Source organism: Canis lupus, chromosome 15, assembly GCF_011100685.1.
Source record: "Canis lupus familiaris isolate Mischka breed German Shepherd chromosome 15, alternate assembly UU_Cfam_GSD_1.0, whole genome shotgun sequence".
Taxonomy (NCBI): Eukaryota; Metazoa; Chordata; class Mammalia; order Carnivora; family Canidae; genus Canis; species Canis lupus.
In genome coordinates this window covers 4,600,799-4,818,824 of record NC_049236.1, presented here as the reverse complement: position 1 = coordinate 4,818,824, position 218,026 = coordinate 4,600,799, and the positions used below count along the sequence as shown (strand labels likewise).

At 49.7% G+C, this 218,026-nt stretch overlaps 9 protein-coding genes, 1 long non-coding RNA gene and 1 other non-coding gene across 15 annotated transcripts; 5 read left to right on the top strand and 6 right to left on the bottom strand.

Annotated features, from left to right (window-relative positions):
- Positions 1-12,782: 12,782 nt before the first annotated feature.
- Positions 12,783-18,130, top strand: MANEAL (mannosidase endo-alpha like). The gene is made up of 4 exons (XM_038557846.1): positions 12,783-13,311; positions 14,473-14,582; positions 15,437-15,513; positions 16,612-18,130. The coding sequence occupies exons 1-4, from the start codon at positions 12,792-12,794 to the stop codon at positions 17,246-17,248; spliced, it is 1,344 nt and encodes a 447-aa protein (XP_038413774.1). The 5' UTR covers positions 12,783-12,791; the 3' UTR covers positions 17,249-18,130.
- An 817-nt stretch (positions 18,131-18,947) lies between these two features.
- On the bottom strand, positions 18,948-23,112 carry YRDC (yrdC N6-threonylcarbamoyltransferase domain containing). Its single transcript, XM_038557847.1, has 5 exons — positions 22,730-23,112; positions 22,132-22,246; positions 21,857-21,976; positions 20,054-20,196; positions 18,948-19,731 (listed from the first exon to the last, which is right to left on the bottom strand). The coding sequence occupies exons 1-5, from the start codon at positions 23,095-23,097 to the stop codon at positions 19,653-19,655; spliced, it is 825 nt and encodes a 274-aa protein (XP_038413775.1). The 5' UTR covers positions 23,098-23,112; the 3' UTR covers positions 18,948-19,652.
- A 349-nt stretch (positions 23,113-23,461) lies between these two features.
- C15H1orf122 (chromosome 15 C1orf122 homolog) lies at positions 23,462-24,396 on the top strand. Its single transcript, XM_038557848.1, has 2 exons — positions 23,462-23,655; positions 23,919-24,396. Exons 1-2 carry the CDS (start codon positions 23,608-23,610, stop codon positions 24,012-24,014), a joined length of 144 nt encoding a protein of 47 aa, XP_038413776.1. The 5' UTR covers positions 23,462-23,607; the 3' UTR covers positions 24,015-24,396.
- Positions 24,397-24,528: 132 nt separating this feature from the next.
- Positions 24,529-67,641, bottom strand: MTF1 (metal regulatory transcription factor 1). Of its 4 annotated transcripts, none has more exons than XM_038557841.1 (11): positions 67,529-67,641; positions 64,422-64,880; positions 50,758-50,996; positions 49,301-49,432; positions 46,980-47,053; positions 46,189-46,325; positions 42,468-42,542; positions 35,821-35,917; positions 34,525-35,108; positions 31,791-31,854; positions 24,529-30,514 (listed from the first exon to the last, which is right to left on the bottom strand). In XM_038557841.1, exons 1-11 carry the CDS (start codon positions 67,571-67,573, stop codon positions 30,087-30,089), a joined length of 2,334 nt encoding a protein of 777 aa, XP_038413769.1. In that variant the 5' UTR covers positions 67,574-67,641; the 3' UTR covers positions 24,529-30,086. The 4 variants fall into 4 exon arrangements, with proteins under 4 accessions (XP_038413769.1, XP_038413770.1, XP_038413772.1 ...); XM_038557842.1 differs by having other exon boundaries at positions 31,791-31,851; XM_038557844.1 differs by having other exon boundaries at positions 67,533-67,641.
- Positions 67,642-69,406: 1,765 nt separating this feature from the next.
- Positions 69,407-119,964, bottom strand: INPP5B (inositol polyphosphate-5-phosphatase B). Its single transcript, XM_038557840.1, is given in 26 exon segments — positions 69,407-69,772; positions 70,029-70,140; positions 71,192-71,319; positions 71,687-71,771; positions 73,202-73,315; positions 74,454-74,689; positions 75,524-75,686; positions 76,823-76,933; positions 78,782-78,917; positions 79,938-80,047; positions 82,042-82,153; positions 83,861-84,048; positions 84,860-84,976; positions 85,325-85,439; positions 86,973-87,074; positions 88,368-88,535; positions 90,347-90,446; positions 109,735-109,834; positions 109,837-109,934; positions 109,937-110,125; positions 115,252-115,362; positions 116,612-116,641; positions 116,756-116,853; positions 118,673-118,767; positions 119,144-119,274; positions 119,844-119,964. Coding segments are annotated over 25 exon segments (2,991 nt in total). The 5' UTR covers positions 119,201-119,274; positions 119,844-119,964; the 3' UTR covers positions 69,407-69,656.
- On the top strand, positions 72,342-72,449 carry LOC119869474. The gene has a single exon (XR_005371032.1). It is a non-coding gene; the product is annotated as a U6 spliceosomal RNA (small nuclear RNA).
- LOC111098953 lies at positions 119,501-122,525 on the top strand. The gene is made up of 3 exons (XR_005370159.1): positions 119,501-120,496; positions 121,286-121,398; positions 122,051-122,525. It is a non-coding gene; the product is annotated as an uncharacterized LOC111098953 (long non-coding RNA).
- Positions 122,526-126,932: 4,407 nt separating this feature from the next.
- Positions 126,933-151,695, bottom strand: SF3A3 (splicing factor 3a subunit 3). Its single transcript, XM_038557839.1, has 17 exons — positions 151,506-151,695; positions 151,272-151,319; positions 148,969-149,021; positions 148,758-148,863; positions 146,143-146,215; positions 145,709-145,800; positions 143,768-143,850; positions 143,017-143,155; positions 142,448-142,516; positions 141,992-142,059; positions 141,727-141,834; positions 140,315-140,384; positions 137,555-137,719; positions 137,348-137,458; positions 136,094-136,184; positions 128,229-128,284; positions 126,933-127,240 (listed from the first exon to the last, which is right to left on the bottom strand). Exons 1-17 carry the CDS (start codon positions 151,599-151,601, stop codon positions 127,163-127,165), a joined length of 1,506 nt encoding a protein of 501 aa, XP_038413767.1. The 5' UTR covers positions 151,602-151,695; the 3' UTR covers positions 126,933-127,162.
- A 4,816-nt stretch (positions 151,696-156,511) lies between these two features.
- On the bottom strand, positions 156,512-164,032 carry FHL3 (four and a half LIM domains 3). 2 transcript variants are annotated; one of them, XM_038557837.1, is made up of 6 exons: positions 163,946-164,032; positions 159,148-159,321; positions 158,887-159,061; positions 157,718-157,887; positions 157,437-157,623; positions 156,512-157,310 (listed from the first exon to the last, which is right to left on the bottom strand). In XM_038557837.1, exons 2-6 carry the CDS (start codon positions 159,301-159,303, stop codon positions 157,156-157,158), a joined length of 843 nt encoding a protein of 280 aa, XP_038413765.1. In that variant the 5' UTR covers positions 159,304-159,321; positions 163,946-164,032; the 3' UTR covers positions 156,512-157,155. The 2 variants fall into 2 exon arrangements, with proteins under 2 accessions (XP_038413765.1, XP_038413766.1); XM_038557838.1 differs by having other exon boundaries at positions 159,148-159,388; positions 163,946-164,028.
- A 4,363-nt stretch (positions 164,033-168,395) lies between these two features.
- Positions 168,396-178,838, top strand: UTP11 (UTP11 small subunit processome component). Its single transcript, XM_038557836.1, has 8 exons — positions 168,396-168,555; positions 172,671-172,732; positions 173,969-174,071; positions 174,469-174,582; positions 175,061-175,154; positions 175,246-175,376; positions 177,378-177,488; positions 178,193-178,838. The coding sequence occupies exons 1-8, from the start codon at positions 168,493-168,495 to the stop codon at positions 178,274-178,276; spliced, it is 762 nt and encodes a 253-aa protein (XP_038413764.1). The 5' UTR covers positions 168,396-168,492; the 3' UTR covers positions 178,277-178,838.
- Positions 178,839-196,229: 17,391 nt separating this feature from the next.
- Positions 196,230-199,328, bottom strand: POU3F1 (POU class 3 homeobox 1). The gene has a single exon (XM_038557554.1). It carries the CDS (start codon positions 199,326-199,328, stop codon positions 197,952-197,954), a length of 1,377 nt encoding a protein of 458 aa, XP_038413482.1. The 3' UTR covers positions 196,230-197,951.
- Positions 199,329-218,026: the final 18,698 nt, after the last annotated feature.

The window sequence follows — 218,026 nt, the reverse complement described above, 5'->3', positions numbered from 1 at the left end:
AGCTTATTAACCATATAGCATGATGATTATTTGTTACTCATTAAGTGGAAGGGGATCAGCATAAAGGTCTTCATCCTCATTGTCTTTATGTCGAGTGGGCTCAGGAGGAGGAGGAAGAGGAGGGGTGGGCCTGGCCATCTCAGAGGTGGCAGGGATAGCAGAGGTGGAGGGGAGACAGGAGAGGCAGGTGCACCCGGTTTAACTTTGCAGGAATATGGAGTAATTTCTGTCTAACCCTTTTGCCTTTTCATTTCTCCAAAAGCGTTTCTGTATGGTGCCAATCCTCCTCCCACCATTTGCTTTAGTGTCAGTGCCTAGGCCATAGAAGGATCCACATCCCAGAAGATCGCTTCTGAGCGATCTCGAATAATCGAACTTTTCTGCCAGACTGTCTGATGTCCACCTGTTTTCCTGGCACGGCTTCCTCACTGCTTCCTCTGGGTCTTCCTCACTGTCCGGCACGAGCTCAGGAGCATTCGTGGCACCAAGTCATTGTCCGTCACCTCTTCTGGTGTGGCGTCTATTAGCTCTTGAATTTCTCCAAGGTCCATATCTTTAAACCTTTTACCCCTCACCTTTTTTTTTTTTTGCCATAGTCACAATCTTTTATTTGTATTTATTTTTTATTGGAGTTCAATTTGCCAACATATAGCATATCACCCAGTGCTCATCCCATCAAGTGCCCCCCTCAGTGGTCACAATCTTTTTCATGATTTCCTTGACCAGCTCGCTCATAAATCCTGTAAAGTTATTATGCATAACATCTGGACACAGTTTTCTCCAGCAGGAATTTATTGTTTATTGACAGCTTTTATGGCCTTTCAATAACAGTGATGAGACAGTTAGTGGTGCAATCCTTCCAGACTTTTGCGACCTTCTCTTCACTGGGATTCTCTTCCATACGGCATTGACAATCCCTTCTGTAGGGTACCATGGGCTATGAGCCTTAAAGGTCCTTATGACCCCCTGATCCAGAGGCTCAAGTAGAGACGTTGTGTTTGGGGGCAAGCGCACCCCTGGGACACCTTTGGCATGGAACTCACGAGGTTCTGGGTGGCCGGGGGCATTGTCCAATATCAAAAGAACTTTAAAAAAGGCAGTCCCTGCTGGCAAGACATTTCCTGACTTTAGAGACAATGCAGCAATGAAAGCGTTCCAGGAAAAGTGTCCTCATTGTCCAGACCTTCTTATTGTACAATGAAGACTAGCAACTCACATTTATCTTTTTCCTTCAAGGTTTCGGGGTTAGCAGCTTTACACAGGAGGGCAGTCCTGATCACAAACCTGACTGCATTTGCACAAAACAGTAGAGTTGGCCTCTCCCTTTCGGCCTTAAATCCTGGTGCTTGCTTCTCTTTCTTACTAATAAATGTCCTTCATGGAATTTTTATCCCCCCAGAATAGGGCACTTTCATCTACATTAAAAACCTGCTCAGACAGGTATCTTTTCTTCTCAATGGTTTTCCTAATGGCATCTGAGAACTTGCCTGCCTGCCTCTTGGTTGGCAGAAGCTGTTCCTCCTTTGATCTTAACATTTTTAAAGCCAAACCTCTTCCTAAAATTATCAAACCATCCTTTACTGGCATTAAATTCTCCAACTTAAGATCCTTCTTTTGCTTTAAGTTGTCATATAATGACTTCACTTTTTCTCAAATCATATTAGAGTCTGTAGGTATAACTTTGTTATAGCAATCCCGCACCCACACAAAAGCTGCATTTTCAATGTGAGATTTAAAAAAGGGGGGGGATAATAAAAATAAAAAAGGGGGGGTTGCAGCCCGGGTGGCTCAGTGGTTTAGCACCTGCCTTCAGCCCAGGACGTGATCCTGGAGACCGGGGATCAAATCCCACGTCGGGCTCCCTGCATGGAGCCTGCTTCTCCCTCTGCCTGTGTCTCTGCCTCTCTCTCTCTCTCTCTGTGTGTGTCTCTCATGAATAAATAAATAAAATCTTTTTTTTAAAGGTACTTTGCAAAAAAAAATCCAAGGCTTTTGTGCTTGCTGGCACAGCTGCAGCAGCTGCTTCACAAATTTCCTTTTCTTTCTCTCTCTCTCATTTTTTTCCCCAATAGTACTTACAGTGGATTCATTTATCCTGAAATGGAGGGCAACCGTAGCTGCAGACCTCAATCTATGGTACATATCAAGCAATTCGACTTTTTCTTGTAATGTCCTACCTTTGCTTCTGGGAAGCACTTCCAGCATCACTAGTGACATTTTATATGGGTCCCCTGGTGATATTCAAAGTTGACAGTATTGCACTGAACACAAAAAATACACAAGAACCCTGAGAGATCACTTTTTACTGTGATACCCAATCTACTGGGGAGACCAACTTCTCGCTCAGAGATGATTAGCATCAATCACATGTTGCTTTTTAAAAATCGAAGTATAGTTGGCACACAGCGTTACATTCGTTTCAGGTGTGCAACATAGCAATTCTTTTTTTTTTATTTAATTTATTTATTCATGAGAGACATAGAGAGAGAGAGAAGCAGAGGCACAGGCAGAGGGAGAAGCCGGCTCCACTCAGGGAGCCCGACACAGGATTCGATCCCGGGTCTCCAGGATCAGGCCCTGGGCTGAAGGCAGGCGCTAAACCGCTGAGCCCCCCGGGCTGCCCCAACATAGCAATTCGACGGCATATCCATCACCATACAAGGCGATTACAACACCGCTGACTCTGTTCCCTATGCTGTAACCTTTCACCCCCCTGACTTATTCATTCCTTGACTGGAAGCCTCTATCTCCCACTCCCCACACCTCCTGGCCCCCTGGCAACCACCAGTTTATTCTCTGATCACAAGCTGTTTTAACCAAATACAAGCAACAGTCGAACTCACTGCAATGGCAACAGGGGGTAGCTATAAAATCATTGTGGTAGTACAGTGTGCACTATGGTTAATTTTATGCAGTTATATTATTTTTACTGCATCTTTACCTTTGTTTACATTTTTCTGGTGTCACATATGGTCTGGAAGTGTTTGTGTGAGTGAGTTTTGGTAAGTTTGAACTTTTTAAAAAGATTTTATTTACTCATTTGAGAGAGAGAGAGACTGAGGGTACGAATGGAGGAAGGAGCCGGGGTGTGTGAGGGTTGCGGAAACAATCTCAAGCAGACGGGGCACCTGGGTGGCTTAGTCCAGTAAGGGGCCGACGCTGGATTTTGGCTCTGGTCCTGATCTCAGGGCCCTGGGATCAAGCCCCATGATGGGCTCCATGCTCAGTGGGGAGTCTGCTTGAGAGTCTCTCCCTTGGCCCCTTCCCCCACCTGCGCGCACACACACACTCTCTCTCTTTCTGTAAAATAAATAAATAAATATATTTTTTTTAAATCTCAAGCAGGAGATCCCTGAGTGGCTCAGTGGTTTGGCACCTGCCTTTGGCCCAGGGCGCAATCCTGGAGTCCTGGGATCGAGTCCTGGAGCCTGCTTCTCCCTCCTCCTGTACCTCTGCCTCTCTTTCTCTCTCTATCATAAATAAATAAATAAATCTTTAAAAAAAAATCTCAAGCAGACTCGACCCTGAGATCATGACCCGAGCTGAAACCAAGAGTCAGTCATCCAACTGAGCCATCCAGGCACCCCAAGTTTAAAGTTTTGTAATAGGTGTGTGGATATCTTATGGTATTAAATGATAAAATACACTAATATCTACATATATATTTTTTAAACTTTTTTTTTATTTATTCAGAGAGAGAGAGAGAGGCAGAGACACAGGCGGAGGGAGAAGCAGGGACCATGCGGAGAGCTCGACATGGGACTCGATCCCGGGTCTCCAGGATCACGCCCTGGGCTGCAGGCGGCGCTAAACTGCTGAGCCACCTGGGCTGCCCACATCTACATATATTTTATGCAACATGACATACCCAACTTTTAATTTTTCTTGATATATCTAAGCTATACAGTTTGTGAGTTTTTTCAAAGGGGCACAAATCTTCAAAAAGTTTTCCAGTATACTTATTGAAAAAAAAAATCTGTGTATAAATAGGCCCGTGCAGTTCAAACCATGTTGTACAAAAGTCAACTGTATGTCCTTTATTGATATGACATTACTTGAAAATCATGTAAAAAAAACTTTTTTTTTTTTTTTTTTTTTTACTTTTCCAGTAATCTCTCAGTTGTTTTATCTTCAAAATAGCATTTATCTGGGGCACCTGGCTCGCTTAGTCAGTAGACTGTGTGACCCTTGATCTTGCAGTTGTGAGTTCAAGCCCCATGTTGGGTGTAAAGATTATTTTTAAAAAATGAGGGCAGCCCAGGTGGCTCAGCGGTTTAGCACCGCCTTTGGCCCAGGGCCTGATCCTGGAGACCTGGGATCGAATCCCATGTCGGGCTCCCTGCATGGAGCCTGCTTCTCCCTCTGCCTCTGTCTCTGCTTCTCTCCGTGTGTGTGTCTCTCATGAATGAATAAATAAAATCTTTTTTAAAAATGAAATTGTGGGGCACCTGGGTGGCTCAGTGAGTTAAAGTGGCCATCTCTGGATTTTGGCTCAGGTGATGATCCCAAGGTCCTGGGATCGAGCTCCGCATCGGGCTTCCTGCTCCAGGGGGAGCCTGTTTCTCCCTCTGCCTCTGCCTCTGCCTACCAGTCTCCCTGATTATGCTGTCCATCTATCTGTCTGTCTCTCTCTGTGTCAAATAAGTAAATAAATGAATAAATAAATAAATAAAATAATTTTAAAACTTAAAAATTTTTTAAACCAACAACCAAAAAAACCAACAAAATAGCAACCTATCCATATTTCTCTTCCTGTGTCTGTTTCTGTCTCTCTCTCCTTTGCTCTCTTCTTTCCCTACTGTCCTGCAGAGAAGCTTCCTTAGCTTACTCTACACTCCTTAAAGAGGTCCTATGGCGATCCAGGGTTAAAAGAAACGGCTGTATCTTTTCAGATAGCGTGGTTTCAACTATAGACCATAGACAACGATTCGAATACAGGCCCTTCCTCACTCCTTACCCCCAAACGTTTATGCTAATAGGGCCAGTAGTGGGAGGCCGCGTGGTTCCACAAAAGGACTGTGGCAAAACTGGAAGACCAAACAATGAGTTAGGATTTACACCTTCAGATGAGGGCAGTCACTTTGTCTTGGAGCCTTATGAGAAGAGAAGTGGAGTCAACATACATTACTCCACAATAGGACAGCGGTCAGGGGCAACATCCAAAACATCGCAACTACAAGGACATCAGAACTCCGCCAGCCCACCTGCCCATAATACAGAGGAGGGATCTGGGGCCTAGAGAGAGAAAAACATTGGCTTGGGTCCAAGAAAACCACTGCAAGGCTTAGACTAGAACCTAGGCATCCTGTTAAAATTTTCAAGCCTATTTGTTTAGTCAACGTTGGCTGGAAGGACAGTGTGTTGCTTTTCACAGTCTACTAACAAATTACCACAAGCTTGGCAGCTTAAAAGAATGCACATAATGATAACCTCACATTTTCCATGGGTCAGTTCTGGGCACAACTGGGTCCTTTGCTCGGGGTCTCACAGCCTGCAATGCAGGTGTTGGCGAGGCGGCATTCTCATCAAAGCCTCAACTAGGGAAGAATTTGCTTCCAAGCTCATTCAGTTTGTGGGCAGAACTTATTTCCTTATGGCTGTAGGACTGACGAGGCTGGCTTTTTGCTGGCTGTTGGCTGAAGACTGCCCACAGTTCCTTGCCATACGAGTTTCCCGAAGCGGCTGCTCACTTCATCAAGCCTACAAGAACCTGTCACCTCAGGAGTACCCAGTCCTTCTCTGAAGAGTCTTTTTCATGATTAAGTCAGAATAACCTCCCTTTTAATTAACTCAGACTCAACTAATCTGGGACCTTAATTACATCTACAGGATTCCTTACTTTTGCTATATTCTACTGGTTAGAAGCAACTCACAGGTCCTACCCATACTCTGGGGTTGTGGGAGGAGGATTTCAGAATGAGACACACACCAGGGAACAGGAATCATAGGGACCATGCCAGGGCCTATCTGCCACAGACAGAAATATCTAAACCCCATCAAGTGAAGGAGAAAGGACTTAGCAGGTGGATGGAAATGTCTATCAAGGCAACTGATTTATCCTAAAGAGAGAGAGAAAGAGAAAGAGAGAGAAAGAGAGAAAGAAAGAGAAAGAAAGAAAGAAAGAAAGAAAGAAAGAAAGAAAGAAAGAAAGAAAGAAGAAGAAAGAAAGAAAGAAAGAGAAAGAAAGAAAGAAAGAAAGAAAGAAAGAAAGAAAGAAAGAAAGAAAGAAAGAAAGAAAGAAAGAAAAAGTCTTTTGCTTGCTTGCTCTCTCTTCCTCTTTCCTCCTGAAGTCAAATGACCTCTGGTTTCTTCTTCTTCTTCTTTTTTTTTTTTTTTTTAAGATTTATTTATTTATTCATGAGAGACACACAGAGAGAGGCAGAGACACAGGCAGAGGGCAAAGCAGGCTCTCCACAGGAGCCCAATGCAGGACTCGATCCCAGATCCTGGGATCACGACCTGAGCCTGAAGGCAGCTGCCCAACCACTGAGCCACCCGGGTGTCCCTGGTTTCTTCTTCTTAAAACATAGTTGCTGCATTTTCCGTTTTGTAGACAGACCGCTCATCTCAGCCCTACTCATGGCATCTGCTCTTAAACTCTGGTCTCCCCATGACTTTGGCTTTTCAGGGTCTACCTGGCTTGTCATGTCTAGTCTGGCTTCTGCTGTGTCCCTGAGCCCGCGTGACCTTTCAACTTACCTCCCCACAGCTAATTTTGGTGAATTCTTGGGAAGGAATCTAATTGTCCAGCTTGGGCCAGATGTCCGTTGCTGGTCCAAAAGCCATGATCAGGGGAACAAAATGGCCACTTAAGCAAGTAGGTGTGTGTGCATGTGTGTGTGTGTGTGTGTGTGTGTATGTGTGAGAAAGAGAGAGAAAGAGAGAGAGAGAGAGAGAGAGAGAGAGAGAGAGAGATAGAAGGCATTCCAATTCATATCTTGTATTTCATCCCATTGCACCAAACTGGCAGCAGCAAATGGAGGTGACTCTTCTTGCCCGAGGCCTCCACCTACCCCGGCAGTGGCTCTGGTCACCTTGGCGTTATATGTAAACTCCTCGAAGGCATGAAGCTGACCTGCATCGGTCCCTGTGACATCTTCAGTACCGAGAACTACACCAGGACTTTGAGTTTGCTGCTCTCTCTGCCTGGAACGCTCTTCCTCCAAATGTCTGCATGGTTTCCCTCCTCTCTCCTTTTGGGTCACTCTTGCACTGAGGTCTTCCCTGACCAACCTACAAAAATCACAAACCTTCCCCACCCTGGCCCTCCTCCGTCAATCCGGCCTTGCTTTTCTCTACTGCGCTTATCATCATCTGACCCCTCTGTTTTATTCACTGATTGATAGACATCCTCCTATAGGAACTGCATAGAAGATGGTATTTGGAGAACTTCTATTTCTATAGTTGTGTTGGAGAGTTTAGGAAGACGTAGAAAACAAATAATAGGGAAAAGGGGAATTATTAACTCCAGGAGAAACAAACATTTTACAAGAAAGGAAGTATAATCATGGTTCACATTTGGCTCACCAGTGGGAAATATTATAGAATATAATGCATCCTAGTGATTTATTTTTTTAAGATTTTATTTATTTATTCATGAGAGGCACAAAGAGAGAGAGAGGCAGAGACACAGGCAGAGGGAGAAGCAGGCTCCATGCAGGGAGCCCGACGTGGGACTCGATCCCAGGACTCCAGGATCATGCCCTGAGCCAAAGGCAGATATTTAACTGCTGAGCCACCCAGGGATCCCCCATCCTAGTGATTTAACCTAAAATAATATACAGCCACATAAGAGGAAAGTTGGGACCAGGATGTCTCTCAATTTCAGTTGTTCCCTGGACACCACCTGCTCCCGGGTATCTTTCTGCTTCTATTGGGGCAGACTGCTCTTTGGACTTGCCCAGCTGTTATCCTGGGGCTTCGCAAAGCTTTTCTTCTATTTTAGATTTCTTTTTTTTTTTTTTTTACCATATCCCAAATTTCTCCTTACCTTTTTAAATTTACCTTCTCATTATATCCTTTGGTGGCTTCCTAAGAAAGGGGGCATAGAAAAAAGATACTGAGACCTTGGATACCTAAAACTGTCTTTATTCTCCATTCACGCTTGTTAAACTGGTTATAGGCTCAAAGTTATTTTCCTTAGAATTTTGGAGGTAATCCTCCTGCCTTCTGGCTTCCAGTGCTATTCTAACTCCACATCCTTGGGGCATGTCACTTTTTTTTTTTTTTTTTTCCTAAAAGGAAAAATAAGAGGGATGCCTGGGTGGCTCAGTGGTTGAGTATCTGCCTTTGACTCAGGTCATGATCTCTGGTGTGGGGATCTAGTCCCCTGCAGGGAACCTGCTTCTCCCTCTGCTTATGTCTCTGCCTCTCTTTCTCTCTCTCTCTGGCTCTCACGAACAAATAAATAAAATATGATGTTAAAGTTGGAGAAGCATGGTTTTTAGCCATATTTAACTACCTCCCGGGCAGCCCTGGTGGCGCAGCGGTTTAGCGCCGCCTGCAGCCCAGGGCGTGATCCTGGAGACCCGGGACCCACGTTGGGCTCCCTGCATGGAGCCTGCTTCTCCCTCTGCCTGTGTCTCTGCCTCTCTCTCTCTCTCTGTCTCTATGAATAAAAAAATTAAAAAATTAAAAAAAAACTTTAAAAATAAATAAATAAGTAAATAAATAAATAAATAAATAATAAAATCTTTAAAAAAAAAATAACTACCTCCCTTCTTATTTACAGCCGAACATGTTGTAACTGATGGAGTGGGTGCAGCCGACAACTTGGAAGCCGCAAGTCACAACTCACTTTGATTCCAGCAATGGTCTCCAAAGTAAGAAATCTGAAGATGCTTCTGCCTCTGAAATTCTTGTCCTTGGGCTATTCCTCCGAATATTAATATAGTTCCTGCTTTGAAGGGACTTGGCATTTGGGATTAAGGTTACTAATCAGTTGGCCTTAAAACAGAGAAATTATCCTGGCACATCCAATGGGGGCCTAATGTAGCACATGAGCTTTTAAGAGTAGAAGAGGAAGGCAGAGAGATTCACTGTGTGAGGGCTGGGCCTGACGTCGCTGGCTTTGAAAATGGAGGAAGGGAGCCACAAACTAAGAAATGCAGGCAGCCTCTGGAAGGTGAGAAAGACCCCGACCTGACAGCCAGCAAGGAAGTGGGAGCTTCAGTTCTACAATGACATAGAACTGAGGTTCTACGCCAACCATCTGGGATGTGGGTCCGTTCCTAAAGCCTCCACAAAGGAGCAGAGTCCTGCCAACACTTTGATTTTGGTCTTGTGGGACTAGGCAAAAAAAAAAAAAAAAAAAAAAAACAGCTGAGTCACACCGTGCCTGGACTTCTGACTTACAGAAATTGTGAGATAGTACACTTCCCTGCCGCCTTAAGCTGCTAAGTCTGTAGTAAGTTTTCAGACTTACCTCTCATTGGCAGCATCGCGCTTCAAACATCCGATGTGTCCTTCTGTCTGTAGGTCGGCCTCGGGATCTTCTCTGATACCAGGGGAGCTTACTTGGCACAAAGGAGACCAGAAGGGTGAGGAAGTGAACAGCCCTAGGAAAACACTCAACCAGTGGATGATGGGGGCCAGGAGAGAATTGCCTTGGCTTTTAGCCTTTTAATTCTGGGAGGCATTTGTACACTTCTTAGAAGGTGGACTCGAAGCCCCATTAGCTATAGCAGCAACCTCCGCAATGTTACCTTTCATTAGTTTGGCTCTTCTTCCGTTTTTTTTTTTTTTTTTTTTTTTTTGTCCTATACTCCTCGATTCCTTGCTCTAGCTTCCTAGGTTACCTTCCAAATGGCCTCCCTGTTCCCAAGTCCCTTTATGAGTCTCTGCTTGACATTGATAGGCAACCAGTAAAGTCTACTCCATGAACTCATCTTGCTTGGAATGAACGGTTCATTTACTGGAAGAGTATTTCAGTGTTTCACACCAAAACCAGGCCTCAAGGAAAACTGAAACCAGGGATCCAATACCACTAAGCTCCCTCCTGTTCCTTGTAACTTCTCTAATTACTTTTAGAGAGAAAGATTGCATCTACTACCCTCAGCACCAGCGAGAAAAATCCCAGGGAAGGATTGTAATCGATGACCTTGGGTTGGTGTCCATGATGGGTACGATGGGAAACAGGGCACTCTCATGGGTTCCTCGTGGGTCCGGGTTCTAGGCCTGGATCAAACCATTATGGGTGTGTGGTAGTGTCAGGGACTCCAGGCGTGGCTAGGGAAAGCCACCGTTAGATTGCAGGGCATTCCTAGGAATAGGGGAATGACGGAGGGGCGGCAGGAAGCATCCACTAGTTTTCTAAAACCATTACCGTCCACTCTCACTTCTCCCACTGATGTGGGAAACAAAGGCAGAAGAAAATGTGGATAAAATTAAATCTCCTTCTAACCTGCAGCCCATTGACAAATACTTGAGATAGACAGATTATAGAATTCTTCCAGGATCCTGAGTCCTTAGCATATGAAAGTCCTTCTGGACTTTCCCTTATCTTCACTTCCCCCCAACCCCAAGGTATGTAATCAGCTGCTCCTCACAATCCTGGGGAGGCAGGCAGGAGCTCAGCAGCTCTTTCTGCCCACGGGTCCTGTCCCCATCCTTTAATAAAACCACCATTTGGCATCAAAGACATCTCAAGCAGTCTTTCTTGGCCACTGGCTCTGGACCCCACCAACACACACACAACATTCCAAAACAAAACAAAACAAACTACATCATTACTTCCTCTTTCATGATTCTTTCTCAGCTTCCCTCACACGTTCTCCTTCCCCAGCCCAATGCATAAATGCTGGTGTTCCTGAAAGGTACATCCTTTTTTTTCCCCCCCTCTTCCCATTCTTACTCATTTCCAGAGTTATCTAATTCCATGGTAGACGTCATGGTCTTCCCCTCAACATTTAATCCTCTCTAAACATTTAATCTAATCTAGTTGTGGTAGTTCCATCCCCCTTGGCAGCAATTTGTTTGGGATGAACAGGCCTTAATCAGATTAGACTTATGAGATTTAAGGAGAAGCTTGCTTAGGACTTCTAGGAAAGAGAAATCAGTCTTACTGTTGCCTGTTGAATGGGAAAAGGGAGTGGGCTGGCTCCATTACCCCTGGTAGTCATTCTGTGATAGGAGGGGAGCCAGCTTTGGGGTGAAGTCAATGGTGGGCCCAGCAGAGCGGTGAGACGGAAACAACTCAGGTTCCTAAGGACGTCGTTGAACCAGGGAATCTACTCACTCAGCCCTACCATTGGATTTCCTGCATTGTGGGATGATACATTTCCATATTGCATAAGCCAGTCTGAATCAGGTGTCTGCTACTTCGAGCCGAAGGCATCCTACTTAATTCACACTTACTACTATGAATTCTCTCAAACTCACTTTCCTGGGCTCCAGACCTACCCACATTTGTCAACTTTGCTCCTCCTCTTCCTGGGTTTCCTACAATTCTTTCACTTAAGAAAGAAGAGTCAAGTGCCGACAATGATGCCAAGCTCTGTCTTAGACACCGCAGTTCAAGCAGTTAATGACACGAGACTGCTGTTCTCGGGGACCATTGAAGGAGGCAGACGATAAAACTATTTTCTGAATAAATGAAATAATACATATGCAGAGTAGGAACTTGGTCAGTGTTGAGTAAAAAAATCTAGCATTGCCTATAGAATATCAGACCAGAGACCAGAGGCTGGCATTCATGTGGCAGACAGCCCTGGAACGGGGTGTCGGAGGGGCTGTCGCAGCCCACCTGGGAATCTAGAAGGGTGACCAGGACCCAGGGCCTGCCCTCTGGAGCGGAGTCCAGAAAGAATGTGCACGTGGACTGAGTGCTAACTTTGTTAGGCCCTGTATCAAGTGCCTTTTGTTAACTATCTCATCCAGTCCGCAGTGATTCTGGGAGTTTGTCCGAGGACAAACAGCTCTGGACAACAGGCCCAAGACCCAGCGGTCTGGCCAGTGACAGGGGCCTCTGTGGAGCAGGTCCTGACCCTGTGGTTTGGGCCAGGTCCGTGTGACTTTGTGCAAGTCACGGTCTCCCTCCTCCTTCGCTCTAGGCCGCGTCCGTAGTGGCGGATTCCCAGGGTTTTCCCAGGCTGCCTGGCATGTGGAGTGGGAGGGGGCCCAGGGACCCGGGTGGGGGGCCCCCTGAGATCAGTACAGAGGGTGCAAAGAAGTGCAAAGAAGGGGGACCCCAGGAGCAGTACGGAGGGTGCCAAGGGGGGCCCCGAGATCAGTAGGAGGGTGCAAAGAAGGGGGTCCCCGAGATCAGTAGGAGGGTGCAAAGAAGTGCAAAGAAGGGGGGCCCTGGGATCAGTAGGAGGGTGACACTGAAGTCAGCGGAGGGGGGGAGGTAAGGGGATCCTTGGACACCTTGGCGCTCGTCCCCACCCTGCCCCCTGCGGCCCCCCCACTCCCCCTGGGCTCCGGAAGGGGGGCATTCCCTCCCCTCCCCCCCGCCCCCCCGGAGCCTCTACGCCCCGGCCCCGGGCCCGGAGGCGGCCAGTGCGCGGCGAGCCCTGCGGCCGCCCCAGGCCCCCGCGCCGCGGGCCCGGGAACGCGCGCCCCGCTCCCCCCCCCCCCCCCCCGCGCCGCGCGGCCTGCGCCGCCCGCACCCCGTGTGCCGAGCCCGCCCGCACTGCGGGGGAGAGGCCGGGAGCCGCCCACGCCGCGCTCTGCGCGCTCGGCGCCGCCGTCTCCCTGGGACGCGGGCGGGCGGGGCGGCGCGCGGGGCCGGGCGGGCGGCCATGGCGCGGCGCGCGGGGCGCTAGGGCCGGCGGGGGAGCGCAGGGGCCGCCATGGCCCGGCGGCGGCGCCGCGCCTGCATCGCGCTGTTCCTGGTGCTGCTGTTCGCCTTCGGCACCCTCATGGGCCTGCGCACGCTCAAGGCCCCGGACGGGCTCCCGGCGCTGGGCCCCGGCCTGGAGCTGGCGCCCTTCGAGCGGCGCCCGGAGGGGGCCCCCGCCGCGCCCCCGCCGCCGCCGCCGCCGCCCCGCACGGCCGGCCCCGCCAGCGCCCCCGGCCCGGCCCCCGCGGAGGCCGCGCCCGCCCCCGGGCCGGGCCCGCGCGTCTACTCGGACCTGCACGCCTTCTACTACTCGTGGTACGGGAGCCCGCGGCGCGAGGGCCGCTACGTGCACTGGGACCACGTCATGGTGCCGCACTGGGACCCCAAGATCTCGGCCAGCTACCCCCGCGGCCGCCACAGCCCCCCCGACGACTTGGGCTCCAGCTTCTACCCGGAGCTGGGGCCCTACAGCTCCCGGGACCCCGACGTGCTGCGGGAGCACATGACCCAGCTCCGGGAAGCCGCCATCGGTGAGTCCCTCCCGCCCCGGCCGGCCCGGCCCGGGGTCCTGGCCCCAGCCCCCCGCCCCCCGCCCAGCCCTGCGCCTGGCGCCCTGCTCGCTCCCCTCCTCGGCTTCCAGCTTCCCACGCGGCGCCGCCCCGCCCCGCCCCCGCCCCCGCCCCGGGGGCCCGGCCTCCGCGAGGCCCGGGGGAGAAGGCGTTTGTCCCGAGCTGTCCCGAGTGGGGACAGCAGGGGGAGGAGCAAGAGCAAGTCTTCATGGTCTCTCGGCCTTCGGGCCCGGCCGGTGAGGACTGGGCGCCCTGGTCCTGCAGCCGCGGGGCCAGAGCAGCCCCGCTCCAGGCCCGGGGCAGGGCCCAGCCCTTGCTGCCTTTGCTGGCTGCAGAAAGGAAAGTTGGCCCCCGCTGCCCGGCGGACCTGCACGGGGCCGGGCTGCTGGCATGGGGGGCGGGGGGGGGGGGCAGGAGCTTTTCTTCAAGTTCTCTGCTGGAAAAGAAGTCCCTGGGAGCCTCTGTGTGCAGGCAGGCTCCGCGGAGGGGAGGGGGGAGGCTCACTCCTTTCCGACTGTGCCCCTGGATTCCGCTGGGTGTTAGAACACATTTCCAGGTATCTAGAGTTGGCTACTGAAGGGGGGGGGGGGCGGCGAATGGCAGGGACAATGGTGGGAGGTGTTCACAGATGAATAGCACAGAGGCTATCTGTCCCTCCCGCCTTTACAGTCCAAAGAGGCAGATGGTTGAGACGAAGGTTATTTCCGAATGGAAGCAAAACATGACCTGTGCTTGGCGCTCTTCTCCCTGCGGGACCTCAGCGGGGCCCCTCTTCTCTAGAGCTAGGACTGTGGCGACCAGATGGGTGTGGCATCATCCACTCCTTTCCTTTTGTTCTACTTCTTGCGGAGGCAAGCGGAAGGCCCATCCTGCCGGCCCCCCTCGGGCTCCCTGCCGGCCCGGGGCGCTTCAGCACCGCAGGCGTGGACAGCTCCGGGACGCGGGGCTCCGATCCGACCTGCGGGGGGGAGGGCGGGCGGGGGACCCGGCAGGAGCCTCGCCCAAGGTTTCACTCAGAAACCATTTTGCAGGTGCAGATGGTTTGTGAGGAAACACAGCTCTGTTGCAGGGTACGCACAGGGTACTGTGCGTCTCTGAAGTAGCCTCTTTGTTGTGTCTCAGGCGTCCTGGTCCTGTCCTGGTACCCGCCTGGCATGGCTGATGATAACGGGGAGCCCTCAGACGACCTGGTACCCGCCATCCTCGACACCGCCCATCAGTACAACATCCAGGTGAGTCCCCAACAGCATACGTGCTCTTTGGCCCGTTCTGGAGATTTCTCCTCCTCTGCCCACAAGGTTGGCTCTCCACCTTAGCCCAGGTATGCAAATACGCAGCAGGTGTGGTGTTGGGGGTGGGGTTCTAACCAGTCGCACCTGTCACTCTTCTTTTCTTGAATTCTGGGGAGGGGGGGGAGAATTGGGGAAACTAAATAGAGGAGAAATGGGAGACTGAATAAATACCACTGTGATAGAGGTTAGGTTGGAGACCCTGAGTCCAGATTAGAGGGCAGGCAAGGGCCAAATGGGCCCAGAAACTGAACTCCAGCCTCGGATCCCCAGTGGGAGGCCGCGCTGGGCCTCCAGGAGTAGAGTACAGGCCACATTCAAGAGGAATGATGGAGCTGAGCTAAGCAAGTCCAGTTAATTTCCCCAAATGAACCAAATAATTCATTCCCCTCTCCTGTGGAGATGAGAAACAGCAGAGGGGAGCCCCACTGGTGTTCCTGAGCCCATCACCGACACGTTTAACAGATCAGGGCACCTTTGCCCATCAACACAGCTTCAGCACACCTCTTCCCATCATTTCAGACAGCTAATGCCAATCATGTGGGACCGGCACCTAAGCTTAAACATATTCACCACCCAGGGACATCCCAGAAGGACTCCCAGATGCCCTCCTGTGGGAAGTGGCCAGGCTTCTTGCCCATTTTTTTTTTGGCCCTGAGGGCAGTGGCTGCTTTTATCTCTGTTATGCCCACCATTGCCAGGCCTTCTCCCCAAAACCCTAGTGGAGCATGAGCCTTAATAGGTTGTGGCCCCTGGGCAGAGACTCACCTGACCGGTCCCTCCTCTGTTTGTGGCAGGTGGCCTTCCATATCCAACCCTACAAGGGCCGGGATGACATCACGCTGCATGACAACATCAAGTACATCATTGACACGTAAGGCTGCTGTGGGACCTGGATTTTGATAGGGATCAAAAAGGGGGCGGGGATAGATTTCGAGGCGTAGGTCAAGAGACACCCGGGCAGAATGCCTGTGTCCCCAGCAGCTGCTTCATAGTAACAGAGCGTGAGGCTTGGAGGCGGCAACCTGGGTGTGAATGCCAGGTCTGCTGTCTCCAACCTGTCACGTGATGCCAGCCTGTTAACCTGAGTCTTGTGAGAGTTCCACGGGTTAATATATGTGAAAGGGGCTGGGACAGTGCTCTCAGCTCTCATCCGTTCATTCAAAAAATATCTGAAAAAAAAAAAATATCTGAGAGCTCTCAGGTGCCCGGGCACCGTCCTAAGCCCCAGTCGTTCAGGATTGGGGAGGGCTAGCAAGTTTGCGTTCTAGGGTGTGGATGCAGTGAAGCAGTCGTTCCACGTGAAAAATCAAATAGTTGGCCCACACTGTGAGAAAGTAATAATAAAGAGTAGAGCAGGGTATTGTTAGAGCACGCCTGAGAATGGGGGCTAGACATCTCTGAGATGACCTGTGAGCTAACACCTGAAGGAAGGCTCAGCTCTGCCTGATCTGGGGCAGGCAGAAAATTCCAGACCGAGGGCTGTCGATCCAAAGGCCCATGATGGGGCAGGTTTGGCAGCAGAACAAAAGGCGAGTGTAGCTGGTGTGGGGAGACGGGGAGCTAGGAGGGATGGGGGTGGGCTGGGCCAGACCAAGTAGGAGGGGCCTTGCAGGCCTCGGTAGGGAGCCTTCGGACCCGGTTCAGGACCCGGTTCACGCCTTAGAAAGAGTGGATTATAGGGAGCCAGAAACGGGAGCCTGGAGACCGATTCGGTGGCTGCTGCGTCCCAGTGGAAGGGGGAGGTGGCGTGCTGCGGCTCGCTCGAGTGAAGGCAGCTGGGAGGAGGGTGGGCGCTAGCTTCTAGCTCAGAGGCAGGAGTCGTCCAACGCGGGGACTGGCTGGATCCAGGATCACCTTGGGCATCGGGAAGGATCTGATTGGGGGCTCGTCCGGCAGCTGTGCCCACTGCCCCCGCTGCCCCCACCCCCACCAGGCCTCGGCTCATGTTCTCCTCCCTCCCGCTCCTCAGGTATGGCTCCCACGGTGCGTTTTACCGCTATAAGAACAGCATGGGTAAGAGCCTCCCACTCTTTTATATCTACGACTCATACCTGACATCCCCGGAGGCCTGGGCCCACCTCCTGACACCCAACGGGCCCCACTCCATCCGCAACACCCCCTATGACGGGGTCTTCATCGCGCTGCTGGTGGAGGAGGGCCACACTCACGACATCCTGGCTGCCGGGTTTGACGGCATGTACACCTACTTCGCCTCCAACGGTTTCTCCTTCGGCTCCTCCCACCAGAACTGGAAAGCCGTGAAGAACTTCTGTGATGCCAACAACCTCCTGTTCATTCCCAGCGTGGGGCCTGGCTACATTGACACCAGCATCCGGCCTTGGAACAACCACAATACTCGGAACAGGGTCAACGGCAAGTACTATGAGACGGCCCTGCAGGCGGCCCTGATGGTGAGGCCCGAGATCGTCTCCATCACCTCGTTCAACGAATGGCACGAGGGCACCCAGATCGAGAAGGCCGTTCCCAAGAAGACGCCGACACGTCTGTATCTGGACTACCTGCCTCACCAGCCCAGCCTGTACCTGGAGCTGACCCGCCGCTGGGCAGAGCACTTCATCAAGGAGAAAGAGCAATGGCTGATGTGAGGAGCCAACGTCCTGGCCTCGCCGGAAGGGGTCACCGCGTGGGGCTCGGCCGAGGCTGTAGGCACTCGACCGTCTCCAGGTCAGCGACAGGGCACCTCTGGGTGGGCCATCAGGCCCGGGCCCGTGTGGAACGGAGCTGGTTTCTCGGCAAGCGGGCGCTGGGATGCTCTGCAGTGACGGGAAATGAGGTGGGGTCCCAGAGGCTGGCAGGTGACTGGCCTCAGCCCAGGGCCGCTCCACATCCTGTCCTTAACACTTTAAGATAATCCCTTGGAGCTTGGACCTCAGCAGGTGGGCGCTGGGTAGCCGTCACCAGGTCACTGCTCTCGGGAGGTCAGGGCTCTGGGCTCGCGCGCGCCCTGCTCCGTCAGCCTTCTTCCCCTGGCGTCCGTCTTCTCCAAGTGACGGAACCGTTATCTGAGACTTCCAAGAGGGAAACTGAGCCCTTCCCAGTAGCCTCCTGAACACAATGATCAGGAAATAATCCTGAGCGTTCGTACATTCATTAAACACATACTAACGGAGCACCTTACTATGTGCTAGGCACTAGGGAGAAACTTGACCTGGGAAGGTTCCTTTCTTCCAGAAGCTTACAGGATCCAGCTTTCCTTATTTGGCGTGGCCTTGTAGCTAGTACCTGAGCACAGTCTTTCCTCTTCGCAGTTTTGCCCAGTGCTGGGAGTTCAGTTCTTGTTCCTCTGAGAAAATACCTCTGTGCCCCAGAGCCCACATTTCCCCAGATGACCATTTAGCTCCAGGGAGAGGACTAGGACATCCTCCCTCCCTTTAGCTGCCTAAACTGAATGAGGCCCACTCAGTAGAGCCATTTTCAGTGCTACTGTGATTTGTATTAATTAAATATGACGTGGTATTCTCAAGTAAGCATTCCTTTTGTTCTCTTCAAGCCTTCCTCTCCCTCAAATGCTGTGACAAACTGACACGTGAGATGAGCTGGCCAGGGGCAGCACACAAAGAGTGAGTTTGCTTAAGAAATGAGAAGCGTAAGCAAGACTTTTAGAGGGGAGGCTTAACAAACCAGTGCTTATTTACAAATACACTAATATACTCGCAGGGGCCCTCGAAACAGGCCCTGGGATACCTTCTTGGCAAGATTTAGGAGCTACTTGGAAAAAAAAAAAAAAAAAAGGAGCTACTTGAAATATGTGCATTACTTTAAGGGCTCCAGCCTGAATCCTAGTTGTGGGACCAGGGTGCCAGGCAGGAGGGGAGGAAGCGGGGCCTACGGATTACCACGGGACCCCCAGCTCTAGTTAGGTAATAGGCACTGAATGCCACCGATGACAGGGCAGATCGGGGCAGGAGCACAGCACTGGACCGTGGCCTGCAGAACCTTCCAGGACGGAGAAACACTGGGGCTTCATTTCACACATACATGGTTTGGAAAAATACTAAACTTATGGCAAGTTCAGAGCCAGGAACAGCAATTCTCATTCACTGCAGCTTGATCAGTTCTTTCCAAGGCTAATCTGTAGCAAGAGCCATAGAGACATTCTTACACTTTGACCCTGTAATCCTGCTCTAGGGAAATAATTCAAAAGAAGAAAAATAAACTATTTACAGAACATTTTCTATCAAGGAGAAATAAGGCTCAAATAGCCAAGAATCATTCTGTTTAACACTTGGTACACATGTGAATGGAGATACAGGCTTCTGAGTACATACCGGATTCAAATAAAGGTGTTGCAGGCATAACTCATTAATTTATTTTATGAATAAATAAGAAAAAAAGCCACTGGCTGGAAAGAATAGTAGAGATTTGTTTTCCAGCATTCTTTGATTTGGACTTCCCCACCCCCACACCGTTATAACTGAGCTCACTTCCCACCCGTAGTCTGAAGCGATGACTCTTTCCGCCAGGCCTTACCGCCGCCTCTCCAGTTCAGAGGAAATCGTGTCGGGCCTGCGGCTCAACAGTCTTTATCCTACTCTGGTTCCAGCTTCAGGTACCCAAACATATGCCTTTGGTCACTGGAGGCTCTTACCAGCACCAGCTGGTGCTCTGGCGGATTTGGACCTTAAAAGCCACCACCACCCCCCAGGGGGTGCTCTGACTGGACTTTGAATCTGTGCCTCAAATTATCTTTCAAAAAGTTTCCAAAAAAAAGAAACTTATTACAACAAGGCCATCCTAGGAATGTTCTCAAATATAGTCTCTAGTTAGCTTTTGGCTGATACAGGAAATTACAGATAAAGATAATAAATATGACCTCCCCCACCAGGCGTGAGAGCCTGGTCTACAGTGTTCAGAAAGAGAAGTTGCTTTTAAGAGTCAGACTAGTAACATTATAGCCCCAGTGGCCTCTGTCAATGAGACCCTGCCAGTCCCCAGTGGACAGACACATAGTGTCCAGCACCAGTCCTCCGGCCCTCCCTCTTCCTGAGGTCACGAGCAGGATCCGGATCCGTGTGAGGGGAGCAGCCCGTACTTCTGTCGGAGGATGGCTGTAGTACTTTCTAAGGCACTGAGGAAGAAACCAAGGGCAGTTAAAATCTGACTTTTCAAAGCCCTGAGCCCACCAGAGTCTGGCGATCAGCGACCTCTAAATTCTCTGGTCTTGACTATGCTCTCTTCCCCAAACCCTTGATGAATCCTTTGAATCCTCAAAAAGCCAGCAAACACCAGCAAACTTAGTCCCCTCCATCCACCACTTCTCCAAACCTGCCCACCCCGCTCCAGACAAGGCAGGAGTGCCAACCTTTATTTTGTTAAGTTTTCCTCCCCACTCCACCCCCCACGCCCCAACCTTCCTGAAATTCTATCCCCATGCCACAGCAGAGACTTACCAGCCTGGACGAATGATGCCAAACTTTCCAGGTACAGACAAGTCAACCACAGTTGAGCCCAGACGATACTCAGGGCTCTGACCATCGCCAATGGGTCCCCCGTCAATGACCAGGGATAACTGAGGCCAGAGGTCCTGGAACTCCTGAGAAGAGGAAGAGGAAGAGCATGGACACTACCCCTGGTGTCCGTAGTGATGTCATACGACACACGGTGTTCGTAGGAAGACGGAGGCCGCACACTTCTAAATCAGGAGGCATCTCCCTCTAAGCAGGGGAAGGAACCTCATTCAGTTAAGGTCAGCTGTGCCAAGGACACAGCCTGAGCACCGAGGACATGGCATCCTATGAGGTTTGGAGCCCTCCCAGGTTACTACCTCAAGTAACACCTATCTAGAGTTTAACAAAAATTCTCTTCTGCCAAGAGGAAACCACATGGGGCTCCTGTTGGAGATGTAGAAGTACAGTGACCGGAGTCCTGGGCGGGTGTCCAAAGATGTAGGCTCTACCCTGAACTTTCACCCAAATTTCTGTGTCACTGCATGCAAGTTACTTCATCCAGGACACTGTGATCCTAGATCTCACGAGAACCCTGGATAAGGATAGGGAGAGGAAGACACGGAGGACGGACTCTACCACGTGCATGGCACCAGCACTCAATCTTTGGGCTACAGGAAGGATACCCTCCCCAAAAACCGTGGACTGAATTGTTAATTGTGTGAGAGCATCGCCCACTCTCCCCAGCACCACCACTCATGGAAACCCTGAAGCGGTGGCTGGGCCTGGGCATTTGGGATGAAAGATCATAACCACCAGTTCCTGCGTTGGACAGGTCAACTGTTTGCTGACAAGCCAAGAACAGCCCCACCCCCACCCCAACCCCACTGCCTCGGGCATAACCATGGGGCCCAGGTAAAGCCTGCGGGCCCAGGACAGGATAGGATGCTGGGCTCTCACTTTCTAAGGCCCCTGAAGCTGCTCTCTAGGTCCGGACATGGAAAACCCCATCACTGTGCTATATTTTACATTCAAGTTCAGGAAGAAGAAAAATGTGTGGTGGGTGACATTTCTTTGTGTTCTCGTTTTTTTTTTTTTTTCCCCCCCAAGCTATGCGTTCAAGACTGAATTAGGATGATCCTTTCTCTGACTAGACTGGTAGCCAGGGAAGACAATGGGGTTGGGAGTCCCTGGGTCAAGGATTTAACGTTTCAGAGCCGGAACTTTCTTTACAGCACTGTTGTCAAGACTTCTTGCCTAACTATTTTTTCAAACAGCTACCACCACAAAAGGGGGGGTGGGTGGAAAAAATTACACTTAACATGATAGTTTTTTTTTTTTTTTTTAATTATTAAAAAGACAGTAGGGGGCAGCCTGGGTGGTTCAGCGATTTAGTGCTGCCTTCCGCCCAGGGCGTGATCCTGGAGTCCCGGGATCGAGTCCCGCATGGGGCTCCCTGCATGGAGCCTGCTTCTCCCTCTGCCTGTGTCTCTGTCTCTCTCTCTGTGTCTCTCATGAATAAATAAATAAAATCTTTTTAAAAAAAAAAGGCAGTAGGAAAAAAAAAATTCTCCCTGTCACCTCTCAAACACTTTAACGAAACCTTTCCAAGTTCAATTTGGATTCCCCCACCCTGTGCCAACCGTACAGACTTCCCACCGTCGGACCAAATGGGTAGAGCCTCCTGCGAGGCACCCCAGTGAACCATCAACCCGGCTGGTTCAGAGAAAACTGTGTGTGTGTGTGTGTGTGTGTGTGTGTGTGGCCTGGTGATGCTTTGGCGGAGGCGGGGAGGACCGGGTGACTCACCTCGACGGTCAGAGAACTGGCCTGGGAGCTGAGGTTGGCGCTGGTGAGAGCGAGTGGTTCCCCGAACACCTGGGCCAGATCCTGGATGAAGGCGTGGTCCGGGATGCGGACGCCGACAAGCTGGGACACAAGAGCGGCGCAGAGGGTCAGGAGGGTCAGGAGAGGCGGGAAGGGGTGGGGAAACGGCTCTGGCAGGCGCGTGTGGATGCATGTGGTCGCGTGTGGACGATGGCAGCCGTGGGGGGCGGGATGCAAGAGCTCAAGATGCGACTCACAGGAGTGCAGGGGTTCAGGTCCCGATTGAGCTCCTGCGAGCGCTCCAACACCAGGGTCACGGGGCCCGGCAGCAGGTCTCTCAGGAGTCCCTCGGGGACGCTCACGCGGCAGTACCTGGAAAACACAGATCGGGGGATGAAGGGTCAGTGCCGGTCCTTGTCCAGGGCCGTGCGGGACCCGTCTCCGCTCTCCAGCTCCCCGGGGGGTTTGACACGGCGGGGCTCCAGGGGTCAGCGGGCTCCCACGGCGGCCGGGTCGCACGCTGCGGGGGTCCTGCGCGGCGCCGCCGAGTCCCGGGGCGTGCTCTGCATCCTCCGCCGTGCGTGCGCGTGTGCGTGCGCGTGCGCGTGTCTCAGGCCGTGGGAGCCCGCCCCGCCCCGCCCCGCCCCGCCGCGCGCGCGGTCGCAGAAGCGCCCCGGGAGGGGCTGGAGGAGCTGGAGGGCGCGCATCTCCGGTACCGGGTCCCGCCCCCCCGCCCCCCCCGGGGGGAGCCCGGCCGAGCCCCTCCCGCTCCCCGCGCCTCGGTCTCCCGGGCCTGTCACCGGAAGCCCCTCCCGCGGGGCCGCCCCCAGCGGGGCCGGGTCGCGGCGGCCTCACCTGTAGACGTCGGCCACGCGGCCCAGGCAGACGGCCAGCGGCTTGGCGTGGCTGCGGCCCTTGAGGCGGTACACGGCGTCCAGCGCCGCCGAGCAGCTCGCCGCGCAGGCCAGGCCGTACAGCGTGTCGGTGGGCACGGCCACCACGGCGCCGGCGCGCAGCTCGGCCACGGCGGCCCGCAGCGCCTCGGTCCAGCCGGCGCGCTCCGGGCTTGCGGCCCGCACGGCCCCGCCCCCAGGGAGCCGCAGCAGCCGGCTCGGCGCGCGCAGGAGGCGGCCCCTCCGCGCGGAGCCCGCCGGCCCCTCGCTCAGCCCCGCGCCGGCAGCCACCGCGGCCCTCAGCGCCCCGCACCGGCGCGCCGGAGACATCCGCCCGGGCCCGCTTCCGGGAGGAAGTGACGCGCCCAGCCAGCTTCCGGCCGCGGCGGCCCGGCCCCACCCCCGCGCCGGGCCGCTTAAAGGGACCGCGACCCCCAGGAGGCTTGAAGGAGACCGGTGGGGACGGGGCGGGGCGCGGCTGTGCGGAGCCCGAGCGCGGCGCTGGGGAGGGGGGCGGCCGAGAGGGGGGCGGTGGTCGGGCCGCGCAGGCGGAGATGGAATGGGGCGCGGGCTCAGACTGGTCGCGGGGGTGAGAGCGGGCCCGTCGGGGCGGGGGGACGGGGCCCGGGCCGAGCGCGAGCGCGAGCGCGGCGCTGACCGTGCGTGTGTCGCTCTCTCCCGGGCAGGGAGGCTGCCGGCGTGGACCGCGCGAAGGCGGGGCTGGGGCTCGGCGGGAGGCCGCCCCCGCCGCCGCCCCGGGATGAGCGCGCGCAGCAGCTGCTGGACGCCGTGGAGCAGCGGCAGCGGCAGCTCCTGGACACCATCGCCGCCTGCGAGGAGATGCTGCGGCAGCTGGGCCGGCGGCGCCCGGAGCCGGCTGGCGGCGGGGTCGGCGCCCACCCGGGCCGGGCCTGGGAGGCGGGGGCCCCGCGGGGCTGGGCTGCCCGGGGGCGGGTGGTGGAAGGGCGCCCCCCGCTGCCCCCCCCGCTGCCCCCGCCGCTGCTCTCCCCCCCCCCCCCCCACCTCCCTTCATCTGCGCGACGGCCTGCGAAAAAGTTCAGTGCCGTCCCGGGCCCCGTGGCCTGCGTCCTGGCGGGGCCTAAGCCGAGGCCTTGCCTCCCAGCCTCACTTTTCCTTTCTGTTCCCACCAGAGCGTGTCAGCCAAGCCCGGAGCGCCTCCGCAGCCGGCCGTCTCCGCCCGCGGTGGCTTTCCAAAGGATGCAGGCGACGGAGCTGCGGAGCCCTGACCATCCCTGACGGGCGTCCTGACCTCTCTCTCTCCCTCCCGGGGCTGGCCGCTGGACTCCGGACAACCCCCTCCAATAAAGGGGCCAGTCTTCACTGGCAGCGGCTGGTACTTGGCTCTCGGCCTGGGGTGGCAGCTCTGCTGGCGGCTGGGTTCACTCCCACTTCATCCTGGCTGAAGGCAGTGCTGAGCTTTGGAATGTCGCCAGCGAACACCCAGGCTGGTTACCCGGGTTTGGGCAGACCAGCAGCGCTCTCCAGAGCGGCCTGGCCTGCTTTGGGGGATCCAAGTGGTGTTACATGTCCATTTCATGCTTTGGGGGCTCCCGGCCCCACAAAACACTTTTAGCAGAGCCTTGATTAAAAGGAAACCTGCAGACTCTCCTGGTCATGGACCTTTCCTTTCTGTCTCCTAAGACTCACCTGGGGGGAGGGGGGGAGGGTGCGGGGGTGGGTGTGGGTTGAAATTGTCAACCATGGGAGGGTTTGGGAAGAAATGCCACAGATACTACCAGATTTAAATAAGCATTTAATTAGGATTTCATTAGTATTTAATATTGCTTTTTCAATTCCAAAAAGTTAAATTTTTCACTTCTTAGCAGATATTTTAAAGTACAATATTAAGTTTATACAAAATGAGCAATTAAGCAAACACCATTATTTCACATTCTTCAAAAATACAAATTCATATTTACTCTTTTTTTGGGTTTGGAGGTTTCTTCCTTTGGAAGTACTGAACCTGTAACGTTTTCATATCGCTCAGTGGAAGTCCGTTGTTCCCATGTTTCACACTTAAATAAACTTGATAGGCTTTTACATAATCCAAATAAAACAATTTGAGATTTTAAAACACTGTCACCAAGACCTCCGGCCAATGACTACTAGTTTGTGTCAAAAAAAAAAAAAAAAAAAAAAAAAAAAGAAGGCTGTCTGTGGGTCTTGCCTTTCCTGGCCAGATGTGAGCCAGAAATTCAGCAAAAACCTGTTTCCAGCCACCTTCCCCCAAAAGGGTCTAGGAGGAGTTGACAGGGAAAGGTAACAGCCACCTTGAACTCTGACCCCCCCCTCCACCCTCACATTCTCCAAAACACAACAGTAGACTGTTGAATCAAAGGCGCCCTGGGGAGGCCTAAGGACGTGGGAGAAGGGCAAGAGAGGCCTCTGACTTGGCACCACTACGAGGATAACAAGGATATTGCAAAAAACACCCCTGGGTTTTGGTGAAAAAAAGTTTTATGAAAAATTTTCCCATAAGAAAAAGAGTAGAAACTGCATTGAGCTGAGAAAGTGACACTACATTATCACCCAATTTTTGGCCCAGCAGGAACACCACCAAAAGGGCAGTGTGTGGTTTTAAACTTTGCTTCCAGTAAAAAAAGCTTGTACTATGTACACATTGACATGAGATCCAGTTTAATTTGCATTTTTCAGTGCAGACTGAGAAGCCCTCCGGAACAGGGTAACAGTGAGAAATGCCCCAACAGTGATCATCAGCTTACCCCAAGGGCGTGAAAGGAGACACGGGACCCTCTCCCTGTCCCCCAAAAACATGCAAGAGGAAACAGGCTAAACTGACTACCAACCAGAGCTAGGCAAAATTCAGTTTTGTCGCCTCCCCCCACCCCCACCCCCAATATTAGGGAATGGACAATTTCCCATCGATGTCACAGCAGGAGGACCGTTTGCATATTGATCTGTGGAAATCTTTTCTGCTTTGGCTGAAGTGTTATTTCAAAACTTCTCTATTCTATAGTAGCCTGAGAATTGAAGATAGAATGGGGAGAGGGGGCCCCCCACCCCAGACAAAAGAGGAGTATGGGGGAAGGAAGAAAGTTGATAAAGCAGATTACTAACAGCTTTGTTTACTGGATTTAATGAAGGCTGGAGACTTTTTTGCTTAAAGAGCCAACACGGGTGGTGAAGGGAGCAGTAGGGAAATGGCTCATGCTGCCCGCTCCCCTCCTACCACCACCGTCTCCCAAACATTTCTGACTGGTGGTGGAGGAAAATGTAAACTCTGGCAATACTGTTGCAGTTCCACAAATCAATGGTTTGGGTGACTCTGGGGAAGTCTCTAATGTTAAGGACAAAGAACGTGATTACAAATACAAAAGTCTAGAAGGTGCCAGGTTTCTACCTAGGAACAACCTGTCCCTTCCTTCCAGGCATCACTTTGTAATGGTGAGGGCGGGGCAAGATGGCAAGGGACCATGAAGTGATGGGAAAGGGCCTCAACAGTCCGCAGAAGAAAACAGGACCCGCAGCAGTTCTTCAGAGAGCCTGAGGGGCGCCCTCGGGCACACAGGGAAGGCTTGCATAGATTGAGCAGTTGCTGAGAATGCATAATAGTGTTTCCCTATAGACAGCCTCACAGCACGGGGCTCTGATTGAGCAGAAAAAAACGCGGCCAGGCCAGGGCCACATGGGACAACGACCATCAAGCTACACATATTGCACCAAGGTAAGTGCTTTTCTTTTCACACCTCAATTTAACTTTTTATTCTGAGCAAAAATAAAACTTTGTGGAAAGTATATATATGTATATATATGTATATATATATACATATATATATATATACACACACACAAAAGAAATTGCAGCAATTGGGTTAAAGATAAAATAACCTAAAGTGCTTTTTTATTTTATTATTTCTTTAATATACCAATATGAGGTTCTGCAAACTCATCCCTCTGGACACATTCAGCGTTATACAAAGTCTCTCAGGAAAACCCACCCACCCTCCATGATCCCCCATCAGTCCACTCACTGCCTTGACCCTGAAGGTAAAACTCCAATCAACTGACTTTCCCAGAGGTGGTGGAGAGAAGTCCCTGGCTTCTACCCAGAAAGGTCTTCACACCTTAAGGCCCCTCCTGGGCTTTGTACCATGATCTCCTTCTAAGGGGAAAGGGGTGGAATTTAATAAAGGACACCAACACCTGTCACCAAACTGGTGATGCCCCCACGAGGCTGGCCAGACCCCCCCACCCCCAGGAGAGGCAGGGCCATCCTACCTCCATGTCTCACCTGCCTGCTGGGAAGGGCCCAAATCGCTAAGGCAGTTGGAGGGTGCCAGCCCGTGCCCTACCCCTCCTGAGTCTGTGAACTCCAGTCCCTGGTGCTGACTACACCATGTAGAGGGGCGGTGTGGAACTGGAGATGCCAGTGGGAGCTGGAAGTAGACATCTACCGGGTGGAAATGGCTAAGGTTACCATGGGAAGAAAAAAGGCTTGGTTTCACCTTGCCCGAAGTCTGCAGCCCTTCCCTAACCTCACCACAGGTTCGTTCCTGGGCTTGGGAAAGCGCTCTCTGGGACGGCTCATTCCACTTTAGCCAGTGGCCCGCTCTTCCCTAACGTCCCTGGCACCAGTGGCCAGGCTTTGCAGGAGCTGATGGGAGGGAAAGAGCACCGGAAGAGGAAGGAAAGACTGCCTGCCCTGTGGAAAAAAACCTGCTCTTCACAACCACTCGCTAGCATTTTAAGCACATTCCTGATTTTTCAAAAGCTAATTGGCCCTGATAGTCCCCCTTATAATTTTGAGTCACCCTCAAGAGGCAGATACTTCAACTAGAAAAACCTGTCAGCCTAAATACTGTTTTAAGAGGCTTCTTCATCACCGCCAATCTTTGGAGAGCACAAAAGCCACTGACCTAGCAAGGCCCAGCAGGAGCACAGCCCTGGCTAACCGGAAAGAAGCGATAATGAAACCACCGCCACGTCCAATGGCCCTGGGCTTCTGTTCCCACCTTGGCTCCCAGGAAACTGAGTCCCAGGTACCCCTAGGATGGGTATGTGGGGAGGTCATTCACACCCTCCGCTACGAGCTACCTCTGGGACTCCAGCGTGTTGCTCTGCCCTTTCAAATTAATTTAGAAATTAAGCGAGGTTCCTGCCTCAGAGCTTCCCATGGGTGCAAGACCCAGAGACAGCCAAGGACAGCCCACGCTCAGCAACTGGTTGTGCAGGAAGACTAAGCCACCGGGGTAACAGAAGTTTCCTCCCGCCTTATCGACTTCTGCTGTGGTCAGGTGGGCACCAAAAGCCACCAGCCTTTCGGGGAGGGGAGTGCAGGAGGTCTAAAAAGAAAGGGACTCTCCTGACTAGACTCCCAGAAGGAGAAGCTCCCACCAGCTGCCTGCGGGGAAAACCCTTTTCTCCTCGTGGCAGGCACAACGTTTACTACCTCTGCCCTCTGGTCCAACTCTGTCCCTGAAATTCTGTCCAAGGCAGGGCCTCTGGCTCCCAGATAAATGATCAGCTCTGGATATGGTCTTGGCTGACCCTGAGTGATAGCTCAGAGAACAGAAGAGTGACACATGCAGATCTCTCTACATTAGGGAATGGAAAAAGAAGGCAAAATTATGGCTGCTTTCTGCCTGACCCTGCTGACTCAGAAGAGCAGTCCTGTCTGTGGACCCCTGTTCCTCGCTCAAGGCAGGGAAGGAAGGGGTTCTTGGAGGCAGAGGCCTAGTCTACACCCTGGGCCAGGCCTCAGGCCTCATTTCTGGGCTCCGTGAGCCTGCTGAGCACTCATGACTATGTTAATATAGCCGGTTGAGAGAAACTTTTCATTTTAGTGTGAACTGTATTTTAGGTTTTATTTTAAAGAGGCAATGACTTGGAGCCAAAGGCAGACAGATGGATATCATTCTACACACAAATTAAAAAAAAAAAAAATTTCCTATAACACAACTTAATGAAACATTCCAAATGAGATAACTTATTGCAACATTTCAGGCTTTTTGGTGGAAGGGGGATTTTTTTTGTTTTGTTTTGTTTTACCCTGAGTAGAAGATCATCGTTTTTATGGTTTTTGTTTTTTGTGTTTTTTTTTTTGTTTTTGTTTTTGTTTTTGTTTAGAAATCACATGACTAAGCTGAGCTGAGCAAGTCACATCCTTCTTTGCACTGTACTAGACTGTATGCAAAATCCAGAGGGGTGGGAGGCAGGGATGGGAGGGGCAACCAAAAGCCTGGCTGGAACCTGGAACCTGGACACCTGGCCTGCCAATTACATGCCGCCTTAGAAAGAAAACAACAACAAAAAAACCCGAAAAACAAACAAACAAAAAACTCCCTTAAAGCTGCACCTTCTCCTGATAAGCAAAATGCAGCTCTTCTGCTCTGAAGAAGAAAATACCATTAAAGGCAGGCAGACCACCACCCAGCAACTGGCCATAAGCCACATGTCCACTCTAGGACAACACAGGGACATTCCCCCCAAAAATTCACTGCAATCTGCCGGCCCTGGCCACCAACCGAAAGAGACAGGAAGAACTTAGGAAGGCAAAGACTGTGATAATGTTGCTAGAGCCTGCTCTGCACACGCGTGGATCAACAGCAGTCAACAGCTCGCCTAGGGCCCCCCACGCCCCCCCCAGAACCTGATCGTCCACACAGCCTCAGGCCAGGCTTTCAGCTACCCACTGTGCTGCAGCTGGCTGCAGGATGACACCTGCCAGAGTCCCAGAGTCCCCCTGAGCTCCACCGACAGCAAGAGCAAACAACAAAACCACCTCACCCAATCCCTGTCCAGCTCACAGCTGTCTGGCCTGCCTTTGCCACAGCCCCCTCTGGTGGAGTGAGGGTCTGGCCTCCCGTGCCCGCTTCCGCCTCAGCCTTAGACTCAAAAGTCGCACAGGGCAGAGGGACAGCCGACCCACTGAGCTCTGCTGCCCAAACCACGAAGACCCCAGTGCAAGTGATGGGCAGCATCAGACTGATGGAATCCACACCCTTTCTTTTCGAATGTTTATGCATACGAGTAACCTTAATTTCCAAGTTCACATGACAATAAGCAAAAGTGACATACAGTGCAGCCAAACAGTTCATTTATAACTTAGCTTTTTTTGTTTTTTTTTTTTGTTGGTTTTTTTTTTTTTTCTCCAAAGATCAGTTCCTTAAAATGGATGCTCCTGGGATATGACTAAAGAAAATACGTCTGAAAGGTGAGGATTTCAAACAGTAGATTTCTTCATCCTTCGAATTGCTGACCCCCCTTGATGGCAGGCACCACACTTTCTGCTTCCCGCTCGGCCTCCTCTGCTGGAGGTGAGCGCAGGCGGCCCCCTTTCACTTAGAGAAGCTGGTCAGGCCCATCTCCTCCTCCCCCTGCAGTAGTGCTTCAATGGGAATCAGATTGGACGGGGTGTCCAGGCTCTGGAGGGACAAAAACTCTGACACATCCATGGCACTTAACGTTTCTGTCTGAGGGTCTGAAGGAGTCTCTGCTCGTCTGCTTTGCTCACAGGAAGAGGGTACAGCAGAGGAGGACGACAGGGGGCCAGGGGGCGAGGAAAAAGTCTGCGGTGGTAGCTTCAGGCTGGACCCATCAGGAGGCTGGGGGCCCGGCTCTGCAGGGGGTGGGGAAGAACAGCCCTTCCTCCTGCCTGCTGCCCGCTCCTTGGCAGAGTCCCGGCACGCGCACTGACACTGACACGCCTCCTCTTGTTTGATGATGATCACAGGAACACTGAGGCCAATCTGCTGTACAGAGCTCCCTGCGAGAGAGGCAAGAGACACTGCTCCTCAAGTAGCCGCAGGCAGGGGCGTGAGGGATGGGGGTACAGACTAGGGGAGTGCCGAGTGCCTCGGAGGCAGGAATGGTGACAAGGAAGGATGCCATGCTCCAGGCTTTGTGTTGCCTGACACTCCCCATCCCCTCCACGCCAAAGTCCCTTGTCCTTAGAGAGCCAGGCACACCATCTAGATGACCCTGTATTTCCAGCTTCGTTTCCAGCCTTTCTGCCCTGTCCCCTCCATGCCAGCCACAGCATATGTGTCCCTTTCCCTGACATGTGTTCTTCATACCTCTGGGCCTATGAGCTCTTGCTTCTGCCTAAACTCCCCAGACAGGGCTGTTTCTCCGGAGAACTTCCTCTTCTTTTCTCTGAAGACCCAGCTCATCCCCTCCTCTCCTGATGCTGCTTCCAGCAGGCTAACACCTAGAGCTGCCCATGGGCCCATGAGCTTCCCAACCATATGCATGGAGCTACTGCCTCCCTTCGCACCTCTCTCCACACAGGGTAGGACTTGGGGCTTGTGTCTCGCCTGCCTGAGACCAAGCTCCTCCAGAGCCTCATGCTCCCATCCCCAGGCTCAGACACATGGTTGGTGGGGGGAATCCCCCTGTACACGGTCAGCCTTGCGCTCATGCACATTCTCCTGCTCTTCTGTGCGTGTGTGTGTGCTCTGCATAGTCCCACTGTGAAATCAGACAGGCTTTGTGTGTCTCAAAAAAAAGTTAGAGACCAGAGAACAGGAGAACAGAAGAACAGAGTGGGAATCAGGAGACCTGAGAACTAGTGCTTTGTCTCTGCCACAAACTCACTGACAATTTTGGACGAGTCATTTAAGTCTTCAGGGCCCCATTTCTTAATCTATAAAATAGTTTGAAAAAAAAAAAAAAAGGCACATTTCACTCTATGAGTCTCTGACCCACATGCTATTTCTTCATTACTGTAGTTAGAAAAGAGTCCAAAGAATTAACAGCTGCTCTCTTTGGCATTAACTGCGAGTCAAACTTTCTTCTGGTTACATTTAAAAGCTATATCTGAGAAGAAAAGAACCATTGCTCCTTAAGGAATGTTAAATATAGCATTTATGCCGTAGATACGCTAACTTCCAATAGTTGTGAAGATGTGAAATACTCTAATAAATAAACATTACAATCTGACAAATTAGAGTTTTTTAAATCTGGGGCAAAGCAACCATTAACTGTGCCCTAAGGGGCCCAGAGAGTTCACTTTCTTTGAAGGCTAACACACAATTACATACCTGTGCTACTGGCTACTGGTACTGCAGTGGTAAAGAACACCTTCTCAACTTTAGATGCTTGCTGCTGGGGGAAAAAAAGAGGAATCACAATTTATAGCCACTCAAGTATGGCAGATCTCCAAAGACCTGAAGCCTGCCCGATTGTACTAGTCAAGAGGACAGAAAACCCTCAGTGTTCAAGGATTTTTGCACTGAGTGATGTTTTGTTTGTGCTCTGACATGAGGTCACTGCACTGTTTGACATTCAGTGCTGACGATGCAGCCAGTTTTGTCTCCTACTACTTGGCTGTCTCCCAGCTGCCCATTCCGGTAGGTTCTGACTGCTCAAAGGCTCCACCAAGGTTGCCTTGCTCAAGCTGTGGTCTTCTCCCAGGGATCCCCAGGGCTAGCTTCCCTAAAAGCCCTCCAGTGCTGCCACACCCCAATACTTCCACAAGGCTGGAAAGTTTTTCGGTCTCTTCAAGGATCCAGTGGCACACTAAGGACTGGCTAAGACTTCCTCTCACTGGCACAAGAGTCCCGTGAAGGCCCCAAGCGGTGTGCTTTAAGCCACACAGGGTAGTAGCTCCAGGGTGGGCCCTGGACTCAAGTCCACACCCTGCCACCTCTTAGTTGTAAAGGCCAGGCAAATGATTTGACTTCTTCAGAGTTTTAGTGTCCTCATTGGTAAAACGGGGATGATAACCAAAGGACCTCCTAGAGGGCCCCTGTGAGGGTGGATGAGAGGATGCCTGTAGAACCTGCGGCATGCGGTGAGCCTCTTGCCCTATTTATGTTATTATGAGGTGGACCGTAGCGTCAGGCCCAGAGATCATCCTTTTTCACTGTGGTAACACCTCCTGTTACACTGGCTACAGAATTTCTGCTTTCTTCAAGTATTTTCTTAAAAAGGCTTTGTCTTTTATCCCTTTAAGAGGGAGAAAAGTCATCTCTAGGCTGAGTGTAGAAAGAATATGAAAGCTTCTGGCTAAGTTACAGGAGCTGACATGACAAAATAATGGTGGAGAAATGAGACCCCTATTTAAATACACAAAATGAATTATATGGAAAAGGAAAGACACCTGCTCCATGCAGCTCCCCAGGGCAGGTCCAAGAAACAATTATTAAAATGACACAGAGCAGATTGGATTAGAACACCAAAAAGGCCTTTCCAGTGACTCTATCTAAACATGAAACCAGGTGGCCTCCAGAGGTGGCTGGCACCTGATCTATGGAACCTAAATGCTTTATTTAGCCCTAAACTACTTTCCAGTTTGACAGCGTCATACACTCACCCAGACATTCTCCTACTTAATATGTTCTTTTCTCCACCTATATCATCCTCATACCTCAAGGCTCACCTGACCTGTATGGCCACCCAACAAGCCTCGACTCTGCACCTCTCATCTGGCAATACGAGGTAGCAGTCAGCAGCCTAGGCTCTGGGACCAATCAATCTGTCTATGCTCAAATCCCAGCTCTGCCACCTATGAGCTGTGTGACCTTGATCTAGTCACTTAACTTCTCTGGGCCTCACCTCTCCACTGGTAAAATCACACCCACCTCCTAGGATTCTTGTGATTAAATAAACAATGCACTTAAAAGTGCTTAGTTAGCACAGTGGGTGATATTCACACATAAATGTAAAAGTAAAAATATCACTGGTTGCTAAGGGCAAGGGGGAGGGAGGAAAGGATGAATAAGTGAAGAATAGGGATTTTTAGGTTGGTGAATCTACTCTGAATACTGTAATGGGAGACACATGACATCATTCATTTGTCAAAACCCACAGAATGGTGCACACAAAGAGTAAGCCCTAATGTAAACTATGGGATTTAGTTAGTAATAATATATCAATACTGATTCATCAGTTGTAACAAATTTGCCAGACTAATGCAAGATGTTACTAATAGGGCAAACTGGCTGGGGGTGGGGTGGGCGGGGCAGTGGCCAGGAAGTGTATGGAATTCTCTGCACTACCCCTTCAAAAAAAAAAAAAAAATCTAAAAAAAAAAAAAAAAGGTAATCTAAAAATAATGTATGAAAGGTAATGATGTTCAAAAAGTGCTTAATCAGCACAGTGAGCCCTTACACATACTAAGGGTTCAATAAATCACTGCTGTTATTTTTTTTTTTATTACCATTTTTGTTATTTGGCACTTTCCCTACTGGTAATGTTAACTTTCTTTGAGGCATTTTAGTGTCTTTAACTAGAATGTAAGTTTTTATGAAAAAGATATCATTGTTTCCACTTTTTTGTATCCCCAAGAGTATATCATGCATGGCATCTGGTGAACACCAGACCCTCAAAATATATTTAATTAAATGACCAAGTCACTTCCTTCATCATCGAGACCAAACACTTGCATAGAAACTTACTCTAGAGGTGGCCCTGGGGGCAATGATTCTCTCTCTCTGTCGTGGCCACTGCTGTGTCGGGTTCCACCATGCCCTCACAATGGTCTAGCCTTGGAGAAGAACCCTCTCTCTTAAACTGTTCTTAAACCTCCGCAGTCTAGTGGACTGCTCTGCTGTCCTAGCTGGTGCTGGGCTGCTTTACTGCTTCCTTATATAGGTATGCAGCACACCATTCCCTGGATTTCTAGCACTCAATCACAGGGACAATGACAAGAGGCCAAATCACAGGTTTCAGGGCAGATACGGTAAACATTTTCCTTTACGAAACAAAGCTCGGGACGTGTCACCTACGTAATTATACTTCACCCTGGTGGATCCATTTAGACAGAATACTTACAATTTGTTCTTGGTTTTGTGGTGAACTGGTGGCACCATTTAATATCCACTGTAGGTTCTGTTCTCCCATGACTAGGCTGGATTGCAGGATGGCCGTGCTGGGCGTCGGGGTGATGGTGATGGTGGGATTATGAGTCAGGACAGAGTTGGCGCCCAGGGGCAGAGTCTGGACCATGGCTGGCAGGGGCTCAGTAGTACTTTGTGATTGGGGCGCTGCTGCTGCGGCTGGGGCCGCCGCCGAAGCCCCAGTGACGACAGAAAGTCCTGGTACGATGGGCTGCGGGGCCTGGGGGTGCGGAAGAAACTCTTGATGATTAGCAGCAAACTGTGTGCTGTGGGGAACAGGCACTTCTGGAGGTTGTAAGAGAGCAGAGGGGTTGCCAAATGCAGCTTGCTGGGAACCAGGTCCTAGGGAGGGAGCAGGCGGAGGAGCAGACGGTGCTGAGGCTGGTAGTAGAGGCTGGGGTGGCTCGGAGATGCCAGGCTGCAGTACAAGTGGAAGAGATAAAGATGCTGAATTTCCTGTGGATGGCGGAACATCACTGACTGACTCTGCATCACCATTAAAACTTTCAATCAAGGCAGCTGGCAAGAAAAAGAAATAGAAATATATATACATATCCCAAGCCTTACATGAGCCACAAAACACAGTCATCATGGCTATAGCAAAGACAGCTGAAGACCGTTAGAGCCAATACCTTCATCCCAGAAGGCTGGCTCTCTGCTTTCCATCTAACGACCACTCTGGTTGAAGCACCAGGCTTCATAAGTGACCCCACCTTACAAACGTGAAGAGCTACCATAGGTTTCACCATTTAAAAAAAGGTATTCTAAGGCCTTTCTGGAAAAGAGACTAGACATCCTTTTTTGGCATGACCAGTGAACATACTTTCTGACTGCTGTGAAGCTTCAGGGACAGATTTTCATTCAAACACAGAAGGATCTATGCATCCAACGCCGTTCGCAGATCCTGCCCACTCACAAGCACGGTATCGCATTAGAAGAAGAGAGAGCTCACAGCTCCTCTCATTTTTGAAAGCCAACAAATGCTTTTCAAGGAGACCCTCTTCTTTTGAAGGGCTAGGAAAAACAGGCCCTCAAACAGACTCTCGCTGAGGGAAGGAGAGGAAAAAATAGAATCGAACAAGAGGCCCGCACTTGCCGGACCCCTCACCACGCATACTTCTTTCAAAGGAACTGAAATGCTACTTCACCGTGTCTGCATCAGTGTGTCAACAAAGGGAGCGCCCTTGCCCAGTGCGGAGATGTGAGCAGGAAGAGAGTCTGTGGCACAAACCTGTCTGTTGAGGATCTTCCGGAATTGCCGTATCATCGGCATTCTGGAACATTGATTCAAAGATGATTGCTGGTGAAATTGTGCTGAGGTCCTGGCCCTGTGATTGACAGAGACAAAGACGTGAGACTTGTCATCCTGAAGCAATGCTTCACTGGGAGAGAACACAAAGCAGCAGAACTAAAATGATCTTCTTTGATCATTTTGAAATGATAGCACAGTGGGTGACATTCACACATAAATGTAAAAATGCTTGTTTCTAATCTCTCCCTTTCCAAGGGGACATCTATTTCCTAAACCTTGGACACTTTAGATTTGGGTCCTCAGATACTCTAAAACAGGAGCCTGCAAACTATGACTTGTAGACAACCTGCCTGCTTTTGGAAGTAAAGTTCTACTGGAACAGATGCATGCTCATTCATTTACTGTCTATGCTGCTTTTATGCTCTGACGGCAGAGCTGAGTTGTGTCAGAGACTCTACGGTCCGCGAAGCCAAAAATATTTACTATCTGGCCCTTTCCAAAAAACAAACAAACAAACAAACAAACAAACAAAAACCAGCTTCCTGACCCCTGACCTAAAAGAAGACCAAATCCTTCCTAAAAATGGGATTATATTATATTCATTACCTGAAACCTGCTTTTCTCCTGTAATAATAATATATTGTGAATACCCTTCACAATAATATATTGTGAATAATATATTGTGAAACCTGCTTTTCTCCTGTAATAATAATATATTGTGAATATATATGTCATTACATAGCATCTACAATAGTCTAACATAGATGCATGGTAGTAAATCAAACAATATAAAGAAACTTTTCATGAGAGGCAACAGTTATTGCCTTATACTCACTATTGTTTGTCACTGCAAGTTTCTTTGTTATTAAGAATTAAAAAAAACGTCAGAGGCATTTTAAATAAGATAAAATGGGGGGGACCCTCAAAAATACAATGCCTGAGGGTCTGACTCCTGACAGGCACCAAATAAAATGGCCATCTCCAGGCTTGTCTTTGTTTTTTGTTTGTTTGTTTTTTGTTTTAAGATTTTACTTATTTATTCGTGAGAGACACACAGAGAGAGGCAGAGACACAGGCAGAGGGAGAAGCACGCTCCCTGTGGGAAGCCTGATGCAGGATCCGATCGCAGGACCCCAGGATAACGACCCGAGCCAAAGACACATGCTCACCACTGAGCCACCCAGGCACCATGGGCTTGTCTTTGGTTAAGGGGAGGGGACAGCAATTTTTTTTACCTCCAGTCTGCCTTCCCCCCACATTTCATAGGGCAGGAGTGACAGAGGCGAGCATGCCTCGAGGAATACAGGCAGCTAACAGAAGTAAAGCAAGGGTGCAGGGACCCAGGCTGTGGCAAGCTGGAGGGCCTGAGCTCTAGTCACCTACAGTGCTTCTGAGGAGTATAGCCCTGTCATATGCACAGTGGGGACTTCAGAGCTCAAGAATGGTCTGAAATTTGGATTTTTATGTGAAATCTACTGATTTGTAATTAAAAGCAAGTAACTGAAAACAAAGCACTGTATAGACCAACCAAAACCCATCTTCAGGCCGTATTCTGCATCAGTGCCAACTTGTGTTTACAGGTCATTTTCCAACAACTCTGCTGCTGGGAGGGGAAAGAATCACTCTGGGCCTGGGCAAGTGTGGTGAGTGCAACTGTCCAGCAACCTAGAGGTCTGAAATGAAACTGCCCCTTTGAATCAAAAGAGGCTAATTATTCTAAGCATGATTCCACTGACTGGAAGATGAGTGAATCTGATTGCCAGCATGACACATGCTGAAGACACAAATCTACACCAGACTTCTGCTTCCAGTGCAGAGGGAGTTAAGAATCACAGGGCAAGGAGAGCCTGGGTGGCTCAGTGGTTGAGAGTCTGCCTTTGGCTCAGGTTGTGATCCCAGGGTCCTGGGATCGAGTCCTGCATCGGGCTCCCTGCAGGGAGTCTGCTTCTCCATCTGCCTATGTCACTGCCTCTCTTTCTGTCTCTCATGAATAAATAAAATATTATAAAAAAAAATCACAGGCCAAGATAGCAGACTTCAAACTTTTCATCACGATGCAAAGTAAGAATTACATTTTTCATATATCCACAAACAATTTATATGTGCACACATACATCCCTCACATTACATAACTATCCGTACTATATAACAAAAGTCTATGAAACGAGGCTTCTCCTTACTACACGCCAGGTCTTCTGATACTCTCTATTGTGCTGATGTCCTTAAAATGTAAACCTTACCCCCTACTTTATAATTCAGTTTGAAAAGTAGTGAGCTAACGACCCCACTACACTGTCAGCTCAACAACTTCCTCATGGTGGTTATTTTTGTTTTACCGGTTTACAAATTATCAGCAATAACACTGTTAAAAAGGAATAAGCCTGTGTGACTCCAAGAGATCACCATGAGAATGTTCCCAGCAGCATTATCCTAAGAGCTCCACACTAGAAACTATCCACATACCCAAGGGAAGTAGAGAGAACAAATTGTGGAACATTCACTTAATGTACTACTACTCACCAAGGAGAACCAATGATCTACAGCTATGCAACAATATGGATTCATTTTTTTAAGACTTTATTTATTTATTCATGAGAGGTAGAGAGAGAGAGAGAGAGAGAGAGAGAGAGAGAGGCAGAGACACAGGCAGAGGGAGAAGCAGGCTCCATGCAGGGAGCCCGATGTGGGACTCGATCCCAGGACTCCAGGATCACACCCTGGGCTGAAGGTGGCGCTAAACCCCTGAGCCACCCGGGCTGCCAAATGGATTAATTTCTTAAACATGACGTTGCAAGAAAGAAGCCAGCACAAACCAGTACAACTGGCACGATTCCAATTGCACAAAGCACAAGAACAGGCAAATCCATCTTACGTTGCTAGAAGTTGGGATAGTGGTTATCCCTAAGGAGAGGTAATAGTTGTTAGTGGGCATGAAGGGTGGAGGGCTTCTGGGATACTGGGAATGTTCTATTTCTTGATTTGGGTGCTGGTTACATGGATGTGATGAATTGTGATCATTCATTAAGCTGTATATTTGTGATAGGTGTACTTTTCTGTATGTATATTATACTTCAATAAAAAGTATTTTACACACTAAAAAAAATAGGGATCCCTGGGTGGCGCAGCGGTTTGGCGCCTGCCTTTGGCCCAGGGCGCGATCCCGGAGACCCGGGATCGAATCCCACATCGGGCTCCCAGTGCATGGAGCCTGCTTCTCCCTCTGCCTGTGTCTCTGCCTCTCTCTCTCTCTCTGTGACTATCATAAATAAAATAAAAATGAAAAAAATAAAATAATTAAAAAAAAAGAGGTACAGGACTGCAAAACTTTAAAAAAAATATATATATATATACTGAGGAGACTAGGACTCAGTCACTGCCAGGCTTCAGGGCACAAACCTAGAGGCAGAACAAGTTCGAGCGGCTCCCCACACACAGTAAAGAAGACGAGAACAGGCTGAGCCTCTAGGGCCTGGAGCAGAGAGACCAAGAACCCTGGGAGTTGTCTAGGACCAGGATGGATCCTGAAGCTCAGGAGCCATGAGGCCCAGAGGCCCGTTCCTAGCTGCTCCAACCCTCTGTTAACGAAAGATCTGAACAAACTGAGGCTCACTTCCAGGACACACATACATATGCAGCTGCCCAGAAACCTAGAAAAAGATGATGTCCTCAAAATGTATTTGATATTAACAATTCATCTTTTTTTTTTAAGTAGAACAAAGCAAAATTAATTCTATTACTTCAAGGAATTGTGGCCTTAAGAATGAAAGACTAAAAACGAGAGTATTGCCAATTCTGGAGTAACTGTTGGGTGGTGAGGGTACACTATGTAATTTGACCCCAAGGGACAGAGCCTCTCTCTTGCTGATGTAAATTGTGGTTTTGTTTTTTTAAAAAAAGGCTTTCCTTCTTCTTCTTCTTTTTTTTTTTTAAGTACTTAATGTCCCTCCAAACCAGGATTCCTCATCTGATGACCTGAGTGCTCCAGAAAGCTCTTTAGTCCTAGGTCATGGCCCTGGCCAGGAGTGGACTCTTGAACCATTTAATACACCTCTGAGATTAAAGAGATATTACACTCAGAAATCTTAGGTTCCATAACTCAGAGGGCATTGAGGCCATCCAGTATAGAAATTTCACTTTAAACTATGAGCTCTAAAACGTGAATAGGCATAAAAAATCATATGAGGTGCTTATTTAATGTTTGTTCATTTGGTACATTTCTAGTTCTCCATCTTCAATTTTTTTTTTTAAAGAGTTTATTTATTTATTAATGAGAGACACAGAGAGAGAGAGAGGCAGAGACACAGGCAGAGGGAGAAGCAGGCTCCATGCAGGGAGCCAGATGCGGGACTCGATCCCCAGTCTCCAGGATCACACCCTGGGCCGAAGGTGGTGCTAAACCGCTGAGCCACCCGGGCTACCCTCCATCTTCAATTTAACTGGTTCTCTTGTCTGTCCTTTCCAATCTGCTGTTAAACCCATCCGGTACATTTTTTACTTCAGATACAGTTTTAGTTCCAGAATTTCCATGTGGTACACTTTTTATAGTTTCTATTTCTCTGATGAGATTTCATATTTATTCAATTACAAGCATATTCCTTTAGGTCCTTGAGCATAAAAGAGCTACTCCTTGTTTACTGCAGTGCCTGGCTGGCTCAGTCAGTGGTTCTTAATCTCAGGATCATGAGCTTAAGCCCCATGTTGGGGGCTTTTTTTTTTAATTTTATGTATTTATCCATGAGAGACACAGAGAGAGGCAGAGACATAGGCAGAGCGAGAAGCAGGCTCCCTGCGGGGAGCCCAATGCAGAACTTGATCTCAGGACCCTGGGATCATGACCTGAGCTGAAGGCAGATGCTCAACCACTGAGCCACCCAAGTGCCCCAGGTATAAAGATTCCTTAAAAAAAAAAAAAACTTAAAAAAAAAAAAAAAAAACTTAAAAACAAAAATCCTTGTCTGCTAATTCTAACATCTCACTCATATTGGGATTCATCTCCACAGATTACCATTGCTCTTGAGTAGGATTAATGTTTTCCTCTTTCTTCTTATGTTTACTAACTTTGGATCATCCTGGACATTGTAAATGATATGCTGTTGAGACTCTGGATTCTGTTATACTTCCTGGAAGAGACAGTGTCCGTTTGTCTGCTTGAATAGTCTGTTGGTCTGGCTGTACCCCAAGCAAATTCGGTCTTCCCTGTGGGGGACAACAGCTGCCTCTTTGTCCAGTTCTTCAGCCTCAGCTGGGCTGCTAAGGGCCTGTCTCACACACATACAGTTCTAGGGCCAACTAGAGATGAGAACAGTTATACACAGAGCTTGGGGCTCCCACTATGTGGCTCTTCACTTTCCAGGTGTTGCTGTGGTAGCTCTGAACTCTGTCCTCTGGTTATTCAAGCCGGTGTGCCTGAAAGTTTACTGAGTTTTAGCCATCTTATTTGGTGTCAACTGGGGCTTGCCCCGAGGCTGACAAGCTGTAATACTTGAAAGCCTATCTAGTGCCTTTGACATTGTCCACATGGCTCATTCTTCTGAGCTTTACTTCTGCCTGTTTGGGGGTTGCTCTTTGGTGCCTTCAAGTAGTTGTTCTTGATCATTTGCCTAGCATAGGTAGTTGTTTTCTATGGGAGGGTTGGTCTGATACCAGTAACTCTGCCATTACTGAAGAACCTAAGCCTTGGGGTGTTTATGTAAAAAGACAGTGTCAGAAGCCATTCCCAGGGGATACTGATGAAGCAGGCTTGTGATGAGGCCCAAGCAGCTACGTCGCCAGAAGTGCTGCAGATGACTCCACTGATCACACTTTGAGAAACAGCACACATTTCATGGCATTTCTGAGTCTTTCCATCTCTGCTCAAATACTTCCTACCACGTTGATTCCTTTCTACTTGTGCACATACTCATAGAAAATCTAACTCAAGCTACATTTATTTACTACAGAAAAACTACAAACAATTTACAACAACCAGCGTTGGTGACACAGTAAAGCACGGATCCTCAGGAAGGAGTATAACCTCAGGCTTCATGCAGTGGCCTGCAAGGCACATCATAGAGCCACAGGAGTGGCAGGGAAATTCCAAAGACAGTGAACTGAAGCCATCCAATCAAGAGACAGTAGGATTGTCCTTTAGAAGAAGGCTTATAGAGAAGGTTCCCTTTGGGATGCCAGTGCAGTGAGCTCCAAGACAGACTCTAGTCAGATTGGCAGGGCTTGAGAAAGTCTGCAAACTGGAATTCTGGGTGAATTCTGGCTCCCCCTTATAGTAGACTAATTTTAAGCTCAAGGACAGACCACACCTACTTTTTTAACACTACAAGCTCAGTACCAACACACTGCCCAATGGACTAGGCACTCAATAAATATTTGCTAGGTGAACAAAAGAATGAAACTTTTGGGGCCAGAGGTTATCAGGTGAGTAAAGGCATCAGGCGTTAGAGAGAACAAGCTCTCCCATGGAGGCTCTATGAGGAAGTAAAACCAAAACCAAAATAGCCCTAACGGGTCAGTAACTGGACACAACCAAGTCTGGAAGACTGCAAAGGTTGGCCTCCCTCAATTTTCCCACCAAAGGGAGTGCTCAATTCTTGAACTTATTTTTCTCACACCCGTATCAGAGGTACACTTACTGTAGAATTTTCTCGAAGTTCAGAATCTGTCGACAGAAGGCTCAAGTCACTCAGACAAAGTGAATGATTTGTATCCTGTGAAGGAGAAAAAATTCTAATTGAGTAACAAAAAAAAATCAGGATTTATAATAGCATAGCATGTAATAAAACAGTTGATCACAATGTCCCTACAGTTCCAAATGTCTAGATTTATTACTTGGAGAGGTAAAAACCATCCAAAGCAAGGGCTCTGTGAATTATTTTAATTTTTAAAATCCTGATATTCTTAAAAGAATGTCTTATTTTTTTTAAAGAATGTCATATTTCTTAAAGATGATTAATAAAGAGTTTAAGAATTATCTCATGACTCAGGCTCCAGAGTAACAAAAGCTGTAATAATAGCAAATTAATAATATTTGTATAATCAGTCTTACCATTTACAAAGCAATTTCACATGATCTCATCTGCTATTCATATAAACCTGAAGTATTATTTTATATTCCCATTTTAAATATGAAAAAGTTAATGCTAAGACTGGTAGCAAACTGTCCAAAATCACACAGCTAATTAGCAGAACACAAACCCAGTGCTTCTGATGAGAAGTCCATCTTCCATTGCATCACTGTGTCCCCAGCACCTCAGGGATCCTTACTCAGAGTAGAACTGAGGCTTTATACTTTCCCACTAACTAACTAACTCTAGTCAGACTAACTCTGACTTTGGATTCCTAGGATGCCAGCTGCAATTTACCACACACTTTAAGTGGTAACTCTGCTTACCTCATGGATCAGATGTTCCCATTCATACATGCGTTCAACAAATATTCGCTGAACGTCTACTATGTATTAGGCACTGTTCTAGGCCCAAGGATACAATAATGAACAAAACAAGGTCCCTGCCACCACAGAGCTTACATGGGAGGGGTGAGGGGGGGATGGAGAGAGGGTGACAAAATCCCTGAAGAACACAAGATGATGCTAAGTGCTATGAAGGGTAAAGGAAATAGAGACGGCTGGGGCAGGAGATGCCCTTTTATTAGACCAGGGAAGGCTTCTTAGATAAGCTGGCATTTGGGCAGATACTGAAGAGAAGAGGGCATGGGTCATGCACATATCTGGGAAAAATGTTCCAAGCAGAGGGCACAGCAAATACAAAGGCCCGGGGGCAGGGATTGGCTTCCCTTGTTCCAGGCACCACAAAGAAGACAGTACAGCTAAAGTGAGAGGAAGTAAATGAGGCCAGAGACTAGAGTCTATAGGGCCTTTTGGGCCACTGTACAGATTCTGACTTTTGCTGTAAGTGACGGAAGAAGCTACTGGAGAGTTATGAACAGAGGACAGAAGTTATTTGCCTTATGGTTTAGAAAGATTGCTCTGGGTGAAATATGTAGACCAGTCTGTGTCAGGGCAGGGTGGGAGTGAGGAGAAGGGGGAGGTTCGAGGAAGACCACCTAGTGGTTACTGCAGTAATCCAGACAAAAGCTGATACCAGCCTGAACAAAGTATCAGAAGTGATCAGATTCCACATCTATTCTCATGGTAGAGCTGAGACTTTGTTGACAGACGTAGGGTATGAGGGGGGAAAAAGACGTATCAAAAATGACTCCAAGATTTTTGGCCTGTGCCACTGAAGACACAGAGGTGCCATTTACTAAGATAGGGACCCAGAGGCCAAGGAGGTTTGGACATATCACATTTGAAAAGACTGAGGATTTCTGGGTTGAAAAAGGAGGTTGAATATATATTATCTTCCTCAACTTACAGTGCAGCTATGTCCTGATAAACCCATCCTAAGTCAAAAAATACATCGAACACGTACTTAGCCAAACTTCACAGCTCAGCCCAACCTACCTGAAATGCGCTTAGAACACTTACATTAGCCTATAGTTGGGCAAAATGATTTAACACAAAGATGATTTTATAACAAAATGCTGACTAGCTCGTGCAATTGATTGAACGCTGTACTGAAAGGGGAAAAAACAGACCGGTTGAATGGGTCTGTTGTGTATCAGTTGTTTACCCTTGTTATTGCAGGGCTGACGGGGGGGTTGTGACTCGTTCCCACTGCCCAGCATCACAAGAGAGAATCATACATATCACATCTCAGCCTTTTGGCTAAGATCAAATGAAGAGAGGATCATACCACCTGCTGTTAGACCGGGAAAAGATTCAAATCAAAATTCAAAGTATGGTTTCTAGTGAATGCATATCATTTTCGCACCCATAAAATCAAATCATTCTAAGTGGGGATTGTCTGTACAGTGTAGAGTTCAGGAAGAGATCCAGGCTGGAGATCTTTATTTAGGACTCAGAGGCAATCTAGATGGCACTGAAAGCCTGAGACAGGAGAAGCTTCCCACCACCGGGGACTGAGTTGTGAGCCAGAGAAGACAAGACCTGAGCACCATGCACTGGGCATCCCAGTGCTTAAGGGGCTGTCACCAATTAAAGTGTCCTTGGCTTGTCACATGAATAAGAAGACTGATCACGACTTAATACATGCAGCTTAGTAAGCAAAGACTCTCAGATCTTAGTATTTTTATCTGGCTTTCCAGAAGAAGAAACCAAGGCGCAAAAAAGCCATTTGCCTAAAGGCATCCATCTGATCGGCAGCGGAGCTCCAGAGGCCACAGCCTTCACAGCTCATGTTATTTTGCCTCTCACAACATAGGGGTCAAGAACCAGGCTCTGGAATCAGACTGCCTGCCTAAATTAGACTAATTACAAACTCTGGATACTCAGGCAGGTAATTTAATTTCTCCCTATCTCAAAAGTTTCTTTATTGGTAATATGAGGCTAATAATAGCACTGACCTTACATAGCTCTTCTGAGTGAGACAGTCCATATAAAAGCACTTAACATCGAATTTGGCACAAGGTAAACACTCAGTAAGTGTTAGTTATTATTACTAATAAGATATGGGCAGAAATCTGTTGGAAGGGATCTTCTGCTGTTTAAAAATTGGAAACCACAGAATTTAAATATGCTGTCTCTCCCAAAATCGAAATCAGTATTACCTAATGATTCAAAAGGGGGACAGTGAGCTTCAGTTTCTTTATCTTTGAAATAGGAAGATAATAATACTCACTTCCTACGTTTAAGAGACATACATAAGTGCCCACCACCACAACAGAAGTAAAACCAGTAAATTTCTCCCAGGATCTCTCCAGAACAGAGCTGCAGAGGAGAGGGAGATATGGTGGAGGGACTTGGCAAAGAACAAACTGTCCAAAACTCTGCAGAGGCATGTTCTGTGGTTCAGCACTTCCCACCAGTGCCTCTCAAACCTTCTGGCCTATGGACAATTCAAAAGGGCAAGAAACCTTCCAGACTCTACCTGGTTCTCCAATGACAGATTAAACAGACATGTGAGACAAAACATTAATCTGTGTTCCAAATGCAACCACAGATGTACATTTCATAAACACAAATGAGAAAATGAGACCCATTTAGAGCATCTGGTTGACCCTCTGGAAACATGTGAGACCTCTGAAACCACTTACTGGTTTCAAGGCATACCTGATGGGAAAGAGGCAGAGCTGAATCAAAAGCTGAAGCACAGGGCACGGGCTGAAATTTCTGCTTGCACCACCCCATCACAAAGATACAGATCTTGACCCTGATTTCTTCCCTCTCACTGACAGACACATAGAGAAGACATTTTGCCCTTTCATTTTGATATACAAACAACTGTTGCTGTTCTGTGCTGCCTAAATCAAAACAAGAGACAAAACACTGCGCACCTCTGATCCATTGTGATTTGGAAGTGCATTGTATGAGTGTCCTTTGTTGTCATGACCTTTCATGTGACTTTTGAGACTGTATTGAGTGCTAAATGTTTTCTCACAGCCATTACTGGGGCAGAAGAAGGGTCTTTCACCTGCAAGAATGACAAGTAGTATTAGTATTTCCATAACATTATTTCACTGGATTCAGACTTCTCCTCTTCCCTAACAGGGGAAGTAAATATTCCTACGAGGGTTCAGGTAATAGTCGTTGGAAAAATTACATGTTAACCATCTCCGTCCTAAAACTTAATGTAGAGCAAAATGGCCTGCTCCTGGCAAGTTTAAAGACAAGAGTAGTTTTTTTTTTTTTTCCGTCACAGGTTCTTTGAGAATCTCTGTACTGGTTTCATTTCTTTTTTCTTTCTTTCTTTCTTTCTTTTTTTTTTTTTTTAAGATTTTATTTATTTATTCATGAGAGACACACAGAGAGAGGCAGAGACATAGGCAGAGGGAGAAGCAGGCTCCCTGAGGAGAGTCTGATGTAGGACTCGATCCCGGGACTCCAGGATCACAACCTAAGCCAAAAGCAGACTCTCAACCACTGAGCCACCCAGGTGCCCCACTGGCTTCATTTCTTAAGGCTGGATTCCTGAGTCCAACTTTTACATCCTTTTACCTCTGAAAGAAACTCAAATATTACAGGTGAAGGCTACGCTGATTTAGGCTTGCTCCCTCCATGAAGCTCTACAGTTCTCCAAAGAAACATAGCTTGATGAAGGTTAAAAAAAAAATCAGCTTAAACTCACCAGTATGTGTACGGACATGAGTTTTAAGGTGGTGGCTTGCTGCAAATGCTTTCCCACAGCCATCATGATCACACCTAAGTAAGTTGTTTAAGCAAAGAGAAACAGCAGTCATTAGGTAAACAGGCCTTTATCTTCAACATCTCTTATAAATACAAGCTCAAACTAAAACAAATGTTCAGAACACTGAGATCTGATTGAGGAAATTGGTTTTAGAGATGGAAAATGAAGACAGGTCATTGAAAAAAGTGGGAACAGAGGGAACTGATGGTCCAGGATAAATATTTCTTCTCCTACAAGTAAGTCACATGTTGAGAGCTCTGACAATAAGAGCTTTTTGATGAATTACTTAACAGAATTCTATTGACAATCAGAACTGATACGGAAAATCTACTGCCAGTGGAAAACTAGGAATGTCAATAGTGGGTAGAGAGGCTCTCACAAAGGCAGGAAGCCTAAATATAACACCAAAACAAAATCACTCCCAACTACATTGGCCATATGATATATAATATATAATGGTTGTAATGACTTATTTATAACCTTCAGTGTCAAGACCCACTTCTTTCTCTTTTACTTTCTTGATAACCAGAGCTGAAAGAAATCTTTCCCTCCTGAGAACTCCTGAGCCATTTATCTATGTTCTTCTTTTATGGCACCTGTAATTTCCAATATTATTTTATCTCTATGTGTATACATTTGTTATCTGTTCTCCTAGATTATAAACTCTGAAGGGCAGGGTCCAAGTAGTCCTTTATATCTGCCGTAGTTCTTGCACATAGCAGGCTTGTTGTTCTTGCATATAGCAGGCTTTCAATAACTATTTATATGAATGAATGCATTTTCTTGTAAGCCAAAGTATTTTATTTCTTTAAGTAGAAAGCTTCTCTGGAGCATTTGACTCCTTAATAATACATAATCATTGTGTCTAAAGTCCCATCTAATATTCAAGAAAAATTAGCAGTTTTAATCATCACAAAAATGCATGTGACTGAATAGAAATTAGAGTCCCCTCGACAGCCTTATGGGGTAAAAAGTAACCCAAGCTTCACAGAATCTGGAGAGTAACTAACTAGAATCTAAACACTCTTGCTTTTAGGGTGCCTGGCTGGCTCAGTCCGTGGAGCATGCAACTCTTAATCCGGGGTTGTGAATTCAAGCCTCATGTTGGGCATACAGCTCACTCACTCACTTACTAATTAATTAAGTAAGTAAATACTCTTGCTGTTAGAGGGATTACAATTCAGGAATGAAACTTTAATTTTAGAACACCGTTCCATTTAATTAGTATTTAAGAGTGGACTGTCCCTGAAGACAGGGACACCATCAAAGGATCCTGATAAGGAGATGAGAGACTTGAGAGGGGAAAGGTAGCCCATGTGATGCCATGTATGTAACAGCAGTCTCTTCTGCCACAATTTGGAGACAAGGTTTATGGGCAATTTTTAATAATACATCTGTATTATATTTAGGGGGAATCCTTACAACTCATAATCTTATTAAGAAAATGTCATAATAAATAAATAAATAAATAAATAAATAAATAAATAAATAAATAAATAAATAAATAAATAAATAAATGTCATATTAAAAAAGAAAAGAAAATGTCATATAATCATCCCAAACTTGTTTTTGAACCCCTACTGAATGCCCAGAACCATGCCACATGCTATAAGCAGAGAAGAAGGTAGATCATACAAGTCCTTCCTTCAAAGTTACACATTTATGTGTGGGTACATTAAATATACATATGTGCACACATATATAGAGACTGAAATATACAGACAAAAATGGATGCTCCTATATGTGTGTGTATACACACGCATTACAAGACAACAACAAGCAACAAAATACCTGCATTCTTATCCCCTCATTTCCCCTCTCATCTCCTCCACTCCCCACCTAGATTTTTAGGTTGCTCTCCCTTTTGCTGTGCTCAAAGCTGTGTGGGCACCTCAGTCTCATATACTGTCTGGTTACTTGTGGTTCTTTCTCACTAGACGATATTCCCGAGAGAAGAGCGTGTCTTAGTATTTCTCTAGCACTGATAAGTGCCTCCCACGTTGAGTTTCAACAAATGCTCATTGAAAAGGGGAAACCCTGCGGCAGAAAGGCCATCACAGTCCAAAAGAAGGATGCTCTTAGAATCTGTCATCACTCCTCCTGTGTGGAGTAGTTGGTTGTAGCTATGTTGGGGAGAGCCAACGCTGCCAAAGAACTGACAGGGGCAGTTTTCTTTCTGCTCTGAAAAATGTCAGGGCACATGAAGAGACCCAGCCACAACCTGGTCAGCGACAAAGGGAAGGGAAAATTGTGAGACTTACCGAAATGGCTTTTCTCCTGTATGGGTTCGAATGTGCTTCCTCAGATCACTGAGTGTGGTGAAGTACTTGCTGCAGCCTTCAGATTCACAGTTAAACGTTTTCCCTGTGTGAAGCCTCTGATGTGCTTTCAGCCTGCAAGATGTTCCACAGAGAAAGTCCCTTTGTCATTTGCATAATGTACTACAGAGCCTCCCCACTCATGTCAGCTTAACGTGCTTCGGGATCCAGGGCATAAGAATTCCATATCCATTATACAGCAGCATCCAAAATTGTTTACTTGAAGAGAAATTCAGAAAAGTATGTAGCTTACAGTAGGAGTGTGACTCTGCAGCCAGACTGCCTGGGACTCAAATCCCAGACCCATTTCCTACTGGATGGGGGGGCCCTGAGCCAGTTACAAAACCTTTCTGTGCTTCCACTTACTTGTCAGCTGCTGTGAGGATGAACAGTGCTTCACACACAGTGAGAGCTTCTTAAGTGTTAGCTATTGCTGTGTTTGTTACTTTGGACCCAAAGCTGAAGAAGACATGGTTTCCTGATACAAATGGTGTAAAAGGAAACTGGCTAACAAGTGGTAGAAAAAAGTTATCTTCAAAGTGAGAAAGGACCAAAAGTTGACAGAAGCCTCAGTACAGGCCCTGAGCCAAGGGGAGGCAACAGGCCAAGTATTAAAATCTGCAGGCCCATAAAAGCGGTGGTCACCGTCAAAAAAATAATAAAAATTAAAATTAAAATTAAAATTAAATAAAATAATAAATAAAAATAAAATAAATAAAAAATAAAATAAATAAAATAAAATAAATAAAATAAAATAAAATAAAAAATAAAATAAAATAAATAATTAAAAAATAAAATAAAATATAATAAAATAATAAATAAAAATAAAATAAAACAAAATAAATAAAATAAAAAATAAAATAAATAAAATAAAATAAAATAAAAAAATAAAATAAAATAAAATAAAATAAAAAATAAAATAAAAAATAAAATAAAATAATAAAATAAAATAAATAAAATAAAATAAATAAAATAAAATAAAATAAAATAAAATAAAATAAAATAAAATAAAATAAAATCCCCAGGCCGTTATGTCCCTCTGGGAGATACAAATTTGAACACAAATATATTATCGTTTTTAATTAACCCCTTTTATGTCAATATTTAAGTAATAAGTTTCTCCAGCGAATGTTAAACAGTTGAGCACTGCTGTGCTCTTCATTTATTTTATTATTTTTTATTATATTTTTAGATAGGCTCCATGCCCAGTGTGGAACCCAGCAGGGGGCTTGAACTCATGGCTCTGAGACCAAGAGTCAGTGGCTCAAGCAACTGAGCCCCCCAGGCGCCCCCTTGCTGTCCCGTTTAAAACCCTGGCAGTACACATCTGCACAGGGCAAGGGGAGGGCTCTGCAATCACAAGGCCAGGGTCAGAGGCTGGAGAAGAGGCCTGTACATACCTGTACAGCGTGTTGAACGCCTTCTCACAGCCCTGCACGTCGCACTCAAATGGCTTCTCCTTCGTGTGCACTCGCACATGGATCCTGAGGCTGTAGGAGGTGAGGAAGGCCTTGCCGCAGCCCTCCTGATTACAGACAAAGGTGTACTCTCCTCGGTGAGTCTTCTGGTGGGTGCGCAGGTTGCCTGCTGTGCTGTAGGTGCGGGGACAGCCCTCAAAGGTGCACTGGTACCGCTTTACCTGGCAGACAAAGAACACCTCATCAATAGGACAAAAGAGCTGCCGAGGGCCTAACTCCCTGCAGAGCCTGGCTCCCAGGAAATGTGCACAACACACAGAGGTTTGTATCATAAACACAAAAAACCACCTCGAACACCAAAGCGGGGAAATCTTCCCATGGATCAAATCATGCCACAACAACAAATAATAAGTCATGGGGATGAGATAAGCTTGTACGCAGATGAATATTCTAAATTAATATAAAAAGGGGTTTTTCAGACTCTGGTATACATCTAGCCTCTAAAGGTGGGCCTCTCATACTGAAATAACATTTTGGCTTGCTTTGGGTTTCTTTCTTTTTTTAAAGATTTACTTATTTATTTAAGAAAGAGACAGACAGACAGACAGTGTATGCGGGGTTGGGAGCGCAGAGTCTTAAGCAGACTCTGTGATGAGTAGAGCCTGATGCAAGGCTCGATCTCATGACCCTGAGATCACCACCTGAACTGAAACCCAGAGTCGGACGCTTAACTAACTACATCACCCAGACATCCGTTGGCTTTAAAACTTGATTAAACACCCTGCCTTGTGGCACCCCACCTTGACTGGAACTGGCCAATGTTGAACTGAGTCTAAAGCATCCTGACATTGATATGCTCGGTCATCAAGCAGTATATCCCTAGCATAGTTTCAAGTCTATGAAATAAAAATACTGTATCATGAATTTCTTGGAGTATTTACTAGTATAACAGTTCCCAAAATGCCAGCCTCTCGGTTTCACTTTCACCGGCCGAAATTCTTGAGAGGGTAGCATATATGTGTGCCTCCATCTCCTTTGATGCCCACATACTCCTTAACAACTTGGCAAGTGGGTTTCACTGCAGGAAATGATTCTCTTGCATTTCCTGGCGGTCAACCCTTCCATCCTTCTCCATTTGACTTCACTTGCAAAACTCTCTCATCAGTGATGTACCCCCCCACCCCCACCAAAAAAAAAAAAAAAAAAAACTTGGCCTTTACAACACAGCAATTCCACAGGGCTCTCTTTATCTTCTTCTCCAAGCTACTCCTTTCCCTTCAATTGATATGTAGGTGTATTCTGGAACTTATCTCTCATCTCTCAACCCCTCCCCTACCTGCCCCAGTGCAGGGGAAGCAGCCTTAGACATAGCAGGAGGAGAATGAATTTCTGGCATTTATGTTCAAGACCTTCCATAAGTCATTTTGCTTTCTTGAACCTCAGTTCTTTACTTCTCAAAGGAGTATTAATAAAGCCTGCCCTGCCTGTCTCAGTGCTGCAGAGTGGAACAAAATGAGATCAAACATTCATGAAAATACACTGTAAATGATCTGATACTGTACACACCAGGGCGCTAGTACTGTCTACTTCAGCTTTCATGGAACATCTTCATCCTTTGACCCCGACCTTGCTCCAAAGCCTCAGTCCACAACTCCAACTACACTATTAGTGTTCATTCCACAGTCACTGAACTATCAGGTCCCAGGCAACAAGCTAGATACCGTATCAGATAAACAAGTGAACAAGACAAAAATCTCTGCTTTGGGGGCACCCAGGTGGCTCAGTGGTTGAGCATCTGCCTTCGGCTCAGATCGTGATCCCGGGATTGAGTCCCACGTCGGGCTTCCTGCATGGAGCCTGCTTCTCCCTCTGCCTGTGTCTCTGCCTCTCTCTCTCTGTGTGTCTCTCATGAATAAATTTTAAAAACCTTAAAAAAAAATCTCTGCTTTTAAAAAATGCCAATTTTAAGGAGGTGGATGTGCACAAATTATTATAAACTTTGCTGAGCCTGACAATACATACATGCCCCAGGAGCCTGGGGATATAAAAAAGGGAAATCTAACCCTCCTAGTGAAGGCTCAGAAGCTGAGGTTCTCTCTGTCTCTTTCTCTGTCTCTCTCTCTCTCGTTTTTTCACTTGCCTGTTGTTTTAGGGATAAACTGAAAATGTGTTCCTCAGATAAACCAGTGAACCACAAACATACCTGCAGCATGTAAGAGACTGGATGCAGAAGGATCTAGAAAAATAAGGTGAAGCCTCCTTACTCAAGCTATGGAGTAGAGGAATAAGACAATGGAGACTCACCAATGGGTTTTAACCAAGAGAGCAACATATCAGATCAGCAGTTGAGGAGAGATCCTTCAGGTAGCCTACTAGAGGATGGACTGGAAAGGTAAGAGAACAGAAGAAGGGGTAGAGAGACTAAGAGAAGAGGAACAACAGTCCAGCAGGGACACGAGAAGAACCTGAACAGGGAAGTGAGAGTGAACTATGAGAGATGAATTCCAGAGAGTGTGGGAATGGGCTAAGGAAACAGGAAGAGAAGCCAAAGAGAATGATGGTATAGAAGCCAACAGAAAGAGGATCTTAAGGAAAATGAATGATCAGAATATGAAATGTCCAAGAAAATAAGGAACACAGGACTGAGGAGACTCCTGGATTCCCAGCAGCTGGCAACTACTTAGCAAAGCTGGTTTGAATGAACTGCTGGGGCCTGAAGTCTGGATGAAGGTGAATAAACCAAAGGTGAAGTGGAGGCAGAAATGAGAGATGGACAGCAGGCGCAAGAGTGGGCTTCTGAGTTGATGCTTTTTTGAGTAGGGTAGGGCCTGAGCATATTTGTAAGGAGAAAGGACCCAGAAAAAAAGATTCCTTCCAAGAGGAATATAAAGAAAAGGGTGGGCAGCCTGGATGGCTCAGCGGTTTAGCGCCGCCTGCAGTCCAGGGCCTGATCCTGGGGACCAGGGATCGAGTCCCGCGTCGGGTTCCCTGCATGAAGCTTGCTTCTCCCTCTGCCTGTGTCTCTGCCTCTCTCTCTTTCTCTGTGTCTCTCATAAATAAGTGAATAAAATCTTTTAAAAAAATAAAATAAAGGATATTTAAAAAGCTGGTGGAGGGAAAAGCCTCAGGTGGGAAGGGGGACAGACAGCATGAGAGCAGAGAGGGACTGAGGTAAGAATGGGTCTACAAGGTTTCTATAACGGGCCAAATAGTGCATATTTAAGGCTTTGTGGGCCATGTAGACTGTTACAACCCCTTGACCCTGAAAGTAGCCATCAACAAATATATAAACGGATAAGCCAGGCTGTGCTCCAGAAAAACTATTTATGGACAGGAGGATTTGAATGTCATATCATTTTCATGTATCACGAAATACTATTCTTCTGATTTAAAACAAATCATTTAAAAATGGAAAAACCATTCTACAAATACAGGTATTTGCATGGATTTGACCTGTGGGCCCCAATTTGCCAAACCCTAAAACCTGTGGGTGTGGGGAAGGGAGGAGCCCTAACTCCTCCCATCTCCCCTCCCACTCCTTGTCTCATCTGTCCAACCCCCAGCACAATCTTGCACAAGTGCTCTCTCACTGTTCATTCCGCAGCCTTCCCACTGCTACACAGGAGGTGCTCTGTAAACATCTGCTGCACTGAATTACTACCCATCAGTCCAGGCGTTCTCATGTCTCAGGGCCTAGGTCTGAAGCCAATCATTGCCAGATTTGTTCTAAAACAGTGTTCTAGGGGAACCTGGGTGGCTCAGTGGCTGAGTGTCTGCCTTTGGCTCAGGGTGTGATCCCAGGGTCCTGGGACTGAGTCTCGCCTCTGCCTATGTCTCTGCCTTTCTCATGAATAAACAAATAAAATCTTTAAAAACAAACAAGCAAATAAATAAAACAGTGTTCTCCACATGCTACCTCTATGCTCAGATGCGAACATCCCTTCGCCTAATACTCAAGATCCCCCCGTAGGTCCTCTTCCACCTTCTACCCCGTTACTCCATCACCAGCCCAAGAGCAGGCTCTGCTAAGCCTACAGGCAACAGGACTCCTTCCCTAATCGCCACACTGAATCCCTACTTGCCTGCCTCTGCTCTTTCCATTCTTTCTGCTGGAAATGCCTGATTCCTTCTCTGCTTTTCTGAGTCTCTCTCTCTTCCTTCCACTCAAGCCTCATTACCTCCCCAAGGCACTCCACAATCAACACACATCTAAGTGACAGTGCCCTTCTCTGAATTCCAATATTTAACTCTACCACTCATTTGGCACTTAGCCTATGTTGTTAATTATCCTCTCGTGCATATATCCTGGTTTCCCATCAAGACTGAAAACCTCTTTGGTTCGGGCAGGCAGAGATTTCAACACAGTCACTGACCAGGAAGGAGAAGCGGGACTGTGGCTGCTGCAATAGAGCAGCAGCATGTCTCAATCAGAGGGCTTCAACAATGGCAGCTGATAAGAGCAGACTCTCATTCTTAAGATGAGACAGCAGTTGATACCTTTATAAGGAACAGTACAATCAATCATTAACTACCCCTTCCTGTCTCCTTGCCTGACCAACCCCTACCCCACCCCACCTCCCACCCACCCCACCCCCACCCCATCCAGGTTTTTCACTTAGCCAACTCAAGCTTCCATTTAAAAGCTCCTTCCTTGAGGAACTGTTTTATATCATTACCTCTTTAGTTGGTAGGCACAGTGGTAGCCGGAAAACACAAAGCACTAAATGAATACTCCTTGAGCTAAATGAATGAATGGTTGCTCTCCTGGTGGACTGTAGGCTCCATGAGAACAGGGCCCATGTCTGTCTTGGTCACAGCTCAGGGGCTAGCCTCATGGAAGAGTGGCACCACATCCATATTTGCTGAAGGAATGATTGTACAAACAAAACCAAGCCAGCAGGACTTAATGCTGAGGAACACAGTGACAAGGGTGACAAGTGACAAAGGAAGGATGGTCAATTAGGTCAAATGTAGCAGAGATGACTACTGAAGCATTTCTTGGGTTTGCCTGATTCATCAAATCATAAGCCTCCCAGCAAGATTAGCTTCATTGGAAGGGTAAGAACAGAAGCCAGAATGTAACAGGCTGAGAAGTTGGAGAAAAGCAAGGAACTGAAGACCATGAATATAACTACTCTTTCAAGGAACTTGGCTGAGAAGAGGAGAGAGGAGAGAAAGTTAGGAGAGGATACAAACTGGGGAAGGTATTTGTGTTTAAAATGGGGGGAGAAAAATAATAACAAAATAAAGGTGGGGGAGACAGTGGGGGTGCCTAGATGGCTCAGTTGGTTGATTGTCTGCCTTCAGCTTAGGTCATAATTCCAGGGTCCTAGGGTCCAGCAGATTCAGGCTCCCTGCTCAGCAGGGAGCTGGCTTCTCCCTCTCCCTCTGCCCATCCTCTCCACTTGTGAGGTCTCTCTCAAATAAATAAATAGATTTTTTTTTAATGTTTTAAAAAGGTGGAGGAGACAGGTTGACTGTCAGAGTCAATGCCTGCCCCCCAGTAATGTACTGAATAGACGAGTAATCTCTCACCCCATCAAGAGGGAAGCAGTAAATGGAAGTCATCATTCTGAGTCTTTCAGAATCGTTTTTAAATAGCACCAAATTTCACAAAAGGGAAAACTAAACCTCCTCAAACTGGATCCGAACAGGAAGTTGCAAAAAACACATTAAGTTTTCATTGTTACAGAGAAGAGGTATTGCAACACGTGGTACATTTAAATACAAGTAAGGTTTATTATGCTTTCAAAAAATTATGTCGCAGGGATTATATTGTCCAAGGTGATAGGCAGAGGGAAAAAATAGTCCCTGCTCTCAAGAAGCTCAATGTGAAGAGGAGAATCAAAGAGACAGAAAAGACCCAAAATGAGAAATTGTGCTGATAATGGAGGTGAGAATAGAAGTACAGGGAAAAAGCATCTAATTTAGATGTGGGGACCACTGAGAAAGACTTCTCAAAGGAGGTTATGCTCAAGCTGAATCTAAAGAACCTGCGAAAGAGGTGACACATAATTCGCCTCTCAAAATTAACTAACTAACGTTATGTATAATATGAACACAATTCACTGCCAATTCCACTGGATAATAAAATATGCATTTCTCTAAAAGAGCTGAAGAATCGCATTCCTTTAACTTTCCTGTGCAGCAGATAGGTGGCCTCTAACACTAGTCGATTCCCAGGGTAAGGAGCACGGAGGGGGTGCAGGGTAGGCTCACTGAGGATGGAGTGTAATGTTATAATGGTCAAGAAGCATGAGCTTTCAGAGGACTGCTATTGGTTTGCAAGGTGTTCTGTGTAATTCTAGAGTAGAGAAATCGTTAACAAAAATGACTGCCTGGTTAAGCCAACAGAGTCAGAGAAGGAAAGGTAAACGAGACAAGCAAAATGGGAAAACTAAACACTGGGCTGCAGGAGATAAAAGCTCAAAAAAAATTTCAGGGAAGAGAAAAGGCTGGGTTTCTGCTGGAGGAAAAAGACAATGAGAGACCAAGAGAACTAGATTTGACCCTCCTCACTGGCCCTATACTCAGTGAGGAAAGAGAGTCTCTGGTCCTGAGCATCCGGCACACGAACGATCATTCTCACAAGTCATGCACTGGCCAGGCCAAGAGAGCTGTGGGAGCTGCCCATTCCTGCCCAACACACTGGGGACCTCCTCCCCGATCCCATCTCTGTTCCTGGGCTTGCACGGATCTCACTTCTAGTCTACAATGTGCAACCACAGGACTCAAAGTGGACGTTTAAGAGCTCTGCGTGACTTCATTCCTTCATCGGGCCTCCCACTGCCCACCACCAGAGCTGGAGGCACACAGTGCTACCCACACCTCAGCCTTTTACCCTCGCAGAACTGACGCCGTCCCGCTGCCCCTCTCCACAGCTCACAGGCCGTGCCGGCCGAGTCTCCCCTCTGTCTTTACAAAGGTGGCATGTTACGTTAGAACAGCATAGGCTTTGGCATCCAGAACATCCTCGGTTCAAACCTCATTTCTACTACGTGCTGATTGTATGTATGTTTCTAAGCCTGTTTTCTTCATCTGTAAAATGAGGGCTAAGAGTACCTATTTCATGGATTGTTACGAAGATTAAACACACAGCTACATTGAAGCCCTTGACACAGTGACCAGTAAGTACACAGCAGGCACTCAGCAGATGCTAGTGGCCTTGCCCTCTCACCACTCAGCATATCTGGAGTCCTCATTCTTTAGCTCTAAGGGCCCTCAGCTCTTAAAATAAGTCATGGGGATGCAGCCTCAGCATGGTGACTACAGTTAACTGTGTCATACTACATATCTGAAAACTGCTAAGAGAGTAGGTCTTAAAACATCTCATCATAAGAAAAAAAAACTGCAACTATGTGTCTTGACGATGTTAACTAGACTTACTGTGGTGATCATTTCACAATGTACACAAATACTGAATCATTATGTTGTAAGTCTGAAACTAATATAACGCTACATGTTGATTATTTCTCAGTAAGAGAGGTGGTTTTTTTTAAACGCACCCTCAGCTTTGCTGGCTGCTCCAGCTGCCCACCCATGGAAGTAACTTTCAGTGGCCAGGTGCTAAGGAAGTCAAAGGGAGCAGATAACCCATGGCAAGGGCTGGTGTTCACAGAACTCCACAGGACTACAAACATGTTGTCCTGATTACAATGGGTGGTTCACATTCCATAGTGATATGAATACAACAGCTCAGCTACCTAGGGGTTACTGGGGTTTCTGCAGGCTGTCGTGGAATCCAACCACAATTTAGAACCGTGTTCTAAGGAGAAAATGCTTCCCAAAGAGTTCCTAACAAAGGCCATTTTAACCTCTTCTTAAACAGATTACCCCAAACCTCCTTCAAGAACCATGTGGGCCGAGGAGGGACAGAAAGGAAATGAGCAATTCACTGAACCACCATGATGAACCAGACACTGCTAAATGTTTTATGCACATACTGTTGTATATTTATGTCTGAATAAATCTCATTTAATCTTCGCAAAATGCAATGGGATATTTTTTTTTTATTTCAATTTCACAAAAGAGGAAACAGAGCAGCTTGCCCAAGGCCACACGGAACAAAGATGGAACCTAGGTTTAAATGATCCCTTTGCACATCACAGAAGAAACATTTTCAAGAATAGGCTTGATTTAAATAAGAGAAAAACATTAAAATTTGGGCTTTTTCTCCAATATCCCACACTACCAAAATGTTAACAATATCCAACAGGTACAGCTTATACAGAATGTAAATTTGAGACCTGTTATTCCTGCAGTACCATGCTGTAAAACCAATATGTTCACAAAACCACTCTGTCCTTTTTCCAGGTCAGGGGGCCTTCATGATGGAAGTGCTGACGGCTACGGAGAGGTACTAACACACATGCAGGCAGGCAGGGAAGTGCATAAATGGCTTCTCCCAGTGATAAATGGAAAATGCTTCCTGCCCTGGGTTCCTACAGACCCTGCACATACAGCTTCTTGCAGTCTCCCTGCTGGAGTCCCAGCTCATCAGGGAAGAGACCATTTCTTTGTCCTTTCTGAAAGCTACAAAAGTAGATACTCGGTAAGTAAAAGCTTGTGGAAAAAGAGTGAATGGATCCTCAACACTAGAATTTCAAACAGCAACAGTCCTAGTTCTGAATGGCAATTCCGTGGGAGTTCAGAAGGAAGCCTGGGAAGAAATGTAATCACAGTATGCAAAGGCTAAAAGCAAGTAGTTCCCCTCTGGGAGACTCAGCAATATCCAGGTTTGTCGAGAGTGGATCATTCCACTGCCTGAGGGGCTGATAACGAGGAACGAAATTGGAACGAGGTCTCCCAAAGTAAAGGATGTACTGCAAAACACTAGAGTCAAATTTTTCCCTTTATTCTTATACTTCAAATTTGTTACACAAGGGGGAAAAAAACCCCACAAAACTCCCCTTGGAGTGTCACTAATATAGCAAGCTGCCTAATTCACAAAGCATCTCTATAACTGTGCTTCTTGGGTGGAAAAAAAAAAAAAGATATTCTTTTCCAATCCACGCACCAGAATACTATGGCACATCATGAAGAACACATCTGGCATGGGGTTCCTGGCTTTCTTCATACTCCCTGGCCAACTACTGAGCAGAGAAGTGGCAGGGTCAGTTAGTCACAGGGGGTACATTACGTTCACCAGTGTGGTTCGTACAAAGGTGGATAGACAGGTAACTAGACAGACCCAGCAGGTTCTCAGGAAGGTATGGATGCAGGAAAGCTTGGGAAACCATGGACTACGTGAACCGACTAAAGGAAACACAGCTGCTCAGAAACCCAGAGTAGGACATTAAAGGAGCAACCCTCTTCAGAGTGCTGATCTTGCGAAGAATGGCACCTATTTTGACTGGCGATTTCTCAAAGCTACCAGCAGCTGGATGGTGGTAAGACAGCAAGTGTGAGAATCAGATACATGAAATTAGAGTCAGAATCACCAGTCGCTCTGTGGAAGGAGAAGACAGTATCTGTAGCAAGGTTCTGGTTGGTTTATTTTTACGCAAGACAAGCACAAAGGAAAAAAGTGAAGTAATAAGTAAGCCAACTACACGCTACAGGAAACAATAGAACAATCTAGGGTAAACAGGAAAATCAGGCTAAAATCTGACTCAGAAAATAAGCTGCTTGGGAAGCCAAGAAGACTAACTAGTTATCAAATGATTTAATTTCTCAAGAGTAACACCTGGACATGGAGATGGAGGAAAAAGACTTTTTTTTTTTTTTAAAGGGGAAAAAAGGGGGACACAGAAATCATGAAAGGTATTATCAAACAGTCATAAACATTGGCCTCTTCAGGCCAATTAAAGTGCTTCCCTCCACCCCAATCACTGTCAAAGCAAAAGCTAAGGTAAGATGGTGCCTCAGGAAGGCAAGTCTCCTGAATGCTTGGTCACTAAGCAACATGTTCAAAGACCTGAAGACATGAATAGTAAACCAGGCTTGCAAGTACAGTCCCCAACTTACGATGGTTCAACTGTATGGTGGTGAAGAAAAGAAGTGATACACATCCAGGAGAGACTAGACTTCAAATTTTGAATTTGGATCTCTCCCTGGGCTGGCAACATGAGGTAGGGTACTTTCTCATGATGCTGGGCAGTAGCAGCAAGCCACAGCTCCCAGGCATCCCCGTGTCACCACGAAGGTAAACAAGTGATACACTTCCAGCCATTCGGTACCAATACAGCCATTCTGTTTGTCACTTTCAGCACAATATTCAATCAATTACATAAGCTGGTCAACACTTTATTATAAAACTGGCTTTGTGTCAGATGATTTTGCCCAACTACTGGCTAATGTAAGAGTTCTGAGTACGTTTAAGGCAGGCTAGGCTAAGCTACGAGATCGGGAGGTTAGGGATCTTTGACGTACTTCCCATGTTTTCAACTTCTAATGGGTTTATCAGGACATAACCGCATCATGAGTCAAGGAAGATCCGGAGCACAGAGTGGCAAAGTGACACCTCATATAAGTGATTGCATAATCATTCCCTCCCTACCATCTCCTCCTTTCCTGCCTAGATCAGCATTTCCCAAAATGTGTTCCACAAAATACCAACCCTGGAAATGAGACCTGAAAATGGTTTCCCAAGTTTAAAATATTTGGCGAAGTCTGCATCTCCTTACTTCGAAGGTATCAGCACATCAAAAGCTCTGAGAAATTCTGTAATAAGCCTCTATCTCCATTCAACTTAATGTTTCCCCAACATTTGCTTTCAAAACACTTTCACATAGTAATCATTAACTGAAGATGGCCTGAAGTTTAGGCTCTAAGCCATATTCACATTTTCTGTGCTAAAGAAATGATTCAACCCCCTTGAGTTGCTACTACATCATTACTCTTCTTCCTCCAAACACCATAGTAGAAACACACACACAAACCAACTTGACACTTCCTGCCTCTGGTTTCCTCACCACCCACTCACTTCTCCACCACTGGAAATCTGGCTTTGGCCCTCAGTGCTCTACAGAAAGTCTTCTCACAGTGTGATCAATGGCACAGATAGTAGAACCAATGGCTTCCTTCAGGGTCCTCAATCCGTCTACAGGGTCACAGAGGAACAGTCACGCTTTTTGACACACTTCCCTTGCCTTCCACAACATCACATTCCACCCATCTCTTTGAATGTGATCTTTGGTTCTTCTTTCTCTTTTTAGCGTTTATATTCTCAGACCAACTCTGACTCCTCCCTTGAGTAAACTGCCCATGGTTTGAACCTTTCAGGAATCCTGAACCATTTCCTTGACTGAATTTAGATCCACATTTCCAAATGGGCTTCTCAACCTGTTTACTTTACTTTCCCTCAAGGGCTACACATTCACTATTTTCCAAACAAGCTCACCAGTTGCCCCACCAAACTTTCTCCTCATCCTGATTCCTCTTATGGACTCACCGTTCCTAAATGGTGGGGTGTACAGCAGGCCGCCACTTTCTCCTCAGCCTGACAGGGCACCCTGAACAGGCCTCTGTTAAAGTACCCATCACAGTGTACTCTAACTACTCAAAATGCTTCCTGGTCTTGAAGCTTCATCAATCATCTGTGTGGCCCCTGAGCGAAGATAGAGAAGAAACCCGACATACTTGGAAAAATGGGTGAATTATTTGAAACATACCAAATCCATGGCTCATTCTTAGGACACCAGCAATATACAAAGTTCTCTTATACCTTCACAAAAGCTCTGGATTCTATTTACAAGGCCATTATCCTTCTTTTGGACTCAAATGAAACCCCAAATCTAAACTACAAGGGCAATCAAGCTACCACTGCTACCAGAGCAGTATTTCTAAAATGCTACTCGAACCACATCACTCCTTGGCTTAGACACTTTCAACGGTTTCCCACTACTTCCAGAAAATAGTCCAAACCCCTTAGCACATTATCACTGCCTTTCACGTCTGGATCTCTGCTGCCTTTCCATCCTTATTTTCAACTACTCCTTAAGCTCCCTCTGTTCTAGTCTAGGGCTAGGCACACTCCAGCCAGTGGGTCAAATCTAGCCCATTGCCTGTTTTGTAAATAAAGTTTTACTGGAAAACGGCCAGTCAACATTTTGGGCCAGATAATTCTTTGTTGCAGGGGGCTGTCCTGTGCCTTGCTGAATGTTTAATAGGTTCACTGGCCTCTACCCCCTGGATTCCAGTAGCACTTCCCCAGTGACAACTAAAAATGTCTCTATACATTACCGTCTTATGGGGAACAAAACTGCCCCCAGTTAAGAATCACTATTCTAGAGGTTTCCAAGTACAAGCTCAGAGTAAGTATGATGTCACTGCTAATAAAATACAAACTATACGGCAATTGTAGTATAGTGTCTAGATTAAGAGAGAAGAGTTGCACAGTGTTCAGTGCTGGCTGCCTCACACTTGGGAGACTGTGCTCAACTGTGAATTTTAAGAAGACTTTGGATAACTGGAATTCATATAATCCAAGGTGGCCAGACTGATGAGAAACTGGTGAAGAATGTCACAGAGAAACACTTATGTAAATCAAGATGTTTAGCCTATACAAGAGAAGATAAAGAGAAAGCCGTGATCTTTAAATATCTGTTGGGCTATCCTGTGAGAAGGTTTAACTTGCTCAGGGAAGCAGAACTAGAGCCGATGGGCAGCAGCTGCAGGAAGGCAGGTTTTTGGCTCTATACAAGTAAAAAGCTTTCTAACAATCGGAGCGGGCCAACAAATGCACGAGGCTGAGCGGTGAAACCCTGTGCTCTCATCATTTTGCAAGTGTTCAAGCAGAGACCACATGAACTGATGTCAGAGATGCTGTAGAGAAATTCCTGCCTGAGGTGAGAGGTAGGACGAGATGGTTTCTCTCAGGTTGCTTCCAGCTCTGAGAGTCTATGGCTAGCAGTGGAAAAGCCATATGGAATGAATAATAAAAGTCTCCAATTCCAAGCCCTTAATTACAGCATAAGAGAAAAATATTTTGCTAAACGATTTACCCTATGTCTGTTTGGTAACGTTTTTACGTTTAGTTCCTGACACAGCAACTACCAGTGATCTGTCTTTTCTAATTGACCTATAATTGGTTCCTAGATAATGTCTATCACTACCTTTAAACCATATCTTTCATTCTGCTAACGATCATCACAAGTACAATTTGTACAATGCTTTACAGTGTTCCAACCATCGTGACATACATTACCTTCCTCACAGTAGCTAATATGAGCATGAAAACTTATTTTAGATAACCTGCTCTCATTTACTGTCTCTTGCCTGAGTTTCTTACAAAAGCGAAGCCTTATTATTCATCAAATATTCACCACAAAAATAAAGCATATTCTAGCAGATACTCATCTCCAAAACAAATCATTTATACACACCCCGGAGATAAGCCAAATCTAGTTCTTTCAGCATCTGAAACATGGACTTACCTCAGTGACATTTCTATTTTATTTCTGATTTGGGGAGGAAAATTTGAAACCTTATCATTTATCTTTCCCAAATTTCAATGTGGCCATACAAACTAAAAGCTCCAGGAAGCAGTCACAACAAAACGTGAAGCATACATGTTGTTGACACACAAAGCCACTGCAGGTCCTCATTCCAGGGATCCTTCATCCCCCAGCTACAACTGCCAACACGAGTTGTGCAAGGATTTTTCTCCAAAGCGAAACTGGGCCCTCACCCATTGCTTTACTTACTTCTTTACGTTTTGTTTCTGGACATTCCGACTGCAGAGTGAGAGTTGCACCTTCGATATTTCTTGGCATGGGTGTGGAACCAGGGTTTATTGTTAAGTGAATCTGATCTGGTGAGATAATGTGTTGCACATAACCCTGGGACATTGCTTCATGATCTATTAGGTGAAAGGCCTCTTCACCCCCTACTAGAAAAGGCAAGTGTTCTCCACACTGTCCATCATCATCTTCATCCTCCAAAGTGCCGGGGTCCTGCTCAATGAGAACAGTGGTCCTATCATAAACAGTTCCAGATGAGGAAGGCACCAGTCCGTTTTTATCCACAAACCTGAGCATCTTGTCATCGGGGCTCAGCTCATCTTCCTCTGCCTCAAAGTAGATGATGTTGTTGTCTGGACTGTGTTCCCCCATGGTTCGATCGTGCTCAGCCCAATTGTGAGAAATGGAAAGGTAATGACCTGTCTGCAACAGGACAAAGCTAGAGTTAGAGCCAAACTCAGGGACGTCCTCGGCGACCACAGGGCTCATTTTCCCCCTCGCCTGAAGGATAGGACAAAATTAATGAAAATCCTCTTCCCTGGGAATAATTTCTTTTTTTTAAGTTTAATTTTGAAACCATCAAGTCATTTTAAAAGCAATACCTTTTAAAAACAAAAAACAAAACTGACACCGAAGAAATAAGTAGCCGTTCTTAAGACCTTCCAAATATGCCTTATTACCAAACAACACATAAAGGGGATAAAAGGGCAAACTCCTTCAAGGTCATTTTAAAGTCTTAAAACTTAAACATCAAAGTTGTTTTAAGTCATAAAAGTAAGAAAACCCCACTCAAATATCCCCCAAATTAGACCATGGGACAGAGTAATCTACTGTGCAAGCAGAATTTTGGAGGCAGGGTCACCTACACACAGATCCCAGCTTTGCCACTAAATAGTTGGGTAACTTTTCTGTGCTCCGTTTTTGTTTTTGTTCTTGTTTTTTATGGGTAAGGGGAGACTGGTAGTTCCTTCTCTCAAAAGTTGTTACAGAGTAAAAGAGATAATGTACATTAAAGCACAATGTCTCATTATAATTGGGAAAACAAGAGTGAATTCATTCCCTCCTTCCTAAAACAAATATTTCAGCTTGAAGTGGGGAGGTAGGGCACTAATCCCCACTCAGACGTGTCCAATGAAGAGAATTTCATCTATTTCTCTTATAAAGCAACGTGGTGCCCCCTAAGAACCTGTGCTTGGGGCAGCTCTGGCGGCTCAGAGGTTGAGCGTTTGGCCCAGGGCATAATCCTGGAGACCTGGGATCGAATCCCACGTCGGGCCCCCTGCATGGAGCCTGTTACTCCCTCTGCCTGAGTCTCTACCTCTCTCTCTCTCTGATGAATAAATAAAATCAGAAAGAAAGAAAAGAAAGAAAGAAAGAAAAGAAAAGAAAAGAAAAGAAAAGAAAAGAAAAGAAAAGAAAAGAAAAGAAAAGAAAAGAAAGAAAGAAAGAATCTGTGCTTGTATGGTGGGCTCTCTGCCGCGAGGGAACGGTGACTCTTAGGTTTGTTTCTCCTGCCCCCCTAGCACTGTACAATGACACCAAGAGTTCAGGAGATGTCAGCTAAATGAATGAAAAGACTGGCAAATACACCCTCTTGGGAAGATCCACTCTCTGCCAAAGAAACTTTCTCTTGGGGAAGAAGAAAAAAATAAAAACAAAATAAAAATAAAAAGCACCAAATTTGAAGCTTTCCTGTTCTGGATTAGTTCTTCTTCCCCTAGCTGCAAAACACACAGGTTCCAAAAAATCTGGGTCTGGCGGGCAGAACAGCACTTAAAAAAATAATAATAATCAACACATCACTTTTTAGCGTTCGGTCTGGCTTTTGCACTTTTCTTTCTCTTCTGCCCCTGGGTTAGGACGTAGTGGGGCGGCCACCCAGAGAGGCAGCCGCGGTGAGAGACAGGCCGAGGGATGGGATCCGGGAGGAACCGGCCCGACCCCTGGCTCTGGCTTACGCAACCCGGCAGATGCACATTTCGCTGCATCTGAGGAGCGGTAAGAGCGCCGGGGGCCCCGCAGGGCTTCCCCGGCACCACCGGCGGCTAAGCAGAGACCAACTGTCCGGAACAAACAAGACCAGGAGGCTTGAGGGTGGCACAGGAGGAGCACAAGCGGAGCACCCTTGAGAGAAGGCTGGGAGAAGGAACCCGCTGGGAGAGCGCCCAGCCCGGGGGGACACGGAAACCTCTGCGGACAGGCTGGGGGGGGCTCCAAGCCGGGCGAAGAGGGGCAGGGTCCGGGTCTCCATGGAAACAGGGAAGGGGGGCTGGATACCCATCCCCATGGAAACGGAGGAGGGGTGGGGTCCCTATGGTGACCAGACTGGGGTCTCTCCTGGGAAATGCTTCAGGAGGGAGCCTAAGTCCCGCGCCCCGCCCCCCGCGAAAAGCCCCCAGCCCAAGCCGCGTCCAGTTTCGCCTTTTACCTCCGCGGCTCCCGGCAACGGCGGCAGCGGCAGCTTCTCCCCTCCCCAGCGGCACCATGATTGCCCCCACCTTCCTCGAACGTCACTTCCGCTTCCGCTTTCCGGAGGAAGGAGGAGATACAGGCCCCGCCTTTCCCTGGCGCTCCTGGTTGGTCCAGGCGGCGAGGGGGCGGAGCTCGAGCCTCCAATCGGTGAGCAGGAGGGGCGGGGCGGGGCGGGGCCGCGGGGCCGTCCCGCGCGGAGGAGCGGCGGCCGCGGGTGCAGCCCGCGGGGACTCGGGGCGTCGGTTTGGGGCGCCCGACGCGGGCCGCGGGGCCGAGCCCCCCTCCCCATCACCCCCCGTCAACGACTGGCGGGGGGGGCGGCCGGAGCCGCAGCCGCAGCCGCAGCCGCAGCCGCAGCAGCCCGCTAGCCGTGCGCGGGCCCCGCGCTGCAGGGAGAGCCTGCAGGGCTGTGACCTTCCCGGCTCTGCGGCCGCGGCGGGCGGGGCGGAGGCGGAGGCGGAGGGCGGGCCGCTCCCCGCGCCCGGGGCCGCCGCTTCCCGCGCTTGCTCGCTCGCCCGCACTTCTGCCCGGGCCGTCGGCCCCAACGGCCCCCTGCAGGGCTCCCGCGGGGCTCCCGCCGGCCGGTCGGCGCCACCTACTTGCCTTCCCCTGACCGTTCGCGCCGTCACCCTGCGGCCCCGCATCCGAGTCCCGGTCCAGGCTGCCGGGGGCGCGGGGGGCGCGGGGGGGCTCGGTGCCCCAGCGCCCGAGAAGCGACTTCGCGCGCGCTTTCCTTTCTCTTTTTTTTTTTTATGATTTGAGAGAATGCGGCGGGGGGAGGGGCAGAGGGAAAGAATCTGGAGCCGACTCCGCGCCGACCCGACCCGACGGGAGCCCCTATAGGTCATGACCTGAGCCGAGACTCGAGACCAAGAGTCGGGGCCCAACCAACCGAGCCACCCGGGCGCCCCCTCCTATCTTTTTAAAATACGTTATATCTGTTAGAACCTTCCAGCAGCTACTGCCTGATTTTCCCATAAGCTACGTTAAAAAAAAAAAAAAAAAAAAAAAGATTGGGCAGCCCAGGTGGCTCAGGGGTTTATAGCATCTGCCTTCAGCCCAGGGCGTGACCCTGGAGACCCGGGATCGAGTCCCCCGTCGGGCTCCCTGCATGGAGCCTGCTTCTCCCTCTGCCTGTGTCTCTGCCTCTCTCTCTTTCATAAATGGATGAATAAAATCTTAAAAATAAATAAATTTTTTAAAGATTGCATTTATTTGAGAGGCACGAACAGGGGGAGGGGCAGGCTCCCCACTGACCAGGGAGCCGGGTGTAGGGCTTGATCCCAGGACCCTAGGATCATGACCTGAGTTGCAGGCACAGGCCTAACCGACTGAGCCACCCCTCCCCCCCACCAAGAGCCCCACCATGAGCCCCACCATGAGCCCCACCATAAGCTACCTAAGAGTATCTATCCAGTGGGACAACTCCCAGAGACTACATCAGGGTCAGGCCTTTCAGGCCATGCCTATACATCTCTTGCTTGAAAACTCTGAATAGGGACGCCTGGGTGGCTCAGCGATTAAGCATCTGCCTTCCTGGCCCAGGAGGTGATGCTGGAGACCGGGGATGGAGTCCCACGTCGGGCTCCCTGCATGGAGCCTACTTCTCCCTCTGCCTGTGTCTCTGTCTCTCATGAATAAATAAATAAAATCTTTTAAAAGAAAAAGAAGGGCAGCCCAGGTGGCTCAGCGGTTTAGCGCCTGCCTTCAGCCTGGGGCGTAATCCTGGAGATCCAGGATCGAGTTCCACGTCGGGCTCCCAGCATGGAGGCTGCTTCTCCCTCTGCCTTGTGTCTCTGACTCTCTCTCTCTCTCAAGAATAAATAAATAAAACCTTAAAAAAAATAGAAAAGAAAAAGAAAACTGAATAGTGATTGTTACCCACCAAACTGCCAAGCAACTACCTCTGCGGTCCCTGACCAGCTGCCCCAACACCACAAAAGGTCCAGCTGCCACCTCTTAAGACATAAAGACATGCAAACAACCAGTGTTAAAAATACATTTATCATTAAAATATATTACACATATGAGAGAGGGGATGCATCATATACAGTTCGGAGGATTTGCTGATCCAGAAAAACCCACTTGTTTCACCAGAACACCACTTTCCTCAGTACCTTCATTTTCAAGCCACAGTATTACCCTCTGAGGCTGAGTGGCCAGCTCCAGAGTTGTTGAGCCACCTCTGAGTAGGACAGGGGGGTAGGGTTTGTATATACATATATATATGTCCTTAGAGCACTGGAAGCATCTAGGGTGGCTGTGACCTGTTTATCCAGCAGATTCTTCTTGCATCTTCTTGCTGTCCAGTTCATTCTCCCTTCAAGGCCCCAAAGTTTGTTCAAATATCTGGTCATGGGGAGCTCAGCCCAGGCTACAGGGAAGGCACTGACTATGCCCTGGAGGCAGGCTGAGTAATAAGCACAGGAAGTATTTATTTAAGCATCTTTAAAATTAAAAAAAAAAATAGATCTGTGTTAAATAACTAAAGTTGAACATTGACTGTCAGTTTTATTATGGTAGATTTCCCCCACGGCTTCCCAACTCAGAGTAGCAGGGATGTGACAGCCACAGTCAGGGGGCGGGGGATGTCTGGGCTCAGGAAACAGGCAGCTGCCACTTTTGCTTCCAAGGGGCCTCACGTCGTCTTATGGTAGTTCTTGATCTTAAACAGGTGGGGCTGGCAATTGGCTGCCTTGAGTAAAACAAGACAGGAGATAGAATGGCTCAGGGTGAGTTGCAGAGGAATAGGTGAATAAATTCTTGAGCCTTCTTCTTCTCTGCCATGTCAAGCTTTTGGTGACCAGCTGGGTTTCGAAGCAGTAAGCTGCCAAATATGCTGGCTGCAAGAAAAACACAGAAGACAAATGATTCAGCAAAAGCAGCACTACTTATTTTTGTGTTGAGTTGGGAGGAGTGCCCCAAAGCATTATTTTCTGCTTGAAAAAAAAAAAAAAAAAAAACATGTGAGGGTAAATTTGGCCCAGGACCGCAGATTTTAGTTCCACTTCAGTGGTCTTGGGACCTTCTTCAAGCACATTTCTCATAATGAGTCTCTCAGTTTGCAGAGATGCTTTCCACGGACGCTTGACTGCTTACCTAGAATATTCTCATCCAAATGATTTTTTGCTGATTTTTTCAGCAGTTCTCGCAAAAACGCCATCAAGTAATTGAAGACATTTTGGTGGAAAGTGGGGAGGGTAGAAATGACCTGGAAGAAGGAGAATCGGGATTTGTCTTTTCATTCATTCAGTCATTTGTCAGACATTTGCTATATTCCAGGAACTGAGTACATGATCCAAGGGCATGAGTAAGACTGTGCACAGGGAACCCTGAACACTCACCCCTTGGCACGAGTGTCAAAAGAGAAGCACAGATCAAGCACTATGTGAATTTAGACGGCAATATTCTAACCATATGCTCTCAAAAGGTTTATGGGAATAGAAGACACTTTAAGCCAGGTCTTGAATATAAGACAAGACTGGACTTGCCAAAGTAAGGACTAGGGTATTCAGAGCAAAAAGAAAGTATAAAAAAGGCAAGAGAAGGAAAACTGAGATAAGGGGAGAGATTGAGAAGTCAATTTTAGCAGAAGCACCACTGTTTGAACAGGCACTAAGCCTGGAGGGGTCGATCAGGCTAGAATTCAAGTACTCCAGCTCTCTGCATATCATCATTGCCACTTGGGAAGCTTGTACGAGATCTATTCCAAAAGAGATTCCGACTCAGTGGATGGGCGGGGAGGCTCTGGAACCTGTATTATTTGCAAGTTTTCTAGATTATTCTGCTATATATGTGTGAACGACTAGACCAGACGGTTAAAAGTCTTGAATATTTGTTTAAGAAAATCATTAATTGGCAATAGAGAGCCGAGTGTGGCTTTTGACCAACAGTGACCAGACGAGAGCTTTAGGGCACGTGGTATGATGGCAGTATACAAAACAAATGAGCAGAGGGAGAGCCTGAGTGTGGGGCTTGGAACCAGGGTCAGTGGACGAGAGTGAAAGATCAAGGGAACTGGGCATGTGGGAGGCAAGCAGAGGCCGACTCAGAAATGATTCAGGTTTCTGGGTTCAGTCACTGGAATTAAAGATGAAGCCATTAAATAAAAGAGGACATGAGAGGAAGAACAGGTTCGGGAAGGAAGGCTATGGAGTTGCTAGGACACTGTGTTTGAGGGACTGCGCCCACTTTGTTCCCTCAGGCCCCACGAGGCCCGAGGCTGCAACATGTGTAAATTAATGCTCAACGCTTCCCCTCACCTGTTTACTCGCTGTGTAGTTGCCAGAACACTCCAAGCAGTTATGGTAGGTGCTATAGCAGATGACAGGCTCTGGCAGGCTCTCCAGGAAAAGCAGCAAGGCTTCAGCTACGGAATGATTGCTGGCGGCTTTTGGCCCATCGTTAAGGAACTGGCGATGCCGAGCCGTGGTTAGGAAAAGGCCCAGGAGCGAGCACATGCCAGAAGTGCCCTCTGCTCAGAGCCAGGATGCCAGCCTGACATGGTGAAGGGGCCAACCTGTTTGTCAGCTTAGCTGGGCCCTCCTGAGTTCCTGCTACAGTGGCTGCTTAAAGTTGTAAAGTCTTCTCTATGCAAACTTTAAGTAAGAAAAATATGGTAGCTGAGGACACAAGATCTGATTTTGAGCCTTAAAATATTCTTTCTTTTCTCTCACCTCTTAATCATATTCATATGCATGCACGTGCACACATACACACACACACACGTGCACATGCGCACAAACGTCTAAGGATACAGAGGGTTTCAATCATTCCCGTATCCAAACAGTCCCTGATATGCTCAAATTCCGACCTCAGGCCTGGCTGCTGAAACAGATCTTCCTGCAAAAAGAAAGAAAGTTACCAAATAGTTACATTCTCAGAAAATTAGCCATGATTTCCTGACCTAGAAATATGATCACCACCCAGGTGCAAATAGGGAGCAGCGTAGTGAGGCCTTGGAATCAACCTGGTAAACGATGTGATAGATGTAGGGCTGATGCAGCTAACTCACCTGGCAGGCCTTCCCAAGCATGCTCCCACGACAGGTCTTTCAAGTGATAAAACTGATTATAAAGCTACAGGTAGGGCCTACTGCTCATAACAATAAGGTAACCTTATAGCTATGTTTCCTGCAGTGTTATGGAGAGATTAACCAGGAAAAAAGCATGAGGAAAATACATCATTTATAAGATGGAGAAAGTTAAAAAGGCACCACCTTGCTTTGTGAAAACAAGGTTACGGCACTAAAGGTATTTCCTTTGGTCCTACCCTGCTTTATATTCATTTGTTTTGTTAAATGACTTAACGCCACATAACTGAATAATAATATTCTGTGTATTGCTCATTACACTCGGGAGGAGCTCCACAGAGAAGGCTGATCATGGCATGGTACCTAAGAACGTGACCTCTGTGCTCACTTTGGTAGCACATGCACTAAAGTGAGAACGATACAGAGAAGATTAGCATGGCCCCTGAACAAGAATGTGACTTCTACAGCCAGACTCCCTGAGTTCTAATCCCCATCCTGCCCATTTATCAGCTTTGGGATCGTGACCAAGTTACTTGGCCTTCTGGACCTCGGGTTCTTCTTCATCTGAGGGCTATTGTGAGAACTAACTGAGGCAATGCTGCTAAACACTTAGAATAGTGTTTGATCCACTGTAGTAATATATGTAAAGGGGCGGGGGGGTTAGTAAAAAGAGACTGTCCTAAGAATGTACGTTGCTCCCAAGTGGTAGAGCTGTGGTGGACTATAGTTTGTATTAGTCTCCCTACATGAATGAGTCAGTGAAGCTGACCAATCTGATCTCATGGAGCTTGCCCAAATCACTCTAGAAATCAGGCCGCCTGACTCATGCCCTGGGGGCTCCATCTGGTCTCCGGCCTCAGTCTGGCTTATCAACAAGTTAGCCCCTCCCATTCCCAGAAACTGGCAAGAACTCCTCAAAAGGATAGCAGGCTGACATCCTGAGAGGAATCCGGATGTCTTTCTACTTGGGAGGACCCCAGGGGACAGGGGAGGGAACACGCTGTGCCACGAAGGCCATCCTCTGCAAGGCTGCTTCCCTATCAAGCGCTGTATGTACCAGCAAGGTCTCATGGGGCTATGAAACTATGAACCTACCCCCAACTCACTCCTTAGGGAAGAGATAGACTTCCATAGATTCCTTGGGGTTAAAGCTTCTTACACCAAAAGTTCTTGAGGCTGATGCTCTTTCCCAAGGCAGCCTGGCCTCAATCAGGTCTGACTGCTTTTAATCACCACCTACCTGCTGGACAGCATTCTGGTACAGGTAATCAACCATCATCCAGAGCTCTTTGGGGATTCCCAAGGGGTTCTCCAACTGGATCCCATCATCTTCCGTCTGTAGTGGCATCAGAGTCTGAAAAGCAATAAAAAGGATAGGAGCGCCTGGGTGGTTCAGCCGGTTAAGTGTCTGCCTTCCGCTCAGGTCATGGTCTCAGGGTCCTGGGATCGAGCTCTGAGCCTGCTGCTCCCTCTGCTCATGTTCATTCTCCCTCTATGTCAAATAAATAAAATCTTAATTTAAAAAATAAAATTAAAAAATAAAAAGCATAACACGAAGGTCCACCGATGGAACTTCCAACAGCCTAGTTCCAGGAGAATACATGATAATGGGGGCAGCAAACCCATGGAGGAAGAGAAGCACTTCAAACCCCTAAGCAAACATTCCATAGGCAAAAAAATGAAATCAGGTGCCACAATCAAGGCACAAAAGGTGATTTTTGAGAATGAGGAATGGGTTATGGCAAGCAGTTTCAATAAATCAGATGAAATATGCATCATCTTCTTTGAAAAAATATCCTGCCAAGAGCAGAACCAGGGAGGGATGCCAGACTGGCTCAGCGGTTGAGCATCTACCTTCAGCTCAGGGTATGATCCCAGGGCCCTGGGATCGAGTCCCACATCGGGCTCCCCACAGGGAGCCTGCTTCTCCCTATGGGAGAAGACATATGCCTATGTCTCTGATGAATAAATAAATAAAATATTAAAAAAAGAAAAGAGCAGAAACAGGGAGACAGTGTGGCCTGGTGGGGTAAGGACAGAGACTTGGGAGTCTTAGGAGTTCAAAAGTCTGAATGCAGGCACCAGGTCCACTGTTAACCTACCATGTGACCTGTGACTAATCACACTCCTTACTGGGCCTCTGTTTTCATCTTATGTAATGGAGAGGATTGAAATTGAGTCCCCAAATTAAAAAATGCATTGGAACAGGGAGAAATGCATGTTACAATAAATCTGCTCTAAAGTAGTCCTCTTGTATTCAAATTGTCTCTATAGAAGTCTTTTACATCTCAGAAAGTTTAGTTCAGGATGACAGATGCCCACGTGATGATTAAAACAAAAAAAAGGAATAAAATCACGGGCCAGGGCAACTTCATATCTTAGTATCCATGGCTGAGTTTCTCTAATATACTATGTATGAAAGACTGAGAATATCTTGTTTCACTGGCTCGGCTGCTACCATTCTAGAAGCTTCCTTGTGGCATGTAACTCACCAGCTCTCTAATTGTTTCCAGGGGCAGGTCCAAGATCGGCTCCCTCATGTAGCACAACGTATGTATGGGAGATCCGAAACAGCTGGGCAGGTAATTCCCAGACACAGACAGAAAGTAATCCTTTCCCCTGTCCAGGTGCAAAACCAGAATGTCTTCAATTTTGTCTTCACCTGAGTTGAGCTTTGTAGCTGTGGTCTTATTTACAAATAGCTCCAATTCTATCTCAATGGCAGAGTCTGAAGAAAAACATTAAAAGTTAACATTGGCTGGTTGTAAGGCCAAGAGGAAAGAGGGAAAGAGGACAGCAGGGACGCGGAGCAGCCACGAAGGACTGGGGAAGGGCATCAGAGGTGTCAGCCAACCAACACATATGTATGTGCTCAGCACTCAGAGGACACACGAACAAGTTTCTAGTCCACGTGGAGATATGAAAACAACAAACAAAAACATGTGATGAGGCAACTGCTATGAAAATCAGGTACAAAGGAGCACAGTTCAAGTTACAATTATTAATACAATCAGAAGGCAGGGATCAAAGAGCTTGCCCTGGGCCAGGTCAGATAAAGACACCTGATACAGGAGAAAATATAATGCAAGTGTCAGCCTATAAATTGTCCACAAAACAGGCTTCATCCCTCTGCCACACAGCACAACGCAGAGTGCAAAGGAGAAGTTAGGGGAAAGACACCAATGGTACATTCCAGGGCCAGATATAATCTCTGGATTACCACCCCGTTATCTTTCCCTATAAGAGCAGATGCGGGGACCTGATTATAGTGAGGCAGACAGTGAAAATGGGTCCTTCAAGAGCAGCACCTGCTTCCCAGTGGTCTTCCGTCTTCTCTTTCTGTGAAATTATGGAACATATACATGGCTGAGAAAGCTTTTCAAGCTGAACTCGTACCCTTTCCTGTTATATCTTAGTTGCGGACGGTTGGTCCAGAGGACTTTTAGAAGTTTCAATCAGACAACAAACAGTCAAACAAAAAAGCTTACTTTTAGGAAAACAAGCAGTCAGGGTAGAGCGTTCCCCAAACCAGCAACCAGGGACCTGGAAACAGAGGCCTCACCTGGCAGGAGGAAACCTCTGCTGGGGTTGGCATTCAGCCACTTCTTACAGTAAGACGCTTCATCAGGCTTGTTGATGAATTCAAACTGACAGGGTACTTGTCCATTATGGATAGTAAAGGACTGTACTTGCAACTGCATGTATTTCACATTCTGAAAACAGAACTGGGAACAAGCCCGGGACCAGTCAGACCAGTGCCCTCTTACTCGGCAACCCGCTCAGCCACCCCAACTGGGCAATCTTTGCCCTTTCCAGAAAGAAAATCAAGGACCATCTCTTTCAAATCATGATTCTGCTTTACGTATTTACCTGGGAGGCCACAGCTCCACTAAAGACCAGTGGTCTGTGTTTAACCCAGAAATCCAAAAGCTTACATTGTTATATAAATAAATTTCCTGAAGGATTCAAAGTTCGAACTTTCTGTCTTCTATACACAAAGACCACTTCCAAAATACCCTTTACAAATTCCAGCCCCAAATATGAAGATGGAGCACATTAGGGCATTAAACAATACCCTCACCAGAAATCTCCATTCTGACTTCTTGGAACTGTCCGTTCTAAGTGCTCCACGCTGTAGCTCTTCCATAAAAAATCTAGTCAGCCTTAACTAGACTTCCCCGACCTGTGACCCATCCCTTTTCTTTTTTTTTTTTTTTATTTTTTTTTTTTTTTAAATTTTTATTTATTTATGATAGTCACAGAGAGAGAGAGAGAGAGAGGCAGAGACATAGGCAGAGGGAGAAGCAGGCTCCATGCACCGGGAGCCCGATGTGGGATTCGATCCCGGGTCTCCAGGATCGCGCCCTGGGCCAAAGGCAGGCGCCAAACCGCTGCGCCACCCAGGGATCCCCCCATCCCTTTTCTACACCACCTTCCCTCCCACCAACACCTGTGTACCCACAAAATTCTAACTCAACTTAATCTTGGTCAAAGCAAAACATCCGTAGGAAGACAAACCCCTGCGACAAATACATACCAGCTACACTAAAATCAAACAAAGCACTTTTTGGCTCATCTGTGCCATCATTTAAATCATGAATGGCCCACGTGTGGGTAAAACCTATGAGTCATACAGGTTAAAGGCTTCTGATTCAGACGATCAGAAGAACAGAATCCAAACCAGCCCCCTCCTGTCAGCTAACACAGCAGCCTCATTGTAACTAGAGGCGGCTGCCTGTCAAGAAGCCTGGAGTCCAGGGGTCAGACAGGTGGCTCCTGGGTTTCTGAGGCCTCGCAGATGAGATCTGAGTTCTACAAATAGAAGAGCCTGTTGCTGATATCCTTAACATGTCCTTCCTACCTCTCGCTTAGAAAGGGACACAGAAGGAATGTTGGCATTTTCCATCTTGTCCAGGGAGCGAACAATCTCTTCCAGAGTCTTCCGGTAACGTTCTTCGTTGACCACCTTCACCTGGCAGGGAAATAGCAGAGCCTGAGTGCCTTCTGCCCATTTCCTCCTTTTCAGGAAAGAGGACATGCACAGCACGGGGCAAGAGCAGCTGATGGCAACACGGAAAATGAAGACTAGATGGATTTAATTGGTCAACAAAGAACCCAGTTCACAACAGACCCAGAAGGGTCTCCAGAAGCAGAGTTTGTGATGAGGTTAACTGCAGAGAGAAGACGCAGGAGTGGAAGCCTGGCTGGCAGGTGTGGCAGATCGCAGACCTAGGGCAGAATGATGCTCAGTGACGAGATCTACTTTGTTTGCTGCTGTCAACGGGCCTGCAGCGAGAAACTTCTCTAGGGTTTGATTGAAAGTGGCATTTCTCGAGGTTTTGTAACCTGTGCTCCACTGGCCAAGATTTTTGTCAGGCTTTCCCTTATGTGTTGTGAATTATAAACACAATTTTTGTCACTTTCAAGTAATAAAACTCTGTAACATACATCAGGCTTTTGTCAAGCTACCCACAGCTTCACGGATTCTGATATGCCTCTCTACCTGAACCCTTGAGAATAGATAATATAAAGAAGCAGAAGTCACAGGGGAAGAGATAATAAAAAGATGTTTAACTTCGCTAGCAAGCAGAGAAATGTTATCCAAAATAATGCAAGATCTCTTTCTTTTGGCTCATTGGGTTGGCAGAAATTTAAGACTAATAAAATCCAACATCAGCCAGGGTGTGGGAAATAAGCTCATATGGATTTGGTAGAAGGAGGAAGAGGAGGGAGCTCTATCTTTACTGACATGGAAAGATCTCCTAAGACATAGTCAGTAGGGGGAAACAAAAGATGTTCTCTCAGAACACTATGCATAACATGATCTTTTACAAAAAGGGAAAACATCTTCTACGTTGTATACAGAATACGGACATGTTTGTAAATGCAAAGAAAAAGTTGTGGAAAAGTTTTGGAAAGTTACAGTCCAAAAAGCAAAGGGGAACTTCCAAGGACACAGAAATATATCATAGAAGTACACCAAAATAATTATGAATTAAATTTAAGTTAAAACGACTTTTTTGTTTTGTTATCAAGAAACCTCCATGCCCAATGTGGGGCTCGAACTCACAACCTTAAGATCGGGTCACATGCTCTACGGACTGAGCCAGCTGAGTGCCCCTAAAAACAATTTTTTTTAAAGACTGATTTGACAGAAAGAGAGAGAGAGCACAGGCAGCCGGAGCAGCAGACAGGAGTGGAAGAGGCAGGCTCCCCACTAAGCGGACAGCAAATGCAGGGCCCAATCCAGGACCCTGGGACCATGACCTGAGCCAAAGCAGACATTTAACCAACTGAGCCACTCAGGCGCCCCACCTAAAAACAATTTTTTTTAAGATTTTATTTATTTATTCATGACAGACATAGAGGCAGAGACAGAGGCAGAGGGAGAAGCAGGCTCCCTGCGGGGAGCCTGATGTGGGACTTGACCCTAGGACCCCGAGATCACACCCTGAGTGGAAGGCAGACACTCAACCGCTGAGCCACCCAGGTGTCCCTAAAAACAATTTTTAGGGCAGCCCGGATGGCTCAGCGGTTTAGCGCTGCCTTGGGCCCAGGGCCTGATCCTGGAGACCCAGGATTGAGTCCCACGTCGGGCTCCCTGCATGGAGCCTGCTTCTCCCTCTGCCTGTGTCTCTGCCTCTCTTTCTCTCTCTCTGTGTTTCATGAATAAATAATAAAATCTTTAAAAAAAAAACAATTTTTAAAAGCTTTCTCATATTCAGGTCAGAAGGAGGAGCTAAGAATGACAAGAGTGGTCTTGGTTATGAGAACCCTTTCTCCATAGAGTGCTCCTGATGGGTATCAGCTGCACACCTACCCCGATGTCAAACACTGAGCTGACAGGCTTGTGGTCACTGGTCTTCAGGGCCATGTGGCTCTGGTAACTCAGCTGAGTGATGTTCTTCCCTTTCCAGAGGACCCGGTCACACCAGGCAGGAGCACGACACTTCTCGCTGAAATGCAAAGTCCACACTGGGGGCCTGCACAGGCATAGCAGAGCCCCCTGCCTGGCCAGCACCCTGGCTCAGCTGGAGAATGACAGGGCAGGGCCTTCAAGTCTATGCAGCCCCAGGGATCTGAGAAAGCACAGCAATTTGGGCCCACCAGGGGATAGCATGTGCTCTGTGGGTATCACCCAAAACAGCTGCATGGGCCCCAAGCCAAACACCATTCAGAATGACTCTCTGCTCTTTACCCTCCTATGGGGATGAGACGAAAAAGGCAATCTGGGAGTAAGTACTCTGCAGTCCTTAAAAGATGGTGCTTGAAACAGGCTCTGAATTCCTACTGCTTCAGTTATAAGCTTGGTTTTATACTAGCCTGTTTGGGAGGCTCTTTATCTTATTTTTTTAATTTGATTTTTTTTTTTAAGATTTTTTATTTTTAAATAATCTATACCCTCAATGTGGTGCTTGGAACTCACGACCCCCAAGGTCAAGAGTTGCATGGTCCACCTACTGAGCCAGCCAGGTACCCCTTGGAAGGCTCTTTAATTTTTGTGTGCCTTAGTTCCCCGATCTAAAAACTGAGGATAATAAATCATACCTCCAAAAATAAATTTTAAAAAAATAAATAAATCATACCTCCTTCAGCTGGCTGCTGAGAAGATTTAGTGAGGTAACAGAAGTAAAGTGTATGAAATAACGTGAGGCCTACCACAAGCATTAATGAAAGTGATAAACTCCTACGCGATGACCGAGTACAAGCTAAGTGGGTTGGAATCATCCTATCACCCTAAGCATAGCTGAAAAGTAAATTATTATAGAACAAAGGCTAAGGCAATAAAAAAAAGAGACCACGTAGGAAGGCAGAGCTGATCAATGAGCAGATACTGACGGGAAATGTTTGACCAGAGTGCAAAACACGGGAAGTCACAGGAATCGTATCTCCTTCTTTAGGCCCATGGGGACGAGTGCTTCCCTAAATGTCAGGGTTTCCATTTGCTCAGCTCCCTGAAGCAATCGCCTACCTACCTGGTATCCCAGTCATCGGAGCCAGTATCATACTTATAGGTTGGCTGGAACGTGAGCTCGCCTTCGGTGAAGCCTTCGAACACCGCCTTGGCAGCCACCTGAGTTTTCAGCTATACAAAAGGATGGAAGAGGGGGAAAAACTCACTTTAGAATAAAAAAGTCAATCCTGGAATTAGCAGAGGAAAGGAAATCAATCTGGAATCTGAACCCTAACCCAAAAAGAAAGGCCCATGAGAAAGCTATCCTGCAAGATCTTGAGAACTAAATCCTAGGAAGGGGAGCAAGTTGACCATCCCTTGGCCTGTTGTACAGTTTTCGGGGCTTTTATGAGGGCCTACCTACATCCAGGGGGCCTGAGTACCAACCTACTGAGATGTCCCTCAGAGGGTCACGAACCGAAAGGCATAGACTTTTCCCTTCCAAGTATCAGATATTTCATCTGTGTAACACAGTTGTTCTCAATGTACAGAGAGAGAACTACACAGAAGAAGGTCTGGAAAGATACAGTCCAAAAAGCCAAGGGGAATTTCCGTGTATATAAAAGTAAATACTAGAAGTATACCCAAATGAGTATGAATTAAACAATTTTTTTTACAAGATTTTATTTATTCATTCATGAGAGGCAGAGACACAGGCAGAAGGAGAAGCAGGCTGCCTGCGAGGAGCTGGATGCGAGACTCGATCCCAGGACCCCGGGATCACGACCTGAGCCGAAGGCAGATAGATGCTTGCCCACTGAGCCACCCGGTCATCCCTCAACAACTTTTCTAAAGGAGTTTGTCAAAAATAAATAGATGATAGATAGATAGATAGATAGATAGATAGATAGATAGATAGATAGATAAGGAGTTTGTCAAATAAGTTATTTGAACCATGGGAAGTTCTGTGCCTTGATTTCCCCCACTGGCAAATACTGTATTTGTAACAGAATCTGTCTCTCAAGACTGCTGGGAAGAACTGTCAACTTAGAACGGTGCCTGGCACATTCTGAGAATAGCCAGGATTCTTCCCACTGCATTCATTTGAGGAGTTCCTTTAAGATCACACTTGCGGCGAGATGAACAACCACAGGTGTTCCTGCCTCCTCCCTGGGGACCAAGCTTTGCCCTGCGTGGACTGATGAAGAACTGTCAGCTAACCCTGGAGACAGGGAGCAGCCACTCAGGGCACAATAGTTGCCAAATTCCCCAAAATATGAATTCCTAAAGAAAAAAAAGACTATTAAGGAAAAAGCCACAGAAATAATAAAAATGTAGATGTTACTGTAGGATGATTCTTAAATTGGTATACGTAGACCTTAAAAGCATCTGAGAAGTAGAGAACACACGAAACCTCTACTGTTACTTGAAGACAGAGCAGAAAAGAAGGCAAGAGGAGGTGGGTATGACAGGGAAGGGGAGTTAGGTCGCCTTACTCTGGAATACAGATGCAATAAACAGATGGATAGAGAGCAGCCTGGCTTAATCCTGAAATGGGGATCAAAGAGAAAAAAAAAAAGGTAATTTACCAAGGGAAGGAACTAGGGAGAAAAATGAGCCACAAAAAGAGATTATTCCATAAGGAAAGACATAAGAAAGTGGAGATTTTTTTTCCCCCTTTGATTGATGTGCACTGCGGGATAAAAAGGTTAGCAGGATCATTCAGACTGATGACAATAAGAAGGGGGCTACAGGGTAAAAAGAAAAGGGACTTTAAGGTGAGAGCAGGAGGGGGCGAGGCAGGCTCACTCAGAAAACAAGGAGCAAGGCATCTTAAACACACCAAGTGCCTTTATGAGAAGCTTCATACCCTTTCAGCTCCAACTTGGATGAAATGAATGAATGAATGAGCACTGGGGATAAGGAGTGAGAGAGAGAGAGAGAGACTGAGACAGAGAACACGCACGCTCTTGTCCCCCAGGGGTATGAGGCACCTCGAGGGAAGAGCCAGTGGTGGCGGGGGGACAGCCGTGGACGAGGGAAGGCAGCTGAGAGGAGGAACGGCGGCCATCCGCTCCTCGGGGAAACCCACCCAGCCGAGGAGGAAGAGGCTGGGACCCCAGGCCTTCCTGTGCCCTCACAGTGCGGGGACAGCTGCCTTCAAACGCACAGGCGGCCATCTGTACCTGGTCGTATGCATACAGGGTCTGAAAGGCCTTCTCCTCGATGAGCTTTTTCACTGTCTCCACATCCAGTTCTTCTATCCTGTAGTTGAGGTCCCCCAGCCACAAGATCACACTGTGAGGAGAGAGCACAGAGGTCACAGGTTCAGGAGGCACTCCACCCACCCTCGCCAGCGCTCATCTGACAGAAGCCCCCCAAGGCTCAGCTTCTCGGGAGCTGAGAGGGAAGTGACTCTGCTGTTCGGGACATCTTTTCTCAGGCCGCCCCATTGCACGTCATGGCCAACATGCTGCTTACTCAGTGACCTTCTGCTCCAGGTTCATCAGAAACAGCTTTGAGTTGTCCTGGACTGTTTTACTCTTGTGTGGTTGGAAAGATAGTCTAATAAGATCTAAAAGCAAGACAACCATTTACCTCGTTCATGGGAAGAGGCACAAAAGATTAAGTATCGGGAATAATGTCAATCGCTTGGGGGCCCCAAACCAGATGATGCCATGATGTCGCCTCCATGCACATGACAGTCCACAGAACACACTCTCAGCCTTTGTTTCCGAGCTGAGTTCCTCCGAAACAAAGCTCAACCTGTACAGTGGACTGGGCCTCACCCCCACTGTATCATCGGTTGGCTCTTTTTTGCAGAGAGTGACGGGTGTTTTATCACACCTGCTGCTTTCAGAGAAGGGCTACTGAGCATTCCCAGATGACAGCGCACAGCCCACAGACTCCAGTACTGTTCTGTCTGAAGCCAGCAGCCAGGTCTTTAGAGAACCCGCACAGCAGTACACACGCACCAACATAAATGCATCCACAAGCTAAAAGCGGACAAGCTGACGTGCAAGCGGCAACCTCCCCAACTAGGATGCTGGAGGTTCAGCAGAACGGAGGACACACTCCCTGCTAAGTTCCCTGGAGAAGGAAAGCCATCCTGTCAGCTTCCAGAGCACCAGCGAGCTCAAGACAGTTCCACCACCGCAGCAGGCGGGATGAGGGCTTGCATCTGTGTACTCCCTGGCAGACACCATGGCCTCAGGGGCTTCTTCCTTTTTCTAAAAGAGGTGGCACAAGCTTCAAGTGTTACCGTGAAGTTTGAAATTCTAATATGCCTTGAATTGAGACATACTGAACGTTTTAGAGATAAACGAAACAAAGAAAACAGAGATTAGCACAAGATGCTCCAAGAAGCTGTAATTCCGGCTTTGTGATGCTGAATCAAGAGGTACAAAAGACTGGGATCCCTGGGTGGCGCAGCGGTTTGGCGCCTGCCTTTGGCCCAGGGCGTGATCCTGGAGACCCGGGATCGAATCCCACGTCAGGCTCCCAGTGCATGGAGCCTGCTTCTCCCTCTGCCTGTGTCTCTGCCTCTCTCTCTCTGTATGACTATCATAAATAAATTTTAAAAAAAGGGGTACAAAAGACTAAGTGAGGGGAGACTACTCTGTCCGGACCTCAGTGATATATGTTTCTGGAAAGAACAGACATGTAATATCCTAAAACATAGTTCTAAAGCATGGACTTGAGAAGCTCGCTCTTTGGTTGCTTTCCTTGTGATGTTTTATCAAGGTGGGCCCACATTAAAAATAAATCTTATACGTTTTCTGAAGGCAAATGATGTGTGAGAGAGACTCTAGAGGGCTGCCCGATGGTTAAGTTAGGAAATGGAACGTTTCCACAGGACGTCCTATCGGCATGTAAGCGAGGGTGGGCTAGAGTTCCCACTCCGGCAGCGGGAGGCCTCCTCCAGTCGCCTCCCTGACAAAGCAGAGAGGCCCCAATCTGCATGGCAAGAACAGCCAACTGCTCGGGCTCCAGGCCCAGACTCACTCGTGCTTGCTGATGGTGAGAGGGGGAAGGCTTGGGTCAACCTGACAAAACTGCATTCGAGAACAAATGTCTTTATAGTCCTGGTTCCTCCTCTCATACTCCTCCGTGTGGGCTGCCAAGTGAGAGTTCACAACGCAGATGCTGGTGTTGTGGAACTGGAACCTGATGGCCACTCCTCCTTTGTTACCCTACAGAAAAGAGCCCAAGAGCATCCAATTCACCGCTTCAATGCATCAGTCATTTAAATCCGCACACTTTCAACATGTTTTCTCTTCAAAATAATCCTGACTGCTAAGTGAGGCAGTGTTATTGTCTGTATTTTATTTTATTTTTTAATTTTTTTTTTTTTTTTAGAGGGAGAGGGAGAGAGACAAGTTCTAGCAGATTCCCCACTGAGCGTGGAGCCCGACGCAGGGCTGGATCTCACCTCCCTGAGATCGTGACCTGAGCCGAAATCAAGAGTGGGACACTCAACTGCTTACCGGACTGAGCCAGCCAGGCGCCCCTACTGTCTGTATTTTAACAGGTAAGAAAACAAATCCAAAGCAGAGTGACTAGCCAGTCAGTGGCGAAGCCGAGTCCACTTTTCCCTAAATCACAGGCAAACCACATGCTTGCCCTTTTGCACAGGAAGCTAAGCTCTTGCAGTCAGACCCAAAAGCAGGACTTTAGGAGCCTCAAGAAGAGGAAATTACAAACCTATTATTGTCAGCGTTCTTTCTTTATCTTGGTTTCCCAACAGTTTCTGCAACTGATTTCACGGGTGAAATGGGCAGATCAACTAGAGGCTCTGGTGTGGAGTGGACACAGGGATATGTGCTATGTCAGCCAACAGCTCACTAAAACACGACTTCTAAGTGGTCCGCTCAATCTGGCCTTGCTTGAGGGCACCATTCACCATGTCACACCAGCACCCTCACTCTGGGACCCACGCAATAACGGTATCCTGAGAGGCAGGGTCAAAACTGTAGGGATCAAGCATACCGACCAGAAACTCACCATCCTCCCCATGATTCCTGTCCCCACGGTCTCAGCTTCCACCTCGGAGATGTGCGCTGCATGCTCCTGTTTGACATACAACAGCAGCATAATCCCCACCAGTCGGATAAGCTTCACCTAGACAACAGAGCCATAACGTTCCGGTCACGGCATTAAATAGAAATCCAAAACAGGAATAAACACCCCAGAGGAAAAGTGGTCTTGAAGCTGGCTGAGGATGCCAGTGTGTTTCCTTCTCCACAGTAGGACACAGGGTAGTCACCTGTGCAGCTCACCACGCACACGTGCAACGTGATAATCCCAACAGCCCACCAGGGCCCAGACCTGCATCTTTCTGATCCAGAGGCACCTCTTCTGGAGGACTTGAAATTGAAATAATTAGAACTGGCTTCTGATAAAGGTCATGGGTCTTAGAATTTCCCTGTGTGGCAGCATAAAATTAAGGGTCACTGAACGCGCTCTTACCTTTGCATACTTGGCGTCTGGATGAAGACCTTCTGATACAGCTTTAAACCACTCTTCCTCCTTGGGGGTATCATGGAAGAAAAAGGCTTCTTTGCTCAGATCGAGCTCCTGGAACCTGTAATAAGCAGCAAGCAGTCAGAAAGTAGAGAAGAGTAATGTGCAGACCATGTCCTCGGGTTGGGTTGGGTGCGTGTACAAGTCTAGCTTCCCAGCGAAACTGCAGGGCACTCAGAAAAATAAAAACGTGGAACCGAGCGACTAAATGCTAAGGAACTACCAGCGCTCTCCTGAGCCGCCCCCACTTCCTCTCCATAACCAGCCTGCGAACCAGTTACAAGTGTCTCCATTTTACACCCAGGACCGCTACTTCACACAAGGACCAAATGGCAAACCGGGCACCAAGCCTAGGTCTATATAAATTCCAGATTCTAGGCCCTTCCCACTTTGCCACACAGGCTTCTTGGCTGCCTCCTCCCCATAGTGCCCAGCACAGTGGTAGGAAGATAACATGCATGGAAGAAAAAAAACAGGAACGCCTGGGTGTCTCAGTGGTTGAGGAATAAATAACATCTTTTTAAAAAATAAATAAAATAAAAAATAAGAAAAGCCCCACTGGTCAGTTTTGTTTTTTTTAAAGATGTTATTTATTTATTCCTGAGAGACAGAGAGAGAGAGAAAGGCAGAGACACAGGTAGAGGGAGAAGCCGGCTCCATGCAGGGAGCCTGATGCAGGACTTGATCCTGGGACTCCAGGATCACCCCCTGAGCCAAAGGCAGACGCTCAACCACTGAGCCACCCAGGCGCCACTTATTTTTTATTTTTTTCTTTATTTTTAATTTTTTTAAAAAGATTTTATTTACTTATTCATGAGAGGCACAGAGAGACAGAGAGAGAGGCAGAGACACAGGCAGAGGGAGAAGCAGGCTCCAAGCAGGGAGTCCGACCTCAACCCCGGGTCTCCAGGATCAGGCCCCAGGCTGAAGGTGGCGCTAAACCGCTGAGCCACCCAGGCTGCCCCTACCACTTATTTTTTAAATCTAGCCTTCCTGGGGCACCTAGGTGGCTCAGTCGATTAAGTGTACGACTCTTTGTTTTCGGCTCAGGTCGCGATCCTGAGATCAAGCCCATGTTGGGCACGGAGCCTGCTTGTGTCCTCTCTGTCCCTCTCCCTCTGCCCCTCCTTGCTCATGCATGTGCATGTTCTCTCCCTCTCTCTCTAAAAAAAATAAAATAAATAGTTTTAAATTAAATAAATAAATAACTTTTAAGATCAATTACATAAATTTAAAAAAATAAAATAAAGCTAGCCTTCCTTCCCTGGCAAAAATATTTTTGCTTTGTGACACAACAAAGTGTTGAATGTCTAAGTGATAAAAGTCAGTTCAAGGTGTAGTGATTTTAACAGAAGGTTGCACTAAAAATGAAATAATAGCATTTAAATGCCAGGCACATCACTTTAATCATGCCAGAAATTTGTTTACTATGAGGAAGAGCATCAAACAGAGAAGCAGCTGTTATTAAGCACATGCTCAGTTTTCGCTTCCTTCACCTGCTGTGAAGACTCAGTGATACATTCATGTCCCTATCCTTCCCACGCCAGCTATACTTTCCTGAGATGCAGAGGCAACCGAAGAGAGAAGCACTCACCCCACGCAGTACACATCTGGGGCCTGGATGCCATGGCTTAGCCAGGGCTGGAGGCCTTCTTTGGGGGACTGGCCGTTCACATTGTATGTTCCCACAAAAAACCTGTCAACAAAGAGAATTGATCAGTCACTTGGGAGGACTACAGGGATGACAGGGGAAAGAAAGCATCCTGTGCCGACTTTGCCCAGTTTCGGTCTCCCTGCAGCAGAATTTTAAGACGTAAGAAATGTCACACCTGGCCTCAACTGAGGACTGTGGCACCAAAGGGTGACTTGCAGTCTGCCATGATATCTGTTGCTTTTGTGATAACTTCAGACACCATATGCCTACTGTGAACATTCCCACTTAGCTTTGACAGCCATTACAGAGCCATCACCCAAAAATGATTCCTTACCCTGTGTGTGCTAGGGAAATGAAAGAAAAATATAGGAAGTACCTTAGTAATTATCTTTGGAAGCAAAGCAAAAGCAGTGTTCACCATAACTGACTATTTATATACCTGAAAGCAATGTCATTTTTTGTCACTGATTTAAAAAGACCTAGCTGGGGGTCCCAGGGTGGCTCAGTCAGTTAAGCGTCTGTCTTTGGCTCAGGTCAGGATCCCAGGGAGCGGGGATCCTGCTTCTCTCTCTCTCTCTCTCTCTCCCTCTGCCTGCAGCTCTCCCTGCTTGTTCTCACTCTCTCTGTGTCAAATAAACTCTTAAAAAAATATTTTTTAGGGATCCCTGGGTGGCGCAGCGGTTTGGCGCCTGCCTTTGGCCCAGGGCGCGATCCTGGAGACCCGGGATCAAATCCCACATCAGGCTCCCGGTGCATGGAGCCTGCTTCTCCCTCTGCCTATGTCTCTGCCTCTCTATCTCTCTCTCTCTCTGTGACTATCATAAATAAATAAAAATTTTTAAAAAATATTTTTTAATTAAAAAATTAATTAAATAATTTAAAAATAATTTAAAAATTAAAGGATTCTAGAAGAATCCTGTAACATCTATTCATTTAACTTCCAGTAATCTTGTCTGGAAAGATTACCAAACACTAACTTCATTGCACTAGCTTCAGTTTAAATGACTTTCTTCAGAGGCCCAGAATGACTAAGAGATACACAAATTCCAGGATATCATTCCTTCTCCTGTCCCATATATCTCTTCAGATGTTGCTGTAACTATTTGCAAGTTGTATGACTCCCACTATATCATGCCTACCCCTGTGCCTGGCCTGCAAACGCACAGAATAAATGGCTGCTCATGAAGAAATGAAATGAAAGGATCATTTAGAGAATGACAGGAGAGATTCTATAGAAGGATTTGCTTCCAAATCCAGGGTATGCAGGGGGAGTGCTTATATTTCAGAGAGCTGAACAATCATTTTGCTTTGAAAACAGTCTGCCCAGTTAGCTACCTGAAGTTCTGGATATACGTATAATCCTCTTCTTCCTGCACTAGACGTGATTTCACGATTGTATCTCGTAGCCCGAACTTCTGCATGGATAAAATATGTGCCTTGTCTGTTACTGTGATAGTGGAGGAGCGAACCATGTCGGTGATTTCAGACTTGGATTTATTCTGTCTAGAAAAACAAACAGATACAAATTTATCATATTCTGATGAGTCCCCCATGACAAAATACATGAGCATGAAGCTGGAAGTTTCCAAACAGAAGTGTCTGAGTCACGGAAGACTAACGGAGGCCAAAGTCAAATGTGTTTACTAAAAAAACACTATTTCTTTGTGCAATTAAGTAAACTTCTGTGTTGTTGATTGTATAGCACATTGGTCCAGAGATTTTTCTGATAGAGATCTCAGATCAGAGGGGACCCTCACATTCTGACCTAATCCCTTCCTTTTCCAAATAAGAAAAATGAGACCAAACATCATCAATGATCCACCCAGTTGGATGGTGGCAGAGTATGGATTAGAATAGATTTGACAATACTCTTTTCAGACTCTACTGCCTCATGTATTGAGACTATAAACTACCCAGATCCTTTGAATTGACAACTCTACTATATCTCTATTCCACAGGAGTAACCTGAAATAAAAGAAGAGCAATGAAAATTTGTATTTCATTATTATTTGTGTAGTTTTAATAGTCAAATTAAAAATTATTTAAATGCCAACATTTAAATTTAAACAAAATTTAAAATTTCAACAGTTATCTAACAGAATCTTAATAATAGTGCAAGAAACTTTTGTTGAAGGTTACTTAATGAATTAAGATATATAAAGCACTTGCAACAACTTCTGGCACTGAATAAAGACCACATAAGTATCTGATAGTATATCATCAAGCACATACTAATTACAACTATGTAAACATGTATCTAAGTCTACCAAGAAGGCTGAAGTGAACTGAGAGCCATAGATCTAGTTACATTTAAAGTTCAGGGCTGGGATCCCTGGGTGGCGCAGCGGTTTAGCGCCTGCCTTTGGCCCAGGGCATGGTCCTGGAGACCCGGGCTCGAATCCCACGTCGGGCTCCCGGTGCATGGAGCCTGCTTCTCCCTCTGCCTATGTCTCTGCCTCTCTCTCTCTCTCTCTGTGATGACTATCATAAATAAAAAAAAATAAAAATAAAAAAATTCTATAAAGTTCAGGGCTTGTTCCTTGCTGCTTAAGTGCATAATTAAAATATTGACACAAACAAGCAAGTTTTTGTCTTGACCAGATGATTCTAGCTATGAGCAGTAGGGGGCACTGGTGTACAGACTAAATATAATAGCACGTGGGGGGGTGGGAGTAAATAAAAACAGAAAAAAGAAGTATCTTCAGAATTAGGACGCTCCTAAAAGAATGGAAGGGAGAAATAAAAATGTTTCTAATCTTCTACATTTCTAAGGTAGAGTTAGACTGCCAGTTTCAAATCCTAAATGGGCTACCTGTTAGTTCTGGATCTTGGGTAAATCATATAAAGTCTCTTCTTTATCTGTTTCTGTAGCTATAAACCAGAGAAGATAATGGTACCCATCTCTTAGGTTAAAATAAGATAATTCTGGGGGATCCCTGGATGGCTCAGTGGTTTAGTGCCTGCCTTCAGCCCAGGGTGTGGTCCTGGGGTCCCGGGATCAAGTCCCGCATCGAGCTCGAGTCCCACATCAGGCTCACTGCGTGGAGCCTGTTTCTCTCTGCCTGTGTCTCTGCCTCTCTCTGTGTGTGTCTATCATGAATAAAAAAATAAAATCTTAAAAAAAAAAAAAAAAAAAAGGATAATCCAGGTAAGAGCATGGTACCTGGAACACACAGCAAATGCTCAGTAAGTGTCCAACATTTCTTGGACCACCTACCCTGGGGCAACTTACATCATGCACAGTAATGGTCTCAGCTCTATACTGAAGAAAACTTCAGCCCTAAGAAGTACAAATGAAGGGAGGGCTGCATTACCTTGGGAGCAAACTGTCTGGTGTATCCTGACCCCAAGAGCTGGCAGGGTCCCCAAGCAGGCCTTTCTTATCCGATCTGGAATCATCAAAGTCAGAAACACCTAAGGGGAGGGGAAAGGAATGAAAACATGCTTACAAAGACTTTAACATACAGACCACAGCTTCTCCAGTTATCTGGGAATCACTGGTTGTGCACATCGTGCTTGAAAGCATAGGAAAGGCTGATGGTGGTGTGTGGGTGAAGCTCCCAGAGCACTGAGAGAGGGCAGAAAAAAACAAGCATTTCATCCAGAGGTCTACACTTGATCTTAGCCAAAAGGCCGAGAAGCGATCATCCAGAGGTCTTTACTTCTGAAAACCCAACCATCCCAGCTGATCTGACTCCCTTTCCTTAGAGACAGAGTGCACTGCAAAAAAGAATGAAACTATGCATTCTGCAGACCTAAGTTCCATCACCAGCTCTACTATTTATTGACCTTCTGACGCCAGACGAGTCATCCAACCTTTCTCCATCTTGGTGACTTGACCTGTCTTGCCCTTCTCACAGGTTTATTGCAGGGATCAAATAGTTGATATGTGAGTAAAGCACTTTGGAAGCCACACAGCATATTATGAAATATAAGATAGGGATCTCATTCCCATTTACTCCAAGTGGCACTTCATGTTCAAGGAGGAAAGAAAGAGGCAGGGGTCAGAGATCTGACGCTGGAAAGGGTCTAAGTGCTCTAGAGAATGGGAAGCGCTTGTCATGGTCAACAAATCGCCTCAAAAACCAAACAGCAGACCAAGGACTTTCAAATAAATACATACTTCGGGACAGTTGTAAAACCAAGATAAACCTGAAAAGGAAAATTAATCTGCCAATAGTGTCTCTGCTGCTTAAAAGCCAAATCTCTTGTCCACGGAAAACAGCATGGAGAGGCCACAGAAAGGGGCTGCTTCAACGCACGCGTTACGGGGAGCACTGGAGGCATGAGCCATCACGAAAGAATTCTGCCCTGAAGATTATTACTAAACATGGATTTTTCAACCATGCATTCACAGAAACCAGAAAACACACACACGCTAATCTGATACATGAAAATAATTTCATTTCGATACCTCCAACCAATCACCCAAGGCCTTTCAATTTTGTTCCCTGAATGCCTCTTAAGTCAGTATATCCCATCCAGTGTGACCCTACTAGCCTACGTTACCAACGTCTCCTTGGAATGACTTGGAAAACCTGAACTAATCACCTGGCCTCCTTTCAGAATTAATCTTCTGACCCCACCATCTCTGACCCAATTTCTACACTATGGCTGGAGGATTTTTTGAAAAAGGAAGGCTAATCCCATCACTTAAAACCTTTCGAAAGCTTCCCATTGAATAAACCCAAACCTCCTGGTATAGCTGTCAAGTCTCCCTCCAGTCCACCCCACGTGTCCACCTGCAACTCTCACCACAGGCCTCTGTCTCCCCACTCCCTTAAATGCCATAGTAAGTATATTAAAGTTACTGAAGCTATACTGTGATCCCATCAGAAACTCACTTCCTCCTTTTTCATTTTGCTTTACAGGGCTAACTCCTCCCCATCCCAAGGCCAGGGGTCAGCAAACTTTTCTGCAAAGGGCCAAAGCAATAATGTCGGAGGCTGTGCAGGCCATACAGTCTCCGTCACAGCGATTTGACTCCACTGTCATAGTGTCAAAGGAGCCATGAGTGTGGCTGTGTTCCAGTAAAACTTTATTTATGGACATTGAAATCTGAAGATTACAACATTTTTACATGTCACAAAATATGAATCTCTTTTAATTCTTTTCAAACATTTAAAACCATAAAAACTATTCTTAGCTCACAGGCTATAAAAAAGCAGGCAGTGAGCTGGATTTGGCCCATGAACTGACTGTACTTAGCCAAGCCCTGCTGTAGACCATCTCAGAGGTCACTTCTTCCAAAATGCCTTCTCTAACTCCCCCCAGAGCAGGTTAGACGCCCTACCACTGGTGTTCCCACAGCTCCCTGTATGTCTCTCATTATAGTCTCAATTGCTGTGTATTGTAATGCTTGTCCCCCAGTTAGACTCTAAGCTTTCTGAGGGCAAGGCTATGTCTGATTTATTCATCATTGCACCCCCAACATCCAGCACACCAGCCAGCACATGATAAGCAGTTCAATCACTCAACAATTCAACAGAAAATACTGAATGAACACTGATTCCTTATGTGTCATATATAAATATGTAACATCTAAGCTCAAGCCTGTTAACATTCTTTTGGAATGTTGCAGGTCATCTTTCCATTATCTTCAGCATACAACAGAAATAAGACAGGCAGAACTAAGAATGCCTGGGTGGCTCAATGGTTGAGCGTCTGCCTTCAGTCCAGAGCGTGATCCTGAGGTCTTGGGATTGAGTCCCACATCGGGCTCCCTGCATGGAGCCTGCTTCTCTCTCTGCCTGTGTCTCTGCCTCTCTCTGTGTGTCTCTCATGAATAAATAAAATCTTGAAAAAGAAAGAGAAAGAGAAAGAGAAAAGGAAGGAAAGAAAAGAAAGAAAGAAAGAAAGAAAGAAAGAAAGAAAGAAAGAAAGAAAGAAAGAAAGAAAAGAAGAAAGAAAGAAAGAAAGAAAGAAAGAAAAGAGAAAGAAAGAAAGAAAGAAAGAAAGAAAGAAAGAAAGAAAGAAAGAAAGAAAGAAAGAAAAGAGAAAGAAAGAAAGAAAAAGAGAAAGAGGGATCCCTGGGTGGCTCAGTGATTTAGAGCCTGCCTTTGGCCCAGGGCATGATCCTGGAGTCCCAGGATCAAGTCCTGTGTCTGGCTCCCTGCGTGGAGCCTGTTTCTCCTTCTGCCTGTGTTTCTGCCTCTCTCTGTGTCTCTTGTGAATAAATAAATAAAATCTTTAAAAAAGAAAGAGAAGGAAGGAAGGAAGGAAGGAAGGAAGGAAGGAAGGAAGGAAGGGAGGGATCGATCGATCCCTGGGTGGCTCAGTGGTTTAGAGCCTGCCTTTGGCCCAGGGCATGATCCTGGAGTCCCAGGATCGAGTCCTGCGTCGGGCTCCCTGCGTGGAGCCTGTTTCTCCTTCTGCCTGTGTCTCTGCCTCTCTCTGTGTCTCTTGTGAATAAATAAATAAAATCTTTAAAAAAGAAAAAAGAAAAAGAAAGAAAGGCAGAACTAGAATAGGTTGTTTCTAGAATTCTACAACCCCGTGGTTAGCTAAATTCTTTCTAAGAACCAAATCCCCAATTGCTTGTTTTACTCTCACTGAACTCTAAAGCTTTAGAGAACCAACATACCTGAGTTAGTGAATGGCATACTGGGACACCTGTTAGAATGCTAAAATCCAAAAAGCCGACAATACCAACTGCTGGCAAGGATGTGGAGCAAAAGTTAACTCTCATTCATTGATTATAAGAATGGAAAATGGTACAGATCCTTTGCAAACAGTTTGGCAGTTTCCTACGAAGCTAAACATAGTAGCTTCCATATATGATCCAGCATATATGATCCAGCAATCACATTCCTAGATATTTATTGATTTGAAATTTTATATCCATATAAAAACCTGCACATAACTCTTTATAAAAAGATTTATTCATTTGCAAGAAAAAGAAAAAGACAGAAAGACAGAGAGAGCACAAGCAGGAGGAGAGGTAGAGGGACAAGCAGGTTCCCAACTGAGCACGGAGCCTGATGTGGGGCTTGATCCCAGGACTTGAGATCATGACCTGAGCTAAAGTCAGATGCTTAACAGACTCAGCTAACCCAGGCGCCCCTACAGCAGCTTTATTAATACTCATTAAAAACTGAAAGCAACAATACATATTGCTAAGTAAAAGAAGTCATTATGAAAAGGCTCCATGCTGTAGGATTCTGAATATATAACATTATGGTTGAAGCAAAACTCTAGAGGTGGTAAACAGACCAGTGGTTGCCAGGTGTCCAGTGGGTGGGTAAGGATTAAGTAAGTGAAGCACAGGGGACTTACTAGGGCAGTGAAACTATTCTGTGAGAAGCTGTAGTGGTGGATACATGACACTATCTATAGTCTTCAAAACCCATAGAACTTTATAGCCCAGAGCAAGGCATGCAAATAAATTTAAAAAAAAAATCAGGGATCCCTGGGTGGCGCAGCGGTTTGGCGCCTGCCTTTGGCCCAGGGCGCGATCCTGGAGACCCGGGATCGAATCCCACGTCGGGCTCCCGGTGCATGGAGCCTGCTTCTCCCTCTGCTTGTGTCTCTGCCTCCCTCTCTCTCTGTAACTATCATAAATAAATAAAAATTTTAAAAAATAAATAAATAAATAAAAATTAAAAAAAAATCATTTTGGAGGTCAGGGGATCCTGCAGTGAAATCCAGAAAATGACAAAAGAATCTAACTATATTACAAATGTATGAAACAGCCTCACTGAGGGGGAATAGAAGAAAAAGGTGCTAACCTAAGGAAATTTGAAAATGCATGGAATCTGCAAGATTAAAGGCAAAATGAACTGTACGCAAGCACTATACTCTAGCTGATAATACTGCTTACCACAGGGATGTGGATTAACAATTCTGAAGCTGCTATATAGGGATCCTGGAATTTAACACTTAAAGAAAATGGATAGTGGATTGTGGGCACCAGGTTTCTCATTGTTGGAATGGGAGATTCCAGATAAACAAGGGGAAGAGGCTAGGATGATCCATGTGGTAATGGATTAGAGTTGGAGATATCAGCATGAGTTCATGTTTACTTAATATGGATACATACGGTTACATAGAGAAATATAGAGATACACACATTTAAGTAGACACACTTACATCTCCTTGCTCCATAGGCTAACAGGGCCTAGAAGCAAGGACACACCAGTAGCAAGGACCACTCATTAATGCCCAATCTTGGTTTCCAATACCATTCTCCAATAAAAAGAACCAGGGCTCCTTGAGATATGGTTATTTTAGGACTGGGGTGGGAAATATAGAAGATGGAGTATTTTCTAGCGCCAGAAAACAAGTACTAAAAAAAAAAAAAAAATCTCCCAAAATAAAAATACAATGATGGGGTACATCATATGGACACAGGAGCCAACCAAAAAGGCTCCAATGGTCACAGCGGTAACAATTTCAGTAAAGAAATAAAGCAATAGTGGATTAGAATTCAAAATATAAAAGAAATATCCTTGGGGATCCCTGGGTGGCTCAGTGGTTTAGCGCCTGCCTTGGGCTCAGGTCCTGGGATCGAGTCCCGCATCGGGCTCCCTGCATGGAGCCTGCTTCTCCCTCTGCCTGTGTCTCTGCCTCTTGCTCTCTCTGTGTCTCTCATGAATAAATAAATAAAATCTTTAAAATAAATAGATAGATAGATAGATAGATAGATAGATAGATAGATAGATAGATAAAATATCCATCCATACTGCTATAAATAACTGAATAAAAAAATGGAATAGACAAATTTCCAATTTCCAAATTTCAAATTTCCAAAGATGAGGAGCCTAACTCCCCATTATTCTACTGCAACTGCTGTGTGTTAAGGATACCGACCACCTTCATGTTGCCAAATGCAGCAGTTAGTTCCCGGTTTTCAGCTAAGTCCACTCCAACCTCTTCGGCAACACTTGATCTATAGACACCACGCTCTTCCCCTGTAAACGCTTCCCTTAGTTCTTGAAGGCTCCTTTTTATCTCCATGCACCCCATGCCCCACCCCCAGGAATGAGTCTGGGCCAAGGCCTGGCACTAGGCCGCTTCTCCACTACACTCTTTCCCAGCTAGGTGATCTCACTTGCTCTCACAGTTTTAAAAACCACCTACCCCATGCTGACTAATCCCAATCCCCATGCTCCAATCTTTCACCTGAGCTCCAGATTCCTATATGCTGCTTCCCCCCCCCCCCCCCCCCCCCGGCTTAGGCTTCTTCAACTCAGTAAATAGCACCGCCACTGGATCAGCCACTCAGGATAGAAACCTGAGACTCACTTGTGACTTCTCTTTCTCCCGCTTACACCCACACCTAATTCATCAGCAATTCAGCCAAGGCCTACCTTCAGAAATACACCTGGAATTTCTCACCGGATCACAACACCAGCTTTCCAGCTGTTCTGGACTTCCACACTTACACGCTCCTGTCAATCCTCTACCTCGGTCTGCTCTGGCCACACTTCCTTTTCTGCTCTTCCTGGAGCATGTCAAGCTCATTCCCAACTCAAGGACTTCACTCTTGCTGGCTCCTCTGCCTGGAACGCTCTTCCTTCAGGTCTCCATATTACTCAACTCCACGTCATTCAGGCCTCGGCTCAGACATCAGAGGCTCTGACACCCTATCTAAACAGCCCCCCATCACCCCACATCAGTCTATCCCCTCACTCCATCAAGAGCTTTCTAGGGCAGCCCCGGTGGCGCAGCGGTTTGGCACCGCCTGCAGCCTGGGGTGTGATCCTGGAGACCCGGGATCGAGTCCCATATTGGGCTCCCTGCATGGAGCCTGCTTCTCCCTCTGCCTGTGTCTCTGCCTCTCTCTCTCTGTGTCTATGAATAAATAAATTAAAAAAAAAAAAAAAGAGCTTTCTAAATTCCTCTGTTCACAGCATCCTTCCTGTCTCAGTGACAGTTGTCAAAGAGCCTCTAGGCCCATGGAAATACCCACCAGTGCTGTCCACCTAGTTAGGACCAAAATAAATCATGAAGTAAATAAGTCCTACCGACTTAAGTAGCAGTTTGAAAAGGAATACACATACACAGAAGGGGAAAATACTATTTCTATTTCATTTTAAATAACTATCATTACCGACTAAATGAGATGTGTGTGCCTGTTGGGTACTGCACACCCCCTCAAACCTTGGAATCCTACAGGACACCACATAAAATGTGCCACACTCAGATACCTGGGTGGCTCAGTCGGTTAAACATCTGCCTCGGGTTTGGGTCATCATCTGAGGGTCCTGGGATTGAGCCCAGCATCGGGTTCCCTCATCAGCAGGGAGCCTGCTTCTCCCTCTCCCTCTGCCTGCAGCTCTGCCTATTTATGGGCTCTCTCTCTGTCAAATAAATACATAAAACCTTAAAAAAAAAAAAGGTGCCACATTAATTTTTGCATGGTACTTGTTTTTTTATCACAACCACCACCCAAAACCCAGAACTTATCTTCGCAAAGATACCATGTCCTCAAAAGGAATGCAGCACCATCTAATGTGGAAACAGTGAACTACCTCGACCGAGAAGTTGGGTTCGGCAGGTGGCAAAGTGTTTCCATATTTCAAGCTTTGAAATGTCCCAGAGTGAATTCCTTGCACGGCCCCGGGGAGCCACAGCACACAATCTGCGAACCATAATCTTGTTATATTTTTCATCTTAGTACTAATATCATTTGATATCATAGCTTACAAGCATTCTTCAGCTCCCGGGGGCTATGTCCACTGAAACGTAAGCCCTGGACGGCAGGGCCTCTGTCTTCATGCTCTTTCCCAGGGACCCGGAGCAGTACCTGGCTTACAGCAAGTACTCGACGTGCTAAATGCGTGCAAGTATCAGGACACTTATACTGAAGCCTAGTGGCACCATTATCCTCCTATATGACATGCTCCTTCTTCCCTTTGGGTCTTAGTTTCTTCATCTTCAAAGTAGAGACTTCAGTATAAATATCTCATGGGCTTTACGACGAGCAAAGGCAAATTAAGGACTAAGGACCAGAGCTCCATCCCTGCATCAGTGCTAAGGATTTTGTTTGGTGGGGAGCGGGGTGGTGGGGGCAGTTCCTACTAACAGCCAGATCAAAAGGATGTCTCCTGGGGACAGGTGTCTGTCCCTGTCTGTCCTCGAGTGGATGGGAAAACCACCCTGCAGACCCACATCACCACGTCTCTGCCTCAGGACCCAGTCCAGCTGGGACTAGAACATCTTCATTCCTTGCTCTGGGCATGGAAACTTTTAAGGTATGACATAGGGGATTTCCAGCCACAGGGCAGTCTTCTCGGAATCTCTTCTCCCCTGAATGTAGCACGGAAGCTGGCTGCCAACAGCTCTTTACCAAATTTACCATCACCCCATGGTTTCGTCCTGACCACAGCTTCCTGTCCTTCCTCCTCTCCTGCTTCCCTGATCCCGCTCTCCCCTTTGCCAGCCTCAGACCCACTTTCCTTCATCACCCAAGCTAACAGGTAACATTGGGTTTTCCCTTTCTTCCCATGTTCGTCCACCAAGTCCTATAAATCCTCTCTCCCACATGCTTTCACCCTAACCCTCTTCCCTGTCCCCACTGCCATGCCTGAGGTTAGGCTCTATTTCTGGAAAGCACATTTCGTGATCTCCCTGCCTCCCTGATCTTCCCCTCCAGGCCCTTCTGCCACCATCTAGAAGGAAACACAAATCTGAGCACGTCATTCCTGAGCTTCAAATCCCACGATAGCTTCTATCAACCCATGAAAGAACCTGCTCCAAACCTGAGTATCACACACAAGGACCTGGATAATTAGCCCAGACTCCCTTCCCAGCCCCATCTCTCGCCTCCCCTCTGACCCAGTCACAGCAAAAACGATTTCTCTCTTTAGACGCGGCCTCCTCACTGCCCCACACACCCTGACCCTAAGCACCCCTCAATCCCACCTTCATGTGGTGAACTGCCGTCATCCCAGCAGACTCCGCTCAGGATTCACCTCCTTTAAAAGGTCTCCTGGGGCCCTCTTTTCACACACCCAGAGCTTGCTTCTGTCAAGGCATTTATCATATGGGAACCGTAACTGTGTTTAACTCTCTTTTTGTCTTTCTTCTTTAGCTAGACTGCAAGCTTCTTGGGAGCAGGGGCTGATGCTTTTTTTTCTCTGTGGCCCTCCACTTACCGCAATTTACACAACACATCAGACAGCCAGTAGACACACACTGAACAAACAACCACAGGGCAGAGATCAGGCTCAGTGTCATTGCTGGGCGCTTTCTAGATGGCCTTTCACACCTGCAAGTGAAACTACGTCCCTGTAAGAGCCTACCTCGTAAGCTGGTCAACCATACAACAGCTTGGTCTGGATGTCTAGAACTGCACAAGTGTTTTGTGCTTCTTGCAAATTCTGTGCACTGCACTGTACAGCTTAGAGAAGCAAAACCCCTGTCTCATGCCTGGCTAAATAGACAACACTGCCCCGGGAGACTCCTTCCTTAACCTAAGCAGCAGGAGAGCCTAAGACAGATCCAGCAATTCCTGATCTGAAACCTTGAGGCCAAGTGTACTTTGGAATTCAGAATTGGGGGGTGGGAGGGATTTCAGAAAGCTTACCTATGCTGTCTGTAATACAACACCCCCAGCAGAGTCTGAGGCGACACCAAGGAATCAAATACTTTAATATTTCCACAGGAGTAGTAATATGTGGTGGGATAAATAAAGCCTATAAATAGCCTCATGTCAGTTCAAGCGAGTCTTACTGCCAAACTGAGCTTGGGCCAAACTTACAAAAAAAAATTTTTTTCAGTCTTGAGAGCTTTTAGGACTTCAGAATTGCTGATGAGGAATTGAAGATGACAGTTGGGCAGCCCGGGAGGCTCAGCGGTTTAGCACCGCCTTCAGCCCAGAGCGTGACCCCAGAGACCCAGGATCGAGTCCCACAGGATCGAGTCCCACATCGGGTTCCCTGTGAGGAGCCTACTTCTCCCTCTGCCTATGTCTCTGCCTCTCTTTCTCTCTGTGTCTCTCATGAATAATAAATAAAATATTTAAAAAAAAAAAAAAAGATGATGACAGTTAAGGGCATGGCCTGACACGGCAACATATCAGAAAGGACTACAGCACGTGTCTGGGTACATATATAGCATATTTATAAATACACCTACGTACGTTTTTTAAAAATATTTTTATTTATTGATTTATTCATGAGAGACACAGAGAAAGAGGCAGAGACACACAGGCAGAGGGAGAAGCAGTTTCTCCATGGGGAGCTCGACAGGGGGCTCGATCCCAGGACCTCGGGATCACGCCCTGAGCCGAAGGCAGATGCTCAACCACTTAGCCACCCAGGCGCCCCACTTACGTCAATTTTATAGACACACTCGTAGACTCATTGCAAAGTCTGGAAGGGGAGAAACCAAAAGGTCAACAGTGGTCACTGCTCCGTGGGAGGGCTTCTTTTGCTTTTTGCTTATAGGCACTTTCAAAGTTAGCTACGATGTGTATTTTATTTGGATACATCTATCACAGGCTTCGAAATCAAAGACCCAGGTTCCATTTTTGACTCTGCTACTCACTAGTTCTATGACTTTGGGCAAGTTTCCTAACTTCTCTAAGCTTGGGCTCCTCCAGAGATAACAGTGTATCTGCCTTATATGGTTGCTATCTTCTTTTCCTATGGTGAACTGGAGCCTCTCCCTCACTGCAAGGCCAAAAGGTGAGACTTGCTGAAGGCCCAGATCTACAAAACAAAGACAGGAGGCTGGCTCTCATCTTGTAACCAGGCCTATCACTGACTTGGGGTTGGGGCTTTTTTCTCAAACATGACCTCACACAAGGAAAAAAAAAAAAAAAGTAAATTCAAACCCAAATCCAAGTCCCCTACTTCTTTGAAGAATTGTCCGAGAGGCAGCAACATTCTTTCTTTCCCTTTTTCCAGCAACATTATTTCTTAATTCAGTTGCTCCCTCTGTCCTCTCTTGCTCCATTTTCCCTGCAGGTCCCCTAGTTGTCTGTAGGTACTCCCCAAGATCTAGACCAGTGCTGTCCAACAACTTTCTGTAGTCACTGGCCACACTGAAATGCTTGAAGTGTTTCTTGAGCGAACCAGAACCTGGATTTTTAGAATTTTATTTACCTGAATTCAATGTAAACAGCCACGTGCAGTTACCACAGTGAGCAGTGCAGATCTAGGCCGTGCCCCCTCTCTCCTACGAGAATCATCGGTCATCACAGTCCGCTCCAAACGGAGCTGGCCATCCCTGCCTGGGCTCAGTCCTGCCACTGCCTACTACCTACATTTCCACCAGATATTCTGTGTTTATCCGTTCCAGGTAAAGCTGTGGTTTGACTTCTGGGCCCTCTCCCTGAGCTCTCCCTTTGTCACCTGCACCCACCGGCAGATAAGACTAGATGGCAAAACATGCCATCTGCTCACCCCTCTTGCTGGGCCCCCAGAGCCACAGGCCATCATCTCCTCACTTGTCACCACAAGAATCTCGGGCTATGGGATCCTCCCACTTCTCTGTCCCCAACTCTGTCTCTGGACATGGTCAGACCGAGCTCTGATTTCCTCCTTCCCCTAAACCTCTCAGCATTGCACTGCTGCCTGCAGGTTAAGATGCAAACTGGTCAAACTGGCAGATGAGGCCCTTTGCAAACTGGCCCTCCTCACCCAGTTCACGCCTTCACCACCTAAAAACAGCCCAATCAAAACAGACAGCTTCACAGTGACACATGTGTGTGTGCCACCCTCACTAGTGCCTCCAGGGGAAGCCCCTCCTACTCGCCGGCCTCCTCCTCTGCAAAGCCCAGGCTCTTCTCCTATGCCCTGGTTCATGAAGCCCCGCTACCACTGCCCCACTAGTCCTCGGTCATCATTTCTCTGACTTCTGAAGGCCTTCTTGTCCTTATCACTTGTGCGGCACTTTAAGAGAAATCAGAATGTTTTGGGAAAGAAGCCTTGGGCTTTGGAATAAAATAGGCCTGGCTCTTTTACTGGCTCCATTCTTTACCTAGTATGAAACCTCAAGCAAATTACTTCATTTGTTTCCTCATTTGTAAAATGCGGATACCACCACCAAACTTACAGAGAAGCCAAAAGAATAACCAAATGAAATCTAAATGGGTCAAGAGCCCAACACAATGCCTGGTACACAGGACATGTGGAAGGACCTGTTAGTTCTTCGGCCTCCACTGCGTCTTCCCTCAGCTCTCACACTCCGAACCCCCACTGCTTGGATTATAAAGATCTGCCATTTATCAAGTACCCTCCAGTCACTAGGGATTCTCCTAGGTGCTGCCTGTGTTATTTCTGAATATTGGCTTCATTTTCTAAATAAGGACACTGAGGCCCGCAGCAGAGAGCAGACCTGCATGGAGCCACAGCCAGTACACGGCCCAAGTGACATTAAAACCCAAATCTGCTTGACTCCACTCCACAGTCTCTCTCCTCTGAAGCTGGAGCACAACATCTTCAATGAAGCTATCAACTCATCGTGGGTAAGTTCTCTATAAGTCTGGGTTTGGGTAACAAAGCAAAAGTACTGCCATGGTGTCCGCAGGGTGTGTGGCTGTGTGGCTGTCATTGCTGGGTGGAAAGCACGTCCTGCCCTGGCTGAGCATCTACTAGACAGGTCTAGGAGGACTTTCTCTACCTTCTTAGCCACTGGCCTTTGCATTCCATTTCCAGCACACTGGAAGAACCAGCAAAACGAAGCGAGCGAAATACCTGATGGTTCAAACTGGCAGCAGCGAGTGAGTTGGTTCAATGCTTCTCAGTGACACTGTGCTGTGCACACAGAGGGGGCCACGCCAGAGGCTCTTGCAGCCCAAGACTGGGCAACACACATACCAGCAAGGTATATACTCAATTCACGGGGAGATAAACAGACTCAGATCCAACTACCCAGAATCCAAGTCCTAGGCTGTGTAAATGACGGCAGTGATACTACTACCACCATGAATCATATGAATAGCAAATACTGAAGGCTTACTACATGCCAGGCATGGTTTTATAACACTCCACATTTACTTAATCTCCACAACTACTCCATCAGGTAAGTGCTATTATCTGCACTTTACAGACCAGAAGATAAATACAAAGAGGTTAAGTAACTTGCCCAAGAACACGCAGATAATAAATGGCACAGCCAAGACTCAAACCCAAGGAATCTATGTCCAGAGTTTGTGCTCTTAACCAGCAAACTATATTAACTATCAGGAAAATGTGAAGTTCAGAAAGCATTTCTGGCAGAAGAAACAATTTCAGTGCAAAGACATGGCACTACGGTATCCTCAGAAAAAAGGAATAGTAAGTAGCATAAACAAGTAGAAAGGAAAAGTTTTGTTTGCGAAGCATTAGGGGATGCGAAAGGATCAGGGCTCAAGCATTAGATTCAGACAACTTGGGTTCTATTCTCAACTGTCACTGACCAGTGAGTGATCACAGGCATGTGACCTATTCTGAGCCTCAATCTCTCCGTCTGAGAAATGGACATCCTCTTACAGAACTTTTATGGCACAGTGTGAGCCCCACAACCCATAGTTAATAAATGGTAACTGCTAATAATAGTAATAGTTTACAGTAACACTTTTTATTTAAAAAAATTTATTTTAGGGGCAGCCCCGGTGGCTCAGTGGTTTAGTGCCTCCTTCAGTCCAGGGCATGATCCTGGAGACCCGGGATCGAGTCCCATGTCAGGCTCCCTGCATGGAGCCCACTCCTTCCTCTGCCTGTGTCTCTGCCTCTCTCTCTCTCTCATGAATGAATAAATAAAATCTTTAAAAAAAATTTATTTTAAAGGATTTGTTATGGGCCAGCCCGGGTGGCTCAGCAGTTTAGCGCTGCCTTCAGTCCAGGGCCTGATCCTGGAGACCTGGGATCGAATCCCATGTCAGGCTCCCTGCATGGAGCCTGCTTCTCCCTCTGCCTGTGTTTCTGCCTCTCTCTCTCCCTCTCTCTTTCTGTGTTTCTCATGAATAAATGAATAAAATCTTTAAAAAATAAAAAATAAAAAAAATAAAGGATTTGTTATAGAACACCTGGGTGGCTCAGTGGTTGAGCATCTACCTTCTGCTCAGGTCGTGATCCAGGGGTCCTGGGATCAAGTCCTGCATCAGGCTCCCCACAGGGAGCCTGCTTCTCCTTCTGGCTCTCTCTGTGTCTCTCATGAATAAACAAAATTGTTTTAAAAAAGGATTTGTTAGTAATACATAAAGAGTGATAATAATATGGCCAAAATGTAAGACTTTGAATGCCATAAAGAGTTTGGATTTTACACTATGATAAAGGGGGGCTAGGGGCACCTGGCTGGGTCACTTGGAAAAGCAGGCAACTCTTGATCTTAGGGTCATGAGTTTGAACCCCATGATGGGCATGGAGTCTATTAAAAAAAAAAAAAAAAAAAAGGCGGGGGGAGCTAAGTAAATAGAGCACAATGCAGGCAACTCTGGAGAGAAGCCCAAAACACAGGGCACCTAGCATTATGAACAATGGAAAGAATCAATTTTTCCTATTTCAGCTTGGCCACCACCCAAACAGCTCTGTTCCTTTCTTAAAACCACTTCACAGCAACAGGTTGTAGTGGTGACAGGCTCTTGATTGAGGACTTGGTTTCTTCCCTCCGCGCTCTCCCTTCACTAGACCTTCTGTGAACTGTCTGTGGTCTGGTGATAACGCTGAAAGAGAAGTGTGCAAGAGCAAACCAGGAAGGGAGGGGAGAGGAATTCACAGCATACTCAAAGAGGAAGGGGGCAGGAGCTGTTCACATGGCTGAGGTCTTCAGGGGATGAACTGCATGAGCCTCTACAGCTCAAAGCCACAGACATGTTTTCAGTACCTACTGATGTGCAAGGCATTCAGGCTGGCATTTGGGGGTTGGGGGGAGAGAGGATGCAAAAATGCTAACAGCAGCAAGTTCAAGCTTGTAAAAATGTAGCTGAATGAGCAGTCGACAAAGATGAAAAAGCAAAGGGCTTTATCCAAAAATTACAAGCAGTCAAGTGTGAAGTAAGAGGAAATGAAGGTGAGTTGGGGCAGATAAGACTAGAAAAGATAAAAGAGGGCTGAAGCCAGGCTGTGCAGCACTTGAACTGCCATGCAAAAGAATCGGGAACTTAATTCTGTGGACACCGGGGAGTGGTAGACATTCAAGTTCACATACAAAACAGCAGGGTGTGATAAAAGTCAGAGTCTAAGGAGATGCCTAGAGAGAGGGAGCTTTAAGGTTAGGAAGGCTTATAAGGAAGCCACTGGGTTCACTCTTAGCTAAGAGGCTACTTATATGAACTTTGGGACTTTAAAAAATTTTTTTTCATTGTCCAAAATTTTTTAAATTGCAGAAAATGTACAGAATGTGGTTATTAGGAGAGGAGAGGGAAGAGTCCAGGATAAGCGAGGTTTTCAGTGACTGTATTAACAGAAACTGGAGGGAGGGTGGAAGGAAGATGATGAACAGTTACCTGGAAGAAACTGGTCAGGGATAGGCCCCGAAGAGGAGGACCAGTTTCTAAGCCCTGGGGAGGGGGCATACACAATTCCGGAATGCATTTCCCACAAGAAAGCACCTCTAGGGATCCCTAAGTGGCTCAGGGGTTTAGCGCCTGCCCTTCGGCCCAGGGCGTGATCCTAGAGACCCAGGATCGAATCCCACGTTGGGCTCCCTGAATGGCATGAAGCCTGCTTCTCCCTCTGCCTGTGTCTCTGCCTCTCTTTGTGTGTCTCTCATGAGTAAATAAATAAAATCTTCAAAAAAGAAAAAAAAAAAAGAAAGCACCTCTAAATAATTCAGAGGTTCTTTCTCCCCCTCCTCCCCTGCCCCTCCCCTCAAATGAAATGAATCTTTGAAAGCAAATAAATAAAGGGGCGCCTGAGCGGCTCAGTTGGTTAAGCATCTGACTTTGGCTCAGTCACGATCTCGGGGTCCTGGAGATGGAGCTCAGTGGGAAGTCTGCTTCTTCCTCTCCCTCAAAAATCTTTAAATAGGGCAGCCCGGGTGGCTCAGTGGTTCAGCGCAGCCTTCAGCCCAAGGCTTCACCCCGGGGCTTCAGCCTGGATCGAGTCCCACGTCGGGCTCCCTGCATGGAGCCTGCTTCTCCCTCTGCCTGTGTCTCTGCCTCTCTCTGCGTGTGTCTCTCGTGAATAAATAAATAAATAATCTTTAAAAAAAAAAAAAACTTTAAATAAACACACAAATAAATAATTCAGAGGTGACCTGTTAGGAGGCAAACATTCACTCCTGTTGTATACATGGAGAAGAGGAAAAAGGCACATCTCATATTGTACCAAGCTGCAATAAGGAAAATAAAAATAAAAACATTGAGGTCACTTAGCTACACACTATGCAAACCCTCATCACTCATCAGTGTCAACTTGCCCAGGCATCATCAGTGGTAAAGTCTACAAATCTGTTACAGTATATTTTTTAAAATTTTTTTACAGTATATTTTAAGCAGCAAAGCAAACATGCAAGTCCGTGAGCTTCTATGTTCCAACACTGTCTTCCCTCTAATAAATATTGATGCCTCTCTTCCTGAACCTTCCGTCCCTAAGGATTTTTCTGTGCAGAGCTCTACTTCTAAATGAATGTTTGTAGGTCACCTCTCCTGCTCTGGACTCCTACTGTAGAATTCCAACACAAACTAGTCTTGGGGGGGGGGGTGCTCTCCTGTTCTAGAAACAAACACAAGTTAAATGGGACAAAGAGGGAAAATGGAGAAGGGAACAACAAAAGGAGGAAGAAAAGGGAGCACAGTTCTCTTTTGTTTAAAGAAACAAAGTGATTCAAACTCATTTGCTTAAGAGCCTCCAGAGCTTCCCATAAAGGTAGAGAGAGGGAGAGGATGGGCCATATTCCTACCTGCAGGATAACCATCTAGAATTCCTTTTTCTCCATGCTACAAGACTATGTTGGTCACACATATCTTACTTCTTGAAAGAGAGAGAGAAGGACTGACCATCCCAGGGGCTATTTTTCCTACATTCTCTCTGGCTTCTACCCTGGTGATCTAGGTTACCCTTTAGGCTGCCCTGAGATATAAATAGCATTCATTTCCTTTCTCAGGCCTGACAGACTTTAATGCTTTGTTTCCTGGGTCCAGGGGGAAAAAAAATACTCACAGCACATCTCATTTGAAATTTGAGTTACTACAAAGCTGCCTCACTTTGAATCAACCGTGGAAATAAGAAAGCCACTTCAAAAGACCAAAAATTTGTTTGTTATCACCACTTTGTTAAATCAGCCCCGAAGAGCCCCAATGGGACTTCTGAGTAGTTCTTTCCCTTTCTAGTGCATACCTCAGAATCTTCCAGAACACAGCTCTGGGCCTTTGCCTGCGCCCAGGATGAAATGCAGGTGAGTTATACACAAGGACAGGGGTGAGTAAGGAGGCCTATGCAGGATCCCCCGAGGGGCTTTCTGGATAAGATCACCTTCACTTGCTGGACAGGAATAAGGAGGCATTTGTCCTTATTTCTTTTCAAAGAAAGAAAAAGCTTCATAGAGAAGTACAAATAAGAAGCAGAAAAGCCGCCCACCTGCAATAGCTACTTGTCTGAGACCAGTGCAATGTCTGAGCGGGAGAACCCAAGAGAATCAGACAAACAGGCTGCCACTCCGCCAGCAGCCTGTCTCTTTTCAACATCACAACGTAACTCCAAGACACCAAGCTGGACCCAAACATGTGGACTCCAATCTACAGTCCCTACCAAACTTGGCCTGACAGCCCTGAATTCAGCAGAGGCAAATCAAAGCATTTGGGCATGCTTTGTTGGACATCTCAACAAAGTGAGATCTTTCCTTTCTCTACCAAGACAAAGGCAAGGAGTGAAGGCCAGATTCGCCTTGCCCCCAAAATACTAGGCCTTTGAGGTGCTCTTACCCCCGAGACCACCGTCCTGCTGGGCTAACCCTACACTCTCTGGCCTCTACTTGCAGACTGTCAGACCCCCCCTCTGTTAGATTGTCAGCTCCTTAAGGGAGGAGCCTTGTTTCTCCTGAGTGGCATTTTAAAGCAGCCTTCTGCCTCTGGGTTGGTTCCTCAGGCTATCAGGAAGTGGGTATTGTGATCATAAGCATATAGGAAGAACTAAATCCACTACCTGTTTCCCTTGGGGCCTGGACTATCCAACACACCCAAAGGAGGCCCAAAGAGTGATTCTCCTCGAAGGCCACAGTAACTTTGGAAACAGAGGTGAGAGGCAGCACTGGGGGCTCGGTGCCATCTCTTGGCAATTTTAACAAGAGCATCTTAGCAATTAATGCCGTAACCCCACTTACTGTAGGTAATATGATGGGGCCAAATGGGTTTAAACTAAAAATAAAACCAAAACCTTGACAACAATTCCTCACTAACATGTGACTAGGTTTTGGTTTTGGAAAGAAAAGGAAAGATTCGGAGATGCCTGCGCATGTATCACCCTGGGGCAGATAACTAACTGGCTTCAGAGCTGTCCTGACTTCTCTGGAAGCCCTCGCTCCACTTAAGGAATGAAGCACTCCAGCACGCCGGCTCTGGCCTGCTGGCCCAGGAAACACAACCCACCTCTTTCATTGCCACTGGGCCTGTTCTCAGTCATGGGCTCTCACCTGTCCCAGCACCACAGCCCAGGACGTCATGGGGACTGAAGCAACAGCTGTCTCAAGATCAGTACTTCAAGTTAGCTGAGATAAGCCCAAGAAAGATGCAAACTATCAGCACCGCCAGGCGCTTCAATTGCATCTTGTGGCAGCTGCAACGAAGGAAAAGCATAAGCCCCGAGGAAGTCCTTCGCTCACCCAATTTCCTCTCATTTTACAAACTTCGTGCAACACGCTATCCCCCTCCCTTGCCCCAGCCCCTCATAGTTTCCAAGCCTTATAAGAGCAAGTGGAGGGCTGGCCCACACACTTACGCAGCTACTTGAGACTCTTCATCTCTCGCAGATGGCTGAGAAAAGGGGGCGCGCGTGGGTACCAGCGGTCATGCCAAAGCTCGCACGTAACTGGAGCCGCATGGGCACACCCAGGGGAAAGCATACCAGAGAGTCCTTGCAGAAAATCCAGGAGCTGGACAGAAAATACAGGTCTGCAGGTCCTCTCAGAGCACCAGACTGACGCAAACTTCAGCCCTGGGCCTCTCGCTTTCCAAAAGACAAACCTCCTGGCTCAACAATTGGCCTTTTGTGCTGCACATTACCCATTAAGGGCTCGGCGGTGTGTGGGGGGGGGGGGGGGGGGCGGGGGGGGCGGGGAGTAGTCCTTTTCACCTGTAACAAAGTGGACAGGGATGTCCTTTTCACCTGTGACCTCACCCCGGCCTCCGGCCCCAAAGCGGACAGGGATCTTGCAGGCTCCAGCTCTGTGCGCAGCCTCTCTAGCACGCGGGCCGAGGACCCACAGGAGGGCGAGGCAGCGCCAACACACGCAGCACTCCCCGCCCAAGGAAGGCTCTGTCGTGGCGAGCACCGCCCCCAACACAAGCCAAGCACGGAGGGGCGGGATGGGGAAACTGAGGCTCAGAGAGGCGCACTGACCGGCCCCGGGGCACACAGCGGTCGGGCAGGGACGCACGAGGCCCGGGCGCCGGATCCGCCGGGCCCTCCGCGCGGCCCCTCCGACCGAGAGCATCCCCACGGAACTTCAGCCCCAGGTGCCCGCCTCCGGAGGGCCAGGTCCTCGGTCTTTGCCCCGGGCATCGCCGGCCACACCGCAGCCCGCGCCCCCCGCCCGCTCCCCCGCTCCGCGGCCTGGGTCCGCCGCTGCCCCCGCCCTAGAGCCCCGGCCCAGCCGCCCACAGCCCGCCGCAGACCTGCACAGTCGCGCTCCCGAGAGCCGGCGGCGGCGGACATTTCCCTGCCTGCTCCTCGGAGCTCTTCATCCCGCCGCCCGCGCCGCCCCGCATCGCCCCGCCCCGCCCCCAGGGCGCCCCGCCCCCGCGCGCCACCTCCGCCAATCGGAGGCCGAGCCTCTCCGTGGCCCCGCCCCTAAACAGACATGAGCCCGCCCCCGCGGCCGCGCCTCCTCCAATCGCCACCGCCCTTTTCGAGACGGATACCTGCCTCCGCCAATGCCGGAGCGCCGCGGCCCGGTCTCCGGGGCCGCGTCCCAACCGAGTGGCTGCGGCTGCTCGGGCTCCGGCCCGGTGCACCTGTACCGAGAGAGCCACAGGAACTCGGGATCCGGGGTCGCGGGGTCGAAACCTGCGGTGCGAGCAGAGAGGGAATGCTGAGCCGCGCCGTAAGGAGCCGGTTCCACCCCTGCCTGTCTGCAGGCGGGTGAGCACATCGCTCAGCCTCCCGGGAGAGCCTCAAAGCCTGTGGCCCTGCGCCCTGGGCGCGCTTGACATTCAAATGCAAAAATAAATGTGCAAATAATAAAATATTTAAAAATAATAAAATAAAATAAAATAAAATAAAATAAAATAAAATAAAATAAAAATAAATAAAATATAAAATAAAATAATAAAATAAAATGCAAACAAGAGCCAGACCCGCGCCACTCCTCCGTGGTAACTATGTGCCAAGGTCTGTACTTCATATTTGCCTGACTCCTGAATGCTCACAACGAACTTTTTTTTTTTAAATCCTTTTTTTTTTTTTTTTTTATTTATGATAGAGAGAGACAGACAGACAGAGAGAGAAGCAGGCTCCATGCCAGGAGCCCGATGTGGGACTCGATCCCGGGTCTCCAGGATCGCACCCTGGGCCAAAGGCAGGCACCAAACCGCTGAGCCACCCAGGGATCCCCCACAACGAATTTTAAGAGCTAGGGAACTATCATCCTATGGCAGCAGGGTGAGAAGCAGGGTGCAAGCTCAGATAGCTGTCCGTACTAGGGAGTGCGCTGGGTGCTTTCATTGCCCATAATCTCCATCAGCAACTTGTAAACCACTCCGAATAAACACACACTCTAAAAGCACTGTGCTTGCTATGAGATATGCCTTCAACACAAGTCCTCTGGTTACTTCTTAACCAGATTGCCACTCCTTCCTAGAAATTCTTTCTTCTTTTTTTAAGATTTATTGACTTATTCAGGAGAGAGACAGAAACACAGGCAGAGGGAGAAGCAGGGTCCCTGCAAGGGGCCTGATGTGGGGACTCAATCCTGGAACTCCAGGATCACTCCCTGAGCTGAACGCAGACGCTCAACCACTAAGCCACCCAAGCATCCCTCCTTCCTAGAAATTCTTGATTGGTTGTGCCTCTCCCTCAAATCCAGGTCTGTCTGAGCCCCAAATGATTTTGGTCTCCTATGCCATCTTGACCGAACTGAACTGGATTCACAAGGGCATCCTAAATGAAGAAATTTGGGTTCCAGGCCCTGGTGTGGCTTCACTGAACACAGCTTTTAAGTTCTTTCCAGCATTAACATACTGTTAACCCATTCTGGGCCTCATCTGATCCTCATAAAACTCTTGAAGGAGTAGGAAGGCAGGTTCATATCCCCATGGTACAAATGATAAAGCCAAGGCCTAAAGAAATAAAATATATTGTTCACATTTACAACTAGGAAGTGGCGGAGCTGGGATCTGAACTGAAGCCTCTGGGCCCCATGGGCAGGAGTTAGAACCTGGGGTTCAGGGGGATCCCTGGGTGGCTCAGCGGTTTGGAGCCTGCCTTCAGCCCAGGGCCTGATCCTGGAGACCCGGGATCGAGTCCCACATTGGGCTCCCGGCATGGGGACTGCTTCTCTCTCTGCCTCTCTCTGTCTCTCTCTCTCTCTCTATGTCTATCATGAATGAATAAATAAATCCTAAAAAAAAAAAAAAAAAAAAAAAAAGAACCTGGGGTTCCAAACCTCCATATTACGTCAATTGATGAATGACCTTGGGTAAGTTACTCACCTTATGTCAGTTTGCTCATCTATAAAACAGGGTATCTACTCTTTAGTATTGCTCAAAAGACAGAACAGGAGAACATGGTTGGTGTGCACTGTCTAGATGTCTAGAAAAATGTCTGGGATATAGTATGTGCTCATTTCAGGTTAGCTACTTCTTTTCTCTAACTGGGATCTCTTGACCAAGGTACTTCTACTATTACTTTTGTGCTGCACATTATCCACCAAGGACTGGGTGGAGAAAACCTATTTCCTTTCACCTTTCACCTCATCCTGGACTCCAGACCCTTTATCTGTAAAGTGCAAGGGTTGGGCTGGTAGACAGACACCAAGAGCCTTCAGCAGTGAGAGTCCCCTCTTACCCGGGCCCCTCCCTGAGAAAGTCCATATCATGACAACTGCTCACTGCAGGTCCCTGCAGGTCATCCCAAGTGTGGGCCCCAGAAGGCAGAGCAGGGAAGACGACCAATAGACACATACTTAAGCCTAAAAGAGGGAATTCACCTTGACTCCCCTGTCTCCATCCTCATAGCCAGGCACCAAGCTCTGTTCTTCCGTTCAACACATATCCATAAAGTACCTACTAAGTGCCAGGCACTGTTCTAACCACTGGGGTTAAGTTGCGACACAACCCAGGCTCGCTGCCCCTGTGGCACCTTCATTCTCTTCAGTTGGATCTCTCCAGTATACTCTCTCCTCCCCATCCCCACCACCAGGCCCTAGCCTGAGCCTCAGGTTTTTATTTTATTTTATTTTATTTTATTTTATTTTATTTTAGGGATGTCTGGGTGGCTCAGTGGTTGAGAATCTGCCTTCAGTTCAAGGTGTGACCCTGGAGTCCCGGGGTCGAGTCCCACATCGGGCTCCCTGCATGGAGCCTGCTTCTCCCTCTGCCTGTGTCTCTGCCTCTCTCTCTTTCTCTGTGTGTGTCTTTCATGAATAAATAAATAATAGTAAAAAAAAATCTTTAAAAAAAGATTCATTTATTTTACTCTGCCTCTCTCTGTGTCTTTCATGAATAAATAAATAATAGTAAAAAAATCTTTAAAAAAAGATTCATTTATTTTAGAGAGGAGAGGAGGGACAGAGAAAGAGGGGGAATCTTTTCTTTTTAAGATTTTATTTATTTATCAGAGAGAGAGAGAGCAAGAACAGGGGGAGGGGCAGAGGAGGGAGAAGCAAACCCTCCACCAAGCAGGGGGCCTGACACAAGGCTCGATCAAGGAGCCCAAGATCATGATCTGAGCTGAAGGCTGACAATTAACCTCCTGAGCCACCCAGACTCTGAACTGAGCATGGAGCCTGACCTGGGGCTCGATCCTATGACCCTGAGACCATGACCTGAGCCAAAACCTAGGGTCAGACGCTTAACTGACTGAGCCAACAGGCGCCCATCCAAGCCTGTTTTTAGGCCTGAACCCTTGCAATACACTTCCGTTGACTTCCTCCCTCTAGCCTCTCCCCTTTGGCACCAGTTGCCAGAGGAACTTTTCCTACATGCAAATCCTACCTTGTCATTCCTCTGTTTAAAACTCCTACAGCTCCCCACAAGCTGTAGGGCAAAGTCCAAGGTCTTGGTTGGTTGTTTAAAACCCTTCCTGAGCTGTCTGCTGGCCTCTCTGGCTCAGCTCTCTCCATACCCTCCTACCCCATGTTCAATCCCACCCGACAACCTGCTCTTCCCTCCAACAGCCTTTTCCCCCTTGTTGCCTGCCCGGAAAAAACCTCATTCATCTTTCAGCTCTCCGCTTACATATCACCTCCTCCATGAAGTCTTAATTTGCTGAGCCCTCTCTATGGGATAGGGTGGCATGAGCTTGGGAAGCCCTTGTAGAATATTCTAAAACACAAGAGCTCCAGGGGCCTGGGCGGCTCAGCGGGTTAAGCCTCTGACTTGGGCTCAGGTCCCAACCTCAGGGTCGTGGGCTCGAGCCCCGTCATCAGGCTCCGTGCTCATCAGGGAGTCGGCTCATCCCTCTCCCTCTGGCCCTCCCCTCCCTGTACCCCTGGCTTGTATTCTCTCTGCATCTCTCTCTCTCTCAAATAAATAAATAATGTAAAACAGAGAAGCAAACAAAACCCACAAGAGCTCAAGCTCTGGAGGAAACTCTCCAGCCCTGTCTAATCCTGGCTCCGTGGTTTACCAGCTGGGACCTCAGGCAAGACCCTTACCCTCTCTGAGCCTCAGGTTCCTCATGTTCTGGGAAATGGAGATGTTACAAATGCCTTAGCTTGTAAGGCTGTGGTAAGGAAAATGAGACAAGGTGTGAAAAGTTCCTAGAACGGGGTCGAACACTCGGATGAATGTTAGCTGAGTTATGGACCCTCTTGTACAGAAGGAGGAAACCGTTCCTGAGCTCCTACTGTGTGCTGGGCGTTCTCACACATGTTATCCCATTTAATTCTCACAACTCCACTAGGAACATATTCTTTACATACACAAGCCTACAAACCAAGAATCAGCGAGGTAAGGGGTTTGGCCCAAGTCACACAGAGCTAGGGATGGGCCAAGATAGGGTTCAAAGGCAAGGAGCTATGTAGCTTCAAGGTCCATGCTCTTTGCTGGTTACTCTTACTACCCTTCCTACATCTACTACTAATAATCATAAAATGAGTTATCCTTATTCATTGAAGCTTTGGAGACAAATATCCCCCTGCATGTAGAGTAAACTTTGTGCACCTTAACCAGGCATTCAAGTCTCTGTAATCTTGTTTCTACTTCCTTCCCCAGGTTGCACCCAAAGCCAGTCTCCTTCCTGGCACACTGGGTAAACTAAGTTAGAGCCCCTGGACGTTCAGTCTCTATGGTGAGACCATGATGGAAGGGGAGCGCCCTCACATCCCACCCCATTCCCATGGAGACAAGAGATTGGTTGGAAAAGATTTAACTAATAGTGTTGGGTAAACACCTAAAAGCCCCGCACCTGGTGGCTCGGATTTGCATGTCCTGTGGCTAATCCTCTGTTCTATGCAAACTCTCGTTTACCTGCCTGGCTGAAATCCTGATCTAAACAAATTCTGCCCTGGAAGCCCTGAACCTCTCATGGCTAAGCCAAAGCTAGACTCTTTCCTCGGCTGCAGTGGGAGACAGAGCAGGGTTCAAGGGCAGGAGAGCCCATGTGCCAGGCTTCTCCTGGTTCCAGCTGTGGTTGCCAGAGAGAGGGAAGGTGGGCCTCTAGAAGCTGCTGACCCTGCTCACTTGTAAAACATTCTGCAGCAGAAACACAGCGTCCTGCCCTGTGCAGCCCGGCCCAGTAACCAGGAGGACAAAGAGGGCTCTGCGGGGACTTAAAACTCCAGTCTGGAAAAGGGAAACCACAAATGCAAATACATGATTGGCTCGTGGCCTGAGGGCACTGTGGCCTCAAGCCAGCTGCTGAGAGAGGGCACAGAAACCGGGAGCGTGAGGCCAAAGGGTGGAAAGTCAGCAGTAGGTCAGTGCCCAGCCAACGCCCCCACCCCACCCCACAGAGCCTGGGGTCTCACCCACCTGGACAGGCCCTGGCAACTTCATGGAGGAACATCCTGGTGTGTGAACCGAAGGGAAGCTGCAATACGAGGCTGAGCTCCGCTGTGTCCAGTTGGACGGTCACATCCGAGCCTGCACAGAGGAGGTGGGAATTGAGCCCCTGGCCTCCAGAACCCCAGAATGGACAGTCAGCAGCCCAAGATCCCAAAGCTCCCTGGGCCTTTTCGCAGTTTCACCAAAGGCAGCTCCTGGGCTGTAAGGAAATCTCTGCACCGGGAGCTCCAAATTCCCATCGTCCTGGCTCCACGGAGGAGGCGGCCCAGGGCTCTACTAGTCAGGAAGGCTCGCCACGGGAGTGCTAGACAGATGGGCTGGAAGAGGGGTTCTCTGACCTGCAGTGTCTCTCCCCGAGTGGAAGGAAATCACATGGAGGCAGACAAGAGGAGATGTCTGTCCATCCATCTCCCCGATGGGGCCGGGCACGAGCTGGGGCCCCGGAATACCATGGGGCAAAGACAAGGGGCACAGCCTGTCCCCGGGGAGCCACACGGTGGATGGTGCTGCTCACGTAGCACAACCTCAGCATCCTGCAGGCTCACAGTGAACACCCACAGATGTGCTGAGCTGGTGGGTGAAGTAGGGGCAATCTGGCACAGGGATCAAGAGCCTGAGTTCCAGAGACCGGATTCTGGGTTCGAAGCCTGGTTCTGCTGCTTCCTAAGTTAACTTAATTTCTCTGGGCCTCAGTTGCCTCGACCATAAAATAGGGATGAGAACAGTGATCACCTCACCGAGCTGGGCCCAAAGCAGCCAATGATGTATGTAAAGCTCTTCGTACAGTGATTAAATATTCATTTCTGTTGTTACTACTACTACTACTACTACTACTACTACTACAGTCTAGCAGAGAAGACAAGCATTAAATAGATCACCACAAATCATTAAATCGACGTGAGTGACAGAGACCTGGCGAGGATGAGAAAAAGGAACGTGGATCAGTGAGAGGCTCAGACAATTGCAGGGAGTTGAACAAAAGCTTCCTGGAAGAAGTAAAGTGTGAACCGAAGCTCTGAAGGATGGGTTGGCTCAGGGAAAAGAGGTGTGGGGGCTTTCAGGAAGAGGGAACAGCACGTGCAGGGGTTTGGTGGTGGGAACATGTCATGTTTGAGGTGAGGGAAGCAATCCAGAGGATTCTAAGCACAGCAAGGAGAATGATGGAACCGGGGCCAGAGAGGTTGGCGGGCCTGGTCCCGTAGTATCATCGTTCCTGCCACACCAAATGGTGTGAAGTAGGAGAGCGCTCCTACTTCACACCATTCTTCTGTCTGCGGGTCCCTAACCCCCTGCCCCAACTGGGACTGGCGCTGAAAGGACCACTCACCAAGAATGTACAGTTCACCGTCTGGGGACACTGTGGGGAGGGAAATGAAAAGGCCATTAGCCATTGAGCACCCTAGCCCCTGCAAAGGCAACATGCCCTGGGGACCCAGAGGAGAGGGACTCATACCACCCAGCCCCGTGGCACCTTCTTCCAGCGTAAAATCCCGCGAGACAGGCACTATCTGGTCCAAAGAGACATCGTCCCCCGTAATGGCCATCCTCCGGTGCGTGTACAGGAAGAGACTAAGGGCAGGAAGCAGCAGTGAAGACGGGGCCCCCTGGCCCGTCGTGGAGGCCTTGGGTGCTCATGTTCCATCCTTGGCCCCTAGGGTCCTGCTGGTGGTACCTGGCTATGCACAATCGTCATGCCCTCTCTGTCCATGGTGCCCATCAGAGACTGCAAGTCTACAGATGGGTCATGGAAGCTGAACTTGTCCCATTTTGGGGTGCGCCTGCTTTGCTACTGAAACATGTGCATGATCAATCCCTTGTGTGTGACAGCAGCAGCACAACCTCAGCCACTCCCTTCCCTCTCTGACCACAGTTTTGCTATCTGTGAAGTGAGGGTGGTAGATTAGAAAATGTCTAATGACCCTCCCTCCCAGCTCCGAGATCATGAGGCCCAATTTCTGTCTCTGAGAACTTGGACAAGTGGTTTTCATCCTCACTCTGCTTCGGTGTAATACGTAGGCATTACTAACAACATTTATCGGGTACTTTTTTTTTTAAGATTTTATTCATTTATTTGATATATATATAGAGAGAGAGCACAAGCAGGGGGAGAGGCCGGCAGAGGGAGAGGGGGAAGCAGACTCCCCACTGATGAGGGAGCCCGATGTGGGGCTCAGTCCCAGGCCCCCGGGATCATGACCTGAGCCGAAGGGAGACACTTAACCAACTGGGCCACGCAGGCACCCCTACTGGGTACTTTCTATGTCCTTCACAGCGTTTACAAGTAATAACACCCTCTAACCTTGAATCTGGACAAATTGAAGTACAGAGGAGTAAAACAGCTCGTTCAAGATCATGTGGTTAAGGGGGTGCCTGGGTGGCTCAGTCAGTGAAGCATTGGACTCTTGATTTTGTCTTAGGTCATGATCTCCATGCCGTGGAGCCTGCTTCAGATTCTCTCTCTCCCTCTGCCCCTTCCCCTTGCTCGCTCTCATGCTCTCTCCCTAAAAAAAAAACAAAACAAAAAAAAAAACATGTGGCTCAGAAGTAATAAAACCTGGATTTGAACCCAGGCAGACAGGCCACCTGATTCAAGATCTAGACAAAGACATTGGGCAGCCCGAGTGGCTCAGCAGTGTACCACCACCTTCAGCCCAGGGCCTGATCCTGGAGTCCCGGGATCGAGTCCTGCATTGGGCTCCCTGCGTGGAGCCTGCTTCTCCCTCTGCCTGTGTCTCTGCCTCTCTCTCTCTCTCTCTCTCTGTGTGTCTCTCATGAATAAATAAAATCTTAAAAAAATAAATAAACAAAGACATTAAACCATTGGTGTGTAAGGAGCTTCTTCGTCAGATTTTGAGGATTATATGAGCTAATACACATGAAGGGCTTAGAATATAATGTTCAAAAGATATTAAGTATCTGGGATCCCTGGGTGGCTCAGTGGTTGAGTGTCTGCCTTGGACCCAGGGCGAGATCCCGGGGTCCTGGGATCGAGTCCCACGTCGGGCTCCCTGCATGGAGCCTGCTTCTCCCTCTGCTTGGGTCTCTGCCTCTCTCTGTGTGCATCTCTCATGAATAAATAAAATCTTTTTCTAAATTTATTTATTCATGAGAGACACAGGCAGAGGGAGAAGCAGGCTCCATGCAGGGAGCCTGATATGGGACTAGATCCCGGGTCTCCAGGATCACACCTTGGGCCAAAGGCGGTGCTAAACCACTGAGCCACCGGGGCTGCTCAGTACAATCTTTTACAAAAAATATTAAGTATCATTATTATGCTGAATCTAGAAGACTTAGACTCTGCCCTAGAGGGGCGGCTGATGCCCAGCTGGAGGGTGCAGTGAAGAATAACCCCATGGCCCAACAGGCAAGGACCAATGCCCTCACTCACGCGTGTTCCTGGCCACCGTGTCGGGGGCGGTGGCGCACGAGTCCCAGGAGGCGGCTCTGCCTGCTGTCTCCCTCACACAGCACACCTTGTACCGCCTGCTGCGTATGGTCAAGGAAAACCAAAACAAAACCTGGGGCCAGCCCAGCCCAGCCCACCTCCCTGCCCGTCGGCTGCTCGCCCGCATTCGCCGTGTGACCTTGGGCGGGTCACTTCTCCCCTCTGACTCCCTCTCGTCTGCGAAGTGGGGATGGTAGTGTCCAGCTTCACAGGGGATCCGGAGGACGGTGGAGTGTTTAGAGCAGTGGGCAGAAGCCAATACTGAGCCCGTAAACACGGATTTCCTTCTCTGCCAGTAAACACGGATTTCCTTCTCTGCCATGGGCCCCGAGAGAGGGAGGGGAGCAGAGAGACGCATAGACGCATCCATTCCCCTTCCCAGGGCCCGGGCAGCCACCAGGGCTGGAAGGATATGAGGACGCAGTACTCCCCCTCAGCGAGGGTCTCCTGGATCGCCACCGACTGGTCCATGTGGGTGAAGCTGACGCGCCCTGGGGAGACGGCAGGGAGGAGCCGTGTCGGTGAATGAGTTAGCCAGGAGCTGCCTGAGAGGGTGGAGGGCAGGGGGCAGGGCCCTAGTACCCCGAGAGGCTGCGGAGGCCTCCCGGCCCTCTTCCTCCTCCCTAGATGGGAGGGAGGGGGCCGTCCCTTTGCCCCTTGAGGGATGTACGATGTACCGTACCACCCTTTGGAAGAGCATCGGGCGCTTTCTGAGTGGGGTCCCGTCCATGTAGGGGCCCCCCTCCTGGAGAAGCAGACACGGTCCCGCTTTCCCTGGGATAGGGCTCTGCCTCCCTTGGTGGGGAGCAGTAGCAGTGCTGCTGGCTCCTCTCTGGGAGGTGTCAGTGCTCTGTCTGCACAGGTCTGGGGGGAGACATCCTGTTCTCAGGGAGGGAAGTGTCTCATCCCACACAAGGACCCCAGTTCTGTTCCTCTTTCCTAGGAGACAGGAGACAACACCCCATTGCTCCTTGGCCCCCGCCGCCCAGCAGGCCTCGTTGCATCAGCCACGGGCCGGGGGTGCCCGCTCTTGACAGCAGCAGGACAAGGCTCCCAGCCCTCCGCCCGCCCTCTCCCCTCCCCCCAGCCCCACCCTGGCTTCCCGGCTGCGCACCTGCTGCAGCCCCTGCCGCCGCCGCCGACCTCCTGAGCTGTCACCGCTGGGTAGGGTACGGGACACCCTCGCCCTGGCCGGCTGGGGACTACATTTCCCAGCAGCCCCTGCACCACAGGCTGGCCAGCTAGCCTGCAAGTCCCAGCATGCCCGCACCGATCACACCAATCAGGGGGCGCTGGTGGAGGGTGGGGGGGCCCTTCCCCACCCCCATTAACTCCTTAGGTCCTGGGCGACCCTGGGCTCTCAGTTCCGGGAAGGGTTTCAGGACTGCTCCATCCTCCACCCCGGCTCCCCAGTCCTGGGGCCAGGACGCCCCGCCCGGCGCCCCAAGGTGGACGGCCACGTCTGCCTTAAGGGGAAAAAGAATGCATTTTCGTTTTCTCCTCCATCCCATCCTCAACTCCTCCGGTCCCCGCTGGCCCACTCTGGCCTCCCCTGGAGCCCTTCCTCCCCCACAGGACTACCTTAAGGGAGAACAGCACCTTGAAGAACCACCGCCTGGGTTTCCCAGGTGGAGAAACTGAGGATCGGAGAGGTTAAAACCAGGCCGAGGCCCTGCAGCTAGCGGGTGGCAAAACGGGACTCAGCTGCTCCAGCTTCCGAGCACTGACCCCTTGCCACACACCCGCCGCCCTTCCTGCCTTCCCCGGGTGTGTGTGACGTGTGTGTGCACAGGACATGCACCTGATGGGGGCACCTGTCCTGCTCGCTCCTCTGGGAGGGCGGGGGGGTGGGGCCCTTGGCTTTCAAGCCCCCTCCTCTGATTTACCCAGGCATGTGCACTTTCTCCTTTGGGGCCTCCATTTCTGCATCTAAAATAAGGAGTTGGGTCCAGATGGACAAGAGGGGCCCACTGGGATCTGGGAGTCCAGGACCCATCTCTTGCCCTACGGGCTACGTCGCTGTGAGCTGTAAGCTCCCTGAGGACAGCGCTGTGTCTCTTCCACATGGCCCAGCACAGCGTCTGGCACAGGCGACCCTCAGGATGTGTTTACTGAATTAGCGAAGTAATGAATTGACTTCATGAATACACCTTCTCTCAAGCTTTGACCCAAACTAAAGTGTCAGGGCTGGGGAAGGAGTGGCCACTGTGACCTCAAACCCGTGCCACCTTCTGTTACACTAAGCTGGGAGTTGCTGCCCCAAGGGCCAGTCCAGCTCTACATGAGTGAACACCTTCCAGAAACAGGTGGCACCTTCTTCCCCATCTTCCAGAAATCTGCAGCTCAAAGGGAGCTCAAGTTTATTTGAGTTTGGTTTCAGAGTTATGTGGGAAGAGATAAAGGATGGTAGGGTCCCTAGGAAAGCAGGGGAACCCCAATTCCAGCCCCACTTTTAATGACAAAGCCTGGGGAGGAAGGTGTGGGAGAAGTAGACGGGGACAGACTTTGGAGTCCTCCCATTTGATGGGGGTCAGGAGGGAGGTTCTGTTTTTCCAGGCGAACCCCAGCCTCTCCTTGGGATTGGGGCTGAGGCCCTGCCCCCTTGGAGCACACCAAGCTCAGGCCCAGGAGGGAGAAGTGAGGATCCTGGAAGCTGGGCTGTGGACTTGGTAAATGCCTTTCACTAAAGATGCAGCTGCAGGAATCAGAGCTGGGGTGGGGACTGGGGGCTTGCAGGGCCTACAGGGTCTTCTTAGCTGCTGTTCCCCAGCTCTGGGTTCTACTGGGCCCAGCTAGGAGAGTGGGAAGGGAGCTGGGCAGAGTGGCTCCGGCCATAGCCCAGCGCAGGGGGCTCCTAATGAAAATTCCCATCCAGCTGGAGGCAGTTGCCTGAGGCTGAGGCTTGGCAGCGCCCCTGATGGTGACACCTGGGGGTCCCTCCCATGCAGGCCTGGCTGCAGCCCGCAGGATAGCCTGAGCTGGGCCAGTTCAGCTGCAGGAAGAGATGGGAACATTCATACTCTGCTTGTCTCTACCCCTCACTCACCGAGGCAGAAAGTGTTAAGTGGGCCATGGGCTGAGCTAAACCTCCCTGGACCCCCAGCTCCCTCCCCATGAGGTCAGCTGGCCAGTCCCCAGAGAACACACAGGGGGACCAGAAACAAGGAAGCATGTCATGGAGACTTGGAAAATCCCAGCTGTTGCCCTGGGTTTGGTCTAGTGCAGAGCTGAGAGGGTCAAGCATGCTGGCCCCAGGCAGCCTGGCTCCCAGCAGGCCTAGCTCCAGCCAGATTTGGCCGCTGACCTGCTTTGTACGGGCAGGCAGGCAGGAAGAGAACGGCGGGCACTTCGAGGAAGGACAGCATCTCAGTCTTCAGAGCACTCCAAGGGCTCACCTCGCCCAAGCCCAAGCCCTCAGGGCGCATGGTCACAGCTTTCTGCCCTTCGAAGCAGTCACCACGTCGGCAGGAGAAGATGACACAGATTTTCCCCTGCAAGAGAAAGTGGGGGGAAGGCTGAGGGTGGGGGGGACTGTGTTCAGACTGAACGACTGAACAGGGAGTGAATGCTGGCCAGGAGTGAGCCTGGGGCCTCCTGTGTGGGTCCCGGTGGCCCTACCCTAGCCCCTGCGTGCACTCGGTTCGTGTCTGCCTCCCAGAGCCCGCGCATATGAAGGAGACGTGTTTCTCCTGAGGGCTGGCAGGGTGGCGGTCACCAGGAGGGTAGTGGGAAGCAGCTTGTCCTCTGGGATGGTCGGGGCCTAGGCCTGGGAACACAACAGGGCTGCCCAGGGGAGTGCTGCAGGGGGAGTGGGGTGGGATGGGGGTGGTGAGGAACCAAAAAACCAAGAGTAGGGTTCAGAGTTGGTGGTCAGTGGGTGAGCAAGGCTCAGGGCCTGGAGCGGTGGGGTGGGAGTCGGAGCTCCCCGGAGGAGGGGCCCATGCGTGGGCAGGAGGGGGCCGGGCTGGCTGTCGGGCCCAGGCAAGGGCTGGGGGGGCTTGCCTTTCTGCTGTCCTAACGGTGGGCCAAGCCCAGGCTCCCAGTCCCCCCAACTGGCTCGGCTCCCCCTGGCTCAGCCTCTCTCCCACCTGCACCTCACCTGGCGGAGGGGCTCCCGGTGCTCTGCCTCCCGGGAGCACATCTCCCCTTAGCAGGAGAAGCTGGGGCGTATCTGGGGGGCAGGTTTGGATGGGGTGGCTCCATTCCCTTAGGGCGGGAGCGTCAAGAGGCCCCCCTCCCCCGTTCCTGTGCTCTTTGCCTGGACAGGAGCAGGGGCAGTGGACTCCTCACCAAGTTCTGGGCTACCCCAGCAGGAGAGGAGGAGAGGAGGAGACCCCTGCTGGGAGCAACCAGGGTCAAGGAAAGGTCAGGTGAAAGAGGTCATGAGGTCAGGGAAAAGACGGGGTGGTCCCAGGGTCCAGCAAGTGTCAGGAGTTAGGGGTGGTGGCAGGGTCCAGGAGGGGCTGGCGTCCCTGGGCTGAGCGGACAGGGACCTCGGAGCAGAGCAGCCCAGTGGCTACCACTGGCCAGGCCACGGAGGTCTTCTGTCGAGGTGCTGCAGGGGCTAGGGAGGGAAGGACCCAGCGGAGGGCAGTAGGGGCCACTTCTGTCTCTACCTTCACCCCTTCTAATTTCATTTTCCTTTTGTAAATAATCTCTACTCCCGACTTGGGGCTTGAACTCAGGACCTTGAGATCGAGAGCCACATGCTCTAGGTACTGAGCCAGCCAGGCGCCCCTACCTCCACCTCTCCTTACCACCAGGTGTTTCAGCCCTTCTGTGGCTCCCTCCCCTCCAACACCCATCAGCACCTCTCCAAGGGGACCTGTTTCCAAGGGTAAGTAGGTCAAGAGAAGGGCCTAGAGGCTCTGCAGACATCTGTGGCCGAGAGAAAAGAAGGGCCTCCCCACCTAAGCCTCTTTTCCTCCTCCCTGGTTTGGGTAGATGAGGCCGGAGGGGCAGCTCAGGAGTGTGGGGGGGCCAGACGGTCAGCAGAATCAGAAAACTTGGCTGGTTACCTCCTAATCTGCATTACTTCCGGCTCCTTGCCCATCTCCTTTAGTGTGTGAGCCTCTCCATGGCTGGAGAGAATAATCCCAATAGTCCCGTGCCCCCCCTCTCCCAGCTGTAGACCACCTGCACACCTGAAGCCATGGAGAGTGTGCATGTGAGCATGTGTCGGGAGGCAGCCCCCGGAATCAGTAGGTCAGCTTGGGGAATTCCTGCTGACATTGCTCCTGCAGGGCCAAAGGACGTTGGGACTGTAGCCAGAGGGAGAGATTAAAGCCAGTGGCAGCGTGGGCAGATTGAAGGACCTCCATCCTAAGGTCCCCCTGGGATGTGCCTGTTTGTGTAGGTCACACACCTGGCAGGTAGAGGGGCCTCTCAGGAGTGACAGGAGGGAGGGGGCCTGGGTCCTTCTAGAACCCACCTGGATTGGGAGAACTCTGGCTGGCTGGCAGGACAAAGGGTGGTGCACGGGGAGAGGCTACAGGTGCATTCCCACCTTGAGAACTCGGAGGTGAGTCTGCTGGCAGGACCTGAACAATGAGGGGTAGCCACTGTCCCAAGGAGAAGATAAATGATGCGGAGGGAGGAGAAAAATCCCCCATCTGCTCCTCACTCCCCCAACACACTGGTTCCATCGAGGGTACCTTCTACGCGAAGCCTTCTAGCTCAAGTTGACCCCAGGGAGGGGAACAGAAGGAAAGAGTTAGAAAGGGTTGGCCAGTTGGGGCTGGACACAAATCAATGGGCTCTCTTCTTACAGGTGGGACTGAGGAGACTCCCCATTTCTGGGAGCTTCCTCCCCGGATCAGCGTCTGGGTTCCCCAAGACCAGTCTGGAGGCCAAGCCCAGGAGTGACTCCCTGGCAGCTTCCTGCCGGGCCTGCCTTCTCTGATGAGTAGCCTTCCTCCTCGGAGAGGCAGCCGAGTCACCTGTTCTCAGCAGGAAGTGCCCGGGGCTCCACCAAGAGGTGGAGGTTCAGACTCCACGTCTAAGGGAGAGATTCTTAGAAGACTCATGAGCCAAGAATGGGCTTCTGGGCATTCACGAACCCTTAAAATGGGGTGCAGATACATCTATGCACAGGTATTTTCCTGAGGACAAAGTCCACAATTTTTATCTTTTTATTTCCAAAGGAATTTAGGATCCTGGGAAGACTGAGGACTACTGCTGTAAGCCAAGATCTCAAGGAGTCCCCTCTGGGGGAACCGGTCACCAGTCTGCCCCTACCGCCGCCGATGGCCCCTCACCGGTGGGGTTGGCCATAGGGGTTTCTCCCCATCTGGGTTGTTACTGAGCCTCCGTACCTCTGGTTCTGCTCCCACTCACCATCTCCTCTACACCCAATCCTCAAGGTTTATGAACTTAGCTGGGACATGGAGGGCACCAAAAAATACCTATTTGGATGAATATAACAGAAGAAAAGAATCCTTCGCTATGACAGGGAAGCCCCAGGGTTCCTCCAAGGCTGCTGTGGTGCACGACTCCTCAAAACCTGAGAACCCGGTCCCACCTCCCCTCCACGCAGTAAAATACACATTGTTGGGCTGAGCCTGGAATCCAGGTACCCGCTCCTACTAAAGAGGGGACGCTGGGGGATGGGACAGTTGGAACGCAGCAGGTACATCCCTTCGGAGCCCCAATGCTGCTACTGCTCCAACAGGAAGGCTGGAGGGACACGCCCTCCCCACGTTTCCCACTTCCAAGGCTTTGTTCAACTCTCCTCCCAAGTGGCAGGGTCTCCTTGCACTCTGGGCCAGTTTTTGGTACTCAATGTTTCTAGTTGCTCAGTTAGATTGAATTATCCGCTCACTGGAGTACATCTCATGTTAAATGTTCATAAATAAATTCGTAAACAAATGAGGTAATTAAATAAATGTACAATGTCCATCGATACACATACATATGTGAAAATATAAGTATCAACAGTAATGTGCGTATATCTCTAGAAGGAAATTATATAAACTAAATATATAAACATATATATTTAGTGGTTTTTAGTGTTTTTTTTTGTGTGTGTGGAGTAGGAATAAAAACAATTATTTTTTATTAAAAAAAAAATTATTCGCTCACTGTTCTTCACAAGCTCAGTCCCTGGAGAGGGGACTTTAAGCAGCAGGAGTCGTCAAAGCACATGTGAAGAGCTGGCCCAAGGGATGGTTAAACCAGGAAGGGAAACACCAACCCAGAGTGATGTGCCACAAAGGCAGGGGTGGCGAGACCTGACTGCCATGGACACGACTGGGGCAAGAGAGGAGTGTGAGGGACAGTGCCAGTTCTGGAGTTGAGATTTTGACAAGAGGATGTATTATAGACAAACTGAGGGTCTGAGTGCTGCGGGCCAGAGGAGGCCTCTGGGAAAATCCTATTCTGGAGCAGGCTCTGGCCTTCAGATGTCCTTGTGGGCAGATCACTGTCTCCTTGGCTCCCCTAGGTCTACTAGGCTCCCCTAGGCTACTCAACACCACCCAAATCTTGGCCACCTGAGTTTGAAGTGCGTAAGAATATTGATTAATCACTTCTTAGTCAAGTAGGGATCCTGCAGAAGAAGCAGACAGGTAGGATTACCAAGGACTTGTTCCGAAGGGGCAGGCAGGTGAGGTCACAGCTGGTCGCAGAGCCACTGTGTGTCAGGCTGCTGAGGTGTGGGGCAGGAGCAGTTGGGCTGCAGAACAGCCCAACTCCTTCCTTTATGCAAATGAAGGCGAATCTTGGTGCCATAGTCGTGTCCGCAGCAGAGGCCCCGGCTCGCCCTCCCCATCTTTGTCTCCTACGTGTATACCTGGCCGACTTGAGTAAGGGCAGGGCTTATCCTGGGGTGCTGCACACTTGGGGTCACTGCTGCAAACAGGTCTGGGGAAAGGTGTCAGGTCAGATCTAACATAATAAATGTAACATAACCAGTGCTCATCAAACCTTAACTGCTATTTAAGTTGATGAGAAAGAGATGGGGGGGCACCTGGGTGGCTGAGTGGTTGAGCACCTGCCTTCGGCTCAGGATGTGACCCTGGGGTCCCGGGATCGATGGGGGAGCCTGCTTCTCCCTCTGCCTGTGTCTCTGCCTCTCTCTCTGTGTCTCTCATGAATAAATAAATCTTAAAAAAAAAAAAGAAAGAAAGAAAGAAAAGAAGGAGGTGGGTAAGTGTTAAGAACTAAAGGACTGAGTCCATAATCCTGGGCTTTCGAACAAGACACATTCAGAAGAAGGACTGGGTTTATTTTCTGACAGAATCTTTTAATATAAAACAAAGATAAAACACATCTCAGCCCTGCAACCTGCCAGCATGCCTTGGTTTTCACAAGACGCACGCTAGACCTTAAGACTAAGTAGGAAAGTCTTTAAGGAGCATTTGGTTGGGAGAAATAGAAAAAGGAGACTTCAGGTAAGCCTGGGCAAGCCCAGAAGCTGAGCTACATCCCTGAACACTAGAGCAGTCCTTGTCTCTTCAGGTCCTCATAGGTCTTCTTATTCACCACGTTCCCGCTGGAGTCTTCATATTCTTCCTGAAAGGAGAGGGTTACATTATTAGCTATACCTCCTGGGAAAAATGTTTGGAACCAGCCTCTGGGTACCTGAGCGCACCCTGGCTTGATTTCATGGTATTCATCTCAGACAAGACAGCCTTTCTTTCTTTTTTTCTTTCTTTTTTTTTAAAGACAGCCTTTCTTAACTGGTGTTCTGCAAGAGAATCAAACCCGACTGCTCTAAGGCACCCCTGTGTGTCACGAACGAACACATCCCAGGCATCTAGGATGATACTATTTATGACCTCTCCTTGGGATACCTGAGAAAAGAATCTATTCAAATCACTCTCTGTGTCTAAGATGATGAACGCTGGTTGAGAAAGTGTGACCGAAGACAATAGCTCTCAAATGATTCCCAAGAACCCTAGGTTCCTGCCCAAGAGGCCTCTCAGGGGTTGAAAGGGAGGTCAAGAAGGCTGAGCTTCCTCATTTCCAGTGTAGTAATTCCCCTTTATTTTATTTAATATACTGAAATTTTATATTACAGTTTGTAAACAGCTTTGCTGCTTAAAAAAAAAAAAACAAAAAGGAACAGCTACCACCCCTCATATACATGTCATTCCTCATCTCTGAGTCTGCCCTTTGAGATATCTATCTCAAGATCAACAAGGATGCCTCCCTGCCTTGAGAGAGACAAGATCACCTCATTAGATGCTTTCCTCAACGGAGACCTAACCTATAACATGGATTCACAACTTCTTAGCCTATGAATCCTCACGGCAGGGTAAGACATTGGATAGTCCTGCTTGCCACTTCAAAATTTCAATACAACCTGTGTTAAGACACATTTAAAGTCTGACACATTTAATATCACAAATAATTCTGGCTTACACATCAAGAGCCAATTTATAGATGTTGGCACATAATACTCGCTACTACAGTGAACCGGGGACCACCTCTCACCTCCCTTCTACAGCGTGAGGGAGCAGTCACTTGACACTCTCCCCAACAGTACGTTAGCACCCACCTCGGTGTCAGGCTGCCATCGCTCTGATGCCTTCTGCAGTTTCAGCTTGGCCCACACTGCAGGACGAGAAATGAGCAGCAATCAAGATTGGCTTGCGTATCCATCAGGCAAACAAGTGTTACAACATCCCTGTCCCCATTAAGATCCCCCGGACGACCCTGCCCTTGAGACTTTTGCCTGCCCCAGACTAGGATTTCAGTTCTACAGACTAAACGCTTTCCACGGCAAAACTTACCATAATCTTTGCTTTGCTGTAAAAGAAAAGTTGGACTAAATATAACCAAAGACTTCTTACAGAACTGATATACCCTCAAAGAAAGAAGTTAATTTGGTTCGACCTACGGGAATTATGGAAAAAAGTGACCTTAGGATTTTAAAGTTCAATACAGAAGAGAAGGGGAACATTAGGCATGGTCAAGTATGTTTATTTAAAGCCTGGTGTGCAGATTTCAAAAGCTTCAGAGGAAAAAAAAAAAGGTGAAATATCATGGCCAAAGAATCTGAAAGATAAGATGTTGAGCAAACACTGGAGATATTAAAACAAGAATTCTGAGAGTTCAGTAAAAGTATCCTGGGAAAGATGAAAAGGAGCAGATGCCTCCAGAAATGACCACAGCTTCAGAGGGGGCAAGCATACAAACACAAGGCAGGACAGGCACTAATCCAGAAAAGAGACCCAACTCTGTAACACTGGCGTTGGAAGGTACACTCTTAGCACAGAGATCCACACAGAACAGCTAGGATAGGTCCACTGAGGGACAGAGGATAAAATACATTGGGAATACTAATTCCTATATGCATCTATATTTCCCACTAAATAGAGCAACTCTAAACTTGAGAAGATTATATTATGATGAGCACTAGGTGTTGTACATAAGAGATGAACCACTAAATTCTACTCCTGAAACTACTTTTACACTGTGTTAGTGAGCTAAAATTTAAATAAAAACTTGATATAAAAAAAAAAAACAAACAAAAAAAAAACAAAACCTTGACAGGAACAGAAGAAATTCCATAGAGAGCAAGTTGAATCCTAACAGGGACGAAACAGGGGAGACAACAATATGAGAAAATGCTTAGCTCTGTGCCTGGTGTACAGATGCTGGTCTCATCGGCTTTTCCTTCCTTGCTGATTGCTTCAAATTAGCTGATGCCTTCAGGCCCAGACAATATGCACATCACCAACGAATAGAAAATTTATCATGTGCTACAAGGAGTCAGAGCAGGGTCTTGCCACGTTCTATGTCCAGTCACTCAGGAATCCAATCCAGAGTAGTATTGGAGATTAGAAACACTGTAGTGATTGTTTTTTTTCTTTTTCTTTTGGCTGTCTTGACTTTTTTTTTTAAGGGAAAAAAATGGTTATAGGCAACTATGGAGCAGTAAGGGGGATATTATTCTTCAGAAGGATCTGAAAACAATTAGAAAAGAATGGGATCACCTCTGGGCACCAATGTGGATTCCTTAAGAGTAAGTGAAGAATTGAATTTCCTGTTTTTGATGAGCTTAGCTGATCCAATAAAAAGCCAGAGACACAGGATATCATATTTTAGCAAAGCCACTGCTCTCACAGGCAATGTCCACAGAGTCCGTTACAATGTTTAAATTTCTTGGGGATCCCTGGGTGGCTCAGAGGTTTAGCTCCTGCCTTCGCACAGGGAGTGATCCTGGAGTCCCTGCATCAAGTCCCACATCGGGCTTCCTGCATGGAGCCTGCTTCTCCCTTGGCCTGTGTCTCTGCCTCTCTCTCTTTCTGTGTCTCTCATGAATAAATAATTTTTTAAAAAAGTTTTATTTATTTATGATAGTCACACAGAGAGAGAGAGAGAGAGAGACAGAGAGGCAGAGACACAGCAGAGGGATAAGCAGGCTCCATGCACCGGGTCTCCAGGATCGTGCCCTGGGCCAAAGGCAGGCGCCAAACCGCTGCACCACCCAGGGATCCCAAATAAATAAAATCTTAAAAAAAAAAAAAAAAAGTTTAAATTTCTTATGCTATTATTCTAGACAACATGGTGGTAACTGAACTTGATGCTATTAGCTTATCAGTTAGCTAAATTTATACCTGGTGAACACTGGCTAATGGTGACCACCCACTTAAATCATGGAGTTCTCAGGTGGCAACTTCACAGGGCTTTCTTAGCTGTTTTTTCTTCAACTTAAGAAAAACAAAAATAGGGGTGTCCGGCTCTTGATTTCAGCTCAGGTCATGATCTCAGGATTTTGAGCAAGCCCTGCATCAGGCTCCACATATGGAGCCTCCTTCAGATTCTTTCTCCCTCTTCCTCTGCCCCCACTGCACCCACTTGCACGCACTCTCTCTCTAAAATAAATAAATTAATTAAATTTAAAAGTTAGGTTAAAAAAATAACTATAGTTTAAATGACAGCACTGAATCCCTCCCTCCTGGCTAAAAACCCCAAAAGAAAAACTTCAACAGAACGATCTAAAACAGGGATGCCTGGGTGGCTCAGTGGTTGAGCATCTGCCTTCGGCCCAGGGCATGATCCCGGGGGTCCAGGGATCCAGTCCCACATCAGGCTCCCTGCACGAAGCCTGCTTTTCGCTCTGCCTATGTCTCTGCCTCTCTCTCTCTCTCAAGAATAAATAAAATCTTAAAAAAAAAAAAAAAAAAAAAAAAGATCTAAAACAAAGACCACTAAGTAAATCCAGCATAAAAGCTATGCCAATGGTTACTTCCCTATCCACCCCCTTATTAGGGAACACATCTTCTCCAGGTGTTCTGGAAGGAACAGTTGTATCTAACAAGCAACTCTTTATCCTGACACTACTGGAGACCCAGGTGACTACAGATGGCAGTGGACCCAGCTGCACCTACCTACCACCTCTCCTTAGTACTACATGCAGGGACACTAAGACACTGATGGAGCTGGATGACAGTCGGCTCTGAAAACTGAGGAGGGGCATCACAGCAGAGCTAGGGCTGCCCTCATGAGAATGCAGGTGAAAAGATACAAGAAAATAGAGAAGGTGTATGTATGGAGAAAAGCACAACTGAATAAGTATATTCTTGGAATGAGGGTGGATAGCATGCACAGTTAATTTTAATAGGCTTTCTTCCTGGTAACCAAAAATTCCTAAGATGTCTACTCCTGAATCTTTTTTTTTTTTTTTCCAGATTTATTTATTCATGAGAGACACACAGAGAGAGGCAGAGACATAGGCAGAGGGAGAAGCAAGCTCCCTGCAGGGACTCGATCCTAGGACCCCAGGATCACAACCTGAGCCAAAGGCAGACACTCAACTACTGAGCCATCCAGGTGCCCCTACCTCAGAATCTTAAAAAAAAAAAAAAAAAAAAAAGAGAGAGAGAAGAATCCAGGTTTATTTTATTTTATTCAAGATTTTATGTATTTGTTCATGAGAGGCACACAGAGAGAGGCAGAGACACAGGTAGAGGGAGAAGCAGGCTCCGTGCAGGGAGCACGATGTGGGACTCAATCCCCGGGCCTCCAGGATTATGCCCTGGGCCAAAGGCAAGCACTAAACCGCTGAGCCACCTGGGCTGCCCTGAGAATCCAGGTTTAATAAAAAAAATTATACCACCAACAGGAAATGAAAAATTACAAAAACTTGACACCATAATAGAATTAACCTCTATTCAGTAATTAATTGCTTACTACTAGTGAGACACCTGGGATAAAGTCTGTCAAAATCTAGTGGGAGCCAGTTTGTATACAACCACTGATCTGCTATGAAAGTTTGAAAGGAAACCAGAGAGTTTCTTGGCTGAGGTCATGATCTCAGGGTTGGGAGATCAAACCCTGCATCAGGCTGGCCATAGTCTGATTAGGATTCTCTCTCCTTCTGCCCCTCTCCCAGCCCCCAGCTTGTACTCAGAGAAAAAGAAAAGAAAAAAAAGAGGGATCCCTGGGTGGCGCAGCGGTTTAGCGCCTGCCTTTGGCCCAGGGCGGGATCCTGGAGATCGGGGATCGAATCCCACGTGGGGCTCCCGGTGCATGGAGCCTGCTTCTCCCTCTGCCTATGTCTCTGCCCCCCTCCCCCTCTCTGTGACTATCATAAGTAAGTAAGTAAGTAAATAAATAAAAAGAAAGAAAAGAAAAAGAAAAAAGAGAGAGATTCTGAAAATAATTTGGTAATGAAAGAATGATGAACCTGCCAACAATGTTCTGGAAAAAAGCAATTTTTTTTTTAAAGTCTCAGTAATCTCTACACCCAACATGGGGCTCAAACTCACAACCTCGAGATTAAGAGTCCACATACTCTTTCAACTGAGCCAGCCAGGTGCCCCGATGAGAACTCTAAAAAAATCTATGTGGTGTGGGTGTTTGAAAGGCAGTAGAGAAAAGATGCTGATCACTTCCTATACATAATTCGACCAAATAATATATATTAATAACTAATAAAAATTAGTAACAGAAATAAACTATTAGTTAAACCCTCAAAGTTAGAAATTTTAGAAAAAACATCAACCAAAAAGGAACAGATACAAGTTTACTCTTTAATCCATGTAAATGAGAGACCTAACAAAAAACAAGGTAACTTTTCCAGCAAAGGAGTTAGATACAAATAAATCAAATACAATGAAGTATAAAAGGTTTAAGAGGCCTATACAATGGTGAATATTGATGACTAGGGCAAAAAGTGGCCCACAGTTGCTGTCAAAATTTTGATAATGGGGAAATGGTCTTAGTCCATCACAACAGAAAAGCTATCAGATAAAGGGAATTTTAAAAAGAAAATGGGAGTAGCCAATAAGACAATATTGAGTTTATATGACTGAAACACCACAAAATAAATACAAACCTGGTAGAAATGCAATAGGTGAATTTAATTATAACCAAGAATGTCAACATATCCCTATCACAATGTGAAACAATATACGTATCAAGTTAAGGACCTGAGCACTGTAAAAAGATTATATATATATATATATATATATATATACTTTTTTTTTTTTTTCCTTAGGTGTTAGAAAATCTTTAATCAATTAGGCTATATACTTGGACACAAAAATACAATATACTGTAAAGGTAGAAAGTCTGTATTTAATGGGCCAAAAAACCAACCAGGAATAAACAAAATAGAGTTAAAAGGTGCTCAATCAGGGGCACCTGGGTGGCTCAGTGGTCAAGCGTCTGCCTTCAGCTCAGGGTTCTGGGATCAAGTCCCACCATCAGGCTCCTTGCAGGGAGCCCACCTCTCCCTTTGCCTATGTCTCTGCCTCACTCCGTCTTTCATGAATAAATAAAATCTTAAAAAAAATATGCTCAACCAACTATAATTAAAAGTACTCTTCAATCTCTTCAAAACCAGAAATAACATCTTTAATTAAGCTTTAGATATAACGTATCAATAATGGATATTCCTTTTTCCAAAAAAACATTTATCTGAGAGACAGAGGGGGAGAGAGCATAAGCAGGTGGGAGGAGCAGATGGAGAAGGAGACTCTCTGCTGAGCAGGGAGCCTGACATGGGGCTTGATCCCAGGATCATGATCTAAGCCGAAGGTAGCCACTTAACCGACTGAGCCACCCAGGCACCCTGATAATGGATATTCTTTTTTTTTTTTTTTTTTTTAAGATTTTATTTATTTATTCATGAGACACACAGAGAGGCAGAGACACAGGCAGAGGGAGGAGAAGCAGGTTCCATGCAAGGAGCCCGATGTGGGACTCGATCCTGGGAATCCGGGATCAGGCCCTGAGCCAAAGGCAGATGCTCAACCACTGAGCCACCCAGGCATCCCAATAATGGATATTCTTAATATATTTCTAAAAGAATGATACCTAGTTCTAAATGCCTGTATTAAAAATAATAAAGAAACAAAAAGAAGAATGTTTTCATCTAAACACTTAAGAAAGGACTAAAAAAGATTATAGAAAGTATTAGCAGGAAAAGTTTAATAAAACAGAAGAGAAATGAAGCACTTGGCTTCCACTTTGTCATAATAAATCAAGGAACTGTATGGGTTATTAACTGGAGAATCTTTTCAGCCTGGTCCCTTTGTATAAAGAAGTAATCTCTATTTAAATATAAACAGATTCAAATGACAGAAAAGAATGTAGCATGTAATCCCATCTGTTTTATGTCATAAATACGGTTTTGATCCTTAAACCTGACAAGTGATTCAAAGGTAAACAAGAAGTGCAGCTTTTATTTATGAACATAAACCTAAGACTTCTGAATAGAATTCTAATAGGATAAATAACTGCATTAAAAGCATTATCTACCATCCGTATGAAAGAATCCAGAAATGCTGCTTAATCCAATGCTCAATTAAAAAAAAAAAAAAGTGGTAAAAACGCAATCTTTCTCTGGTGGGATGTGAGAGTAAAACCATGAGCCAATCTTAAAATCAATGTAGATACACAAGCATCATTTCCTTTGAAAACAGCAACCAGGTAAGGATGACCTATCGCCTATTTCTATTTACTTTAACATAAGACTTGGGGACAATACTTAGGAATCTAACCATGAAACAAACATCGAACAAAAAAGTATCACTTTTCTTTTAGCAGTTGCCATGACTGTAAGCTTAAAATGATGTCAACATCAATCTAAGGTATCAGAAGTAATAAATTAACTCAGGCAAATTGCGGGATGTAAAATAATACACACAAAAAATGGACTATGACCTACTTACTGGTGGGACACAGCTGGAAAAAATATTTTAAAATAAGACTACATTCAAAATACACTGTTATGGTTATAGACATTTCATTACCATCTTCTTTTCCCAACAAAGTGAAGGGCAAAAATGAAAAGTAAATTAGAAACTAACTGGATGAATCGATAAGGAAACACACTGTAAAAAAAAAAAAAAAAAAGAAACACACTGTAATTCTGACTGGAGATACTAGACGATCCTGACTTGTAAATGAGTAAGGAAAGAAGAAAGTGGGAAGTTCCCAAAGCTGACTACACACAAAAAACTCAATAAAAAAGTCCCCAGAATCCAAAGGCTAAATCAGGATCAGGGAGGCTTTTTTGGTACTACTGCAGTGTAACTGTATAATGACATACAGCATTCTATTAGTTTCAGGCATAAAATATACAGACTTGACGATTCTGTCACTCAATGCTCACCATGAGTAAACGCAGTCACCACCGTTTAGAAGCTCATTTCTAATTTTCTAATTTGGCTCTGCAATGGACGTGAACAGCCCAGGAGAAGGGGCCTAAGGAATGGAGTCAGCTGGCCAAGCAGCTGAGTAGTGTGGTATGAACCCAAGGGGGGCTGCCTGAAATTTCACAAAGCAGAGGGGTAGGACTCCTTTCTTTTCAGTCTAGCCAGCTGGAATTGAAAACACGACAGAGAAAAGAAACTAGAGAGAACAGAAAGCCTTCGAAGGTGATGCAAATGGCCGGAAGAACTACCAGAGAGCCAGGCTGACAGGAGCGTGACTGAGGTCCCCAAGTGCTTTAACAATAAACACATTTCCTGACATATGCTCCACACTCCGCTCTTCCAGCAAAAGGTATCCTGCTACCTCCATTTCTGTGTATCTGCCCTGTCACCTCAGAAGTAAGCTTATTGGGATCATTTCTATTTTTCCCTTTAATAGCCGCTGTTCTAAACCGTTAACGGCAATTCAGAAAAACATATCTATCCATTCACTCAAAATCCTGCACACTGAGGAGTTCAAAGGCCCAGCTCAAAGGCCTGTTTTATACAGCACAGGGCTCTCCTCAATAGGGAAACAATCAGTAGGGTGACCAATCCATGCCCTGAAAAATGTAGTTCTTGTGTGACTAGACCCTTTTATATATCCACAAGCTGCTGCCCCTAGACCTGGGTACAGCAGGGCATTGGGAGCAGTGAGTTGTAGGAGTGGCCACTTGATCTGGTGCCTAGGGCACGGTAAATAAAACATACTTACAGGAGACAGCATCTTCGATCTGTGTCACATTAGCGAAGTGGGCAGTGTTTGGGATGCCCAAACACCTCATGCCGTGGGCATGACGCCACTCCTGCGAGGAGAGAGAAGCAAAAAAACCAGGTGAAATGGGAGCAACTGAATACAGGGCACAAACTCCATTCCATTCATAAACCTTAACCTGACCCTTCACAAAAGACTCCACCTAATGGCAGCAGCATTCTTTCTGTGGCTCACGTTCGTAAACAGCTGGCCACGGCTGATAGATAAGAGGCAGTTATTTCAAAGCAGCACTGCACAGTTTTCCTCACTGGGCTAGTTTCTCAAACCAAGATTCTAGGTCCAGATCCAGTAATAGTCCAGACAAAACCTGTGTCCAGACCACAGAAAAACACCACAACTTTAATTAACCGGTGACTTCCCACGCAGCCCCCACCACCAGTCTAAGTGTTACTGATGGCAGGTTAGCATCACCTCTGGAAGTAAAGGAGACAAATGCATACCAGATATGAGCAAGGAGACTGACAGTTTGGGCTCGGGGATGGCAAAGGGCATGGGCTTTAGCGTGGATGCCAATCCCAATGCACTGGAAGGAATACTGAGAAAAATTCAGAGACTACTCAGGGGCTCAACAGAAGAGGCCCAGGATCAGTTAGTGCTACGGATGTCTGAGAAAGGACTTCATATACGATTTCTATCCTCGGTCCAGCGAATCTTTTCCATTTGTAAAATTCCCAATCTGTAAAAGTACTAAGAACTAAAGGCAGAAACAAAACAAGGGTGAATGCACTTACTGGAGTAGCGCCCAGATAATGCCTGGTCTCAAGAACTGCTTGTGAAATGTTACCCTTTGAGTTCCTATTTTTCAAACAGGAAGAGGCAAAGGCCCCTTCAAGACACAAAGGAGGAGGCAGTCAGGGCTTTGTTAGGTCCTGCGTACTAGCAGCGGGCAGAGAGCGACCAAGGAGGCAGAGGATGGTCTAAGGAGCTGGCGGAAAGGTAAAATGGGAGAAGAACAAGCAAGAGCAAACAGAAATATGGTTCAGCTAGCAGAGGGCAGAGTGCCTCCAGAAACCATCTCAGGCATCGTTCGCTGCTAGCATGGTGCCAAAGGCCACATGCTTGACTTTAGATCCGCTCCTTCCTGCTTCTCTTAAGCTCTGGATGCCAGTGCTCCTCCTGGGTTGTCCCTATCCTCTCTGAAAGTTGCACGTTTCATACTTCAATTTCCAGGAGAAATGGGTCTGAATTCCTTACAGCAAAGTGCCGCTGGAAGGCCTTGGGACCTCGGTACGTGTAATTTCCACAAATCTCACAGTTATAGTTGATGTTTAGACCATGAAGCTTGTACAGCCAGTAGGGAATAGGCTAAAAGAAATCAGACAGGAAACAGCATTAGATTAGTGTCTGCATCTGCCCTCCGATATGGGCGGTGGGAAGGAAGGCGGTAGTGCTGGAACGTACTTTGCCATCCCAGCCGAGGGGCAGGTTTTTGGGGTTGTAAATGATCTCATTCTCCTCATCTTCACTTTCACTCTCACTGATCTGCTCTTCCTCTTCTTCTTCTCGTTCCTCCCCTGTCCTCGCCTGCTTGCGTTGTACATTTTCATGTGTGAGATGCCGCTGTTCCTAGGTCAGGTCCAGAAATGAAAAGGGAAGTCAGAGAAAAGTAGTGCAGAACAAGAAGGGCAGTTTCCTACAAGCCCTTCCAAGAACACGGTTCTCTTACTTGTACAATAAGGGAAAATCCTGTCTTCATGTCAAAATTCCCTGATCAATAGGCTCTCCTTAATCATGAAGGAAAAACTCAAAGGTTTTATATCACTTGCCTAAGATACTCATCTGAGGCCGTGGACTATCGCAGAACAGTGAACAAAATGCTTTTCTAAGTATGTCCTTACCTAGTCCTTTCTTCTCCTTCCTCACCAACATGACAACCTTCTAACTTGTCTTGAGTCCCTCCTCATTCCAGTCCAACTTTTTGTTCCCAGATTTAAGTGCTTAAGAAAAAACCCCAAACCCCAATCAAATGGTACACTACGCTTAAAAAACTTTGTCTTTCTACTGTTTAAAGAACAAAGTGCAGAAACGCCTGGGTGGCTCAGAGGTTGAGCGTCTGCCTCTGGCTCAAGGCATGATCCTGGAGTCCTGGGATCGAGTCTCACATCGGGTTCCTTGGTGGAAGCCTGCTTCTCCCTCTGCCTGTGTCTCTGCCTCTCTGTGTCTATCATGAATAAATAAATAAAATGTTAAAAAAAAAAAGAACAAAGTGAAAATTTCCAACGTAATTCTCCAAATTATTCTCTAACCACTCCCTCCATTATAAGGCACACTCCACACACACTGACTTTCTTCTCATTATTGCCTAATATCTAATTTCTCTCCATGATGTTTTACCTCCACACTTCTTGTTTTCTCTCTTCCTAGGACATTCCTTCTCCTTCTTTCTACTTAGAAAACTCAGTCTCAATGTGTTGCAGCACGTATCACATTGTGCTGCGGTCATTTATCTCCCCCAACCACAAAGTGGCCTTTTCAAGGTCAAGAGGCAGGTCATATTCACTACTGTATCCAAGGACTTAGCACAATGTCTGGAAACCAACAGATACTGATAAATGATGAGGTAATAGTAAAAATCCTATCAGTACAAATAAGAGCAACTTCTGAAAACCATTCTGGCCAGAATTCTAGAGTGGTGCCACCTCCTGGCAGGGATAGCAAAGTGCTCTCGAAGGAGGGAGAAAGTAGCAGGCCCATCTTATGTCACGGGTACAAATTAACCTCCCAATCATCCTCAGAGGACTAGCAAATCAGATTGCTGCCATACTAGTAGAGCTGAGGTTCACTGTGGAGAGTATCAGTGCTCCCAAGGTCCAACATCTAGCAAGCCCTTTACTGAAAACAGTTGGGAACCAACAGGTGACTAGTTTAATAGCAGTTTATAGCTATTATATGCATGGTTCTTAAACAAGGGCAGAATGCAAACATCCATGGCAACTGACAAAGACACTTAAACAAGCTATCTGAGCCAGAGCCATCTGCTCAAAATGCCATCTGAGCATCTGTAAAGGAAAAGGCTCTCAGCAGTTGAAAACGGTACAAAGCAGATACTCTCTGAAGGCTGGTCTTCTGTAGACCGTCTTCTCTGGGTGGTGCCCTCTCTTCTACCTTCTCTTCCCTGAAAGAGTGATTTCCCTTGTCCTCCTCCTCCTTTCTCTCTGAGATAAGCATCCTGTTCTGGTGAGGTCTTTTTTTTTTTAATTTTTTAATTAATTAATTAATTAATTTATGAGAGAGAGAGAGAGAGAGAGAGAGGGGCAGAAACACAGGCAGAGGGAGAAGCAGGCTCCATGCACCAGGAGCCTGATGTGGGATTCGATCCCGGGTCTCCAGGATCGCGCTCTGGGCCAAAGGCAGGCGCTAAACCGCTGCGCCACCCAGGGATCCCCTGGTGAGGTCTTTTTCCACTCCCAACCCACCCTTCAGCTCTTTCTTGAAAGAATACTCACGCAGCAGCTCATAGCCAGCTCTGTACCACTAACACTCTAGTCCTAGCAAATTCCTCATTATCTTCTAAATATGTAGGTAATGGCTTTTCTTTCTTTTTTTAAAAAAACATTTTTATTTTATTATTTATTCATGAGAGAGAGAGAGAGAGGCAGAGACACAGGCAGAGGGAGAAGCAGGCTCCATGCGGGGAGCCCGATGCGGGACTCGATCCCGGGACTCCAGGATCATGCCCTGGGCCAAAGGCAGACGCTCAACCACAGAGCCACCCAGGGATCCCCAAGTAGTAATGCCTTTTCATAAGTTATACCTGAAAAGCCTGCTGTGAGTAGACTCTTTCCTACTTGCCTTGAATATCTGCTTCCTAGGTCATCTCCTAGGTATATTTGGGAACTTCTAGGTATATTCTGGAATGCAGGCACAGAACCTGCACCATTCTGGATACTACATTGAAAGGGGAGTTTATTCTCTATGCTGGGCTTCATGGAAATTGGGCAACCTTGGGACAACAGGCATCTTTGAATAGAACGCAGCCTCACTGAACAGTCAAGTACCCTGAGACAATCTTATTTTCTTCTCACCTAGTTTAACACCTACCCTTCCACTTTTAATTCCTGGAAAAAAAAAACAAAACAAAAAAACAAACCCACAAGTTCACATTCGTCTGATTCCCGTACCTTGCAGCATTGACAGCTCTCAGCAAAGTCCATTACTTACCCCAAGAATCTCTACATATTCATAGATTTGGGCTTCTAGGAAGGCAATGTCTTTGTTCCTCTCAGTGTCTCTGGAAACAAGAAACAAGCTGTATCATTCAAGGATTCTTTTATCCAATACCTTATCTGTGTCTGGGAATGCTTATTCCAAGAGTCCATTAAAAACTATAAGCATGTGACAAATGTCTTGCTGTGAAAGCAAATGCTCTATTCAGCTCAGGACTCACTGACGGAATTATTAAGGCTATTTCTTGGAATGCATGGAAAATTCCTCTTTGACCTCATTCTAGAAGATATAAAATATATCAAGATGTTTACATTTCTAGCATTATAACCTACAAAAGAATTGTGGTACAGGAGACAAGCTCTGGGACAGGCAGACTTGGGCCCAAATCCTGACCCTGCTACTTAGTTAATTATGAGATAGTGGGCACATTTCATAACTTCTCTGAGTCTTGAACAACTACTTTTCAGAGTTGTTGCAAGAATTACAAAAGCACTCAGGGGTCCCTGGGTGGCTCAGTGGTTTGGTGCCTGCTTTCGGCCCGGGGCATGATCCTGGAGTCCCGGGATCAAGTCCCACATTGGGCTCCTGTGTGGAGCCTGCTTCTCCCTTTGCCTGTGTCTCTGCCTCTCTCTCTATGAATGAATAAATAAATTCTTAAAAAAAAAAAAAAAAGAATTACAAAAGCACATAAAAAAATATCTTGTACAAGCATGTGGCTCAACAACAGATTCAACTGCAGGGATGAAAGGTACAGCACAGGCAATATAGTCAATGGTACTGTAATAGGTTTATATGGTGATCTATAGTAGGTCTGCTTGTGGTGAGCACAGTATAATGTACAGAGTTGTCAAATCACTACATTGTACACTTCAAACTAATGTAGCATTGTGTGGCAACTATACTTCAATTAAAAAAAAAAAAAGATTCAGGATCCCTGGGTGGCGCAGCGGTTTGGCGCCTGCCTTTGGCCCAGGGCGCGATCCTGGAGACCCGGGATCGAATCCCACGTCGGGCTCCCGGTGCATGGAGCCTGCTTCTCCCTCTGCCTGTGTCTCTGCCTCTCTCTCTCTGTGTGTGTGTGTGACTATCATAAAAAAGATTCAATTGTCATTAGTAAAAATAAACTTAGAAAAATATTTTTTTAATCTATTTAGCCTCCATGACCTACTGAATAAGAACAAGTACCCAGAGCAGTTTAAACATTAGACTTCATCTGCTCTCAATCACTGGAGCACAGACTGTCCTTGGTTTCTAACAATGATGGCACACTCTAAATTTGCAGAGAAAAAGGACAAAGTGAATTGCTCTGAATCAGTAACAGCGATAAAACAGGCTGCTGTGGTAAGAATTCTGCATGGGAATAAAATCTTAAAACTGTCCACAAAGGTGGCACCCCAGTTACTCACCGCTTGGTGCCTTTTGACTTGGGATTTTTGGCAAACAGGGAGGTGTCAAGTGACTCCAGGGACTTTCCTTTGGTGCTGAAGAGCCTCTGGGCTCGCTCTTCTAGGGTCCTAAGGAGACAGGAGTGGCAAAGGATTTCAGTTACTCTACCATATAGGCCTGCGTATTTCTGCACTGCGAAGCAATGGAAAGAATGGAATCAGGGTCGGTTATTGTGCGAACGCATCACAAAATGGGACAATTCTGATAGAAAAAGCAGTCTCTTACCCACCACACTTCAAGCCTAGAGCTAAGAGTGCAGATTTCAATCTGTCCAGACCCAGGGAGGCCAACTCCTATATAAAAAATAGCCAAGTTACAATTTCATCCATTTAAGATTTTGAGAAACAACAAATGCCTTAAGCTTAGGTCTTTGCAGGCTGGTGTGTGGGTGTTCTTGAAGCTGTGGCAAAACCATACATTCCAAAGCCAAAACCTAGCAATAAGCTTAAACTCTCCAAGAACTGACGCTGTGGTCAAGCTCATATGTAATCATACTGGTAGTCATTATCTCCACTATATTTTAAAATAGTTTGAATTACTTTACAGTTTTCAAAGTAGTGGGGTTTTTTGTTTTGTTTTTTTTTTTTGTTTGTTTTTTAATCTTTCCACATTCTTTGTAGATGCCTAGTTCCTCTGAGGAATGAACAGGTGAGACCAGTACAGGTGCTAAAGAAAACATACCTCCCAAGAAGAGAATGCAGACAGGTCAAGATGGGCTCCAGCATGGGTCAGGGCACTGCTTGTCTCTTTCTGGCAAGAACAGTAAGACCCAGGTTTAGAATGAAGGCAAGAGAGCCATCTATCTACATTACCAGGTGGTGGCTAGCCTTTTTCTTATACACATATGTGACTATGAATCAAATTCCTGTTATGAGCAGAGCCAAAGACAAGATGGTTCATTCTCTCCCCGAGAGTTCAGGAAAACTCAAATTTTATCACCAGGAGTGAAAACACATGGTAGAGATTTCTAGCATATAATCTTTTCAGTTTCGATCAACAGAAACCACACAGCAGTAATGACACAGTTGGTGAAAATCCGGGGTCAGCGAATGGCAAGGAGGCCCTGAAAAATCTCATTCCAAAGTATGCATGGGAAGAAAACCTGACATACTTGGCAGGGGACACCTCGTTGTCACAATTGATCCCAAGGGATCAGCATCTAATAACCTTAAGGTGGAGGCTCAATATCAAGGTAAGATACTTAATTCAATTCCCCTGCGTGTCCTCTCCCCAACTCCACGGATGCTCACCGGCCATCCAGGAAAGGTACCATTCTCCCACTTCTTCTCAAATTCATTCTGAATCTTCCCAAAAAGTTCGTTCTGATCTTGGAGGGGCTTGACTCGATCTGTGTAATCTTGAAGGTACTCAAGCAGCATCTCCAGGTATCTACAGAGGAACAAGCAATATAGAGAAAACAGAGTTTGTGTTTTTTATATATTGTTATGCCCTGTAAAACATAATCCCAGTGATATGTTTTTAAAATAATACTAATTTTTAGAATAAGCTTGCGATTGACTTTTTGCCTAATATGTCATTTTGCTTCTGAACTTTCTGATCTCATTTTATTCTCATGATACAATTTCAAATACTAAAATCTTAATTATCTCACATACAAGATTTCAGGTAAAAAGAAAATGAGAAAAAGAGAGGAAGTCAGGAGTACATACACATAACTCACTTCAAGCAAAATGAGAAATTCTAATCTTTTTCTTGTTAAACTCCAAAGACACAGATCCCTGAATGAGACTTCCTTATACGATGAGACAAGTTTAAGGACAGCATGGGCATAAGATCACAGATGCACCAACAGACGCACATTCTTCCAGAGCCAGAGTATTACAAATGTTTAGAACTATGGCATTCAAAATCCATATCCTCCAAAAAACGTGGAAGTCATTTGTGTCCTTTTAGGCAATAAAATTCAGAACTCTGACATCAAATCTTTACATTAACCTTCTAAGCAAATCCAGTAGAGGCCCAGAAGCTAGGAATGCCTACCTCTTATATTCAGCATTTTTCCTCTCTTTAGGAATGTCAAATAACTGGTCGAAGATAGACAGATAGGTAATATAATCCAGTTTCTGAAAAGAGAAATGAAAAGAGATTCAGTTAGGGGTGTGCACCAAGTTAAACTACAGTATCCAATAAATGAGATAAAAATCGAGTATTGTTTTTAACAAAGTAACAAGACCTGGATCATCTTAGTCTTTTTCTTGCCTGTCATTTAATTCCTACACTACCTGGAGTGTTAATTCCACTGCACTGAGTAAGTAGACTATTAGACTAATAATAAACTGTGCAAAATAAAGATCAATAAACAGTAAACTACAGAAACACCTGTCAAACACTAACTACATGTGAGGTACTTAGTTGAAGACTCTGACACCCACTATATCCTACACTAAGGTCCTGAAAGTGCCATTTGTTCACTCATGTCCTCACTTACTGAGCATCTTTGGACTAAGTACATGGATACAGATGAGAACAGATACAGGACCTGCCCTCATAGAGCTTAAAGTACAATCACCGAACTTCTGGGAGATTTCCTCACAACTCCGTGAGGGACTTAATCATACACCTCCTGTGACCTTTCTGGGATTGTCACATTCAATTGCAACTCCTTTGATAAAAGACACTAAGTAGGGATCCCTGGGTGGCGCAGCGGTTTAGCGCCTGCCTTTGGCCCAGGGCGTGATCCTGGAGACCCGGGATCAAATCCCACGTCAGGCTCCCGGTGCACGGAGCCTGCTTCTTCCTCTGCCTGTGTCTCTGCCTGTCTCTCTCACTGTGTGCCTATCATAAATAAAATAAAAAAAAAAAAAAAAAAAAAAAAAAAGACACTAAGTAGCCCATTGCTGGCAGATACTGTTTTCTTTTCATATTTTTCACATATCTAGTACTATGTGTGCCTAACAAAGGGGTTCAATATGTATTTGTGAGTTTTTAAAAAAAATATCCTGTTTAAAAAGCAAAATATGCTTGTACTAATAATCAATAAAATTCGCTAAAAACATATGCTTGGGGCACCTGGTTGGCTGAGTTGGTAGATCTCAGGGTTGTGTTTTCTGTTTTCTTTTTTTAAGACTCTATTTATTTATTCATGAGAGACACAGAGAAAGGCAGAGACACAGGCAGAGGGAGAAGCAGGCTGCCTGCAGAGAGCCCGACATGGGACTCAATCCCAGGAACCCGGGATCACACCCAGAGCCCAAGGCAGACGCTCAACCACTGAGCCACCCAGGCATCCCTCAGAGTTGTGAGTCTAAGGCCCATGTTGGGTATAGAGTTTACTTAAAAAAATAAAAATAAATAGGGGCGCCTGGGTAGGTCAGTAGGTTGAGCGTTCAACTCTTGGTTTTGGCTTAGGTCTTGATCTCAGGGCCGTAAGACTGAGCCCTGTAACAGGCTCTGCACTTAGCCGGGAGTCTGCTTGAGATTGTCTCCCTCTCCCTCTACCCCATGCATGCACACATGAGCTCACTGCTCTCTTTCTGAATAAATAAATCTTTAGAAATACTCAAAAATTAAAAATAGGACTGTTGTATTCACTATAAAAAACTTATTATTTTTTTTTTTTAAAGATTTTATTTATTCATGAGAATGAGAGACAGAGAGAGACAAAGACACGACTCCATGCAGGGAGCCCAATGTGGGAGTCGATCCCAGGTCTCCAGGATCACGCCCTGGGCTGAAGGCAGCACTAAACCGTCGAGCCACCCGGGCTGTCCTTTTTTTTTTTTTTTTTTAAACTTTCATTTTGTATACTGTTTCATTCCAAGAAAGCCCATTACGTCTTTTATATTTACATAACAGTTACAAAACACAAGGAAGATAGTCTAATTGCTTTCTGTGCAGAAACCCCAGCCTGATGTCCTGACCTACCCTTAGAATCAGAACCACTCTCCCCACTCCCCTGCCACCTCCCCCAACCAGCCCTACCTCTGAGGCCTTGAGATTAATATATTTGAGGTAACAGTCATGGAGGTCGAGGTAACGACCATATCCCTCTTCATCTGTGAACTCCACCAAGTCTGAAAGAATCAAAGATATCAGTGATTCAGACATTAAAGACCACTCTCTTGGATGCGCTAATTCTTTGTTTCATGACACAGTCCTTCCTCCAAATGTCCTCCCTATGATGTGAAATGAACAGCCCTCAGTTTTCCAGGCCAGTGAATTTGAGCGAGGGTAGTACAAAACGAGTATTTTGTCCAAGGCCAATTTAGGATGCTAATCCGCCCCAGAAATCAGCAATGAGAAAACCAGCAAGAGAACCTGGCTATGAATTTCTCTGGGGCTCTGTGGGAAAATCTGAGCTCTGTCATTAACCTGCACTTTGTTAGTACTAGAGAGAAATACTGAATGCTACTTACTTTGTGCCTCTTCACTTGGATTCTCTCGAGCTTTCAGAAGCTCCTCAAATTCCACTGACATTGGCACACAGATCTGAGAAAAAAGGAAAAATTCAGGTGGATTTTTAACAAGAGTTGCAATGTTGCAAAAATGGACCGTATACTTAGATTTCTGACATTTTAGACTTGATTTTTCATTAGGAGCCTACTACTATTATCCAATTATTACCTTGCTTTTTTTTCCCTTTTCCTTTCTTTGTACTGTTTGATTAAAAACTCCTAAAGTAACACATGCTCACAAAAACTCAAAAACACAAAATGAAAAACCAAAGTCCCCATTTATTAATTCTGCTGCAAATAGGTAAGTGCTGTTAAGAGACCTGTTTATACCAGCTTCTAAATTTTGTTCAACATTAGGATCCTGGGAGCGTTTTAAAAAATCTCAACGATACTAATTAAATAAGAAGGGGGGGGAAGATAGCAAATACTTTTTAAACATCCCCAGAGGAGGGGCGCTGGGTGGCAGGATTGGTTGAACGGCCAGCTCTTGGTTTAGGCTCAGGTGGTGATCTCATGGGTTGTGGGATAGAGCCCATCTGCCTCAGAGTCTGCTGAGTTTCTCTTTCCCTCTGTTCCTACCACCTGCACACAGCACTGTCTCTATGAAATAAATCTTTAAGAATTAAAAAAAGGAAAAAAATAAAAAGATCCCCAGAGGATTCAAACATAATCAGCAAAATTTGCAAACCACTGTTCTATGTAAATACACGCACGTACAAGCACATACAGGCACATGCAAGGTGTTTATTTTGTTTTTCACATAACTAGACATCTTTTTTTCCCTTAGTTTATCTTGGGCATCCTTCCAATCATTTTTTAAAACCATCTATTCCTCCATCACCTTCCTATCAAGGCCAGAATAAGGTTAACACATCAGAATGGTACTCATGTCTTCTCTCTCGGTTGGTAAAAGACTTCACACTCGATGCTTCAAAGCAGTGGGAAGACTCCTGCTTGTGTGAGAAAGCACTCTTATCTCCTTTCCCCTAACTTCAAGGTCTTCTTCCTGGTATTCCTAGTCTCCTTTCTCTACCTGTGTCCTTAAACATGTACATATTCCTTAGCTCCCTTATGATCCTCTTGTTTCTCCTTTTTTCCTGCCAGTGTTTTAAATGCCTATTCCCTCTTCTAGGTTTCTGCTTCCTCATGGCCCACTTTTGTCCCTGTGACCACATTTCCATTCCCACTAGTGCGGTGAGGCAGGAATCCTGGCACTAATCAGTCAACCACAGCTGATGCCAGTGTTTTGCTTAGCTTCAGTAAGACATTACCTAGAGCTGTCGTTTGACCTCTGTGATAGAAGTATTCCCAGGCTCCTTGGCACTTAAGTACCTTATCGTCATCAATACACCCGCGTGGCATGTGGAGAAGCTCCGAGTCTACCTCTGCATTCGCTTTTCCAGAACTCCACTATTCATAACTTCAACATCAAATCTATAATTCTTAAATCTAAATCTCAAGCTTTTTTATCTCTTGCCTGACCTGAGTCACCTAACTTCTACTACTCACAGGATACTACCACCTATATATAACAGCACCTGAAAAGCTACATGTATAAAAACTCATTCCCAGGCTCAGTAGGTTATGCATCTGCCTTCAGCTTGGGTCATGGTCTCAGGGTCCTGGGATCATGCCCCATGTTGGGCTCTCCGTTAGCAAGGTATCTGCTTCTCCCTCTCACTTTCTCTCCTCTCTCTCTCTCTTTCAAATAAATAAAAAAAAAAAATCTTAAAAAGAATAAAAATAAAAATTCATTCCCACTCCAAATGGATGACGTCTTTATTTCTCCCAAGGGAACAAGTAACCTTCCAGTTACATAGTCATGAAAGTTCAGAATAATCTATGGCCCATCCCTCTCCACATCTGCTACAGCCATAGCCTTGCTCCCTTTTCCCCCTAGAACTCCTCTGGTCAGCTATTCAAGATGTTCAAAGGCTTCTAGATAATTGAGATATAATCTCTGCTTCTTATACCATTACAATATAGTGAGGCACATATTCATTGTCATAAAAATATAATCAAATCATAAAGATTAATTGGAAGGGTAGACTAGGAAAGATATTTCATGAAAGAGTTGGCCTATTAGCTAAACCCTGACAGTATAATGATCATTGCAAGTGAGTAAAGTGTCTTTGTGTTAGTTGGATCTCCTAGGTAGATTTCAAGGCAGAGTTAGGAGTGCAAGGGGTTCATAGGGGTAATGCTTGTGAAAGATAAAAACAGGAGAGCATGATTGGGCAGGGAGAGCCTACACTGTGATTTAGACAAAGTCTTTATCCTCCCAACAGGGAGCTGTGGAGCAAAGACTACTCATTACAAGAGTCTTGCACCGGATGGAAAAAGTCAGTCTACAGTACCCTCACTTGTGCTCAGTCACTGGCTGGGGCTACTCAGGAAGAGTATGGCCTTGGCCTAAAGACGAGGCAGAAACTGAAAGCACTTGAGTTGTAGGATGTCAGCTAAATGGCAGGTTCTTTTGAAGGGACATCTGAATGGTGCGTCTCCATTCTCCTTACACCTTTCCTTTAGTATGCTCTCCAGGCAGGTTTGGAAAAAATACTTTCTGAGTACCATACCTCATTTGGGTGTTTCCGATGGAATTCTTTTATTTGCTTGAGTCTATTATAAAATTCAGCAAATTCATTGGGTCCTGAAATGGCATTGAGTTCCTCCTTTCGTAACCTGCAGTGTCAGGAAAAATCCAAAGAACACAGTGCACAAAATCAGTCCTCTAATCGTGGCTCCTCAGGGGCACTAAGTCCTGGACTCGAAGTGACTATCACTTACCCATCCTTATCATCATACAAATCCCGCAGGTTCCCACTCACTTCCATATATCTCTGAAAGGCAAACACAAAACCCATCAGAACAAAGCAATCTCTACAACTATAGGCTAAGCAACCAACAGCTTTCACTAGTCAAAGCCCAGGGAAACCTTGAGAGAGATGTGGTGTTAAAAGTCCTGTGCTTTTGGGCAGCCTGGGTGGCTCAGGAGTTTAGCACTGCCTTCAGCTCGGCCTGATCCTGGAGACCCGGGATTGAGTCCCACATCAGGCTCCCTGCATGGAGCCTGCTTCTCCCTCTGCCTGTGTTTCTGCCTCTCTCTCTGTGTCTCTCGTGAGTGAATAAATAAAATCTTTTTAAAATTTTATTTATTTATTCATGAGAGAGAGAGAGAGAGGCAGAGACACAGGCAGAGGGAGAAGCAGGCTCCAAGCAGGGAGCCTGACGTGGGACTCCGATTCAATCCTGGGACTCCAGGATCACACCCTGAGCCAAAGACAGAGGCTCAACCGCTGAGCCACCCAGGTGCCCAATAAATAAAAATCTTAAAGAAAAAAAAAGTCCTGTGCTTTCTAGAGCACCTGGGTGGCTCAGTCAGTTAAGTGTCTGACCTCTTGATTCCAGCACAGGTCATGATTTCAGGGTCGTGAGACTGAACCCCATGTTGAACTTCCTACTCAGCGAGGAGCCTGCTCCCCATCCCCCCCCCCCCCGGCTCCTTTTCTCTCTCTCTCTCAAATAAATAAATAAAAATATTTAAAAAAAATTTTTTTATTATTTATTTATGATAGTCATACAGAGAAAGAAAGAGGCAGAGACATAGGCAGAGGGAGAAGCAGGCTCCATGCACCGGGAGCCAGATGTGGGATTCGATCCCGGGTCTCCAGGATCGCGCCCTGGGCCAAAGGCAGGCACCAAACCGCTGCGCCACCCAGGGATCCCCAATAAAAATATATTTTTTTAAAAAGGTCAAGATGAAGACTACCTAAGTGACGTGCTTTGATAGGTAGAGTGTTCCTATATTTACTACTGATCCTTACTTTCCCTAGAAGATTCAGAGAGCCACCCTGCCAAATAGCAGTTCCCACCCAGGACTCTCAAAGAGGAGAGTAGCCCAAGATGACTTTCACTATTTGAAAAAGCTTGACTGAGTGCACAAGCGAAATAAAACCTCACAGCTTACCATGGATTCAAACTCAAGGTAGTACAGGTACTAGTCCCTTTTTGCAAGCTTTCGGGACCCGATTTGCTTCAGAATTCGGGATTTTTAGATTGGGGAAGGTATTGAACATTATGTATTGAACTCTGGAACGCAGATTAATAATTCTGCAATAAAAACTATGCCTTATTTATTAAGTGGGATGAAAACCATAAACAGCTCATCTGTTAAGATCAGGTTTTGCTGCCAAATGAGATCAAGTGAGATTTTTTTTTTTCAAGTCAGATTTTGCCACCAAGTAATTACACCACCACCCCACCACCAGCCCCCTCAACCCACAAAGAAACTCTTTGTTTTCACAGCATTTTGGATTTGGGAATTTAAATAAGGAACTAGGGCCTAATAATAGTAATTATCTCCTGCCAATCAGGAACTTTGGTCTTTCAATCCTTTCTAAACAGATTTCAAACACATGCAGGAAGAGGGATGCTCAGCGGCGGCTCAGCAGTTGAGCATCTGCCTTAGGCTCAGGGTATGACGCCGGCGTCCTGGGATCCAGTCCTGCATCTGAGCGGCTGCCTTGGGCTCAGGGCGTGACCCGGGGGTCCTGGGATCTAGTCCCGCATCAGGCTCTCCCTGCATGAAGCCTGCTTTTCCCTCTGCCTGTGTCTCTGCCTCCCTCTCTCTCTCTGTGTCCCTCATGAAAAAAAAAAAAAAATTAAAATCTTAAAAACAAAATATATAAGCAGGAACGGAGATCATCAGTCAGCAGCAAGAACCAACCTGTTGCCGGATTCATTTCCTAAAAGTAAGAGGTGGAACTATTACGAAGCAAATGTAGTTTGGTGGGTTAAACATACTTCAAAAAAGGGCCTTCTGGGGGAGGAAGAAAACACTCCGGTGGTGCGTCAGAGGTGGAGGGGGGCGAAGGGATGGGGGCCTGGGTCCCGGTAACTGCGGTCTGCACGTCGCGGGGCGCAGGATGGGAGGAATGCGAGGTCCCCCGTTTGCAGAGGTGATGTAGGGGGGCTCCGCAGCCGCCAGGCCGTGTCCAGTGCGGTGTCCACGGCGGCGGGTCAGCCCCGCCGCCCCGCCCCGCGGCACCCCGCCCCCCCCGCAGCTCCTCCCCACCCAACCGGACACTCACATCCTGCATGGCCCGTGTGCGGTGGTCGGAATTGATCTGGTCCCGGAGCTGGAGGAAAGCAAACGGGGACACGGGCGCCGTGAGTCGCAGTTCTGAAGGTTGCACGGGCCGCCCGAGGCCGGAGCCGTGGGCCGGGGTCTCAGCCGCTGCAGCCCAGGTCTCGGGCGGGAGGGGGGGAGGGGGAAGGGGAAGGGGGCCCGGCCCCGGCGCAGCCTTCGCCCAGGCCCCGCTCACCGTGGACTTCTTAGTGAGCATCTCTTTGGCCATGACGTCCATGAGCCGCTCCTTCTCCTCATGGTACCGCCGCTGCTGCTCCAGGATCGTCTCCATGTTTCCTCCGCCGCGGGTTCGGACCCCCGACGCGGCCGGAAGCGACTCCTGCCGCGTTGCGCGCCCTCGCCCCCCACGCTGAGCGTCCGGCGGCACCAAGGTTCCGCGGGCGCCGGAAGCGCCTCGGGGACCCGAAGCGCGGGGAGCCTCGCTGGGAGCGCGCGGACCGAGCTAGCGAGGTGGCAGCAGCGCGCCCCCTGCCGGCCGGAGGACGGCGGAGCGACGCCACGCGATTTGCAGGTGCCCCTAGGGGGCGCGCAGAAATGCAGGAATCTGAGCTTGGGGGGCGGGGCAGGCACATCCTAGACCGAGGAGTAGATGAAGAACATGAGTTGGGGGAGTCCTTAGCTTTCAGCGTGACTTTTTTTTTTTTTTTTTAATTTATTTATGAGACAGAGAAAGAGAGGGAGAAGCAGGCTCCATGCAGGGAGCCCGATGCGGGACTCGATCCTAGGTCTCCAGGGTCACAAGCTGCGCTAACCCGCTGAGCCACCAGGGCTGCCCAACTTTCAGTGTGACTTCGACAACGTTATTTTCCCCCTTCCCTAGACCTCGGTGTCCTTGTCAGCCATCCTTTCTGTTTGTTTAAGAAATTCGCATGCAGAGAAAGCCTAGTTGTCCGTAAGCAGGGGGGACTGGTTGAATTAAAAAATGGCATATCCAAGCGGCAAAATGCTACACAGTCAATAAAAAAAAAAAAAAAAAAGAATGCAAGTTTCTAGGTGCAGAAATGAAAACATGTGCATGTATTCATTTTTAAAAAATTTTATTTATTTGTTCATGAGAGACACAGAGAGAGAGGCAGAGATGTAGGCAGGAGCAGAAACAGGCTCCATGCAGGGGGCCCGATGTGGGACTTGATCCCAGCACCCCAGGATCACGACCTGGGCTGAAGGCAGACGCTCAACCACTGAGCCACCCAGGAGCCCCTATGTGCATGTATTTAAACAGTCATAGTGTTATTTGCAATCAACAAAAACAGGTCCCAGGCCCAACATCCATTAACTGATGAACAGTTAAATAAACTGTGGTGTATCCATACAGTGGGATATTGTTCAGCAATAAAGAATGCTACAATATGGATGAACCATGAAAACATCCTGCTAAGCAAAAGAAGCCGTATGCAAAAAAAACGACATCCGGCATATTGAGATGAAATGTCCAGAAAGGCAAATCTATGGAGGCAGAAAGTAGACGAGTGGTTTTCCGTGGCTGCATGTGAGATTGGAAGTGACAGCAAATTTGGTGGTGATAGAAACGTTCTAAAATTGGATTGTGCCGATACTTGTTCCACGAACTCTATTAAATTTGCTCAAAGTAATTGAGTTGTACACTCAAAGTGGGTGCATTTTGGGGTATGTAACTTATTCCTCAATAAAGCTGTTGAAAAAAATCTATGTGAATTCAGTGAAAAGATGGTCACACAAAGTGAAAAGGATCTCGATGCATAATAATGTGTGTAAAAATAGATGCACAAGGAGATTATTTCTCTTAGGATATCCAAGTAACAGTAAACAGCAGTTGTTTAAAAGGAGAGAACTCCAAAGATCTGGTACAGGAGGGAAATTTTTCTTTGTGTACACCCGGCATGAAAGATTTTTTTCTTAACATACACATAAATTAGCTTTTCATTTAAAAAAATAAACATAAAGGGCAGCCCGGGTGGCTTAGCGGTTTAGCGCTGCCTTCAGCCCAGGGCGTGATCCTGGAGACCCGGGATCAAGTCCCGTGTTGGGCTCCCTGCGTGGAGCTTGCTTCTCCCTCTGCCTGTGTTTCTGTCTCTGTGTCTGTCATGAATAAGTAAATAACATCTTTAAAAAATAAATAAATAAACCTAAAACTCAAAAATATGTATATGCACATACATGCTTAACAAAAAAGAACCAGGAGGCTATGTCAAGAAATTATTAGTGATTTACCTATTCTTTTTACTTTTTGGTGAGTCTCCATTTTTTTCTACAGTAAGAATGCATTGCCTTTTTTTTTTTTTAAGTTTGAAAAATAACACAGGGATAATGACTCTTGTTGTGCCTGCTCATGGGGGTGTTGTGAGGGTTATTTTTATGTCTACAAATTTAAATTTTTTTTTTTTACGTTTTTATTTATTTATGATAGTCACAGAGAGAGAGAGAGAGAGAGAGAGAGGCAGAGACACAGGCAGAGGGAGAAGCAGGCTCCATGTACCGGGAGCCTGACGTGGGATTCGATCCCGGATCTCCAGGATCGCGCCCTGGGCCAAAGGCAGGCGCCAAACCGCTGCGCCACCCAGGGATCCCTATGTCTACAAATTTAAGCAAGATCTCAACCTTTGGAAGAGTACCCCTGGCAAAACTCCTCACTAGAGGCTTTTCCTGCACCACTAGAAACAAGAAGGGAAATCTCCATTCAAGATTGGAGAGACTTGGGGATCCCTGGGTGGCTCAGCGGTTTAGCACCTGCCTTCACCCTGGAGTCCCAGGATCGAGTCCCATATCAGGCTCCCTGCATGGAACCTGCTTCTCCCTCTGCCTTTGTATCTGCCTCTCTCTCTCTCTTTCTCTCTCTGTGCCTCTCATGAATAAATAAAATCTTAAAAAAATATATTTTATTTATTCATGAGAGACACAGAGAGAAAGATGGTGATACACAGGCAGAGGGAGAAGCAGGGCTCCATGCAGGAAGCTTGATGTGGGACTCGATCCCGGGACCAGGATCACACCCTGAGCCAAAGGCAGACACTCAACTGCTGAGCCACCCAGGCGTCCCGAATAAATAAAATCTTAAAAAAAAGTTATAGTTAAAAAAAAAAATTTAAAAAGATCAGAGAGACTCTGTGTGTGTGTGTGTGTGTGTGTGTGTTTAGTAGAGTTTGGAATCTACCATATTTCATCAAATATGAGATGCCATCAAATGTTAATCCCGCCATTATATTATATTCCACTAAGAAGGAAACAAAAAATTATCAAACTATGTCACATCTTTGATTTTACAGTCGCATCTGAGTTTGTGAGATGTTAAATTTGAAAAATGTTTGCCTTGAAATCAAGGACATGGTACCTGTATGCCTCTTCCTCCTAGGTGGGTAGGCCACTTAAGCAGAACCATTTCCCTTCCTCCCTCTAAAACCTTCTCCTCCTCCTCCAGTCTCCCAAACCAGTCACCAAATCCTGTCTTTTCCACCCCCGACGCCCCTGGCCTCTTTTCTCTCTCTCCTCCACCAGTGCACCAGCTTCCATCAGAGCCTGCTCCTCTTACCCCTGCAATCCATTATTCATGCTGTACCCAGAGTGATCATCTTATGCCCCTGCTTACACATTTCCACTGGCTGCTTTACCCGCAGGGTGAGGTCTGTTTAACTTGGCATTTATTTTTTTCGTGACCTGGCCTCTGCCTGCCATTTCGGTCTCTTGGCATTTTCTCCAAATGAAATTACTCGCTGCTTCCCCAAAGCACCACATATATATATATATATATATATATATTTTTTTTTTTTTCAGGCCTCCAGTTCTTTGCACCAGCTGTTCGCTGTGCTTGGACTACTCTTCCTCAACAAGTATTTATTGAACAAGTAGTAAGTGCCGGGAGCTGAGAATACAGGGGTGAGCAAGGCAGGCGCGAGCCCCATCCTCGTAGAAGCTGGTGGGAGAGAGAGACAAAAGTGTAAACGTGTGATTATGAACGATAAGCACACACGGTGGGTGTCTGTAAAGCTTTGTTGAAAATATCACCCGTTGGGGCAGCCTGGGTGGCTCAGCAGTTTAGCGCCACCTTCGGTCCAGGGCCTGGTCCTGGGAACCCGGGATCGAATCCCACATCAGGCTCCCTGCGTGGAGCCTGTTTCTCCCTCTGCCTGTGTCTCTGCCTCTCTCTGTGTGTGTCTCTCATGAATAAATAAATAAAATTTAAAAAAAAAAAAGAAAAGAAAATGTCAACCATTGAACTCCAACATCAAAAAAATAAAAATAAAATAAAATAAATAAAAATAAACAAATCCCATCAGTTAATCCTATAAAAGAAAAAAGAAAATGTCAACCAACCACAGCCTCAGAAAGTTTAGGATTGAATGGGGGCGGGGCAGGAATCCACCTGTGGTTACCTAGGGGACTTTGGGGAATGGACAAGTGGAGTCTCCACCTCTGAGAAATGGAAAAATGCGCTGCCCAGAGGATTTCTGGGAGGCTTTAGTAAGAGACCCCAATCTGCTGGACCCGAGGGCCCCTCCCGCAGGGGATGGGCGCGGGCCCCACCCCAGGGCGCGCCCCGGAGCGCCCCCGCCAGTGCGCACAGCGCCTCCGGCCGTCGGGGCCGAGGGCGGGGCAGGGGCCGGGGGAGCAGCGCTCCGCCCCATCTCCCCACTTTGGGGGACAACCCCCCTCGCTCATTCCCGCCTCCACCCCCTGAATCATGGTGGGGGGGCAGGGGGGCGGGGCCGTGACCCATTCATGCCGGGAATCGGATCCAGATGTTCCCGCGGCGCGTGCAGCTGCATCCTTGCCTTTTTTGGCAAAAAACGTGCGGCCGCGAGCGGATCCCGGCCGCCTCCGCTAATCCTGGGGAAGAGGGGGAAGGGGGCCGAGGGTCTGGGCCCAGACTGGGGATCCGCCCCGGGTGCTCGGCGGGGTTTTGGACGAGCTATGGGGGGCGCGGTTTGCACGGGCCAGGGGAACCCCTTGCCAGCTCCACTCCCGATCGGGATCTCCCCTAAACCCCTCCCGCCCCCACCCGGGAGGAAACAACCCTTGGCCTGCAGCGGGGAGGCTGGCGGCGGTGGGGATCCCCGTTCTCCAGAGACTTCCCACCCCGAGGCCCAGGGGCTTCCTCCTTTGCCCTGCACAGAGGAGCTGCGAGGGCCTGAGGCTCCCGGTCAGCGAGGGCACCCTCCTTCACGCCCCCCCCCCCCCCCCCCAGACAAACACACGGAGAGGCCTTCACTTCCTCACACTGCTTTATTGCAGAATCTGGAAGGTGGGTGAGCCAATCCCACCCCTCTGCCCATCTCTGGGCAAAATGGAGCTCAGATGAAATGAGGAAACACTCGGCAGACCCGGACTGGGCGCAACCCTGTGCTCTGGGATCCCCTTAGACAGTGAATTCCTGTTTTGCTGCCACCCAGAGAGCCCAGCCCTGGGGACAGGGTGGGATGGGGGTTAGGGAGGGTCAAGCCTGAGTAGAGTCCACTTTTGAGGACTTCTCAGGCACCCATTGAAGACCTAGAGTCTCTGGAAAGTCTAGATTGAAGGGGGCCTGGGTCCGGAAGTCCAGGTTTGGAGAATTGGGCCTAGAGCCCTGGTTTGGGGAGAGGGCTTGGTCTGGGAAGCAGACTGTGGGGAGAGGGCTGAAGTCTAGAGTCCAGGCTTGCAAAAGGGCTTTGAATCATGGAGGCTCCATAAGGGCCCAGGTGTGGGGGCCCTGGGCAAGGGAGTACCAGTTTGGGGATGTTGAAGCAGGGAGGCTGAATCCTGGAGCCCAGGAGGAACCCCAATTTGGGGAGGGGCTGGGTCCCAAAGGTGGTTTGGAAAAGGAGCCTTAGTCCTGGAGCCCTGGTTTGGGAGGTCCTGGGCCCAGGAGTCCTGGCTCAGGGCCCTGCCTGGCTGCAACCCTGACACACCACTTGATCTCCGTCCGGCACAAAGCCTTGGCCCACCAGGGAGGTGGAGCAGCGGGCGCAGGAGAAGCAGCTGTGGTGCCAGTGGCGGTCTTCAAAGGACACATACTTGCCTCCACCGAGTCCTGGAGGGAGGCTGGAGGTTAGCTCTGCGGATCTGGATCGCAGTCCTGTCGCCCAGCCTCACCCAATACCAGATCCCATCCCCTTGCTTGCACCCTACCCGCAATGTTCTTTGACCCTTGTCCCACCTGTGATGGGGCGCTTGCAGCTGCTGCACTTGGGTGCAAAGAGTTCTCCAAAACAGGCCACACAGTAGGGATCGTCATCCCGGGAGGTGAACTGCTGCCCTGCCAGGGGCGTCTGGCACCCTGTGCAGACCAGGCATTCTCGATGCCAGGGCTGGTCGCGGTATGTCACGCCACCCTGTGTCAGCGTCTGTGGGGGGCAGCACCTGTCAGCAGGGGGACGTGGCGACTCCCACCCCACAACAGAGCCTCACTCACCCCCACCCCACTGGCCCAGCCCCCACCTTGCTGCAGCGGGCGCAGCGAGGAGCAAACTTGTTCTCATAGCAGGGCACGCAGTAGTGGGCACCCTTGTCGGGCACAAAGGAACGGGAGCCCAGCGGCTGTTCACAGCCGCTGCACAGGAAGCAGTGCTCATGCCACGTCTGGCCTCCGTATTCCAGCTTCCGGGACCCTGTGGGGAACAGGGGTCCCACTCAGAAGCTGTGTCCCAAGCTCCTGAGTGCCACTCTCTGCCATCCTCTGAGGACAGTCCCTGCTGTTCCCATAGCCTAAGCAGGGTGGCATCCATGCACATGCTGCAGGGACCCTCGCCGCGTAATATGGCACATGCTACCCTCCCCCAAACACTGCACACGCTAGCTGGGCACATGCTAGGCCCCCATAACACGAGGGCTTGGCATAGGTGAAGTCCCCACATGTACCAGATATGGCTGTGTCAGCACACACCAGGCCTCCAGGTCACAAGCATGATGACTCAGCACGCGCTCAGCCCTTATACGCGAGACCCGCTGGTTTTAGCACACCCACAAAGACCCCACATATACACTAGGCAAGCAAGTCTTTGCTCACGCAAAGCCCTAATGCCCTGGACGTGATAGATTCAGTATGAGCAAAGCCTTTGTGTATCCTAATCCTGTCATTCTCCACGTGTCCTAAGCCCTCACCCATCTAGGAGGCATGCAGGTTACCACACCCCGAAGCCCTGCTTCTCCATCTCTACACACACCAAGCCCCGATGCACCAAGCGTGCCGGTCTCATTGTACTCCTCACTCCTCCGTGTACCAAACATGCAGGTGTTCACACATGCAGAACCCCCAGGGGGGGTCTCAAGCTTGTCAGTCTGCGCATCGCGGTAAGCCCACAGGTGCACACCAGGTCCGGCACACGCTAAACCCTCTGGAACATACCGGGCTTGTCCGTTCCTCTACGTGCTAAGCTTTCACGTGTACACCTGGGTGTGCCAGCCTGTGCGCACCCTAATCTCCCAGGAGCGTACAGGCGTGACCGATCCCCACATATGTCAGATTTCCAAAAAGATGCCACGCGTGCAGGCCTTTGTAATACTAAGCCTCCCTGGATGTAGCGGGCACGTGCCAGTCCCCCGTTATGTGCACGAGGCCTGCGCGGAGGCCAGGGTGGCAGGCGGATGGTGGGGCCCCGGGGACGTACCGGGCATGACGGTCTCCCCACAGGCAGAGCACTGCGACGAGAAGGCACTGCAGTAGCAGTCATTGCACAGCAGCTCGCTGTCCTGGCACGTGAAGGGCTCGTCGGCCAGGGAGCGCTGGCAGCGGCAGCAGCGGAAGCAGCCCTCATGGAAGTGGCGGTCCTCGTAGAACAGCTCCTGCAGGGAGCACGGCAGGGGCGATGGCACCTTTGCCCCTCTGCCAGCCTCCACCCACTCCTTGCCCAGTGTGCTCCAGCCCTTACCCTGGAGTCGTGCCCGATAAGCTGCTGGCACTCGGCACAGGTGTTGGCGAAGGTGCTGTCGTAGCAGGGCACACAGTAGGGGCCGTCGTCCGTCTGGATGTATTTGCGGCCATACAGGGACTCGCTGCATTTTGCACAGTCAAAGGCCTCGCTCATGGTGGCTGTGAGTGAGCCCTGCCAGGGGCAAAAGGTAGGGTGCGGGTCACCCAGAAGGGCTGTGGCTTGGCCCCCTGCAAAAGTCCTTTGCGATTAAAAAAAAAAAAAAAGAAAGAAAGAGCAAGAGACCAGGTCTGAGAAATGCCAGGTCAGGACAGGGGGCGATGGGGACAGGGTGCTTCTGGAAACCCAGGAGTCCTGCATGTTTATTTCTGTATTTAACAGTGGGGTGGGGTGGGGTGGGGGGAGAAGGGGTCAGGAAAAAATCAGGAAGCAGAAGTTGTTTTCTTATCTGGGCCCTGGCAGATCTGGGGGGAGGGGGCTTTTCCTGGGTCAGTGACTCATTTCCTGCCCCAGTCTGAGTTTAGCTTCCAGTGTCCCTACTGTCCCCATGGGGACGAGAGTAGGGGCAGGGAGCCACCCCACTCTGTATCCCGTAGGAACAGTACTCCCACCCTCTCCTGACTCCCAGGAAGGGGCCCCTAGGTATATGCAAAGAGGAACCTCGAGGGATGTGAATGGGCTGTGCCCGCCCTCTCCTGGTCCAGGAGCCAGCAGACTGCTGGAGGGCTGCTGGGCCATGAATGGTGGAGGTGGACGTCACCTCGGGCCTCCCTCCGGGAGAATCAGCCAGAGCAAGCACTTCAGAGGCTCAGCCTGGGTTTAAGCAGGAAGGAAATCCTGCAAGCTGGACACAGCCAAGCTTCCCCAGCTGGACCCTCTGCCCTCAGCCCCCTCCAGCCCCTGCTGGGTCTCTGGTCACACCAGCCTGGGCAGCCTCGGCCTGCAACATCTGCAGCAGCTGTGGCAGCACAGATGGCCAGATGTCAGGTCTGGCCAGCAACAGGGGAGGAAAAAAAGGGAACCTGAGACGCCTGGGGAGGGAGAGGGGAACTAAAAACATAGATGATGCAGCGTGTCCCCTGCCATCTCCAGGCAGCCATCACTCCTGGCAGAGCTTTGCAACCCCCTAGGTCATTATTTCCCTCCCCCTGCCTCTGGGAGAAACAGCCTCTCCCCAGCTTTTCCGGTTTCTGAGGGTTTGGGGTAGGGGGGGGAGTGGAGGGTGAGAGAGTGGGAGCCATGGAAGACATCTTCTCCCCAATCTGGCCCCCTCAAGTGGGGAGTCAGGCAGGGGGGAGCCCTGCGAGCTGCTGCTGCAGACACCCAGCCCCCACCAAACCTCAGACACTTTCCATTTTCTCAGGAACAAAGCATGTTTGCGGGATGAGGTCATCCACACAGCTGCCTCTGGAACAGGAGCAAGGGGACTGGGGGGGGGGGGGCAGGGAAGTGGGGTTCCCAGTCCCTTCTGCTGCCCCTGACTCCAGTTTCTGGCCCCAGATTCAGAGCTCCCACCCCCAGCCTCCTTCGTCATGAAGCCTGCTCTCTAAGGGCTGGGATCCCAGGGAGGGTGGAGAGGAACCACCAAGACTCCTAGGAAGGGGATGTTCTCACAGCTGCAGAGGAGCCTGGAGAGGACAAAGGAACCCACCAGCTCACTACCTCCCCCCCCACACACACCCCAGTAACTGGCAGTCCCCGGAGCCTGCCCAGGCTCGGGTTGATGGAAAAGTGCTCCTTTTCTCAGCCACCCCCAGTGGGAAATTCTGGCCAAGAAGCGTTGCTCTGGCTTGGAGTTCAGACTCCAGGCGCCAGCAAACGCCCCAAGCCTGGAGGGCCTGGCTCTTGAAGGGATGGTTTGTGAACTCCAAGCTGCCCTTCTGTACCACGGAGTGGGGGGAACACAGAGTTCCGATCCCGGGCCAGGCCACGAGGCCTCCAGGGGCTGGGGTCTTCAGAGAGGTGATTCTGGGGCAGGGCTATGCTGTGGGGTAGAGGGCAGCCCTCTTTCTCCATCCGCTCCCCGCCAATCAGGCCTGGGTTTCCTCTGGCCCAACATCTGAGGGTTGCCTGGGCTGTGGGCCACTGGGCAGCAGGGGGCCACACAGGTGGAGTGTGTGGCCGTGGTCCGTTGGGGAGTGCCCCAAATCTTTTCCTTCCTTTCTGGCTTGGCACACAGCAGCCATCACCTTCCCGGGCCCAGGGTAGCCCTGGGGCCACCCTCTGGGAGGCAGTCATCACTCTGAAACAGGGGCACCCCAAATAGGGTATGGGCATGGCTTCTGTTTCTTTCCCAGAATCCCCCAGTCCCCTAGTTTGTCCAGCTGGGCTCTAATGAGGACAGAGTGAAGGGCACTATGGAGACCCACCTGTCCCTGCCCATCCCCCTTCCTCCCCTCCCTCCCACTTTCCCTGGCACAGCAAGAGAACTGAAGAGAACCAGTCTTATATTCCCTCATGGCCTGGGGAGGGGGGGTTACGGAGGAGACTGCTCAGTCTGCCAAATGGCTCTCAACTCTTGTCCTCAACACACACACAAACACACACTCACACACACACCACCCCTACACCTGACACACACATCTGGCACCTTCCAGTGAGCCTCCCAGAGGTTAGAATGGCTAGATAAATGGCTGTGGCACAGTGTATAGTAGGCCCAAATGTGGCTTGGGGTGGGCATCCTGACTTCTTCCCTTACTAGCTGGGTGATCTTGGGCAAGTCACTTAAGGTTCCTGGGCCTGTTTTCCTCTACGCCTACCCCCTTCTCCCGGGGTTGTCGTCAGGCTGAAATGGTGGTGCTTGGAAAGCACCTGGCAGAAAGGGACTCCTCAGTGAATGGTAGCTGTGGGCGTTTTTATGATCAGCCCCTCACTCATACGGGGGTCAGACAAATTTCTGAGCCAGGCCTGGCTCAGGGAGCTGGCCTGGGTTTTGACCTGGACATTCTCAGGGTAGATTCAGGGATAGACCAAAGAGGGACCCCCACCCCCACTCCCCAGTTCCACTAGGGGAAGTGAAGAAGCCCAGGCCGTGGGGCTGCCTGAGGAGATCAGTGGGGCCGGCCTGGTGCCAATGAGCATAACTCCTGAGACCCCTCACACAGGTACACAGGTGTACACACCTGCATGCTGCTTGGCCTCCCATAAAGAGAAATCCCATCCACTATTTCACCAGATCTCCCAAAAGGCAGGCAGAAGAGCATGTCATTCCCATCTTACAGTCGAGCACAGGGACAAGCCAGGCCCAAGGTCACTCAGGCCTCGGAGAGCCCAGGTTCCCTGCTTCCCAGCCTGGAGCCCTTTCCTGTTTTTCTCTCTAAAAATGCTGCAGCGGTGGCAAAACGGGGTGGTCAACATTTTAAGAGCAGGGGTGTGGGAGATACTCGGTGACATCACTAGCACAGGAGTCTCACTCTTCTCCCCCAGCTGCTAACCCTGCCATTGGAAGGCACCCAGAAGCCTTTCCAACTGCCCATGCCAACCGTTCAACTCCTTTGCCCCCATCCACCCTGCACTGTCGGGGAGGACCCTGGCCAGGCCTCACAGCTGTGAGTCAGGATCAGATCAGACCCCTCCTCCCAGCTCCCAGGAACTGACAGGAGATTTAAGGGGAGAAACCTAACCCCCCCCAGCCCCCAACCTCCGGTATCAGGCACCAACCCCAAACTCTCCCTCTCCCCACCCCTCCCCGCCATGGGGCCTGGGAGTCAGAGCAGTTTAGGGGAAGGAGGGCGGGAAGCGGGATCCAGCAGCTGCCTTGGGGACAGGAGAGGAACAGTTCATTCACCCCGGGTCCCCCAGGGCTGAAGCAGCATGTCCATGATTTGAGTTTAAAAATAAGTTGGGGCTGTCTTGGTGTGTGCCTGGGGCTCCTTTCCGACGTGCCTGTCTCAGGTCCTTGCCTCACGGGGCTCTGGCTGGCCCAGAGTCTCTGTTTCCCCGCACCCCTGCTTCCCAGTCTTTCTCAGGCCTCCGTGTCTCGGGGTCTGTCTGGGAAGCTGTCAGGGCGCCTCGAGCAAAGCCAGCTGCGCCCCACGCAGCGCGACTGAGCCTCTGCACACCTCAGCTGTCTTCGTGTTTTGGGGACCTGTGTCCCGGGCTAGTGACCTCTGCTCATTTCTACCTCTGTACACCCAAATCTCCGTAACTGAGTGCCTCCAAGGGGTTCCCACCCCGACCCCTTCGCTTCCTCCTCGGAGCACCTCTGTTCCTGAGCGTCCCTGTCTGCAGTTTCTGGACGGCTCCATAGGCCTCACAGAGGCTGATCTGCCACAGGGCTAAGGAAGCTTAGGCTTCGGGGCCCCTCACCGCCCGGGACCCTGCAAAGCCCTGGGAAGGGCGCTGCTCCGTGTTCACCGGGGTCAGGGGACGCTTCTCCTTCGAGTGCTCCAACCCACAAAACCTAGGTCCGTCCAGACGCCTCCGGTCTCCCTCTCGGGGACTCTACGCCCCCAGAACCTGTCCCTGACTCCCTGACTCGGGTCCCCGTGCAGCCCCCTGTCCAAGCCTGCCGCGCGGGCCCGCGTCTTGGTCTGGCTCCGCCCGGCTTTCAGGGAGCCTCAGTTTCCCCAACCCTCCAGGTCCCGCGCTCGACTCTGGCTTCTCCGTTTCAAACTTGGCCCCTTCCCCCCCCATCCCCAGGTGTCGAGCAGCCCCCCCCACCCCGCCGGGCGGCCGGGATCGGGGCGGTCCCGGGGGTGGGGGGGCGCCCTCCGGGGCTCGGCGCCCCCCGCTCCAAGCGCGCCCCCCGGGGCGTCGGGGGGCCCCGGGCGAGGAGCCGGCCTGGGCGGGAGCTCACCTCGGAGCGGGCGGCGGGAGCGGGGAGGCCGGGCCGCGCGTCCCTCGGTGGCTCGTACCTGCGGGCCGGGCGAGCGGGGCCGGGCGGGGCGGGCGGGGCGAGCGGGGCGAGCGGGGCGAGCGGGCGGCCGGCGGCGCTGCCGGAGCGCACGGACCCAGCGGGCGAGTGGAGCGCGGCCCCAACCCCTCCCCGAGGAAGTGCGCGCCGGGCCCGCCCCGCCCGGACCCCGCCCCCGGCCGCCCCCGCCCCGCACCCCCAGGCCGGGGGCCAGACCCCGCCCACACCCCCCCTCGGGCCCGCGGGTCTAACCTGGCTCGCCCGACCTTCCCCGGCGCCGGGACCCCGCCCCCGTCCCCTGCTCGCCTCCGCCGTCCCCTCCCCTGCTGCACCCCCTGCACCCCCCAGCAGCCCGCTGGAGACGGCCTGCTGCACTCGATCTCCAGCACGGGGGCCGGCACCCAGCCCACCCAAGTCCCCTGGGGTCCTCACTCATGGCCTCTTCGTGCGCCCCCACTCCCACCTTCCAGCTCATCCCCTCAGGGTCACACCTAGACCCAGCTTGTAAAGGGGCCTTAATCAAGCCTGGAGGCCCGGGAGTGTGTGTGTGTGAGGTGGCTTGACTCTGCTGTCACGGCCCTCCCTATCAATGGGAACCAAGGTGTTCTCTGGAAACAGGGAGTGAAGAAGGGACCCCCCCACCTCCGCCTCCGCCTGACCCCAGACTGGGCCTTGACCTTCAATGATTTCACAACTTTTGAGTGGCAAAAACAGAAGTACCCCCCACCTCCTCACCTCCGGAGGCACCCTGGGACAGAGAAGTTCGGCCTTGGGTTTCCACAGTGCCCAGGAATAGTTATGACCTTTGAGGCCCAGGGGAGACCCTAATCCTTGGCCCCATGGTTTTTGGGTTTCTCAGGGAGGGGTGTGAAGAGTGTGCGCGGATGGGGCACCGCAGGGTTGGTGGAGGGAAGTGGAGGGAACCCTTCCTCCCCCACCTCTACAGTTTCCAATCCTCTGGCTTTCTCCCTGCGCCCCAGGAGGGAGGACTGCTGCCTGCCAGGGACACAAGGCCCCTCCAGGTCCTTGGGCCAATCCCCCTGGGATCCTCAGGCTTGTCACTAGGCATAAATAGCCTCGATCTAGAAGGGTGGGGAAGGGAGGAGGAGGCTGTGCTGTACTGTTTGCAAAACAGGAGACAACAAACTGACTCTAGAAATAACCTCAGCATCTAGAGTAGAGACTCAGGTGCCACAGGGCTTCTCCCATCCCCCAGGCTGGGTCTAGCCAAGCTCTCAGAACAGAGACTCATTTGCTCCCAGGCCAGGCCTCCTGAATACCTTCCTCTCCCATCTCTAAATCATATTCCTGTCTTCCCGGATCCCAAGTCACCGTCGAGGCCAGGTTTCCTCCCCAAATTAAACTATTTGCTTGGTTATTGTTCCTAATGCCTAGATTGTCATGAGGCCATGAGGGCAGGACTGGGTTCTTCTTGTTCACTACCACATTCCCAGTACCTACTCCTATGTCTGCCATATAATAAATATTGAACGAATGAATGAATGACAGACGCTGCTTCAGTTTCAACTCCTCCCCACCCCAGTTTGGACCTCAGGTACCTGCTACCTGGAGTCCAGGGAGTGACCAGCCAGCGCATGGGTGAGCCTTTCTCTGGCCTTTGTCATCTAGGTGTAGGAGGCTCCTTGCCTTGGGAAGGGCTCTGAGGTGAGGGGAGAGCAAAGATGAGCAGCTTTCAGAGAGGGAGGGGTATGACTAAGGAAGCTGCTGGATCAAAGGTAGAGTTGGGGTCTCTAGTGTTTCCTCATGGCTTGTATCTCTGCTGAACAGCCTTAATAGGAGCCAGCATTTCCCAAGTTCTTTGCACCAGTCCCTGCCTAAGCACGTTGCATACACTAATGCACTTGACTATCCAACAACTGTATGAAATGTGTATTCTTATCCTTATTTTAAAGATGAAAAAAAAAGGAAATACAGAGAGAGTAAGTAACCTGCCAAGGGCAACACAGCTAATAACAGCAAAGCCTGGATTCAAATCCAGACAGTCAAATGTCAAAGCTCCTTATGCCAAAAAGAGCTTAACTGGCCAGACCTGCAGCCTCTTTAGTCACTCAACCTCTTTACCCCTCCGGCTGCTCATCGGTTAAGAGTGGTTGACTCCCTGACTCACAGCATTCTCGCGAATATTGGAGGAGAGTATACAACAGGTATTGAATATGTGGGATTTGCTTTGCCCCAATACATTCCCTTTCACGGTCAAGTGTTAAGGTTCTGCTGCTTGGATTGGAGGTTAGAGAAAATTAGATTTCTGGCTTGGCCTAGCCTGGGGGAGGGACACTGGTATAGGGCAGGGGCTATGTCCTTTCCCCTTCCCATTTGTAGCTCCCCAGTGGGTTCACATTTCCATTGGCCCAGGATGACTACGTGCCTTAGGGAGGTCTAGGGATCAGCCACATGGACTCCCTGTTCCTGTTTCCCATCAGGCCTCCCCCGCCCTCTGGGGAACAGGTGTGTCCGAGCTGGGGCTGGAAGAAGAGCCTGATTGCTGGATGACTAGCCTTGGGTGAGTGGGCTCTGGGTTCCCCTTCCACCACCCAGGAGGCCCCTATACACCTTTCCTTATCTTGTGGTGGAAGGGAGCTTGCTCAGGGTCTCCTGGCTATTCTTTCAACCTGGAAGCGTTTTTTAAAAGGAGGCCCTGGGTGACAACTGACAGGCCTCTTATGGTTTCCTCTGGGTGCTGAATCACTCCCTGATGCTTGTGATCACAAGCCTTCCTTTCCCCAGTGAGAAGACTTCCTTCCTTCTCTGGGCGTATTGCCTGCTCTTACCCATTGGGCTGCCTGGAGCCCCTGCCAGGACTCATGGCTTAGCAGACACCCTCTTTCAGATTGCCCAGGAACACTATTCTCGTGACCCCAAGCCTGGCAATGCTCCATGGGTGTAGAAGGTGAAGTAAGCGACTTCCATAGAGTATGCAGGGTCGGGGGGTGGGGGGGTGGGAGGGGAGGTGAGCGGAAGAGCTAAATGCTGACTACATGCGGGCCATTATGCCAAGTGCTAGCCTTGGCCTCCTTGGGTTCTCACAGAAGCTATATGGGTTGGTTATATTATTACCACTATATGATAGAGTAGGATGTGGCACTCAGGGAATTTGACAATGTGGCCCCAAATCCAAGCTGATAGTGGTGCATATGCGGTTCAAATCCAAGGCTGATTCCTGGGTCCCGTTAACCGGGCTGAGGCTGGAGTGGTGGGCCAAATCAGGAAGGGCCTTGTCTTTCAGTGGTTACGTCACGAATGAAGTAGACGCTTGTTCATGTCTGGGACCCTTTGCACATGACACATCTCAGCTACTTTCAGCTTTGTCATGCCCACCCATCTACTGGAATGGCACCTCCTGGGACTGAGGAGAGGATTTCCTCAGAGCGCTTCAGCTGTAGGGCCGAGACCTGTCATGACAGGGTGCACAGAACCTGCTTAGGGTTAGCTTCATGTGATGGAAAAGAAACCAGATGCCCCTGAATGCTCCGCTGTACGGGCCCCTCTATCCTTACCGGTAGGTTTAGCAATGACAACCACAACCATTGCTCCCATTGATTGTGAACTTGTTTAAGGGCTGAGCACGGCATTAAGCACTTTAAACATATTAGTTCCTTTAATCCCTTACAACAATTCTGTGGGTGTAGCATTATTACTACCGTTTTATAGATGGGGAGACTGAGGTGCATTGGAGCTAATTTTGTCGTGGTGGGTGGCAGTTTAGGATCAGAACACACCTCTATGGTTTTTGGCCCTAATATATTGTACTGCCTCTGACACTCGTCCTCCCAGCTAGCCATTTCCCTGAGGGTGTGAAGGGCTCCAATTTTATCACTACTGCTAGGATAGAACTCCTCCATTCTACTGTGAGCCTCTTGACTGTCCCTGTGATGCAAGCAGAGCACACTATCATTATCCTTGTTTTATGGTCGAGAAAAATGATGCTCATTAAAGAGACCTGTCTACAGTCACACGGCCAGTAAGTGGCAGAGCCAAACATGGCTTTTAAGGCCTCCTGACTCTAGGGTGCTCTTTCCGGTGCAGGGTAACATTGACACGACTCCACCTTTAACCGCACCGCGCAAATAGAGCAAGGGGAGTAGGGCGGCAGGGGCCCGCGCATGCGCACACTCCACGCGCAGCTCAGCCCGAGGGCAGTGCCAGCCACGTGTTCTCAGGTGCCAACGCGGAGCCGAGCGCGAAAACGAGATCTCGGTACACGTGCCCAAGCTCTGGCGAATGAGAACGGACTCTCGCAGAGTCACGGGATTAGACCTAGGAAACTACACTTCCCAGAGGCAGCTTCGGGGCTGGACGCCTCTGCCGGAGGACGAAGTTCCGGAAAGGCAGGCGCCGGATAGGCTGCGCGGAGGAAGTGGGCGGTTCTAAGCCCCTGGCGCTCGGCCTACTTCCGGGAGGATCGGCGGACGCGGCGGACGCGGCGGCCGAGGCGGTGCGGGGCAGGCGTTGTCTCCGGAGCGCGAGCGGACATGGCGGCGGCGTTTCGGAAGGCGGCGAAGTCCCGGCAGCGGGAACACCGAGAGCGAAGCCAGGTGGGACGGCACGGGCCCCAGGAGCGCCGGCCCGTGCCCGCGGGTGCTCCCTCCTCCTCCCCTTCCTCCTCCTCCTCTCCACCTGCGGCTCCCTCCCCTCCCCCTCCCCTTCCTTCTCCCTCCCCTCCCCCCTCCCTCTGCGGTCCCCTCCCCTCCGTCCTCCTCTCCTCCCCTCCCCCTCCCCCTCTACGGGCCCGGGTCCCTGCCGCGCATGGGGGGGGGGGGCGCGTGTAAATAAACGCGAGTGTCTGCGGAGGGCGCCGGGTGCCCGGGGCGGAGCCTTGCGGCGGGCGAGCTGGGGGCGTCCAGCACCCCGGGAGGAGCACTGGCTGCTCCCCGTTCCCTGGGCACCCCTGGGCACCACGGGGAGACGTCTTGCGAGGTTTCAGTGAGGGAGTTGGGCGAGACACTGTGTGCAAAGTGCTTGACCTTCTGGGGGGGGCGGGGACAGGTGAGATCAAAGCGCACACTTGCTGGAGCTGGAGCCATCCCGAGTGCTCGCCCAGCTCACTGCACAGGGGGTCTGTGACCCAGGAGATGGGCGATGGTAACGTTAGCACCGTCAGGCGTGGGCTTGGCGCAGAATCCGCGGAGACCTGCCGCGTACCCATTTTATGTGTCACGCCGTAACGTTGAGGTTTTCCGTCCCTATCGTACAGGTGAGGAAACGGAGGTCCAGGCAGCTTCTGTGACTCGCCCAGTCGCAACCATCAGATTCAGGTGGATAGACACTCATAGGACCTCACCCGCACGGAGCATGTGTCTCTGTTGGGGAGGTGGAGTAGAAATTAGTTGCATGTATGAAGAATCAGTGTATCCGCTCCGCTGTGCCTGGAAAGCCCGTCGTAACGGATCCAGGAAGGCCCTTAATGGGGACCTGCGGTCCGATTTCATTATGCGGTTGGGGCGGAGAGGGAGAAGGACGTGGCCAAAATGTTGGTATTGCTGATGGGTGGGATGGGGTTAGGGCCTCTTATCAGATATTTATGGTGCACTTACTGTGTGCTCAGCGGTGCGCTGGGAGCAGTAGTGTAATTTGCCGCCTGGTTTGAACCTAATTCATGGGTCTGTGTGAAAGTAATGATGGAAATGTTTCTTGTGTGCCACAAAGTGCAAAACACGCTTTCCCGTCATCATCTCATTGAACTCGCAACACTGCGTGGAAGGACGTAGGACCATTTTCTCAATGCTTGCAGATGGGGACACTAAGGCTCAGAGAGGTTAGATTGCCCGCCCAAAGACACACAGCAGTAGCTGGCCAAGCAGCAAAGTCAGGTATCAGGCCGCAGGTTTTGAACCCAGGGGCCGCTGAAAGATGCATAGAGAGGCACTTTCATAAAGAGGTGGCGCACGAAAAATGCCAAATGAGGAATTTGGATCGGAAGAGCAGAGATGATGGGGGAAAGCATCACGATGGAACTTGCTGGACTTGGAAGGCAATGATAATAGCTTTTTGAGCACTGACTGTATGTAGGCTAGGGTATAGCCCAACAGCTGTGCAAGTTATGTCATTTAAATCTACAGCATGTCCGTGAGGTAGATGTTGTCTTCATTTTCCAAATGAGGAGTCTGATGCTTAAAGAGCTTGAATGATGGGACGCCTGGGTGGCTCAGCGGTTGAGCACCTGCCTTCGGCCCCGGGAGTGACCCGGGAGACCTGGGATCAAGTCCCACATCGGGCTCCCTGCATGGAGCTTGCTTCTCCCTCTGCCCATGTCTCTGCCTCTCTCTGTGTCTCCTATGCATAAATAAATAAAATCTTATATATATATATATATATATACACATATATATATATATTCAAAATTGAATGATGCGTCCAAAGTCACAGTTGTAAATAGTTGGTTTGGATTAATAGAAGACAGGGGGCTTCTGCGGCTGGCCATAAGCATCCTGTAGGAATAAAGGGTCTTTGCAGGAGAGGTGCAAAGGTGGCCGTGCCGGGTAAACATGTTGACAAGAGCACTCCATGTTTGGGTCAAGTTTGGACTTTATCTACTTTATCCTTCAGGTCTTTCACCGAGGGGGTGGGCCAGCTACTGAAGATGTTTTGTATGGAGGGGGTAGGTGTGATTAGGTGAGCTATTTCAGATCTGCAATGCCAGGTCTCCTATAACGCAGATCCCTTTGAGTTACTGTTTTTGTATTTTTTTTTTTTTTTTTAAATTTATGATAGTCACACAGAGAGAGAGAGAGAGAGGCAGAGACATAGGCAGAGGGAGAAGCAGGCTCCATGCACCGGGAGCCCGACGTGGGATTCGATCCCGGGTCTCCAGGATCGCGCCCTGGGCCAAAGGCAGGCGCCAAACCGCTGCGCCACCCAGGGTTCCCCGTTTTTGTATTTTTTGAGCAGATACCGAGTAGTGCGATTCCTGGATCGTAGGGTAGCTCTATTTTTGACTTTTTGAGGAACCTCCATACTGTGTTCCGTAGTGACTGCCCCAGTTTGCACTCCCAGCAACAGCTCAAGAGGGTTCCTTTTTCTTTTTTTTAATTTTTATTTATTTATGATAGAGAGAAAGAGAGGCAGAGACACAGGCAGAGGGAGAAGCAGGCTCCATGCACCTGGAGCCTAATGTGGGATTCGATCCTGGGTCTCCAGGATTGCGCCTTGGGCCAAAGGCAGGCGCCAAACCGCTGCGCCACCCAGGGATCCCAGGTTCCTTTTTCTCTGTATCCTCCCCAACACCTGTTTTTCGTGGTTTGTTGTTTTTTTATTTTAGTTATTTTAATTATTGACTTATTTGTCGTATCACTTCGAGGATAAGAGACGAGAAAGGTGCCTTAAAAATCTCATCTTAATTATTGTACAAGTTTAAACGTAGAGAAGTGTCTGTGCTTCTTCAAAAATCGAGATGATTCAGAGCAGAAGAGGATGCGGTCTCATTTGGTGGGAGCAGAGCACAGACGGTGGCCCCACACAGAGGGGTTTCTAGTTTTAGCTTTGCCAGTTATTTTGTGTTCTCGGGCAGGCTATTCTCTAAACTTACTCTCCTTTTGGAAAGTTGGGATAACAGTTGTGTTTTATCTACTTCCCGTGTTTGTTTTGTGGATTAAATAAGATTGTATGTAACAAGATTGCTTTGCAACAGTAAGTGCTTAATAAACGTGGCCTGTTAAGTTGATGTAGGCAGAATCATCTAGCACAGACACTGACACATATTAATCGCTCAACAAATAGCTTGTGGAGAGAGAATACCAAGATAGAATCCTTGTGCCTTCTATGCTATCCAAGTACCGTGTCAGAGAAAGTATTTTGTGTCATACTTGGTTTTCTTTTTTTTTAAAATTTTTATTTATTTATGATAATCACACAGAGAGAGAGAGAGAGAGAGAGAGAGAGGCAGAGACACAGGCAGAGGGAGAAGCAGGCTCCATGCACCGGGAGCCCGACGTGGGATTCGATCCCGGGTCTCCAGGATCGCGCCCCGGGCCAAAGGCAGGCGCCAAACCGCTGCGCCACCCAGGGATCCTATACTTGGTTTTCTTTCATACTTCTTACCGAAGGTATAATCATAACAGGAAACATATGCTGGGTACCTGCGGTGTGCCAGGCCATGTGCTGGCACTAGCACGTGCAGAGGCTCATTTAGTCCTCATGATAACCTTGAGAAGCAGGTAGTAGTATTCTCGTTTTGTAGTTAGGAAACAGCAGCTCAGAGAAGGTAAGTGACTTGCCCAAGGTCACAGGTTGTAAATAGTGAAGCTTGGATTTGAACCCAATTCTCCAGACTAAATTTAGTGCCCTTGCCACAGTTGCCTCCCTGTTATTATGTTTTCTCTTCATAGTATTTTATAAACCCTTGGATTAAGTCTGTAGTAATTTTAGTACAGCTGGCAACTGCTCGCTTAGTGCCGAGTCATTGTTGCCTCTCTCTGTCCTTAATAGGCCAGGAAACCTACTATGGCAGTGCTTGTGACCTCTCTGGCGCCTGTATGGTACCTCTCATCCTTGGGCAGAGCCCAGTTGGGGGAGGGGAGGGGACAGGGTAGCAAGTTGGATCCAAGGACATGGATTTACTGAGCACTCCAGAGACTCTTGTTCCTGCCAGGTGTCCTGTTGTGTTTGCTGAGGGAACTAAGCAGTTTTTTTTTTCCCCCCTTTTGTCTTCTAGCCCGGCTTTCGAAAACATCTGGGCCTGTTGGAGAAAAAGAAAGATTACAAGCTTCGTGCAGAGTAAGTTCAGTTTTCTGTTGGGGTGCTGCCAAGAAAGTGGACAGCTTCCCTGCACTGCAGCTGAACATTGCCCAAATGTCCGACAGGGAATAGCTTCTTGCCATTGATAAAATGGCCAAAACTCTGGCAACCTGTCACATACTTGTCTGTGACCCTAAACTTTTCTCTTTGGACAGAGTGTAATTTATCTATCTGTAGTTGCACTGTGAACTTTTTTTTTTTTTTTTTTTTTAATGTTGCTCCAGATAGTTTTCTCATAGTGGCTTTGGTTTGCCCCTGCCTTGGTGTTGAGCCAAAAGCTGATTCTTTTTTTTTTTTTTTCTTCTCTCTTTTCTTGAAATGCAAGATATAATCTAAAATTCCAGTTGTTGAGTCTCTTACATCACTGCGTGTGTGGTGTGGAATGAAGAGATGTGAAAGATGGATTCATAAGACTGAGCGTGGGTGATAATGAACTCTGAAAACATTTTATAAAACAATTACCCCATTCTTTTTCTTTAGCACTTTATTTGGAGAATATAATTGTTTGTTAACCATGCATGTCAGCTGGAGTCCTTTGTGCTCCTGGTACAGATGGTGATGGATTAGGTGGATTGCTCTGGGTCCCAGAGTTTTTAAAGCTAATAATTAATAATGATAACCGAGTGCTATTATTGGCCCAGGCAGAGTTCTAGGAGACTTGCAGTTTTTGCACTTATGTATTCCTCCCAACAATGTTCTGGGACACTGTTATTATCACACCCGTTTTACAGATTAAATTGTAATACAGATTGGTTAACTAATTTATTCAGGATTACTTAGCCCAAAGTGGTGGAGTCGGGGTGTTCATGCAGATAGTCTGGCTCCAGAGTCCACAGTTCTAATCAGTAGGCTATACTGCGCTGTATAGTTTCCGAATCTTACTTGGTCATCTGGTGCCCAAGCTTGCTTCAGAACCTTGCCTAATGAAGTTTAACGTGTGTTTTGTTTGGTGGTTCTCTGTAATGAGGTAAATGGCAGTAACACATGGGATATGGGGACAGTTAATTACAGGTGAATTTTGGGATAGGAGAGGAGCCTACCTAGACAGGAGCTCAACATCAGTGACGGTGGAGTCTGAATCACATGTAATCATTGTTTTGGCTTTTTGGGATTTCATTTTGTGTAAACTTTAGATGCTTTTAAGGTTTGCTCATTGTGGGTGGTTGGTTTTTGTTTTTTTGTTTTGCTGTGAACCTCACTTAACCTACCTTTTAGTGACTACCGGAAAAAGCAAGACTACCTCAGAGCTCTCCGGAAGAAGGCTCTTGAAAAAAATCCAGATGAATTCTACTATAAAATGACTCGAGTTAAACTCCAGGTGGGTGCCTGATGGATCAGTTGGTATTCTGAGCTCCACTCAATAAAGAAAAGAAGGATGGGGGTGGGGGGGAAGAGATGGAAAGGAAAGATCTTTGGCTTTTATTTAGCCCTTCTCTAGTTGGTCCAGGTGCTCTTGGTCAGTATCCAAGGCAAACTGCCCCTTCGTGAATAGCATGCATTTCTGCTCCGGAATGTGAGTTGTCTTATGCCTGGAGCTGTCCTTAGTGGATGAGAATGGATGACTGGGTGCCAAATTGAACATGCATCTCAGGGGCTTAGGTGCATTGGACTGCCGTATGGCAGTCCGTCGTCTTTGTTCCAGTCATGAGCTATGTGAATGGTTTAGTCATGATTTTAATCTAATAGGAAATGTATGTTTTAAATTTGGGTTTTAGGATGGAGTTCACGTTATTAAGGAGACTAAGGAAGAAGTAACTCCAGAACAGCTGAAACTGATGAGAACCCAGGATGTCAAATACATAGAAATGAAAAGGGTTGCGGAAGTTAAGGTAACAACTGAAACCCTTTGTTCTGTTGTGGTTTTGTTGTTTAAAGAAGGAAATGTAAATTCATTGATCTTGAATTAGAAGTTACGTTTTTCTGGCATTTACAGCCTTAAAGCACTTTGTTGATGATGATGATTTAGAAGTATGGACAGTATGGTGGAATGGAAATGAGACAGACTTAGTTTTGAATTCTGGCTCTGCCATTTATTAGCCCCATGATTATGGACACATTAATCTTCTTGAAAAATTGGTTCCTCATTTCTATTTCATAGGAATGTTAAATGAGTATTTGGAACGTGTAGCCCAGTACCTGACACGTGGTTGGTGCCTGGTAAATTGTAGTTGTCTTTTCCTTTAAAAGAAGGAAGCACAGTTTTTGATGGCTTGTGATTATGATGTGAAATGGTTTAAACTTATGCACATTCATGTGTGATACCCTGGAAGAACCTAATATAAGATGAGATCATGTTCTGTATTCTAGAAAATTGAAAGACTAAAATCAGAGCTCCATCTGCTGGATTTCCAGGGGAAGCAAAAGAATAAGCATACGTTTTTTTTTGACACCAAAAAGGAAGGTATGAAACGTTTGAGGGTTTCTGAGACAGTTTAGCATGTTGGCCTGTGTTTGGTGTCAGATGGTACCTTAAGAATTGTCTTGACTTTCAGTTGAGCAGTTTGATATTGCCACTCACCTGAGAACAGCCCCGGAACTAGTTGACAGAGTCTTTAACAGACCCACAATAGAGACATTGCAGAAGGAGAAGGTGAAGGGGGTTACCCAGCAGATTCGACTGAAGGTAATTTTTTCCGTTGTTTTTTTGGGTCTGAGCTTAGGAGAATCTAGGGGTGTGTGTGTGTGTGTGTGTTTTAATATTTATTTATTCATGAGAGAGACAGAGAGAGGCAGAGACCCAGACAGAGGGAGAAGCAGGCTCCATGCAGGGAGCCTGATGTGGGACTCGATCCCAGGACCCTGGGATCCCGACCTGAGCCAAAAGCAGACACCCAACCCCTGAGCCACCCAGGTGCTCCCTTCTCTTTTTTCCCCCACTATATTTACTACAATAATTTAAGGAAAACTCATGAAGTTCCATTAGAAGAGTGGAAGGAAGATTTGATGATGGCGATGGGAGCGGAGGAAGGTTCCTTGGTTTTTAACGTTGGGGGACTTGGAGCCAAGTGGCTGGCAACTTAGGTCTGGTTTTTAGTTTGGCACTTGAATCCCACCTCTCTAGGCTTTGAGCTTTTAAGGCTTGTGACTGATGCAGAGAGAGGATGGGACACTGAAGATTTAGGGATTTGATACACTCTGATACTGAACCTTTAGCGGCAAATATACATTTCAGAAAGCCTTTACATATTATGCATTTGTAACCAAAATTTTGTATTATTTTTCCTTATGGTGCTTTCGGTTCCTGGAACTGGGTTTGTGCAGAAGACATGCTTTTTCTCAAAGCCTTCTGGAGTTGAACTCTCACTTCTGACTGATTCATTTAAAAAAATGCTGTCAATGTGTTTCAAGCAGACAGCTGTTCTGTTTTGATTTGAATCATTTACACCGCATCAGCTTTGCTTCCAATGTTTAATTTCACAGCAGTTTCTCTAGCTCAGAGGCAGCTAAACTTGCTGTAGTAATATAAATACCCCTAATTAGTTTGACTATATTGGGTAATCCCATAAATTTGACAGTCTGTGTAATAAAGTGAAAACAAAAGCTGTCTGAAACCACTGCTGTGAGACTATGCTAGAATTGGTGAATTGTTTAAATCTGAAGCCCAGTAATAGTCCCCTCTTGTAGATAACACTTCCAGCTGAGGAGCCGGCTGACTAGTGTTCTCGTGATAACCCTGTTTGTCAATTAGTTGTATTTTCAATTAGCTGTGTCACTAACACGTCTCAAGTGTTGTAGTAGTCCCTAAAGAGATTAGTGCTCCAAACAGAATAGTTCACCAGCACGCCTCTTGAGAAATTGGGAAGGTTTGGAGCTTGCCATTTTTGTCGAGTGGTATCGTTTCTTTTAGTTGTTTTGTTGAGAGCAAAAATATTTTCATTAAAACTGCTGGTGGGTGGATTGCAAGGGAATTTTAAATCTGTAACTTGGAGGGGTGGGCAGTCCGGGGTTGGGCTTTTATAAAGGAAGCCTGTGAACACTCTTTCCGCACTCACATTTTGTGTAAATAGATGTATACGTTTGTGCAGATTTGTACAAACACATACATGTTTATGTCGTGAAAATCCCCCCCCCCCAAAAAAAAAATCCAAAGCTTTCATCAGTTTCTCAGGGGTTTATATATGATTCCTCCAAATTTAAAGACCTCTGGCCTATAAGGGGTATTCAGCAGTGAGAATTCTCACGTCAACTTCTGCCAAAAAAGTCCTCTCTGGTTCTCAGGCACCAGTACACTGCCCAGTGGCCTTTCTGTCCTCTGTTCACTTCGTTTAGGGTTTCCAGGACTGGCTCATTCTTGCATTGCCTTAGGTAACCGGGACGCTCGCACAGAGGTTGAACGGCTTAGTGTAGTAGTGGAAAGATTCCTGGGATCCGTGAGACTCGCAGGACAGTCCTGACTCTGTTCCAGGTGAAACACGTGTCCCTGGGCAAGTTTCCAGGGTTCTGTTTAGCCCTAGAATGTGGTGTTCTAAAATGGACAATTTTATAGTCCCTTGTCTTGATTCTGAGTAAAAAGGGAGTTGATGAAACCATTTATGCATCTGGTCTTAAGTGGATTAAAAAGCAGTTTTTTATTCATTTTTATCTTGTTAATTTTATTGAAAATGTGTGTGTGTTTCTTCCGCAGCGAATAGCTAAAGAAAGGCAAAAGCAGTATAACTGCCTGACACAGCGGATTGAACGCGAGAAGAAATTGTTTGTTATTGCACAGAAAATTCAAACGCGCAAAGATCTTCTGGTGAGGAGAGCCTTAGGCCCTTCCCCCCCCCCCCCCCCCCCCCCCGCCCCTTGTAAAGGTCTTAGCTGAAACGATTTCAGCTGTGTGTAAATCAACCCCAGTGAAAATGTCTGCTCCTCAGGGGCAGTGGTTTGAGCCAGTGTCTGTTACTCTGACAGTGTTGAAATGTTCCTTGATTAAGAAGGGTAATAAGGGGCTTATTAGTCAGTGCTTTGGAACAGCAGAGGGTAGGATCGGGTTGCATATGAACTTTATAGCTTAGGAGCAGCTATGTGTAACGTTTAAACAGGTTAACAAAACGGCGCATGTCACTCATGGGTGTTTAAAAATAGACAACATTGTGTAGTTAAATAGCACAGCTAAGGATTATACGATGTCCCGTTCATATTCTTATGGTTCCTCTAAATGTCAGATCTTTCAGTTTTCCAGATCACTCAGCTCTTCCTTTCTCAACTAGGCTTCCGTGTGAGGATGTGCCCCACAAAAAAAAAAAAAAAAAAAAAAATGATTTGAGTACCTCTCAGTTTTTCCAAGAACTTCTACACACTGGTGGTAGCCTTATGGATTCCCAGGGGAGAAGATGATTCATTGCATCTGGGGATACTGTAGTGTCTCTCCTCTTTGAGAAGGGCTGAATTAGGGCTAATAAGTAGTTTATGACCCCTCTCCTACTATTTACCGGTAACCTTTTTACTCTTTTATAGGATAAAACTCAGAAGGTGAAGGTGAAGAAACAAACAGTGAACTCCCCAGCTATTTACAAATTTCAGAGTCGTCGAAAACGTTGAAGTGGTATAGACAAGCTCTGTCATTCCACACAGAAGAGAATTCTCCGCCCCCCCCCCCCCCCCCCCCCCGTCACTTCACATTCCATTACTCTGAACAACATGGTTTTTCCCATTTGTAAACTTAATTTATTATAGATCTGTCTGACATTTGATACCTTTTTGTGAACAACATTAAAGCCCCTTCCTCTGTTACTGTTTTTGGGGTGTGAAATCAGTCTTATTTTTGTATGTTTTTTTTTTCCACAATGAAAGCTATATAATCTCATTACGGCAAATTTGGGGAAAAAATGAATTCATCTCTAATCCCAATACTTACTGAAGTATACCAAGCACTTATGAGTGCTAGGAGCTAGGGTGTTGGAGGTGAACAGTATTGTGAACGTTGTCGTTTATTTCCTCCATTCTCTAAAGGTATGTACTGGTTTTTGCTTATGTTTTTGTTTTGTAGTTGTAATTATAGCAAACAATTTTATATCTTTTCTACTTAAATTAGCCCTTGGATTTTGCTGTGTCACTAATTTTTTAAAAAGTAATGTATGTTCATAGTAAAAATTAAAATATTTTTATTGTTTGCATGTTTTATCTAGACTGATTTTACCATCCTTCCTTCTGTGTTCATTGAATATTCAGATGGCTTCATAAATTAGCTAAGGAGGAATTTTTTTCTCTTACTCTTTATAGCTCAGATAGAAACTCTTGGAGCTAGGAACCCACAGTGGTGGTACCTCCTTATTGATGAAGCTGAAATCAGACAGATCTGGCTCTCTGTTCCTGCCCTCTGCTCTTCTGGCCAACTCATGATTCCAAGGCTATAAATGGCTTGGTACAGGCCTTTGCCCTGGAGATAGTCTCCAGGGCATGTGCAGCACCTTTCTTCCCAGAGTCTTACCCTTCCCTGCCCTTATAAGGGTGGGAGGCTGAGGCAGTCAAGACAGGACTGAGCATGCTTGGAGCAAATATGGGAGGAGCAGGGTTCTGGGAGGCTTACTTACACCTCAGCCCCTGGAGGGGGAACAGCTGTGCCTGGATTTTAAAGAGAAAAAAAAAAAACACATCATTAAAACTTAATAAGTTCCTATGACTGCTAGGCTCCTGTACAAAGCCTAAAATGAAAGCCTGTTTCCTTGGGGTGTACCCAGTGGGATTTAGATCTGGGAGCCCTAGAAAATAGGAAGAAGGGACAAGGAATAGAAGTTAGCAGCTTTTGTCCTAAGAAGGGATGTGCTTCCCAGTCTGTATGTGAACTTCCTCTTGGGGAGGTGGTGAGCTAAGTGAATGTTAATGGTCTTATGACACGGGGGTCTGGGGACTTGAGTCCTGAGCCAAGGAAGGGATTTATCCCATGGGTATTGGACAGAGGAGTGGGTACACTGAGCAGCTGTCTGTTCCTAGCACAGAGCAACTTGGTACTGCTCCTCTGACTCCGTCTCTTGTCCTTACTGGGTGGGAGGTGAGGAGTATATCTAATGCGTTCTCTTGAAGCTTAACGTTTACACAGAGGTACATGCACTTGATTGGATCTCAAATTAATAGATAATGCAAGATCTGCATGGCTGAGGTCTCATAAACACAGGTGCACGCACACCTGTAGACCGGGTACATGAACACGCCACCAGGGTTTCACGCCCAGAGGTTACACGCAAGGTCCTCGCATGTTCTATAGGTACACAGCCACGTGTGAAGAGGTGTGTGCGTGGGCCAAATGGAGCAGGAAAGTCCATCCTCTTGGAGTACCGTAAGTGCCAGTTTGGAGGGAGAGAATTATACAGGGATAAAGCTAAGTGTCCTGAATTGCTGTTACACCGAGGGCTTTTCTGAGGCCCAACGAGAGCTTGTGATTAACCCAAGACACATGCTCCAGCCTCATGAGTCCTGAGAACAGGCCAGGACTTTATGCTTTGGTGCTCAGTGGGATGGCTGACTCCTGGCCCCTTGCTTGGGAAGGGGAGAGACTGTTGTTTCCTTAGGATACACGCCTCCAGGCCCAACCAGTGGTTTGGGCTCTTGGTGGCAGCCTGCTCTGGCTGTGCCGAGGGGCATGTGGGCAGCCTACGGAGGTGGAAAGCATTTTTGTGAGTCAGACCTTGTGTGGTTCAGGTCTTGTGCAAACGAGGTCTCCAAGGCGTCAGCTCCAGTAGCTGATGTGGAACACCCAGGTCTCCCCAGAAGAGAACCCCACTATCCTGCCTTGGTTCCATTCCATTGCCGCTTCTTAGAGCCCTTCTGACTCAAGCAGGAGAGTGTCAAGCCCTAGCTTTATTCTCAGATTAAATCTTTTTTTTGACTCCGGAGGGAACTGCTGCCTGGCAACAGGGTAGGAAAAGGCCCAGTAGGTGGAGCTGCTGCCCCTTCACTGGGGTTGTTTCTCTGGGTGCAGGTGTCTACTCTCCGCACTCTTCGCTTCTGCTGGAAGCGTCCTATACTCCATAGGTGCTTAGTGCGTATTTATTTACTGGATTTAATGCCATAGGGGAGAGCTCTTGGGAAAAAGATTTTCTCTACCCCTGCTCCCTTACTTTGAGATTGTGTCCCCAAGACAAAGATGGGGCAGGAAAGGGCTTTCCCCTCGTATTTCTAGTGAGGCCTATGGAGGAAGCTTGTCGTTGAGTCCCACATTGAGGGGGGTTCCACCGGGGAAATGGGAGGGGTCTCCCCACGTGCGGTTGTGGGGGTTTGTGTGTAGCTCGCTATTTCTCCCCTGCTGCTGGCTGTGGGGCGGTGAACAATTAGAGCTGCACGTCCTCCAGCAGGGAAGGCAGCCAGCAGACGCAGACTTGCTCTGCCTGCCTGTGGAGGCCGGTGAGGCCAGGGCCTGTTGGGACTTGAACCAGTGAGGCAAGTGGGTATGCGGTGCTGGCCTCCTTCCTCAAGCTCTCCCAGCGCGTCCGTTCACAGCCTCGTGCACAGGGTGTTGGGCAAGGGTGGGCCGTAGCTTGGGTGGGAGTCTTGGCCCAAAGCCCCAGGTGAGTGGAGGAATTGGGGGTGGACCCGGAATACTGTCAGGGCTGAGCCCGCAGGTTTCTTTGGTTCGGGCGGCTGCCTCCTGGGGTCAGAGGGTGCATGCTGTCTTGTGGGGGGCTGGTCATCGGGCCTCCCTGCTGGAGGGGCCCTCACCCAGCTCCGTGGGTCTGTCTCAGCAGAAAGTGCAGGGAAGGATTGGAGAGAAGCTATGAAACTCCGGGAGGCAGAGCTGGTTTTCCCAAGTCCACCCCTTAGAGTTTGGAAGCTCAAGAGGCTGCCCGGGTCATGCTTCTGCTTGTTCTTTCCTAAACTGCTCTAGTCGGAGAGAGGAAAGAAAAAAAAAAATCTCTCCTGCCTCTGCAGACTCCCTGTATGGAATCTCCGTGTTCTCATCGCCGGACCCATCATCATTCCATGTGGAAGGTTCTGTATCTCTCGTAACCAAAGTTCACCTACTTGTCTCTGTCCAGTCTCGTCTGCTTCACTTGTTAACCCTGATAATGACAAGAGCCGTGTCCTCTTGTGTCAGGGGAACAGGGTGCTTGGTGCTGGGACCGAGGTACAGTCCTGAGCCCCCTTTTTTTGGTGGTGGTAGACCTTGGGCCGGAAGAGAGCCCGGGACCTAGCTATTTCTAGGCAAGAGTAGTTTATCTGGGAGCTGCTGTGTTTGGGGTTAAGGGTGGGAAGGAAGCCCTTTCCTTTCCTTTCCTTCTGCTGTCTGTCACCTGATGGCCTTGCTCAGATCATAAGTGTTAATGAAATTGTGGTGCCCCGGAGGCAGCTGGGCAGGCTCCTCCCCCGCCCCCCGCCCTGAATCAGCCTGACTCATTTACAGCTTTCTCTCAGTTACCCCAAAGGCTTCTCTTTTGAGGTGACAAATGTGGGGGGTTGGTTTCAGGTTTCATGTTTTTACATTACTGAGTGGAAAAAAAACAAAAAACAAAAAAACCTTTCCAAACCCAAAAAAAACCCCAGCGTTTACAGCAGAAACAACACGTCCCGAGAGCACTGGAAATTTCCCCATCCTCTCTCCTCAGCTGCTCGGCCACAGAGACCAGTGACGGAGGGGTTAAGAGAGGTCGGAGCTAGGGCAAGTGGAGGGTTGGGGACAGCCCCTTTGGAGGTAGCAGCATTTGCCTTCCTGCTCTAAGGCAGGGGAGAGCCTTTGCAGAGCCCTCTGGCTCTGGAGCCTGTGGTCTCCAGCAGCCAACGGTATCGCCAAGGGACTGGCCCGTCAGCTCGGGATCCGCAGGGGCTGGGGAGGGACGCCGCCTCCCATCTCTAGCTAATTTGATCCCAGGAGGTCGAGGGCAAGTCCCTCGCTCAGAGAGGGCTCTTTAGGTGGAGTGGTAGGTGGGAAGCTGCAGGATCCATCTGGCACATGGAGACTAGGGGGCCGCACCCCCCCCCCCCCCGCCCCGTTACTGGCTGGTAGCATTATGAACTGCTCCCCGCCTGCCCCCCGACGGGGGCAGATGGCCTCCATGGCAGATGGAGACCAGGCGAGCAATGGCTGGGTGAGCTTTCCAGTCCCAGCCTGGCCTCTCTGGCTAATAAGACAATTGAGAGGGGCAGTGACAGGGCTGTGTGTGTGTGTGTGTGTGTGTGTGTGTGTGTGTGTTTAGGCGATGGAGCCCTGGCCTTGTCGGGCCATTCTGGGAGAGAGGTAGGGAGGGAACCTCAGATGAAATCAGTGGATCTTGGGGGCCACACCCGGTTTCCCGCGTGCAAGTGTCAGGTGCTCAGGGCCCCGACACTGCCCACCTGCCCGGGCTCCCAAGCTGCCCCGGTTAGTTCTCCAGTGAAGGGGGTGGTCCCCGGGGTGGGAGTCTGTGCTGCAGCTGGAGCCTGGTGGGCTTGATGTGGACCCCCTGCCAGGTCCCCAGAGCCGGGCCTGGGCAGCAGCTCCTCCCAGAGGACGCGCCCGTTTATTATGCGCTCGGGCTCCCTCACTGCGCAGGCAGGCAGCGGCCTTCATTAGCGGAGGAGCTGGGGTCTGTTTTGGCTGCCTCATCAGCATCAGTGAACTGCGTCCCTGCGAGATTTGATACAATTTAATTAACCTAATTAAAAGCTCTGATTGCAGAGATGATTGGGGTAGCGCCAGCAGCGACTGCATATTTATAATGAGCTGCAAGGTGTGGGACCGCAGCCAAACGCCACGCATCCTAATGAGCGGGAGCTGAGAGCCAGGGAGCGGGAGAGGGAACGTTTATTTTTGGCAACAATGCCCAGTTCCTCCCTGCCAGGGAGTCAGAGACCCAGGGAGTGAAGATGGACCTGCCCACTGAGCTCTTCTGAGCAAGGTGGAAGCAGGAGCGTGTGCTCCCCACGCATCCTGGTGCCTTTGGACGCCCACGTGAACGCACCGTGCCAGTGTTCCCTGCTTGCAGAGTGGGGGGCTGGGACCCCAGCAGTGCACTTTTCCTGCCTGTCTGCATCCCTGGGAATCAGGGCTGCCTTCCGAACCACGAGCCCTGGTTTGAGGAAACGGCTCAGGGGAGCCACCGGGACTTGGAGACTTTGGGATCCCTGGGCTGTTTTCTCAGACTTGCCAAGGCAGATCTGGGCCGGCAGGATCCGGCCAGGAGGCTGGGTGGGCGTCCGAAAAGGGGGTCTGGGTGTCCGAGAGACCTGGGTGAGGATCTTGGGCCTGGAGCGGACAGGAGAAACGGGGGAGATGAGCTCCCCGTCTCCTGAGGACGGTGTCCAGAGGGGGCCGCCTGCCCTGGACTCTCCTCTGCCACTGCTTCTGTCTGGGGAGCCTTGGTTTGTCTGACTCAGCGTTTCCGCTGTAAATCACATCTAATAATAACGAGAGTGAGAGCTGTGGCAGAGATGCTATGGGTGAAGGGGGCACCGGTGAGAAGGGGCACGCTGCCCAGGTGCGCTTGGGGGGGGGGCAGGTGGGGAGGGAGCTCCGGGGTGGCAGGAATGGGGGCTGGATTCTGGAAGCCACCCTCAGAGGCTTTGAGGGGAAGAGGTGGGAGCAGCCCCCCCACTCCCCATCCCTGCCCTGGGAGCTCTTGGAGGTCATGAGCTCATCCGGGCTGGCCCAGCCTCCCCCCCCCCCCCCCCCCCCCCCCCCCCCCCCCCCCCGTGCTCTGAATGCTGCCAGGACAAGATGAGATTTGTCCCCAGCCCACCTTGCAGAGCTGCAGCTGTTCAGCTCCCTTATCAATCTTCTCTGTGGGTTTAATCACCTCTCTGTCATCCTGCTGGGACAGCCCTCCCCTTCCTGGCCCCAGCTTTCCTCCAGTCCCCCTCCCCCAGACACACCGTCTTTCCTCTCCGTACTCCCCCTTCTAGGAGACAGAGGGTGGGCCAGGGCAGCTTTGCCCCAGGTTTAGTCTCCATGGTGGGGCCGGGGGTTCCTCAGTTTTGCAAGGAATAAGGGGTGGGTACAGGTACTGGTGAAGAACCTGCCCTAGCCAGGTCCCCAGTATCTTTGGCTCCACTCCAGGGTGGGTAGGATGGGGTCTGGACGTTGGCCATGAGGGCCTTCAGCCCAGATCCAAGAGATTCTTGTGTCGGTCCCTTCCTTCTTCGGAAGGAGGCTGGCCCTTTGGGAGCTGCGTCCACCCACGGCCAGCCAGCCCGCCAGCTCTGGCCTCTTTCCCTGGGTGGGTCCTGTGGGGCCAGGCTCCATGGAGCCTTGTGGGCCCAGGGGCCCGTGGGCAGGAACCACAAGCCCACAGCTTTGCGTGCATCTTGGGAAAAAGGGTGCCCAGGAGTCAATGGGGCCTGTGTTGTGGTCCAGGCTGGGAGCCAGGGCGCAAGGGGCTCTGGGGCCCCTCCTAGTGCTGACGTGCAAGATGACCTTCAGGGCAACTCTTCAAGCCTCTCTGCTTCACTCTCTTTCCCTTCCAGAGCATTTGGGGGAACGGGCAGGGAGGGGTGACATGGGATGGTGTTATGTGCCCCTCGGAGGGAACTTGAGACGGCAAGCCCTTGCTCCCCTACTCGAGGCTCCCACCCAGGCACTCTCAGTGCAAATGGAAAGCCAGCTTCTTCCTATTTCTCAGAAGGGGATGGAAAATCCCAAAGAGGGATAGGATCCTGGGGAGCATCACCCAGCTTGTCCTCAAGGTGGGGGCTAAAAGACCCTCCTCCGATGGTCCCTTCAGGTAGAGACCTTAGGTTCTGGAGGGGCACTGACTAGTCTTGGGCCAGAGGGGGCTGGTCCGGTTCAGCCCAAGGCTGGGCTCTGTAGGACAATGGCATGTTGATGAAGATTTGGTCCTGGTCTCACATGACTCGATGGGGGTGGATGGACTGCACGTGGCTGAGCTGCCTGGGCTGACCTTTGGTCGCTGGCTAGGGAAGAGAGGAAGCCATGAGGCTCTCCTGCCCACTCAGTGCCCTGGGCACCCTGCCACCCCCGCCCCAGGCACTGCCCTCTGGGCACACACACTCTGTCTTCACTTACCTTCTTTGAGTCTCTCTCTTCCCGTTCTCTTTGCTCCATTCGTGTGTGAGTGGGTGTGTGTGTATTGTACGCGAGCATGTCCATCTGTGTGAGTGTGAGCAAGGAGGCACCCATAGGATGAAGGACAGTGAGAGAAGAAACACCCTTCGTGGGATCTTTCCAATCAAGGATGGACCTGGTTTCTTCTATTGTGGGGACAACATCAGAGTAGGGCCAGAGTGTGCAAGCATGTGTGCCTATGCACGTGTGTTCATGGGCAAGGTGGACAGGTGTGCCCATGGAGAGGGCAATGCCTCCTACCCTGGCTTATCCTAATACTTATGTCGTCTGCTGGGAGAGGGGGTGACTTCTCAGGTCAGCATCCTCCACCTCCTGCTGGAGCCACATCCTCCTCTCTGGCACAGGGCCAGGGTGTCACTTTCAAAAGGAAAAAGGAAGACTTCTTTTGGGTTGTGTATTTTTTAAAAATTTTTACTTATTTATTACTATTTTTTATTCATGAGAGACACACAGAGAGAGGCAGAGACACAGGCAGAGGCTCCCTCTCCTGCAAGGAGCCTGACATGCGACTCTATCCCCTGATCGGGACCACACCCCGAGCCAAAGGTAGGTGCTCAACCGCTGAGCCGCCCGGGCATCCCACACCTCTGATTCTTTACTGGGGTTGTCTGTCGCCCTTTTCCCTACCAAGATGCTCAGGTGGATGCAGCAGAGGGGGCTATGTCAGGAGAATCTTACCCTGAGGTCTCCAAGGGGTTGGCGGCCCGGGCCTCTGAGCCGGGGCAAGCCAATACAAATGCTTGATAGAACAGTTTGAAAGGGAGTCCATGGCCCGACTTTGGCAAAATAACATCACACACGTTGCTCAAAGATTTTTTAAACGCACTCTCCTTTGTGGGGAGCCCCATAGACTGTATTCTCTAGGGCTAGTTTCCCGCTGCACGCCCTCGGTGGCCGTGGTGCTATGTGGAGGGAAGTGAGATTTCCAGACCTGGGATTAGATGGGGGTGGGTGCCCAGATACTGGCACGGGGAGGCTGTGGGTGAGAAGGGGACAGCATGTGTGCCCTCAGACTCATTCTCTAGGCATCCCTTAAATTAACAGCATTTTAAAAAGATTTTATTTATTTATTTAATTTTTAAAAAGATTTTATTTATTCATGAGAGACACACAGAGAGAGGCAGAGACACAGGCAGAGGGAGAAGCAGGCTCCATGCAGGGAGCCCGATGTGGGACTTGATCCCTGGTCTCCAGGATCACACCCCAGGCTGTGTGTGATCACTAAACCGCTGAGCCACCCGGGCTGCCCTATTTATTTATTTGAGAGAGTGAACAAGAGAGAGAGACAGACAGACAGCACAAGCCCGGAGGCTGGGCAGAGGCAGAGGAAGACGCAGACTCCCCACTGAGCAGGGAGCCCGACGCAGGGCTCCATCCCAGGACCCCAGGATCATGACCTGAGCCGAAGGCACTTAACCAGCTGAGCCACCAGGTGCCCCAAATTGACAATTTTGAGTGGTCAGGCTGGGGAGCATTTCTGGACATCTCCACCTCCTTGTCTTCTGTTCCCTTTGATGCCCCCCTTCTCCACGTCCCCCCTCCCAATACAGTTCTGTGAACCCCATAGGGTGCTGGGGAGATAGTATGAGAGTAGCCCTTGGCGCTGAAGCAGAAAGGACAGAGCTTGGAGGGGCCGGGGTGGAGGCTGGGGCTACGTTTGGCACGGGGCACAGTGGGGCCGAGATTTGAGGCCCAAGCCAAGTAGAGCATGGACGAAGGTGGGGTTGTTGGAGATTGGGTTGGCGGAGCATCTCTCTCAGACTTGACAGGATTCTGAGGAGCCTATTTTCGGAGTCCAAGGCAGATGTTCTCCCCCAGTGAAACCAATGTTTGGTGTCTGCGCTCCCCTTGGAGGGGCGGGATAGATCCCCTCCCCCTGCTCCCCTCAGCTAAGCAGAGTCATACATCACCAAGGGGCCGGGGCTCCCTAGATGTATTGCCCTAATACGTCGCTATAGCAACCCCACTCGAATCCCGCATTATTCTAATGTGGTCCCCCTCCCCACTGTGATGTATAGCTTGGGACTCAGAGCCGCGAGGCCCCTTCTCTGAGTCTGCTCCAAGTGCCCCCGGGTTGGGTGGGCTGGAGGCCGGCTTGACTTCTCGGGGTCCTGTCTTGCTTCTCTTCACCCTGTGCACGGGGTCCTTTGTGAAGCTGGGTGTGGAGATGGGGTCTGGCCCCTTGGCCCACCCACCCGCCTGCCCAGAGAGGGGAACCGGCAGGCCATGTGTCCTGACCCTGGCACACGAGTGCCTGACGCACCGACCCACGCCAGCCTGCCCGGCCTGGGGACCTGAGGCCTTGGGGTTGGGGGCCAGGGCAGGACAATGGCTGCATTCCTGCTGTGAGCCACAGGCCCCCATTGTTCCTGTGGACACTGCCTACTTGAGGGCTGTGATTCTGGCCCTCACCCCATGGGGGGCGTAGGATGCTCCCTGGACCACTCCCCCGCAGGACCATAGAGGGGTGATTCATGGGGTGGCCAGGGCATAGCAAGCCCCAGCTGTGCCCAGATTCTGGGGAGTGGAGGGGGAGGCGACTAAGGGTTGTTTGTGCCTGGGGGGGGGGTGGCGGGTGTTGAATAGTCAGAGGACTTCAGGCCGTGGACACCAACCACGTCATCTCCTACCCCTCCTCATGTGTGGGCCGGTCAGAGAGGCCCCATTGTCAGAGGGGCAGGCCCACCCAGGCTAGAAGGGAAGCAAGAATTAAGAGGGGCCACCTCCGAGCTGAGAGGACCCTTGGACCACCACTCACACTACACTGGTGGTGAAATTGAGGTCTGGGGAATGGCAGGGACTGACTTAAGGTCACACAGCTAGATGGTGACAGGCCTGGAACCAGAACATCTCTCCATGTTGCCTTGGTGCTGAGATGCTGCTGCCATTTCTGGTAGAAAAACTGAGTCCCAGTGGCGATCTTTGGCCTTGGCAGAGTTATGTTCCTAAGCGCCATCCTGTCCTCTACTTCTAGTTCAGGTCCACACTTGGCACCCATGGACTGAGAAATCAGAGCTAAGGGGAATCCCAGGGCCATGCAGAAGCCTTCCCGACTGCATCTTCTGTGGGGCCCTGAAGAAATGAATGGGGCATGGAGGCTCCCAGTGCTCTGACACACAAGACGCATAGATGTAACAATAGACTTCATTGTTTCCTCCCAAACAATGATCTCACTTGGGCCCTCACAAGCCCACCCTACATGACTGAGAGGTAGGGAGGGGAAGAAACTCCTAATCCAGGAGTGTTTTTAGCACGGGGGTACTGGTCTGATTTATCTCTGTGTTTCCAGTGCTCAACATAGGGCCTGATTGTTAAATTGGATGATTGGATGGATAGTGGGTGGTTGAAGAAGTGGTTGAGGGTTGCATGGATGAATGGATGAGTGGATGGGTGGGTTGATGAATGAATGAGCTACTGGATGGATGTAAGATGGATGAATGGATGGATGGATGGAAGGATAAATGAGGGAATGCCCACTTTTTTTTTTAAGATTTTATTTATTTATTCATGAGACACACACACACACACACACACACACACACACACACACACAGGTAGAGACACAGGCAGAGGGAGAAGCAGGCTCCATGCAAGGAGCCTGATGAGGGACTTGATCCTGGGACTTCAGGACCATGCCCTGGGCTGAAGGCAGGCACCAAACCACTGAGCCACCCAGGGGTCCCTAAGGGAATGCCCACTTCTTATATTGAACTCCAGGGATGACCTAACTTGGGTCATACCAAAGACGGACACTGGAGTACCTGGACTCAGGTACCTAGGCCTCACCTTTAATGTTAGAATGCCCTGTAGCATAGTTTGGTGGTTAACCTCTGGGTAGGTTCCAGGCACTGGAGCCGGGAGTTGGGGTCTGAAGGAATCTATAGTCAGACTTAGTCTCATGGTCGGTGCTCCACAGGGTCTAGGGGCCTTAATCCTGAGTTAAGTCTTCTGTGTTGGGATCAGAGGAGGATGTGGAAGCCCATTGGTAGAAGGGTCCTGGGCAGGGCAGCAAGAAGCATGAAGGTTTAGGAAGGGGGCAATGAGTGGGGTCTTGAGGGCACTGGGGCTGAGTGCTTTTGCCTCCTCAGGATCAGGCCCTGAGCAGGGAGGCCCAGTATGAACCCCTATTCATTCTTCATGACCTTGCTTGATTAACAGTACCACCATCTATGAGGTTTCCTCTGGCCGTGTGGGTGCTATCCCCCCAGATCCTACACAGAGCCTTAGAAGAGGTTCAGTACACATCCTTGGGGATGTGGGGTTGCCACAAAGCAGCAGAAGTAGGGGATAAATTGGGAGACCGCACCTTCTACTATTTTTCTGGGTCTTTTTGGGCAGGTCCCGACATCCTTGGGTCTCCATTTGGAGTGGGGATGGAGAACTTGAACCTGTCTTTCCAGAGTGGTTTGAGACCAAAGAGCAATAATTCTGGGGGGTGAGGGGAAGGCACTAGGCATGATTTCTCTACACTGACTCAGCCCAGCAATCATAATATATATTGTATATATAAAATTAATTAAAAAAATAAAATTAATTTTATAGCTGACATTTAATGTGTACTTACAACATGTCAGGCACTGTTTTAAGTGTTTACGTATATAATTTCTCAGCAGTCCTGCCAGGCACGGGTACTATCATTTTCTTTCGACAGATGAGGAAACTGAGGTTTGGAGAGCATAAGTAACTTGCCTGAAGAGTCCCATGGGTAGCAGGTGGTGCAGCCAGAATGAAAGCCTGGGCAGACACCAGGGCTCACCTTCTTTGCCGCTCTGTGTGGTTGGTCAGTATGCAGCTCCCTGAATGCATGCATGGGGAGGACCTCCTGACCTCTTGGGTGATCCCAGGCGAGGCATCCAACTTCCTTGAGCTTCATGGAATTTACCTGATGAGAAGGTGGCAGAGAGGTCCTAGTCCATAAGCTCCAACAACCCTTCTTCCCCAAGCTTCTCTCTCTCTGGCCCAGTCTTGAGTTCTGGAACCTCTTCTGCTTTGGGCACATGCTCCAAGCACTGGATGCTGCTATTTGCCCCAGCAGGGAGTGTAAACATACAACATGGACCCAGGTGTCAGATGAAATAGGTTTTATTCCAGCCTTTATCATCAGCTAGTCATGTTGCCTTGGACAGGTCACTAAAACTCTCCGGGTAGCAGTTTGCTCCTCTGCAAAACAGGAGTGATTAATGTGAGACCGTGAAAGTAAGTACGAAGTGAGCGCCGGGTAAGTATTAGGTCAGAACGCCTTGGACAGAGTGGGGGTCAAAGTTCATTACATTTTGGTCTTCTTTCCCGTTCACTTGTTTTCGTACAACGCCCTGCAGAGGCCCCACAATAAAACAGCTTTCATTCATTCATCACCGACTGATGCCAAGCGCTGTATGTACATCATCCCACTTAATTCTCAAAATAGCTCTATGATGTAGGAATTGCCCTTGTCAACATATCAGGGAACCGAGGCACAGAAAGGGTAAGTAGCTGGCCTGAAGTCACACGGCTTAAGAGGTGAAGGCAGGATTTGTATCCAGGTCTGTTTGGCCCCGTAAATCCTGTGCTTCACCTTTCTGCTCGCTGCCTCCCTCCTGCAAGACTCGGAGGGCTTCCCTAGTGACTTTGATGACAATGGGAGAAGGCGGGTGACCCACAGCGGCTGGACGGGGCCTGCCTGGAGAGCCGGGTCTGCCCATGAGCCGCAGGGGTCAACTCCAGCAGCTTCCGCACGGAGGGAGCACTCCCTCGTCTCAGGGCGGCCGGCCCCAGGGGACGGCCAAGGACGGTGACAGCTGCCCACCTAGGCACGGAGAGCAGTAGCCGACTGGGTCCAGGTCTCCTCCTGTTCAGAGCTGAATAATCTGGAGCCTTTGAAGAAGGATTTCTGAAAAGCCATCAGGAGTGAATCATTGACTTAGGGAGGCGATGAATCAACGGGGAGTTCATAAAACGGCAAATGAATCGGGTGTGAGAACGACGGAGCCACTGCTATTCCCCAGAACCCTCCGGGGACAGAGAGCCGAGAGAGAAGAAATAAAAATAACACGGGCCTCATGCCTGCTACCAGCCCCAGCCAGCCCCTCCTTCCGTGGGGAAAGACGGAGGGGACGGGGACTGAGGCCCGCCTGTGGGCGAAGCGGGGCAGGCGGGGCGCTCCTGGGGCGCTCCGGGCTCCCCGGGTCCGGGCTGCAGGTGCAATTAGCCGGCGTCTCTCCCCCTTCTCTTCGGGAGCCCTCCTCACAAGAAAGAACACTGATTTTGACGAACACCCAAAATAATGTGAGACCAGGCACCATGCATTATGCATGAGGTCTGATTTAACATGAACATTATTTCTTGTGTACGAGACCATATGCCTCCGTGCTGTCTCTGCAGCCTAATAATACCCAGGCCCACCCCGGTCAGGCTCCGCTCGAGACACGGCCCCTGGGGGTGTGCGTGGGGGGGCATGGAAGCCGAGCCCTCCTGTACCTCGCTCGGCTGAAGGGAGCCCGCTCAGACGCCCTGAAGGTGGGTGGGAGGTGGGTCGCGGCCCTGGAGAAGCACCAGGGAGCTGCGGGGTGGGTGGAAGTGTGAAAGTGCTGGTGTGCATGCGTGCGTGCGTGCGTGCGTGACATCCGGAGCCCGTGGCCAGGCGATGGCTCATCGCGCGGCAACGTGGGGACATGTGCGTAGCGGAGGTTTCGCCGCGCAAGAGGGACGACGGCAGGAACGGATAGATCTAATTGCTGTGTGTGTTTGTATATATACACGCATATGTACGTGTGGGGGTGTGTGTTTAAAAAATAAGATCACACATACATACAAACACACAGCCTAACTTTAATTATCTGAAGGGAGCAGGAGAGATCTGGGAGGAGCCGGGAACAATGATGGGCAGGGATTGGAAAGCAGTTTGTGGGGTAAGTGCTTGCAAATTCTGAGACCCAGGGCCCTGATCCAGTGCTGCAAGGCACGGTTGTGTGTGTTAAGTCAGGTGTTTACAAGCGCCAGGTAGCTCCAGAGAGCTCGGTGCCAGAGACCACAGGGTTGGTCCTGGGCCGCGTTACGGTGGTGCAGGTGTGACCTCGAGTGTGTGAGCACGTGTGTGGGGGGCAAGCTGGCAGGGCGAGCTTGGGGTTTTGGCTGGCCGAGGGGAGGAGGCCCGGGGATGCGTGTGAGTGGGAGAGGGACAGGAGGTAGTGTGACGGCGAATGGGTGGGGTGGTGGGTGCGGGAAGGGTGTGGGCAAGCCTGTGTGTGTGTGAAGCAGGATTGCCTTCTGGGAGGGGACAGTTGCCTCTGCTCGGCCTTGTGCCACCGCCCACCCCCCCAAGAGTAGCCAGCTGGAAGCTGGATTTTGGGACAGTGTGTGGGGCGGTGGCGGGAATGCTCAGCTGCGAGGTCAGTCCTGGGGACTGCGGCCAGGTCCCAGCTCAGGGACCAATAGAGGGCAGTCCTCCCACATGGAGCCCGGAAGGGCCAGCCAAACCGTGCCTTCTAATAGGCCAGGCAGGGCCCAGATCGCTGGCTCCTCTGGCTTCTGTCACTAAGCTGGAGGTCCCGGGTGACTCCTGGTCGCTGAGCTTAGGGGGAGCGGCTGGGCCAGATGACCAACCTACTCTCACTCCTACTCCTGCTCAGGTGGGGCTCCCTCTGGAGCTTTCTGGAGCCCAAGCCCTGCTGGGAAAAGCCTGAGGGCCCGGGTCGTCGCTGGGAGCTTGACCCTCCCACACGCAGCTCCAGAGCCTCCCTCTGGAGGAGACTTGATTCCAAACAGCTCTAGGTGGGCAGCTAGGGTTGGGAGTCAGCTCGTCCTGTGCGCACCCAGTCGGGTCCTGGGGTCAAGGGATGATGGCACAGGACCCGAGCCGTACAACGTACAACCTAGCACAACTTCAAGGGGCAGGAGTGGGGGGACAATATAGATGTCCTCAAGGTTTAGGGTGAAGCACCTGCTGCGCTTGCCTTGGTGACCACAGGTGACCACAATAGCCACCCCCCACTGTGCTACTGGTGTAGCTTGGCCTTCCTTTGCTTACCTCTGGGAGTGGCTCTGGACTTGCAGGCACAGTGGCGCGCACACAACTTCATAACCAACCCCCAGAGGTTCCCACGGGCAGACTGATGCTCTCCTAACGAGCACAATCTGTGGCCACACGATCGCAGACAATGATTTTCTTCAAGTGAGGAGGGGAGAGAGTCCGGGACCCGACAACGACAACTGGGCACTTGGGCTTCCTTGCAGGCTGATGCTAGGGCCATCTGCCTCTCTTGGGCGAAGGGACGTGTGTGAGGCTCTCGGAAGTGAACAGGTAGCTGCACACCCACACGGGACGGAGACACCTGTCCTAAACTGTATTCTATCCAGGGACTCAGACTCCAGGGCACAATCTCCCTCTCCCTGTGGTTTCTCCTCACACAGTCGGATGAGCAGCGGTTCCTACTGTCACCTGGGGCTGGAGACTGGGGAGAGGAGCCCCGGGGACTTCTGTGACCAAGCACTTGGTCACTGAGTACCTGTCCCAGGCTGCTGTCTCATTAAGTAAAATCTTCACAAAGTGGAAGCTTTTCTTCCATCCTCGTTTCCACTTTTTTTTTCTTAATTTTTTGTTTGTTTGTTTGTTTTGTTCTACTCCTCAGCTGCCGCAGGTTCTTGGGAGGCCACATTGTTTTGCTGTTTTTGAGTTGACTTGCTTAAATAATAAATCCACCCTCTTGTATGGGATTAAGCAGACAATTAGGAAATCAATCAATCAATTGGTGTCAGCTGCAGGCAGAGGCCAGGGAAAGGCCCCCTCTTCCCTGGTGCCTCTCCAACCTCCAAACCCGCTGCGGCTCAGGGCGGTGCGGGCAGCAGGGAGCTCTGAGCTTCGCTTGCTTCCATTTCAGGGCCCCGAGGCTGGGACAAATCCAGGAATGGAGAAATAAGGAGAGTGTGGGGGAGTGTGGGACTGATGTGAAGTTCTGTACTTAGTGGAGCAGGAAATGGAGGCCACGCTGTCACCTGGCCGTTGCATCCCCGGCCCCGTCCTTAAGCCTGGGGCCTGGCCTGGCCCGCCAGGATGTGCAACGGCCGGGACACGGGTGCCAGTCACAGGGCTCACTGCCTACTGGGCTGGACTGAAGGAGGGAGGAAAAAGAAAGCAGCGGTGAGTGAGAGGCTGAGCCTTGGGAAATCTTGGCGGCCTTTGTACTTGCAGAGACAATTCCTCCCGAGATTGAGGGTCAGAGCCCAGAAAGTCACCGGGAACGCTCAGCATGGTACCATCGTCCTAGAGCCTCAGCCTGGCCGGGGACCACCAAACGGACGGCCTGGGAACACCTCTCTGGGTGCCCAAGATGCCATCGGCTGGAGCCTAGGCCTCTCCCAGCCTGGGCTTGGCCAGCAGCCCCCCCATCTCCCCTCACTAGGGACACAGCTTTCTCCCCCATCAAGTGGTTGTGCTGCTTCAGGCTTTGTGTCCATGAAAAGTGACAGAAACCTCAGGTGGTTTCTCCTGAGAAGGGAAAAGAACTGCATCTATGGAGGAAACAGCAAGAGCTATATTTTGTTAATACCTTTAAAAGTTGCTTTAAAGGCAACGAGGATCTTGACTGGGTCACGGGCAACCTTGGGCTTGGGCCCTGGAGCCCCGATCTGCCCCCACCATCATGACACTGGGGAGGGGGAGACGCCGCTGCTGAAAGCTTGAGAAGGCAGACGTCTGAGACTGTGTCTTCCCCACCCTGGTCATGGTTGCACAACCGCCGAGTCTTCCCATGGGCATACGCATCACTCCCTGAGTTGGGGGGGGGGTAGTTCTTGGGCACCCATCCCTGGAGAGAGGGGAGGGCTTTCTGGTGGCTCATTCCACTGGTGGCGAGGGAAGTTGGGCCAGGTGGCTTGTTTGCAGACGGGTGGGACTGGCTTTGCCTAAGCCAACAGGCAGGACTCCCTCCCCAGGCCCACTTAATACCTGCAGGGCTGCTGTCGAAGCTGTTGGGACTCCCAGCGGATCCAGGTAGGTTTGGGCACCATTTGTTTGTGAGTGGAGAGCCAGCTGGGCTGGGCTGGTGTGGCCTGACCCTGCTTCCAACGGCCCCATGACCTGGAAGGGTAGAGCTGGCCTGGACCCTCACGCGTGGAGTGCAGAGTGAAACCGAAGCTGGGGCTGGCGTCTTGGGTGGGGATACAAAGGTGCCAGGCTTGTGGTCCCAGGTGAGGCAGGCTTCTTCCTTGGCTGAGAAGCAGTTGCGTTGTGCCTGAGGAACGGCTGTCCCCATTTCAGTGTGGTGTCTGCAGTGTTGGAGGCCCTGGTCTGGTCTCAGGATAGTCTGTGTACGGGAGGGGACATGAGGCAGCATCTTCCCTAAGCTCACTCACTGAGACAGGGGCTCAACTGTCGCCCAAGTTAACAGGCTGGTCTGAAAGAAGGTCTGCGTGGTCACCTTCTTCCAAGATAGTGTGGCCAGAACTTTAGGGGAGGTTAGCCAGGGTATCCACACACTTTACCCACAAACCGACCCAACCCTGGTAGTAAAAAGGACAGGACACAGCCCTGGGGTACATGTTTATGTGAGTAATAAAATATTTACTATAACATAAATATAAAGGGAACTTCCCAGTCTACATTATTATTATTATTTTTGCAATAAAGATACAAAGAATGCACCAAAACATTGTTCCAAAAAAATAATAAAAATAAAATAACAAAATTTAAATTCAAACTGTAACAAACAGAACGGAAGAAACGGAGAAGGGGGAAGCTCCAAACACATCCAGAAAATAAATAGAGATGGGTCAGAAATCTGGAAATCATATTAAAATATTTTTTTCCCTTCGGATTATTCGGTGTACAAAATCCTTTCGGATGGGGATGGAGGGCAACCCGGAAAAACCAAAAATAAAAACCAAGCACAAAAATGTTTCTTCTCCCCGCCAAGTGTGTACATATCTCACATATTTACATGGTTCCCACCTCACCCCAAACTTGGGGAATTTCTCTCCTGGCCGCCCCCCTGCATCCCGCATCCCAGGTCGGGCTGGAGAGGGAGCGGGTGAAGGCTGCCGGGAATCAGGGCAGAAGGTTCGCAGGGAACGGCTTATTTCTACAGCTGGTTAAAAAATACCTCCAACTTTTTCAAGTTTTCGTTTGTCGGTGGCCAGGAGGGCAGTGCCCCGCGGGGAGCAGGGGTGGGATGGGGGGGCCCTGCTGGGCCGCGGTCAGTCTGCAGTGGGGCAGAAGCCTCTTCCCGGGGGGTGTGCGTGGGGAGCGCAGACCCCTCCCGCGTGGCCGGGAACCGAATCGCAGCTCGGATAAAACGAAACGAAAAATGAACACTCGAATTTTTTTTTGTTAGTTTTTTTTTTTTGTTTTTGTTTTGCTTTTTTTGGGGGGGGGGTGGAGCGATGGTGGTGGTGGTGATGGTGGTGGTGGGGTGTAAGGGCAGGGGGAGGTAAGGGGGAAAAATAAATTAGGCTAGATTAAAGCTTTGGCTATTTCCTGCTTTTATACACAGACGCGGCTCTCGCGGCCTCCCCTCCGGGGCCCCGATAAATACAGTATACAGCGATTTAAATTAAGGGCGCGGGCGGAGTTAGAAGGACCCCAGGAGCCGGGGAGAGGCTCCATGAATAAATAAAAACCGTAAAAAAAAACAAAAAGCAAAAACCAAAAAACCAACCAAAAACAACAAAACCAAGCCCGGAGGAAGGGTAAAAAGGGGGATGGGGCGCATCCTTGCGGGAGAGAAGAGGCGTGGAGCGGATTAAGCGACAGTCCCTCACCCTCGACCCGCAGGCTGGGGAGAGGGGGCCCTCCTGTCTCCATCCTCTCTCCCGGGGGGTCCCTAACCCCGTACCGCGTTACCTGTCGCTGCGGGGAGGCCGCTGCCGGGATCCGGCCCCGAACAGCCCGGGGGTGGGAGGGGTGCAGGGGGAGGCGGGGGTCTCCGAGGGGATGGGGGCGGGGAGCAGGCGGCGGGGTGAGTTGGCGCGTCCCGGATCTTCGCTCCTCTCTCCCGGGGGCTCGGGCGACGCAGCCTGTCGGGCCGTCTTCGCCGCTCGCCGGAGAGGGTCGTCCGGGTGTTTGGTTTAGGTTCGAAAGTTTCTGGGCTTTTTTTTTTTTTTTTTTTTTTTTTGTAAAATCCAAAGCAACCGAACAAAAAGAGAGAGAGAGAGAAAAAAAAAAAAAGAAAAAAAAAGAAAAGAAACAAAAAGAAGAAGAGTTCAGGCCGCGCGGCGCCTCGCCACGCGCCCGCGGGGGCCCGGGCCGCGGGGTCACTGCACCGAGCCGGGCAGTGTGTGGTGGTGGTGGTGGTGCAGCGCGGCCGGCGGGGGCGGCGGGGGCGCCGAGGGTGGCGATGCGCCGCCCCCGCCCGGCCCCAGCTCGCCCGGTGCGTAAACGTCGTCCATGGGCGGGTGGCCGGCGCCGGCCGCCGGGGTCATGCGCTTCTCCTTCTGCCGCCGGTTGCAGAACCAGACGCGCACCACCTCCTTCTCCAGCTGCAGGCTGTCGGCCAGGCCGGTGATCTCGTGCGCCGAGGGCTTGGGGCACTTGAGAAAGTGGCTCTCGAGCGCGCCTTTGACCCCCACCTCGATGGACGTGCGCTTCTTGCGCTTGCGGCCCTGCGCCGCGATCTTGTCCAGGTTGGTGGGGCTGCCGCTGGACGAGTCGGTCTCCTCCAGCCACTTGTTGAGCAGCGGCTTGAGCTTGCACATGTTCTTGAAGCTCAGCTGCAGGGCCTCGAAGCGGCAGATGGTGGTCTGCGAGAACACGTTACCGTACAGCGTGCCCAGCGCCAGCCCCACGTCGGCCTGCGTGAAGCCCAGCTTGATGCGCCGCTGCTTGAACTGCTTGGCGAACTGCTCCAGGTCGTCCGAGCTGGGCGCGTCCTCGTCCGAGTGCTCGCCCACCGACGAGCCGCCGCCGCCCGCGCCCGGGTGCAGGTGCGCCGCCGCCGCGTGCAGGCCGCCCGCGTGTGCGTGTCCGTGTGCGTGTCCGTGGGCGCCCAGGTGCGGCGGGGGCGACGGCTCCAGCTGCGCCTCGTGGCCGTCCTCGTGCAGCGCGTGGTGCAGGCCGGGCCCCGCGCCGCCGCCCCCCGCGGCCAGCATCCCCGCCAGGCCGCCGCCGCCGCCCCCCGGGTAGGCCGCCTGCGCGTACAGCCCGAGCGGCTGCGGCTGGTGGCCCCCGCCGGCCCCCGGGGACGGCGACATGGCCGGGCCCAGGTGGTGCGCCGTGCCGCCCTGCGCCCAAGCCGCGCCCGCGTGGGCCGCCCCCTGGTGCACCAGGCGCGCGTGGAAGCCGCCGCCGCCGCCGCCGCCGCCGCCGCCGCCGCCGTCGTCGGCCCGGCCGGTGCCGCCGCCGCCCGCCTTGCCGTGTTCCAGGTGCGGGCCCCCGGCCCAGTCGCCGCCGCCGCCGCCGCCGCCCGCGGGCAGCCACTGGGGGTGCGCCAGGCCCACGGGGTGGCCCGCGCCCGCGCCCAGCCACTCGTGGTGCATCAGCTTCTGCACTTCGCGGTACGCGGCCCCCGCGTGCAGCCGCTCGGCCGCCGCCGCCGCCGCCGCCGCCGCCGCGGCGTCCGGGTGCATGAGCGGCCCCGTGCCCCCCGCTCCGCCGCCGGGGCCCCGCGGCAGGTACTGCGCGGTGGTGGCCATGCCGCCCGCGCCCCGCGCCCCGCGCCCTGCGCCGCGCCGCCGCCGCCGCCGCCGCCGCTCCGCTCCGTCTGCGGGCCCCGCCGCCGCGCTCCGCCGGCTTAAAGCCCCGACCCGCTCGGCGCTCCGGAGCCCCACCCCGCCCGCCGCCCATTGGCTGCCCGCGGAGCCGCCTCCCGCCCCCCGGCCGCGGCCCCCGCCCCCCGCGCCCGCCCGCCGCCCGGCCCGGCCGCCCGGAGCTCGCCATTGGGCCTCGCTCCCGGGGTCCCTGATTGGCCGCCGCGGCTCCGCTCCCGGCCCCCCTGCCGTCCGCGCGGACTCACGCCCCGGGGGCGCGGCCGCCACGTGGGGCGCGGCGCGGGGGCGGCCCCGGGACCGCGCCCCCTCTCGTCCCGCCTGCGTGGGCCCCGCGTACCCCCGGCCAGGAGGCTCCGCGCGCGCGGGTCCCACACTCCGCGCGGACTGGATTCCCGCCCGGGCGGCCGGGCGGCGGCGGCGGCGGCGGGGACTGCGGGGACTGCGGGCTCCGGGAGGCGCTCGGGCTCCGGGGAGCGGCTCAGCCCCGCGCGCCGCGCTGCGCAGCGCCGCTGCCGGCGGGCCGGGCTCCCCGCGGGGCCGGGCGGCTGCGAGCGGGGGGCGGCGCGGGCCGGCGCGGTGCGGGCGCGCCTGCTCCCCGCCGCCTCGCCTCCCGGGCTGCCCGCCGGCGCCGAGCCGTGTTCCCTCCTCCCCTTCCAGACCCGGCGTCGCAGCTCCGCCGACCCACGCGGCCCCGAGAGCGCGCCGGGCGGGCGCGGGCGCGGGCTCGCCTCCCCCCGGGCTCCGCGGACCAGGTGAGTGCGGCGCGGGCGGCGCGGGGCGGGCGCGGGGCGGGCGCGGGGCGGGCGCGGGGCGGGCGCGGCGGGGACCCGGGAGCCTCCCGAGCCAGGCCGCGCTCCGGGCTTCCCGCGGCAGAGGACCTCGAGGTGCAGCGCGGGGCTCCGGGGCAGCGCCGCCGGCGGGGGTGGTGACATCCCGGGCCCACGGGGGAGGGGGTCCGTCCCACGCTTTGCCGCCTTCTCGCTCCTCCTCCCTGCGTGACCCGCTCATTGGCCGGGGTCACGACGGGGTCACGCCCGGACGCGAAACTTGCTCCTGGTGAGGAGTGGCGGGGACCTGGGGGGACCTGGGGGGACCTGGGGGGGACCTGGGGGAGGGCGGCCGCGCCCCTGGAATCCTGCGCGCGAGCCGGGAGCTGTCCGGGCTGGAGTTCAGCGGGCTTGCCTTGGGGGCCTGCAGAGCAGGGAGCTGAGACGGAGGACGCCTTGTTAGAAAGGTGCGGCGTGCAATTCGGGGATCTTCCTGTCTCCCCAGCTCTTTGAGGCCGCCTGGAGAGATCCCGAGTGGTCTCGGACGTCAGCGCAGCTAGTCTGTGCCTCTAAGCCCCACACTGGACGGGAGGAGGCCCAGCGTAGTGACCTGCGGCCTCCACCTCTTTCCTGCACAGAGGGCTTGGGTCCCAGGGAGTCTTCCAGCTGGCAGCTCACATTCCCCCCCGGCCCCCCCCCCCTCCCCCCGCCGTCTGGTCTTAACCTCCAGTGGATCTGTCGATTCCAGGGCCCTGGGGTCTCAGATCACAGAACTGAGCTGGGGGCCCAGCTGGACCCTGCTGGACAAGTTAGGACCGTAGGACAGAGCCTCAGTGAATAGAATAAGGGTGATGGGGGCTCGGGTGCCAGCTGCAGTGGGAATGGTCCTGAGGCAGAGTCAGGGGTCAGCCTGGATACAGACCGCTCATCCAGGCCCTTAAGCACCCCAGACCAGCCTCTGGCCAGCCCTCAAAGGATGGCGTGAGACAAGGCAGGGTCCTTGTCTGGCCGTTGGCCACTGTCCTGAGCAGTCTTCTTGGGTGCCACCCTTGCTGCAAGAGCCGTGACGGAGCTCTGTGTCGGAACCCAGCTGGGGATGCTTGGCTTTCCTGGACTCTGGCCCAAGAAGTGATCACCTTGAGTCACTGTTCTTTCATGAGATCATAAAGCACTTGCCTCGCTGGCCTGTCCCCAAGACCCAAGAGGTGGGGCCAAGGTGGGAATTCTGTAGTGAAGGTGCTTCTCACGCCAGCCCTCACCAGGCCAGCATGACACTCAAGCATGGGCTTCCTACCTGGACCTGCCACCAGCTTTCTGGGCAAGAATAACTTGGGTCAATCTCTGTAGCTCTTGGTTTTCTTCCCTGTGAATTGGGACTAACAGGACTGTAGGCAGCCCACCTGCCTCACTGAGGGCAGGCAGAGGGTGGGCTGAGACAATGAGGGGAGCGGGGAGGGAAGGCTCTCAGGAAGGGCTTTTACTCTGGTGGTTTCTATCGTGAGTGCCCAGCGAACGGGCACGTTAGTTCCTCTGTCTAAGCAAATCTGTTTCCTTATCCGTCGAGTGGGGTTGTGGAGGTTTGGACCAGCTGACCGCTCAGTCCCTTGTAGCTGCGGTGGTCTGATTCAATGAGTGTCTTGGTTCCTGTTGGAGGAATGGAAGTGTCTGGACAGTGGTCAGTTGTAACGATGTCCAGCCTTTGAATTGCCACCGAGACTTGAAGGACAGTGCCCCACGGGTGCAGTGTTTTACGTTCATTCCCATGTCCCCTGCACCTCTCAGCCCTGTAGAAGGGCCCTGAGATTATTATCCCCAGGGCAGAGATGAAGAAGCGGAGCTTGTCCGAGGCTGCAGAACCGACGAAGGTCCCACTCTTCCTCATGCTTGTTCCCGTTGCTGTGGGATGGGGGCGGGTGCCTGCGGGGGCAGTGGCTTTGGCTGTCGCAGCAGAGAGAGCCCACTGCCCCATCTCTGGTAGCTCTCCGCGGACAGGCGGGGGCCAGCTGGGGCTTCTGACGCCGAGTTCCCAGGTATGTGCGGAATTGAGGGGTGTCTGCAGCAAAGCCAGGCTCCTAGGTTACCAGCAAGGCTCCATCACGATCCAACCCCCACCCCCCCACCCCCAGTAGCAGCCCCGTGACTCTCTGTGCTAGCTGCTTTGCCTGTTGCAGCCTCAGTTTTGTCATCTTAAAACAGGGAGAGAGCAATGCCTGCTTCTCAGGACTGCTCCGAAGCTCTAGTGTTAGATACCGCCCCCGGGGGCAGGCAGTGTAGACCAGGGAAGGATAACATTCCTTTCCCTGTTTATGGAAGTTTGAGACCCTCTACCATGCGTGGATCTAGTCTGGAGTCAACATTTTCTTGCATTTGAGAGTCAGATTTTCCCCAGAAGTCTTGACATCCTCCTTGCTTTCGTTCCTGGAGGGTCTGGGACATGCCTGGGGCTCTGACATGCCTGTTGGCAGAGATGCCTGCAGGTAAACAGCCCCTGTCTCCAGGGGCCCCATCCTCACAGAGTAGGGGGTGGGGAATTGGGACCTGGCAGTCGATGCCCGCTTGCCCTGTGCAGACGCTGAATGGTTCAGGCATGCGAATGGATGTGCATTCACACACACAACGCGCAGACACAAACATGCAATTTGGCCTAGGGACAAACATAGGGATTCAGAGTAGGGACACACAGAGGGATCCCATTAGGCTGGAACTCACAGTCACACAAACCAACGCACAGTTGTACATACAGACGCGTGTCCAAAAGGAAAACGGACGCAGGACCCGCACACAGGCTGAAATAGGCTCAAGCCAGCATTCCTTCAGTGACACGGATGCAGGAGACCTGCAGACCCTTGGGGTCACGAGCGTGGAGGCTCTTACCTGGCAGTTCACACAAATAATCACACCCTGCTGTCCATGCACATGGACCCGCACACACAGGCACACTCTCCCCACGAATGCACAAGGAGCCAACCCCACACATCACAGACTGCGATGAATACACCCACACCCTGTGGCACGATTACACGCCCAGCTCCGAGTTTGGCCCGGGCCGTTCAGCAGCAGTGCTGATCCCAAGGAAGCAGGGAAGCCCTTTCTTTTCCTATTCTTTCTTCTTTTTCTTCACTTTCCTTGTCTGTGGAGGGCAGCTCCCAGCCAGGCCGCCGCCAGTCTCAGAGGCTCGTGGGCCTCCGTCCCCAGCGGGGCCCCTGCTCAGCCCGCCCCCGGGGCCAGGAGCTGCCCAGGCTTTCCCAGAGTGGTGCGGCCTCCTCCAGGCTCTGGAGTGTGACCGAGCGCTTGCTCATTTGACACAGGTCACCGAGCCTCCAGCAGATGGGGCCCTCACTGTCGGGGGTCTCGCAGTGCGCAGCCGAGGCGGGGCAGCTGGGGAGGGTCTGCAGGGGTGAACTCCAGCCCCACGTGTTGTTCTCTCCGCAAAGCCCCGAGTCACAGACACCAACTCTGTGATCTGCATTCACACTCCCGCCCGAGAGATTCAGACACGGCCACGCTCACCACCAGCACCTCTGACGCCACAAATGCCCTGGGACATTCCAGACGCACGTCCCAGACAGGCGAACCAGCACAATGGCACACTGAGTAAGATCGGGGAGGGAGGGGACGGGGCAGCTGAGTCTGGCCGCTTCCCCCTTTAGACTCTGGGTCCCTGCGCTGTGTCTTGCCATCCGGTCACTGAGTACTTGGAATCCAGGAAGCGCCGAGAGCAGATGCACCTGCAGACCCGAGGCTTTGCACTGCTGGGGGAAGACAGGCTCCAGGGCCTTCCCCCGGGATTTCTTACTGTAAGTTATGAGTGCCAAGAAAAGCTAAGGAGAGGCAGGTCCGGGCCCATGGGGAGGGCTACAGCGGGGAGCAGGTGTCTTAGGATACCGTCTGTGTGTGTGGGCTTTGAGGTTCTGGGGGTAGGGGACAGGCCCGACTGGCAGTGGGGGGACAGGACGCGGCCAGCACTCACAGGTCATCTCCTCACGCCCTGGATCCTGCATTTTCCAAGTGCCAAGGGTCCCAGGTTGGCTCAGGCTCGGGCCTGCCGGATGACATTGGACCAGTCTCAGCCCCAGTACCCTCCTCTGTAAACTGGGCAGGGCGGTCCCCGGTGGGTTGCTTGCGAAGGCGAGATGAGATCACTGCCCCCACGGAAATTTGGAAAGCGTGGCTTGGTTTTTCTCCCCGGCTGCCCAGGGTGAGTAAGGCTGTGTGAGCAGGAGTGGAACGGCCTGCTCCCCAGCCAGTTCTTGCTCAGCAGCGGTGGCAGGAGCGACCGACCATGCCTGTGCTCCCCCCACCCCTCTTTCTGGGCTGGATTGTTTTTGACCAAAAGAGTCTGGCATGGTCCTGCTGTCACAGGTTCCCACCTGGGGCAGGGCGGGGGTCCCTGTGTCCGTCTGCTGCCTGCAGGCAGGTTGGTGGCAGCTAGGCACATTCACCGTGCTCCCCACCATCCAGGAAGCTCTCCCACGTGGGCTGTGTGATCCCTGTCCCGGGCTGTCAAGCCCCCACCTCTTCCCCTCGACACTCGGCCCCTCCAGGTGTCCTAATCCCCTCTGTCCTGTCTGTGCCGGCCAGAGCCTGGGGTAGAGGAGTGGAGGGGCGGGAGGGGCGCTGCTGCCTGTGGCAGGGGAGGAAGCAGCAGCCTCTCCAGTTTAATCTAAGGTTCCCCGTTGCTCAGTCTGGGTGAAGGGAAGGAGGGATGGAAGGTGAAATCTGTCTTAGGGATGAACCTTCCCTTGCATATTTTCCCCCCTGCTTCAGCCCCTAAGCCTGTGGGTGGGGGTGAGGGTCCTCCCAGGGCATCAGTAGAATATTGAAATTAGCGGTGGTCAATTGCTCTTAAAATTTACTTTCATTTTTGGCAGAAAAGCAGCCTCTGAGCTGGTGTTAATGCCCACAATCCGGTTATGCAGAACACGCTCTCTGCAAATCGGTAAATCATTAGCAGGGATTAATCACTCTGAAAGGCTGGGGCTGGGTCTGAGTTTCTTTCTTTCTTTCTTTAAAAAAAAAAAATTTTTTTTTTTTAAACACACTTTTCATCTGGATGGCTGCAAAATTCACCACCACGGGGTTGGGGTGGGAGCAGCGAATGATAATTGAAGTCCTTGTCACCTTCATCAGAAGGGTGAGGTGTCCTCCCCGGGCCTGGTGTTGACTTTGTGCCCTGATTGAAGGTGGGGAGTGGGCAGCTTGGGTGGGGGTGCAGCGGCGGGGGGGGGGTGGGGGGACGTGTTAGACTGTGGTGCGGTGTTGACAATCGCGTGTTGGGGGCGTGGTGTGCTTGTGTGAATTCGTGTGTTAGTACTTTGCAGATCTCCCTAAAGTGTTGTGTGCTTGTGTTAGGGTGCTTGTGCTTGGTCTATGTGTGCATCAGGGTTCATAATTGTGTCAGGAGGTGTGTCTGTTGGAGAGTGGTTTTCAAGACCACACCACACCTTTCTCACCTTCCTGAGGGGCAGAGAACTGCGGGCTTGGCTCGAGGTAATTTGCATATTCATGAACCCTCGCGTCCTTAGCTCTGCCCTGAGAATGATGCACAGGTTGTGAGGGGAAAGGTCTCTTTCCTTCCTGATCTGGGGCATCCCTGTGAAGGCTGCAGGAGGAGGAGGAGGAGGAGGAGGAGGAGGAGGAGGAGGAGGAGGAGGAGGAGGATCGTCCTTCCAGCCAAGCTGATGAATGGGCCAGTCTCCCTCTTTACATCCACCTGGGCCGGCCTCCTATCACCCCCCCCCCCCTCGCTCCCTAGCCCAGAGCTGCTCAGCTCTGGAGAAGTAGGTAATTACCCTCAAATGAGCGGGTAATGATGTTTTTAGGATGTTGGACAGAGATATGAGTATGGGGATGAGGTCACGGGACCTTTTCCCTCCACCCAGCTCAGAGTGTGGGTTAGAAGTAAGACTTAGTGGGTCTGGCCCTCCTTCAACCCACTCCTTCCTTGACATTAACCCCCCCTCCCCCCCCCCCGCCTCTAGTCAGCTCTGGGGAGCCTGGGCCTTCCCATCTGCCATGGCCCAGACGCCCTGGGGTCCTACGCACGAGTCCCATTCCTCGCCTTGCTGTATGTGCCTCCCTCCTTCTGTGCAGCCGACCAGCCTGGGGTCCGAGGGAAGGACAGAACGATCGGGACAGACCAACTCCTTGGCTCCGATGGGTAGGGGGCCCTGGAGAGAGTTGGCCGGGCTCAGGGCTGGCCTTCCTCAGCTTTCTTGAGGGAAGCAGGTGGAGGGTGGGAGTGGCGAAGAAGGATTTAGGAATTATATTTTCCCGGGGACCTCTTAGCATCTTTATGTGTGTCTGGTGGCAGACATCTGTGTGAGCTTAGGGTAGCATCTGCCTGGGTTAGAGACAACATCTGTTTGAGGCTGGGACACCTGGCTGAGCCCCGCACATTATCTGGCCCCGGGACAGCTTCCGTCTGGGCCCAGGACATGTGTCTGAACCTGGCACAGCATCTGCCCGGGCCTGGTGCAACATCTTCCTGGCCTGGGGGCAGTGTCTGTTTGAGTCCTGGACATCTGTCTGACTTGGGGATGTCTGCCGAGCCTGGAACAATACCTGTCTGAGCCCGGGGGTGGACTTGTCATCGCAGATAAAATCACCCTCGAGTCTCAACTTTGGTTTGCGGCTGAGAACAGAGTGCATGTCAGACTCACGTCCCTGCTCTCCTTTCTACCAGGCAGGGACCCTTAGGTAGAGTGCCTCAGTTTACCCCTGTTTGTAGGCCCATTGAGCCATTGGCTCTAGGAGCCTCCAGGGAGAGCCATAGCCTACACCTCAGTGGCTCCAGGAGAGTCACGAGTCTCCCTTCCCCCCCAGTGCCCGAGCTGAGCCGAGTCGGAGTGCTCCCCCCAGATGCAATTGGGACGTGTCACTCGCCTCCCGAGAAGCCTTCCACCGCTCCTCACTGGGTTCAAGGGCCCGAGTCCCCCCGGGGTACTGCCTCTGCCGACCCTCTGAATCCAGCAGCACGGAATTTCTGCTCCAACGAACACACGGGGCCCTGGCGGCTCCTCCCTTTGCCCACGCAGTTCCCTCTCCTTGGACTGCCTCCCCCCTGCTGTTTGTCGCATCCTGGTTCAAGGCTCACGTGCTCTGGGAGGTCTCCTTGCTCCTGCTCTAGACTGGATGGTGACCTCTCTCCCGCCTCCACCTGCTGTGGTGCAGACCACCTCCCCCTTAGCATTTGCAGGCCTGCACTGTCCCTCCCCTTCACGCATCCACCTCTCCTGCCCTGAGCTCCCGGGGGTGGGGGGGTGGGGGGCAACTGGCTCCCCAGCACCCAGCCCGGTTCCTGGTCTGGGGTGGATCCGGTGAAGAGTGTCTGTTGAATGAGCACCTGCTCGGGCCACTGTGACCCCGTTTCCTTCTGTTTTTTAAATGGGTGGGTGGGTGTAGGGGCTTGGAGGGGTGAATACTGGCTTTTAGTATCAGAAGGAGGTAGACCCTGGCTTTCAGTCTTAGAAGACGTGGGCTTCAGAGAAGAGGACCTATCTTGTCATTCGTACCTGGTGAGCTGACGAAAGCCCAATCCTTGAGGGCAGGTGGGAGAAAGAACCAAGGCCTGGCTTGGCTGATGTTCAGAAAAGTTCCAGGGTTCCTAGGTTCGCTGGCCCTGCCAGACGGGGCGGGCGGGGAGGGGGGAATGTCACGTAAGGTGTCATGAATATAAATGTGTCCAGAGCAAACCGAACCTACCTGGCACCTGCCAGGTCCAGAGGGACGTGGATTCCCAGGAGTGTAGAGAGAGGTGCAGAACGGCGGGCAGGTAGCTGAGAAGTGGGTGCTCCCACCTTGGCAGCTTTTCTTCTACCAAATAGGAATATCTTTATAGGTTTTGCCGATGATAAAAGCAACACAGGCTCATTTGTAAAAATCCTTTAGCTCAGGAATGCACGGAACAGAAAGCAGAAGTCCTCCATTAATCTCTCTGCCTCGCCCCTCGTAACTGCTCCTAGCGACTATGTCTTTCCAGAATGTGTTTGCGTAGACACACGCTGTTTAATAAAAATAGCTGAGATTTATTGAGTGCTTACTATGCACAGGAACTGTGCTAAGTCCTTCTACCCGGGTTTATACATCGCAGCCTCACCAAAGCGCTCAAAAGAACCGGAGGCTTCAGGATGGTGTTAGTAATCGTAGTCAAACGTAGCAGGTGCTTCCTGGGTGCCAGGGGCTGCTCTCAGCCTTTCACGGACTGTCTCGGTCAGCGTCTGCGGGAGCTAGCGTCTGGGAGAATGCATACAGTAGGCACGCAGTAAATGCTGCTCGATGCTCCCAGCTTGGAAGTTCGAGAATCTCAGCTGGTGAATCTGGGATTGCTCAGTGGACCCCTCCATGAGAGGGCTCTCGTTCCAAAGCTCCCTGGTGCTGGGAGATGCTGACCCAGCAACGAAAGATGTAAATCCCCACCTGGGTTTGCATGTGATTTACACATATTTATTTATGAGTGTCTTTGATTAATGTCAAAGTGCGTCAGTGATTCTTCTGCCGGGCTTCGGGGTCCCACGGAGGGCAGGGCTCGTGGGGACCGGCTGTAGGCCTGGGGTGTGCGCATGTGGGCTGTGGGGTGGCATGAAGGTGACAGCTGTGGATGGGATGGTGGATGGCAGCCTCAGGGTTGAGTTGTGGGCAGTCTGGGGCCCAGGGCTCCAGAGTGGGTGATTTGGGGTGCTGGTAGGAGTGCGGGTGTCTGTCAGCCTGTGGCAGGGCTTAGCCGAGGGGCTGGGGCAGGGTCAGAGCTCCAGGCACCAGGGTGAGTGACCGATGAGCTCTTGGTGGGACTCCGTCTTGGAGAAGCCAGGGTGCCCGCCAAACTTTCTAGACAGGAACTCAGACCCGAGGAACCAGGGCGGGATCTGGGGTTGAGGGTAGGACACCTGGTGGGTGGAGGGCTTCCAAACAGAGCAGACGATCAGAGGTAGGAAGGGGCCTCCCTTCCAGAACCTTCCCTTGGCGCTTGGCCAGGGCAGGCAGGAGTCCCCTGCTGGGGTGCTCTGGGAGAGGGAGTGCTCTCTGCAATCAAGGCCTTGGGCGAATCTGCCAACCAGCAAGGATATTCTGTGTGTGCTGGCTGTGCCCAGCCCTGTGCCTGGCACCGGGGGGAAGACCAGTCTCAGCCTGCAAACCTTGGCGGAGGAGCAGGCGAGATAAGGAGGGAAGGGCAGGCCCCGACCTTGATTGAACGCCGCATGCCTGGCACCTTGTGGCACTTTCATCTGTTAACCTCCTTTGATCCTCAGCAGGATCAAAGGCAGTGACTGTCTTATCTCCTCGTTACCGAGGAGGAAGCAGAGACTCAGAGAGCTGCAGTGACTTGCCCAAGGCCACACAGCACTTGAGCGGAGGAGCATAGATTCGAGCCCAGCTCTGTCTCGGTCCAGAGCCCTAGCACTTCACCAATGTTTTCTGCCTCAGGCACGAGTAAAATACAGATAAACACCTACCTTGCTTCACGGTCGTGGGGCTTAAATGAGCTCAAGTGTGGGGGCACCTGGGTGGCTCAGCGGTGGAGCGTCTCCCTTTGGCTCAGGGTGTGACCCTGGGGTTCCAGGATCGAGTCCTGCATCGGGCTCCCCGCAGGGAGCCTGCTTCTCCCTCTGCCTGTGTCTCTGCCTCTCTCTGTGTCTCTCATGAATAAATGAATAAAATCTAAAAAAAAAAAAAGAGCTCAAGTGCATAGGGAGGTTAGCATTGAGGCTGGCACACTAATTATATATATATATATATATATATATATATATATATATATATATAATTTTTTTTTCCTTAAGTGGTAGAGCAAGAATTCTTAAATCCCGGGCTATTGGACTCTCCTGTTTGCATGCTACCGTGTTTTTTTTTTTTTTTTTTTTTGGCCATGGCTGATTGGGACGGACGGTGTGGTTGGGGACAGAGCGTGACCTCCTCTGTGGCCTGGGTGAGCCCTTGTCATCTTGTCATGCATGGATGTGAATGGTCACCAGTGAAGGGGGAGGGATCATCCGTCAGGTCAGAGACCCTGTGACTCAAGTTCTAGCTCTGGGTGGGTGGTGGGGGGTGCTGGAACTGTCTAGTTAGGATTGTCTTCGTGTGTGTGTGCGTGTACTTGGTGAGAGTCCCTGACTGGAGAAGGAGAGACAACTTTGGCAAGACAGGGGAGCTCTCCGAGCAACCAGCGCTCAGAGCCCTTTCTCATTTCCAACAGCAGAGATTAGAATCAAGTGAGGGCGTGAACCGTGTGAAGAGGTGAGGAAAAAGACTCCTGGCAGACGGGACAATGCAAAGGCCCTGGGGTTGGAATGAGCTAACTGCGTACATCTTCCTTGGTAGCTAGAGAGATAATACTGATTTGTTCTTCCAGCGTTTGAAGTAGAGTAGCTAAGCGGGAGCAAGATTCACTCACTTGTTCATACTTTTTGGGGGGCAATGGAGTCTAGAAAATTCCCTTTACGTATATGTGTGTGTATGTATAGTGTATGCGTGTCTATATATATACAGATCTATATAGTGCATATATTGAGACGTAATTGATGTATTAACATATTAGTGTTGAAGAGCATAATGACTCAATATTTGCATATCCTGGGCCATGACCACCACGATAAGTCTAGTTACCATTCATCACCCTACAAAGTTACAATTTTTTTTTCTTGTGGTGAGAACTTGTAGAATTTACCCTCTTGACAACGTTCAAACACGCACCACGATTTTATTGGCTGTGGTCACCGTGCTGTACGTTACATCCCGGCGACATTTATCTCATAGCTGGGAGCTCATACCTCTTGACGCCCTTTACCCATTTCATCAACCCCCCCCCCCCCAACACCCCTACAGCCTGGCAACTGCTGTCCTGTTCTCCGTATTTCTGAGTTTGGTGTGTTCATTTGCTTCGTGTTTTTAGGTTCCACATATGAGGGAAACCATATAGTTTTTGTTGTTTTCTGTGTGTCTTGTTTTACTTAGCGTAATGCCCTCAAGGTCTGCTTTCTTTTTTTTTTAAGATTTTATTTATTTATTCATGATAGACATAGAGAGAGGCAGAGGCACAGGCAGAGGGAGAAGCAGGCTCCCTGCGGGGGGCCCGATGTAGGACTCGATCCCAGAACCCCGGGATCACGACGTGGGCCGAAGGCAGATGCTCAACCGCCGAGCCACCCAGGTGCCCCCCATATATTACTTTTAAAAATCTTTACAATGACACGAGGGTTGGGGAAGCCTGGGGAGACAGTTGGGCTCCCTTTGGTTCCTCTAGTCTCTTCGCATCTCCCAGCCATATTAGGGTACCTAGAGTCTACCACCCCAGAAAGACCAGGATCCCTGCCATGGGTGAGGCAGGGTGGTCCTGAGGACCTCTCTGCTCCAGAGTTTCTCGTGTTCTGGCTGGGCCTAGCTCAGGGTCAGGCCCTGGGCTTCCTGGAGGAGGCCCAGCAGATTGAAGCTAGAGAAGATGAGGTGCCTGGGTTAATCCCATCCAGCCAGGCTTGCCTCAGAACATCTTCTCCCTAAGGCAAAGGGGGTTTTCTGGGTGGGATGAAGGTAAAGGGAGATCAGATAACTGATGGGCTTGCTAACGTGCAAACCATGACTCCATTCTATCTACCCATCCACTCATCTACCCACCCATCTACCACCCATCCACCTACCCATGTACCTACCCATCCATCCATCCATCCACCCACCCACCCACCTACCCCTCATCCATTCATCCACTCATCTACTCACCCATCCACCCAGCCACCTACTTATGCACCTACCCATCTATCCATCCATCCACCTGTTCCCCCACTTACCCATCTGTCTGTCTATCCATCCATCCATCCATCCACTCACCCATCCACCCACCCACCCATCCACCCACCCACCCATCCACCCATCTACCCGCCTATCCACCCACCCACCTATCAAACACATTGCAGACTGAACAATGCACAGTCATTGGTTCAGTTATACTTATTGAGTGCATGTTGTTGGAGAGCTTTTCAGTGTTTATACATTTGTGACCCTTCTGTTTATGTTATTTCTTCTCCCCACCTGGTTCTTAGAGAAGCTCCTTGAGAAGTGGGGCTCCCATTTTTATTGAGCCAATAGGAAAAGCTCTGTCTTGGCTGTGGGGTTGTCAGCAGTTGCCAGGCTTGGGCACCCTGGGGCCCCGGGGAATGGGGATGTTGCATGCTGCTCCTACCCCTGCAGGGCCAGGCTTGTGACCCTCACCGTAGCCCAGCCTAGAGCATGCTGTGCTGTTCCCCGGGGCGGGGCCTTGCTGCTTGGCGGCCTGCCTGCACTGCTGCAGGAGCTGCTGGCCCCTTGCCAGCACCGAGCTTTTGGAGCGGTAAAGTGGTGTTGCTGTGGAGCCTCTCCACACCACTGTAGGTAAACAAACAGGCTGGGAACCGGGGTCAGGGCCTGGCTGCCCTGTTGGTGAGAGCAGGAGCCGGGTGGGGGAACAGGGAGTCAGGGAGGTGGCAGGGTGAGCTTGGAGCTGAGGAGCTGCCATGGAAGCAAGAGTTCAGGCCAATCCCCCTCCTGCCTGACCCTCCCAGACCTGGCTTGGAGAGGTGGGCAGCGAAGATCTGGAAGATCTGCGGGGTGGCTCGGAGCTGCCCTGGTTGGAGGTGAAACTGGCAGGAGGGGCCATAGTCAAAGACCCAAAGGAGGAGAGGGTGACACAGAAAGGGCTATAGAGATTGAGGTTCAGAGAGACTCTCAGGTGGGAGAAGGGAGATTTGAAGGCTGGGAAGAGAAGGGCCAGGAGAGGGAAGGGCGGGGCAAGGGAAGAAAGCGGGCCCAGGGGGGCAGCTCTTCCAATGGCGGGGCAGGGAGCGTGGAGCTTAATAACAGCCCCCTCCCATGTGGGTAGCCCCCACAGTGACCAAAACTTTCCACTTGCTTAAGCTCATTCAAACCTCACAATAGCCTGCTGAGAAGGACTTGGATGGGGGCAGGGATGTGTTCTGTTGTGGGGCGCCGTGGGGGAGGGGAGCTGCCAAGCTGGGACGGGGTCTGGGGACCTGAGGACCAGCCAGGAGGGGCCCCACGGGGCAGGGGGTGGTGAGTGACTTAGAGACACAGCCCCCAGCGGGGCCTGGGTCCCTCCAGTGCCTGAGCCTCCCCCCGGCTGTGCTCAGCCCAGGCTCTTTATGGACTTGGCTGCCTAGTGCTTGGTGCTCCTGCCCCCGTGGCATGATTGCTCCTCGTCTGGGAGGAAGGAAGAAGCTGTCCAGGTCAGGAGGCGCCTCTCTCTCTCTCTCTCTCTCTCTCTCTCTCCTTCTCCCCCCATCCCCCTCCTCTTTCTCCTGTCCCTTGGCCGCCTGACTGTAGTCCTGTGGGCCCTTGGCGGCTGCTGGCTGAATCTGGCTCTGGGACTTGCCTTTGGTGATTTGGTGAAAGTGGGGGGCTCATTGCCCAAAGTATGCCCCCTCCCCGGACGCAGCCTGCAACCAGTGGCTGGTCAGTTGGTGAGGGGTGTGCAAAGCTCAGGTCCCCTTGCTTCGACTCGGGACACTGGTGAAGGGCCACCCCAGCTGCAGAGCTCCCCAGGAGCCTGGCTCCTTTGGTGTGAGTGTCCGCCTTTGCCCACTGCTGCCTCCCCATCTTGCTGTTGTTGTTCCGAGTGTAGTGACAGTGACAGTAAACCTCCTTCATGCAGAGCTCATAATCTCAGAGCATTTCCAGGGAATCTGACCCGTGGCGCTAATTCTAACCATGGGCCCCCAGCCTGGGCTCAGCTTAGCACCCCCCCCACCCCCCCCAACATCCTTGTTTTTTCTAAATCCTCTTCCTCAACAGACAGGGCTGGATTCCGTGAGGTCTGGGAGACGCAGGAGCCTAGGAGCTGGAGGGGACGTCCCCGCAGCCCCCTCCCTCCTGGGCAGAAGCTCTCTCCCCCTCCCCAGGAGAAAGATCACAGGCGTCTGGGTTCCTGTGGGTAAGCTCAGAAGGTCCAGGGCCCTACGCGTGCCCCCTGGCACACGGGAGGTGCTGAGCCATTTTGAAGAGGAGGATTTGGGTGCCCGTGTGCTCTGATCAGAGGCAGGAGAGCGTGGTGGTTAAGGGTCTGGAGCCAGAAGGCAGCCCCGGCAGGGGAAGCTGTGTGACCTTGGGTAATAAGGGTGACAGGAGCCAGCAGAGAGATGAAAGTACCTAGGACGCAAGGTGGCCTGTGGATGTTCTCCATGGTCAGTATTATGTTTGTCATTCGGAGACCCAACACCTGAGCCTGCAGGTTGGGGAGTGATCAGATGAGAGGTCACTGAGGTTCTTTTAAAATTTTTTTTAAAAGATTTTATTTATTTATTCATGAGAGACACACAGAGAGGCAGAGACACAGGCAGAGGGAGAAGCAGGCCCCATGCAGGGAGCCCGATTCGGGACTCGATCCCAGGACCCCAGGATCACGTCCTGGGCCGAAGGGAGATGCTCAACTGCTGAGCCATCCTGGCGTCCCCGTCACTGAGGTTCTAAGGACCAGCCCCTGGCACTGAGCCTGCTGCCCAGGAATCTAGCTCCTTCCACGGCTAGCGCTCAGTTCTAAGCCCCGCCTTTCCGTACCTGGCAGTTGCCTTTTACCTGGCCGCCCTGCTTTCTCTCCCGTCCCTCTAGAGCTCCGCTGTCCCTCATGGTGTCCCCATGTCCCCGGAGGGCATGTGGAACATGACTTGTCCAAATTGAGATAGGCAGCGAATGTAGAGTATGCACTGGATGTCAGACATGTGGTATGAAAAAAAAAAAGAAAATATCTCTAATGATTTTTCAATATAGATGCTATGTTAAAATAATATTTTAGATGAAATAAAATATATTATTGAAATTAATTTCACCTGTTTCTTTACTTTTTTTTTTTTTTTTTTTTGGTAAATGGCAGTTAGAAAACTTTAAGTTACGTGTGTGCTTGCGTGATATTTCCATCGGACGGGGCTACCCCAGGGTCTGTTGTTGCCGTAACAGCCAGAAGGATCTTTTAAAATCTTGGATGGGTCATGTCCCTCCTCTGCTTGCAACCTTTATTTTATTTTATTTTATATTGTATTTCATTATTATTTTAAAAAGATTTTTATTTATTTGAGAGGAAGAAAGAGAGAAAGAGAACAAGTAGGGGGAGCCACAGAGGGAGAGGGAGAAGCAGACTCTCCACTGAATGGGGAGCCCGATGTGGGGCTCAATCCCAGGATCCTGGGATCATGACCTGAGCTGAAGACATTTTTTTTTCTTTTTAATTTTTATTTATTTATGATAGTCAGAGAGAGACGGAGAGAGGCAGAGACATAGGCAGAGGGAGAAGCAGGCTCCATGCCCCGGGAGCCCGACGTGGGATTTGATCCTGGGTCTCCAGGATCGCGCCCTGGGCCAAAGGCAGGCGCTAAACCACTGCGCCACCCAGGGATCCCCTGAGCTGAAGACAGATGCTTAACTGACTGAACCACCCAGGTGCCCCTGCTCGCAACCTTTAAATGCTCCCATCTCACACAGGGTGAAAACTAAGTGCTTAGCATGGCTTTCAGGGCCCTGGATGAACCATCCATCCTCTTGCTTCCCGGCAGGTCTTTTCTCCTGCTGTCCTCTCCCTTGTTCCCTTGCTCCAGTCACTCTGGCTACCCTGGAACTCCTTAAACTTGCTAAGCTCATTTCGCACCGCAGGGCCTTTGCACTTACAGTTCACTCTGCCAAGAGTGATTTCCCCACCTCTTCACGTGCTCACTCCCCCCCATTTGATTCAGATTTCTCCTCTCCTTCCCAGGGTGGCCTTTTCTGTCCACCTGGCTAAAACACACGCCTCCCAGTTCCTCTCTAATCCCTTGGGTAGAGCATTTACCCTCCTGTAACATCATGTCACCTATTCAGTCTGTTACATTTTTTTTTTAATTTTTATTTATTTATGATAGTCACACAGAGAGAGAGAGAGAAAGAGGCAGAGACACAGGCAGAGGGAGAAGCAGGCTCCATGCACCGGGAGCCCGACATGGGATTCGATCCCGGGTCTCCAGGATCGCGCCCTGGGCCAAAGGCAGGCGCCAAACCGCTGCGCCACCCAGGGATCCCTCAGTCTGTTACATTTTGATTGTTTGTTTTCCCAGTTAGAATGTTAAGCCTTATGGGGTGTCTGGGTGGCTCAACCAGGCCACTGCTTCAGCTCGGGTCGTGATTGTGGGGTCTTAGGATCCGGGCCTGCCTCGGGCTCTCTGCTCAGCGGGGGGGATGCCTGCTTCTACCTCTCCCTCTGCCCGTTTGTGCTCTGCTCCCTCTTTCTCTCTCTCAAATAAATAAATAAAATCTTTGGAAGAAAGAAAAAAAGAATGCAAGCCTTATGAAGCCAGGATTTAGTGTATCTTTTTAACCAACATAGTCCCTGTTCTTAGTATTAGACCCAGAATCAAATAGACGGTCAGTGAATCTTGATCGAGTGATTGAAAGTTACCAAGGACAAAACTGGACACAGGGAGATAAAAGTGTGCCCAAGGTCACGCAGCCAGGCAGGGACAGAGCTGGGACTAGCTGAGGACTCTCTGCAGCCTCTTTCTCCCCCCTGGGTCCTGTTGCTCAGGAAGTACGGTTGTCGGTTGTCGCGCTGGGGAGAGGGGGCCTGGCGGGCGGTGCAGAGGCAGCAGATGGGTTTTTCTGGCATCTCTGATTTTCTGAGTGCTGGAGACTTGCGTGCACAGGGACTCAGCCGTCCCTGCTGGTCATTCCCCCTCCCCGAGCATCCAGACTTGCAGACACAGAGAAGACCCTGGGGTGGGGGTGGAGGTTAAGGAGACCAGCACTGTGCCTGGCACTGGGTGCGGGGCACGGGGAGCTGGTCGTGGCCGTGAGCGAGGAGACCAAACCTCATGGACCTTGCATTTGGGGAGACAGCATAAGGGAGAGGGGATCCCTGGAGCCCCGAACCCTGGAGAGGGTTGCAGAGCCCTCTGCCCCGAGAGCCGCCCCATGAGGGTCTCCGCTGGCACCTGCGGCAGCTCTGGCTGTAGGGAGTTTGCCTTTGACCCATGTGCCCACCCACCTGCTCTACTCGGTGGGGGAAGAGGGCTCTCTGGGTCCTCAGGCAGGGGGCGCCTCGCTCAGAAGGAGCAGGACTTCGGAGCCTGGGATGCTGGTCTGTCTTTTCTCTGCTTGGGGAACTCCTCCCTGTCCCCCCTGGTCCCAGCTCAAATGCCCCATTCCTGTCCAGAGCCCCCGACTCTCAGGCACAGCGAGATCCGCCACCACCACCGCCCCCGGGGCCCCCAAGTGGCTCATTGTTCCTATGAGCATAAAAGCATTCATCGCTTGCTTTATAGTTATTTTATTTTTGTATGACAGCCTCTCCTGCTGGACTGCAAGCTCCTTGAAGACGAGGTCTGCCTTTATTTGTTTCTGTGTTTCTTGGGTGACCGAGTCACCAGCACCACCAGCACCACCGTCGTCAGACTTGACATGTGTTGATGTGTTCTTGGCACCTGCTACATGCTTCCGCCACAGCAGATCCTTTAATCCTCACGACGACCCCGTCCCACCAGGCAGGTGTTTTGTTGTCCCCATTTGAGGAAGTGGAGGCCCTGTGAGGTTCAGTGCAGAGCTGGGGCTTGAACCTTCATCTTCTGACTCCCAGGCCAGGGTTTTCTTTGCTTTATGGGACCAAGGGCTGAAACGACCTTTCCTTCTCTATGGGCCGTGATTTGGGCGAGTCTGCAGGCAGCTGTGAGGGGAGCTGGGAGGCAGAGGAGGGAGCCCAGTGGCTCCTGAGGCTGTGGCACAGGGTGTGTGTCGGGCTCAGAGGAGGGGTGCGGGTGAAATGGTCAGAGACACGGGATTGGGAGCAGATGGTGAGTTGGGCCCAGGCCTTGCTGAGTTTGAGGTGCCCGTGAGGCATGGACTTGGAGATGCCCGGTGGGC

Excerpts from the sequence above, each read along its gene's own strand:
- MTF1 (XM_038557841.1), bottom strand. The coding sequence starts at position 67,573 with ATGCGGGGCCGCAGGGTGACGGCGCGAACGGTCAGGGGAAGGCAA. Across the intron at positions 46,326-46,979 it reads TCATGTCCGTACACATACTG|GTGAAAGACCCTTCTTCTGC; the intron begins GTGAGTTTAAGC and ends TCATTCTTGCAG. Across the intron at positions 31,855-34,524 it reads CACAAAACCAAGAACAAATT|CAGCAAGCATCTAAAGTTGA; the intron begins GTAAGTATTCTG and ends TTTTTCCCCCAG.
- SF3A3 (XM_038557839.1), bottom strand. The coding sequence starts at position 151,601 with ATGGAGACGATCCTGGAGCAGCAGCGGCGGTACCATGAGGAGAAGGAG. Across the intron at positions 143,851-145,708 it reads TTAATCTCAAGGCCTCAGAG|AAACTGGATTATATTACCTA; the intron begins GTAGGGCTGGTT and ends TTCTCTTTTCAG. Across the intron at positions 136,185-137,347 it reads CCTTCCAGCGGCACTTTGCT|GAGTGGCGTCATGCCCACGG; the intron begins GTAAGGAATTCA and ends CTCTCCTCGCAG.
- YRDC (XM_038557847.1), bottom strand. The coding sequence starts at position 23,097 with ATGTCTCCGGCGCGCCGGTGCGGGGCGCTGAGGGCCGCGGTGGCTGCC. Across the intron at positions 21,977-22,131 it reads ACCTGAACCCCTGCACTCCT|CTTGTCGGCGTCCGCATCCC; the intron begins GTGAGTCGCATC and ends CTTGTGTCCCAG. Across the intron at positions 19,732-20,053 it reads GGCATCATTCGTCCAGGCTG|TGCCTTAGAAAGTACTACAG; the intron begins GTAAGTCTCTGC and ends TTTCTTCCTCAG.
- UTP11 (XM_038557836.1), top strand. The coding sequence starts at position 168,493 with ATGGCGGCGGCGTTTCGGAAGGCGGCGAAGTCCCGGCAGCGGGAACAC. Across the intron at positions 174,583-175,060 it reads AAAGGGTTGCGGAAGTTAAG|AAAATTGAAAGACTAAAATC; the intron begins GTAACAACTGAA and ends TCTGTATTCTAG. Across the intron at positions 175,155-175,245 it reads TTTTGACACCAAAAAGGAAG|TTGAGCAGTTTGATATTGCC; the intron begins GTATGAAACGTT and ends CTTGACTTTCAG.
- MANEAL (XM_038557846.1), top strand. The coding sequence starts at position 12,792 with ATGGCCCGGCGGCGGCGCCGCGCCTGCATCGCGCTGTTCCTGGTGCTG. Across the intron at positions 13,312-14,472 it reads GCTCCGGGAAGCCGCCATCG|GCGTCCTGGTCCTGTCCTGG; the intron begins GTGAGTCCCTCC and ends GTTGTGTCTCAG. Across the intron at positions 14,583-15,436 it reads CCCATCAGTACAACATCCAG|GTGGCCTTCCATATCCAACC; the intron begins GTGAGTCCCCAA and ends TGTTTGTGGCAG.
- POU3F1 (XM_038557554.1), bottom strand. The coding sequence starts at position 199,328 with ATGGCCACCACCGCGCAGTACCTGCCGCGGGGCCCCGGCGGCGGAGCG.
- C15H1orf122 (XM_038557848.1), top strand. The coding sequence starts at position 23,608 with ATGCTGCGGCAGCTGGGCCGGCGGCGCCCGGAGCCGGCTGGCGGCGGG. Across the intron at positions 23,656-23,918 it reads CGGAGCCGGCTGGCGGCGGG|AGCGTGTCAGCCAAGCCCGG; the intron begins GTCGGCGCCCAC and ends TGTTCCCACCAG.
- FHL3 (XM_038557837.1), bottom strand. The coding sequence starts at position 159,303 with ATGAGCGAGGCCTTTGACTGTGCAAAATGCAGCGAGTCCCTGTATGGC. Across the intron at positions 157,888-158,886 it reads TGGGGAGACCGTCATGCCCG|GGTCCCGGAAGCTGGAATAC; the intron begins GTACGTCCCCGG and ends TGTTCCCCACAG. Across the intron at positions 157,311-157,436 it reads CTGCAAGCGCCCCATCACAG|GACTCGGTGGAGGCAAGTAT; the intron begins GTGGGACAAGGG and ends GCCTCCCTCCAG.